Source organism: Aquarana catesbeiana, linkage group LG11 (assembly GCF_042186555.1).
Source record: "Aquarana catesbeiana isolate 2022-GZ linkage group LG11, ASM4218655v1, whole genome shotgun sequence".
In the NCBI taxonomy this organism is placed as follows: Eukaryota; Metazoa; Chordata; class Amphibia; order Anura; family Ranidae; genus Aquarana; species Aquarana catesbeiana.
Genome location: NC_133334.1, coordinates 78304420 through 78592777, shown reverse-complemented (window position 1 = coordinate 78592777; position 288358 = coordinate 78304420). Strand labels below are relative to the sequence as shown.

Below are 288358 nucleotides of genomic sequence, written 5' to 3'. Positions count from 1 at the left end.
CACCGAGGCGACTTGCACACGACTTCAGTGGCGACTTGCAAAACGACTTCTGTATAGAAGTCAATGCAAGCCGCCTGAAGTCGCCCCAAAAATACTACAGGAACCTTTTTCTAAGTCAGAGCGACTTGCGTCGCTCCTATTAGAACGGTTCCGTAGTACAGAACGGGACGCGACTTGTCAGGCGGCTAAGTCGCCTGACAAGTCGCCCCTGTGTGAACCGGGGCTAAGGTCTATGTCTGTCATTGATCTCCGAGAAAGGAATTTTCTGGTAACAAAAATCCTTTTATTTCTATTTCACCTCAAGAGGCTCTGATATGTCTGCTGCTGCTTTGGCACATACAGCCTAGGATGAGAAGGAGTCTAATCTATGCCTTTTGGTTTGGTGCCTGAGCAGGTTCAGTTGGCTGTCACAATTCCTATGTTTTAAAGTATGCGTAAACCCTCACCTTGTATCGCAACCTATTTGGTTTTAACTAGAAATGAAAGGCAGATTTTTTATAATGAACTGATCATGCTGTGCTTTCATTCCTAGTGTGTCCAGCTTTTAATAGGAAAGCAGAGGGACTGGCAGGAACACCAGCGATGTCACACTAAGGAAACAATTTATAGAACAGGATACTTTTTTTGTACATGTACAGCAGGCACATATTGGCGATAACATATTTAGAGATGGTCACAGTTCTGATTGATATGATGCATACATGGCTAGAGCTGTAGCAACTTCTGTCTGAACAGTATTGCAAAAACCGCATATGCCCTTTGAGGGATAACTTATTTTAAAGCTCGCTGTGCAAATTGGTATTCTTTTACTCCAATAAAAGCTAGGCCTCATCCTAGAAAACCTTACTCAAGAACTAGAGTTCCTATTTGTTTCTCCTGGGCCTCTAGACCTCCCTTTTTTTTTTTTTTTTTTTTTTTTTTTTTGTGTAAATCATTGATGCCAAAACTATCCATCCTTACCAGCAAGCCCTCACATTCAGATTATCCCCCACTTACCAAAGTGTGGGGGACATCTGTTAGCCTTTGCAACCACCTGGACTGAAGGAAGATTATGAATACATCAGTAAGGGACATGATCGCCAGGGGCTGCAAGCTAAATTGTCAAACTCTGCCACATTACTTTATGTAGTCTCAGCTAGTAATGCCGCGGCCCCCCCTCCCCCAACAACTAGCAGGCCTCCTTGCTGCCTTGGAAGAATTCCTATACCAAGGAGTTATTTCACTTCTTCTAGAGAAGGAAAGGTTTTGGAGTTTCTACTCTGACCTGTTCATTTTTATTTATTTATTTTTTTTTTTCCCCCAAAGCAAAAGTGGTGATTTTACCCCCATGTTAGACCTGAAACTACCTAATGCTTTCCCTCATGTTAAAAAAAAAAAAAAAAAAGTTCTGTATGAAGGGAAAACTCACACGGCATACAGTCCAGTGTGTGTTTTTGTTTTTTTGCATCAATAGAGCATGGAAAGTAAGTTGTTGTTTTTTTTTTTTTTCATTATATGGTTTCCAATAGTATAGTTCACTCCAGTGCAGTCAGTTCCAGAAAAGAAAAAGTAGAACATGCTGCATTTTTCCTGCACTGGACTATACTGGTCAGGAACCAGGTTGAAGTCTCTGCATAGGAGCAAATGACCCTGTTGGATTTGTTTTATTCTTTAAGAGTTTTGTCGAAAGAGATTTGATGTTCGTTGGGAGCACAGATGTTTGCTAAGGTATATCGGGTTGCGTTGATGAAGCAGATTAGGACTGTAGCGATCGTTTGGGTCGAGGATGCTTTGGTGCAGTTGGAATGTCACTGTGTCTTTACTAGCGATCATTACTCCTCTCTTCTTCCCCTTTTTTTTTTTTTTTTTAAATTCTCTAAAGTTTGCTTTGAACATGTGCGGGAAGTGTTTGTGCTGGCATAATGGTCCAGGTGACCATTCGCTCTGCAGAACACTCAGTGACCATGTTTCCCAGAAGTAAACTTCCATCTTTTGCTTTTACCTAGTGAATACCTATAATAAAGCTTGCCTAGAGGTAGTGTAAATATCTCCTAAATGTGCACTGGTTAGTAGATATTAACATTACATGCAACCAGTGACATCACTGGCGCATCGCTCTAGGAAAAAACGGCCACCTGTGCCATTCCTTCAGAGCCCTGTGCTGTGAACGGTGGCTCCTGTGCGCAGAGCTGGAGTCTGCGAACCTGGAAGCAAGACGGGTGAAGATGGGCGCTCCTTCAGCTCTGACTTCTCAGCGTGGGAGGACTTTGATTTAAGGTAAGTTTAAGAATGTGCTAGTATGTGATGCATACTAGCACAAAATGCCTTTACCTTGCAGGTTCCCAACAAAAAAAAAAGCCAGTGGTTTACAACCACTTTAAAGCAGTATTAAGCTCAAAAGCAAACATTCATTAGGCATAATCCTCCTCTTTTTGATTTAAAAAAAAAAGAAAAGATTTTTAAAGTACACTATAAATGATTTCCAGAATATAAAGTGGTGTAATGTAATTCATAATAAACATATGGATACAAGTCACAAAAGCAGAACAGCTATTATACAGGGTAAGTAATGTTTGAAAAGTAGGGTTCATATGCATAAAAAAAAAAAAAAAAAATCATGCATTTTTGATATTCAAAGAAGATTGTATAACATAATTTGTAATCCACATAGGGAAAAAAATCCCACATAAGAAATATTGCAAATACATAAAAGCTTGGCCATGAACCCCATGGAAATCTAGCAGGGATCTACTTTTAAAAATGGGAAAAGTAGGCAACTTGTAGCATTGTGATGAGATAAAAACAGAAAAGAACATTGAATATCTATAAGTACATGAAATGGTGAATATAATTTTCCACATTTTGTCACGTTACAACCAAAAATGTGAATGTATTTTATTGAGATTTTATGTGATAGACCAACACAAAGTGGAACGAAAATGATAAGCGGTTTTCAAAATTTTTTACAAATATGTGAAAAGTGTGGTCTGCATATGTATTCAACCCCCCTGAGTCAATACTTTTATAAGACCACCTTTCACTGCAATTACAGCTGCAAGTTGTTTTGGGTATATCTCTACCAGCTTTGCACATCCAGAGTGAAATGTTTGCCCATTCTTCTTAAAAAAAAAAAAAAAAATAGCTTGAGACTTGTCAGATTGGATGGAGAGTGTCTGTGAACAGCAATTTTCAAGTCTTGCCACAGATCCTCAGTTGGATTTAAGTCTGGACATTGGGCCATTCTAACACATGAATATGCTTTAATCTATAGTTCCGTGTTACCTCTGGCTGTATGTTTAGGGTCGTTGTCCTGCTTGAAGGTGAACCTCCGCCCCATTCTTCAAGTGACACTAAAGGGTTTTTTTTTTTTTGTTTTTTTTTTTAAATAACAAACATATCATACTTGCCTCCACTGTGCAGCTTGTTTTGCACAGAGTGGCCCTTAACTGGCCACTCTTAAGGTGAAAAAAGGTGAAAAAACACGAACCTTTACAACCCCTTTTAAGTCTTTAGGGGCAATCTTAGAAGGTTTTCTTCTAAGATTGCCCTGTATTTGGCTCCATCAATCCTGCCATCAACTCTGACCAGCTTCCTGGTCCCTGCTGAAGATAGCATCCCCACAACATGATGCTGCCACCACAATGTTACATGGTGGGGATGGTGTGTTTAGGTGATGTGCAGTGTTATGCCGCGTACACACGACCGGACTTTACGGCATACTTGGTTCGGCGGATCGGAGTCCGTCGGACAATTCGATCGTGTGTGGGCTTTTTCCCCAAAAGTTCGATGGACCTGGAAATGAAACGTGTTTCAAATCTTTTCGACGGACTCTAGTCCGGTCAAAGTCCGCTCGTCTGTATGCTAGTCCAACGGACAAAAAACAACGCTAGGGCAGCTATTGGCTACTGGCTATGAACTTACTTGTTTTAGTCTGGTCGTACGTCATCACGTACGAATCTGTCGGACTTTGGTTGATCCTGTGTAGGCAAGTCCGTTCATTCGGGAAAGTCAGTCGTCAATCCGCCGAGCAAAGTATGCCGTAAAGTCCGGTCATGTGTACGCGGCATTAGTTTTCCACCACACACAGCGTTTTGCTTTTAGGCCAAAAAGTTCAATTTTGGTCTCATCTAACCAGAGCACCTTCTTCCACGGGTTTGCTGTGTCCCCCACATGGCTTCTCGCAAATTGGACTTATGGCTTTCTTTCAGTAATGGCTTTCTTCTTGCCACTCTTCCATAAAGGCCACATTTGTGGAGTGCACGAGTAATAGTTGTCATGTGGACAGATTCTCCCACCTGAGCTGTGGATCTCTGCAGCTCCTCCAGAGTTACTATGGGCCTGATTAATGCTGTCCTTGGCTGGCCTGTCAGTTTAGGTGGATGGCCAAGTCTTGGTAGGTTTGTACCATACTCTTTCCATTTTAGGATGATGGATTGAACAGTGCAAGATGTTCAAAGCTTTGGATATTTATTTAAAACCTAATCATGCTTTAAACTTCTCCACAACTTTATCCCTGACCTGTGTGGTGCATTCCTTGGCTTTCATTATGCTGTTCATTCACTAAGGTTCTCTAACAAACCTCTGAGGGCTTCACAGAACAGCTGTATTTATACTGAGATAAAATTACACACAGGTGGACTCTATTTACTAATTAGGTGACTTTGGAAGGCAATTGGGTCCACTAGATTTTAGTTAGGGTTAGCAGAGTAAAGGGGGCTGAATACAAATGCATGCCACACTTTTCAGATTTTTTTTTTTTGTTTTGTTTTTTTTTTTTTTTATTTGAAAACCATTTATCACTTTCCTTCCACTTCACAATTATGTACCAGTTTGTGTTGGTCTGTCACATAAAATCCCAATAAACTACATTTAAGTTTTTGGTTGTAACGTGACAAAATGTGGAAAATTTCAAGGGGTGTGACTACTTTTTTTAAGTCACTGTTTATGAACCACCATGCCAGGTGCTGTCATGCACCACCAACATGTGTCTGAATTGCTTGGGCCTATTGCATGGAGTTCCAAGGGACATCTATACCAGTGAGAGATAATTTTGTAATTGAGTTCCATGCTGTTTAGCAGAAATAGTTTGTGTTAATAAAGATTTATTCCAATCCAGAAGGTGATCTAGGTGATATTGGGCCAAAAAAAAGGGGGTGTCAGTATACTATAGGTAATTTGTAAATAATAAAAAAAAATGGGTGTTGGTTTCTGCTCTTGTAGTAGCAGATCCTCAAAAGTCAGTGGAACGTCTAGCCAAAGATGACGTAGATTTTAAGTTCCGAATAAAAGTATGGAGTTGGTGTCTCTGTAGATGGAGCAATTTATTCTGAGAAAGCTGGTAAGTAATATATAGCATGCAGAGGGAATGCCATCATCAGTCAGTCTAGTGTTATCTGCAGATTTCCATAAGTGAAAAAAATTGGGCCTCAAACGCTTGTGCTAAACCAAGAGGGCTTGTGAGCCCAAATGAAGGCATGGATCGACTTTCGTAATAGAATAGACTTAATGGGGGGGAGGGGGGTGGAAGAGGAACAGCTTGAAAATAGTAGAGTGACTTAGGCAGAATGTCTATTTTTATAATGCTTATCTTGCCTAGCCAAGTGATGGAGGACCTTCATATGTTTTAAGGTGTTTTGATGAGGCAAAATTCTAGCCTTTGTTAATAACAAGGACTGTTTGCACAACATTGATATAACCTGGCAGCCAAGAAGAGTGGACTGGAATGCGCATGTGTGAACAATGACGACTTCACTGTACTAGTTAGTGGAGGACCTAGATGCAGTTGAGTGAGCATGTGTACTGTGTGGCCATTGAATTCACACTGAGCAAGTAGAGCAACAAATCTGCATCAAATTTTGCGTCAAGCTTGAACATTCCTCTGGAAACTATTCGGATGATTCAGAAGGCTTAAGTATGATGCAATGAGTGCAGTGCAAATAAAATTGTTGCACAAAAGCTTTAAAGATTATCAAGAACCTGTTGAAAGTGATCTGCTTTCTCGAAAGCCTGCAACAAGCAGAACACGTGAGAATGTTAAATGTGTACAGGCTGCAATCAACAAAGATTGGCAACTGACCGTGTGAGAGCTAGAAGCTGATCTGAGGATTCTGAAAACTACTGTGTTCAAGATCTTGGCAGGAAACCTTGTGGCAAAATTTTGTGTGAGGTCCCAAGGGGACAGGGGCGTCATTGTACAATGTTTCTTGTATCTTATTCAATAAATATTTCTATTTTTCATATTACATGGCTGGATACTTTCCTGGACAGACCTCATAAGTGCTTAACCAAATTAAACATGGGGGATTAATTCAGTTTTATCAACTTCCTTATGGGCTATCCAGTCCCTGCTGTGCCTGCCTCAGCAGCCCCGCCCATACTCCAAAAATAAAATAATGTGGTTGCATAGGTGTGCGCACCCTCTTTTATAACTGATGTAGCTGTGTTCAGAATTTAAGCAATCACATACAAACTCGTGTTAAATAGGAGTCACTACACACCTATTATTTAAATTGCCTCTGATTAACCCGAAATAAAGTTCAGCTGTTCTAGTAGGTTTTCCCTGACATTTTCTTAGTCACATCCTACAACAAAAGCCATGGTCCGCAGAGAGCTTCCAAAGCATCAGAGGGATCTCATTGTTAAAAGTATCAGTCAGGAGAAGGGTACAAAGGGAATTTCCAAGACATTAGATATACCATGGAACAGAGTGAAGACAGTCATCATCAAGTGGAAAAAATATGGCACAACAGTGACATTACCAAGAACTGAACGTCCCTCCAAAATTGATGAAAATATGAGAAGGAGGCTGCCACGAGGCCTACAGCAACATTAAAGGAGCTGTGGGAATATCTGGCAAGTACTGGCTGTGTGGTACATGTGACAACAATCTCCCGTATTATTCATATGTCTGGGCTATGAGGTAGAGTGGCAAGACGGAAGCCTTTTCTTACGAAGAAATACATCCAAGCCCGACTAAATTTTCCAGAAAACATCTGAAGTCTCCCAAAAGCATGTGGATTCTGTGTTCTGGTCTGATGAAACTAAGGTTGAACTTTGGCCATAATTCCAAGATATGTTTGGTGCAAAAACAACATTGCACATCACCAAAAGAACACCAAACCCACAGTGAAGCGTGGTGGCAGCATCATGCTTTGGGACTGTTTTTCTTCAGCAGGAACAGGGGCCTTAGTCAAGGTAGAGAAAATTATGAACAGTTCCAAATAACAGTAAATATTGGCAGGCTTCTGCTAGAAAGCTGAACATGAAGAGGAACTTCATCTTTCAGCATGGCAATGACCCAAAGCATACATTCAAATCAACAAAGAAATGGCTTCACCAGAAGAAGATTAAAGCTTTGGAATGGCCCAGCTAGAGCCCAGACCTGAATCCGATTGAAAATCTGTGGGGTGTTCTGAAAAGTACTGTGCACAGGAGATGCTCTCGCAATTTGACAGATTTGGAGTGTTTTTTGCAAAGAAGAGTGGGCAAATATTGCCAAGTCAAGATGTGCCATGCTGATAGACCCTTACCCAAAGACTGAGTGCTGTAATAAAATCAAAAGGTGCTTAAACAAAGTATTAGTTTAAGGGTGTGCACACTTATGCAACCATATTATTGTATTTCTTTTATTTTTACTTCCCTCCATCTAAAAGATTTCAGTTTGTTCAACTGAGTTGTACAGTTTTTATAGGTCAAATTAAAGGTGGAAAAAGTTTTGAAATGATTTTTGTCTTTTTTTTTTTTTTCTTCACAGTAACCTGACATTTTAACAGGGGTGTGTAGCCTTTTTTATATCCACTGTAAGTGTCAAAGGCTTTTATTGACAATTACATTAAAGAGAAGTGAAGTGTTTTTTTTTTTTTTTGTTTTTTTTTTTTTATCCCATTCATACTTACCTAGGTGGATGCAGCATCGTTCTATCACCGCCTCTGCACTGAGAACTGTGCGATCGAACACCACCACTACTTGGTTCTCTCAGCTCCCTGAGCAGAGAGCTGCTGCCCATCAGTCAGCAGCTCAACGCTCTGCCCCCTCCCCACGCTCACTGGAGCGCTGAGCTGTGGAGGGGAAGGGAGCGGCCATCTCAGGCTCTCAGCGATTTGCTGAGACAGGCATCAGTCCAGGCACCTGGTGGATCCAGACTTTATTGTGATGACACGGCGCCTGGACTGATTCCAGTGGCGTTAGCAGACAGCGGACTTCAGACCACTCTCTGCTGAAAATGGGTCACAGGAGTGCACAACGAATTGCACTCCTGTGACCCATAGGAGAAGCCCAGCCAAATGAGCGCAGGCTGGACTTCTCTATATGCAAAGAGTCAATATTTTGCAGTGTTGCCCCTTCTTTTTCAAGACCTCAGCAATTTGCCCTGGCATGCTGTCAATCAACGTCTGGGCCACATCCTGACTGATGGCAGCCCATTTTCAGAATTTGGGGGGGGGGGGTGTTCACCTGCCTCTTGAGGATTGACCACAAGTTTTCAATGGGATTAAGGTCTGGGGAGTTTCCTGGCCAAGAACCCAAAATTTTGGTGTTTTGTTCCCCAAGCCACTTGGTTATCAATTTTGCCTTATGGCAAGGTGCTTCATTATGCTGGAAAAGGCATTGTTCGTCACCAAATTGTTCTTGGATGGTTGGGAGAAGTTGCCTCTCAGAGCATTTTTTTGTACCATTCTTTATTCATAGCTGTGTTCTTAGGCAAATTTGTGACTGAGCCCACTCCCTGAGAAGCAACCCACACATGAATGGTCTCAGGGTGCTTTACTGTTGGCATGACACAGGACTGATGGTAGCGCTCACCTTTTCTTCTCCAGACAAGGTTTTTTTTTTAAGAAAGCCCAAAACAATCAGGGGATTTATCAGAGAAAATGACTTTACCTCAGCAGTCCAATCCTTGCACCTTTTGCAGAATATCAGTCTGTCCCTGATCTTGACATCTGGCCATCCTCAAAGTCTTCGCCTCACTGTGCATGTAGATGCACTCACACTTGCCTGCTGCCATTCCTGAGCAAGCTCTGCACCAGTGGTGCCCCGATCCCGCAGCTGAATCGACTGTAGGAGAAGGTCCTAGCGCTTGCTGGACTTTCTAGGGCACCCTGAAACCTTCTTCACAAATACAGTGGAAATATTTTGTATGGGATTAAGTTCACTTTCATGGCACAGAGCAGGCATATCCAACCCACGGGCCAATTGCGGCCTGTATTCTGATTTCGAACGGCCTGCCTGGTAATTTGGACATATATATCTTTTGTGGCCCCCAACCAATCTCCGAGGGCCGGGGCCACAAAAGATCTATATTCTGGCTGCCTTGGAGGGGGCGGAACGAGTGCAGTACATACAGGAGAATTTCCTGTTTATGTGGCGGCCTCTGTAATAGGAAGTCCCATCTCCTGCACTTCCATTGGATGACTGTTCTGTCCATCATAGGAGGTGGGACTTTGTATTAAAGAGGCTGCCAAGAAAACAAGAGTTTCTCCTTTATGTAATCTGTTGGTGCTGGTCCTGCCCCCTCACTGTCCCCTCCAAGGCTGCAGATGGGCATCGATCAGGCTGCACTGATGGCAATGGTGAGTCTGCATTCATGGCAGTGGTGAGGCTGCATTCATGGCACTTGTGAGGCCGCAGATGGGCACTGACCCTTATTTTGCTTCACAGTACTTTATTTAAAATGACATTTTTTTCCCTGAAATTTCCCTGTTAAAGTGAAGGTGCGTGTTATACGTCAATAAATACGGTATATCCAAATAACACGCCTGAGCTCAATTCTTCACAGCCACAAAGGCAAGAGAATTGTTGTTGGACAGTGTATTAGGGCTTAGACCGAATTTGAATGGTTCAAAGAATGTCAGGCAAAATTGTCGGCCCTCACGCATGTTCACTTCATTAAATCTGGCCCTCTTTGAAAAAAGTTTGGACACCCCTGGCAAATAGGGACTTTGCAATTCATCTGATGACTATTCATAACATTCTGGAGTATATGCAAACATCATAAAAACTGAGGCAGCAGACTTTGAAAATTTGGCAACTGGCTGTACTGTGCCTTTTTTTTTTTTTTTTTTTTTTTTCCCTTAATCAAACTTGATTGAAATGTCACACTGGCATTTCATAAAGTTCAATTGACCACTGTGCTGTACAAGGTGGTGGATTGTCTTGCACTGTGCAGCGCTGAAAAAAAATACTGCATGCAGTGCAGTGGAGTGAACTGGACATTCCAGATATAAGGCATTTTGCCTTGTCATGCAGTGGGACTGTACTGGAGTAGCCACCCAACACAGTCCCACCGCAACTGGTGTGAATATACCTTAAAGGGAGAGCACTAAAACCACGGCTCAACTGTATTGCTTTACTGCCCCCAACCACACATGTGAAAGATGGTTGAAATTGGAGCAGGCGTGTAGGGGCCCCAGTGCATTACTTTGCCCAGGGGCCCATGGTGCTATTAAGATGGCCCTAGGGACAGGCCTGTCTAGTCCCATTTTAAATGTGGATAGAGTCAGAAAGTATACCATCTGTCCAAACTCGAGCATAGGGGCGACAGTATAAGGCCATTCGTTTTTGCAGGAGTCGTGGGCCTAGTCCTAGTTGTTGTAGGGTTTCTTACAAAAAATACCAACTCGCCCTATCAAATGCCTTTTTGGCATCTATGAAAGCAGACAGCAGGGGATGTAATTCCTTTAGGCATATTCTATGAGAGTAAGAGTTTCAGTGTATTTGTCACATGCCTCATATCCCAAGGTAAAGCCTGCCTGGTCTCTGTGTAAATGAGATGGTAGAATAGGCATAAGCCACATTGCGATGATCTTGGGAATATAGATGCAGATCGATGTTTAGCAAAGAAATGGGGCGACTGTTACCACAATAAGTGTGGTCTTTGTTGGACTTAGGTATAACTGAGATATGGGCTTCCATAAGCTGTGACAGGAAGGGTTGAATGGCGATGATCGAAAGCTTTGATCTTTAACAGGGAGGGAGTCTGAGGTTTTATAGAATTGCAGTGTCAGACCATCTGGCCTTGGACCAGAGATGAGATGACTCCCTGTATCTCTTTCACTGCAAAGATCTTCAAAAAGTCCAGGGGATGATAGGCAATGGGACATATTGACGGACTTTGTGGAAAAGTTGCAGGTTCCATATCTGCAAACTTAGTAGAGATATTAGAGATTCACATAGAAATTATGGAAAGCACTAGAGGTCAGTTGGGGGTTGTGAGTAATATTCCCTTTCGAAGTAGGAATGGATTGTATAGAAGTCATAGGGAGCCTAGAGCGCAATGCTCTGGCTAGCAATCGCCCCAGTTTGTTATCATTCAGTCTCCAGACCAATGCGGCGTAGGGTGTTCCGGTAGGTTTAGAGAAAGGAACGTTGGACCATGGTCCGACCAAAGAGTGTTACCTATGGAAGCGTGTGCAGTAATCGTTAAAGCAAAGTCACAAACAAGGAAAAAGTCCAATCTGTGGTATGTATTGTGAGCGGGGGAGAAGAAGATATAATCTTTTGTCGTTGAATAGGAAATATAAGGAAAAGCGCTTGATGGTGTGATATCGTTTTAAAATTTATTAAATCAGTCTAAAAAACACTCCCCAAATGGGGTACTCAGTCTTAAGCTGCGTCAGTGCACCGCTCTATTCAAAGCGTATAATCAATGAATCGGTAAAGGAGTATGGTATGCGTCTCATCTATGGCAGATCCACAACCTCTCGCTCCGTCCTGGCCCCTCCCCTACGCGTGTTCAACACAGGGATCACGTGTCTTCATCAGGGTTAGAAACGGCACGCTCAGTACGCCTGCGTGCCATTAACATCGGTGCCTGTCTTTTGGAAATATCTCCTAAACCGTGTAGTCCTTAATCTAGGCTTACCTGTAGGTAAAAGTGGTCTGTAAGGGTTTACACCCACTTTAAGGCTCCATTCACACTAGCGCGTTTTTTGATGCATTTTGCATTTTGCAGAAATGCATGGGAATTTTTTAACATGGGTTCCTATGGAACATGTTCACATCAATGCTTTTTTGTATCTCTGCGTTTTTGGAAAGGGTCGGGGACTTTTTTTCATGCAAAAAGCAGCGTTTTGCATGTAATGGATTTCAATGGACAAGCATCAAAAACGCAAGTGCACCGTTTTTGGTGCGTTTTTGCCGTTTTTTTTTTTTTTTTTGTAATTTTTTTTTAAGACTGTAAAAAAAAATGAAAAAAAAAAAAAAACCGCAAAACGCAAATCGCGGCAAAAACGCCGCAAAAACGCTGCTCAAAAACGTGCCAAGCATGAAAAAAAAACCTCCAAAAACGCTCAAAAGCAACATGCATAGGTGTGAATCGAGCCTTAGGGCTCTCTTTGCTGTCATTTGGGGCAATGAACTACCAACACAATCCTGTATTCCAGGACTGTACCTTACCTGAGCAATTTCTTTCTTTTGGGTGGATGCAATAGAACAAGTTTTGACACAAATTTCCAGAATGGCTCTGATTTTTGTACGTGAGCAAAATCTTGTGGCTCAAAGCCTAGTCAGCTGAAGCTGCCTGTAAAAGATGCCTCACATGTATGTCTTTTGAGAATTTCCCTTTAACGAGGCCCCTGACAAAGTCATCAAAGATGTCACATGAGAAAAGGTTCTCTTTCCACTGAGATCCAAAATCTCCTTTCTCAGGATCTTCTACTTCTTCAAAGCGCAGAGCACCTCAATGCTCTACCCAGGCTTCAATTTCTAAGCCAAAACTCAGCCCTTATAAATAACCCAGACCTGTGGGTTTAAATTCAGGGCATTCAGATCACAGAGTATCGATAAGACCTTCTTCTGAAAAACTCCTCTCTCTTCCAGCTACCTGCAAAAGTCCACAGGACTAGTCAGATACTTCAGGCTTTTGGTCGGACAACTTCCGAAAATCCACTCTGCAACCTTCCCTTCATCTGAAGTACTTGGGTCTCATTCCAGACACAGATCAAGCAAAAGTATGTCTTCCAGAAAACAAACTGGTCTCCCCAATTTTGTGCTTGGACCTTAACCCTTTCATGACTAAGCCTATTTTTGAAATTTGGTGTTTACAAGTTAAAATACGTATTTTTTGCTAGAAAATTACTTAGAACCCCCAAACATTATATATATTTTTTTAGAAGAGAGTCTAGAGAATAAAATGGCGATTGTTGCAATATTTTTTATCACACGGTATTTGTGCAGCGGTGTTTTAAACGCAAATTTTTGGAAAAGTGACACTTTCATGAATTTTAAAAAATCCAAACAGTAAAGTTACCCCAATTTTTTTGTATAATGTGAAAGATGATGTTACGCCGAGTAAATAGATACCAAACATGTCACCCTTTATAATTGCACGCACTTGTGGAATGGCGACGAACTACGGTACCTATGAATTTCCATAGGCGACGCTTTAAAAATTTTTTACGGTTACCAGGTTTGAGCTACAGAGGAGGTCTAGGGCTAGAATTATTGCTCTCGCTCTGACGATCGCGGCGATACCTCACATGTGTGGTTTGAACACCGTTTACATATGCGGGCGCGACTTCCGTATGCGTTTTCTTCGCTGCGCGAGCTCACGGGGACGGGGGCGCGTTAAAAAATTTTTTTTTTTTTTATTTATTTTATTTTTGTACTTTTATAAATTGTGTGTAAAAAATTTTTTTTTTTTTTTTACTTTTATTGCTGTCACAAGCAATGTAAACATCCCTTGTGACAGTAATAGGTGGTGACAGGTACTCTTTATGGAGGGATGGGGGGTCTAAAAGACCCCCCATCCCTCCTTTACACTTCAAAGTATTCAGATCGCCGAAAACGGCGATTCTGAATACTGTATACTTTTTTAAATTCGGCGCCATTGGCAGCCGAGTAAAAGGGAAGTGACGTCATGACGTCGCTTCCGCGTTTACAATTAGAAGGCTGGAACGAAGCTGCTCACAGCTTCGTTCCAGCCCGCCCCCAGCCGCCGGAGATTCCCGAATGGACACCGGGCCTCCCGATCGCACGGGAGGCCCGGTAACAGCGGCGGGAGGCGGCGGGAGGGGGGGGAATGTCCCCTCCCGCTCCTCCGGTATAACAGCCGAGCGGCTTTTAGCCGCATCGGTTGTTATACTCGGGTAGCCGATCGCCCGCTGAAAACAACGGTACCGGGATGATGCCTGCAGCTGCGGGCATCATCCCGGTATAACCCCGGAAAGCTGAGTACGCATATGTGCGTTCGGTCGGCGGGAAGGGGTTAAAGGGTAAATCCACTTTTGTGGGGAAAAAAAATAGCAAATAAAAAAAAATATAGCGTATACAATTCCGACACAAGTCATATTGTAATTGAATGTTATCAAAAATTACTTTTCCTTTGCAATCTGCAGCGCTGTAATTTTCTGTAAATACAATGCAATATGTCTACCTGGAGGTGTTCTGTACACAGAATGTGTACAGAACGCCCCCTAGAAACATAATTTCCTGCTTGCGTGATTGGCTTACTAATTTTCCCAGAAGTCTGCACTAAGTTACAAGTCAGATTTCAAGCAACCCCAGCAACAAAAATGTAATTTTTGGTGAGATACTCCCAATAGGAAATCACATCTAAAGGGATGCAGACCCTGCAGATTTCCTCATTAGAGCCCTGCAGGTGCAGCAGTTGCTTGATAATTCTGGAACCACTACTATTAGATCTACTTAACACATGGACACAGACAATCATACAGGGATTTTCTTAAGAATAACTAAAAGTAGGAATCTGCAACAACGTTGGTTAAAATCCTTGCAGTGTACATAGATCACCCAGAGGGGGATGTTTTTTCTCAACAAACATGCAGTTATTCTTAAAGATCAGAGAAACATTCCTCTGTGAAATTCTGAGAGTCCTGGGCCTCATGATGGCCTCCTTTGAGGATATTCAATATGACCATTTCCATTCAAGTATCATAACCCCCAAAACCTTAAATCACATGCAATAGTGCCTTATTATCCAACCTACTAAATATATCCTGAATATATCTCAGCATAAATAAATACAAAATTGATATATGACATTTGTATCCAAACTGTAATGTCCAAATTTATATGCAAAGTGCAGTGTGCAATGGTTGCAGAGGTTTCTATAAAACCTTTCTTTAAATTTACGTGTATTATCCGTGGCTCTTCGTGACACTTCCACCACTTTCGTGACAAGACCACCACCACATGGATTAGCCACTCACCAGATGCCAATGAACAGCCTTTGGTTCATTTAGTAGGGATATTCACTCTACCTGCACCGTTCCTTTGCTGACCCCAATGCGCTCTATATGAACCATGTCCTCCTCATAAGAAATAGACACCGATCATTGCGCAATATGTAAAAGCTGTTTATTTAAACTAAGTTAAGAAACATATTGTACACTCACATTTCAAGGTGCCCGTAAGCCGACACCAAGCTATTCCAGCAGCTAATAATGGGTGTAGAGATGGCGTCGTGTGATTCCTGTGCCGGCGTGCAGTGCAAGCCTCGCTTTCACCCGGCTTGAGCTTCAAACCTCGCTCCCGCCTAGCCCGGAAATGACGTGTAGACATGGCGAAAATCTCCCAGCAGCCTATACGCGTTTCGCATCAAAGTATGCATCATCAGGAAGCATGCATGTGATATAAGGTTTTGGGGGTTATGATGTTTGTACAGGTATGAATTTCAAAAGAGTGGTGTATCCAAAGTAGAGTAGCGCACTCAACATATAGAAAAAAAATATTTTTTCACCTAGTGGTGTTTTTTTTTTTGATTGCAGCAACTTTTATATCAATATTTTTTCAAATAATTATTTGCACCGGTGACACATTTATGCTCATTCATTTCCATTCAAGGCCTAGCAAACACATTTTGTTGGCATTTAAAAACCTGCCCCCTCTCTGCCTATCTATGCAAGCAAGGAACTTACTAGATTGAGGGATCGGATTGATGGATTTTAAACCCAGCTTTGACAATGGGAAAGTTGTTCCTACCATACCACTGGAAAGTGATAACAACAGATGCCAGTCTCTCAGGCTGGAGAGAAGTGATCCAATTTCTTACAGTTCAGGGAACATGGTCACCAAAGGAAGCCAAGCTCCACAGCAACCTCTTGGAGCTCAGAACAATTGAAATGGCTCTGCACCACTAGATCCCTTTCTTCACAGTGCAGTTGGGCAATGCCACAGCTGTGGTCTATTTAAATCGCCAAGGGTGCACCCAGAGTCATGCAGCCTTGAAGGAAGCAAGCCTAATCATTTTGTGGACAGAGAAACACTGTCCAGCGATCTCTGCTGTCCACATCTGAGGTGTTGGCAATTGGAAAGTGGATTACTTCAGTAATCACCACCCGGACCAAGGGGAAAGGGCCATTCTATCCAACATTTTCAGCCTATGTCAGATATAAGGGACCCCACTAGCACTGGCATTGGATGCTCTAATAATTCCATGGACATGTATCTTTGCCCTGTTTTCATCAGAGGGGCCCTGGCTACATAAGGGTCTGGAGGTCCTCTCTAGAGCTTTGTTCTCCCTTGCAGGTCCTGTGCTGCACTCTGTCTTACCTGTGACTGATTTGTCGAACCCTGACTGACTGGTCTAAGGCTTTTAGAGGTGATCTGATAATTATTGCAGTTGATTCCTTGGCCATACAATGTGAATGTTGATCTGCATGCCCTTTGAGGGGCAAGCCCCGGTTGTGCTTATCAAGAGTGCCAGGTGATGAGAGTATTCCTCTTGCTCAAACAAAGAAGCCTAGGATTAAGTCTGGGAAGGTTTCCCCCTCGCTGATGGCCAATTCTTTCTGGTTAATCCAGGACCAGTTTGGCAACCGCTGCTTTAGATGTATTTTCCAGCATATTTTACAGTGGAAATGTGTCTCCTATGAGCATTCCCATACATCATGGGTTCAACAGTATTAACAACTAAAGCTGAGTACACACGGGCTGAATTTCGGGCCAGTTAAAAAAAAAAACAGCCGACATTCGGTCCGAGTGTATGTTGGTCTGTCCAACAAAAGCCGGCCTTTTGGCTGGCGCCTGTCAGACGTGCATGCTGGAAAACCAGCAGCTAGCCGACTCCCTATCATCCCTGATCGAACTGTTCTGGTGGGGGGGGCGTCCCCCTGTCAGAACACAATAGCTCAACGGAGGAGATCGCTGCACTAACCTCGCATAGTTAGTACAGCGGCTCCGACCGGAGCTGTCAGTTTTTTTTGTGCAACCTGCAGGGCTGCATGAAAAAAAAAAAAAAAACTGTCAGTGTGTACCCGGCTTTAGACATTTGGTGTAGTGGATTCATATATTTTCATAAGTGGTAAACGTTCATCAAGGAGTTAAAGCTGTATATTACAGTACTGTATATCATTTGTTTGATGATCTCAATATCCACAAAGCTCAATCAACAAGAGCCAAAAGGGTACATTACTCCACTGATGTATACAGCAGATTGATTTCAGCAGTAAGGATGAGCTCTGGCATGTTCGCAAGCTGCACGTGCCAAGCCCGCCAGGAAGTCGGCAATGCGCTGCGCTAATCACAGGCAGTGAGACATTTCCTGATCCCTGCAGCCACACATCGGGACAATGTCACACTGCTTGTGATTAGTGCTGTGCAGTGCCGAGTTCCTGGCAGGCTCGGCACGTGCAGCTTGTGAACACGCCGGAGCTCATCCTTATTCAGCAGTGCAAAGGAGACACAGCAGGCATGCCAAGTCTACTAGCAATGTAAAACAGCATCTGCCAAATAGTGTTCCATAAGAAACAAATAGTTCCAAAAGGGTCCTAATGTGAAGGCTGTGAGGGAATCAAATGAAGACTGTCCCAGCTATGGATTCCATGCAGCATGCATTTTCAAAATAGATTGATAACAAGCTCATATCATGTAAAGCTAGCTACACAGTTTAGTCTGATAATTATATGATATGATTATGCTTTCACGCAGAGTCCATAATAGTTCTTAAAGGTCCACATGGGAGCAGTTTCAGGGAGGATCACAAAACTAGTTCACTTGCCTTCCCTGTTTCTTGTTTTATAAATGATAAGTTCACCTTTAGGAAAATGTTACATTCACAGGGAGGCAAGAGGACACAACACAGTTTATGGGACTCGAACATGAGAAATGAAAAATGCAAATTTTAAAGGCTAATATGCAAGTTATTGTCCTAAAAAGGGTTTGGGGACCCAGGTCCTCCCCCAGGGTACATGTATTAATGCAAAAAGTTGTTAATTAATGCAAAAAAAATGCTGTTTTTTCAGGAGCAGTGCTTTCTTTTAATGATGCTTAAAGTGAAAAAATAAAAGTGAAATATTCCTTTAAATATCATGCCTGGGTGGGGGGGCGTGGCCTGGACAGCGATGTGAGCGGATGTGCGTGACTGAAGCTCCGCTTGTGGCAGATCCTTCTACATCTATCCTGCACACTAGAAACATCGGAATCTTCCTCCAAAACCTGTGAGACCTGGCACAGTGACCCGAGCGCACCATGTCCCCACCGAAGCGGACAAACACAGCCTCCTTGTCACTGGAGAGGTACCGGAGGACGGAGCGAGATGCTGAGGGGCAAGATGGCGCCGCGCCAGCAGAACACGCGGCCTCTCCCACAGTGCAGGAGCCGGACGGCACTACAAAGGTACTGGAGGCAATATCCCTATGTCAATCCACCTTAACAACCAAAATAGAGGAGGTAAAAGTGGACATTTCACTAATTAGGCATGATATGACAAAACTCAGAGAACGGGTCACCGAGGCTGAGACTAGAATCGGGTGGGTGGAAGACACATTATACCCCATGCAGAATTCACAAGAGGACTTGCAGCGTCAGCTGCAACAATTGGCGCAAAAGCATGATGACCTGGAGAACCGGGCCCGTAGGTCCAACCTCCGGTTTATTGGGTTACCGGAGGACTCTGAAGGCACAGACCCAGCCACTTTCCTAGAGCAATTATTGATTACAACATACGGTAGAGAGGCATTTTCAGCCACATTTGTGGTGGAGCGGGCCCATCGCATGCCAGCCCGCCGTCCGCCCCAGGGGGCACCCCCATGTACATTTATTGCAAAGCTGTTGAATTTTAGGGATCGAGATGCGGTACTGTGACTGGCTAGACTAAAGGGAAATATCCCATATCAATCCGGATCCATCTCAGCGTTCCCGGACTTCTCGGCAGAGGTCCAGCGCCAAAGAGCACGGTTCTCGGAAGTTAAACGCCGCCTTAGAGCACACCATATAAAGTATGCAATGCTTTTCCCAGCTCGCCTTCGTATAGTAGGTGAAGACCGGGTACACTTTTTTGAAGATCCAGCTCTGGCTTCAGCGTGGCTGGATCAACAAGACGCGCAGAGGAACCGTCCTGCCTAACGCATGTCCTAGCCCGCCAACCAAAGTAAGTGTCACTTTACAACCCCTTGAAATGCACTACTTCTTATGACTGCCATAGTACAGATCCACAGGTGTGATTATACTGATCCCAATCTACATGTTAACGGTTGATCAAAGAAAACCGCAACAAACTGCCTTGAATTTCGTTATTAAAGATCTCAACCCTCCACTGATTGAAACTTTTTGACACCGCTGTGCCTCAACTACTGCTTAAACTATACATGACCTGCGTCACAGGAACTGTATATTTCCCTCAAAAGTGCCTGCATGGCAGCCATCTCTAATCGGAACAGACAAATATCCTGGATCACTTAACCAGTCTCCCCCTCCTCCTTATATCTTTTATTTTTCTCAAACCCCCACCCAACCACTATCTGCACCAGACTGGAATACAGAGAAATGCTATCACCTCACCACCGCACAATATACATGGTGTTTGCACTAGACCTTGCAAAATTTCCTTGCTAAATGCCACAGTGGAGTATGGATTCCAGTTTACGGAAACTTTCTTAATTTGCTGAATAACTACCACTACGTTTGTTCCATCGCTGGTGTACTATCCAGTATTTGTTCGCCCCCAACGGGAGTTCTGTTATGTCGACACTGACGTTGCCCAATAGGCTATCGACAGTGCTGACCTGTTCAATGTGCATCTGCTTTTTAATTTTTGCTCTGAATGCTTTTACAGTAACACCTTTTTTTACAGCAGCACAAGTTTTGGGATACAAGCCCCAGTCAAGTTCGGGCGACTGAGGGCAGGGAGGGCGGGAAGGGAAAACGTTAAGGTTGAAGTTAAGCTAAAGAACAATAATAATAACCTGCAATGCAATGAAGTGAATGTATATGTGTACTATCTTGTAGAGGGGAGAGGAGAGACTATAATTGCCTTGGAAGGGAGAGGGGTGGCAGGCGTCCCTAAAATGTATCTTTGTTGTATCCTAAAAAAAATAGTTGTGTCATTAATATGGCTAATTTAAAATTCCTTACCTGGAATATCCGTGGGATCCGAGACAAACTAAAACGTACGGCAGTTTTTACTTGCCTCAAAACATATCGTGCAGATATCACACACTTAGTTGAGACCCATGTTACAGGACAGCTCCAGCTCGCACTGAAGCGGCCTTGGATAGGTTGGGCGTTTCATGCCACCTACTCTCCTTATTCTCGTGGGGTCTCAGTGCTTATAGCTAAAACTGTACCTTTTGCACTAATTTCGATACGTACAGACCCCCATGTAAGCTTTGTCTTCCTACACTGCACACTATATGGTTCTCAATACTTGATTATGGCATTCTACATACCCCCAATGTATAAATCTAACTTAATCACAGAAGGTCTGCTATATATGGCACAACATCCCAATATACCTGCTGTTTGGCTGGGGGACTTCAATATGGTCCTGAACCCCCAAACAGACAGAATACACTCAACTCAAAATGTCTACCCCCCTGACACTACCAGACTAGGGCGCACGTTAAAAGAATTCTCGTTAACTGATACATGGAGATACAGACATCCCCACGACCTGGCATACTCGTGTTTCTCGGCGACTCGCTCCACCATGTCCCGAATTGACCTTATTCTAATTTCTGACGTGTTACTTTCCCGACTATCAGGTTCAGGATACCACACTAGATCCCTGTCTGATCACGCCCCCTGTTGGGCAACATTGCAACTAACCCAGAACATAGGACCTTGAACCTGGCGTCTACACCCCTTTTGGTTATCAATGTTGAAAGATCAAGAGGATATACACAAAGAATGGCAATTTTATTTTAAGGTTAACAAAAAAACTGCCCCAGTGGGACATGTCTGGGAAGCGTACAAATTACATATTCGTACTATCCTCTCCTCACGAATAAACAGAATAAAAGCCTCCTCCAATTTAATTCTCGATCAAGCCTCAGATAAAGTAGATCTACTAACAAAGGAATTCCATAAAGATCCCACTCAGGACAGAGCAGCAACACTCCACACACATCTCTTAGACCAGCTACATTACGAAAAAGCTAAAAAAAAACTTTTCTTCTTAAAACAACGCGTGTTCTGTTCGAACAAGGGGAGCGCGCCGGCAAATTATTAGCATATCTTGCCCACCAAGACACTAACCCCCCAGTAGTAGTAACCTTGACAGATACCAGGAGATGGTATGCCATTGGATTTCTACGCAGCATACTCAGAGATACTAGCCCCCGAACTTTTGAAATTGTATAATCATATATTTGAAACTGAATCCCTTCCTGAAACCCTCCGCCAGGCGGTAATCATAGTAATTCCCAAGCCAGGTAAAGATCCCCAATCACCAGAATCCTACCGACCTATTTCACTCCTCCAAGCAGACATAAAAATATTAGCTAAAATACTAGCCATGCGCCTCAATAATAGTATTCTCTCCCTTATTCATCCCGATCAGACGGGATTCATGCCTGGGAAAAACACAGCCATGAATCTAAGACGTCTGCACATGAACATTCAAGCGGATCATGAGAATATGGGAGATAGAGCAGTAGTGGCGCTTGGCGTTCAATTCGGTTTAATGGGGATACCTTTGGGAATGCCTACGGGGATATGGCTTTGGTCCCAATTTCATAAAATGGGTACAATTACTATATTACTTCCCGGTGGCAAGAGTGGTGGAGAACGGATGGACATCCGATCCCTTCCCGTTGGGAAGAGGAACCCGTCAGGGATGCCCACTGTCCCCTCTACTGTACGCCTTGGCGGTGAAGCCTCTTGCTATCTCCCTTAGACAGAACCCACACATACGGGGGCTACGAGCAGGACCTTTAACGGAGACGTTAAGCTTGTACGCAGACGACATGCTTCTCTAGTTAGAGGATACCGGCTCATCTCTACAAGCAGCCCTACTAACCATTGAGAAATTTGGAAAACACTCAGGTCTCAGTATGAATTGGACTAAATCCCAGATTCTCCCCTTAGACATGTCACCCTCAACATACAGCGCGGCCTCCCTTTCTTTACAAAGAGTTGCCTCCATTAAATATTTAGGTGTAGAAATCACTAGAGACCCGCTGGAATATATCACTAATAATATTGAACCGCTCTTTTCCTATTTAAAATCCCGCATACAAACCTGGGCAAGACTCCCACTAGGCATAGCGGGTAGAATTAACCTGTTTAAGATGATACTATTGCCGAAGTTCCTCTACATACTCTGGAACTCCCCAATTTTTATTCCCCTTAAAACCTTCAAAACAATTGATAAAATTCTCAATTCCTTTGTTTGGGGTTCTAATAGGCGCAAATTGGCCTGGAATACGCTCAAAAACCCAACCTCCTCTGGAGGGGCAGCCCTACCAGATGTATATACATACTACATAGCAGCTCAGCTCTCGCACTTTTATTATATTCACAAAGCAGATGAAGAAAGATATCAAACCCTAGTATGTAAAAAAGCCAATAGAGATTTGTACTCCCCATTGCAGGTGCTATTTAGAGGCGGTAATACGAAGCACAAGAGAGAGGACCGAAATTTGCTGTTATCCCAACACAGACGTGTATGGGAGAGAGCACTCAGACTCATTGGAACTGATTTCTTTCATTCGCACACAACTGTGGCATAACCCCCAACTGAGGGAGCTGGTGTCTTTGCCTGGGGCCTCCAGTTGGGCTGCTAAGGGAATAGTGTTCTTATCCCAGGTCATTACTATATTTGGCATAAGAAACTTCCAAACAATGTGCAAAGAGTATGACCTCTCCCCCCATATGCAATTTAGATATATACAATTGAAACATGCGCTTCAAACACAATTTGCAAATGGTTTTCCCAACCCACAATCACTAACATTGGTGGATGTGATCATAGGAACGAACCCTGACAAACTTATTTCCACTTTATACGCCACACTGCGAACCAAGTCGGTAGCTAGGATCATTGACACTGCAAGGATTAGATGGGAAGATGACTTAGGACCAATAGATAATTCTGACTGGGAAGACATACTAGAAAACGTTAAAAAAACATCACCTAAAATTTCAGAACGCCTGACCCAGCTATATATAATACACAAATCCTACCTTACGCCCGCTAGAATCGCTAAATTCTCCCCACAACAGAATCCAAATTGCCCAAGATGCTCTAGTAACCCGTGCACATTCTTCCACTTACTATGGTTGTGCCCAGAGATACAAAGCTACTGGATACAGATTATAAAATTCCTCCATGATCACATGGGATCACCGATCCAGTTAGACCCCAAGTTATGTCTTCTTGGACTATTACCAGATACCATCAAAGATAGGTCCATAATCACACTCCTTAGCGAATTAATATTCTACGCTAGAAAACTAGTCGCTAAGCATTGGATGTGCACAGACTCTCCCACCATACAGGCCTGGATTAGGGAGGTGAATGCGTCATTGCCATATAAAAAGGTTATGTACAAACATAGGGGTTGCCCGAATAAGTACCATAAATTATGGGACAAATGTTTCAATAATGCTAATACTTGTACTAATTAACCTAAGATGTAACTTAAAGATCTGATGAGCTGATTATGATCACCTTGTGATACAATGCTGTAAAGGGACAAGTCAATATTCTTAATGAACGTTATAAATTTGGTTAATAATAAGGGAAATATGGGGAGGAAATGTCACACTATGATATCTGTAACCATATATGTATCTATGCACTTGTACACTGTACAGATTATATATACTTACCTACACATAGTGGGTAATACCCTCTTTTGTGATTGTACGATATGCATTATAATTGTATGCTGATTTATTCTTTCAACAATAAACATGTTCTTTTTTTCAAAAAAAAAAAAAATATCATGCCTGGGTGGTGTCTATAGTATGCCTGTAAAGTGGCACGTGTTTCCCATGTTTAGAACTGTCCCTGCACAAGATGACATTTGTAAAGGAATAAAAGTCATTTAAAACTGCTTGCGGCTTTAATGTAATGTCTGGTCCCGGCAATATGGATGAAAATCATTGAGAAAAAAGGCATGGGAGCCCCCCCCCCCCCTCAGCCCATTACCAGCCCCTTTGGGTCTTGTATGGATATTAAGGGGAACCCCGCACCCAAATTAAAAAAAGGAAAGGCGTGGGGCCCCCAGGCCTTATATACTAAGACAGGGACTGTAGGTTTGTTCTTAAGTATAATCTGTTTGTAATTTTGAACTGGTACATTTTTAAAGTGTAGCTCCAGACAAAAAATCTATTTTTAAGCTTTTTGGAAAACATAGGGAAGGCTTATCACCCCTGTAACCTTTGTTTTGCTGTCTGTGCACCTGTTCAGAAGATTTCACCTCACTTTCTGTGCCAATGACAATTGGATTTAAAAAATTTGGGGGTTTTAGTGAAACAAGGAACGCTTACAGGAGAGTATTTTCCTTCCTAGGGGTAGATTTCCTCTCACTTCCTGTTGTCTCTTTCTGTTTAAAAGTAACACTGTAAGCCCTCACAGTTACTCTTGGTGGGCGCAGGAATGTGCCCTGCTGTGAAATATTAGATCAAGAATTGTAATGACATGCCCCTGTTGAACAGGGTCGGAAAAATTGGGCCTTTGGTGGTAGACGGTGTGGTGGTGTTGCCACAACACTGTAAGGCCTCACAGTTACTCTTGGTGGGCGCAGGAACGGGCCCTGCTGTGAAATATTAGATCAAGAATTGTAATTACATGCCCGTGTTGAACAGGGGCAGAAAAATTGGGCCTTAGGCACAGGTGCTGGTGCCACAACACTGCAACCCCTCACAGAAACTCTAGTTGGAGCGCATGAATGAGCCCTGCTGCAAAGTATTGCATCAAAAATTGTAATTACACGCCCCTGTTAAACAGGGAAAGAAGAATTGGGCCTTAGCCACTGCTGCCACAACACTGCAACCCCTCGCAGATGCTATAGTTGGAGCGCAGGAATGAGCCCTGCTGCAAAGTATTGCATCAAAAATTGTAATTATACGCTCCTGTTAAACAGGGGCTGAAAAATAGGGCCTTAGGCACTGGTACTGGTGCCACAACACTGCAACCCCTCACAGATACTCTAGTTGGAGCGCAGGAATGAGCCCTGCTGCAAAGTATTGCATTAAAAATTGTAATTACACCCCCCTGTTAAACAGGGGCAGAAAAATTGGGCCTTAGGTACTGCTGCCACAACACTGAAACCCCTCACAGATACTATAGTTGGAGCGCAGGAATGAGCCCTGCTGCAAAGTATTGCATCAAAAATTGTAATTACACGCCCCTGTTAAATAGGGGCAGAAAAATTGGGCCTTAGCCACTGGTGGCGGTGCCCAGAACCAAAAATGTTCTTACAAGCTATAAGCATGAAAATTGAGGAGGAAGAGGATAGTCACTCAGCATAACAGGATAGTCACTCAGCATCAGCATAGGCAGTCTTGAAGGGATCTCACATTAAAAAAAAATTATTCGGTTACATCAGCATCAGGTGCTTGGTAGCTGGTGATCCAAGACTGATTCATTTTTATGATGGTCAGCCGATCGACCGATTCGGTGGACAGGCGCACCCTGTGATCGGTTACAAAGCCTCCAGCAGCACTGAATGTGCGTTCCGAAAGAACGCTAAAAGCAGGACAGGCCAGTAGCTCAATTGCATACTGTGCAAGCTCTTGCCAGTGATCCATCCTCAAGACCCAGTAACTCAGAGGATTTTTCGGTGGGAAAGGTGTCCAAGTCTGATCTTGCCCCTAGGTATTCCTGCACCATGCAAATCATACCTTGGGGCTGCGGATTAAAAAATTGTCTGAACGCATCAGTCAGACGGCCACCTTCTCCACCGCTCCTTCTGTGACTGAACGAAGCCTCAGCAAAACGTTGTCCAGGACCAGGAATTTGTAACCTCCCAGGCTCTGGAAACGCGTTGCACAAACCTTTCTGCAAGGCCTCCCGAAGATGTTTCATCCTCTGCTCCCTCTGCAATGGCAAGATAAGGTCCGCAACCTTACCCTTGTAATGTGGATCAAGGAGGGTTGCCAGCCAGTAATGATCCCTCTCCTTGATACCACGAATACGAGGATCCTTCCGCAGGCTTTGCAGGATCAGGAAGGCCATGCAGCGTAGGTTTGCTGAGGCATTCGGTCCGGAGTCCTCTGGGTCTCTAAGGACGACATGATCCACAGCCACCTCCTCCCAGCCACATACAAGTCCATGGGTTTCTTGGCACTGTAAATGATCCCTTGGAGACTGATGCTGAGTGCTAGGTTCCACCTCCATGCTGATACAATTCTCCTCCTCCTCATTCTCTTCCTGTGTGATCGGTGGGCCAGCAGGAACACTGTCTGGATAAAGGGGGCCTTGAGAGGTAAGGAAGCCCTCCTCTTCCTCCCTCCGTTCTGCCTCAAGTGCCCTGTCCATTATTCCACGCAGTGTGTGCTCCAACAGGTGGACAAGAGGGACAGTGTCACTGATGCATGCACTGTCACTGCTCACCATCCTCGTGGCCTCCTCAAATGGTGACAGGACAGTGCATGCATCCCTGATCATAGCCCACTGGCGTGGGGAAAAAAAACAAGCTCCCCTGACCCTGTCCTGTGTCACCACTAGTAGCATTTTGGAGGCGTGGTGGTGGAACAACCTCCAACACTACTGCACCCTGTCCTGCATCCTTCCCAGCTCCCAGCAGAGTCACCCAGTGGGCCGTGAAAGATAGGTAACGTCCCTGTCCATGCCTGCTGGACCATGAGTCAGCAGTAATATGCACCTTACCGCTGACCGCCCTGTGCAGCGAGGCCAAGACATTGCCTTCCACATGCCGGTAGAGAGCCGGAATCGCCTTCCGTGAAATAAAGTGGCGTTCGGGAACCTGCCACTGAGGAACCGCACATTCCACAAACTCACGGAAGGGGGCAGAGTCTACCAACTGAAAAGGCAGCAGTTGAAGTGCTAGCAATTTAGCCAAGCTAGCATTCAATCGCTGGGCATGTGGATGGCTGGGAGCGAACTTCTTTCGGCGGTGCAGAAGCTGGGGCAGGGAAATTTGCCTGGTACAAATGGACGTTGGTGTACAGAAAGCAGATTGCCCGCAAGTACTTGGCAGTGACACACCTAATTGTACACCTTCATTCCTCTTAGTGCAGGTTTCTGAGAGGACTGAAGGTATAGTGGGGTTGGAGATCCCAGCTAATGAGGAGCAAGGAAAGGTCCACTTTGTTCTTTGGTGTGGGTCTTTTATGTATGCTTGCCAATGGACTGCATGGCAGGTCGACATATGTCTGGTCAAGCATGTGGTGCCCAAGCGGCTGCTGTTTTGGCCAGGCGATACGCTTCAGACATATGTTGCAAATAGCAATGGTGCGATCTGCTGCACACGTCTCAAAAAAGGCCCACACCAAAGAACTTTTGGAATAACGCACATGCGGAGCTCTGCAGTGTGATGCAGTTGGTTGGCTGCCCTTAAGCTGGCCCCTGGAGGGCATCCTGCCTCGTTGGAGATGTGCCCTCCTCCTCCTCTCTCCTATCAGGCACCCATGTAGAGTCAGTGACTTCATCATTCCCTCCCTCCTCGTCACTGGAGCAAACCTGGCAATATGCTGCAGCTGGGGAAACATGACTGCCAGTTTGCTGTCCTTCTTGGGCACCCCCTCTCTCTGGGCTCACGTAACTGCCTGCCTCAAGCTGGGTACCATTATCTGAGCCCTCAAAACGCTGCACATCCTCCTGCAGCATGTACCCAACACTGTGGTCAAACAGTTCGGGGGACTCCTCAGGACATGGTGGGGCTAGGGAAGGAGTGACTGATGCCATTGAGCCGAGGGAAGAGGCCGCTTTGGCAGCTGCTTTGGCAGACAAAGTACCCTGAGCCTGGGTGAGAGAGGATGAGGACGGCTTGGTCATCCACTCTACCAACTCTTCTGCACCTTGTGGCTCAACACGACCAGCTCCCGAAAAAAAGGACAAGCGCGGGGGGGTTACACACAGAGTGCAGGGCTGTCACTGGTAAACACAGATACCGGATTTCTGTGTTTACAAGTGATTGTGATGAGCAGCACCCCCCCCCCCAAGGGTCTGAGCCAGAGGTGGTGGAACTGAGTTCCACCAAGTTCCCCCTGAAAAAAAGCCCTGTATATACACAATACACTGCAGCTATCTAACTGTCTCGCCTGCCTGCCTGCCTGAAGTATATTAGCAACAGAACACCAGGAAGGAATTGCCTGCCTGCTGAAACTAAATGAAATGACAGTCTCTGTCTCTCTCTTTAACAAATGCCACCAACACACTACACATGGCCGACGTGCAGGCGGCCTTATATAGTGTGGGGCGTGTATTTAACCCCTTAAGCCGTAATTGGCCACAGGCACCCTGTCTTTGACCAATTATGGCTCTCTTCGCTGACGGCACTGTGATTGGCCAAAGCATACGGGTCATAGTGCATGCTTGGCCAATCATCAGCCAGCAATGCACTGAATTATGGTGCCGTGGCGCGCCACTCGAATTTGACGCGAACGGCCCATAATGTTCGTAATTCGACGAACGGTCGAACAGCCGATGTTCAAATCGAACTTACGTTCAACTCGAACTCGAAGCTCATCCCTACCCCCCACACAGCACACACTGGAGCTGAAATTCCATTCTCTGCACAGTGTTTAATAGCTGGCTACTGGTTGCAGTTCTGACATTCCATGGTAGGAACAGCAATTAGTTGCAGTAGCAAGCTATATACTGTGCACATCGTAGCTGTAAGGGAATGGGATGGGGGGGGAGCACTTAGGAGCACCTAGTGCTGCTGTGCTAAAGATGTGTACTATGCGGGGATGGGAGACTGCCGGCAAGTGTCAGAGGTGGTGGAGGGCTTAGAAGGGGGGAGCCCACCCTCCCCAGTACCCCCCTAGATCTGGGCATTATCTTACCACTGCTGTGCTGAAGGGATGTCTTCTCCTCTGATCCCCGCCGGCTCTCCTCTCCATGCCCTATGTTTGGAGCAGTACAGATCCCACCCACATAGGCAGTAGTAACATGCTCTGCCTTGGGGGTTCCTTCTTACACCCTGCAAAGTGCTAGAGGAGCACTGGAAACTGTGGGAGTGATGGAGGAATTAAGACGGCCCTGCGCCAGAGGAGACAGCCAGCCAGCTGACGTCACTTCCGATATCGGCTTACGGCTTATAGTACCGATACTCGCAAAAATGCCTGGTATCGGTGCAACCCTACTTAAGAGCTTACCGCATGGTTTTTAAACACTATTTACACATTTTTCAGATTGGAATTTCCGACAACGGATTTTGTTGTCAGAAAAAAATCCCGACAGCAAATGTCTGATAGAGCATATACATGGTCGGAATTTCCAACAACAAGCTCACATTGAACATTTGTTGTCGGAAGTTCCGACCCTGTGTACGCAGCATAACTCTCCCATTGTCATCCTTGATGGTCCCCAACTTCTTGCGTCACCATTTCTCAGTGACTCAGGTAGATTATCATTCAAGCCTATGGTCTTATGTATCAGGAGCCACCCTTTCCTGTCAAGGCATACTCTACTAGATCTATGGGGGCCTCTTGGTTTTTTGGGCATCAGACAACCATTTCCCAGATTTGCAAGCTGTCAGCTTGCTTTCTGTTCACACATTCTCCAAATTCAATGTTCATGCCTCATCTGATGCCAGTTTTGGGTTTATGTCTTTCAAACAGTCCCTGGTTTTGTTGTTTTTCTTTTTAACTGTGGGGGTTTTGTTACTGCTGTCCACCATACATTCTACAAAACTACAAACCTGAGACATGCTGGAAGTGGAAGGGGTTATGCTGGGCTTGGTATTTTTTTGTTTGCCAGTATCAAAATCCTACTATAAGAGGCAGTATATCCCGATTGTCTCCGATTTTTGTGTCCCTCAATGAACTCCAATATATGGATTTCTGGTGATTACAAAGAAACAATTTTCCCCGTTTGTCAGTAACTCACTGCTTTTCCTAGAAACCAGCCCAAGTCAAATTTCAGACATCCTTTTCATTTTTAAGGATATACTTTCTGAGACATTTAAATATATTCCCTTATTTTCCTTTCCCTTTTCACTTCTTATGTCTCTCTCTTTCTATTTCTTTGTTTCTTTCTTTCTAAAATGCTTTTTTCCACACACCAGCATGTGTTACATATGAAACTGTTTAGGAAAGGGCCTACTGACACCACAGGTAATACAGTCTACTGCTTCTTGCGGTCTTAGTTCTGCAATGTGTTGCATTCTCAATGTGACCAGATTTCCTTCATCTAACATTTGTTTTAAGCAAGCAGTAGCAGGCAGGAAAACCACAGTGAAACAGCAAAGGTGCTATATGACAATCCACATTATTTGTTTTAGACACTGTAGATCCCTATAATGTATCATTTCTCAAATTAGGGAGAGCTTTTCTGTCACTGAGGATAAAAATTGCATTATTTTGCAGCAAAAAGGCAGTTAAAGCCTAAATTTGTTCTGTATCATGTTGTTATTAATAGTACATCTGCATATTTTTATTAGTTTTTATTTTTTCAATATTTTAGTAATGTTTGCTAGTGAGGTCACACAAACACAATCCAAAGACACACTGAAACACATACAAAACCTGCTAATAATTGATAATTTTGTCCTCAATTTTTTTTTTTTCTTAAAGAATAAAGTTTATTATTTATTCAAACAGTGTGACAAAATCAGAGTGAATACGTATTTGAAAACACACATCATAGAGCAATAGTGCTTTCAACAAAAGCTTCATGACCATTCTTGTATTTCCCACCCAGCTGGAAAAATCGATTGTCCCATCTATATGCAATTATTGAGAGTTTCCAACGGTGGTTACAAAAAAGTTTGCAGTTTAGGGGAGGTTGAGAAGTCGATCCAGGTATACCATTGTGCCATGAATTTCACATAGCTTTCAAAAAGACAGGAAATCGACTCTTCCAGTCTCGTAATTTTATTTTACTCCTCTACCTATTCTCTGACTGAGGGAAGGATGGTCGATTTCCAATGCCTGGGAATCAACATGCAAGCTGCTGACCCTTTTTGATCGTTGAAATTGACCCAGGGATAATGGACAGAAGGACAACCTCTGGAGTTTCAGGTCAGGTGTGGCCCATGATGAGTTGGCAGAGATGGAAGATGGAACACCAGAAGGTTTGAATGTGTGAGCAAGTCTACTATAGGTGAAAAAAGGTCAAAGTGCCAGTACCATTAAGAAACTGATGGAGATCATGAGAGCTGCCTGGCAGAAAGGACCGGTAGACTTTAACGGGGTGGCTATATCTATCTTTCCGGGTGTCTCCCGGGCAACCCTACAGAGGAGAGCCATGCTTAAACCCCTGTTCGAGATCCTGCGAGGCGCTCAGCTCCAGTACCATTGGGGTTTCCCTCTCCAGCTGACAGTCCGTAAAGCGGGCTCCTCCTATGTTCTGAGATGCTACTCGGATCTGCCGGAGCTGTTCGGATTACCACGTGGGGCCGCGGGCGCCTCCCCCGGCACTGCCACGCCGCTCATCAAGGCGCAGACGGAGGGAGCCTATGCTGATCAGAGCCCAGGAGCCTGAGCCATAATACCAGCGGATGTGTATATGAGTGACCACGGGGTCTGTGATGCTGGCGGCTTGACTGATCTGCCCCCCCGCCCTTGTCTGCATGTTATGCCCTGAGCCCCGGTTGTCTGCCCCCATTGACCTCCTGGGTTGTTTTTGCTCCCCCCAATGTTGGCTCCCCTCCCCCCACTGGGCATGAGAGTTTGCTTTGTGTGCCTTTCCTCTACTCCGGGAATGCGGTGATCCGGGGAGACCCTGCTCCACACTGCATAATGGTCTGCACAAGGATCTATTAGCTGTCTGCTGCCCATGCAGACTTACGTTCCCTGAGCGGCCACGAAGAAACCGTACGACTAGCGATGGTATGTCGGATTTCACAGGGGCCTTTGGCTTCTAGTCGGGGGGTGGTTGGGATCTTGCTGGGGGTGGGGGCGGGAGATAGCGGCACGCATGCTGGTTTTCACAGACTTCCTTTAACAGAAACAGTGGGTGCTGCTGCTCAAATGCAGAGAACTCGGCTCAGAGGGACGATTGGATTGAAGAGCATCTGCCTTCGGAACACTACATAATAACTTTGACTTAGTGCTTTGATGCATGAAGGTTGGGGGGGGATACAAACTGTGCTGTATAAGAGGGGGGGGGGTGTTTTCTATCCCCTTTGGGGTGGGCTGATGTGGTACCTGGAGGGGAGTGTCCTTGGTAATAGCGTTGATACATTGGGGGTGCCACGCTGCCCGCCTTGGGGGGTGAGTTTGGACAGATCCTTTGGCTGCGGGCTTTCCCCCTCCCTCCTGGCTCTTTCCTCAGCCTGCCTTACCCCTTTTTTTTCCTTCCTCACCCTCCTTCTTTCTCCCTTGCCTCCCCCCCTCCTCCTTCTCCCTCCCCCTCCCCCTCTCCTCCCCTCCCCTGAAGGGGGGAGGGGAGGAGAGGGGGAGGGGAAGAAGCCCATTTTCGGAGGAGAAGGGGAGGGGGAGAAGCCCATTTTCGTACCGGCAGAGTACCAAGTCTCCAGAATCGCTTCTTTCCGACGAGTTACCACGGGTGCTCTTCGGACTGCAAGTCCAGGGGGTATGCATTCTGATCCGCAATACAATTCCATGGCAGGAGAACGATATGTGGAGCGACAGGGAGGGCAGGGCGCTGTTTGTAAAGGGGACACTAGGGGGTTCCATGATCACACTTATGAACCTATACCTCCCAAACACGAACCAGATCGCTTTTCTAGACCCTATCCTGACCAAGCTGGGAGAGTTTGTTGAAGGGGCAGTTATCCTGGGTGGCGACATGCATTTCGTCATGGACCCTACCTTAGACTCATCCAGGAAAATCTCTCAGCTCTCCTATTCGGCGATGAAACGTCTAAAGAAATGCTTCTATGCTTTCCACCTAGTAGACGTGTGGCGGATTCTTCATCCGAACCAAAGAGATTACACGTTCTACTCACACCCTCATGATTCATACACCTGAATTGATCTAATTATGATGTCCCAATCCCTCTTGTCTAGTGTTACAGCTTCATCGATTGGTTCCATCACATTCTCAGACCACGCACCGGTCATGGTGGACATAGACCTCCTAATACCCTCAACCAAGCAGTGGACGTGGAAGATCAATAACTCACTGATCCACCTGCCTGAGGTAGTCGAAGAAGTGTCCAAGGAACTGAGGCAGTTTTTCGCCAAAAATGTAAACTCAGAGACAGCCCCAACAATGGTTTGGGAGGCACACAAGGGCTACATCAGGGGTCTCTTAAAAAAATTAGGGTCCAGCATCAAGAAGGCCAGAGAGCAACAGATTTCTGATCTTCTAGGTAAAATTCAGTCCTTGGAGGCCACTCATAAACAATCGCTCGCTGAACTAGCTCTGGCTGATTTAACTGCCTTAAGGAATAAACTGCGCACCTTGGCACTACACAGGGCAAAAGAGGTGATAGCCAAATGCAGGAAAACGTTCTATATGCACAGTAACAAGATTAGCAAACTGCTGGCACGGGCTCTAAGAGCCCAGCAAGCACGAACGTTTATCCCCGAAATATACAATGAAACCCACAATAAGGTCCATACGACAGAAGCCATAGCAGATTAGTTTCAAAAGTATTACACCTCCCTATACAGTCTCTCACGCACATCTTCCAAAAGGGCGACGCCCTCAGAACAGGGTAATATACAAGATTACCTTCAAAGATCGGGTCTCCCGAACTATCAGACGAGGACTTAACCGATTTAGGGAAAACCATCTCGGCAAAAGAAGTGACCCGAGCGATGGCGCGCATGCAGCTGGGTAAAGCCCCGGGCCCAGATGGATATTCCCTGCTTTACTACAGGACCTTTGGGGAGCTTCTGATCCCACATTTCCTCTCAGCATACAACACTGCCGGTAGGGCTCAACCATCCCCAGAGACACGCTACGCACATATAAGACCCCCTATTATGCTAAAACTACAGGCCAATCTCATTATTAAACATAGATCTAAAAATCTTCATGAAAATTCTCTCCATCCAGTTGATAGATTTGATCCCACAAATGATTCACTCCGACCAAGGGGATTTGTTCCCACGAGAGAGGCACGTGACAACACAACTAAAGCAGTCAACTTAATATATGCAGCACGGAAATTAAAAACTCTGATGGTGCTCCTGTCAACGGACGCTGAGAAAGCGTTTGACAGGATGAGCTGGCCCTTTCTCTTTGAAACCCTTCGGAGCATAGGTCTTAGAGAGCAAATGATGAACTGGGCTCAAGCAATCTATTCTTGCCCATCGGCACAGGTTAAAGTTAATGGTCACCTATCATCACCATTTCTGATAACAAATGGGACAAGACATGCTATCTCCCAGGCCTACCAACTATTACTAGCCCAACCCCCAGACTCTAGACCTCCTTACATAACAAAATGGGAACGGGACTTAGGGGTGCAATTCTCAGAGAAACAAATTGATCGGCTCCTTCTCTTCACTCATAAGACTTCCATCTGTGCCAGACACCAGTAGGAGGAATACAAGCTACTAGTCCGGTGGTACTACACCCCGGAAAGAGTACATCAGATGTTCCCCCAGAGCACAAACCTTCGTTGGAGATGTGGGGAGGCGACTGGCTCGCTTCTCCATGTCTTCTGGGCCTGTCGAACCCTCTGGCCTTTCTGGACGGAAGTACAACGCATAGTGAGAAAATTCACAGACCGAGAGGTACCGGACACCCCTGAATTCTTCCTTATACACCACCACGAGATCCCCACCAAAGCCTACAGAAAATTAATTATCCCCCTCCTACTTACAGCGGCAAAGAGCTGCATTCCCCTGCTTTGGAAGCAGACACGGCCCCCTTCGGTGGCCATGTGGCTGAGAAGGGTATCGGAGATAAGGGCAAAGGAAGACTTGGTGGCCACAGAAAAAGGCCTCAGTGAGCAATTTTCCAAAAAATGGCACGAATTTGTATATTCCGAGGAATATAAGGAGCTGATAGTCTAACCTCCCAGAGATACGTTGACCTGGCTTGCTCCCCAGATGGGGATAGCGAGGCTGGACGGAGGTACATGCATCTTCCCCAACCCTCCTCACCCGTGTAGTTGAGGCTCCCCCCCTTTTTTTTTCCTCTTCCCCCTTCTGCTCCCTCTTGCCCTATTATCCCGTCTTGCTTCATGTTCTACTTTCTGCTTCTCTCCCTAAGCTATTACTCATCTTGTACTTTTTTTCTTTTCCTTTTCCCATTTTTGGGTCATCAGATCCCAGGGTCAATTCAGTCCCCATTACCTTTCTTTTTACATAAAATTCGTTTAAAGAGTGGTCATGTGTGGGGCGGAACCTCCCTATCCTTCTACAAATTGCTGATACCCCAAGGAGGGCGAACGTTTTTTGTATGATTAAGATGACTGTATTATCAAATGTCTTTGGGGAGACTATTGTTTCTTTTGTACATTTCAACGGGAATGTATCTGTTTTTTCACAAGATTACCTCTCTAAAAAAATAAAGAACTGATGGAATATTTTTCGGAAAAGCCAAACTTCTATATCACCGTGTTAAGAGTTTTAAAATCCTCTCTTGTGTTTGAGAGGCTATGCTAGATTTAAAAGTGAGAAGGATTGCTTTGTCCCAACCTGCATCTGAGATAATGTGGCCCAATTCCAGTATCACATGTAAAATGGACGACTTAGGAAATCTGAGTCTTGCAAACATATAGCCTCAAATGGTTTCAGACCTGTATGTAATTGCCCAAGTTTCGCACATTAAGTGAGAAAATGGCGTAGTAGTAGGTAGTGGAGCCATCTCCCTCGATGTCATGTATCTGGAGTTAAAGTGATTGTAAAGTCTCATTTTTTTTTTTAATAAACATGTTATACTTACCTCCTCTGTGTAGTGGATTTGCACAGGGCAGCCTGGATCCTCCTCTTCTTGGTTCCCTCTTCTGTGCTCCTGGCCTCTCCCTCCTGTTGAGTGCCCCCACAGCAAGCAGCTTGCTATGGGGGCACCCGAGTGGAGTCACAGCTCCTTATGTCCATTGAGACACAGAGCTGTGGCCTGGCCCCTCTTTCTCCTGATTGGCTGACTGAGTTTGACAGCAGTGGGAACCAATGGAACCGCTGCTATGTCACAGCCAATTAGGAGGGAGAGTCTCGGATGTCCGAGACACTTGTGGACATCGCTTGACAGAGATGGGGCTCACGCAAGTGTTAGGTGGGCTGAGAGAGGCTACTGCACACAGAATGCATTAAGATAAAAAACCTTCTGACTTTACAACTGCTTTAAGAATTTTCTGTGGGGTTTTATCCCAGGGGTACCCAATGCCTGAAAAGCAGGGGATTGAAAAGGTTTCCTCCATACAGTGCCTTCCTGATTGGAATTCAGGGTTTCCCAGGATTGCTGTGAGCTGGCCAATATACAAAGAGATGTTACAGTTTTTCATTGTAGAGTCCCACGCATGTACAATGGCAGCTACCAAAGGTGGGGAGCAGCTGTAGGGGTGGGTGAAAGGCTGGTCAAATCCATGGCAAAGGGTAATACAGTCTTGTGTCTTTCAAAGCTTACCCATAGCTTAGTCTGATCAGGTTGAAACCAATTTGGGTATGTGAAAAGAGTGAAAATACTGCGCTATACCCAATGAAACATAAACAAAGAGCTGCTAACACACAAACAAACCAAGTCAAAGTGGAAGTGAAAACAATAAGTGTAGCGCTAAGAGTAATATTACCTATATGCATCCAATCTGTCCCAAACAAATGGGCAGGATGGGTGCACTAGGAAACAGTGTTAATATAGGGTAGTGAACCTCATAAAGTATGTGAAAAAATTAATACAAAAATGGGAGAAATGTCCACAGAAATGTCCAAATAGTAGGAGGACTGGCTCCTCAATCTTCAACTGAACTGGGAAAGGTACCAAAGAGCAAGTTGAGCACAAACAAACATTCAGGTAGAAGAATGGGTACTCTTACCAGATCTGTAGGACGCACCTACCATACGGCAGTGCGTCTACAGGGCGTTGGGATATTAAATCCCCAGTGGTGACGCTAAACCGGATGGTCTCCTGTAGGCCTCAAACTCCAATCTGGACAATGATAAATGTAAACGGAAGTTCCCAAGGATTGGACGCCCGCCAAACAGGTCCAGCAATGAAGATGGTCCCAGGGTGGTCATCAGAACTCCATCATGGGGAAACAAAGAAAAAAGGGGCTCCACATGGCGTAGGTCAACCAAAGTAGGTTTATTGAAGATAAAATGGAATATAAAAAGTGATCACAAAAATGCATAAAATGGCAATGTGGGAAGCAGTAAGTGTACCCATTCTTCTACCTGAATGTTTGTTCATGCTCACCCTGCTCTTTGGTACCTTTCCCAGTTCGGTTGAAGATTGAGGAGCCAGTCTTCCTACTGTTTGGACATTTCTGTGGACATTTCTCCCATTTTTGTATTAATTTTTTCACATACTTTATGAGGTTCACTACCCTATATTAACACTGTTTCCTAGTGCACCCATCCCGCCCATTTGTTTGGGACAGATTGGATGCATATAGGTAATATTAATCTTAGCGCTACCCTTATTGTTTTCACTGAAACCAATTTGGACCCTAAGCAAAACTGGCACCCAGTAGTATAACTCCAAGTTTGGTAGCCCTGCCCCACCCTCTGTTTTACGCTTCACTAGTATGTCATGTCGAAGCTGGGCCAGGGTACGGGGACATAGATATTTAAGTAGAGCTGATCAGACAGATCAGAAGAACTGTCTGGGAAACACTACTGGTAAAGTTTGGAAAACCAATAGGAAGTGAGGCAGAATGTCCGTCTTATAGTGGGACATCATGCCCAGCCAGGAGTGCTTTAGAGATGACCAACGGAGAAGGCCGTGCTTGGTAGATGCCAATAAAGGCAAATAGTTAAGCTCAAATATTATGTTCAGTTGCACAGGGATTTGAACCCCCAAATATTTAATCAAGGTAATTGGACCAGCCAAAGGGGAACTTGCTCTGTAAACATTCTTGGCCAGTTGAAGACCACATCAAATTTAAGGCATGAAACTTGGTTGCGTTGTCCTTAATGTTGCTAAGTGTTCCAAAATGTTGTAATTCCTTAAGAATGAAGGGAATTGCAACTTGAGGGCTTGAAAGATAAAGAAGCAGGTCATCCACAAATAGGCTTAGTATGTGCCTACCTTTTTTGTCAATGCCTCGTATGGAGTCATTGGACCTCAGAGCAGATGCAAGATGGTGTTCCATTGCAAGTATATAAAAAAGTGCGAAAAGGATCAGAGAATAAGCCATATACTTTAATAAAATAACTCCCAGCTGTAGGGCAGGTGTACAATGGTTGAATTTCATATAAAAAAGTGCGAAAAGGATCAGAGAATAAGCCATATACTTTAATAAAATAACTCCCAGCTGTAGGGCAGGTGTACAATGGTTGAATTTCATGAATGAATTCAAGGGTTAGTCCAATCTGTTCTGAACAGGCAAGGAGGAATTGCCAGTCAAGACGATCCAACACCTTTCTGGGTCTAGGTATAACAGACAAAGAGCAATTTTATGGTGTTGCGAGTGTGAGATCAGGGCCGGTGTTTTAATTACATTATAAGGGGCTTCTCGTGAGGGGACAAATCCAACTTGGTCTGGGTTAATAATGGAGGGTATGTTGTTGTAGGTGACATAACAATTTTGCTTCAATCTTAAGGTCTACATTGATTTAAAAAAATCAGTCTATAACTTGCGCATTGGGTAGGATCTTTTTGTGGGAGTGTAATGTGAGCTTCCTGGGCCTGGAGTGGCAAAATGCATGTCTCTGAGACCACTTTGAATGTGGTGTTTAGAATCAGCGGCAGAGATTCCTTAAATTGCTTATAAAAGGCGTTGGCATAGCCATCAGTGCCAGGGCTTTTGCTTAACAGCAAGGACTTACTCATTTGGATGATTTTCTCAGTGAAGAAGGGGTCTAGCAAGGATTGTGGTTTGGTTTATTCATGGCAAGGCCTGGTGGGAAATGTAAGCTGACAGTTGAGCCCTACCCTGTTCGTTCAAAGGGATTGTGAGAGTTTTTAATGTTGTAGAGATCTGAATAATATGCGTGAAATACAGAGGACATGGCTTCAGAGGAGTGTACCACACCCTGTTTCCGCCAGTGCATTTTAGGGATATATGCCCTTGCTATTTTAACCCTTATTGAAAAAGCAAGAGGCCAGCTACATTTGTTGCTTTTCCCATATATAGCCCTGAGGGCACAGTCCCTATGTCAGAAATAGTTTTGATCAACTAATTTGTGTATTTCCAATCACTTTTGTTGAAGAGTCTGAAAAGTAGTTGCACCTTTTGAGGTGCTTATTTTGGAGTTTAAGGGTATGAATTTCATTGAGAAGATTAACCATATGTGGCACCCTCTCTCTTTTCAACTGTGCTTTTTTCGACCATCAATATGTCCCTGAGGACACAGTTCAAAGTTTTCTATTTGATCTGGGCTGCCATGGAGACTTGGGCATAATCCGAGAAATGGTGCAAGTAACTGCTGCTCGAGTGGTCTCATCTTTGGGCAGAAACTCATTAAGCTGCCTCTAGGATGCAAAAGATTTAGAAAGCAAAGGAGCTGGATGAAAAAAAAAATTGAAAAATGGTCACACCAAATCCCCAATATTGGCTCTGGGTTTCCAACTGAGCATACAATGAGAGACAACAAAAGTAGTCAATTCTGCTGTATGAAGAAGAGTGAGTCTGAGAATGATAGGTGTAGCCCCTAGCTGAGCGAGGGAGAATTTGGCATATATCAACTAATTGTAGCTTGTGGATGTGTCATTTTAGCCTGTTAAGTTGGGATAGAGAGATTTGGGGGACAGAGGTAGTGTCAAGGGAGAGTTTTAAGGTCAAATTCAAATCACCGCACAGAACAATCCTTCTCTCCAAAGTCTTCCAGGACCTGCTGGAGGGTCACTAACATGGTATTTGGCTGTAGTTAGGAACATAGATGTTAACCAAAATAAATAGTCTGCCGTATATAAGGATATATATATATATATATATATATATATATATATATATATATATATATATATATATATATATATATATATATATATATATATACAGTGAGGACGGAAAGTATTCAGACCCCCTTAAATTTTTCACTCTTTGTTATATTGCAGCCATTTGCTAAAATCATTTAAGTTAATTTTTTTCCCTCATTAATGTACACACAGCACCCCATATTGACAGAAAAACACAGAATTGTTGACAATTTTGCAGATTTATTAAAAAATAAAAACTGAAATATCACATGGTCCTAAGTATTTAAACCCTTTGCTGTGACACTCATATATTTAACTCAGGTGCTTTCCATTTCTTCTGATCATCCTTGAGATGGTTCTACACCTTCATTTGAGTCCAGCTGTGTTTGATTATACTGATTGGACTAGGAAAGCCACACACCTGTCTATATAAGACCTTATAGCTCACAGTGCATGTCAGGGCAAATGAGAATCATGAGGCCAAAGGAACTGCCTGAGGAGCTCAGAGACAGAATTGTGGCAAGGCACAGATCTGGCCAAGGTTACAAAAAAATTCTGCTGCACTTAAGGTTCCTAAGAGCACAGTGGCCTCGATAATCCTTAAATGGAAGACGTTTGGGATGATCAGAACCCTTCCTAGTGCTGGCCGTCCGGCCAAACTGAGCTACCGGGGGAGAATAGCCTTGGTGAGAGAGGTAAAGAAGAACCCAAAGATCACTCTGGCTGAGCTCCAGAGATGCAGTCGGGACACGGGAGAAAGTTGTAGAAATTCAACCATCACTGCAAGCCCTCCACCAGTCGGGGCTTTATGGCAGAGTGGCCCAACGGAAGCCTCTCCTCAGTGCAAGACACATGAAAGCCCGCATGGAGTTTGCTTAAAAAACACCTGAAGGACTCCAAGATGGTGAGAAATAAGATTCTCTGGTCTGATGAGACCAAGATAGAACCTTTTGGCCTTAATTCTAAGCGGTACGTGTGGAGAAAACCAGGCACTGCTCATCACCTGTCCAATACAGTCCTAACAGTGAAGCACGGTGGTGGCAGCATCATGCTGTGGGGTGTTTTTCAGCTGCAGGGACAGGACAACTGGTTGCAATCGAGGGAATGATGAATACGACCAAGTACAGGGATATCCTGGATGAAAACCTTCTCCAGAGTGCTCAGGACCTCAGACTGGGCTGAAGGTTTACCTTCCAACAAGACAATGACCCTAAGCACACAGCTAAAATAACGAAGGAGTGGCTTCACAACAACTCAGTGACTGTTCTTGAATGGCCCAGCCAGAGCCCTGACTTAAACCCAATTGAGCATCTCTGGAGAGACCTAAAAATGGCTGTCCACATCCAGTTTACCATCCAACCTGACAGAACTGGAGAGGATTGGCAGAGGAGCCCCAAATCCAGGTGTGAAAAACTTGTTGCATCTTTCCCAAAAAGACTCATGGCTGTATCAGATCAAAAGGGTGCTTCTACTAAATACTGAGCAAAGGGTCTGAATATTTAGGACCATGTGATATTTCAGTTTTTCTTTTTAATAAATATGCAAAAATGTCAACAGTTCTGTGTTCTTCTGACAATATGGGGTGCTATGTGTACATTAATGAAGGAAAAAAATGAACTTAAATGATTTTAGCAAATGGCTGCAATATAACAAAGAGTGAAAAATTTAAGGGGGTCTGAATACTTTCTGTCCCCACTGTATATACAGTGGGGCAAAAAAGTATTTAGTCAGCCACCAATTGTGCAAGTTGTCCCACTTAAAAAGATGAGAGAGGCCTGTAATTGTCATCATAGGTATACCTCAGCTATGAGAGACAAAATGTGGAAACAAATCCAGACAATCACATTGTCGGATTTTTGAAAGAATTTATTTGCAAATTATGGTGGAAAATAAGTATTTGGTCAATATCAAAAGTTCATCTCAATACTTTGTTATATATCCTTCGTTGGCAATGACTAGGGATGAGCCGAACACCCCCCCAGTTCGGTTCGCACCAGAACCTGCGAACGGACCGAAAATTCGCACGAACGTTAGAACCCCATTGACATCTATGGGACTCGAACGTTCGAAATCAAAAGTGCTAATTTTAAAGGCTAATTTGCATGGTATTGTCCTAAAAAGGGTTTGGGGACCCGGGTCCTACCCCAGGGGACTTGTATCGATGCAAAAAAAACTTTTAAAAATGGCCGTTTTTTCGGGAGCAGTAATTTTAATGATGCTTAAAGTAAAAAAAAAAAAAGTGAAATATTCCTTTAAATATCGTACCTGGGGTGTGTCTATAGTATGCCTGTAAAGTGGCGCATGTTTCCCGTGTTTAGAACAGTCCCTGCACAAAATGTCATTTTTAAAGGAAAAAATCTCATTTAAAACTGCTTTCGGGTTTAATGTAATGTCGGGTCTTGGCAATATGGATGAAAATCAGTGAGACAAATGGCATGGGTACCCCCCAGACCATTACCAGGCCCTTTGGGTCTTGTATGGATATTAAGGGGAACCCCGCACCCAAATTAAAATAAGGAAAGGTGTGGGGCCACCAGACCCTATATACTCTGAACAGCAGTATACAGGCGGTGCAAACAAGACAGGAACTGTAGGTTCGTTGTTAAGTAGAATCTGTTTGTAATTTTTAACGGGTACATTTTTAATGTGTTTAGCTCCAGCCAAAAAATCTTTTTTAAGCTTTTTGGAAAACATAGGGAAGGGTTATCACCCCTGTGACATTTGTTTTGCTGTCTTTCCTCCTCTTCAGAAGATTTCACCTCACTTTTTGTCCCAATGACAAATGTTTTTTGAAAATTTGGGGGTTTTTGTGGAACAAGGATTGGAAAGCATCAGTGGAAAGGAGAAATGTTTTTCCCATATTAACTCTTACAGGAGAGAATTTCCCTTCCTAGGGGTAGATTTCATCTCACTTCCTGTTGTCTCCTTCCGTTTGCAAGTAGGAGTCGTTTGTAAGTTAGATGTTTGAAAGTAGGGGCCTGCCCTATATACTCAGCAGAAATTTGGGCCTTAGGTGTTGTTGTGGCCACAACACTGTAAGCCCTCACAGGGCCCTGCTGTGAAATATTAGATCAAGAATTGTAATTACATGCCCCTGTTGAACAAGGGCAGAAAAATTGGGCCTTTGGTGGTGGTGGTGCTGGTGCCACAACACTGTAAGTCCTCACTCGCTCTTGGTGGGTGCAGAAATGGGCCCTGCTGTGAAATATTAGATCAAGAATTGTAATTACATGCCCCTGTTGAACAAGGGCAGAAAAATTAGGCCTTTGGTGGTGGTGGTGCCACAACACTGTAAGTCCTCACTCGCTCTTGGTGGGTGCAGAAATGGGCCCTGCTGTGAAATATTAGATCAAGAATTGTAATTACATGCCCCTGCTGAACAGGGGCTGAAAAATTAGGCCTTAGGCACTGGTGCTGGTGCCACAACACTGCAACCCCTCACAGACCCTCTAGTTGGAACGCAGAAATGAGCCCTGCTGCAAAGTATTGCATCAAAAATTGTAATAACACGCCCCTGTTAAACAGGGGCTGAAAAATTGGGCCTTAGGCACTGGTGGTGGCGCCCAGAACCAAAAATGTTCTTACAAGCTATCAGCGTGATGATTGAGGAGGAAGAGGATAATTACTTAGGGATAGTCACTCATCATCAGCATAGGCAGTCTTTGAAGGGATCTGAGATTTCAAAAAAAATTATTTGGTTACATCAGCATCAGGTGCTTGGTAGCTGGTGGTGATCCAAGACTGATTCATTTTTATGAAGGTCAGTCGATCGACCGAGTATGTGGACAGGCGCACCCTGTGATCGGTTATAAAGCCTCCAGCAGCACTGAATGTGCGTTCCGAAAGAACGCTGGATGCAGGACAGGCCAGTAGCTCAATTGCATACTGTGCAAGCTCTGGCCAGTGATCCATCCTCAAGACCCAGTAACCCAGAGGATTTTCGGTGGGAAAGGTGTCCAAGTCAGGTCTTGCCCCTAGGTATTCCTGCACCATGTAAAACAGACGCTGGCGATGGTTGCTGGAACCGATCATACCTTGGGGCTGCGGACCAAAAAATTGTCTGAACGCATCGGTCAGACAGCCACCTTTTCCACCACTCCTTCTTTGACTGACCGAAGCCTCAGCAACACGTTGTCCAGAAACAGGAGTTTGTAACCTCCCAGTCTCTGGGAACGCATTGCACAGACCTTTCTGCAAGGCCTCCCGAAGATGTTTCATCCTCTGCTCCCTCTGCGATGGCAAGATAAGGTCCGCAACCTTACCCTTGTAACGTGGATCAAGGAGGGTTGCCAGCCAGTATTGGTCCTTCTCCTTGATACCACGAATACGAGGATCCTTACGCAGGCTTTGCAGGATCAGGGAGGCCATGCAGCGTAGGTTTGCTGAGGCATTCGGTCCGGAGTCCTCTGGGTCACTAAGGACGACATGGTCCGCAGCCACCTCCTCCCAGCCACGTACAAGTCCATGTGTTTCTTGGGACTGATCCCTTAAAGACTGCTGCTGATGCTGAGTGCCAGGCTCCACCTCCATACTGACACAATCTTCCTCCTCCTCCTCCTCCTCTTCCTGTGTGATCAGCGGGCACGCAGGAACACTGTCTGGATAAAGGGGGCCTTGAGAGCTAAGGAAGTCCTCCTCTTCCTGCCTCTGTTCTGCCTCAAGTGCCCTGTCCATTATTCCACGCAGCGTGTGCTCCAACAGGTGGACAAGGGGGACAGTGTCATTGATGCATGCACTGTCACTGCTCACCATCCTCGTGGCCTCCTCAAATGGTGACAGGACAGTGCATGCATCCCTGATCATGGCCCACTGGCGTGGGGAAAAAAAAACAAGCTCCCCTGACCCTGTCCTGGTGCCATGGTCGCACAGGTACTCATTGATGGCCCTCTGCTGCGTGTGCAGCCGCTGCAGCATGGCCAACGTTGAGTTCCACCTGGTGGGCATGTCACAGATTAGGCAGTTCTTGGGCAGGTTAAATTCCTTTTGGAGGTCCGTCAGCCGAGCACTGGCATTATATGACCGGCGGAAATGCACATAGACTTTCCTGGCCTGCCTCAGGACATCCTGTAAGCCCGGGTACCTGCCCAAGAACCGCTGCACCACCAAGTTAAGGATGTGAGCCAAACAGGGCACATGGGTCATTTGTCCCTGTCGGAGGGCAGAGAGGAGGTTGGTGCCATTGTCACAAACCACCATTCCTGCCTTAAGTTGGCGTGGCGTCAACCACCTCTGAACCTGCCCCTGCAGAGCTGACAGAACCTCTGCCCCAGTGTGGCTCCTGTCCCCCAAGCACACCAGCTCAAGCACCGCATGGCATCTTTTGGCCTGCGTACTTGCGTAGCCCCTTGAACGGCCAAGGAGCACCGCTGGTTCCGAGGACAAAGCACAGGAAGAGGCCATGGAGGAAGAAGAAGAGGAGGGGGTGGAGGAGAGAGGTGTGTCACAATCATTAGCATTTTGGAGGCGTGGTGGCGGAACAACCTCCAACACTACTGCACCTTGTCCTGCATCCTTCCCAGCTGCCAGCAGAGTCACCCAATGCACCGTGAAACTTAGGTAATGTCCCTGTCCATGCCTGCTGGACCATGAGTCAGTGGTAATATGCACCTTACCGCTGACTGCCCTGTCCAGCTAGGCATGGACATTGCCTTCCACATGCCGGTAGAGAGCCGGAATCGCCTTCCGTGAGAAAAAGTGGCGTTTGGGTACCTGCCACTGAGGAACCGCACATTCCACAAACTCACGGAAGGGGGCAGATTCTACCAACTGAAAAGGCAGCAGTTGAAGTGCTAGCAATTTTGCCAAGCTAGCATTCAACCGCTGGGCATGTGGATGGCTGGGAGCAAACTTCTTTCGGCGGTGCAGCAGCTGGGGCAGGGAAATTTGCCTGGTACAATCTGACGTCGGTGTACCAAAAGCAGATTGCCCACAAGTACTTGGCTGTGACACACCTAATTCTACACCTTCATTCCTCTCAGTGCAGGTCTCAGAGAGGACTGAAGGTATAGTGGGGTTGGAGATCTCAGCTGATGAGGAGCAAGGAGAGGTCCTCTTTGTTCTTTGGTGTGGGTCTTTTAGATATGCTTGCCAACGAACTGCATGGCAGGTCAACATATGTCTGGTCAAGCATGTGGTACCCAAGCGGGAGATGTTTTGGCTACGCGAGATACGCTTGAGACATATGTTGCAAATAGCAGCGGTGCGATCTGATGCACTCGTCTCAAAAAAGGCCCACACCAAAGAACTTTTTGAATAACGCGCAGAGACTGCAGCGCCCTGCACATGTGGAGCTTTGGGGTGTGATGCAGTCAAGGTGCTACCCTTAGGCTGGCCCCTGGAGGGCATCCTGCCTCGTTGGTGATGTGCTGCCTCCTCCTCCTCCTCTCTCCTATCAGGCACCCACGTTGAGTCAGTGACCTCATCATCCCCTCCCTCCTCATCACTGGAGCAAACCTGGCAGTATGCTGCAGCAGGGGGAGCATGACTGCCAGATTGCTGTCCTTCTTGGGCACCCCCTCTGTCCGTGTTCACGTTACTGCCTTCATCGAGCTCAGTATCATCATCAGAGCCTTCCAACCGCTGGGCATCCTCCTGGAGCATGTACCCAACACTGTGGTCAAACAGTTCGAGGGACTCCTCAGGAGGACATGGTGGGGCTAGGGAAGGAGTCACTGATGACATTGAGCCAAGGGAAGAGGCCGCTGCTTTGCCAGACAAAGTACCCTGGGCATGGGTGAGAGAGGATGAGGAGGATAAGGACGGCTTGGTCATCCACTCGACCAAGTCTTCCGCATGTTGCGGCTCAACATGGCCAGCTGCCGAAAAAAAGGCCAAGCGTGTCCCACGGCCACGTGCTGATGAGGATGCACCGTCTCCACGACCAGCACTAGACACAGAGCCTGCTTGCCCTCTCTTATTGGCTTGTGACTGTCTGCCTCTCCTTCTTGGCCTTCCAGACATACTAATGGCCTGTAGCTGCACTAAGCTGGGATATATATATATATATATATATACTGATACTGCAGCTAGCAAAATCAACTGCCTGCCTGTAGTATGAGAACACCACCAACCTTCTACAGGTAGCTTTAGCTGAACACTGTGCAGAGCTCGCAAAAAACTAACTTGTAGCTTTTTTAGCTGCCTGCGGTAGTGATAGGATCAGGAAAACACCACCAACCCTCTACAGGTGGCTTTAGCTGAACACTGTGCAGAGCTCGCAAAAAAATAACTTGTAGGTTTAGCTGTACACTGTGAGCAGGACGCACAGCACTAACTTGTAGTTTTAGCTGTACACTGTGAGCAGGACGCACCGCACTAACGTGTAGGTTTAGCTGAACACTGTGAGGTGGACGCACCCCACTAACTTGTAGGTTTAGCTGAACACTGTGAGCAGGACGCACCCCACTAACTTGTAGTTTTAGCTGAACACTGTGAGCAGGACGCACTGCACTAACTGTAAATAGTCTAGCTGCCTGACTGTGGTACTAATAGGATCAAAAGAACACCAGCAATTTTCTTCAGGTAGCTGTAAATACTGTAACAAGACAAGCCTGCCTGTCAGTAAGAAGGTAACAGGAATGGATCTAACTGAACACTGTGAGCAGGACACACTGCACTAACTTGTAGCTTTAGATGAACACTGAGCAGAGGTCTCACTACGCTAACTTGTAGGTTTAGCTGAACACTATGAGGAGGACGCACAGCACTAACTTGTAGTTTTAGCTGAACACGGTGAGCAGGATGCACTGCACTAACTTCTAGGTTTAGCTGAACACTGTGAGGTGGACGCACCGCACTAACTTGTAGTTTTAGCTGAACACTGTGAGCAGGACGCACCGCACTAACTTCTAGGTTTAGCTGAACACTGTGAGGTGGACGCACCACACTAACTTGTAGGTTTAGCTGAACACTGTGAGCAGGACGCACCCCACTAACTTGTAGGTTTAGCTGAACACTGTGAGCAGGACGCACCCCACTAACTTGTAGATTTAGCTGAACACTGTGAGCAGGACGCACTGCACTAACTGTAAATAGTCTAGCTGCCTGACTGTGGTACTAATAGGATCAAAAGAACACCAGCAATTTTCTTCAGGTAGCTGTAAATACTGTAACAAGACAAGCCTGCCTGTCAGTAAGAAGATAACAGGAATGGATCTAGCTAAACTGAATACAGTGTATATATATATATATATATATATATATATATATGCAACATCTGGGATGCATATATATACACAATACACTGTAAGTGCAGCTAACTGACTGACTGTTCTGCCTAATCTATCTAACTCAAATCAAATGACACTGTCTGTCTCTCTCTCTCTCTATCTATGAACGCCGGAACACACACTACACAGGGCCGCCGTGCAGGCGGCCTTATATAGTGTGGGGCGTGTGCTAAATCCCCTGAGCCATAATTGGCCAAAGCCTCCTTGGCTTTGGCCAATTACGGCTCTCTGTTCAGACGGCGCTGTGATCGGCCAAGCATGCGGGTCATAGTGCATGCTTGGCCAATCATCAGCCAGCAATGCACTGCGATTGTGCAGTGAATTATGGGCCGTGACGCACCACACGAATTTGGCGCGAACGGCCCATATCGTTCGCAATTCGGCGAACGGGCGAACAGACGATGTTCGAGTCGAACATGGATTTGACTCGAACAAGAAGCTCATCCCTAGCAATGACAGAGGTCAAACGTTTTCTGTAAGTCTTCACAAGGTTGTCACACACTGTTGCTGGTATGTTGGCCCATTCCTCCGTGCAGATCTTCTCTAGAGTAGTGATGTTTTAGGGCTGTCGCTGGGCAACACAGACTTTCAACTCCCTTCAAAGGTTTTCTATAGGGTTGAGATCTGGAGACTGGCTAGGCCACTCCAGGACCTTGAAATGCTTCTTACGAAGCCACTCCTTCGTTGCCCGGGCAGTGTGTTTGGGATCATTGTCATGCTGAAAGACCCAGCCACGTTTCATCTTCAATGCTCTTGCTGATGGGAGGAGGTTTGCACTCAAAATCTCACGATACATGGCCCCATTCGTTCTTTCATGTACAGGGATTAGTCGTCCTGTTCCCTTTGCAGAGAAACAGCCCCAAAGCATGATGTTGCCACCCCCATGCTTCACAGTAGGTATGGTGTTCTTTGGTTGCAACTCAGCATTCTCTCTCCTCCAAATACGACGAGTTGTGTTTCTACCAAACAGTTCTACTTTGGTTTCATCTGACCATATGACATTCTCCCAATCCTCTTCTGGATCATCCAAATGCTCTCTAGCAAACCTCAGACGGGCTCGGACATGTACTGGCTTAAGCAGGGGGACACGTCTGGCACTGCAGAATCTGAGTCCCTGGCGGCGTAGTGTGTTACTGATGGTAGCCTTTGTTACGTTGGTCCCAGCTCTCTGCAGGTCATTCACTAGGTCCCCCCCTGTGGTTCTGGGATTTTTGCTTACCGTTCTTGTGATCATTTTGACCCCACGGGGTGAGATCCTGTGTGGAGCCCTAGATCGAGGGAGATTATCAGTGGTCTTGTATGTCTTCCATTTTCTAATTATTGCTCCCACAGTTGATTTCTTCACACCAAGCTGCTTGCCTATTGCAGATTCAGTCTTCCCAGCCTGGTGCAGGTCTACAATTTTTTTGTTTCTGGTGTCCTTCGACAGCTCTTTGGTCTTCACCATAGTGGAGTTTGGAGTGTGACTGTTTGAGGTTGTGGACAGGTGTCTTTTATACTGATAACAAGTTCAAACAGGTGCCATTAATACAGGTAATGAGTGGAGGACAGAGGAGCCTCTTAAATAAGAAGATACAGGTCTGTGAGAGCCAGAAATCTTGCATGTTTGTAGGTGACCAAATACTTATTTTCCACCATAATTTGCAAATAAATTCTTTCAAAAATCAGACAATGTGATTGTCTGGATTTGTTTCCACATTTTGTCGCTCATAGTTGAGGTATACCTATGATGACAATTACAGGCCTCTCTCATCTTTTTAATTGGGAGAACTTGCACAATTGGTGGCTGACTAAATACTTTTTTGCCCCACTGTATAAGAAATCTACAATCAGGGTCATTATGTTCCTGTTCGTCCGAGACTGGGAGAGAGGAGTGGAAGCCTATAGCCACCCCTTTAGATTTACCCAAGGGGTTGTTGCAGAAATACCATTTGGAGTAGCATATAGTGGGCACGCTCATTGATGAGGATATTTGGAAGTGAGTTTCTTGAAGAAACAATATCTGAGCCTGTTGTTTGTGTATATTATACAGGATCTTGGATCATTTTTGGGTTGATTTAATCAAGAAGATAAGCTGGAGTCTGCAAGAGAAATGCAGGAGTTAAACAAGCAAATGAAAATGAAGAAAAGCAGGCCTGATTAGGTAAATTCAGACTAGGGGATGGGGTAGGAGCAGGGTGTATTAGGAGAGGTGGAAAAAAGGGAAAGTATCAGGGGAAAAGGGAGGAAGAAAAGTTAGGAGATGTCTACTTAAGTCAAAGATGCAATTCGGTCTTTTCCGAATTTCAGACCTATTGGGGGACGAGTTCCGTCAAGGGTCGTGAGCTTTCACCCAATGAAGACTTGTACTAGAGTAGGGGGGAACTGCTTAGAAAATTGGGTTAAGGAAGCCTCCTAACTGCTGAGAGTCAATAACTGACCCCAATTCAAATGCTCCTCTGGGTCCTCCCAGTGGGGTTTACAAGTCCTGATCAGCAGGAGTACAAGAAAAGGTGGGTTCAGAACGTGCTACGGGAGCACCGTCCAGGAACAAAAAGACAGCCAAAATGTTGAGTAACAAACAAGTTTTGCACACCCTCTGGATTTCCACATAAGAAACAAAAAGCAATTGTTTTAGTGTGGGGGGACCTAATCTCAAACATGCAGTGATTGGATTCAGAGGAATACTCTACAAAGATGTGTAGCGCTACCCCCATAGGGGCCGCTGGTAAAAAGGGATCCCCCATCCTGCAAAGCCAGGCACACAGAATTTTCACAGCACTCTTGAGTCAAGAAACAGTCCTTGCAGCTTTGTTTCTTTTTTTGTTTTATTTAGGGAAATAAACTTGGATGGGGTTAGGGGTATTATGGGAGGCCTACTTGTTTTAGGCACGATTCACACCTATGCAGCTTGCAGTTTGCATATTGAAGGTGCATTTTGCGTTTTTCAATACATGCTTTTCAGCCATTGAAGTCTTAGGGAAACAAAAACCAGAAAAAAGTTGTGGGCCTTTCAATAAAATGCACAGATGTGAACTACATCCATAGGAATCCATATTATATGGACTGTAGTGTGTTTCTGCAAAACTGAAAACATGCTAAAAAATGCATAGGTGTGAACCAGGCCTTAGCAGTACTCTTTAGGAACAACTTCTTCTGTGCAGTCTTACACACTCCTCAGCTCCTCCAGCACAACACTTGCTTGCAGCACACAATTCCCAGCTGGCACACTGTTAGATGATCTGACAATAGGGCTCAGTCAGTTGTAGCAAATGCCCATTGCAGGCAGGGACCACAGGCCCCTTGGTTCTGTAGCAAAGTCCTAGCGCCCAGCTGTCCTTCTGTGGCTACTGATCCCAACACTACCTCTTCAGGCATTGCCAGCCCACCTTGTTGCAGCTGCCCCTTTCTCTAGCCCTCCTGGCTAAGCTTACACTGTCCTCCCAGACTGACTCTCACCCAGTCCTCTCAGGCTGTCTCTCAGTCTTCCCCGAATGTCTCACTCACCAACCCACCTAGCTGTCTTCTCCTTGGAGTTCTCCCAGATTTGCTCACTGGCTCCTGCTGTTCTCACACCTACTCACATGCCACTGGATAGGATTCCTACTTGGGAGATCAAAGGATAGGGGATTACCCTCAACTTCCACCCAAACTCTCCTGCCCTGCTGGGCTGACCCTGAGTATTTGAGGCGGCCTGCCCCCTGCCAACCCACCGGCTAGGGATTGGTCAGGGATCTCATGAATACTCGAGGCAGCTCCTCCTAACCTCCCTCCCATTCTTCTGAAAGTTTCCAGCAAGTTCCAGAAGTAGGGGGAGGTACCAGAGATGCTGCCTGATGAGTCATACCAGCCTCCCTGGATCACTCACCCGACCCATATTAAAACACAGGCTTGGTTGCCAGCCAAGCCAAAACTTTTAACCTACACTAACAAAATCTTAACATTACCTACTCTAGCACACTAGGGGGTGCTACAGATGGATCACAAGTACCCACAGGCCGTACCTGCATACAATGATTAAAATTTGAATCTGATGTATAGAGAACTCTCACTCTGAATACAAATACATCTCTAACTTATGCTACTATAAGAGAGGGGAGCCGTGAACATTGTGAATTTGAGGATGAATCGCCTGTAGTATCTCACCAGTCCTAGGAAGGAGCATGATTCAGTGCCAGTTTTGGGGGGAAGCCACTACTGTACCACCTGAACCTTCGCTGGATCAGGAAGACCCCCCCAGCATCAAGAATGTGCCCCAGATATTGGATCTTCTGATGCATCAAGCGGCACCTGCTGGGATTCATTTTTAACCCATACTGAGCCACTCGAGTAAACACTCGGTCCATGTGTTGTATATGGTCTTCAAATGACTTGGAGAAAATAATGATGTTGTCTAAATAGACTAACACAGTCTTGAAGTTGTAATCCCCAAAACACGTCTCCGTCAACCGTTGGAAGGTACTGGTGACGTTGTTTAGCCCAAAGGGCAATTTAAACAGTCCCAGGGGAGTAAAAGCAGTTTTCTCCCAATCCTGTTTAATATCACTGGGACTTGCCAGTAGCCGCTGGCCAGGGTGATCACAGAGAACTAAAACAAAAAAACAGGTGCTCTTAGCCTGAAAATGAAAATAAAAAATCAATCAAAAACTGCTGCAATCAAAAATCCTTGAATAGTGAGGAATAATAAATAGTCAAAATACAGCTTATCTTCTGTTTTCATTATCACAAAAACTAAAAGAATAAATGAAAACGTGTAACTATTTCCACTGAAAAGTGATCCAAACCATATGGGACAATGGATAAAACAAAAAATATGTGAAAAAACACAATGATAAACCACATCTAATAAATGATTAAAGAGAACTCCACAGTATGTGGGTTTAAATGATAGAAAATGAATGTGTCATTAATATAAATTGTGTGTAAAAAAAAAAAAAAAAATCACAGTTCATATGCTCTCAAATATAAATAAAAAAGTGCATTCTTTATTCATTAAAGTTTTAAATACAGTAATGCTCTTTGAGCCTCTTCCTTTGCCTTATACATTCCCCGATATGACCTGCGGAAGCAAGGAACCACTGAAGCCTGATTTCATGCTCTGAAGCTGGGTGGTTATTCTCCCTACAGACTATAGACGTACACATATTTTTCATTCGTCCTTTTTATTATTCATTTTTTTCTTGTTTCTTTTTTATTCTATTTATTTTTGTGAGCATATGAACTGTAAAACATTGTTTCTATTCTACACACAATTTATATGATTTACACGTTCATTTGTATAATTTGAACCCACATACTGGGGGGTTCTCTTTATTCATTTAACAGATGTGGTTTATTGTGGGTTTTTTCACATTTTTTTTGTTTTATCCATTGTCCAGTACAGTTTGGATTACTTTTCAGTGGAAATAGTTACACGTTTTCATGTATTCTTTTAGTTTTTGTGACAGATCAAAGAGAACTATTAAGTTTACCCCAACGTCATGAGTGACTCCTCCACCCTGGGCAGGGGATAAGCATCTTGGTGGGTGCAGGAATTCAACTTCCGAAAGTCCACACAGAACCGTAAGCTATGGTCTTTCTTTAGTACTAAGATAAAAAGGGCGGCCCATGAGCTGTGACTGTCTTGGATTATCCCATTCTGTAGCATGTTACAGATCACGTCCTTGACCCCTAGGCATAATGGTCGGGGGATTATGGTGATATCACTCCTGAATGGGCCGAGCATTCCCAGTGTGAATTGGGTAGTCTATTCCTTCATGCAGCCATAGTCCTTAGGACTAGTTGAACAGACTAGGAAGTGTTTCTCAGGTAGTTGGTGGAGGAGATGATTCTGAGGCAGAGGGAAATCATGAAAGGGAATGGCCAATTGTTCCAGCAGCTGTTGGTTTTGTTTGTTGTTCAGGGAGTTTTTAACAGGGCACATACAGCTTCCACCCCTGGCTGAGCCCCAGAGATGCAATGGCTGGGAAAATGTACAGGTCTGTGATGGTGGTGTGGCCAGAGTAGTTTCCAAGTGGATTATCTGGATAAGCTGGACTAGCACCTTACACCTGTGGAATTTAGACAAGGTGTGGGCTGCCAACCACTCCCCTGGCACCTCAAGGTCCTTGCAGGGTTATACCATCACTTTGGCTCCTTGCTACTTTTTGTGGGCCCCAATAGGCAGGGACTAAACAATCTCCTGAAGGGGTGCCAAAAGAAGCTTTTGTTTGGGGGGGGGGGGGGTGCAGACAACCCACTCCATCTGTCATCTAGCTGCTCACTAGACTAGAAGGCCCTGATTATGTTGAGCCAAACAGCTCTCAGGTCGCAGCCCTGTGCATGTCTACCTGATTATTCAGTCTTGTTCAGCAAATGTGGTAGGTGCAGGTCCTTCAGAACGTTCATGCCCAGGACAAAAGGCATGACTGAACTGACTGGGCTGCGGGTTACCAGGACTCCTATCCGTTGCACTAACAGGTCCTCTATCTGTATCTTTACCCAGGTAACTCCTTCCCCCAACGATGGGCAGATTATTGGCTGCTTTCAGGGACAGCCAAGATAGGTCCAACTGGTCCCAAGTCCCGAACTGCTGAACATAAAACTCATACTGCATAATGGTGACTTCAGACCCATTGTCAACCAAGCATGGGACCATCTGGTCATTGACTAAAGCTTTGACTACTGGGCATGGCATAACCATAGATTCTGGCCTTTTGGGACCTTGTGGTGCCATTCTTGGTGGTCATCCCTCTGTCCCAGGAGCCCCATGTGTAACTGGCCAATGGGTGCTCTTATTTTAAGACCGGCCACAGTTCCTGCCTACATGCCCAAAGCTCCCAGCATTTCTGGTCTTCGTCTGGGTCCCTCCACAGAGGATTCCTGCCCTTGGAGAGGACTCCTCTCTTATGTATAAACAGTTCATGTTTCTATGTCCTGCTCCTGCATAACTACCTCCACCACAATGCCATTAAAAGGTGAGGGAGAGTTACACTCTTACTCATTCCCGCAGGTCTCCCCTAACAGGGACCTTCATCCCTACACACTTGTCCCACAGTAAATTAGCTGAATCGCTTATTTCAGCACAGCCAAGCACAACCCTCTTCTCTAACCTTCTCCAAAAATTCTGCAGGGCTACTGCATCCGCTGTCTGTGGATAAAAAAGCTGTGTCTTAGTTAAAGTTTCAAGCAGCAGGCCTTCCAAACATGCCACAATTTGTTCTAAACTGGACTGGGAATCTTCCAGTAGCACCATCACTGCCCAGCGAGTTAATGGCCAGCTGCGCAATCAGCTGGACAGGAACCTAAGGAACCTAAGACAGGCAATCTCCAGTCTCTCTTCCCACTCTGATAGAAAGATGTTTGACCCATTAAACGTAAGCACTAGGGCCAAGGCCACTCCTAATGGTGCAATAGTGGTTCCAGCTCCTCTTTCTGCACCAGCTCTGAAGAGGGGCATATCCTGCTGACCGCTACCAAGTGTGAACAGGGTGTAGCGTGGTGTGTCAGCAAGCAGAGATAACACAGAGGCTGAAGTAATGAGAACAGTATATTAAGAAAGTCCAAAAAATGCACAACTAGGCCTGGTGGGTAGGCACAGCTGACTTGAACCTCTCACGTAACTGTAACAGAGTAGCATTTCCTGAGATGATGCCAACAGCCTCTCCCTGCCAGTATGCTCAGTCCCTGACAGACAGGGAACCTGTCCCTACACTAACCACTCGCCAAAGTGCACCAAACCCGGGTGGGGGGGCAGAGTCTTAAATAGACACTGCTTTGCCCCAAGATGGCCACCGAGGTCACGAGGGGCACCAGCGTCCAATTGGACAGCTATTCCCCATGAGACCGCAGGAAATCATAGAGAAACCAAGTTCCTCACAACTTCCTTTCCTTGCTGCTTTGGTCAAATAAAAATTGTTTGGTTATAAACATAGGAAAAGTAATAACATACAAAGCTTGCTTATGATCAGGGGAACCTCTGGCCATAAGGAGTGCTTAAGAAAAAAAAAAAGAGACTCAGTATCTACAAGAATTTAGAATGTTTAGAAAGAAAAATAAAGATGAAAATAAAAATGCATGCTGTGGAGATGCCCGGCTGGACCAAGGCTCCCTATAGCATCCTAGCCCAAACATTGTCCACGATGGGTTTAGCAGAGTCATGGGATGGTAAATTTAAGGGTTAAATCAACCTTCTCTATGCCTGTACCATGTGCCCTGCCTTCTCCCCCTTACATTCCACAACCAGATAAGGACCTCATCATATGAGGACACTCAGCAACAAATTTTCCCTGCCAGCTTGCAAACAAAAGCCAGCAGAATCTGTGTTAGAATTCTGGAAAAGATCTATAGAAGTTTGGACACAAGAGGCAGGATTTGTTCAGTGTAACATGCACAGTCTCTTAATACAGACATACCTCAGCAACCTTGGCCCTAAACATGCACTTACAGTAAGACAGCAAATATCAGATTGGGCTACAAGCACTGTAACTGATTTTTGCAAGAAGCTGACAGAGAAGGATGCTGCAGGATGTTTTGACATTCCTAAACAAACACCAGTGCAGACACATTATCAAAATGATTTCTCAGGAAATCAAAGGGGAAACTTTTATACAAAGAGGGAGGGGGCAAGGACAAAGAGGGAGTTACACATAGCTAGAATAAAAGAGGACTTCTTAAAGAAAGGAATCTTAAGGGAAATTGTCTCTACAATACTCCCATTAACCCGGTAAAGAAGGCAAATGGTGACTAAAGGGTTGGACAAGACCTAAGGGCCATCAATAGCCTAGTGGTACCGATTGCCCCAATAGCGCCTGATGTGCCATCAATATTTACCGCCATACCATACGATGCAGAGTATTTTTCAGTGATTGATTTATCAAATGTTTTTTTTTTCTGTCCCTGTAGACAAGGAGACACGGCCATTCTTTGCTTTTACTGTGTCGATTGACCAATACAGTCGTCAGTTTACCTGGTGTAGAGTGCCGCTGGGTTACATAGACTCATCTGTGGTCTATTCTATAGTACTCCAAGCCAGCCTCTTGTGGGTTTGCCCCGCCCACTTACCAAGAAGAACATGCTTACCTTTCTTGGAATGATTGGTTACTGCCGCCAATGGATACCTGACTGTTCTTTCTATGACAATATATTGAGACAAGCAACCCTCTCGAAATGTCTGAAACTGTAAAAGTGGTCTGATGAAATGTTAAATGCTTTTGTCATGTTGAAATGTGCAATGGTTACCAGCCCAAGCCTCGGCCTCCCTGAATATGGCAAAATGTTTCACTTGTTTGCCAGGGAAAATTGCAGAGCCATGGCGGGAATACTGGCCCAGGAACATGGTGGGAGACTGTGCCCTGTAGCTTTTTTTCTCAAAGATGGTCCCGGTGCAGGTTCCGATGGATCCAGTGCAGGTTAAAGGCATGCCCGCGTGTCTCAGAGCTCTAGCGTCCTGTGCGATGGTGGTTGAGATGGCCACTTCTTTCACTCTGGGACACGACACCACACTTCACACCACCCACAATGTGTCAATCCTGTTGAAAAATGTACATACACAGCACATGTCTGCTCAGAGGTTGAGTGGATATGAGGTGATTTTGCTGTCCAATCCAAAATTGCACATCAAATATGCTTCTCCCACTGCAGGCCCAGCACCAATTTTAAACGCCCTTTTAGGATTAAAAGGAGAACAGGATGAGGTTGTGCCACAACATGACTGCATTAACCTCATTCACCAAGACACATCACCCAGGTCTGATTTATCTTCCACAGCACTACCAGACACACAGAATGTTTTTGTGGATGGTTCTTGTTCTAGGCCAAATGATCACACATGCAGGGTATACATGTATACATGCAGGGTATGCAGTTGTGCAGCTTCCAGATGTTATACTTGAGGCCAAGCCTATCCCATATCAATCAGCACAGGCTGCTGAATTAATTGCACTCACTAGAGCATACCAGCTCTTTGAAGGTCAGGACGTAAACATTTACACTGACTCGAAGTATGGGTACGGCGTGGTACATGACTTTGGTGTTATATGAAGTAGGCGTGGCTTCATGGCAGCAGATGGAAAGAACATTTCACATTCTTCTTTGGTAATGTTACTGCTAAAAGCTATCCAGCTACCTAAAACACTGGCTATAGTACACTGCAGAGCACATACAGGCCAACAGACAGAGATAGCCAGGGGAAATGCCCTGGCTGACCTTGCTGCTAAACAAGCTGCTATCTCACGGACAGCAGACATCCAAATGGCTATGCTGATACCTGACATTAGGGATGAGCTTCGAGTTCGAGTCGAACTCATGTTCAACTCAAACATCGGCTGTTCGCAAGTTCGCTGAACAGCGAACAATTTGGGGTGTTTGCGGCAAATTTGAATGCCGCGGAACACCCTTTAAAAGTCTATGGGAGAAATCAAAAGTGCTAATTTTAAAGGCTTATATTCATGGTATTGTCATAAAAAGTGTTTGGGGACCTGGGTCCTGCCCCAGGGGACATGGATCAATGCAAAAAAAAAAGTTTTAAATACGGCCGTTTTTTCGGGAGCAGTGATTTTAATAATGCTTAAAGTGAAACAATAAAAGTGTAATATCCCTTTAAATTTCGTACCTGGGGGGTGTCTATTGTATGCCTGTAAAGGGGCGCATGTTTCCCGTGTTTAGAACAGTCTGACAGCAAAACTACTCGCGGCTATTAATGAATTGCCGGTCTGACAATACACACAAGTTCATTGATAAAAACGGCATGGGAATTCCCCACAAGGGAACCCCTTCAGGTCTGGTATGGATATTAAGGGGAACCCTGGCCAAAATTTTTTTTAAAAATGGCGTGGGGTCCCCCTCAAAATCTATACCAGACCCTTCAGGTCTGGTATGGATTTTAAGGGGAACCCCGCGCCAAAATTTAAAAAAAAAAGGGCGTGGGGTCCCCCCAAAAATCCATACCAGACCCTTATCCAAGCATGCAACCTGGCAGGCCACAGGAAAAGAGGGGGGGGACGAGAGAGCGCCCCCCCTCCTGAACCATACCAGGCCACATGCCCTCAACATTGGGAGGGTGCTTTGGGGTAGCCCCCCAAAACACCTTGTCCCCATGTTGATGAGGACAAGGGCCTCATCCCCACAACCCTGGCCGGTGGTTGTGGGGGTCTGCGGGCGGGGGGCTTATCGGAATCTGGGAGCCCCCTTTAACAAGGTGTTTTTAACTAGCCCTGCAGGAAATGTCATTCTTGTATGTGTGCGCTGTAAAATATTTTGTACTGTTTGTAGGTCTTATAGCAGCACCATCTTGAATTTAAATGCATTGTATGGTGTGCCCCCCAAATATGTTCTTGTATCTTGTAATAGGCCCTGACCAGGTTTTTGGGCTGGAGCACCCCTCCCCCTCCTCATTACATCCTATTTAGTGGCCACCAGTGATTAGGATGCATCCCTTTCAGTTCTCCCACATAGAGGAGTTCAGCTCCCATGGTTGAGACAAAGGATCTTCCATTCTATTACTAGTGTAGGACCCACTAATTCGAGGTACTTTGTCGCAGTAAGTGGGCTTAGCACTATATGACCATATAGTGTGACCAAACCCCCGTATTTTTTGAATATGTTCAGGTGTTCAGGTGTTTTTAACTAGCCCTGCAGGAAATGTCATTCTTGTATGTGTGCGCTGTCAAATATTTTGTACTGTTTGTAGGTCTTATAGCAGCACCATCTTGAATTTAAATGCATTGTATGGTGTGCCCCCCAAATATGTTCTTGTACCCTTTAACAAGGGGACCCCCAGATCCCGGCCCCCCCCTGTGTGAAATGGTAAGGGCGTACTTTTGTAGCCCTACCATTTCACTAAAAAAACTGTCAAAAATGACATCATCTTCTTCTCTTCATCTTCTTCTCTTCATCTTCTAGTCTTCATCTTCTTTTCGGGCCGCTCCGCATCCATGATGGCATGGAGGGGAGGCTCCCACTGTGTGACGCTTCTCCTCTTCTGACGGTTCTTAAATAACGGGGGGGGGCCACCCAGTGACTCCGCCCCCCCTCTGACGCACGGGGACTTGACGGGACTTCCCTGTGGCATTCCCTGTGACGCCTTTACAGGCATACTATAGACACCCCCCAGGTACGAAATTTAAAGGGATATTACACTTTTATTGTTTCACTTTAGGCATTATTAAAATCACTGCTCCAGAAAAAATGGCCGTTTTTAAAACTTTTTTTTGCATTGATCAATGTCCCCTAGGGCAGGACCCAGGTCTCCAAACACTTTTTATGACAATAACTTGCATATAAGCCTTTAAAATGAGCACTTTTGATTATTTATGTTCGTGTCCCATAGACTTTAACGGTGTTCGCGTGTTCGAATGAATTTTTTGCCTGTTCGCAAGTTCTGGTGTGAACCGAATAGGGGGTGTTCGGCTCATCCCTACCTGACATATCCCTATTTGAAAAGTCACTTGCAGATCTACAGGATTATGCATCAAATTATGAGTTAAGGGACTGGGATAAAAAGGGTGTGCAGAAAGATCCAAAAACTGAACTTCTCTGCAAAGAGGGGAAACCATGTATATCAACGGCAAGTGCATCACTCTTCATCTCACAGTACCACAGAATAGGCCATGCAGGTATACAGGTCACGGCTGATCTTCTGAGTAGAGATTTTTTATATTCTCAAGATGGGTTGAACTTTTCGTGACCACAAAAGAAGATGCACAAACAGTAGTGAGGATCCTCACTCAGGAAATCATTTCTCGATGGGGATGCCCACTTCAAAACAATGGTCCAGCTTTCATGGCCAGGGTCTGCCAGGACTTGGTAAAAACTCTCAAGATAGAATGGAAGTTCCACATTCCCTATCACCCTCAAAGCTCAGGGATAGTAGAAAGAATGAACAGAACAATAAAAGACAAGATAAGAAAGGCCACAGGAGGAACCTTTGCCAACTGGAAAAAGGTCCTCCCAGCAGTCCTGGCAGAAATAAGAATGACCCCTTCCAAAACAACAGGGTATTCACCTTTTGATGTTTTGATGGGTAGACCTTTCCCCACCCCATGTGCCAGAGCACCTTTAATGGTAGAAAAGGGAGATAATACAGGAAGAATATGTAAGAAAACTGGTTGAAACATTGGATACAGTCGAAAGAAATGTTGCTTGCACCTCTCCTTTTTCTTTACAGGAAGCTACTCACCCCTTCAAGGTGGGAGACACCGTGGTGGTCCAACAGCTGAACAGAAATATGAAGCAAGAGTATCCCTTTGGACCTCCTACCACAGTGGTTGCAGTGACCAGAACAGCTATCCTGGTGGAAAACTGCCAGTCCTGGATCCATGCCAGCCGAGTAAAAAAGGTTGCCCAAAGCCCTAGGAGCAGGAAGGAGACCTTGGATAAAGAAGGCCCTCAAGCAGAAGTCCAAGCAGATGAAGGAGGAGTTCCTGGGAAAGCAGATCCGGCCAGAGAAGATGACCTCGCTTATTTCACCACAGACTTCTGGCAAGGCATTTTGCCTCCTGATCCTGATCCCTCTAATAGTGTTCCTGCCCACCTGGATCATCACTAACTGTATCTACCACCCTGAAGATTTGGGTGCAATTAAAAGTATCTGTGGGAACACACACAAGAGAACACTACAGTGACACATGCTAGAAAAAAAGAGAGAGATTGGAGATAGTTTTACTGATAAGATGCTTTTGCTAACATTTAAGTATGCTTATGCTCAAAAAATCAGGGTATGAAGAATGTTGGTTATGTAGCAAATTACATCCTAGCACTGCCCGAATTCCCCTTTTGGCTATACCTTTAAATATTTCCTCCTTCCTCAACGAGACTCCTCCTGTCTTCTTAACTAACATATTCACTCTGTACATAAATAACACTGTTATCTTTCCAATAGCAGGTAAAAGTTATTCCCCTGATTGGTGTTTTAATTTAGGGAATGAGACACAGACTAACTCCTCCATTTGTAGCAGGTCAATATTTAACATCTCCATGTGCGAATCTAGAGGCCAGTATACACCCCAGGTACCCTTTAAATCACAGCAACAAAAGGGAATTGTTCTATAAACAAGATATGGCTGGGCATGGTTTCCTTCTTGGACAGGATGGGGTATAGACATGATGAAAAGGTTGAATAATTATTCAAGTATATTGGATGAGATAATGGAGAAGAATTCAGATGACATTGCTATGTTAAACATATAAACTAGAGCAATTAGAAAACAGCTAGAACTACATGAGTTAGCTATAGAAAGCATGAGTGCAGCTCTCACAGGTTTATGTGAAATGACTGAGGACTATGAATGCTGTACTGGGATCTCTAACACAAGTGCCAAGGTGCCTGACTACTATAATATTTATCCTTGCTCTGATTCTTTATCTCTGCTTTAAGTGTTGTATCTGCATAATTGCACGCATTCAATCTCCTGATGATAAGGTTCTATCCTACATGACATACTTGAAGAAACATCAGGCAATCTATGTCACAATCCCAAAGAAGTACTAGAACACTGGATAGAATTTAGAGATCATCTTATATGATCTAAGAGGGGATTGAAGGGGTATTTAGTTTAACTGCATCTATTTTATAATAATCAGTTTCCAAATTTGTGTTTTTCCTTGTACTCCATTTCACAAATTACTAGGTGCGTATTGGTAATCTAGTTTCGTTTCTCATGTTCCTGTTATCTTCTTTACTGTTTCGTTTCTTGTAAAGCACGTGATTTCTTAAAAATAATTAGTTTCACTTTTGTCATAAAATGTCTCTGTATTTGATTGGATAAATTGTATGACACGTTCAAAGGGAGGTAGTTTCTGAAAGCCCCTTTAAATATTCACACCAAAGAATAAAGATTAGATTTGCTCGGCGAGACTTTGTCATGGGTTTTTATCATTATCGCAATGGGCTAATCTCACAGGCCTGTGGGGATTGTAAGGTACACCTTATGCAGAGTTATCGAGGGTCTAAAAATATCCCTAGACAATCTACATTTCCTAACAGTAGCCACAGGGAATAAACAGCTAGTACCAAAGACCTTTCTTTTTGCTATACTGCTAAAGAGGCCAGCAGTCTCTGTCTGCAAAGGGCATTCACTTGAATATGACTGAGACTGTGTTGGATCAAACTGTCAGTGTTAGCTGGTCCTGGGAGATGTAGTTCTACAAGAAAGTTTGTGCTGGAGATAGAAGAGAAGAAGTGTGTATATACTGGATGTATATAGTTTGTGTCCCTGAAGATTTCTGTTCTGATCAAGTGGGCATCCCATAATAACCCTGTCCCCATCCAAGTTTAATCCTCCTAAATAAAAAAAAACAAAACAAAGCTGCAAGGGCTGATTTCTGTTTCTAGAGTGAGTGGAAAATTCATGTGCCTGGCTGTGCAGGGTGGGAGATACCCATATTCACCAGCGGCTCCAACAGGGATAGTGCTACAAAAGCATATCTGTCTGCTGCTTTGATCCTCTGCTATCAGCATTAATCACTTCTGAGAAGTTTTCCTGACACCAAAAAAAAGAAAAAAGGTGACAGAGGAGGGACTTCCAGCTGATTGACAGCTTTAGATCTGTTCCTTTGTGCTGTGTGAAGGGGGTGTGTCCCTTCCCTTCAACCAGCTCTCAGATGTCTCCCCACTGAGCTCTGCAAAGTGTAATTTCAGCTCTCCGCCCTGCCCCCCTTTTTTTGACAGCTTAGATAAGCTTTATAAATTCTGGTCTTTGAACAGATGTAGAGAAGAGAGGACTGCAGATAAACAGGTACAACTTATGTAGGAGGATTTGTTTAATCTCTGTGTATCACCTGAGGTGTCCGTGAAAATTTAAGCTTCTCCCTATAGGCATATAATTTATTTGCGCTTAAAAGCAAATACAGCTCTCTCATTTAATGTTAGGAAAGCACGCCTTTCTTTCTCTCCAAGTAACACAGACTGATGCTGGTATCACCTTGAGCTTAGCAGAATCCTCAAGAGATTAGCCAGGCTCCTTTTATTTATACTAAAAACATGGATAACAAAAGAAGGTGGTGGCTTTAGAATCAGCCAATCAGACACTTGTATTCATTCAAAAGAACCAATCACACACACATGTATATATTCAAATAGAAATACAGTAGTGACGTGTGTAGATGGTCGTGTGCAAAACCATGCGGCAAGCACATGGCTCTAAATACGATCGTGTGCACACTTCCACTGCTACCAATGACGCAAGCCATACTCATGGCTCAGTGGGCCATAATTTTGTATGGTTATGCTATGGTTTCCATGTACGCAGATCTGCTTACTTAGGTGATTAAATGCGGTGGCCATGGAGTGGCCAGTCCCTTGGTGAGGCATAAACAAACATCCTTAAAAGAGCAAGCAGATCTGCCGTGTCCACGGGAAGGTTTCCGCAGCCAATGGTCTTCCACCAATGTCTGTATGTGCGAATACCCTCACATGAACGTATTATAGCAAAACTGATACTGAGGGACATCTGACAACATACATTGATAAAAATTTCCACAACAGAGGCCAGTCACTTTACTCAGTATATGTAGAGGTTTACAACCACTTTAAGTGGCAAGTATTGGTATCATCAATGTTTGTTGACAGCAATGGACCGTCTCATGTCTATGAGTTACAACTCAAGTAGAACTGTAGCAAAATGCATGGCGACTTATCTGGTGTGAGCCAATCCTAAGCATGCATTACCCTCAACTTAGAGCAGGTTCATTAATGTTCTACTTTCTGTTTGCATTGTATTGCTTTTTACTTTACTTTGATCTTCTAAACTTTACACTGTTTCACAATGATCTGTCTGGTCTTTAGAATCTGGAAGCTCAGCAAAACCACATTACAGAATAACGTCACTAAAGACTGCTGGATTTTTTTAAAGCACTGAGAATAATGAAATAAACGTGTATGACGTGCCACACTCTTCTACAATCTTCATAAATATATCTTCCTCCCACAGCCCTGCAGAAGGTTTCATCCACAAACTGATAGCTTTCGTCCCTTCCTTGTGAAAATGGAGACTTACGATAATGAATCGTCCTCTCAGCAACTTATGGAGACCTCTGCTGAAAAGTTAAATTACTGTGAGAGCAAGCAAGATGAACGACTAAAGGTGGAGATGATCCCATTGCAAGATGCCAGTGGGCAAAAGGAATCTACGGTGTTGGCCATAACATCTGACCAACATCCTGTGCAAGATCATCTAATCTGGTCTATATTTAACACCATCTACATGAACTTCTGCTGTCTGGGATTCATTGCACTCATTTTCTCAGTCAAGGTGAGAGTTTGACATCTTCATTTTAAAGTGTAGCTGCATTTCTGAAGGGTGGTATTAAAAAAATTTTTTTGCACCAGTTAGGGAAGAAGAAGGAACTTGACAGAGGTTTTAACTCTTACCCACTCCACTGATATAGGTTTTTAATGCTGTCTGTATTTATGGTAGGAGATTTCAACTCACTTCTAGTTCTGTCTGACACCTGTCACATGCACAGGAACTAGGGAGAAATCTACCCCTTAAAGAAAGAGACAACCTTAAAAGCTATACAGAATTTTAAGGAATGAATCAGGCCCCAATTTTTGCCTGAATTCGGGCCTGAAATGGAGCCAAAGACACACAGGACTCCTGTGCAATTCTCTCTGCAGCCGCCCCAGAAATGTGTGAACCGGCTCCATTGAGAGCCGATCACAGTCTCCTGTCATGCGAATTGGATGCGGTGAAAAACCCGCATTCAATTTGCATAAGTGTGAACCCAGCCTAAAACAAAAGGGAAAAGACAAGCGCAACCTCCATAGTGTAGTAAACAAAGTGAGCAATATTTATTATTGATTAAAAGCACGAGTCGCTGTGAAATTCCCCTGCTTTGGCCGTGAGCAGGGGGAGAGGGAGCAGGGGAATTCCACAGCGGCTCTGTGTTTTTAATCATTAATAAATATTGTTGGCTTTGTTTACTACACTATGGAGGTTGCGCTTGTCTTTTCCCTTTTGTTTTCACAGTGTCACAGCAATCACCCATGGCTGCTTCAAGCTGCACCTTCTAGCTAGTAATCAGTGGCAATGTGTATAGTCAATTGGGTTACCCGCCTCATTGTTTATATTTTGTCTTTTAGTTTTTACTTTGTAACTTCTGCAATCATCTTTTATGGTTTGTCACATAGCCACATGTACAGTGCCTTGAAAAAGTATTCATAACCCTTGAAATTTTCCACATTTTGTCATGTTACAACCAAAAAACGTAAATGTATTTTATTGGGATTTTATGTGGCACATAATTGTGAAGTGGAAGGAAAATGATAAATGGTTTTCAACATTTTTTACAAATAAATATCTGAAAAGTGTGGCGTGCATTTGTATTCAGCCCCCTTTACTCTGATACCCCTAACTAAAATCTATTGGAACCAATTGCTTTCAGAAGTCACCTAATTAGTAAATAGAGTCCACCTGTGTGTAATTTAATCTCAGTATAAATACAGTTGTTTTGTGAAGCCCTCAGAGGTTTGTTAGTGAACCTTAGTGAACAAACAACATCATGATGGCCAAGGAACACACCAGATAGGTCATGGATAATGTTGTGGAGAAGTTTAAAGCAGGGTTAGGTTATATAAAATATCCCAAGGTTTGAACAACTCATGGAGCACTGTTCAATCCATCATCCGAAAATGGAAAGTGTATGACACAACTGCAAACCTACCGGGACATGGCAGGCCGTGCAAGTGACAGGCAGGGCAAAGAGAGCATTAATCAGAGAAGCAGCCAAGAGGCCCATGGTAACTCTGGAGGAGATCCACAGCTCAGGTGGGAAAATCTGTCCACAGGACAACTATTAGTCGTGCAATCCACAAATCTGGTCTTTATGGAAGAGTGGCAAGAAGAAAGCCATTGTTGAAAGAAAGCCATAAGAAGTCTCATTTGCAGTTTGCGGGAAGCCATCTGAGGGACACAGCAAACATGTGGAAGAAGGTGCTCTGGTCAGATGAGACCAAAATTAAACTTTTTGGCCTAAAAGCAAAACGCTATGTGTGGCAGAAAACTAACACTGCACATGACCCTGAACATACCATCCCCACCGTGAAACATGGTGGTGGCAGCATTATGTTGTGGACATGCTTTTCTTCAGCAGGGACAGGGAAGCTGGTCAGAGTTGATGGGAAGATGGATGGAGCCAAATACAGTGCAATCTTAGAAGAAAACCTTTTAGCCCGGGTTCACACCACAACGGGCTGCGGATCGCACAGGAGCGCTGTGCGTCCCTGTTCACCGTTTCAGGGACGAATCAGGGCCGATTCTATGCCTGAATTCGGCCCTGAAACGCAGCCAAAGACGCACAGCGTTTTTGTGCAGTGCGCACCGCAGCCGCCCCGGAGATATGTGAACTGGCTCCATAGGGAGCCAGTCACATTCTCCTGCTATGCGAATTAGAGGTGCGGAAACGCACCTCTAATTCGCATAGGTGTGAACCCGGGCTTAGAGTCTGCAAAAGACTTGAGACTGGGGTGCAGGTTCACCTTCCAGCAGAACAATGACCCTAAACATACAGCCAGAGCTACAATGGAATGGTTTAGATCAGGGATATGCAATTAGCAGACCTCCAGCTGTTGCAAAACTACAAGTCCCATCATGCCTATGCCTCTGAGTGTCATGCCTATGGCTGTCAGAGTCTTGCTATGCCTCATGGGACTTGTAGTTCTGCAACAGCTGGAGGTCCGCTAATTGCATATCCCTGGTTTAGATCAAAGCATATTCATGTGTTAGAATGGCCCAGTCAAAGTCCAGACCTAAATCAAATTGAGAATATGTGTCAAGATTTGAAATATGCTGTTCACAGACGCTCGCCATCCGATCTGACAGAGCTTGAGCTATTTTGCAAAGAAGAATGGGCAAAAATGTCGCTCTCTATATGTGCAAAGCTGGTAGAGACATCCCCAAAAAGACTTGCAGCTGTAATTGTAGCAAAAAGGGGTTCTACAAAGTATTGACTCAGGAGGGCTGAATATAAATGCACGCCACACTTTTCACATATTTATTTGTAAAACATTTTGAAAACCAATTGTGCCACTACACAATTATGTGCCACTTTGTGTTGGTCTATCACATAAAATCCAAATAAAATTAATTTATGTTTTTGGTTGAAATATGACAAAATGTGGAAAATGTCAAGGGGTGTGAATACTTTTTCAAGGCACTGTACATTTCCTTGAGACCCTTTCATTTATACCAATAAGGCCATCGCCACCAGACTTGGCACATTTTATACAGATTTTGCCCTCTGAAGAGCACTCTGTAGTGGATCACTTTTCATAGGGCAGTTGACAGGGATTGAGGAGATGTTATGTAGCCTGTTTTAACATCTTCACATTTCATATAATATTTGCTTTGCAGTGGGCTTTATAACAATCCTTCCGGGGTTATGTGCTGCTGGGCAGTTTTCCCTCCCTGTTGCTTTTTGATACAGAACCACTTTAACATTTTCCCGCTGTATCCAAAGTCCGTCCTTAGACTTTAGATGATTGTCAGATGTGTGTATTTTAAAGTGAACCTGTACTGCAATAGTCTAAATTTAAAAGCAGAAACCCAATGATGATTACATATACAGTATCTTGTATTTTGTGTGGCCACACAAAATATTGAAACTTTGGCCCCAATTTGGACATTTTCACTTAGGGGTGTACTCAATTTTGTTGCCAGCGTTTTAGACATTAATGGCTGCGTGTTGAGTTATTTTGAGGGGACACCAAATTTACACTGTTATACAAGCTGTACACTCACTACTTTACATTGTAGCAAAGTGTAATTTCTTCAGTGTTGTCACATAAAAAGATAGAATAAAATATTTACAAAAATGTGAGGGGTGTACTCACTTTTGTGAGATACTATATGTGTCTGATAGCCTGTATGCCCTTCTCTGATTTAGGCCTTGTTCACACCATGTGCAGAAACGTCAGTTTTTTCTGCATGCACTCTGCAAGGGCACAAAAAAAACAAACAAAAAAACAATTGTTCCCTATGTGCCCTGTTCACACCACAACACTGGTATCACGTGAAGATTTTTTGTGCACATGAATCTGCAACAGTTATGCAGTTTTCTGTGTGGAAAAAAACTTATGGTGTGAACAGGGCACATAACTGACGCGCATGCACACCGATGGCAACATACATAAAAACTCACTGAAAAGCTTGTGAAAACTGATGTAAACAGATGTCTCTGCAAGTGAAATTTGCGCAGTTTTCCTGTATGTATGGTGTGAACGAGCCCTTGTCTCACATTGTTATGAGACCACACTTCCTTGACCTCATGGCTTAGCTCCACCAACTGCCATCCCATTGTGCCATAAAGGTTCTAATGCTGGCCACTAATGCAGTCTCATTGGACAGTGGAATAAGTATTGGCAAGACTAAGGCTCTATTCACACTAATGCGTTTTTTGATGCATCTTGCATTTTGCAGAAATGCATGGGAATTATTTAACATGGGTTCCTATGGAACATGTTCACATCAATGCATTTTTGTGCCTCTGCGTTTTTGGAAAGGGTTGGGGACTTTTTTTCATGCAAAATGCAGCGTTTTGCACGTAATAGAATTCAATAGACCCACATCCAAAACGCAAGTACCGCGTTTTTGCCGCGTTTTGTGTTTTTTCTTTCTTTTTTTTTTTTACACTGTATACAGTATAAAAAAAAACACTGTAAAAAAACGCGTCAAAAACGCATGTTCAAAAATGCTGCATTTTGAAGCAGAACTAATTTTCTATGTGTGCAGATCAGCGTTTGCCACAACATATTTGAACATTATGGCACACATACTGGTCAGTTGCAGATACATCATGGCTGCAATTGCTGCTCTATTTTTTGCCATGCTGAGAATAGGTCAGGCCATATATTGCAAAGTGCAAGCACCATGCAGAGAACATTCATTAAGAAAAATTGCTAGGAGCATGGGGAACTTTTAATTTTTTTCAAAAAACATTTGCTTCTGGCAATTTTGTCCAGTGGGATTTAATGCGTTTGTTACCCCAAAACTTATATATTCCTGATATGTTCCTGCTGTACCATGTACTTATATGAGAAAGTCTCCTGTTCTCTTTGTATTGCTTCCTTTATGTGAAATCCCTGGTGTTCCTGGCAGTCCCTCTGCTTTCCTATTAAAAACTGACCACACTAAGCAGGAGTTCACAGCGTAATCAGTTCTCTAGCTATGCTGGGAACTCAGCCTGCTCTCCTCCAATGATCAGACTTGTCCTGACACTCCCCCTCTGCACAGCCATTCACTGGAGAAGCTCAGTGTGCTGCTGCTTCTCCTCCCCTAGCCCTTATGCAGCAGAGAACTGAGGGGATGTGATCATTTATAAAAAAGAAAAAAAAAAGGGATTTATGTTGTATTTTTATATCTATACAATAATGTTTTGCCTTTCATTTCAATTTTAAACTGAATAGGTTGTTTATAAAGTGATCATTTACAATCACTTTAAGTTCCGCCTAAACAGTTTTTGTAAGTTACATAAACAAAACGTATCTGTCTTCTAAAAAAAAAAAAAATAGGTATTAAAATTGTTTTACTCTGCATTCAGAAGTAAACAACAGGAAGGAAGCCGCATACCAATGACACAATGGATCACATCCAACTTTATGAAACCCATACATAGCACACTACAGACCCCCTCCCCCCATGGTCACCCCTCACTAACATTTCATTTGGTCCTCATTTCTGGACAATTGCCCCATAGTTTCCCATTTACCCAAGCAATGTTAGTGGATTAGTGGACTCTCTCACATCATTTATATATAATCCAAGGGCTGACATGGCTAGACATACTGTATAAAAGGAATCCTGTCACCAAATTCTGATTGGTGCTAACACAGTTTAATATTCCTCTGAAGAAGTGGACGTTTATGTGAAGTATTGGCTCGTTCTTTGTCTGCACTTCATTGCTACCACAAGCCCTGTAAAAATCAGTTACTGCCAGATATGGCGGATCATTGGATTAAAAACCCATCAGGTCTATCACCCCAGTTAATTATGCATAACAGTTTTTAGGTTTCAAAGATAGTTACATAGGGGTTTGATTTGCTAAAACTGGAGAGTGCAAAATCTGGTGCATCTGTGCATGGTAGAAAATCAGCATCTAATTTCAGCTTGTTCAATTAAGCTTTGTCAAAAAAAAAAAAAAACTGGAAGCTGGTTTCTATGCAGAGTTGCACCAGACTGTGTGCAGTGTCCCATTTTATCAATCCCCATCATTAAAATCTTATATAAGCTGAGGGCTGCGTTCACACCTATGCGAATTGGATGTGTATTTTCCTGCAACCGATTCGCATTGTAGGGAATTGTGATCTGCTCTCTATGGAGCCAGTTTACATATCTCCGCTGTGGCTGCTGTGCAAATTTGTCCAAATACAGCCCAAAAATTCAGGCTGAAATCCGAGCAGAAATGGTGCATGGGGACGCACTGGACCCCTGCTGTGAGCCGCATCGTGTGAACCTAACCTTAACATGTAAATGTAATTTCAGACAGTGTTTTCAATCTTTTTTACATTTTTAGCTTTCATTAGAATAGATCTAAACCATGTCTGAATGATATTTAGTTTGCTAAAGCTATGTGTGTCAAACAACTGGCATGGTGTAATGGAAATGTGTAAATTCTGTATAAAATGTTATTCTGTTTTGTATGCTTTGCCTATGTATCACACACTGCACTCATTGTGCACATGGCACTAATAATGTTTTCATTACATATTGCATTCTTTCGAGTCCTGATTAGAATTTGGCCTGCCTATGTTACGCCTTGTTACCATAATAGTACAATTGTAATATTAATGTGATACCTACGTAATCATGTGTAAAAAAACATCAATTGTGTAAAATAAACAGAACAGTTGTTTGGAAAGATGCTAAGTGTATCTTTTGTGTCTGTTCCCTACTGCAGCAGTTAATCATTTGGAGCCACTAATCAATATGATGATAGGAGTTGCCTATCTATAACATTTCCAGAACAATAGCTTTTGGTCATAAATTATGGTTTTCATCCTTTTTTCCATCTTTTTTTGCATCTCAGCACTACAGTTCTTGTCTACTCTTTTCAGCCACCTTTTGTCTACTTGCACCAGCATGTGTTGCACATCTTTGCGCAGAACTACCTTATATGCTTTTGAAATCCATATACGCCAACTTTCCTTTTGTAAAATTAATTTATCCTCACCACCCCCTTATTTATTAGGGAACATTCTGTCAATAACCCATTTTTCAAACCTTCCGTATGTAGGCAGGTGCAGTTTATCCTCCCCTCTGTAGGTGGCTCCGTATTGCTGGCAGATATACAGAAGGAATAAAGGATGAGAACACTGTTCCTCTGCAGCCTCTGTAGGGGTCATCAGGGGAGCAGTAGTCCGATTGGACGTTGCCACACTGAATGACCGCAGTGACCATCTTTAGTGTGTGTGTGTGTGGGGGGGGGATAATGCTAATAAATAGCAGTACTTTGCTGCAGTTGACATACAGTTGTAAAGTGGGTAGTGCAGGGACAGGATGCACGCTGGAGGGGATATTGTATACAACTATGAATGTGAATGTTGTAATATAGTTTGATACAACTTGTTTCTTTTGAACACAAAAATAGAGTTGAATTGTTGAATTGTTACATAGAAACTGTCCCGCTCCCATTGAGGTGCAGCATTATTTTGAAGTATGATCAGTAGGGATTATCTGATTTTAAAATTGTTTTTCAATATGTTAGATAATAATAAAGATTTGTAAAACAAAGTACAAGCCTCTAAAATGTAATTTCCATCACGGTAAGATATTTTTTGAATTGATATTGGTACTGTAGTAGTCACTATAAATAGGGAATGGGTGAATTTTGTATTTACATTCCAGTGTGGAATGAATAGCATCTGGGCTACTTTACTCATAATGACAATGGTGAAAGATGTTTGTACAATCATAGCTCCCAACTGTCTCTGATTTCGAGGGACTGTCCATGATTTGAAACAAAGTCCCTCTGTCCCTCTTTCCTCCTAATTTGTCCCTTATTTTGATCTGATCTATATAGTTGTATATAAAATGCACTATTTAATCAAAAAGTATTTGACAGTGCTAAACCTTGCATCCAATTTCTAAATTGCTGCATTTGTGAATTTCCTTTCAAGCCAGTATAAAGGAATAGTAGTGGCTAAAAAAAAAGCACTTGTGGGTTTAACCACTTGACACCCATGCTATAGCCAAAAGATGGCTACTGCGCGGTCTTAAATTGCTGATTATAGATCAGATAAAGGGCCAATCACAGCAGGCCCTTTACCACGTGAAATAGCTGTCAGCCAATGACAGCTGATCACAGAAATAAACAGATGACAGTTATGGTTTCTTTTTCCCTTATGCTATCTGTGTGAAGGAAAAAAAATCCATGGCTTCGATCCTCTTAGCACCTGAATGTGCTGCAAATCAATTGCACAGAGCAGGTAGGTATAGGCAGATTTATTATTTTTATTTTTTTAAAAACAAGGGTTTACAACCCCTTTAATGCTTATGAATCTTTATTGACTTGATTTAAATCTACTTTAAAACAGTACTTAGTGATTCCAAGTTGTGCAATCAATGAATACACCTTAACGCTGAGTTCCACACAAAAGTGGAAGCTCTGCTCATCAGCCTCCTCCCACCCCCGGTACCACATTTGGCAACTTTTGGGGGGAGCAGGTACCAGTTTCTTTGACAGGGATCCATCCCCATTGCCGAAAGATCTTGCCATGGCGAGACCACTCAGAAGTTCGGCCACCCTCCTCCTTCCCCTGCCACTGGGCCATTCAGAAAGCGCAGCACAGTTGGGAATGACTATGAAGCTGAAAGGCTTCACTGTTGGGTTCCTTTACTACGAATAGCGGCGGCAGCACCCGAGAGCCGATGGAACCATCAGCTGGCATGCAGACATCGCTGGATTCCAGGACAGGTAAGTGTCCTAATATGTGTAGCTGCTGACTTTTAACTTTTTGCTGGGGGGGGGGACTCCTCTTTAATGCTGCAAATCAATTCAGGTGTTGCAAGCTCTAAACGTGTACAAAACACGTACTAAATGCATAGATATCTACTGCAATACAAGGTACTGGTGGTTGCTCATTATTTATTTTTGTTCTTTTTTCCTTTCAGTCTCGTGACCAGAAGTCGAACGGAAAGCAAAGTCAAGCCAGGCAATACAGCACCTCTGCCCGCTATTTAAATATCTTCTCCACAGTACTGACTATACTCTGGTTCTTGATCACAGTGTCTGTCATCATTTATAATTTTGTTCGACTGAAGGCTGCAATAAGGAGCTTTTTTGGGAAATAAAAGGGTTGAGTGAAGCAATAATGTGATTGTAGAAGAGTGTAAGGAGCAAACGCAAAGTGGAAAGTGTAGGAACCAATCAGAATACATGTTTCTGACGGTTTTCAGTACAAGATGGATTATGACTGCTATGGGCAGTGCACTTTGCACTTATCAATTTGCCTCTTGTATTATTTTAGTGCATGAGCTTGAATACATCTTTCATATGTTTTGGGGCTCAGATAAATTTGATATAAATAAATTGAAATAAAGCTTCCAAAATGTAACCTATGCCTTTGGCTTAATCTTTAAATGTGCCCTTGCTGCCTGCAGCCTTTTCATCTATCCAACACGTTGAACTGTGAATGAAGATCCCTTCAAGGTACAGTGCCTTGAAAAAGTATTCACACCCCTTGACATTTTCACATTTTGGCATGTTACAACCAAAAACGTAAATTTATTTTATTGGGGTTTTTTATGTGATAGACCAACACAAAGTGGCACATAATTGTGAAGTGGAAGGAAAATGATAAATGGTTTTCAACATTTTTTACAGATAAATATGTGAAAAGTGTGGGGTACATTTGTATTCAGCCCCCCCAAGTCAATACTTTGTAGAACCCCCTTTCACTGCAATTACAGCTACAAGTCTTGTTGGGTATGTCTCTACCAGCTTTGCACATCTAGAGAGTGACATTTTTGCCCATTTTTCTTTGCAAAATAGCTCAAGTTCTGTCAGATTGAATCGAGAGCGTCTGTGAACAGCTATTTTCAAGTCTTGCCACAGATTCTCAATTGGATTTAGGTCTGGACTTTCCATTCCATTGTAGCTTTGGGTGTGTGTTTAGGGTCATTGTCCTGCTGGAAGGTTAACCTCCGCCCCAGTCCCAAGTCTTTTGCAGACTAACAGTTTTTTTTTCTAAGATTGCCCTGTATTTGGCTCCATCCATCTTCCCATCAACTTTAACCAGCTTCCCTGTCCCTGCTGAAGAAAAGCATCCCCACAACATTATGCTGCCACCGCCATGTTTCACGGTGGGGATGGTGTGTTCAGGGTGATGTGCAGTGTTGGTTTTCCGCCACACATAGCGTTTTGCTTTTAGGCCAAAAAGTTAAATTTTGGTCTCATCTGACCAGAGCACCTTCTTCCACATGTTTGCCGGGACTTCTTATGGCTTTCTTTCAACAATGGCTTTCTTCTTGCCACTCTTCCATAAAGGCCAGATTTGTGGAGTGCACGACTAATAGTTGCCCTGTGGACTGATTCTGTGGATTTCTGCAGGGGAAATTTCTTGTTTACATAGGCATCTCCCCGTTCTGCCTCTCCTTGCAAATCCACTTTGCACTACAAGTGTACTGCAAGTACACTTGAAAGTGCAGTTGCTGTAGATATGAGGGGAAGATCTGAAATGAGGGGAAGCTCTGCTGATTTTATCATCCAATCATGTACAAGCAAAAATGCTGTTTTTTATTTTTCTTGCATGTCCCCCTCAGATGTACAGTGACTGCACTTCCAAGTGCACTTGCAGTGCAAATTGGATTTGCCTTTAGTAAATAAACCCCTATGTTCTCAGTGCAGCTAAGCAATGCTGACCCTGATAAAGTCACAGGCTCAGTCTTACTGAGCTCCCTCAGCCCCTATGCTTGTCACACAGACGGAGACATTGGCCAATAAGTTTTGTTGTGGGGTGGGCTGAGCCCTGCAATACATTTCCCCATGTTGAAAATGCATGTTGATCTACCTGCGATCCACCTATTTGAGATGACAACATGCTGCGCTAAAATCCCAAGCAATGTTGTCAACCCTGCTCAGTGAACTTGTGATGGACTACTGAAAACACCACCCTCTCTTTATCTCCATAACATAAGGGGGAGGTGTTCTGTAGTCAGGCTGATAACACTGCTTGAGATTGCAGCAAAGGCAGAGTTGTTAGCTAAAACAAGACGTTAGGCAGGAGCAACAGGTATTTTTCTGTTTCCTGATCTCTCTTCAGCACTGACCACCATTCGAGGGAACAATTTTCCACTAACCACAAATGTAAGGGGCCGCTTCCACACTGACTACTAACATTAGGGACATGATCTTTGCAGTCTGTATTTATTTTCTGATCTTATTTCTTCTATTTCAAGGTAATTACTACAAATTATTTTCTTGTAGAGTGGTAAAAAAATGATCTGCCCTGAGTGTCAAATAGATTACTTTTCCCGCATAAAATTTCTTTAAGGGATCCTTCACACGATTGCAATGCAGTAACACATGCTTTACCAAAACAAGCGCTATGTGCATTTTTGTGATGTGTTGCCATTCTTACTGAATGGCACTCCAATGGCACCATTCAATGCAGTGCATGTTAATGAGCGTAATAAGGTATGTTAAGAAGCGTACGCTAATGCACTAAAATTGTGTGATTGGGCCTGAAAACGTTATAAAACATTAATTACGCTAATTTACCATGAGCTGTAGATGTAATTAATTTGTAGCCGGGAGCAGACTATGGTTATCTGCAGACTGTCTATTACTATTCTAGCCTTGCTCATATGTCCCCCTAGTGCTGGATCTGAATCATTGTCACCATCTAGGAAGCACAGAGAAAGGCATTGTGGGAGATGTAGTCTGCTGGATAGGCATTGCTGATCTTGTAGAAGTGACTGTGAACTACATCTCCCAGCAGACCGTCTGCTCTGCAGGGGAATTGTGGGAGAGACTACATAGGGATCTGCAGACCAGGCCCGCGCCCTCTTGCTTCATGGATCTCACCACGTGAGCACCACTCCACTGCTGTGTAAGACGACTGTGGCCTAGCATGTGACACACAGCCTACCACTCCAGTCCAAGCGAGTCCAGCCGTTGCCCGCTGGCAGAAGGATGCCCTGCAGCAGCGCTGAACAGTGCGGAACTGGTCCACTGAAGTAGCAGACTGATCCCTGTCTCTGCCCTCTGAGGAAGGAAGAATTGTTTATTGGTTCCATCAGGAGGCTTTGAGGTCTATCAGGATTGGTGAGGGGGCTTGCGCCCACAGATCCCATTGTCCTGCTCAGTACTACACGTTCAACACAGTGCACATGTGACATTCGCTTGGATTACAAATAGTATTGCTATCAACTGGGAATATAGTATCTTGCATTGTTCATCATCACTTTAAAGACAAAAACAGAACATTCCATAGCTCAACTCACCAACTAGTCTGCCAACTGACCAAATTAACCTGTCCAACAGTCTACGTTAAAAACAGGGGTTTAGTTAGCACGCATTTGCACACGCATGCATAAGCTGCAAGGCCTCTTCACGGCACCCTGTGTATGCTTGCAGTCCTAACACTACTGAATTTATAAGCGTCTCCACAATGGAAGCACATGCATTAAATGGGTAGATCCATCTATCCATCTATCCATTTAATGCATGTGCTTCCATTGTGGAGATGCTTATAAATTCAGTAGCGTTAGGACTGCAAGCATACACAGGGTGCCGTGAAGAGGCCTTGCAGCTTATGTATGCGTTTGCAAATGCGTGCTAACTAAACCCCTGTTTTTAACGTAGACTGTTGGACAGGTTAACCACTTGACGACCGCCTCACGCCGATGTACGTCGGCAAAGTGGCACGGACAGGCAAAATCACGTACAGGGTACGTGATTTGCCTTCCGCGGGTGGGGGGTCCGATCGGACCCCCCCCCCGGTGCCCGAGGCGGTCGTCTTTTGTCCAGCGGCGATCGGTGATGAGGGGGAGACCATCCGTTCGTGGCCCCCCCCTCGCGATCGCCGCCGGCCAATGAAAACACTCCTTTGCTGCTGTATGCTAAACAGCAGCAAAGGAAGTGATGTCATCTCCCCTCGGGTCGGTATTTTCCGTTCCGGCCCGAGGAGAGAAGACATCTATGTGAGTGCACCAACACACACACACACAGTAGAACATGCCAGGCACACAAAACACCCCGATCCCCCCCCCCGATCGCCCCCCGATCCCCCCCCAATCACCCCCCCCCCCTGTCACAAACTGACACCAGCAGGTTTTTTTTTTTTTTTTTTTTTTTTTTTTTTCCTGATTACTGCATAGTGTCAGTTTGTGACAGTTACAGTGTTGGGACAGTGAGTATTACCCCCCTTTAGGTCTAGGGTACCCCCCTAACCCCCCCTAATAAAGTTTTAACCCCTTGATCACCCCCTGTCACCAGTGTCACTAAGCGATCATTTTTCTGATCGCTGTATTAGTGTCGCTGGTGATGCTAGTTAGGGACGTAAATATTTAGGTTCGCCGTCAGCGTTTTATAGCGTCAGGGACCCCCATATACTACCTAATAAATGTTTTAACCCCTTGATTGCCCCCTAGTTAACCCTTTCACCACTGATCACCGTATAACCGTTACGGATGACGCTGGTTAGTTCGTTTATTTTTTATAGTGTCAGGGCACCCGCCGTTTATTACCAAATAAAGGTTTAGCCCCCTGATCGCCCGGCGGTGATATGCGTCGCCCCAGGCAGCGTCAGATTAGCGCCAGTACCGCTAACACCCACGCATGCAGCATACGCCTCCCTTAGTGGTATAGTATCTGATCGGATCAATATCTGATCCGATCAGATCTATACTAGCGTCCCCAGCAGTTTAGGGTTCCCAAAAACGCAGTGTTAGCGGGATCAGCCCAGATACCTGCTAGCACCTGCGTTTTGTGCCTCCGCCCAGCCCACCCAAGTGCAGTATCGATCGATCACTGTCACTTACAAAACACTAAACGCATAACTGCAGCGTTCACAGAGTCAGGCCTGATCCCTGCGATCGCTAACAGTTTTTTTGGTAGCATTTTGGTGAACTGGCAAGCACCAGCCCCAGGCGTCAGGTTAGCGCCAGTACCGCTAACACCCACGCACGCAGCATACGCCTCCCTTAGTGGTATAGTATCTGAACGGATCAATATCTGATCCGATCAGATCTATACTAGCGTCCCCAGCAGTTTAGGGTTCCCAAAAACGCAGTGTTAGCGGAATCAGCCCAGATACCTGCTAGCACCTGCGTTTTGCCCCTCCGCCCGGCCCAGCCCAGCCCACCCAAGTGCAGTATCGATCGATCACTGACACTTACAAAACACTAAACGCATAACTGCAGCGTTCGCAGAGTCAGGCCTGATCCCTGCGATCGCTAACAGTTTTTTTTGTAGCGTTTTGGTGAACTGGCAAGCACCAGCCCCAGGCAGCGTCAGATTAGCGCCAGTACCGCTAACACCCACGCACGCACCGTACACCTCCCTTAGTGGTATAGTATCTGATCGCATCAATATCTGATCCGATCAGATCTATACTAGCGTCACCAGCAGTTTAGGGTTCCCAAAAACGCAGTGTTAGCGGGATCAGCCCAGATACCTGCTAGCACCTGCGTTTTGCCCCTCCGCCCGGCCCGGCCCAGCCCACCCAAGTGCAGTATTGATCGATCACCGACACTTTCAAAACACTAAACGCATAACTACAGCGTTCGCAGAGTCAGGCCTGATCCCTGCGATCGCTAACGTTTTTTGGTAGCGGTTTGGTGAACTGGCAAGCGCCAGCGGCCTAGTACACCCCGGTCGTAGTCAAACCAGCACTGCAGTAACACGTGGTGACGTGGCGAGTCCCATAAGTGCAGTTGAAGCTGGTGAGGTGGCAAGCACAAGTAGTGTCCCGCTGCCACCAGAAAGACAAACACAGGCCCATCGTGCCCATAGTGCCCTTCCTGCTGCATTCGCCAATCCTAATTGGGAACCCACCGCTTCTGCAGCGCCCGTACTTCCCCCATTCACATCCCCAACCAAATGCAGTCGGCTGCATGAGAGGCATTTTCTTTATGTCCTCCCGAGTACCCCTACCCAACGAACCCCCCAAAAAAGATGTCGTGTCTGCAGCAAGCGCGGATATAGGCATGACACCCGCTATTATTGTCCCTCCTGTCCTGACAATCCTGGTCTTTGCATTGGTGAATGTTTTGAACGCTACCATTCATTAGTTGAGTATTAGCGTAGGGTACAGCATTGCACAGACTAGGCACACTTTCACAGGGTCTCCCAAGATGCCATCGCATTTTGAGAGACCCGAACCTGGAACCGGTTACCGTTATAAAAGTTAGTTACAAAAAAAGTGTAAAAAAAAAAAAAAATATGAAATAAAAAAAAATAGTTGTTGTTTTATTGTTCTCTCTCTCTCTATTGTTCTGCTCTTTTTTACTGTATTCTATTCTGCAATGTTTTATTGTTATTGTTATTGTTATTATGTTTTATCATGTTTGTTTTTCAGGTGTGTAATTATTTACACTTTACTGTGCTTTATTGTTAACCATTGTTAACCATTTTTTTGTCTTCAGGTACGCCATTCACGACTTTGAGTGGTTATACCAGAATGATGCCTGCAGGTTTAGGTATCATCTTGGTATCATTCTTTTCAGCCAGCGGTCGGCTTTCATGTAAAAGCAATCCTAGCGGCTAATTAGCCTCTAGACTGCTTTTACAAGCCGTGGGAGGGAATGCCCCCCCCCCACCGTCTTCCGTGTTTTTCTCTGGCTCTCCTGTCTCAACAGGGAACCTGAGAATGCAGCCGGTGATTCAGCCAGCTGACCATAGAGCTGATCAGAGACCAGAGTGGCTCCAAACATCTCTATGGCCTAAGAAACCGGAAGCTACGAGTATTTCATGACTTAGATTTCGCCGGATGTAAATAGCGCCATTGGGAAATTGGGGAAGCATTTTATCACACCGATCTTGGTGTGGTCAGATGCTTTGAGGGCAGAGGAGAGATCTAGGGTCTAATAGACCACAATTTTTTCAAAAAAGAGTACCTGTCACTACCTATTGCTATCATAGGGGATATTTACATTCCCCGAGATAACAATAAAAATGATTAAAAAAAAAAATATGAAAGGAACAGTTTAAAAGTAAGATTAAAAAAGCAAAAAAATAATAAAGAAAAAAAAAAAAAAAAAAAAAAACACCCCTGTCGCCCCCTGCTCTCGCGCTAAGGCGAACGCAAGCGGCGGTCTGTCGTCAAACATAAACAGCAATTGCACCATGCATGTGAGGTATCACCGCGAAGGCCAGATCGAGTGCAGTAATTTTTCCAGTAGACCTCCTCTGTAAATCTAAAGTGGTAACCTGTAAAGGCTTTTGAAGGCTTTTAAACATGTATTTATTTTGTTGCCACTGCACGTTTGTGCGCAATTTTAAAGCATGTCATGTTTGGTATCCATGTACTCGGCCTAAGATCATCTTTTTTATTTCATCAAACATTTGGGCAATATAGCATGTTTTAGTGCATTAAAATTAAAAAAAGTGTGTTTTTTCCCAAAAAAATGCGTTTGAAAAATCGCTGCGCAATTACTGTGTGAAAAAAAAAAATGAAACACCCACCATTTTAATCTGTAGGGCATTTGCTTTAAAAAAATATATAATGTTTGGGGGTTCAAAGTAATTTTTTTGCAAAAAAAAAAAACTTTTTCATGTAAACAATAAGTGTCAGAAAGGGCTTTGTCTTCAAGTGGTTAGAAGAGTGGGTGATGTGTGACATAAGCTTCTAAATGTTGTGCATAAAATGCCAGGACAGTTCAAAACCCCCCCAAATGACCCCATTTTGGAAAGTAGACACCCCAAGCTATTTGCTGAGAGGCATGTCGAGTCCATGGAATATTTTATATTGCGACACAAGTTGCGGGAAAGAGACAAATTTTTTTTTTTTTTTTTTTTTTTTGCACAAAGTTGTCACTAAATGATATATTGCTCAAACATGCCATGGAAATATGTGAAATTACACCCCAAAATACATTCTGCTGCTTCTCCTGAGTACGGGGATACCACATGTGTGAGACTTTTTGGGAGCCTAGCCGCGTACGGGACCCCGAAAACCAAGCACCGCCTTCAGGCTTTCTAAGGGCGTGAATTTTTGATTTCACTCTTCACTGCCTATCACAGTTTCGGAGGCCATGGAATGCCCAGGTGGCACAAAACCCCCCCAAATGACCCCATTTTGGAAAGTAGACACCCCAAGCTATTTGCTGAGAGGTATAGTGAGTATTTTGCAGACCTCACTTTTTGTCACAAAGTTTTGAAAATTGAAAAAAGAAAAAAAAAAAATGTTTTTTCTTGTCTTTCTTCATTTTCAAAAACAAATGAGAGCTGCAAAATACTCACCATGCCTTTCAGCAAATAGCTTGGGGTGTCTACTTTCCAAAATGGGGTCATTTGGGGGGGTTTTGTGCTACCTGGGCATTCCATGGCCTCCGAAACTGTGATAGGCAGTAAAGAGTGAAATCAAAAATTTTCACCCTTAGAAATCCTGAAGGCAGTGATTGGTTTTCGGGGTCCAGTACGCGGCTAGGCTCCCAAAAAGTCCCACACATGTGGTATCCCCATACTCAGGAGAAGCAGCTAAATGTATTTTGGGGTGCAATTCCACATATGCCCATGGCCTGTGTGAGCAATATATCATTTAGTGACAACTTTATGAAAAAAAAAAAAAAAAAGTGTCACTTTCCCGCAACTTGTGTCAAAATATAAAATATTCCATGGACTCAATATGCCTCTCAGCAAATAGCTTGGGGTGTCTACTTTCCAAAATGGGGTCATTTTGGGGGGTTTTGTGCCACCTGGGCATTCCATGGCCTCCGAAACTGTGATAGGCAGTGAAGAGTGAAAGCAAAAATTTACACCCTTAGAAATCCTGAAGGCGGTGATTGGTTTTCGGGGCCCCGTACGCGGCTAGGCTCCCAAAAAGTCCCACACATGTGGTATCCCCATACTCAGGAGAAGCAGCTAAATGTATTTTGGGGTGCAATTCCACATATGCCCATGGCCTGTGTGAGCAATATATCATTTAGTGACGACTTTTTGTAAATATTTTTTTTTTTTTTGTCATTTTTCAATCACTTGGGACAAAAAAAATAAATATTCAATGGGTTCAACATGCCTCTCAGCAATTTCCTTGGGGTGTCTACTTTCCAAAATGGGGTCATTTGGGGGGGTTTTGTACTGCCCTGCCATTTTAGCACCTCAAGAAATGACATAGGCAGTCATAAACTAAAAGCTGTGTAAATTCCAGAAAATGTACCCTAGTTTGTAGACGCTATAACTTTTGCGCAAACCAATAAATATACGCTTATTGACATTTTTTTTACCAAAGACATGTGGCCGAATACATTTTGGCCTAAATGTATGACTAAAATTTAGTTTATTGGATTTTTTTTATAACAAAAAGTAGAAAATATCATTTTTTTTCAAAATTTTCAGTCTTTTTCCGTTTATAGCGCAAAAAATAAAAACCGCAGAGGTGATCAAATACCATCAAAAGAAAGCTCTATTTGTGGGAAGAAAAGGACGCAAATTTCGTTTGGGTACAGCATTGCATGACCGCGCAATTAGCAGTTAAAGCGACGCAGTGCCAAATTGGAAAAAAGACCTCTGGTCCTTAGGCAGCATAATGGTCCGGGGCTCAAGTGGTTAATTTGGTCAGTTGGCAGACTGGTTGGTGAGTTGAGCTATGGAATGTTCTGTTTTTGTCTTTCATATGATAGCCCTTCCATCTGCTCCTTGCTGTGAAGGCCAGTTATAGGTGGGGGCAGGGGCCATTTGTTTGTCATTATCACTTTGCTGCAGCCAGGAATCTTTGTTCTATGAGCTCCAACGTTGTCGGTGAAGACAGTGCAAGGCCTTGTTTTTAGGATAGTGTTGTTAGTACTCTTAAAGGGGACACTTTACTGGTCAATATAGTATACTATCTCTCATTAGGATAAAGGTATTATAGGTCAACCTGGGATTCCCATCTGCTTATATCCATTGATAGCTTTCCTACAATATCACATAGTGATTGTGTATATTGTTGTCATTCACATGTCATTGCTAATTGTTATTGCTGCAAGTTTTATTTCAACCTAGTCTTGGCTGAACCCAGGATTTGGCTGAATAATTCTTGTTTAAACCTCTCATCTCAAATAAGTAAAAACAGAGAGAGTTGAAACTATTTGCTTTGTGTCTGTGTGTCATTTAAAGGTATACACAACATGTCTGAACCTAGAGTGTCAGAGGGGCTGGGGAGTTTACAGGGTCATGGCGGCATAAGAGAACATGCATTATTAAGCACCCCTCCGAGGGGGCAGTGCTACATTTTTGTAGGAGTTCCCGATAACTGAAAATCATTTTGCAGGGTTCCTTGTAAGCAAAATGTTGAAGTGGTTATAAAAGCATTTTTTTTATTTAAATAAAAAAGAAGTTATATTTATCTGGTGTTGCACAAGGTGGTTTCTTACCTCCTTTTCTGGAGCCCACCACCAGCACTCCCAATTCATCCACTCCTGCAAGTGCCCCCATGGCAGCTGACTTGCTACAGGGGCACTCGCAGAAGAGGAGGAATTTAGAGGCGTGCAGGTTGTCTGTGTCCATTGACTTGGCCATAGACTCTACTCAGCCCTGCCCCCTGCACCCTCCTAACAGGATTTGATTGACAGCAGCAGAAGCCAATGGCTCCCACTTCTGCCTCTGTGTCATGTGAGAAAAGGAAAAGAGGGCCTCTGCAGAGGGGCACAGCGCTGGATTGAGAAAGGACCCAAGTAAGTATTTAGAGAGGTGTTTGGGGGAGGGGGCAATACAACTACTGGGACATTTTTTAACCTCTATGCAGGGAATGCATTAAGGTAAAAAATGTCTTGACTTTAGAGCCACTTTAAAAAGGCTAGTTTAGCTCCCGTTCACATTGACTGGTCAAATCGCATGACAAGTCGATTGCTACTGCCAGCAATGGCACTGTTCGACTTTGCAGTGCTGCACTAATTTGAAAAAGTAGTATATGTACAGTATTACTTTTGCCGATTTTGGGTGCGACTTGAATAGACATCTGTGCATGAAGCCGCACAGAGGTCTTCAAAGTCGCACCCAAAGTCGCACTTGGATGCAGCTTTGAAATCGTGCAATTTCAGATGAAGTTGCATGATTTCAAAGCCCCAGTCAATGTGAACGGGGGCTTAGGGTACTTTGTAGTGCCTCTGCTGTTGTTTTGTACTTGCTGCACCTATGACATCTTAGGCCTCTTTCACACGGGGCAGATCAGTCATGATCCGCCCCGTGAACACACGCTGGCTCAGCGGGGATCGCTCCGCCGATCCCCGCTGAGCAGGAAGATGACAGGTGCATCGCTGCACGCTGTGCAGCGACGGACCTGTCAGAGCGCCGCTCTCCCCTATGGGGGGATCGGATGATGACGGTCCGTAGTGTCCGTCGTCATCCGATCCGATCCGAAAACGGAGGGAAAAGTAGGTTTTTCCTCCGTTACACTTTTCGGATCGGAGCGGGGTCGGATGTCAGCGGACATGTCACCGCTGACATCCGACGCTCCATAGGGATGACTGTATGTCCGTTTTTCATCCGAAAACGGATGGATGAAAAACGGACATACGGATCATCCGTGTGAAAGAGGCCTTACTGATATGTTATCAGCTGTCTGCACTCCTGGGTGTGAGCATTTTCTTCTAGTATGAAAAAAACATTAAGTTTGCCCATGGAGGGACAGGGATGAGAATGAGATATAGTCCTTCTAGTACAGAATGGTAGCAACATGTAAAATCTGCTGTTGCAATCTACATGTTGCAACATCACTACATATTACAGTCGTGTTTCATAAACACATAACGAATGACTAAGTAATGGGTATGGAGTCATGTGAAGGTATTTTGAAAATGTGCTACAATGCAGTGTAGAACAGTTTGTACACTAACAAATAGTCTGTATTTTAAAGCAACACAAACATGGCAAAACAGCAATTCTGTAATGCATATGGTAATATGCAAAGCATGTTGTAAGGAACTCTAAACAGCACCTTTTTTTATTTTACCCACTTCCTGTGAGCCCAGTTCTTCCTGGAATTTCACCAGACTATCGCTGGACAGTAAAAGATGAAGCAGCACAGCGATGAACTGTAAAATCTTTCTTTCACTCTGCTCTCTCTTCCTATCAGCATGCTTCTTGCCTGCACATGAACTAATGCCGTGGTGCTTCTTCCGGGTCTGTAAGAGGCTGATACCAGGTCAGATTCATGTACTTATATGGCTTGTATTTAAAAATGTAGTTTAATAAGGTATTCATGTATACAGAGCTGAATTGATTTGTGTCATTTATATCAGCCCAGAGTTCGAGGAGTTGTAAAGGCAGAAGGTTTTTTTTATCTTAATGCATTCTATGCATTAAGATAAAAAGCCTTTTGTGTGCAGCAGCACCCCCTAATACTTACCTGAGCCCCCTCTCTGTCCAGTGATGTCCATGAATCCCTCAGCTATCTAGGAGCCATTGGCTCCTGCGGCTGTCAATTAAAGTCAGTTAGCCAATCAGGTGAGAGAGGGGGCAGGGCCAAATGGCAGCTCCGTGGCAGCTGAATGGACATACAGAGCTGCAGCTCAGCTTGGGTGCCCCCATAGCAAGCTGTTTGCTGCGGGGGCACTCGACAAGAGGGAGGAGCCAGGAGCAACAAAGAGGGACCTGAGAAGAGGAGGATCCGGGCTGCTCTGTGCAAAACCAAATGCATAGAGCAGGTAAGTATAACGTTTGTTATTTAAAAAAAAAAAACGAGATTTTACAATCACTTTCAGCTTTAAAGTCCAACTCCATGAAATAAAATAAAATAATAAAGAGAGAAAATGCACCCTTACACTACCCCCCCCCCCACACACACACACACACACACCACACCTCCCCACACTACAGGGGTTAATTGCTCAATATGTGAGACAGCCCCCCCAATTAATCCTTGTCTTCATGCTTTATTTTGTTGAGAAATCACTTTGAAAAATACCCCCTAGCATTTCTGGCTGTGGCCATCTTGAGTAAGGGCAGATGATTCATGTGGCATTTACTTTTTGGAATCCATCTGACCCTAGCTCAGGCATTCAGGCAGGAGGGTGTGCTTAGCTGAGAAAACCCCTCCTCCCTTCTGGAAGACTCCTGGGATGTATGACATTATTTGCCTAGGCCTGGAAACTAGGTAGTAACTGAAGAAATGTAAAAAAACAAAACAAAAAAAACCGTTTTAAACAAGTAAATTAACAGTAAAACCTCGGATTGTGAGTAACAAGGTTTACGAGCGTTTCACAATACGAGCTATTTTAAAAAAAAAAATCCTGACTCGATTTACAAGCGTTGTCTCGCAAGGTGCGGGGGCGCTGGTGACGCTCAGTGATGCTCGGAGACAGGGAGTGTCTCCGAGTGTCTCCGAGTGTCTCCGGTGCCCCCGCACCTCTGCCACATGCGGTACTACATACAACGGCGCCCCCACACCTCTGGCCACATACAGTACTGCATAGTACTCAACTCAATTGCAATAAATATGTTCACCTACTAATATAATGAAAGGTGACCACCACCCACATACAGTGCTACAGACTTAGCTATCTGGCACTGTGCATGTGAGATAATAACATTAGGACAGAGATACATCTGTCACAATGATTTAGATACACACTCAAGAAGCTTTGTACAATTCCAGTTAAACTGTTAGAACATAGGAATACTTGCCTAATAGTCTCTGCTTCTAGCCTGTGTGATATACATGCAGCTCTTGTGTATATAAGGTCATATGCCTCAGTTCTCTGTGTCTACTTCCTGGAAACTCCGCTTTATATAAAATCATAGTCCTCCAATCAGGGTTTCTTGCATAGTTAGAAGGGACAGGAAGTACCTGTCTGCAACCAACTAACTCTGTGGTATTAATAAGCAAAAGTTATATACAAATTCAGACAGCTATGATTACAAGGTTAAAAGATTACAATTTTGGCCATTTTATTTTGCGTGTATGTGCACACTTTGTTAAGGCATATTGACCTCTTGCTCAGAGAATGCCTTCACCTCTGAATGGGAGGATTCCACATTAACACCCGATTTCCTGGGTAAGAACCCTTTACTAAAGGGAAAAAGACTGTGCACTTTGCAAAGCGCAGTTGTACTCTGCAAGTGCAGTTGCTCCAGAGCTTAGTAAATGAGCAGAAACTCTGCTGACCACCATCATCCAATCATGTGCAAGCAAAAATGCTTTTTTTTTTTTAAATTTTCATTGCACATGATTGGGTTCTGTTTTCAAAGTTAAGTCTTACCTCATTTACTAAGCTCTGGAACAACTGCACTTGCAGCGGGACACTGCACTTTGCAAAGTGCACAGGCCATTTGCCTTTAGTAAATCAACCCCTATATCTCTGCAACAATACTGTTATAAATACACTCACCGGCCACTTTATTAGGTTCACATGTTGCTTGGTAACACAAATTGCTAATTATTATTATTATACAGGATTTATATAGCGCCAACAATTTGCGCAGCGCTTTACAACATGAGGGCAGACAGTACAGTTACAATACAATTCAACACGTTCATTCTAACTTAGAGCTTACAATCTAGAAATCAGCCAATCACATGGCATCAACTCAATGCATTTAGGCATCTAAACATGGCGAAGACGACTTGCTGAAGTTCAAACCGAGCATTAGAATAGTGAAGAAAGGGGAGTTAAGTGACTTTGAATGTGGCATGGTTGTTGGTGCCAGATGGGCTGGTCTGAGTATTTCAAACCGTTGGTTTACTGATCTACTGGGATTTTCATGCACAACCATCTCTAGGGTTTACACAGAATAGTCCGAAAAAGAAAATATCCAGTGAGCGGCAGTTGTATAGATGAAAATGCCTTGTTGATGTCAGAAGTCAGAGGGGAATGGGCAGACTGGTTCGAGAAGATAGAAAGGCAACAGTAACGCAAATAACCACTCGTTACAACCAAGGTTTGCAGAATACCATCTCTGAATGCACAACATTGAAGCAGATGGGCTACAGCAGCAGAAGACCACACTGTGTGCCACTCCTGTCAGATAAGAACAGGAAACTGAGGCTACAGTTCGCACAGGCTCACCAAAATTGGACAATAGAAGATTGGAAAAACATTAAATAATAAAAAGTGTGGCGCTAATGAGTAGTAGGACACATGTAACTAAACAAGTGATAGAGATCTCTATAAAGGAGTGTTAGAGCTTGAAGTGTAAACTTATTAGGTGAATGGTATTGTTTTGTAAAACATCCCAAAAGAAAGAAAATAACAATATATAGTGATGGTGAATGCTTAGATATGTAAGAGAGTGAATACTCAATAACAACCTGTAGGTTCATTAAAAAACAATCGTGCATGCACTACCATATTTAAAGAAACAATACAGCAAAATAATAATGCAAGGTATCTTACTATACTGAATGTGCAGCTCAGCAAAAAAATAATGTTCATTTGGGCAAAAGCCACGAGAAAGGACGTCCAGGTCCCTAAAAAGGGTAGACATATATGGATACTGGAAGTCTATAAATGGTTGGATGGGGTACTCCTAGTTAACCCCACAGCCATCGGAACGTAGGCTGTCTTCATATGAGGTGATTAAGGGCTGTTTTAACCTCCCTGGCGGTATGATTATTTCGGATTTTAGGTGCTGAAAGCGGTACCATTATTTTGCATGGAAATTTGGCGTTTTATATTGTAGGTCTGTAAATCTTAACAATAACACACTTAAATCTGTCCAAACCAGAGTCTAGTAGATATCCCGGGTATGATAAAGTTTGAAACACAAAAACATAAATTATAATATAATAAATAAAAATAAATAATTTTAAAAAATTAAAAAAAATAGTAATAAAATAAATTTCCCCACAATTCACTATCGCTCAATTCTGCAAGTGTTCTAATTTACTATCGCTGTTTTCTAGCTGGTCTAAAGCCACTTTTGACGTAAAGGGACACTTTTTGGTTGCTATGGACAATCTCCAGTTTCCAGGCAGAAAGAACAGTGTATATCATGTAAAACTGCATGCAGGGCATGGGCCAGAGCACTGGGGACAAAAGGGATGTGAAATCATTTCATACAGTACTGTAATCTGTAAGATTACAGTACTGTATGTGTTATGATTTTGACATTTTTTTGAATTTGTCGCCAGGCTCCGCCCCCGTGCGTCACGCGGCTCGCAGGGAACGGAGCCTGGCACGGAGAGGCTTCGGAGGAGGACGGAGCCCTCGGACACTGCGGGGGACATTGCAGGATCCCGGGGACAAGGTAAGTAACGCCGCCCCAGGATCCTGCAATGCGATCCCGAGTGTGGCTCGGGGTTACCGCTAATGGTACTGAATTTTAACCCCGAGCCACACTCGGGAAAACCGCCAGGGAGGCTACAGAAATCCTTAGGTACAAGCAGATTCCTCACTCATGTGGGTGGTTTCAACAAAAGAGAAAGAAAAAGCAAAAGGATGCCCTTACCAGATAAGGTGGACTCACAGGCCGTTGGCGGTGAGTCAAACGAGCTTGTACCGTCAAGCGGTATGGGGTGACGATCTGTAGGAAGACTTGTGTAGAATCTTGTCAGAAGTCCTCGGGTGGTTACCAATTTGGGATCGGGAACCCCCCGGGATTCGGTTTCGGTCGCCAAATGACCGTTTCCTCAGAGGCCCGTCATATGAACGAATAGACAGAAAAGAGAAAAAGACTTCCACATAGTGTAAATCCTTATTTGTAAAAAGCGTTATAGCACTTTATTCAGGAGTACACTCCAAAAAATTACAAGCAAGGGCGGTAAAAACTCGGCTCAAAAAATAAAATTGACATCAAAGGCATAAAAAGTAGTGTAAAAACAGCGCAGCTACACCTTTATTGGAAAAACATTGCCTGGTCTGGTGAGTCTCGATTTCAGCTGTGACATTCAGATGGCAGGGTCAGAATTTGACATAAACAACATGAAAGCATGGATCCATAGTCCCTTGTGTCAACGGTTCTGGTGGTGTAACGGTGTGGGCAGTAGTGTATTTAGGTTTTGTGCTGCCCTAGGCCTGACTAAACTCATGCACCCCCTAATTTAAATATGACCCACCCCTTCCATTTCATTCCATTCACCCCTTCCACCCCTTAACATTTTTATCATTGCCTACAAGGCCAGCTAACATTTGCTGCCAGTGTAAACACCAGCGTTCTGTATTTCATTTAGAACTAACTGAAGGCTGAGAAGCTTGAAGCTTTCGAAGTGATGTAATCCAGTCACATGTGCGTTCAGTAAGGAATAGATGGGGTATCTCAGCCAATGGGCAGGGATCTTCTTGGGTCCCTTGGCCTGCTGGAAGAGCCTAACTATTTGGGTGAGGTCAGGTGATCGGGGTGCTGTGCCACCTGGACAGCTGTCTGGGTGGACGTGTGTTGTGCAGCCCCGCGCTGCTAGGCCAGAGCCTGAGACCTATCCCGGGGACATCTGGCTCCTAGGCTGTCTGAGGGCCTATCCAGAAGCAAGAACGCAGCGTAGTTTTGGGACTGCGGCTTTCAGTGCAACCAGAAGTGACGGTTCTGCCAGCCGGAGAACCTGACGTGGTCGGAGGTAGAGGGGAAGCTGCCGCCACTAAGGGATCATCCACCTTGTTACCAGGGACCACTGTGAGTAGCTGAAGCAAGTACCAGAGCAGTCTTCTCACCAACTGGGGATAGTGAAGAATTGGGAAACTCCAGCAGGAGTCAAGCCAGGGACCCAGCCAGCAGAGGTGACGCTTGCAGAGCAGCCTTGTGTGTCAAGCCAGGGACTAAGCAGCCCAGTGGGGTGATGCTTGAGGAGTATCTTGGATGCCAGGCTAGGGACCCAGCAGGGATGCAGGGGTGACACTTGAGGAAGATACTGAGCGAGAAGGTTGGAAGAGCTCAGGAGATCCAGTGGCAGTGGATCAGCAAGTCTAGTGAGAGAGACCGGGAGCTCAGTTGAGTGAAGAGCTCATTGTAACCTTTTATTAGAAACTGTTCAGTATTATTGCCATAGGAGACAGCGTGTCTACACATGCAGATGTGGTGTCCGGCTGGGTTTTCCTGCATGGCTGTCTACCTATAGAAGTCTTGGAGTCTGCCAATTAACATTGCAACTACTAAAGGGTGTCCTGGCCCTAAACCCTTTCTCCCACAATTCTGTTTAACCTCCCTGGCGGTATGATTATGTCAGATTTTTTTTTTTTTTATATTGTAGGCCTGTAATTCTTAGGAACAACTTACTTAAATCTGTCCAGTAGACAACCCGGGTATGATAAAGTTTTAAACACAAAATCATAAATTATAATATAATAAATATCTATAAATAATTACCAAGAATAATAATATAATAATAATAATAATAATAATAATAATAATAATAATAATAATAATAATAAAATGTATTCAATAATGTATTCAATAATGTCATCAACTCAAAAACACTGAAATCTCAGTTTCTTTGATCGTGATTGATCTTGCGCATTTGTGTAAGTTAGAGATACATTTGTCCCAATTTTCCATTGTAAATGAGAAATCACATTCTTGTTCCCACTTGAGCATATAGGGAAGTTTGGATTGTTCTGCATTATTGACTAGATTAGAGTAGATTTCAGATATCAGACCTGCTCTCCTAGGTGTTTTTAGACAAATGTTTTCAAAAAATGATGGTGGGAGTGAGTTTACTGTTTGGAAATATGTACTAAAAAAATGTCTAATTTGGAGAAATTTATTAAACTCAGTATAGGGGATCTGATGTCTAGATTTCCTTGTCAAAAGAAGTTTATTGAGTATACAATGTTATAAAGATACATAAAGTAAGTTTACAAGGATCTATAAAGTAAGCTCATTGTTTTACAGTAGGGTTTATATAGATAAATATCATGAAATTTCAAATATTAAACATTGGGTTCACGTAAACCTAAATTAAAGATATATATCATTTCCTTAGTTACTTTTGTAGGTATTTAAATGATTTATACCTACTATACATATTGTTTACAAGTAGAGTGTATATAGGTCAAATACATTCTGATAATGAGCTTCAATCGTAAGGTGGAGAAAAGGAAAGAGAAAGAAGAAAAAGGGTTGAAAGGTAGAGGTATGGTCCACAAGGTTGTCCCGCTCGTCAGTTTATTATTCTTTTTAGTTCTCTTTGAAGCCTTAGAATGGGTGTCTCTGTAAGTCATTTAATCTGTTACCATGGCAACAGGACAGAGTCATTGAAGTTTGACAGGAACTGTTGTTTTATCCAAGGATGCCAAAGTTTTTCAAATTTTGGAATTTGATTTTGATCGATGGCTACCATCTTAGCATGGGACATTGTATTATTCATTCTGTGAATTGTTTCTGCTAGTACCAATGTAGGAGATTTCCATGCCTTGGCCACTGTTTGTTTTGCAGCCGTTATTAGTTGGATCATAAGTTTGAATTGAGAGAGTGTTAACCATTCCGGTTTTAGATTAAGTAAAGTTAAATATGGATCTGGTTGTATTATTTTTTTAAATATTTTAGATGCAATCACAAAGACTTCCTTCCAGAAGGTTTGGATTACTGGGCACGTCCACCATATGTGTAAATATGTGCCTATTTCTGGGCATCCTCGAAAACAAAGAGCTGAGGTATTAGGTGAATATTTTGCCACTCTAGCGGGTACAAGGTACCAGCGAGTTAGGACTTTATAATTTGTCTCCAGTGCCAAGATGTTGGGTGAAGATGACTTAGATGTGAGCCATATGTTAGACCAGTCCGTGTCTTCTAAAGTTCGTCCCAGGTCCTCCTCCCACCTCTGAACGTAAGAGGGTCTATTAAGATTTGCTACTCCATATAATTGATTATAAAGTGATGAAATTGTACAGTAGTAGATTGCAGGTCTGTCACAGTTTCAGGTATTCCCCTTATGCGCAAGTTTGAACGTCTGGCTCTATTTTCGTAATCTTCGAGCTTAGTTTGAAGTATTAAATTCTCTTCTTTTAATTGTTCCAATTCTGTTATATTTACTTGGGTTGTAATTTCAATTTCATCCATTTTTATTTCTAGGGCTGCGGTGCGGTTTCCCAGCTCTCTTATTTCTTTGGTTAGGCTGTTTGTTATTTGGTCTGAGGTTTGTTTTAAAGCCTTATGAAGCATCTTTTCAAATTGTAATAATATTACTGGGGATACTGAGGAGGCTTGTGGAGAAGTTTGTGAGAGGATTTGTTCTGTATCTGACTCAAATGGAGAGTCTTGCTGTGACATTTTCTGTCTGTGAGAGCGCCCTGATGCTGTATCTTGTGAGGTGACTGGAGCTGCTTCAGCTGCAGTGAGTGCCTGTGAGCTCTTTGTGAGGTGATTTTTATTTCTGCCACGGTTTCCTCCCAGTACCATATTTCCTGCCCAAACTTTCACAGTTTGTTCCCTGGGGCAAAAAGGTTCAAATGGATACCTTTTGAGCCTGCAGGCTCCGCTTTGTCCTTCTCTTCTCTCCTCAGCGGTGTGGAGCTCTAACAATGCATGTCTGCTCCGCTAGGCTCCGCCCATCTCCCTCCCTGATGTCTAGATTTCAATGAAGAGAATGAAGTTGTTGTTTTCTAAAAAATTATAGAGGGATATTAGGTTATTATTTGTCCACCATGAAAAGTCTCCTCTCTCATTTGAGGTAAGGGGGAATTTTGGGTCACCAATAAAAGATGCAAGTGGACGTGTGTTAGAGGTTAAGTTATATTTTTTGTTATGTAGTTTCCATAATTGATATGAATGTGAGACTAATTGATTAAGGTTGTCTAGGATGTGAGTTGATACTTTATTACCCCATAATATACTTGAGATAGAATATGGTTGGATGGAGTCTTTTTCAAATCTAACCCACTTTTTACAAGGTGGTATTATACTCCAGTTAAAATTCATGCTATTTTCTCTGACACCCCTCATACATGTTTCAGAGGTTACAATTCAGCAGGATCCTTTTCTCATATCTTCTGGGATTGTGATAGAGTTACTCAGATATGGAAACAACTGGAAAAATTTGCCTCCAAAATCTCAAATAGCAACATAAACCTCACTATATATAACTGTCTTCTATTTTCCCCTATCATCGGTCTTTCCATACATAATATGAGATTGATCCACACAATATGTGTTGCTGTACACTGGTTGAAAGCATACCATTGGAAATCCCCCACAGTTCCTCTTTCACATTTGAAAACCAGAATTAACAATATTAATTTAATGGAAAAAATATTCCACACACTACAAAACACTAACCAATTCTACACAAAGAAATGGGACCCATGGTTTAACCATGCTAATCTCTTCTTTAACCCTGAATAATTCTACCAAATACAGAAGTTCACTGAAGAGTATTATATGAATATAGAGTTTAATGCATAATAGGAATTGCTATATTTATATATACCGTATTTATCGGCGTATAACACGCGCCGGCGTATAACACGCACCCACAGTTTAGGAGGGAATTTTAAGGAAAAAAACTTTTAGGGGGAAAGTTTAAGGAAAAAAACTTACATTTAAATGCCCATCAATGCAGCCTCATCAGTGTCCATCTGCAGCCTTGTCAGTGTCCATCTGTAGTGTTGTCCCTGATTGCAGCCTTGTCCCCCATTGCAGCCTTGTCCCCCATTGCAGCCTTGTCCCCCATTGCAGCCTTGTCCCCATTGCAGCCTTGTCCCCCATTGCAGCCTTGTCCCCCATTGCAGCCTTGTCCCCCATTGCAGCCTTGTCAGTGTTACTCTGTAGCCTGTGTCATTTGCATCATCTTTGAAAATGGCGCCGCCGTTCTCGGCCGCCTTCGGCCATTCTCGGCGGCTCCCGCCCGCCTTCGGCCATTCTCAGCGGCTCTCGGCCGCTTTCGGCCATTCTCTGCGGCTCTCGGCCGCACTCGGCTTTCGAGAGCCGCCGAGAATTGGCGAAAGCGGGCGAGAGCCGCTGAGAATGGCCGAAGGTGGGCGAGAGCCGCCGAGAATGGCCGAAGGCGGGGAGAGCCGCCGAGAATGGCCGAAGGCGGGCGAGAGCCGCCGAGAATGGCCGAAGGCGGGCGAGAGCCGCCGAGAATGGCCGAAGGCGGGCGAGAGCCGCCGAGAATGGCCGAAGGCGGGCGAGAGCCGCCGAGAATGGCCGAAGGCGGGGGAGAGCCGCCGAGAATGGCCGAAGGCGGGCGAGAGCCGCCGAGAATGGCCGAAGGCGGACGAGAGCCGCCGAGAATGGCCGAAAGCGGCCGAGAACGGCGGCGCCATTTTCAAAGCCGCCGAGAAGAGCCAGAAGCCGCTAAGAGCGGCCGAAGAGCTCACAATCGGCGGGGGATCGGCGTATAACACGCACCCATGATTTTCCCCTGATTTTCGGGGGAAAAAAGTGTGTGTTATACGCCGATAAATACGGTAAATATATACTCCATTCAAGAACAGCTTAATATATTTTGTTATTCCTTTTTGTAGAAATTACTTTGATTGTACATTAAAAAAGTAAAAAAGTTTGTAAACAAAAAAAACAAAACACTGAAATCTGCTCAGTTGCAGAATTGTCTCTGTTGTCACTTTCAGTGTTGGATGACGAATTTCCCCACAAATCACTATTGCTCAATTCTGCAAGTGTTCTAATTCACTATTACTGTTTTCTAGCTGGTCTAAAAATGCTTTTGACGTAAAGGGACACTTTTTGGTTGCTATGGACATTCTCCAGTTTCCAGGCAGAAAGAATAGTATATATAATATAAAACTGCATGCAGGACACTGGACAAAGCACTAGGGACAAAAGAGAGGTGAAATGATTTGATATAGTAATGTAATCTGTAAGATTACAATGTACTGTATGTATTCTGTTTTTTGCACTTTTTGAATTTCCCGCGGGGCTCCATTTCCCTGCGTCGTGCCGCTCGCAGGGAACGGAGCCTGGTGCACAGAGTATCGGGCAGAAGACACAGCCGCCGCACACAGTGGGGGGACATTGCAAGATCCTGGGGACAAGGTAAGTAACTTTCCCTCGATACTGCGATGCAGCCCCGAGTGTGGCTCGGGGTTAGCGCTCTTGGTATGGAAAATTCACCCCGAAGCCACACTCGAGAATACTGCTAGGGAGGTTAGGAGACAATAAATCTCTTTGCATTTAAGAAGTGTCTGGCGCCCATGAATCTACCTTGCATCACACCCACGATGCCTCGTAACCCACTCTACATAGAAGGATGTCAGCTATCCCTAACTCTGGAGGTTCTTATTAGACCAAAGACCATTAGAGCCGGGACTTGGCTCCATGTTTATTAATAATAAAAAAGCAATAGAGAATAAAAGTTGCAGTCACATGTATATGTGCCTCTCTTGGCACTAGGTGTTTACAGCGTGTGCAGATAGACTATTCCTCCAGCGGTGGCATCTTTCAGCCATTGTGCAACTCTCCCTGAGTTAGGGCTGCTGAAGAAATCCCTCACAAGAGATTCATTGGCCTCCGGTTAGTTGGTAAGTGCCTCATGTCACTTATGCCGCGTACACACGAGCAAACTTCTTGTCGGACTGAACTCTGAAGGACTTTTTGATGGAGTTCTGACGGAGTTCCGTCGAAACGGACTTGCCTACACAGGATCACACCAAAGTCCAATTGTTTCGAACGTGATGACGTACAACTGGACTAGAAAAGAAAGCTCAATAGCCAGTAGCCAATAGCTGCCCTTGCGTCATTTTCAGTCCGTCCGACTAGCATACAGACGAACGTTTTTTTCAATAGGAATCGAGTCTGTCGGAAAGATTTGAAACATGTTCTATTTCTAGGGCCATCAGATTTTTCAACAGAAAAGGTCCGATGAAGCCCACACACGATCGGAATGTCCGACAGATTTGTTCTGCCGGAAAGTTCGGTCCGGTGTACGCGGCATAGAAGACTTTTGATTCCCCATTCTTTGTAGAAGGAGCCTGTTTTTAGCATTAAACAGAGGGGTGCCAGGAGGACACAGAGACATGCATGTTAGAAGCAAGGCATCAAAATAAACTCCCGAAAACATTTTTTTAAAAACGACTGTGTTAAAAACAAAGCACTGGTATATATTATGTAAGGACAAAGTCTTTGGACCGATCCTCATACTAGGCCTAAAACTATATAATAAAAGCCTGGTACATTTAAGGGTAAAAGAACGTCTAGTGGTGCTGATCCACCAATCCACAATGAAGTGGTCCATTGAACGATAAAATAACATCTAGTATTGCAGATCCAAACCAAGATCAAATACTATTCTTTTTCACAGGCTTTAATACTTTTTAACTGCATGCCGCCCATGCTATAGCTGAATGATGGCTACAGCGTGGGCTTACTTTGCTGGGAGAGCGTATATTTGCATCCTCCCGTAATCGCACTCGCTCCAATCACAGGTCCTTTACCACGTGATCAGCTGTCAACCAATGACAGATGAGCATAGGATGTAAACATAAGCCGGTTACCAGCTTTTCTTTCCTCACACTGACAGAGAATAAGAGAGCTGATGATCGTCTTGTGTTAAAGGGACATCGGCACTGATAATCAGGGCACTGATTATCAGTGTTCTGATTATCAGTGCAGTCCCACCGAGGCCCACCAGTGCTTCCAAACAGTGCTCATCAGTCCTGCCAATCAGTGCTTATCAGTGCCTCCTCATCAGTGTCACCTAACAGTGCCGCCTACCAGTGCCCTTCAGTGCCTCCTCAGCAGTACCCACCAGTGCCACCTCATCAGTACCCATCAGTGAAGGAGAAAAATTACCTGTTTTCAAAATGTTATAACAAACTATGAAAATGTTTTTTTTTTTTTTTTTTTAAATGTCTGTGTTTTTTCATTTGTTTAGCAAAAAATAAAAAAACCCAGTGGTGATCAAATACCACCAAAAGAAAGTCATATTTATGGAAACAGTGTTGCATGACCGCGCAATTGTCATTCAAAGTGTGACAGTGCTGAAAGCTGAAAATTGGCCTGGGTAGGAAGGGGGTAAAAGTGCCCAGTAGGCAAGTGGTTAAAGGATTTTATGCAACTGGTCATATGACTAACCCATCACCTAGAAAAAAAATTACCATTTACCTCTAGGATTACTGGGAAAACCTTTACAGTGAACATTTTATTTTTTGTCAAATCACTCATATTATTTTCCTGCTGGATTGCCTGTGTAGCCTCCAGTAAAGGCACTCCAGCAGTATAGAGCGTACTATTACAACTCTATCAATACGTGTATCTGAACATATTTGGATCATTAGAAAAGGTTTCATTAAGCATTGATTAAACTTTTATTTTGTGAAGGTTCATAATTGGAACCCTAGTGGTCTTAAAGTAGATGGTATTGACTGAGTAACAAAACACTGGGAGGGATATAACTGCTTTCTGCTTGTGTCTTCATATCAATGTTAACTTCCTGTCATAGGTGTGCGCAGCCTACTGAATTAGGGTGTGCACCCCAAAGCTCAAAACCTCTGAATGAACACAATCAGTGTGTTCACTGTGTTCATTTAGAAAAAGAAGGCGCCAGTAAAATACATACTTACTAGTCCCCCACTTGTCATCCTGAAACATAGTGATTAGGGTGTGCCCAGGCACACCTGGTACACCCCCTGCGCACGCCTATGCTTCCTGTGCACGGATTATTACTGAGTTGGTAGCCAGTAACATAGCATAAGCAATTACCACTCTTATGCCGCGTACACACGACCGGTTTTGCCGTCGGAATAAACTCTGAAGGTTTCTCCGGCAGAACTCCGATGGAATTCCATTCAAGCGGTCTTGCCTACATACGGTCAAACCAAAGTTCGTCCAAAGTCCGACCGTCAAGAACGCGGTGACGTACACCACGTACGACGGGACTAGAAAAAGGAAGTTCAATAGCCAGTAGCCAATAGCTTCCGTCTCGTATTTGCTTCAGAGCATGCGTCGTTTTTGGTCCGTTAGAACAGCATACAGACGAGCGGTTTTCCAGATAGGAATTGGTTCCGTCGGAAATATTTAGAACATGTTCTATTTCTAGGTCCATCAGAATTTTCTAAAAAAAAAGTCTGATGAGCGATGAGGCATACACACGATCGGAATATACGATGAAAAGCTTCCGTCAGACCTTTTCTGTTGGACATTCCTCTCGTGTGTATGCGGCATAACTGGACATAACGTTAATAAAAGATTTCTTGGCATTTCAGTGGTTTGGAGGTCACATCCTTCTGCTGATCCACTTTCCAATTATGTGTGGAGGCACAAGATGATTTTATATACAGTATTTTGATTCAGGTGGGTAGATTTCACTTTGGGACTTAATTGAAAGAGATTTTATATTTAGATGATTTGTGGACAGATACACACATTTGTTTTGTTATGTGTTTTTATGTTGTTTGTTTGACAGTGCTTTTTATCACACTGTTAGGTCCTTATTGACTTAAAGTGTATTTTATAGAAAACATATATTGTCGTGGAGCTTTTAAGTACATTTTCAATCCAGAACTGCACATTTTATTGTGTGCAAAAATTAAAACATTGGTTTAACAGCGAAAGAGTTAAAGGAGAACACATTTCTTCAAGTCTGTTTAATTTTGCAACACTTTCTTGATTGTGCAAGATGGCTGAAATGAGATGCGCACCAAGTCAGTACCTAAAAAAAGTGTAGGAGTTTAGAAGAAGGAAAAAGAAAATAGGAATTAAAATGTGATCTTTTGAAATATCCTTCCTTTCGCACCATATAATCCCCTCCCCCTGTAACTTTCCAGTCCATTTTCATCTGGTTCCAAGTAAGCGTCTATACCTCTTCATACAGAATGGATGCTGAGAAGCCACCTAGTTCCTCTAACCCTGGAGAAGGAATGCATACCAGTCAAGTTAACTATGGCTATGAACCACATACAGGAGTAGTGCCAGCCTACAATGCTACTGGTCATTACCCTGCAACAACTACTGTGGTGACCATCGTTGAAGACAATGCTATTAAAGATCACATCCTATGGTCCATCTTCAGCACCTTGTACATGAATTGCTGCTGCCTGGGGTTTGTTGCTCTTGTGTACTCTGTGAAGGTGAGATATATGCTTATAATAGTGAATGTGAGAATTGTACATTATTTGGAATCAGATGTTGTTTTGTGGTAATATCAAACAGCTCATTGTGAGTTTTTAAAAATATAGAATGTAAATGACTTTGAAGGTGCCAGTGGCAAACTGAAACTATTATAGCCACATGCTGTATGCCTCTATCCAATATACTTTGTATAGGCATGGAATACTCTTTAAAGTCCAACTCCAGCCAGCTGACCCATTTTTTCATTTCAGTTAACTACTATGGGCAGTATTTTAGATTTTTTTTAAAGCCTTGGTTGGTTTTTAAGCAGTATATTCTCCACAACAAAAGGCACTATTCAGTTATTTCTGGGGAAAAATATATAATAAAACATAATTACTGGGAATAGTGTTGCACAGTGTCAGTCAACACTTGAAAACTTTAGTTTTGAACCTCCCTCCAGTTAGTTTGAGGTCATGTCCCCGTGTTCTCAAACTAACTGGAGGGAAGTTCAAAACTAATCTTAGAAAGTATTATGTTACTGAAAGGGTAGGTGATGCTTGTAATAAACTGCCAGCAGAGGTAATGAGACAGTCAACAGTAGATGGTTTCAAACATGCTTAGGAAAAACATAGATCTATAGTCAGACCACAAAGTTAATGGGGAAAAAAAATACATACATACATACCAGGCATACCCCACTTTTAAGTACGCAATGGGGTTTATTTACTAAAGATGGAAAGTGTAAAATCAGGCTCACTTCTGCATAGAAACCAATGAGCTTCTAACCCCAGCTTGTTCAAGTAAGCTTTGGTAATAAAACCTGGAAGCTCATTGGTTTCTATGCAGAAGTGAGCCCGATTTTGCACTTTCCAGTTTTAGTAAATAAACCCCATTGTGTACTTAAAAGTGGGGTATGCCTGTACATATATATATATTTTCTGGTTGAGCTCAGAATTCATGGTTCCATCAATCATTCCATCATTTAAGTGTGAGAGATATGCAAAAAAAAAAATTAGGAAGGGGCAAATACTTTTTCACAGCACTATATATATATATATATATATATATATATATATATATATATATATATAGTGCTGTGAAAAAGTATTTGCCCCTTCCTAATTTTTTTTTTGCATATCTCTCACACTTAAATGATTCGGATCATCAAACAAATTTTAACATTACACAAAGATAACCTGAGTAAATCCAAGATGCAGTTTTTAAATGATTATTTCATTTATTAAGAAAAAAAAGGTGTTCAAACCTGCCTGGCCCTATGTGAAAAAGTAATTGCCCCCTCCCATGCTGAATCATGAATGAACTGTGATTAACCACAATTTTTTGGAAAGCCGAGTTAAATTTCACTTGCCACGCCCAGGTCTGATTACTGCCAGACCTGTTGAATCAAGAAATCACATAAATAGAAGCTATCTGACAAAGTGAAGCACGCCAATACATCACAAAAAGCCACACATCATACCACAATCTATAAAAATTCAAGAACAGATTAGAAACAAACATGTATGTCTAGGAAGGGTTTCAAAGCCATTTCTAAGGCTTTGGAACTCCAGTGAACCATGGGGAGAGCCCACTATCCACAAATGGAGATAACTTGGAACAGTGGTGAACCTTCCCAGGAGTGGCCAACCTACAAAAATTACTCCAAGAACATGACGACGACTCATCCAGGAGATCATAAAATAACCCAGAACAACATCTAAAGAACTGCAGGCCTCACTTGCCTCAGGTAAGATCAGTGTTTATGATTCAACAATAAGAAAAGGACTGGGCAAAAAATGGCATCCATGGGAGAGTTCCAAGGCCAAAGCCACTGCTGACCAAAAAGAACACAATTTACCAGAAAACATATTGATTATCCCTAAGACTTTTAGGCAAATATTCTGTGGACTGATGAGACAAAAAATGGTGTGAGTCCCGTTACATCTGGCAAAAAAATTAAATACAGCATTTCATAACAAGAATATCATACCAACAGTCAGACATGGTGGTGATAGCATAATAGTCTGGGGCTGCTTTGCAGCTTCAGGACCTGGACGACTTACCATAATTGATGGAACCATGAATTCTGAGCTCAACCAGAAAATCCTAAAGGAGAATGTCTGGCCATCAGTTCGTGACCTCAAGCTTAAGTGCACTTGGGTTATGCAGCAGGACAATGATCCAAAACACAGCAGCATGTCCACCTCCAAACTGTTCAAACAAAGCAAAATTTAGGTTTTGGAGTGGCCTAGTCAAAGCCCCGGACTTAAACCCAATTGAGATGCTGTATCATGACGTTACACAGGCCGTTCATGCTGAAAAACCCTCCAATGTGGCTGAATAAAAACAATTATGCAAAGCAGAGTGGGCCAAAATTGCTCCACAGTTGCCAGTTATCGCAAATGCTTGATTGCAGTTGTTGCCGCCAAGGGTAGCACAACCAGTTATTAGGTTTAGGGGGTAATTACTTTTTCACATAAAGCCAGGCAGGTTTGGACAGCTTTTGTGCCTTAATAAATGAAACCATCATTTAAAAACGGCATTTTGTATTTACTCGGGTTATCTTTGTGTAATAATAAAATGATTTGATGAGTCATTTTAAGTGTGACAAATATGCAAAAAATAAATAAAAAATCAGAAAGGAGGCAAATACTTTTTCACAGCATTGTGTATATATATATATATATATATATATATATATATATATATATATATATATATATATATATATAGTTGTGCTCATAGGTTTACATACCCTGGCAGAATTTATGATTTCTTGGCCATTTTTCAGAGAATATGAATAACACAAAAACCTTTCTTTCACGCATGGTTGGTGTTTGGCTGAAGCCATTTATTATCAATCAACTGTGTTTACTCTTTTTAAATCATAATGGCAACAGAAACTATCCAAATGACCCTGATCAAAAGTTTACATACCCTAGTTCTTAATACTGTGTATTGCCCCCTTTAACATCAATGACAGCTTGAAGTCTTTTGTGGTATTTGTGGATGAGGCTCTTTATCTTCACAGATGGTAAAGCTGCCCATTCCTCTTGGCAAAAAGCCTCCAGTTCCTGTATATTCTTGGGCTGTCTTGCATGAACTGCACGTTTGAGATCTCCCCAGAGTGGGTCAATAAAATTGAGGTCAGGAGACTGAGATGGCCACTCCAGAACTTCACTTTATTCTGCTGTAGCCAAAAACAGGTCGACTTGGCCTTGTGTTTTGGATCATTGTCATGTTGAAATGTCCAAGTATGTCCCATGCGCAACTTCCTGGCTGATGAATGCAAATGTTCCTCCAGTATTTTTGATAATACTGCATTCATCTTGCCAACAATTTTGACCAAATTTCCTGTGCCTTTGTAGCTCACACATCCCTAAAACATCAGCGATCCAGGTTTGAGGAATGTCTCTGTGCAGTTTGGCGTATTGTAAGTGGGATACTTTGTGGAATTTGCGTAGTAATGGCTTTCTTCTGGTGACTTGACCATGCAGCCCAAATTTCCACAAGTGCCTCCTTATTGTGCATCTTGAAACAGCCACACCACATGTTTTAAGAGAGTCCTGTATTTCACCTGAAGTTATTTGTGGGTTTTTCTTTGCATCCCGAACAATTTTCCTGGCAGTTATGGCTGAAATTTTAGTTGGTCTACCTAACCGTGGTTTAGTTTCAACAGAACCCCTCATTTTCCACTTCTTGATTAGAGTTTGAACACTGCTGATTGGCATTCTCAATTCTTTGGATATCTTTTTATATCCCTTTCCTGTTTTATACAGTTCAACTACCTTTTCCTGCAGATCCTTTGACAATTCTTCTGCTTTCCCCATGACTCAAAATTCAGAAACGTCAGTGCAGCACTGGATGAAAGATACAATGTCTGTCAGGAGTCCAGAAACACATTGACCTTTTATACACACACACATTAATTACAAACAAACAGATCACAGGTGAGGATAGTTACCTTTAATAGCCATTCAAACCTCTTTGTGTTACCTTGCGTGCATATTATCAGGCCAAAATCACCAGGGTATGTAAACTTTTGATCAGGGTCATTTGGGTAGTTTCTGTTGCCATTATGATTTAAAAAGAGTAAACACAGTTGATTGATAATAAATGGCTTCGGCCAAACACTAACCATGAGTGAAAGAAATGTTTTTTGTGTTATCATTCATATTCTTTGCAAAATGGCCAAGAAATCATAAATTCTGCCAGGGTATGTAAAGCTATGAGCACAACTGTGTGTGTGTGTGTGTGTATATATATATATATATATATATATATATATATATATATATATATATATATATATATATATATATAGTATTGATTACTTTGCTCTGTGTCCCATAGTATTGATACAGACTCCCAGCAGCCAAGACCACACTCTCAGGGATTGGGGTATAAATATTTACACTGCTCCTTTTCCTTGCTTCCAGAATAACCCACCATTCTCCAGAAAGCAGAGAGAGCAACCAAACCTTCAGCAAGTGAAACACTGAACAGATTAGAATAGTCAATATATCCACACTGGTTACAGTGAGCCAAAACTAAACTTGTTTAATCCTAGCACCTACCTAGGAGGGTGCTACACCAGAATTATCAAAAATGCTCTGATCCACAAAGGTTAAACTGGTTAGTGATTAAGTAATTCTAAATTCTTGTTAGCATATTTGCATGGTTATGGATGAAATACTCATCTATTTGGGGAAGTTTGATTGCCCAGATCATTTTCACCAACTGATAACTTTTGTCTTCCTCTAAAATAACCTGAACCTCGGTCTGACCTCCAACCCCACCACCAGAAACAAACACTGGGAATCTGAATAGGCAAATAAAATACTTTAGACAACAGTTATCAAATGTCTGTGGATACCTCCAAGAATTGCTGATCGACATTTATAAATGAGGAACATCTTTATAGAAGCCTATATTTACTGAGCACCCCCTGTCATAGAGCACCTCACTTCAAGTAACCAATGATATGTGTATATTACCAGTTACCCCTTAAAGTGACATTGTCGCCATGGTTAAAAAATACTCCTGTTAAAATAAATTAAATACTGAAATATTTATAAAATTCAATAATTATAAAGACGAATAATATAAGGATAAGCAGATCTCCTAATTGTCTATGTGCAGACATGGTGTCCACATCCCCTGTTAATGCAACATATACCATAATAAAGTGTGGAGCTTTCCAGAAACCTAAAGAATGCTTTATTTTATCAATTAAGTGCCGCTCATGGCCATCCATGCCAAATGCGTATATGAGTGTAAATTAAAAATATAAAGGCAAAATATATACAGTCAGTATTTTCTTGCCCATGCAAGGACTTATACAGTACATATATTAGATCGATACATGAATAATTTCTGTAACCATTCTGGGAGTATTGGGTAGCGCATTCCTTGCTGAGCGCTGTTTTTCCTCCTGCTAGCTACTTGTCATGTACCTGGTAGAGGATAAGCTGATGAGAGGGCTTCCCTTACACCTCCTGTCCAATACCCCCTGAATTTGGTGACAAGGTATAGCCACAACTGCCTGGGGTAGGTTCCAACTATGCCTGCTCTTTCCTCCCCCCTCCATTCATAGATGCTGTACTTCTATGAATGAAATGTGATCTATGAATTTGGAGGGGGCACGCACCTTTTAGTCATCTGCTTGTCCCTTATTCATACATCATTTATGTGTCACAGTGTAGTACAGCTATACATACTACAGTACAGCTTCTGTGAATGTAGAATGTGGGTAGAAGGGGCCAGCATAGCCTGGGGGGGGGGGGGTGCAGAGAGGAGGAAGATTTCAAGGAAAGCAGGAGCTCGCAGTACCAGAGACTCGTCAGATTAATAGTAAATAATTTCCCATGTGCTGATTTGATTTTTGTTTGAATGCACCCCTAGGCTTTAATATGTCTTTCATTTTTTTTTACAGTCCAGAGATCGGAAGTTCCTGGGAGACAGAGTTGGTGCCAAGAGTTACAGTGACACGGCCCGTAGCCTGAACATTGCTACTATTACTATAACCTCACTATGGTTTATTCTCATGATCATCTTAATGGCAACTGGAGTCTGGACTGTCAACTATGTTAACACACGTACATAAAATTGAGCCATTCCTGAAGCTGCAACCCACCCTCTCATGCTTTCTATTTACTCTATATAGCTTTTTATTACTCCCAAAATAAAAGTGTGATTGCTTTGAAACTACTGGGTAATTTTTTTGTACCAAGATTGTGGTATTCAGCTTAATGCTGTCAATTAAAGGCTATATTCATCTCATATCTCCCAGTATCTCTGCATATTAGTTCGTAGTTCTGGCCACTTGCCATGGTAGTCAGTTACAAGTATTATGCTCTTTTCTTAATTATATTAATTAGCATAGGAAGACTAGGTTTGCTGTTTAGAATATTTGCAGCTGGGGGCAGAGATAAGAATTTTGCCAAAAAAGACCACGTGAACTCTGAGAGATTCCAATTAATCATTTTATACACATGAGTAAAGGTTTTCAGCATGATGACTGCAGCTCCAAAAAGAATTGGCATGGGGTATGGTACAAATTGGCTTAGGTCAATATTAGTATTGGACCAATCATTGTTGAGTTTTGACCTTTTGGAGTTAATCCATAATCCATAAGTCCTCATGCACACGGACGTTTTTACAGCTGCTTTTTTGAGCTTTTTTTGCAGCTTAAAAAGGCCTGTCTATGTTAGTCTATGGCTTCATGCCCACCTAGGCGTTTTTGAGCTGCAAGTGGCATAGGCGTTTTTAAGCTGTAAAAAAAACCCAGGACCAGTGCGTTCTGAAAGACGTTTTTCAGCTGTAAAAACGCTCTAACGCTAAAAAACGCTGAAAAACGCTGAAAAACGCTCAAAAACGCTCAGACGCTAACGCGGAAAAACGCTCAAAAACGCTAAAAAACGCTATTGCAAAAACGCTGAAAAAAGCTGAAAAAAAGTTAAAAAAATTCACTGCAAAGATACTGGCGTTTTCATAACGTTTTTTTAACAGCCTGTGTGCATGAGGGCTAAGTGTTTACTTGAGCTAATGCTCAGAGTATAGGTATTGAAAGCTGAATTGTGGGCAAAAATGGGATGGGCAAAAAATAAGGTGCTTGTTTCTTGAAAATTTTTATTTACCTGCAGCTTCTGGTGGTATGTCACTGCTGAAGTTCCAGCAGTGAAACTGACAGTCGGGGCTGAAGCACATCAATCACAGCAGGTCACTTTTCTGTGAAGCTCTTCCATTCAGAAAACATCTTGTATTCTTTTCAAAGAATACAAGACATTCTGTGATTGGACAAGGGGCATATGAATGTCAGGATCTCTCATTGCCCTGGTGACCATTGTCATTCAGACAAAAAGTCTGAAGAGTAGTTGCAAGAGATGAGGGAAAAAACTGTTCCTGATTTTAGGATAGGAATTAACTTCACCTTGTAGAGATTTCTTCTCATTTCTTGTTGAGCTTTAAAGCAGATATTTTATCACGGATAAGTGATAGTTTACAGTTTTGGATGTATTCGATATATGTGCAAAGAGAGATTACACAAATATTTGTAAGTATACCATTTAAAAAAGGTAATGACTGATACAGATAATATTAGAAAATATAACAAGAATACTTAATTACAGATGCTTTTTCGCCACAGACTCCGCCCATTATGGCATGGCCGATGACCAGGACACATGCCTAATGGCAGCTCTGATGTGAGACTGAATGTTCCAAGTTATAACTGTAGTATAGAGGGCTTGTGTGTAAGGAATGGCCAACCCCCGGCCCACTCCCCTTGCAGGCAAAATTACTTTTTAAGGACCTGGTTAGTTTGTAATGGCATTCCTTTAGCATGAAGTAGGCTACAGTGACCATTCAATTGACATATGTGTTGTATAGCCCCTTAGCCAGGTTTAGAATTCATTATTAGATATTTTGAGCAAACAATAATAAGGAAATATGAAATATGCAATATGCAATTACCCTATCACTCCACCTCCTGGCTCACAAATTTCATATATCAACGCCTCCACTTTACACAAAGGCAACATGTCAACAATAGAAGGACAATACCGAGTTATTGTAAACAAAATAGTAATTAATGTGTTCTTCCACCCCCGGTTAAATTTACCTTAAATTAAAAATGGGGAATCTAAAATGTATCTACCAATAACTATATATCGATTAGTTTATCAAAAGTAGACTCCAATAATATGGTCGCCGTATTTAAACTATGGATTCGTGTTACCAATTTAATGCCGCATTATAATACTATGTTGTGTTCCTTGTGAAATTCTGACATCCACATTTTATATTCTGTTTTTTTTTTTTTTTTATTTTATTGGAATTAAAGGAACTAGGTAAAAGCCATAATGTGATATTGAATCTGTACTGACTGTGTGTATTTATTGCAAGTAGGTTGTGTGGTTTCAGCCATTAGAATAGGGCTGGGCTCCTTTAATATGGCCGCCATATATAAGTAATGGACCTCAGGCTTATGCCCTCTGGTGCCAAAACCAAAATGTTTAAAAGAGAGTTATGTGAGCACCGCTATTCCCACTGCCTCATAGAAGACGTCTGTTACGACAAAACGTATGTCAGGCAAGGCATAGGAAATAGTGGTGATGTAAGCATGCCCAAGGAGGGCTTAGGATGGATTGTATATTCCAATTCTTGTTTTATCCTCGCTGCTGTAAGTAGAATCTTAAATAAACATTTGTTAATTTGTATTGGATGTTGCGCAATGAGTCTTTCCTCTTCTTGTTGCCATGCCATTCATATGGTCTGAATACTGCTGGGGAGAAGTCTATGTGGTGCTTCATACCAATTACCATCAAAGGGCAGTTGAAAATGCAGAGCTAGCCTAACCTAAAGTGAGAGGTGAAGCTCACTAAGGCGATTATTGACCTATATTAGGTCAAATATTACAGTAAGAGGCTATATTTGTTGATCTGAAAGGGGAGCACTGGGTGATTGCCACTGGAAGATTTAAGGAGTCACTCATTTGGCACATTTGGACTATCAGTATAAGGACTGTTTTTTCTGGATTGTTTTTTAAAAAACTTTTTATATAATTTCCTTTGCACTTTATTTTTGCATGATTGCACTTTATTTTAATATACCATTGAAGAAATATGAATTATATTAAGAATTGTATTTTTCTGCACTGATGCACGTTACAAAAATATGGTTTATATTGGGTTGATATGATTTTGGTATACAAGTGATAGCGCAACACAATTTTTTCTACCTTAAATCTGTTAGTATTGATGTGTACAATACCGTGAGTGCAGCTGTCCTATTCACATAATTTAGAGCATTACTATTTTTCCACTAAGCGCAGGTTGTTTTTGTTTGTGTTACCTACAGTCTATGTCTGATTTGCTTACACAGAAAATCTCTTTTGGCTATAGGGCTGAAAAATCTAAAAATATCCAAAGTCCAAAAAATATAAAAACTATGTGTAGGACTAACAAAAGGACAACAAATTTTCCTTTTCAAGAGTTCAGAAGCATAGAAGTTTGTCAAAATCTTCCATATCTGGTGATGGACAGCAGAGTCTTATGCCGCGTACACACGAGCGGACTTTACGGCGGACTTTGCCCGGCGGACTGGATTTCGTCGGACAATTCGATGTGTGTGGGCTCCAGCGGACTTTGTTTTCTCAAAAGTTGGACGGAATTAGATTTGAAACTTGTTTTAAATTTATCCGACGGACTCTTCTTTCTAGCGGACAAACCGATCGTCTGTGTGCTAGTCCGACGAACTCAAACTGACGCATGCTCTGAAGCAATTACAAGATGGAAGCGCTCGGTCTGGTAAAACTAGCCTTCGTCTTGAAGCTAGCACATTCCTCTTCTGTCGTCTTTTAATACAGCCTTTTTTTAGAATCGATAATGCGAGAGGAATGAAGTTGTTTTTCTGCTTTATATTCACACAGAGTTCTCACAAACTTCTTTCTTCATGATTTATCCCCCTGCCATGACTAATATAATATTTTGTAACAGCCAGATCTCCATAACTTTAAAATTTTAAAATAGATTTTTTTTTTTCTTTTACTTGCACAGGATTGAGTACTCTTTGCAAAGTCAAGCTTTTAAATAATTTCTGATGCTCTGGAGCAATTGCACTTGCAGAGGGCAACTGCCCTCTGCAAAGTGCACAGACTATTTGCTTTTCTCAAATCAACCCCATAGTCTTTTCGACCTGTACCTGCCTACTCCCAAACAAAATGGCGTTTTTTAATCAAAAGACATAGGCAAGAATGTAAGGTAAACCAAAATGTATTTATTTTATTCCCACAAAAATTAGGAAGGCAACACTGGACACACTTTTAGAATCTGGGAAGCCTTTCGTCCTGAAGACTTCTCCCTGTCGCCAAGCAACTAGCCTCTGCTCCGCACTGATGGCTTGCCTCATGCAGGTATCCTGCCTGCTGATATAGGGGGTCAGCATAGCCAGCAGACGCTCAAAGACGGGGTCCGTCATCCTGAGAAAATTCCTGAAATCCTCAGGATTATTCTCACGGAGCAAAGGCATATGAGAGAACTGGTCACGCTGGCGCAACCAATTCTTGGTCCATGAACTCCTCCTCACCCTGTTCATGGACTGGACTCGGGTCAAAGTATTAACCCCAACACCAAGTCCCCACACAGCACGAACTCGAGAACGAGAACGTCCACTCGACATGGCTTCAAAACGGTCGGCTGCTCAAACAAACAAACTTATAACAAACGCACTGAAGAACAGCAAGGCCTATGAAGAACGACCTGAAAATCAGGAACAAGCGGACCAGAACGGCCTGCAAGGCAGGTTACGAACTGACCAACACGCACTGAAAAGCAGATACAAACCTCACAAGCACAAACTGAACCGCAGAAAACGAACGAAATAAGCTGAAGTGTGAAAAGCGCGAATCGTCTCTAACCAAACTTCTACTAACACGAGATAAACACGAGATTAGCAGAAGGAGCCCAAAGGGTGCCAGAGTGGGGCTTGGACTTCCTTTTTCTAGTCCCGTCGTACGTGCTATACGTCACTGCGTTCAAAACCAGCGGACTTTTGCAATGAGCGTGTGTGGCCAAGTCCGTCCGTTTTTAAGTCCGGCTCAAGGAGCCAACAAAGTCCGACGAAAAGTCCGCCGGGCAAAGTCAGCCGTAAAGTCCGCTCGTGTGTACGCGGCATTAGACATCCAGTGATCAGATCGCAGCTGCAGCACAGCAATTGGAATGTAGATCTCAAAGAACTGTAGAATACAAAGTCCATTTTATCCTCTGAGCTATTGCAGTTCATTAGTCATAAATGTGCAGGTACATGATCACCATAGTAGATGGAACTTTGGCTTCTTTGTACAGGCAGTTCAGGAACCTGACCATCAGAGCAGAAAGAACAGTTCAGGTACTTGACCATGATAGCAGATGAACAGATCAGGTATTTGACCATCATAGCAAGTGGAATGAGTGCAAAGTTGGAGAATTAAATGGAGGGTTTGCTATTAGGAGGCTCTCACTCGGTGCAGGGGAAGTGAAGGCTTCTGGGATTCCTTTGGTGTTGAACCTTCTGCAGCATAGGAGGTGGTAAAGGAAGTTCTAGGAGGCATTCCCACCACTAAATTTTAGGGCAGGCAATGTTTAGGGTAATACAGAATAACTGAAGATCTTTGATCTTCTGGATAGCAAAGAGTAGTTGATTTGCCTTCATGTCCTGCTGTAAGGGTAAAGGGAAATCACCAGTAATATGGTATATTGAGACCAGTAAGAAGGGATTAGAGCAATCTGTGGTAATGAAAGGTTAGGAAACAGATGAGTTTTGGTTCCATCAAATTCAATGTGTCTTATAATGCATGATATGGACATAATTACTTCTTTATAGTGACAGACGCTACAAATTATGTTGCCTGGTCTCGCAGTAGTACCAAGAGATCTAAGAGCTCTATGGGCTTGATCAAGTTAAATGCAATGGATGGAAATCTTCCTGTCAGGTCACCTGAGTCTAGGTGACAGATGCACCCCGTTGGGATCTGGAGTACACCACAAGGTAGTGGACCCTACGGCTGACTACTGCAAATGGAGCTCTAGGTGATCCTGGAGAGCAGGTACTCTGTAGTACTAACACAGATGACACTGGGAGCTATAGCATGAGATTTCCCAGGGTGCGGAATCTAAGAGCCAGCGGGTGTTCACCAGAGGCCCCTAGTGGTGGGGATGGATTTAGCTGCAGTCTGGCTCCAGGTCGCGACCCCCAGGGCCTCCCAGCTCACGCTCACAGTAGACTACAGGCAGCTGGAGAGAATACAGCAGATTGTGACAACAAAAGATAGTCAGGAGATAGCCAAAAGTTGGGGCAATAAGCAAGTAAGGATAGTCAGGAGATAGCCAAAGGTCAGGGTAACAAGCAGGTAAGAATAGTCAAGAACAAGCCAAGATCAGTAACTGGAATCAGACGTAGCACACAGAGCAAGTAGCACATGGAAGCCAAAAACACAATATTAATCAGTAGGGCTGGCTTGCAGTGCACAGGTTAATATAGAGTTCCCTGATAGAGGCTGGGGTGGAGCCATGCTTTGAGGAGAGATTACTTAAGCAGCCAGGTGAGAGTGGCTGGCCTCTAAAGCTGAACACATGGAGAGGTAAGCTGACAGACAAACACTGCATATCCAGGACACTTCCGCAGCATGTTGTCATATACTGCATATTTTGTAGGGTCAATTTTAATTACTGGAGGCTTCAGGCAGGCCCAGATCCATATTATTGCATCAACCTTTATTTTCAAGATTTTCAAGGTTGTTCTCTTACAGTCAAGCATTGAGTAATCCTGTGCATTTGGATTTTGTGGATGTCCTGTTTAGTAGTCTGAAGCTCATCTTTAGTCGATTTGATCCTTTGTGCCAGATATTTGAAGTCAGAGCAAAGAGTAGCTATTTCAGAGTGGCATATCTCTTTGGACCTTGCATCTAAAGTTCTTTCAGACCGGTATATCTTTCATATAGTGTCTCCATTAGGCATAATTGTGTTAATTGTCATTGTATTTGCTTTGTCAGTAAATGAGTCCCAATACTGGAAATAGGTGCTTTATTAGTATGCACTTGGCAGTGAGATTCTGTGCTTGGAGCCCTTTGTAGCTTACGTAGCATGTGGATCCCAGACTGCAAACATAATGGTGTCATTGACAGTGTAGTTGAGCTGGGTAGGTGCCCAGGCAACCTGTTTGTAATCGTGTTGGACAGGTGAGAATGGCAGGCTCACCATGGATCGAATATTCACCTGAAATGTCCAGAGAAGTAGTCCTTGTGTGCCGTGGTAACTGTCCCTACCCGTGTAGTAGGAAAGGTGACGGATCTCTGCTGCAAGCAGCAGCCTGGGCTGGAGTCACATGGCAGGAGAATGCCATTTCCTCCCCCAGTTCTGTACAGGCTGCTGGGCCTAGCGGGGAGCCAGGTCACATTGGGAGGTGAACCCAGTGATCAGTGGGAGTTCAGTGTGAGTAAGGTAAGGATGGTTGTGCTGAGTGTCTGGAGAAGTCAAGTTCTGCGAGCTCCTGGGAAGATAGAGAGGCAGGCCCTCTCCTTGGGGCCATCTTTCAGACATTGTGCAACTTTCCCTGAGTTAGGGCTGCGCTGCTGACGAAATCCCTCACTAGGGATTCATTAGCCTCTGGTCAGTTGGTGGGTGCCTCATGTCCCTTAGAAGACTTTTGATTCCCCATTCTTTATAGAAGAAGCCTGTTTTTAGCATTAAACAGAGAGGTACCAGGAGAACACAGAGAAATGCATGTTAGAAGCAAGGCATCAAAATACACTCCCCAAAAAATTATTTTTTTTTCATTACTGTCTTAAAAAAAAAAAAAGCACTGGCATTGCATGACATATTATGTAGGGCCGAAGTCTTGGGACTGATCCTCATACAGAGGCCTAAAACTATATAATGTAATAAAAAGCCTGGTACATTGAAGGGTAAAATAAAGTCTAGTATTGCTGATCCAAACCAAGCTCAAATATAATTTTTTTCACAGGCTTTAATGACCGCGCAATTGTCATTCAAAGTGTGACAGTGCTTTAAGCTGAATGTTGGCCTGGGCAGGAAGGGGGTGAAAATGCCCATTAGGCAAGTGGTTAAAGGAAGTGGTCATATGAATAACTCATCATATAGAGAGAAAATTAATTACCATTTAGCTCTAGGATTAATAGTAAAAACTTTACAGTGAACATATTATTTTTTGGCAAACTCCAGTAAAGGCACTTCAGCAGTATAAAACGTACTATTATGCCGCATACACATGACCGTTTTTTCTGTCAGAATAAACTCTGACGGTTTTTCTGACGGAGTTCCGCTGAAACGGACTTGCGTACGCACCAAAGTCCAATCGTTTAGAACGCGGTGACATACAACGGGACTAGAAAAAGGAAGTTAAATAGCCAGTAGCATACAGACGAACGGTTTTCCTGTCAGAATTTTAGAAAGAAAAAGTCTGATGTAGCCTACACACGATCGGAATATCCAATGAAATTATTCCATCGGACCTTTTCTGCCGGAAAGTCCGGTTGTGTGTACGCGGCATTAGACCTCTATCAATACGTGTATCTGAACATATATGGAACATTAGAAAAGTTTTCATTAAGCATAGATTAGGCTTTTATTTTGTGAAAGTTTATAATTGGAACCCTAGTGGTCTTAAAGTATGTGGTATTGACTGAATAACAAAATGATGGGAGGGATATAACTGCTTTCTGCTTGTGTTTTTATATCAATATTAATTTCCTGTGCATGGATTATTGCAGAGTTCTTACACCCATGGCAGTAACATCGGATAGGCAATTTCTCTTGCTGGACATAAAGTTATTAAGAGATTTCTTGGCATTTCAGTGGTTTGGAGGTCACATATTTATGGTGATCCACTTTCCAATTATGGGTGGAGGAACAAGATGATTTTATACAGTATACAGTATTTGGATTCAGGTGGGTGGATTTCACTTTGGGAACTAATTGAAAAGGATTTTATATCGAGATGATTTGTGGACAGATACACACATTTGTTTTGTTAAGTATTTTTATTTTGTTTGTTTTACAGCACTTTTTACCACAGTGTTAGGTCCTTATTGACTGAGTGTATTTTAGAGAAAACATATATTGTTTTGGAGCTATTAAGTACATTTTATATCCAAAACTGCACATTTTAAGGTGTGCAAAAATGTGAAAAATTGGTTTAACAGTGAAAGAGTTAAAGGAGAACACATTTCTTCAGGTCAATTTCATTTTGCAATGCTTTCTTAATTGTGAAAGGTGCCTGAAACGCACCAGTCAGTAACTGAAAAAAGTGTAGTTTAGAAAAAGGAAAAAGAAAATAGGAATTAGGATGTGATCTTTTTTTGAAATATCATCCCTTTAATGCTATATAAACTCCCCCTATAACTTTTCAGTGTTGATTCATCAGGTTCCAAGTAAGTGTTTCTACCTATTCATACAGAATGGATGCTGAGAAGCCACCTAGTTCCTCTAACCCTGGAGAAGGAATGCATACCAGTCAAGTTAACTATGGCTATGAACCACATACAGGAGTAGTGGCAGTCCACAATGCTGCTGGTTATTACCCTGCAACAACTACTGTGGTGACCATTGTGGAAGACAATGCTATGATTAAAGATCACATCCTTTGGTCCATCTTCGGCACCTTGTACATGAATTGCTGCTGCCTGGGGTTTACTGCTCTTGTGTTCTCTGTGAAGGTGAGATATAGGATTCTATAATGACAGTGAGAATTGTACATTATTTGGAATTTGTTGTTATTTTGTGGTATTATCAATCAACTCATTGTGAGCTTTGACAAATATAGAATATAAATTACTTTTAAAGGTTCCAGTGGTAAATTGAAACTATTATATCCACATGCTAGGCATGGGACACTCTTTAAAGTCTGACTGTAGCCAGGCTGGCCCCAGGCCCCATTCCTTGCAGTCACATCCTTTTCACCACACCACCTGTTTTTTTTACCTTTTTTTTTGTTGGGGCCTTGCTCTGGTCATGTGACTCCCAGGATCCTCTTTATATCCTCCAGCATTGTCAGGGATAGTAAGTCCTTATCAGTTTATCCCTGAGACTACGGCCATCAAATTCATCCCCTTATGGAATGGAAGTTCTAATGTGTTGCCCAACAATGAAAGTTGTAATCAATCCTAGGGAAAATGGCTGCCAAACCCTACCATTCACTTTCTTCATAAATGTGGCCAACAGTGTATGGTACTTTTGACCACAGGCAAGATGGCCGTCAAGTTTGTTTTCTCTATTGGCTTCAACAAAATGGTGGCTGGCCCATTGAAATCTATTATTGTATATCAGTACACAGTGTCTACCTAGCTCTTCCTACTGATGAAGTCACGTGACCGTGACGCAACTTGTAGGGCGTCAGGGAAGGTAGATGCAGACCGAAAGTGGCGTATGAGGAAGTCCAGTATTTGGTTATATGCATGGTTACAAAGCCGATTGTGTATAATTTTTTTGTGAGTGCATATTTTACCTAAATAAATTGGCTGTTTTTTAAAAATGACTGCACTGTGGAAGCCCTCTATTTATGCTTTTTTTTACTGAGAGCTATGCAGACTGCAGATATACCCAAAAAGACTTGCAGCTGTAATTGCAGAGAAAGGTGGTTATACAAAGTACTGACTCAGGGGGGCTGAATACAAATGCACGCCACACTTTTCACATATTTATTTGTAAAAACAACTTGAAAACCATTTATCTTTGTGGGGTGTGAATACTTTTTCAAGGCACTGTGTATATATATTATATATATATATATATATATATATATATATATATATATATATAGAGAGAGAGAGAGAGAGAGAGAGAGAGAGAGAGAGAGAGAGAGATATCTATATAGATATCTATATCTATATATATAGATATCTATATCTATATATAAACACACACACATACACACACTGTATATATATATTCCAAAAATGTGTTGTACAAATACACATTTAGTTTAATACACAGCTTGGTAGTGCAGGGGTTCACACTATCAGAAAAAACATATTCAGAAATTCTGTACATTACGTATTTTCCCAATGTTTCTTAAAAGAGGCTGGAGGTATAGAAACATACAGTACTTATTTACTTGCTAGCAACCCAGTGAGCTTCTAACTTCTTGTGGAGGGCAACCCGTGCACATGCGCCCCCAAGCTGGGCTGTGTGTGTCCATAGATACACACAGTGTTGGCAAGCCACTCCCCCCAAACTCCCTCCTCACAAAAGTTTGACTGTCAGCAGCAGGAGCCTATGAAGGGGAAGGATCAGCGAGAGGTGTCAGGTGAGTGTGTAGGGTTAAGGAGAGCAGTTAGTGGGCCATTTTTTACCTTAAACTTTTAGTTGAGTTTAGAACGACTTTAATAAAAGTTGTTTAAACCTGGACATGCTGGAGAAATATATTTTTATATTGTATTCTTTTTAGTTTTCAAAATAAAAAGGAAACGAAAATAAATTAAAATGAAAATTAAATTATTTTTAAGCTTGCCAAACATTGTGAGATTTTTGTTCTAATGTCTATATATAAATTCTGAAAATCGTTCAGAGCATTCTTTCTTGCTATCATAGAGCTAACTAAGTTGGTTTCAAATCTCTTAAAATTTCATCCACACCTGCTATTTGAGTGAAATGCAAAACATATTAAACAGGTTTTATTACAATATGTACGATTTCTTCCGAATGAAAACCACATTTACTGTTTGTTTTAAATTTTCAATCCTGCTCACTGCAGTCAAAAACAAATGCTGATTTGACCCTTACCATTATGACATTGAATGAACATTTTGAAAATGCGAAAAAGTCTACCAATTTATAGCCAGCTTTGGAAAATAATACAAAAGATAATATATTTAAAAGGGTATATGTACCACATTGGTATTGTAAGTAATGACAAAATGAGTTATTGCCAAATCAATAGGTCATTACCAGTGTAGCGCTACCCCCATAGGAGCCACTACAACGTTTCCCAGGGTTCCTTTTTCCAACAGCTGCCACACAGTCACAGTCAGTCTTTGGCTCAATAAACAGTCCACGGGTGTTCTTTTTGGTGTTTTTATTTTTGAGAAACTTGGATAGGATTAGGGAATTGGGTGGGATACTCCAAAAAGAATTATGTGCAAAGTGAGGACACTAGACTTCCTTCTGTAGAACCATAAGCAAGGTCCTTGCAAACGACTTGGTGGACTTGGCTTCGTAGCTAATGTCACAAAAGCTTCATCTATTGAGCAGTTTGAACAGAGTCCCTTCACAAAGCATTAAACAGGCTGTGCTCTTCCGGACACCAGCCGATGTCCCCTTTCTTTTCCCATACACAGCTGACTCTCTAGCACCAGAGGGGTGGCAGCAGCCCACAGTCTCTAGGATTTCTCACAGTCTGTACTCACAAATGTCCTCAGTTGATGATTGCCTCTAGCCAAAATCTTGCAGACACCTTTACCAGTGACCTCAGACTGGACCCTCAGATAACAGCCCCTCAGTCAGCTTCCAGTAACTTTCAGCATCCAGGCCTCTTAGCTAGCCCAGCTGAAGCCTCACGAACAGCAAGCGAATGGCGGGGTTGCCTAGGGGGCAACTAGCCCCCCTTAGGCTGTAATCTCCTTCTAAGGAAAAAGACCTGGAAGTTCTGTGTCCCAGAGTATCTATACAGATTTCCAGCAGACATCTGGGCCATTCACCCAGGGATTAGGGTATAAATATTCATGCTGCCTACTTTCCTTGCTCCACACCTACGTTTCAGAACAACCCACAGTTCTCCAGAAAACAGAGAGAGCAAACAAACCTACAGCAAGTGAACAACTGAACCGACTAGAATAGTCAATACAGTCACACTGGTTACAGTGAGCTAAAACTAAATGTGCCTAACAACAAACTAAAGCTCCACCGAATAGAGTGAGCCATAACTAAATTTACCTATCTAGGAGGGTGCTATACCAGAATTCTGAAAAATGCTCTGATCCACTTCAAGTGGTTGAAGTGGTTGTAAAGGCACAAGGTTTTTAATGTAAAAAAGCCCCCCACCCCCCCCCAATACGTACCCGTGCTCCTTCTCGATCCATCAATGTCCACGAGAGCCTTGCCTCTCCATGGACTTGCACTCCTGATTGGCTTTTGGCCATTGGCTACTGCTGCTATCAATCACAGCCAGTGAGCCAATCAGGAGATGGAGAGGACCGCAGCTCCATGTGGGAATGTACACACAAAGCCGTGGCTCAGGAGCGCACCTGCTTGGGTGTCCCTACAGCAAGCTACTTGCTGTGGGGGCACCTGGCAAAAGGGAGGGCTGCCTGGTTCTGCCCTCCCCTTTGTAAACTGACCACGGTGTATCATGGCTGCTGAACCCTGACACTGTGGTCAGTTTACATGCCTCCGTCATCCGCTGTGTCTCCTGTCCCCCTCTGTCCTCTCTTACCCCTCCCCTACTGCCGGCTCTGTGTTAGTGCCCACCCCCCTTCTCTCCTGCTGCTAAAATTACAGTTTGCAAGTCACACTATGCTCTCTGTTTAATAATGTAATCTGCCCTGTGTCTGTGTTTTATAAAAAAAATGCAGCTACTGTATATACCTCATTTCAGAGCGCCACTTGGCGCTCATGTATCCGGACGCCTCTCTCCTCCCCTCTTCTGACCGACGTCAGTGAAGGAGTCTTGGCCCCGCCTGCTGCAGCTGTCAGATGGGGAGAAGAGAGAGGTGGCTCGTCACGTGAGCGTTGAGCGGCGCTCTGGAAGGAGGTTTATAGCTGCATTTTTTTTTATAAAACACAGACACAGGGCAGATTACATTATTAAACAGAGAGGATAGTGTGACTTCTGAACTTTGGGTTAACAACCACTTTAAACATGCTTAGGTGTCAGCTTCCCCCCTTACCCCTCCTTTTACTTACTTGAGTCCTCATTCGATCCAGCGCCGCGTACGTCTGCAGCTCTTCTCTCCCCTCACTTACGGGTCTCGCTGGCTTTGCTGGGGCACCGGGAGCCATTGGCTTCCAGTGCTGTCAATCAAAGCCAGTGACGAGGAGTGGGGCGAGCACGCATAAGTGCCCCCATGGGAAGCAGCGAAAAGAAGAGGTTCACGCCCACTCTGTGAAATTCTATTGCACAGAGCAGATAAGTATAGGCATATGTATTATTTAAAAAAATTACCTTTACAATCACTTTTTAATCTGAATTCTTGTTAGCATATCTGCCTGTTCTAGGAGAATTTGTGTCACCACAGAGTGGTACTATGGATACGGCACATAAATAGTTAATGCCACGTCCCGATGTTGGGGATCATTAGAAAATAATTTGAAGTGATGGACTTTATAGGCATAACACAGAGGATTAAAAAAGAATTTGAATGTTTATTACAGAAAATAGAGCTAAAAAACACATACATAGACTTGCATATATTCACAGATAATATCTATGAGCATGTTAGATACACCATCTACATATTTAGTACATGTTTAAACAAGATTCAGATGTTCAATCACCTTACTTGTTCAATCGTAAACCGTTTCAAAAGAGACAGTGTATCAAAATAGCTCGACTTGCTCTACATGTTACGCGTTCAGTAACGCTTCCTCAGGAGCTTTTGGCATATTATTTTCCACAAAAGGAAAAAAGAAAGTAATAGGATAAAATGAGCAGGGGATGCTGTCCTCCACCTTAGTGGGCGTCCAGAAGAGAAGGTCGTCGAATTGGGTGAAGCGATCTAGTAAAGCCAAGTTAAACCAAATCCAGCAAGGAATTAGTGGTAACCTAGTACCAGAAGCAATATTGTCCAATACGACCAGTAAGAAGCTGGATAAGTTTGGGACATCCCATAATACAAAAAACAGCACTTGAAGGGTTGCTATATAATCCCTGACAGTAGCTGCCTACACCCGGCGTGGTGCTGTCACCAGAGCGGGGAGCTCTAGAATTCTAATGCATTCAAGGCACCTGTCAGGGATTATATAGCAAACCTTCAAGTGCTAGTTTTTCTATTATGGGATGTCCCAAACTTATACAAGCTGTACACTCACTACTTTACATTGTAGCAAAGTGTCATTTTTTCAGTGTTGTCACATGAAATGATATAATAAAATATTTACAAAAATGTGAGGAGTGTACTCACTTTTGTTAGATACTGTAGATATAGATGTAGCGCTGGTAGATTTTTAATCTACCGCTAATAGGTAAATCTTGTGGGTTGCTTGTTAGAGGAAGTTAGATTTGCCTCTGTTCCAGCTTGGCTGAGTTGCATGTAGTTCCACACTGTGCCGGTGGGTGTCGTTGTCACCATCAGCTGGTGTTGGAAAAGCAACGTGTTGAAGCGTATGAATGCTCCTCTGTTCCGGAGACAACTCGGTGGAGGTGGTCCTCCGAGTTGCATTCTGGGAGAGGGTATTTATGGGACAGACGCCATGTTTAGGGGTTCGTTTTCAGCCACCTGCTGGCCCTCCTGGCCGACAGGTATGCGTTAAGAGTACCACCTCGTGGTCCTCCGATCCGGAGGCCCACGTCGCTGCGGCGTGTGGGTGGGCCCAGAAGCCTGTCTGGGGCCTACCACAGCAGCAGAGGAACGGTCTTGAGCTGTCTATACTGAGTGAAGAAGCTGGACAACTGAGGAGATCCCAGGGGAGGACCTGTCATGGAAGGATCATGCAGAGTGCTGGTCTGGAGAGGGGCCTGGTGACTCGGTTGGAGGACGTATCCTGAAGTAATCTTACTGCATAGTACTGCCGGGTTGGCTTAAAGGTTCAAGTACTGTGTATGACATTCATCGCAAACCAATACATCCTGTGGCAGAGGATCGTACGGGTTTTATTCCAAACAAGTCTGTGGCAGAGACTTTTGTTCGTGCTACATACTGGATGCTAGGCAAGTGAGAGAGGCCTATCCAGACGGGCAAAGATTAAATCCCACAAGGGGAGTGCATTCAACCACAAGTGTCCAATTCCAAAGAATGTTCTGAAGAATACTAAGGAAAGGTATTTGAGCTTCCCTGCGACTTTCCTTCTGCCTCTTTCCTGCTACTTCCTTTATTGTTTGTTCATTAAAGCATTGAAAAGTATACTCAAGTGTTGGTGTCTACATCGTCCAGAGGTAAACTCAACGGAACCCTAGACCCAGTGCCGGTGAAACAGAAGTATCGAGAAGTGAAGGTAACAGCCCGCTTTAAACCAGCAGTTCCACCAAGAGTTATTGCTACATGTGGGGGCATCGTCCGGGATTTGTTAGCCATCGGTTCTTGCACTCTGGAGAAGTGTTTCACCAGGAGTTTACGGTGAGAGCTGGACTTTGTAATTTTCTCAGGAGAAGAAGAGGTTAAAAGTTGCAGGACTTTATTTCTGAGTGCGTAGGCGGTGGGCGCCAGTAAAAGCCTGGGAGCTACGTGACAGGAAGAACAAGTGGGAGGAGCCTACCCTACTTGATAGCGCGTGGGACGTGTGTATGTGTTTGGCGCCAGAGAAGAAGAGAGGCCTCGTGATCGTGCTGAGAAAATCAGAGTGTGGCCATGTCTTTTTCAGCGATGCAGCCAATTATGGGACCAAGAATGTTCCATGCGAGCATCGTGTCGAGTACTGTGCTGACCGGAACCCTGCTTATAGATACCGGTATTCGTCTGAAGCCGCAGGGGAGGTTTGTTCTCTATACCGTCGGAGATATCGAAGGGCTGGGCATGATTTGCCACAAATGTGAAGGACTGGCCTTACATCTCGGTCCATTTGGTCGCTGCCTGCAATGTGGAGAGTATTTGTTTATGGTGGAGCAACCTACCATGTCCCCCCGTGTTTATCGAAAGGATTGGGCTACAGGTATCACCACAGTAGAAGCTGCTACTGCTGCGGAAAGAGAACGGCAGGCCGTGACTTTGCCTGTTGCTGCCAAGAATGTTCCAGAGGGAGACACTGCTGTTACCGTCTCATCAGGGGACATTGCCTTGGTTTCTACATCCACCACGCCTATCCCTGTTGTGCCTGTCCAGAGGAAGGTGGGATGTGTGGGGGCTTCCCGCAGCCGAGGCCTGCCCCAGAGACTGCCCGAACCAGATCCAACGGAGTCCATGACAGGAACGGGTGAGCATTTAATGGGGAATGTATCTGGGACTGTAAATAAATATCTGCCAGAAGAAGAGCTGGGAGATTCGGAGATAGAACCCATGCTGGATCTCTCCGGTGATGATGACCTATTTGAGACTATGTCACAAGAGCTGTTATGGGCCCAAGGCAAGGATGTCGCCTCTGCTATGACTTTCCCTGAATGGACAGCCCTGAGTTCTGGGAAGACGTCACCTTGTGTGGAGCCACACAGCACTGTAAATGAGACATTGTCAAATGTTGCTAGTTAACTTCAGACACCGGCTGGGTCTATGGTGAGCAAGTCATTGAATTCATGTGTGCCTCCTGGTATGGGAAAAAATAGATCCTTACCGAAACTTGCACGTTTGCAGAGAATGTTGAACAAGCGTGTAGCTACGGAATATGGTTTGGAGTTCCCTTATGTTCCTCATGAGATAATGCAAGTAATTGAAGCTAACCGGGAGCTTTGGTACAGTGAAGCTGTTTGGGACTATTTGTCTGTGCCTAAGCCTTTCCGAAAAACTGGATGTTCTGTTGCTATAGATGAACACTTCAGTGGATGTTTCCTGCACTGGAACTATGGTCGGCACATTCATGCTGACAAGGTGGTCATTTGCAGACCCGGAAAAGATGACGTTGTATATTTCATCACTACAGTGGATAAACAAGGAAAAACACTGACATTGCCAGATCCTCTGTTTTATTGGTAATTATGGACAAAAGAACTTTGGGGTAGTTAGTTAGTTAGTGTCAGTATATAAAGATCTTCGTGGTCAAGATCTGAATACTTATCTCAGTGTTTCAAATCCAAGGACTTCTTTTTGCTAGCCGAATTTCTTTTAATTAAGAGGAAAAAATGTATATATAGGGATGGACTTCTAAAGATTATTCTGATGTAGATAATGGGAAGAGAGTTTCATTTTTTTCAAATGAGACTTTGCTCCTGAAATTGTATAGGTCGCATGTGTGTTTAATATGCTTTCCTTTTCAGGAACCATTTGATCTCCTATCAAGCTGTTAGGATTTTCAGATAGATAGTGGGGTTATGTACACTCATAGGATGGTTTTGTTTGCGGACGCGAACATATTGTTTTACAAATGTTAATCTTATAATGTCTTTCTACTGTCTTTCCTTCTTCTTTACCTAATCCAAGTTTTAAGTTTCAAATACCTGCTCTCAGGCTTGGGAGTTATTATTTTTTTTGTGACAGACGTTGAGGACAACGTCTATTGTAGAGGGGGGAGTATGTAGCGCTGGTAGATTTTTAATCTACCGCTGTTAGGTAAATCTTGTGGGTTACTTGTTAAAGGAAGTTAGATTTGCCTCTGTTCCAGCTTGGCTGAGTTGCATGTAGTTCCACACTGTGCCGGTGGGTGTTGTTGTCACCATCGGCTGGTGTTGGAAAAGCAACGTGTTGAAGCGTATGAGTGCTCCTCTGTTCCGGAGACAACTCGGTGGAGGTGGTCCTCCGAGTTGCATTCTGGGAGAGGGTATTTATGGGACAGACGCCATGTTTAGGGGTTCGTTTTCAGCCACCTGCTGGCCCTCCTGGCCGACAGGTATGCGTTAAGAGTACCACCGCGTTGTCCTCCGATCCGGAGGCCCACGTCGCTGCGGCGTGTGGGTGGGCCCAGAAGCCTGTCTGGGGCCTACCACAGCAGCAGAGGAATGGTCCTGGCTGTCTACCCTGAGTGAAGAAGCTGGACAACCAAGGAGATCCCAGGGGAGTACCCGTCATGGAAGGATCATGCAGAGTGCTGGTCTAGAGAGGGGCCTGGTGACTCAGTTGGAGGACGTATCCTGAAGTAATCTTACTGCATAGTACTGCCGGGTTGGCTTAAAGGTTCAAGTACTGTGTATGACATTCATCGCAAACCAATACATCCTGTGGTAGAGGATCGTACGGGTTTTATTCCAAACAAGTCTGTGGCAGAGACTTTTGTTCGTGCTACGTACTGGCTGCTAGGCAAGTGAGAGAGGCCTATTAAGACGGGCAAAGATTAAATCCCACAAGGGGAGTGCATTCAACCACAAGTGTCCAATTCCTAAGAATGTTCTGAAGAATACTAAGGAAAAGTATTTGAGCTTCCCTGCAACTTTCCTTCTGCCTCTTCCCTGCTACTTCCTTTATTGTTTGTTCATTAAAGCATTGGAAAATATACTCAAGTGTTGGTGTCTACATCGTCCAGAGGTAAACTCAACGGAACCCTAGACCCGGTGCCGGTGAAACAGAGGTATTGAGAGTGAAGGTAACAGCCCGCTATAAACCAGCAGCTCCACTGAGAGTTATTGCTACATAGATTATATACATAGATAAGACAGATACTGTATGACAGCACATAGGGCTTTATATATATGAGCAAATTTTGATCAAAATTTGTAAAAGTGGAGCAATCATCAAGGGGGACCCCAGGAACTCTGGGAATGCGGGGGGGGGACACTCTGGTGACCAGAGGCCACCTTCCGCAGAAAGAATACACTAAGGTAAGGGGGAGGGGGGGCTACTGATATAAGCGGAAACCTTTATATCACTCCCCCCCTTACATCACTAACTTCCCCTCAGACTGGCCTGGCAGCACTGTCACTGCCCCCCCCCCCCCCGTCAGGTGCAAGAGATCAATGCAGCCTCACCTATGCTCATCAAATGCAGCCTCATCAGTGCCCACCAAATGCAGCATGCCCGTGCAGTGCCCATCAAATGCAGCCTACCAGTGCTCATCAAATGCAGCTTCATCAATGCCCACCAAATGCAGCCTTATAAGTGCCCACCAAATGCAGCCTCATTAGTGCCCATCAAATTCAGCCTCATCAGTGCCCATCAAATACAGCTTATCAGTGCCCACAAAATGCAGCCTCATCAGTGTCCATCAAATGCAGCTTATCAGTGCCCACCAAATAAAGCCTCATCAGTGCCCATCAAATACAGCTTATCAGTAGGGATGAGCCAAACAGCTTATCAGTAGGGATGAGCCAAACACCCCCCTGTTGGGTTCACACCAGAACATGCAAACAGGTAAAAAATTTGTTCGAACACGCGAACACCGTTAAAGCCTATGGGACACGAACATGAATCATCAAAAGTGCTAATTTTAAAGGCTTATATGCAAGTTATTGTCATAAAAAAAGTCTGGGGACCTGGGTCCTGCCCCAGGGGACATGGATCAATGCAAAAAAAAGTTTTAAAAACGGCCGTTTTTTCGGGAGCAGTGATTTTAATAATGCTCAAAGTGAAACAATAAAAGTGTAATATTCCTTTAAATTTTGTACCTGGGGGGTGTCTATAATATGCCTGTAAAGGGGTGCATGTTTTCCGTGTTTAGAACAGTCTGACAGCAAAATGACATTTCAAAGGAAAAAAAGTAATTTAAAACTACTATTAATGAATTGTTGGTCCGACAATACACATAAAAGTTAATTGATAAAAACGGCATGGGAATTCCCCACAGGGGAACCCAAACCAAAATAAAAAAAAAAAATGACGTGGGGAGTCCCCCTAAATTCCATACCAGGCCCTTCAGGTCTGGTATGGATATTAAGGGGAACCCCGGCCAAAATTTAAAAAAAAAAAATGGCGTGGGGTGCCCCTCAAAATCTATACCAGACCCTTCAGGTCTGGTATGGATTTTAAGGGGAACCCCACACCAAAATTAAAAAAAAAAATTGGCGTGGGGTCCCCCCAAAAATCCATACCAGATTCTTATCCGAGCATGCAACCTGGAAGGCCACAGGAAAAGAGGGGGGGATGAGAGAGCGCCCCCCCTCCTGAACCGTACCAGGCCACATGCCCTCAACATTGGGAGGGTGCTTTGGGGTAGCCCCCCAAAACACCTTGTCCCCATGTTGATGAGGACAAGGGCCTCATCCCCACAACCCTTGCCCGGTGGTTGTGGGGGTCTGCGGGCGGGGGGCTTATCGGAACCTGGAAGCCCCCTTTAACAAGGGGACCCCCAGAAATACCCCTACCATTTCACAAAAAAACTGTCAACAATGTTAAAAATGACAAGAGACAGTTTTTGGCAATTCCTTTATTTAAATGCTTTTTCTTTCTTCTATCTTCTTTCTTTTATCTTCCATAGGTTTCTTCCTCCATCTTCTTCTTCTTCTGGTTCTTCTGGTTCTTCCTCCAGTGTTCTCGTCCGGCATCTTCCTCCGCGGCGTCTCCTTCCCTTCTTCTCCTTAGGCCGCTCCGTATCCATGATGGCATGGTGGGAGGCTCCCGCTGTGTGACGCTTCTCCTCTTCTGACGGTTCTTAAATAACGGAGGGTAGGGCCACCCGGTGACCCCACCCCCCTCTGACGCACGGGGACTTGACGGGGACTTCCCTGTGGCTAGGGTTGTCCCGATACCGATACTAGTATCGGTATCGGCACCGTTACCGAGCATTTTCCCAAGTACTTGTACTTGGGCAAATGCTCCCGATGCTTCCCCCGATACCTAGAGGACAGCTGTGATCGGCGCGTGGGGGAGTTACAAGATTCTCCCCCAGTGGCTTTCACCAGCTTTAGTGACATACAGCGGTGATCGCTCACAGCTGACTGTCACTGCATCCTCCTCCGTGCCCCCTCCATTCCTCTGTGCCTCTCCGTTGTCCCCTGCATTCCTCTCTCCTTATCTGTCCCCCTCCGTTCTCCCCCTCCGTTCCTCTCTCCTTATCTGTTGATGGGGACAAGGGCCATCCCCACAACCCTTGCCCGGTGGTTGTGGGGGTCTGCGGGCGGGGGGCTTATTGGAATCTGGAAGCCCCCTTTAACAAGGGGACCCCCAGATCCCGGCCCTCCCCCAGTGTGAAATGGTAAGGGGGTACAGAAGTACCCCTACCATTTCACAAAATAACTATCAAAAATGTTAAAAATGACAAGAGACAGTTTTTGACAATTCCTTTATTTAAATGCTTCTTCTTTCTTCTATCTTCTATCCTCTTTCTTCTATCTTCCTTTGGTTTCTTCCTCCATCTTCTTCTTCTTCCGGTTCTTCTGGTTCTTCCTCCGGTGTTCTCGTTCAGGCATCTTCTCTATGGCGTCTTCTTCCCTTCTTCTCCTCGGCCCGCTCCGCATCCACGATGGCATGGTGGGAGGCTCCCGCTGTATGACGTGTCTCCTCTTCTGACGGTTCTTAAATAACGAGTGACCCTGCCCCTCTCTGATGTCACGGGGTGTGCCACAGGCAGGGTTGTCCCGATACCACTTTTTTAGGACCGAGTACAAGTACCAATACTTTTTTTCAAGTACTCGCCGATACCGATTACCGATACTTTTTTTTTAATGTCACGTGACAGTTTTTTTTTTTGCTATTTTTGGGGGGGGGGGGGGGTGAACGTTGTATGTGTGTGTGTGTTTTGTTTTTGTTTTTGTTTTTTTACAAGGGGGGTGGGGTCACCGGGTGGCCCTACCCTCCGTTATTTAAGAACCGTCAGAAGAGGAGAAGCGTCACACAGCGGGAGCCTCCCACCATGCCATCATGGATGCGGAGCGGCCTAAGGAGAAGAAGGGAAGGAGACGCCGCGGAGGAAGATGCCGGACGAGAACACTGGAGGAAGAACCAGAAGAACCAGAAGAAGAAGAAGATGGAGGAAGAAACCTATGGAAGATAAAAGAAAGAAGATAGAAGAAAGAAAAAGCATTTAAATAAAGGAATTGCCAAAAACTGTCTCTTGTCATTTTTAACATTGTTGACAGTTTTTTTGTGAAATGGTAGGGGTATTTCTGGGGGTCCCCTTGTTAAAGGGGGCTTCCAGGTTCCGATAAGCCCCCCGCCCGCAGACCCCCACAACCACCGGGCAAGGGTTGTGGGGATGAGGCCCTTGTCCTCATCAACATGGGGACAAGGTGTTTTGGGGGGCTACCCCAAAGCACCCTCCCAATGTTGAGGGCATGTGGCCTGGTACGGTTCAGGAGGGGGGGGCGCTCTCTTGTCCCCCCTCTTTTCCTGCGGCCTGCCAGGTTGCGTGCTCGGATAAGGGTCTGGTATGGATTTTTGGGGGGACCCCACGCCACACCGGAAACATGCGCCCCTTTACAGGCATACTATAGACACCCCCCAGGTACGAAATTTAAAGGAATATTACACTTTTATTGTTTCACTTTAAGCATTATTAAAATCACTGCTCCCGAAAAAACTGCCCTTTTTAGAACTTTTTTTTGCATTGATCCTTGTCCCCTGGGGCAGGACCCGGGTCCCAAACACTTTTTATGACAATACCATGCATATAAGCCTTTAAAATTAGCACTTTTGATTTCTCCCATAGACTTTTAAAGGGTGTTCCGTGGCTTACGAATTTGCCGCGAACACCCCAAATTGTTCGCTGTTCGGCGAACTGGCGAACAGCCGATGTTCGAGTCGAACATAAGTTCGACTCGAACTCGAAGCTCATCCCTACTTATCAGTACCCACCAAATGCAGCCTCATCAGTGTCCATCAAATGCAGCTTATCAGTGCCTACCAAATGCAGCCTCATCAGTGCCCACCAAATGCAGCTCATCAGTGCCCACCAAATGCAGCTCATCAGTGCCCACCAAATGCAGCCTCATCAGTGGCCACCAAATGCAGCCTCATCAGTGCCCATCAAATGCAGCCTCATCAGTGCCCATTGAATGCAGCCACTGTGCCCATCAAATGCTCCCACTGTGCCATCAAATGCTCCCAATGTGCCCATCGAATGCAGCCACTGTGCCCATCGAATGCTGCCACTGTGCCCGCCCTCCGTCTGCCTGGCACTTACCCTGTCTCGGTGGGGCAGCGGGTGATGGCGGTGGGCGGTGAGCAGTGTCCTCCACGCTCCTCCATGTCCTCGATGTCTTCTCCTTGATAGGCGTCCAATCACAGCACCTGTCCAATCACAGCGCCTGTCATTTCAGCCAATCAGGTGATGGGTAACAGACCCGAGCACCTCATGGGTGGAGAGGCGGTTCAGTGTTAGGAAAGCGAATATTCATTTGCTTTTCTAACACACCTGGGTGAACTGCGAGCCCTAAGCATGGCGCTCGCTGTTTACCTATTTTGATGCCTATTAGAGCCTATGGCTCTAATCAGGTGCTTCAAAAACACCCCCCGCCGCTGTAATTCAGGCGCCTGGCACCCGAAAAGGGGCCGGGCGCCTGAATAGGGGGTGGAAGCGGTGGCCATGGATAGATTCATGCAATGCATGAATCTATCTATTGGTGATAAAGGGGGTTGCTGGAGAGAGGGGGCGGCGCCAGTGCGCCCTTATGGACTCACCGCCACTGATGCAGACTATGCCCGCCCTTTCCTCCCCCATTCATAGAAGCTGTAGTTTAACTTCTATGAATTAAATGTGATCTAAAAATTATGGAGGGGGAGTGGACATTTCAGTTATCCACTCATGCCTTATTCATACACAGGGCTGGTGCTACCACTGGGCAAACTAGGCAGTCGCCTAGGTTCCCCTGCTGCCTAGGGCGCCCGGCCACTGGTTTTCCTACTCCTTTCTCTCTACAGTAAGTCTTCAGCAGGCAACCGCACACCATTCGCACATAGTGTCAGAGGCGCAGCGGTGGCGGAGGGCTGTGTCCCAGGCTCCGTTCACATCTGAGCGATGCGGTTCGTGGGCGGTTTTGCCGCGATTCGGATCGCTCAGATGTGAATGGAGCCTTAAGGTGAATTTAAGGTGGATTTCAAATCACATGTACTATACAAACCTGGCAAGTGAGGAAATATTTCACAACATGCGCTCCAGGAAACTGATTGCAATTAACCAAGTTTTGCTGATTACTGTCTTAGTCCTGCAACTCATTTGTGTTCCTGTTACCCAATCATTACTGTAGGCTGGTTTGCACACACAAGACAAACAAAGTTGTATTAACACTAATAAATTGTGAAAGTTAGAGCAACACGTCCTCATTTACTATGACAGCAGTTATTATTTTACAGTTATAATGATTGTAAAGTTGAGCGAATTACAGAACTAACATATTAATGTTGAAACTCTACATTTATTGAGAAAACACAGTGCTCTCCAAGCCAGTTACATATATTGCAAGGATGTTAGCAAATGTCATTGCATACTCTTACCTGTTCCTGCTCAGTTGATACAATACATGCAAAATAAGTTAGGGGAACAGGACGTCATCATATAGACATTTAATGGTTATGAACATAGGTCAGAACTGGAAATTGTCCTTGGGACATACCATCATTAGAGTGATCATTATTACAACAAACCATCTAATAACTCAACACGACAGGACCAAAACATAACATAACCATTCAGGTTGGAGCCGATGTTTTACAACCCAAGACAATTTTTTTTTGTTTTGGATAGGATATGAATAGGTTAAAACCTCTAGTATGTGTTTATTACTTTCTGTATCCCTGTTGAGAAGATCTCCACTCACTATTTCCCCAGGTGGCTACTGTCACTGGGAGGGGAAGATGGAGGGGAATGCAGAGTTTACTGTTGTCACCAAAATTAGAGTAAATGGGATATCTTCCAATGGGCACAGCCAGTGCCTGGACAAGAACAACCAGTGCCCAGGGCAAAGATGCCAAACTGCGCCCCCCCCCTTCCCTCAGGGCACCCACATCCCTGCAATAAACCATTGCACCCAGGGCAGCCGCCCCTCCTGCCCACCCCTTGTCCCGGCCCTGGGCACAGCTGCTCTGGCGACATTTCTATAGGGTGGTATTTCCACTAATTTTGAGGAGATTCCCTCTTACTTCCTGCTGTGTCTCTGGGCAAAGGAATTGCTGGGTATATCATTAAAAAATATATAAGCAACAATGAAAACTATTACAGGGTACCAACTCCAAAAATAAAAATCTTGAATAACTCTATAATATCAGGTATGCAGGGGAGTTGCTAGGTCTGCAAAAGATCTGGGGCTAGAGCCCATAGCAGCGAACACCAACCTTTTTGTTTTGGGGGGGATTGAGGCACGTGGGTGGTAAGCAATTTTTTGCAGGCAATGACTGGTGTTGGCACTTCAATTATCACTTGCCACATCTCCTGCCACCAGATGTAGCTTGTCACTTGCCACCGTCACCTGTCTCCAGGTGCAGCTTGTTACTTGCCACCGTTACCTGCCATCAGATGTGGATTGTCACTTGCCACTGTCGCCTGGCACCAGATGTGGATTGTTACTTGCCACCGTCGCCCTCCACCTAATATGGATTGTCACTTGCCACGTCACCTGCCACCATTTGCAGATTGTCATGTCATCTGCCACCAGATGTGGATTGTCACTTACCACGTCACCTGCCACCAGATGTGGATTGTCTCTTGCCATGTCACCTGCCACCAGATGTGGATTGTCACTTGCCATGTCACCTGCCACCAGATGTGGGTTGTCACTTGCCACCGTTGCCTGCCATCTGATGTGGATTATCACTTACCTTGTCACCTGCCACCAGATGTGGATTGTCTCTTGCCACGTCACCTGCCACCATTTGCAGATTGTCATGTCACCTGCCACCAGATGTGGATTATCACTTACCACGTCACCTGCCACTAGATGTGGATTGTCTCTTGCCATGTCACCTGCCACCAGATGTGGATTTTCACTTGCCACGTCACCTGCCACCAGATGTGGGTTGTCACTTGCCACCATTGCCTGCCATCTTATGTGGATTGTCTCTTGCCACGTCACCTGCCACCATTTGCAGATTGTCATGTCACCTGCCACCAGATGTGGATTATCACTTACCACGTCACCTGCCACTAGATGTGGATTGTCTCTTGCCATGTCACCTGCCACCAGATGTGGGGTTGTCACTTGCCACCATTGCCTGCCATCTTATGTGGATTATCACTTGCCACGTCACCTGCCACCATTTGCAGATTGTCACGTCACCTGGCACCAGATGCGGATTGCCACTTGCTACTGTCGCCTGGCACCAGATGTGGATTGTCACTTGCCACGTCACCTGCCACAAGATGTGGATGATTGCCTGCCACTATTTGCGGATTGTCACTTGCCATGCCAGCCAGTGCCACCAAATGTGCATTGTCGCTGCATTGGTGGCAGGCTGGCAGCACTGGCCCATTTAGTTCTGAGTGAGGGCAAGAGTGCGGTGATGCAGGACAGGCAGTGAGAGATGATGTCACTGCTCCCCGCCACACCTCCGACATTGCAGAGGCCCGCACTGTGAGGGTGGAAGAGTGGTGATGCGGGGCAGGCAGAGGGAGGTTATGTCATCTCTGCTTGTCTGCCCGCTCACTTCTGTCATCCACCTGCCAGCCTCCCTCATGCAGCCCGCCCGCGGCCCAGCTTCAGAAAGGCCAAGGCCTGCGACAAGAGACTCTGGGCTTTGGGTCCCAGATTCGGGGCTATAGCCTCAATAGCCACCCCCTAGCGACGCCACTGCAGGTATGTATAAATCTTGAGAACATTCATTTTTTTTGCTACCAAAGAGAATAAAAGTTGCATCAGAACACTGGACCCTATGTTAATAGAAACTGAATAAAATATGTTAATCAGGCATAGTTATATAGCAGTGAATGTAACATTCACTGCAGGTGAATCAATTACTGACATTTAAAACATGCACCAGGAGCATCCACCTGCACTGAATGCATTCACTGCTTTATAAATGTGCCCCAAAGTGTATCTAAGCTCAGAAAGAAAAATGTAATATTTTGCAGCTTACCAGTCCTTAGATGTGTTGGCTGCTTTAGTTTTCTTTTTTCAAGATCATTTTTCTTTTATTTGTACCTGGTGATTCAGCCAGTAACACACTTTCTGTCCTAAGTAACAATGCTCACTTGTTATACTATATCTATGGAGTATAGCCTTTGTCATCTTAGGACAAGAAGTTTGCTAGGACTACAGAACAGCTCCTTCTCCTCCTAACTGGATGGGAGGGGGGGGTTGTTCTATAGTTCACAGTACTGAACTGGGCAGCGCTGATAACACTTCAGTGCAGTTTAAAAAAGAACATTACAAATTCACTGGATTTCTGACAGGCTCAGGAAGTATATTTCTGTAATTGCAGTGTTTTTAATCACTTGATCTCCGGAAGATTTACCCCCTTCATGAGCAGGCCATTTTTTGCAATACGACACTGCGTTACTTTAACTGACAATTGTGCAGTTATGCGACACTGTACTGTGTGTATTACCAACAATCGGTGGATGTTGGCAGAAATTCACAGTAGAAGTGGCCTGCGGGTGGCATGCGCACCCCCCTGCAGGCAGAAGGGCAAATTCACGTATATATACGTGATTCTGCCCAAGAGAGCCTCCTGCTGTTCCATGACTGCTATGGGGCAGACAGCAAATGGTTAAGGAAAATGGGGAAATGTGCATGTATTGCAGAGATGTATCGAATGTTTTTTTGTTTTTTCATTTTGCCCAGGCATACACTTTAAACAACTAAAAAAAAGCATAACACAACTGGAAAAGTTAAATTAAAGTTTTTATTAATGACAGTCTAAATCCAATATCTTAGCCAGTCTAAGATTTACACCCAACAGAGCACATTGTATTTACATGCAGTGGTACTTAATGTTACAAAAGAAGAGGACTTCTACATAAATTGATATGCTTTAGTAAATTCAAATTCAAATTAAATAGAAGAAAAAAAACATTTTGTCAATTACATTTCCCATCTGTCAGAACAATAGTTTACATTGGCAGCTTCTATAATATGTAAACACCCGAGTGTACATCAGATTTCACCTACACCACTGAATTAATAACAAATTTGACTAAATAATTCAAATTTGACACTAGTCGGTCATAAATAGTGCACATTTATACAGCCTCCTCAAAGTAGTAGCTATACTTGTGTGAGACAATGTGATTAAACCGAATAGACTTTTAATCTAGAGTTTATGTACAAGGTATGATAAGCTTCCTTCAATTCTTAGTTCATTGCTTACACAGTACATTTAAAGGTGCAGTCCCCCAAATAGTGTATGTTTTAAAGGGTTTGTTCATTTTAATACTGTACTATCAAGGTCATGTGTTATTCAGTTATGCTAAAATAACACCTTAGCCCTGTTTGTTGAGGTCACCAAGAGCCACTAAGCGTTACAATGACATTACTCTACTACAGGCTTAGGGCTTATAAAATAAAAAACGTTAAATAAGTATAATAAAAAAAAGCTAGATTCTTAATAAAATTAAGGCTGATATTTGCTTTAAAGGCATAGTTCAGAAAGCACATTCATATCAGGGGAAATGCACCTTTAAAAAAAGATATGAAAAATAATAACAAAAAAGCATTCCATTCAGTTACTAATGAACATTCATCTTTTGAAATATAACCAAAATATAAATTGCTTTTTTTTTTTTTTTTTTAATGTTAACCAAAACCATGTAATAGACTCTTAATGTGCCTTTAACAAGTTTGTCAGTTCCACCTTTAAAGAAGTTCTTCACTGAAACAATTAATTTTGCTTTGGGTGGTAGTTGTGTAAAATGACTCTCTTTTCAAGCTTTGCCATTAAAATCTGGCTGAGATGTTCCTCTGCTGTGCTCCTCGTCCTGCTGCTCATAACCTCTGAGTATTGCAGGATTCTCCATTGATGGAGGCTGGAATTTAATGGGACACTGTTGTCACCTAAAGAATATTAAAAAAACCTGCTCACTGTTAAAAAAGACGTTTAATATTTACTTCAGTGCCAGGTGATGAAGAGTTATGCAGTCTGAAGAATCTTCAGCATCCAACACACCTCCATGTGAGTCTGATGCCTGGTTCTCTGCTGCGCACTATGGCTCCATCCACCAGCCCCTATGTCACTAGTCTGTTCTGTAGTAAAGTAGGGGGTGGTGGATGGAACCACACTTCACAGCAGGGAACCAGGAAGTGTGCCAATTCCAAACTTTGTTTCGGCAGTAGTTGCTTTTCAACACTGGAGATAAAGGACACCTGCATGCCAGAAAAAAAACATTTTTCGAAACAGCAATAAGGGGACTTTAAAGGTGACGTAACGCACAGATCATAAAAATGTTTATTTATTATACAACATAAAAAATATGTAAATACAAACGAATATTAAAAACGAGCAAGAAATATCGACTATTGAAAGCAAGCAACCTTTAGCTTCCTCCTTGAAACCCCTCCCATGGTTTTTCCATCAGTTTATTAAATAGAAGGGTACCATTGGGATCATTATAAAGGTATACAGGCGATCCCGTGTTATAAACAAGATAGGGACTGTAGGTTTGTTCTTAAGTTGAATCTGTTTGTGAGTCAGAACAGATATATTTTTTAAGTGTAGCTCCAGCCAAAAAAAATGTTTTTACGCTTTTTGGATAGCATAGGGATGGGTTAACACCCCTGTAATGTTTGTTTTGCTGTCCGTGCCCCTGTTCAGAAGAACCTCACTTTCTGTCCCAATGACAATTAGATTTTGAAAATTTTGGGTCGTTGTGGAAGCAAGCCTTGGTGATAAAGCATCAGTGGAGGCACTTTTTTTTCCCATAATAACTCTTACAGGAGTGAATTTCCCTTTCTAGGGGTAGAGTTCCTCTCACTTCCTCTTGTCTACCTCAGTTTGTAAGTAGGAGTCATTTGTAAGTCGGACGTTTGTAACTAGGGGACTACCTGTAATAGTTTTTTTCCCCTGTTTGGGAATATCTCTGTTTGGGTCGAATTTATCGTCCTGTGGTAGATACACCTGACTTGTTTTTTCTATATACATGGCCTACTAGTATTGGTGGGGACAGTTCACTTTATGCATGAACCTCAGTGACACCTTGTGAAGGCTGTTCAGTCAACCTTTTGAGAATCGATGGTAAGAGTTCCTTTGGTTTATCCTCCTTCACAATGTGGTCGGTTTTGGATGTGACTGATGACACTGATGATATTATTGCTTACTGAATTGTTGTTAAAGCCCCCTTTTTTTGAAATCTATACTCTGTTTGTATAAATGACTTGGAAAAGATTTGTCATAATATAGTGTTTATATATTGTATATACAATGCTTTACGGCTCTGAAGAAGCCTCCTGGCGAAACATGTCGAGCGAAGAGCATTTGGCAACAACATAAGAATTTGTATTTAATATTCCTTGCTTGTTTTCAATATTTGTTTGTATTTACATATTATTAATGTTGAAGTATAATAAACAAACATTTTTATGATCTGTGTGTTATGGCACCTTATTGCTGTTTCAAAAAATATTAAAAGTCTTATTTTACAGGGTGCAGTATTTTAACTTTCTTCAGGTGGCAAAAGAGTCTCTATAGGCAGAAAGTGTGAGAGGAAGAGACTGCCTGAGGAACTCATTAGATATAGACAGTTAGGACTGCTAAGAAATATATAGAGTACAGATATTTCAGAAGGACCATAACTGGAACAATTTTTTTTGTGTGATCTGGCTGCATAACATTTCGTTTTCATATACAAAACAATTTTAAAACAACTGATAGGCTAGCAAATATCAAGAAAACCGATTTTCCATCAAGATGGAAATGAATCTTTGGAAGAGAAATCGTTAGTAAGATATGTTAATATTTCGAATATTCAGGCAGTGGTGGGCAAAGCTGCTCTGACATTTCATTAAGGGTTAAATTTACTTTATTGGAAAAACATGTCTTATGCAACCCTACAGGGAAACAGTTTGTCTATTAGGGTCTATGCAAGCGCAGTACCAAGTGACCACATTCAATAGGAAGAGAACAGGGCCACTACAAGGCTGGGGAAGGCCACGACTTGTGCCCGCTGATCTAAGGTAAGTAAAAGTCAGTACATATAATAATCGCCTCCTTCCAAGAACCTTCACCCAAAATAAAATGAAGATATTTGAGCAGCGACCTCTAAATATATTCACATCTCTGTGACTCTTGAACATATCCTAATATACATTCAAGCATACTCCAAAATAGGCTATTGGTATCCTATAAAATGTCAACATTCTACAAAGGTTGTGCACAGTCAGCTATTACTGCATCATTTTCTTGATACTCTGTATATAGATATGGAGGCATCTAAAGCCTCTTAGCCAACCAAGCACATTCTAAATCATCATTTTTGTAGTCACTCATCTATAATCCTTATATATATCTAAGGTTTCTTCAAACCCCACCATAGCTTCTATGTTTGGGAGTCTTGTATACATAAGGCACTGTCACAGAATTTTCCTTTCCCGACACAGGGGTGGCCAAAATGCCCATACTTTCCCAGTTCACCACTTCAAATGTACAAAAAAGGTTTACAAATATGGCACAGGCATTTACAAAAATACAAACTGAAGTAATGTCTCCCTAAATTGTTACTTACAAAGGCCAATCACAAACACATCAGTGCCAGAGATCTGTGATAAGTGTTTGTTCACACTGACCGGGCTACAACCTAAAACTGCAACTTTGCTGTTGTAAAAGCCAGAGAGGTTATGCAGGTGAAGTTACAACAAATAGCAGACTAGATCATCAGGAGTTTTTTTAATATTTAATAGAAAATGTATTTCATAAAAAGAGATCTGATTTAGGTCTTGGCAATCAGAGCTCGGCCTCAAAGGTGTGAATAGACCCCAAAAGTGGATAGCTGCACCCATTCCAATTAATGAAGCTCTTCCAGTATTGCTTTAGTGCAATACTGGAACCTAAGTTATCTAGTTTAATTAGGCTTGTTATCTATTTTATGGCAGATTTTGTGCAGTTATGAATACACATTTTGGAGAGCTGAGATTCAAAAGCATGGATCATACCGATTATGGAGAGCAAGGTCCAATAATGTAGAACTGGACCAATTCCAATATCCAGGTTGCCAAAAAGGCCTGAAATAAATGCTTCTGGTCAACAGATTAAAAAAACTATCCTATTAGATTCTAAACGTGGTTCCTATATTCTTCATGAATATATCTGCATTATGAAAAATATATTCCATCTTTCGTGTTACCTTTTTTTTCAGTGCTGTACTTTTCCAAACCTTGAGCCATATAAGTATGCCATTCATTTTTGTACAGGACCTACTTACAGATCAGCACCATCTTTAAAAGATACCCATTACAACCAAGCAGATTCCAGTAGACATTGTTTTGTTGCATGTAGTTACAAAATCTTAATGACAACATAGACACAATTAAAGTGGTAGTAATCTCTTACAAGTGAAAATCCACTGACAAGCTGGCTTTTTAGAACAGAAGAGACCCTAGTGGCCTCTTCTGTCACAAATGCCCCACCTGCCTGTCAGTAGGTAATGTGATCTGAGCCACACATGCGCAGCTCAGACCATATTTATGGCCAGCTCTGCATGCTGCAACGATGTGACTCCTGTGCCCATGGGTGGGAGTGACGTCACCTATGGCACGGCCATTCAAGTGCCTGAGGATCGTGAACCCTGAAAGAAAATTGGGCGAAGATGGAAGCTGACGGAGAACAAGGAGAGCCTTGTCAGTGCCTGGAGGGCTCCATCTGCATGTAAGTCTATCAAAATGTACTAGTATGCAGTACATACTAGTACATTATGATCTAAGCCTGCATGAGGGACCATTAAAAAAAAAATAAAGACTTTACTACTGCTTTAACACTTTTAAGAGGAAGAATATGATTTGAAATCAAAACTCTACTGGCTTTAAAGGTTGAACACGTTTAATTGAAGTGTACCTGGTAAATGTACGAAGCTGCCATCAACCTGCTGTAGCAGGCACCAGTCTATACTTTCAGTTTTGTTGTAAGCGTGCCCTAGCAGTCTTCAAAACTGGGACGCTGTAATATGCAAATACCAACCAGCTCCTGTGGCCAGAATTTGGGCTGGCCTCTCCCATCTCACTGTTGGCTTATCTCTGAGACATCACTGGCAAACAATGAAGGGCAAGAGGTGGCATGGGATGAACCCTAACTCTTGACCTTCAGGAGCTGGTCAATATTTGTATATAAGAGCTCCCAAAGTTTCAGGGCACTTGGAGCTCTCTGGAACTAATCTACAGGCATCTGCTCTAGCATTGAAGTGGCAGCTTGGTATACTCATTGGACTATAGATGTGCGTTAAAGCACCCTACTTTGTCTTATTTGTTACATAAACTTATACTTCAACCTATTCACTCCCTGGTCATTATTTTATTAAATTGCAGTTTTATATGTTACAGAAAATAGCTCTGCAAATTCAAGTACTTATTAAGATCACAAAATAATTTCAACTAACTATTTCAGTTAAGTTAACATTTGGTATTAAGGTAAGGTCCCCCAAGATAACTCAGCTCTGTTTAAATGTAGATAAATATACTTTCTCTGCCTATGTATCCTAAAAAGTTTTTTTAAAAGCTAAAATACCATTTGCCAGCTAATTAAGACCCATCATCATACTAAAAACATTGCGGCATCACAGCTTCAGACTTATTCAATAATATACTGCAATGTTCAATAACCCAGAGCAACCAGATTTCAATAAGTATAGTCAGTTCAGAGAAGAGTTGTGATTGGTTGCTAGGGCACTCTGTAAATTGAAAATCTGGTCCTGATCCTGGGGAAATAGTGGAGGGGTCAGAACCACTGGCTAAAAGTAATTTAGCTTGGAAAGCACCTTTGAAAGCAAAGTAACAGTGTACAGTTTATGTGATATTTACAGTAATTTAAATGAGGTTAAAGCAGACCTAGTCTGAAAATCTAAAACTTTGGCTGCCTAAAAGGGATTCATTAACACAGTTAAATGTGTCAAAGCATATAGTATAAATGTATATTCAGCAAATAGTTCCTGATTAGAAGACACAGTACACTTCCACTAGCAATGGTGCCTAGGCACCCTCTGTTTTTCTAGCCTTACAGAAGCCTATCAGGAATTCTACATCATCTGTGGCATATCCTGCCCACTCCTGTTTTTGATTACATTAATGGTGTTATCGGGACCTGAAGTCTAGAAGCAGAGAATGCTGCTTGGAGATAGCTGGCTTCCCTTCTAATATGATGATCACCTCACAGCCACACAGCACTGTGATATGGATAACAAAGTGAGCCTAGGCTAAAGAGCAGCTGCATTCCTACTGCAAGTTTTATATCATTCACTACTTGTCTGACACTGTTTGAAAGCTTATCTAAACCCAAGAACAAACATTTAATACATTGCAGCTTACAGTTTCTAGATTTGGTGGCTGCATTTATTTCTTTTTTTTGTAATCTTATGCCGTGTACACACTGACGGACTTTCGACGGACTTCCGACGGACTTGCGAACGAAAGGACTTGCCTACACACGATCACACCAAAGTCCGACGGATTTGTACATGATGATGTACGACCGGACTAAAATAAGAAAGTTGATAGCCAGTAGCCAATAGCTGCCCTAGCGTCGGTTTTCATCCGCCGGACTAGCATACAGACGATACAGGCGTTTTTTTTCGACGGGACTCGAGTCCATCGGAAAGATTTGAAACATGTTCCAAATCTAAAGTCCATCTGATTTTCGACCGAAAAAGTCCACTGCAGGTCCGATGGAGCCCACACATGGTCGGATTGTCCGACAGATTCGTCCCATCGGACCAGTCCGGTCGAAAAGTCCGCCCGTGTGTACACGGCATAAGAACATTTTTCGGCAAGTACAGAAAATACCATCGATCTTGTCAAAAATTCAGTATCCTTTTTACGTCCTATAAGCAAAAAAATATTATCTTCCTTCTATAAACTACTATTATTATCCCATGGAGATGAAGAGAGGAAGACATGTTTGAAGTCCAGCCTTTGTGACAACCATGGCTCCTTCAATACAGTGAGTGAGCACAACCACCACATCTAAGATCTGATAAGCTGCTGTACATTAAATTATTGTTTTGGAGTTTAGATATGCTTTATGAATAAGGCTGTCTGAGTCTAGGTCCCCTCTAAGCTTTACATGTTTTATGCACTTGGATGTAGATGAAGTTCTTGATCCACATGTCAACCATTTGGGGTTAGCTGTTGGCAAAAAAAAAATGAATAAATAGACGGACTGTTTAAAAGATGGTTGGATGACCAAGTTGAAAACAAATCATGACAAAAAAAAGTAATGCGTGTAATGTTCGGAGTATAGCAAATGAGGTTATACACAGCTATATATACTATTCCAAAATATAAGAAGCCCTTGTAACATTTCTGTCTGACATTCCAGCAGCAACTGAAATGATATGAAGTGTATGTACGTTCCACAGGCCTTGAAACATAAAAGTGTATAAAAGAAAATTCTTAAACCGATGTAAGGTGAACAGGTCTGATATGGCCTGTCATTTCGCAGTCACTACATTCAGCAACTACAGAGTCTATTTTCTTATGTTGCATTGTGTATGTTTTAGAACTTAGATTTGTGTCTGAATGATTTTTCTGGTCTCTTTAGGAGAAAAATATGAGTGTATTACTTCTTGGCCTTGTTGCAGTTGTTTGTACTGTTGTTAAATAAACCCATAATTTCAAGCACTGCTTGTCTGATGTGCTGTCCAAAGCGATGTGAATCCTAAGGGGAAAAAAAAGTATATATTTTAATTGCCACAGTGTTTCGTTATTGTTTTAAATTAGAGATCATACAGTAATGATTCGAAAGCCCAGGTTCACATTGACAGCAGGACAGCCGAACTCGCACGATTTCATTCCAGCATGTCAGTTCTGACTTTGGGGGCAATTTCAGAGACACCTGTGCGGGCTGCTGCACAGATGTCTATGGAAATCACACCCCGAAGTCGCCAAAAGTAGTACAGAAACTACTTTTGGGAATTGGTGCGGTGCCGCAAATGCGGCGTCGCACCGATTCTGATGATGCCATTGCCGGCAATTGCTGTCAACATGTCAAATTGCATGCCAAATCGCTCCAATGTGAACCTATGCTAAAAGAAATTTTAATTGCAGTTGATTTATTCACATAGCATTAGCCATTTTAGTGCTTAAAGCGATATTAAAGTGATTGTAAAGTCTCATTTAAAAAAAATAAAAAACAACGAACATGTCATTCTTACCTGTTCTGTTGTAGGTGATTTTGCACAGGGCAGCCTGGATCCTCCTCTATTCGGGTCCCTCTTCGCTTCTCCAGCCCCTCCCTACTGTTGAGTGCCCCCACAGCAAGCAGCTTGCTATAAGTTCACCCGAGTTGTGGCTCCGTGTATCCATTCAGACACGGAGCTGTGGTTCTGCCCCATCCCCTCTCTCTCCTGATTGGCTAACTGACTGATTGACAGCAGCAGGAGCCAATGGCTCTGCTGCTGTGTCTCAGCCAATCAGGAGGGAGAGTCCCGGATGGCCGAGGGACTTGTGGACATCGCCAGATAGAGATTGGGCTCGGGTAAGTATTAGGGGGACTGAGGGCGGCTGCTACACACATAGAATGCATTAAGATAAAAAGAACCTTTTGCCTTTACAACCTCTTTAAAGCTTCATGTTTTTTATTATTATATTGACAAATAATAGGATTTTTTAAAACAGCTTACCTGTAAAATCCTTTTCTTTTGAAGGACATCACGGGACACAGAGCCACAGTAATTACTGATGGGTTATATAGGTATCACTGGTGATTGGACACTGGCACACCCTATCAGGAAGTTCAACCCCCTATATAATCCCTCCCCCTTGCAGGGATACCTCAGTTTTGTAGCCAAGCAATATAGTGTATTAGAAGAGGGGCGGGACCTCTGTGTCCCGTGATGTCCTTCGAAAGAAAAGGATTTTACAGGTAAGCTGTTTTATAAAATCCTATTTTCTTTCTCGAACATCACGGGACACAGAGCCACAGTAATTACTGATGGGATGTCCCAGAGCAATGCTACCTGAGGGGGGGGAACCACAACCAAGTAGGGTGCAATCAGACCTGAGGACCCTGTACCGCTGCCTGCAGCACACTACGCTCAAAGGCGATATCCTCATGCCTTCTCACATCCACCTGATAGAATCTGGTGAATGTATGAACTGAAGACCAGGTTGCGGCCTTGCAGATTTGAGCCATAGAGGCCTGGTGATGCACTGCCCAAGAAGCACCAATAGCCCTTGTGGAATATGCCCTGATCTGAAACGGAGGAATCTTCTGTTTCAAACCGTAAGCTTGAATGATCAACTGTCAAATCCATTTAGAAATGGTAGCTTTTGACGCTGCCTGTCCTCTATTGGGACCCTCTGGCAGCACAAACAAAACATCCGTCTTGCGGATCTGAGCAGTTGCCCCTAGATAGGCCTTAACTGCTCTTACTACATCCAACGAATGTAGAGATCTCTCTTCCATGGAACAGGGATCTGGAAAAAAGGAAGGTAGAACAATGTCTTGGTTTAAATGAAAATCAGAAACCACCTTCGGTAAAAAACTAGGATGAGGGCGTAGTACCACTCTATCCTTGTGTATAATCAAATAAGGCTCCTTACAGGAAAGAGCTGCTAATTCTGATACTCTTCTAGCAGAAGAGATGGCCACCAGAAAAATTAATTTCCTTGTCAACAAGACCAAAGGAATCTGACTTATTGGTTCAAAAGGCCGTTTCTGTAACACAGCCAGGACCAAGTTCAAGTCCCAGGGGTTTAGGGGCGCTTTAACCGGAGGATTAAGATGCATCACCCCCTGCATAAAGTTTCGGACCAAAGAATGCGAAGCAAGTGGCCGCTGAAATAATACTGATAAAGCAGAGACCTGGCCCTTGATGGTACTCAAGGCCAGCTTCATCTCTAATCCCATCTGTAGAAAATCAAGGATTCTACCTATGACATATTTCCTGGGATGCCAACCTCTGGATTCACACCAGGTTATATAAGCCTTCCAGACTCTATGATAAATCACCCTGGAAGCTGGCTTCCTTGCATTAATCAAGGTAGATATGACAGGACCTGAGAGCCCACGACTCTTCAGAACGTGGGTCTCAATAGCCAAACCGTCAAATTTAGCGTTTGTAAGGCAGGATGGAAGACTGGACCTTGAGATAACAGGTCTGGGCGTTCCGGTAGTGTCCACGGGGAACCTACTGTCATCCTTACTATTTCTGCATACCAAGTCCTTCTGGGCCAAGCGGGGGCCACCAGAAGTACCGACTTCCTTTCCTGCCTGATCCTGCGAAGGAGTCGTGGTAGTAACAGAATAGGCGGGAATGCGTAAATCAGTGAGAACCGATGCCACGGAATCACCAACGCATCCGTCCCGCATGCAAGAGGATCTTTTGTCCTTGCCACAAATCTGTCTATCTTTTTGTTGAATCGGGATGCAAAGAGATCTACATCTGGAACCCCCCATCTTTGGCATATGGCCCAAAAGACGTCGGGATGCAGAGACCATTCCCCTGGAAGTAACTGCTGGCGACTTAGATAGTCCGCCTGCCAATTCTCTATTCCCGGGATGAAAACTGCCGATATGCATGGCACATGCATCTCTGCCCAGACTAAGATCTGGTTCACCTCTTTTTGAGCAGCTCGGCTCCGGGTGCCTCCCTGATGATTGACATAAGCCACTGCCGTGGCATTGTCGGACTGGATCCTGACCGGACAACCCTGTAGCCTGATAGTCCAGGCCTTTAGAGCTAGATGTATCGCCCGGATCTCCAGAATGTTGATGGGTAAGGTCCTCTCTGTCTTGGACCATACCCCTTGGACCGCAGCCTGTTTCAGAACTGCTCCCCAACCTGACAGACTGGCATCTGTTGTTACCACCGTCCAGGTAACCGGTAGAAAGGATTTCCCCTTCTGCAGGTTTTCGGGTATGAGCCACCAATTGAGGCTCTGACGCACCGCATGCGACAGGTGCATCGGAAAGTCTAATGCCTGAACCTTCTTGTTCCAGGTCGACAGAATACTGTGTTGCAGCAGTCTTGAGTCAAACTGAGCATAGGGAACTGCTTCGAATGAAGACACCATCTTCCCTAGTAGCCTCATACAAAGGCGGACTGAGGGACCCTTCTTGGTCCTTACTGTCAGAATCAGCTCTCTCAAAGCAGTGATCTTTGCCTGGGGTAGAAATATTTTCTCCTGGCTTGTATCTATAATCATACCTAAATACTCCAGTCTTCTTACTGGTTTTAGGAAAGACTTTTCTAAGTTGAGGATCCAACCCAGGTGTTCTAGATACCTGACCGTGGTCCTCAAGTTTCCATTCAAAGAGGCTACCGACCGGTCTATCAAGAGCAGGTCGTCTAGGTATGCTATGACAGCTATACCCTGAGCCCTTAATCTGGCCAGAGGAGGAGCCAAGATCTTTGTGAACACTCGAGGTGCAGTGGCTATCCCGAAAGGCAGAGCCACAAACTGGAAATGGCGCCCTCCTACCTCGAAGCGCAGAAACTTCTGATGAGCAGGAAAAATGGACACATGCAGATATGCATCTCTGATGTCTATTGATGCCAGAAATTCTCCTCCCTGCAGGGTGGGAACTACTGTTCGAATTGATTCCATGCGGAAGGATTGAATCCTTAGGAATCGGTTCAGATCCCTTAAGTCCAAAATGGGCCTGACATCCCCATTTGGCTTTTGGACCGTAAAAAGGTTGGAATAGAAGCCCAATCCCTGGTCCTTTGCGGGAACTATCATAATGACCTCCTGCGACAAAAGTCGCTCTAACGCTAGAAGGAGCGACTGCTTCTTCTCTGGGTCTCTGGGAACATTTGATCTGAGGAACCGAGGAGAAGGGAATTCCTGAAACTCCAGCTTGTACCCTAAGGTTACCGTGGAGATTACCCATCTGTCCTGGAAGTCCTCGTGCCAGAGCTCTGAGAACTGTCGCAGTCTTCCCCCCACTCGAGTGAGCGGAGGCGCCCCCTCATGCAGAGGTCTTAGTGTTTTGCCTAGTAGGCTTCTTTCCCCAGGACTTCTTTTGTCCCTGGGGTTGACTCTTGTCTCTGGACCCCGATGGAGGCGGCCGTCGAGACTGCCTGGAGGCTGAAGCCCCCGGCGCTGGGGAAAGAGTCCGTTTGAAAGAGGGACGCTTACTCTTCTTCTTGACAGGTAAGAGAGTGCTTTTCCCACAAGAGATTCTCTTGATATAGTTATCCAAGTCCTCTCCAAACAACCTTGCACCACGAAATGGAAACCCAGCCAGTAGCTTCTTACATGGTGCTTCGGCTGACCAATTTTTCAACCATAGGATTCTACGTATATGCACCAACCCCAGTGAAAGACGGGAGGTTTGCACGATAGAATCTCTAATGGCGTCAACCACAAAGCATAAGGCCGCTGGAAGGTTAGCAAACCCCTGGGCCTGCTGTTCAGGTAATACTTTGATGACCTGCTTAACATGGTCTCTTAAGTATTGACAGACTCCAATCGCTGCTACTGCAGGTTGGGCCACTGATCCTGCTAAGGAGAAAACATCCTTCAATAGGGATTCCATCCTCTTATCTACAGGATCCCTGAGCATCTGAGCATTGTCTACAGGACAAGTCAGGCTATTATTTACGGAGGAAATGGCGGCATCAATAGCCGGTATTCCCCACATTTTAATAAACTTTTCTTCCATCGGATAAAGTGTTGAAAACTTTCTCGGCGGAAAAAAACGTTTGTCTGGGTGATCCCACTCAAAATAAATGAGCTTTTCAAGTAAAGTATGAACAGGAAAAGCATGTGCTGCTTGGAAAGGTTTCAGTGACCCCAAAGCAGAAGAGGATTCCTTAGCAGTTTCAGGTATGGGCAACTTAAATGTGGAGCGGACCAATCCAGTGAGGATCTGCACTAAGACTTTCTCCTCTTGGGAAGTCGCAGAGGGTCCCTCTCCACCTGATTCCCCCGAAGAGGAATCATCCGTTCCATCCCGATCCTCTGAAAGGGATTCATCTCCTTTATCCCAGAGCTCCTATGTCTGAGGGTCTTGGGGAACAGAGGAAAGCCTAGTGCGTTTTCTTCCACTGAGTGAAGACGTAATCACGGCCATTAATCTTTCCTCTAGACCATTAGTGGTTGAGGAAAAAACCTCTTGTGTAATATATACAGGGGCTGAAGTGCCAGAGGCAGGTGTAGCCCCTGACCCCGATGGCTCTCCCCGGCTAGCCGTCCCTGGCCCATCTTTAGGGGGGGAGGATGCTGCCGACAGGGGGCCCTCAGAACCTGAACGAGATCCCCTAGTGTCTCTGGTTCCTGGGGTGCTTGAACCTCTTCTACCCATAGTGCAAAGCAACAAGGTGTGAGGTATACAAATGAACACTGCCCGCTGAGCGATGTAGTCTGGCTAAAAGCCTTGCTACCCAATGCTCAGTCTGGTGTTACTTCAGTAAATGCTGCCTAGGAGAATGCCTGTGTCCCACCTTACATGCGACCGTCAGCTCTGTGTCTCTCAGAAGGCTGAGTGCACCTGTACAGAGTGCCTTTAATAGCTTGCAGCTGGCCTGAGTGGGAGTCTAAGCACTCTGTGTTGACGTCCCGCCCCCTCCTCTACCGCTCCCCCCCCCCTCGAGTTTTGAAAAAAACGAGCGCTTCCCGCACTGCCGACTCTCCTGTCATGCTTCTGGAGAAAGGCTGGGGATGGGGGGGGAAGGAGGGAGGCTGGTAACAAGATCTGCCTGAATGGCTATCTTCAGAGATGGTGGCCATTAGGCCGCAGAGCCCGGGTGGTATAACCACTTTCTAGACCCCTGTGGCCCCTCTCTAGCCTGGGGGGGAACATTCAAACATGAGAAATCCCCCTTTCCACCTTACCTGTTTGCAGCCTGCTTGAGACACTGGGACATAATCAGCGATTACAACACCTGAGACAGACAGTCAGCATGTGCAGGTTTGTGCTCTTGGCAGCCCCCGGTGGTCACAATAGGCATAGCATGCATTTACCTTAAAGGAGAAAAGCCACTAGAACTCAAAAATTCTGTGGAATCTCCTCTTACCTTATCCAGCTGCAGGGTGCTGTTTACACAGACCCAATCTTCACCTCTCACGGTGGGCTCCGTTTGAAAAAAACATCAGAGACTGGGGCCCCCTACGAATAGGGGGATCCAACAGTTCTGGGACCGTAAAGTACCTCGCCAGAAATTAGGAAGTTTAAAGCCATTTTCTGATCTGCGGGGTCCAGCTCTCTAAAAAGAGAAGCATTACGGGTAAAACCTCGTTTCTTCGGACACGAGGCCCGGGTACCATTCAATTCGGCCATGAAAAGACACTTTGAATGGATCCGGTTCGCCTGGCTTGCCCCAGTATAGGATCTTAGGATATTCCCTTTGGAGCTCAGCACAGGACATCTTTACACGTCCATCACCTAAGACACTGGCGTAAAAACTGAGGTATCCCTGCAAGGGGGAGGGATTATATAGGGGGTTGAACTTCCTGATAGGGTGTGCCAGTGTCCAATCACCAGTGATACCTATATAACGCATCAGTAATTACTGTGGCTCTGTGTCCCGTGATGTTTGAGAAAGAAATATATATATATATGTTATACTTTTGCACAGAACAGCTACAATCCTCTTGATCTGGCCTCCTCCTCTTCAGCAAGTGCCCCCAAGGAAAGCCGCTTTCCATGGGGGCACCCGTGAGTGTTCGCTCTCAAGCCGCCCTGTCTGCATCTACCGACACAGAGCGAGTGGCTCAACCCTGCCCCCCTGCTCACTCGCCAAAGCATTTGATTGACAGCAATGGGAGCCAATGGCTCTCATTTCCATCAATCTGTCCAGGGAGGTGGGGAGACATCGGCAAAAGTCGCTGCCCTCGCGCACATCACTGGATCGTATTGGGCTCAGATAAGAATAAAGAAGGGCTGGGGGGGATTCTGCAGCACAGAAGGTTTTTAAGGCTTTAGAACCACTTTAAGAAAGTACACAAAAGTGACTATAACATGCCCTGCTCCTGAAGGTGCTCACAGACAATGTCCAGACCACTGTCACACAGACACACACTGGTATCAGCTGAATAACCAACCTGTAAGCATTTGGCTTCTGGGAGGAAAGTAAACTAGCCAGTGGAAACCCACATGAACATGGGAAGAACATACAAATTTCTTGCAGGTAGTGTAATTTGAAGGAACTGAACCCATGGCCAACAAAGACACCATGCTAAAACCAGTTTGTTTAGTGCAGGGGTCACCAAACTTTCTAAACAAAGGGCCAGTTTACTGTCCTTCAGACTTTAAGGGGGCTGGAGTGGAGTGGCCAGTGGAAATAGAAAATGCCCCAACATCAGTGGGAGTAAAAAAAAAGGAGGAGCAGTGCCCCATCATTGGTATTAGTGATAGGAATAGTGCCTAATTGTTTATATCAGTGGGAGGAATTATGCCCCATTGCCAGTGTCAGTGAGAGGAATAGTGTCCCATCATTGGTGTCAGTGGAAGGAAATATGCCCCATTGTTGGTGTCAGTAAGAGGAATAGTTCCCCACTGTTGGTGTTAATGGGAAGAACAGTGCCCCAAGGGCCGGATAAAGGCAAGCAAAGGGCCGAATTTGGCCCACAGGCCACAGTTTGGACACCACTGGTTTAGTGGTTGTCAAGAACCAAACAAAATTCTTCTTTCTTGGCTATTAATTCCAACTCTTTTTTGGGAAATTTAGGAGCAACCTAGTCATGTGGGAGATCTAGCTTTCCTGTGTGATCTAGGTCTGCAGCCAGTTGGATGTTCCTGACCCAGGGGTCATCTGCACGAGATGCTCAAACCATATCAACTGTCAGTATACAATGAATCTTCTTAACAAAATCACTATAATGTCCCAATCTCTTAGAAAGAGATCCCACACCTAAGATCTGTACCATTCTACAATAGTAACTTGCTCTATAAAGAAAAAAGAAAATCACTTGCAACAATAAACCCATGCAGGCATTAATATGTATTTATAGCCAAGGGTCTGTCAGGTTTGTATTGCTGGTTACCTGCAGGAGAGATTTGCTGTCTGAGTTTATCCTGGTGACCACTGTCACTAAGAAAGAAAATGATGGGCAGTACCAAATTTTACAGTTGTCACAGGAACAGGTGATGAAGGGAACTCCCCCAATGTGGACAGTTATCTAGTGACAACCTTCAAAAGCGGGAACTCTTCTTACTGGTGAATCTATCTCATCTCACTTCTTAAAGCAGGGATTCACACAAAAATTGAACCTCCGCTTTTCGGAACCCTCCCCCCCTCCGGTGTCACATTTGGCACCTTTCTGGGAGGAGGGGGGTGCAGATACCTGTCTAAGAAAGGTATTTGCACCCACTTCCGGGCATATACTCCCGCGGGAGTCTACGCCTCTTCCCGTCCCCCCGCGCTGTCTGCTGGGACACACACGGGTCCCAGAGACAGAAGGGACCATACGGATTGGGCAGCGCATGTGCGGTAGGGAACCGGGAAGTGAAGCCGCAAGGCTTCATTTCCTGATTCCCTTACCGAAGATAGCGGCGGCAGCATCCGAGGACTGAGGGACGGTTCGGCTTTGGGTGCCAACATCGTGGGCGCCCTAGACAGGTAAGTGTCCTTATTTTAAAAGTCAGCAGCTGCAGTATTTGTAGCTATTGACTTTAAAAAAAAAATATTGTGGGACTTCCCCTTTAATTGGTATAAACTGAGAGGATATTACCCCAAGAGAAAAGGAACAAAAGTTAAACTGACAGAGGTTTTAATCCTTCCTTACTCTATTAAAAAAAAAAAAAAAAAACAATTCTTGTTGCACTTATATTCACATTGTAACAAAAACAAAGTCAGACACCACACTTGCACGTCTACATTTGACTTTCCAACCACAAGCCACTGTGAATCATTTATAGATTGTCACACGGTTATTTAGTTCCTTTTTCATTATTCTACCTTAAAGTGGTTGTGAAGAAAAAAGGTTTAATGCTTTCAATGCATTAAGATAAAAAACCTTCAGTGTGCAGCTTCCCCCCAGCCCCCCTTATATTTAGGTGAGCCCGATCTCAATCCAACGCTGTGCCTGAGAGCAGAGGCTCTCTCTCTCTCCTCACAGGGCAGATTGATAGCAGCGGGAACCATTGGCTCCTGCTGTTGTCAATCAAATCCTGTGACAAGGGAGCAGGAGGTGGGGCAGAGCTGCACTGTATGTGTCAATGGATGGAGACAGCGCGGCTCAGGATAGACTCCACAGGTGTGCCACTATAGGAAGTGGATTCCTATGGTGGCAGAAGCCAAAAGCGCCAGCGGTGGACTCGAAAACAGGAGGATCAGGGATGTTATGTGCAAAATGATTGCACAGAGCAGGTAAGTATACCATGTTTGTTAACTAAAATAAAAAAATAGGTTTTGGACCACTTTAATATAGACCTACGACCTTCTTACTGTTTGTGCAGTCGAAACGTTGACAATAAAATGCTGTTGCTTTGACTTATCTCCGTTGAAAGACTTGTGAGTGCCTCTATACCTTTTTGGATTTGTATGGTTATCCCTTTGTGAGTGAGCACCTCCGCAATTACTTATCTCTATGCATATAGAGTGTGGTGGCTACCTTGGGGATATATGTATCTTAAAAACCTTGTTTTTCTTTATAGTATGTACAGTAATTACTGTATATATGATGTGTTTTATATAGTACAGCCATATTTGCTTAGTACATAAGTATTGCTTCCTGCTGGTCTTCCCCATCTAAAGTTGGTCATGTACTGTTAGTTTTCTTTTTTGTTCAGCCAGATTTCTGCATCTACACAAATGAGATGGATGGCAGAATCCCCCCAGCTGGGACCTTGTATTCTGATACTGATCAGCAGCTGCAGCTGATTAGTTGCAGTCATTGACTGATGGATCATTTTTCATTATGCCCCTTCAACAGAACCTGATTAAACATTCGACTTCTGTCAAGTAGGGGAATCCACACACTGATCAAAATTTAGCCAGTCCAGCAGTGTATAGCTAGCTTTACTCTTGAGATCATCCGAATGAAAGTAACAGACTTTCCGCAGTCTCTTATGATGCTTAACACCCACAATGCACATAGTATTCAGATAAAATGTAATCTTTGCCTAGGTTGATGGAAATTTGGAATTTGATGAACATTTTTGTTCACGGATTTTCCAAAACTAGAATGTAACCTGGCAATGTTGACAAATGCCCTACTAATTTATGAGAAGTGTAAATTTTGATTACAGGTCTATTTTAAAGTTCCTCCTCACCGTGGTGCAACTGCATCGATGAGGTGTGGTTGCACCGCAGTTGTGGTGTGATCCCTTTCACTTCTATGGGTTGTGGTGGCAGGCGACGGTATTGCATGTTGACCACGACATGATCTTTTATTTTTCCGCTGTGAAGCATAGTTTTTCAACTGCAACAATGTGTATGGGGCTGGACAGGCCACTGCCTGGTTTTGACAGGCAGCTGAGCAGTGGCGGCTGGTGCTCCCCAGGCAGGAGACGTGGGGGGTAGGGTGGCCATTAACACCCTCACCCCCCGCGCACGGGAGACGAAAATGAAGCCAGCTATCACGAGCACCACCAAACCCCCCACCCCCACCCCCCGGAGGGAGACGGACGGGAAGGCAGAGGGCCTCCTTAGTTTAGAGGCCGATGACGAGCCCACCCAGGATGACACTGATCTCCCCTCCTCCTCCCTCCACTGTCCGAGTGCTGGGTGTGGCTGCGGTTGAGCCGTCCATGGAGACCTCGCTCCGGGGCCATTCCTTCTCCTCCCGGCCAAACAGGAAGTGGGTCCTGAGACTCCCTGGCAAATCGGGTCTCAGGACCTACGGCCCTTTCCTGATTGGCCAGGAGGAAGAATCAGGAAGACAATAGCGAATATTAATTCGCTATTGTCACACAAGTAGGTGGGCTCGGGGCCCTGAGCCCATACTTTTTTGAAACCAATTAGAGCCTCAGGCTCTAATCATGTGCTTAAAAAAAAACCAAAAAACCCCATTGGAATCCATGCGTCCGGTGCCCCGCATGTAGATTAGGGGATCAGACGCATGGATGGGGGGGCGGTGCCTGTGTGCCCTGCATTACAGGCCACCGCTGCAGCTGAGGCGAGTTAAAAACACACCTGATTTTACTGCCTGACAGTGTCCATGTTAAAGGGTCTTAGTGATTACATGTTACATTGCACGTTTCAAGCAGAATTTGCTTAACATATCACTCCATCCTATTTTTGCATATATTTTTTATGTTAACTCTGTGTAAATTCTTCCATACAACCTCAAGTGTACTATAAATCAGTACACGCAAATAGGCTGCAGCCAACACTGTAATGTGTTCCCACACCTCAATGTATAACTTACCACTCTAGTGCAGCACTGCTTAATTTCTCTACCTAACAAAAAAATTGAACTTATAATTAGTGCCCAACACAATATATCAAAAACACTATATGATCTTGTGAAATACAGTCCACGCAATATAAGAGTCCCACCACGTGCTCCACCATGATTCACTCCAAAATCCACTCCTTTGTGTCACACGTCTTTTGCCCACCGTGCACACTATGCTCCCACCTCCAAATGTTGACCTATATATCCAATAGGTCACTCACAGCCTTAACCTTGAACATCGGTTTCCTTCTCTCCACTCTCTGGGTGATCAGTTGTCTCCAACACCCTCTGATATCTTCTTAGGTAAACTTACAGCCTTTTCCCCTTTAAAGGGTAATAGCTCTTACTCTCACCTTCCTCCAAATCCATCAAGGCATTTGCTGTCTGATGAAGGAGTTTCCATTGCAGCTCATTTCCAGTTATCCATTCTTGCTGCCATAAGTAGGTTGTCTGAACTTGTAATTTTATGTAAGTTGGCGACAGTGCTTCTTCAAAGAGGACCTAAAGCTGGTAACTTTGTTTCCGAGAATCATCCAGGACAGCACTTGAGACTGAGAGGTTTCACCCACTGGTAGCCGGGCAGGCACCTTATTTCACGAGATCACATGGTGTGCAATATGATTATGCTATAATGTATGTGTGAAGCACCAACTGCATTTAATTTCCAGCATACGGGTAATTTAAATTTTTTATTTCTTATGTAATAATTTTTGATGTATTGTGTTGCACATTAATTATAACTTACATTTGAGTTAGGTAGAGAAATTAAGCAGTGCTGCACTAGAGTGGTAAGGTATATTTTTTATGTTATTGACTATGGTTTAACCATGGCTCACTGACATCTTGCATATTGAATAAGCATTTCAAAGAAAACTGGAGTTTTCTGCGTATTTGTGACATGCCCCTCCAAAGTTCCTGGGTTTGGAGAATATATAGTTAGACTTTTCCCCTGTAGCTTCACCTGCTGGTGAAAACTTGTACTTCATCCAAAATACCAAGGTTCTCTGTGAATCCTATCCCAATCCTAATTAGAACCCTCTCAATCCTAATCAGATAGGGAAGTTTTAGTTTTTTTCTGAAAGTTGCCTTTTTTTTTACAAAAACAGAAGTTGGGGGACCTCTGGCCTGCAAAAACAATCATTACTGATGGCACCTTTAATCAGAATGACATTTATCACTTCAATGATAAGTCCCTAGCAATACATATCTAAATCTGAAGGGTTTCCGCAGCTACTAATCATAAAGGAAGCAAGCATAAATTATACTTACCGTCTCTGGACTGGAGAATTTGCTTGATATGTGGAAGTTGATCAGGTTTTCACCAACAATGATATAGGAGACACCGTACCCATCATCAGCAACCTGTAAGTATAACAAACTGTTTGAAGGAACTTTTCAGTAATATACTAGGGTATAATCCAAATGTATGAATTAAAACAAGAATTGTCAATTGACATTGATATCTCTGCATAGTGACACATGGGACCCCCTCCAGCAAGGAAAGGAGGTACAGCTAGACATTTAAAGAAGCCCTATTGTCTTCAATATCAAAACTGCAGGTAAAAGCACAAACAAATCAAGTATTTTAAATTCTTACTTGCAGTCTTTTCTCTTTCCATAAATAATTTTATATTCACTAAGAATGTGGCTTTGCACTTGCTAGCAAATGTGACTACTTACAGTATTGCTTTCTGTGCTGGACCATTTCCTCTGTCCTTCCCTTCACCTTCCTACATAACCTTTTATGTAGCTGCTGGGATAGGAGCAAAGGGGAATACTATTATGCCCCGTACACACGGTCGGACTTTGTTCGGACATTCCGACAACAAAATCCTAGGATTTTTTCCGACGGATGTTGGCTCAAACTTTTCTTGCATACACACGGTCACACAAAGTTGTCGGAAAATCCGATCGTTCTAAACACGGTGACGTAAAACACGTACTTCGGGACTATAAACGGGGCAGTGGCCAATAGCTTTCATCTCTTTATTTATTCTGAGCATGCGTGGCACTTTGTCCGTCGGATTTGTGTACACACGATCGGAATTTCCGACAACGGATTTTGTTGTCGGAAAATTTTATCTCCTGCTGTCCAACTTTGTGTGTTGGAAAATCCGATGGAAAATGTCCGATGCAGCCCACACATGGTCGGAATTTCCAACAACACGCTCCGATCGGACATTTTCCATCGGAAAATCCGACCGTGTGTACGGGGCATTAGAGTGTCATACGACGGACAGCTCTAAGTCTGCTGGGGTTGCTGATATCAAATCCAAGATGGTGGCACCCAGCAGACATTTTAGGGCTTTTGCATGTCTAAATAAAAGAGGCTTTACCAGGTAAATAACATATATAAAATATGCATGGTCTGGTGACAAGGTCTTCTTAAAATGCAGATAATTGTTTTATTATTATTTTGGATTTCCCAGAACTTTCTGTCCTGCTGAAGACAGCCAGAAAAAAAAACTGAAAACCTTTCCAGACTCTACTAAGACTAAAAAAATTATTTTTTAGATATACTTTACCTTTACTACAGGACAACCTGCTTGTTTAATATGGTATGGTAGGATGACCATACAATAGCTCTTTGGAGTTTTTGATCACAACAATTACACTGCAAATTAAAGGAACAGTCAAGTCTACTTACAGGTCCAAAGCCACCGCCACTTGAAACATTTTCTGGGTACTTCTCCAACTGGAAAAGGTGAACCTGCTGCTGTGGTGTCTGGCTGGTAGACAATCTCCATGGCTCCGACAGGACCTGTGAGAATTAAATGTTGACATTAGTATCATCATAGTAACCATATAATTACTGCAAAATGATTCAAATGACAGTATCTAAAGTTAAACAGGTTGCTAGGGGTTCTCTTCCAGCGGTTCACAGAAGACGCGGCTCAGTTTTCAGTTACAGCTGATCAGATGTTACATTTTGGCATGGAACTGGTAGCTTTAGGTAAAGAAGTTTCAGACACTAGATAATGAAGGTTTGCCAACATAAGGGTTAGTTTAGGTGTTAAAGCCCATTTGAAGTATCTGTGAAAATCATTGAGAGCAGGCAGTGAAATGGTAAGTGCTGCAAGGGTTACCATTGGTCTTTGTATGAGGCTGGTTTCACACTAGAGTATGGAGCGGCCGGTGTGTCTCCATTCACCGGTTCAGGTTCCCATTTCAGCACAAATTTTTGGCTGAATTCGGACCTGAAATGGACCAAAAGACACACAGGACTCCTGTGCAATTTGCACCGGAGCCGCCCTGGAGATGTGTGAACCAGATCCATAGAGAGCCGGTCACAATCTCCTGTGGGGAAACCTGCATCCAATGCGCAATAGTGTGAATCCAGCCTGAAAGTTATAAGTTACAGCATCCCATGCAACTTATACATCCCATATAGCCTGCAACTGAGCACTGCTTCTGTATCACAGTGGTTGTCCAACCTGACCCCTCCATGCCAAAGCTTGGAGTTCTGCAATCAACAATGCTCACAGTTCCTGTTGATTATATCACTGCAGCTCTAAGGCCTCATCCACATAGGCTTTGGGGCCCCTAGACCATGAATTGTCCCCTGGTTTACGTGGCTTGAGCCACCAGGTGGGGACAGGAAGTCCTAAAAGTCGCACATCACAGCAAAACCCTGTGAGGAGGTTTCTTACAGCCTCAGTCCAGACTCCAACCAGTCCACGAGTTTCACTTTGCCCATGGAGCTTAATCACCACCAGGTGCTGCATGCAGGCAGCCATATAAGTGTAAGAGACACAGTGGCTGCACGGACACAGACACTGGTTCTAATTTGACAGGCGTTTGGGGGAGCAGCCCTGAACACAGACAGTGTGCGTTCAAAGCCATTCACTCGCATGCCTGTCATATTAGGATGAGCAACTGCATCTGTGCAGCCACTGCATCCCCATACACTTACATAGGCTACCTGTAAGCACCACCTGGTGGCTCAAGCTGCGTAAACAAACTGCCCATTCACAGTCTAATGCCGCATACACAGGATCGGACATTCCGACAACAAAACCGTGGATTTTTTTCCGAAGGATGTTGGCTCAAACTTGTCTTGCATACACACGGTCACACAAATGTTGGCCAAAAATTCTGAACGTAAGAATGCGGTGACATACAACACGTACGACGAGCCGAGAAAAATGAAGTTCAATAGCTAGGGCTCCTTCTGCTTGATTCAGAGCATGGGTGAACTTTTGTGTGACGGACTTGTGTACACACGATCAGACTTTCCGACAAAAAGCTCACATCAAACATTTCCTGTTGGAAAATCCGACCGTGTGTACGCGGCTTAAGGGTCTCAGAACCCATGTGAATGAGGCCTACCATGGAGAGTGCATATTGAAAAACTGCAGAGAGATCTTATATAGAGAGCATTGGTCCTCAGCTGCAGTCCACAGACAAGGGACAAGCTGTTTAGGGTTGCTGAAAATTCTTTAACGCAAAACACACTTACCGTTTCACTGCAAACTAAATTTGGAAAACTTCACCTGGGTTTTAAGGATTAGGTTAGTGTTAAAAGTGTATGTAAAAGCAAAAATTTTTTTTTTATATCTTATAATAGGGTCAGGTTATTTTTTTGTTGCCTGTCTCCCACTGGGAAGATTTCTCCTTACTTCCTGACTTTGGTGGGATCGTGTGTAGGCAAGTCCGTTTCGTCGGAAATCCGTTGAAAAGTCCTTCGGAGTTCAGTCCGACGAGAAGTACGCTCGTGTGTACCCAGCATTACAGTTATATTGGCAGGGCACAGAGTGATGTGGTTGATTGCATTACAGGACATTGCCTTGAAAGCGGTACTACGTACCATACTTTTCTTTAGTACACCCCAACACAGCACAGTGGTGTGAATTGCATTGATAAGGAACAAGGCTTTTTGCCTAGCACAACCCAATGAATCTGGTGTGAACGAGGCCTCAATTGTTAGGTTAAAGCCTCGTACACACGATTGGATTGTTCGACCAACAAAACCGTGGAATTTTGTCCGAAGGGCGTTGGCCAAAACTTGTCTTGCATACGCACAGCACACAATTGTTGGCCAACAAAGACAAACGTACTGATGTACTACATTGTTTTTCAGCTCTTTAGCGCCACCCTTTGGGCTCCTTCTGCTAATTTCGTGTTAGTAAAAGTTTGGTGAGTGTTGATTCGCACTTTTATTTATGTGCTTTTCATTTAGAGCTTTTCAGTTCGCGTTTTTCATTTCATGCTTTCAGTTCGTTTCTGAGTGGCCGTTCGTCAACCAGACATGTTGCGGAATCGGAGGAGATAACGTGTTATTTATTATTGGCCTTGGAGTTATTTCTTTGACATTATTTTTTTGGTTGAATAATGATTTGATTTGGTATATTTTCTATATTTTTGGATGCATAGAATGCACTTTTTGGTTAAATTCTATTGGCATATGGCATGTCTAGTTTTATTTGCTTCCTTTTTTTAATGCACAATAAAAAAAATTGTGGAGAATAATACTTGGCTATGTGTTTTACTTCAAATGACAGTTTGGGAGTAGGCAGTTACATTTTAAAAAATACAATGTAAAATTAACAATCTTAAAAACTAGGGGATAATAGTGTTGTGGTAACTTGGAAAAAAAAAAAGCATAATAATATTATTCTTGATATCACTAGAAAAAAAAAGCCTTTGAAAATTTGTTTGCAATAACTCCATCAGTATCACCATTAAAGAAGAAGAGAATGTGCGCTGCATTTCGAGACTTCATAAGCTGCCACGTCATGAATGTTAATTCTTCATTACAAATGCTAGTTTACAAGACCGACTGCTTCCGGCTCGTCCTTGTTTCCGAGCATGCGTGTTTGTACTTGGACTTTTGTCCGACGGACTTGTGTACACACGATCGGAAAATCCGACAACAGACATTTGTCCATGGAAAATTTGAAAACCTGCTATCCAACATTTGTTGGCGGAAAGTCCGACAACAATTGTCCGATGGAGCATACAAACAGTTGGATTTTCCGCCAACAGCCTGTCAGCACACATTTCCCTTCGGAAAATCTGATCGTGTGTACGAGGCTTAAGTGTGATGCCCTGTACACACGATCGGATTTTCCGACAACAAAACCGCAGATTTTTTTCCGAAGGATGTTGGCTTAAACTTGTCTTGCATACACACGGTCACACAAATGCTGTCGGAAATTCCGAACGTCAAGACCGCTGTGTCGTACAACACGTACGACGAGCCAAGAAAAAGGAAGTTCACTAGCCTTCTGCATGATTCCGAGCATGCGTGAACTTTTGTGCGACGGACTTGTGTACACACGATCGGGCTTTCCGACATCAAGTTTTGTTGTCGGAAAATTTGAGAACCTGCTCTCGAACATTTGTGTGCGGAAATTCCGACAGCAAATGTCCGATGGAGCCTACACAAGCTCACATTGAACATTTCACGTCAGAAATTCTGATCATGTGTACGCGGCATTAGAGGGGTGGTTTAAGTTTTAAGGCATCACTTTAGGAGTTGAGTTTTAAGTTTCATTAAGCAAAGGGTTAACTGTTAATGTCCACCTTGAAATTCAGAATGTTTTAAAGGCATTTAGAAGAAGATTCTTTTGTTATTTGCTTTCAGCATCAAAAGCCCAGCACTGAGAACAATAGAGTACTGACTTTATGTGCTGCATGCTTGTTCAGAAAGTATGACAGCCAGAGACAGCCAGGCAACATACATTTTTAGAAGAAGGTCAGCAACTACAATCTTCTCTATAGCACCAACCACATATGAAAAGAAGCAATGCAAATTCTAAACTGATGAGCTGTAAAGGTTTTTAAAGCATCACCTATTTAGATTTCTTGGTACCGTCGTTTTTGTGATATCGCGGGCACACACAATTTTAAAACTTGGCATGTTTTATCTATTTACTAGATGCAACCTCATCTTTTATATTTTATCAATAAATGTGTATTATATTGTGTGTGTTTGCACTAAAATTCATTTTATTATATTTTTTCACAAAAATTTGCTTTTAAAAAACAGTTGCACAAATATCATGTAAAAATTAGCATTCACCTAAAAAATAATTAATTATATTTGAATGCAACTAGTATTATTCACATTTGTAAAGATATCGTTTTATGTAAATCCCTTTTACAGCAGGACAGAGACTGGAAAAAAGGAAAGCCAACACTAGGAACCAGTGAAGTTTTGCTTCAGTGCAGATGAGATGAAAGGGAACAAACAGACTGGAGGAGAGAGCAGGGAGAGCAGAGTAATGAGATGTCCTGCTGTTCCTTCATTGTCCACTGACAGGCTTCCATGGGTGTTGGATCATTTAGTGCTGGTTGTAGCCTTCAAGAAAGTCTTATGCAGCGTACACACGAGCAAACTTTTCGACCGGACTGGTCCGACGGACCGAGTCCGACGGACAATCCGATTGTGTGTGGGCTTCATCGGACCTTCAGCGGACTTTTCCAGTCGAAAATCTGACGGACCTTAGATTTGAAACATGCTTCAAATCTTTCGGACGGACTCGAGTCTATATGCTAGTCCAATGGACAAAAACCGACGCTAGGGCAGCTATTGGCTACTGGCTATTAACTTCCTTATTTTAGTCCGGTCGTACGTCATCACGTACGAATCAGTCGGACTTTGGTGTGATCGTGTGTAGGCAAGTCCGTTCATTCAAAAGTCCGTTGGAAGTCCGTCAAAAGTCTGACGAAAGTCCGCCGGAATGGCCGTCGGAGTTTTGTTGCCGAAAAGTCAGTTTGTGTGTACGCGGCCTTAAGAAATGGTTTTGATGGGTGGCAGGGATGTCTGGATTAGAGCACTGAAAAAAGGGAATAGTTAATGCGCTACCCAAAAAGAAAATAACAAGTGATCTGCTACAAACATGTGACAAAGATGTGAGCTAAAATTAAAAGAAATTGTAGCGCTGATAAACTCATATGCAAATAGTCTCTGTGCACATAAACATAATGTCCCAATGGTGATGTGTTGTTGAAACAACAAAAACAGTCCACAGTGAATATGTATGATCCGTGTGGCAGTTCATTCAGCTTCTCAACGGTCAGCTCAGGTATCAACAAGATAAACGAATAGATGGAATACGCTTACCGGACAAGTTGGATTCTACTGCCATGAGCATAGAATCAATGAGGCTTGGTGCCACCAAGGGCAAAGGTGTGGAGTGATGGAGGCAAGGGTAGAGCCTCTGCCAGACCTGGACGTCCCTCTCGGTCCACCGGAACATGATCAAAACAGTTCCCAAAGGACAGTGATTTCTCGATTCACCAGGGCATGTGGAAAAAAGAGGGATGCTTCCACATAGTGTGACTCAGGTAGTTTTATTGTTAAAAAACCACAATACATAAAACAAAACGTGATCACGGAATAAAAAGCAGTGTATGGGGTATAAAAACGCCCTACGCGTTTCGATCAAAGGATCTTCAACAGGGGCAACTACCTGAGTCACACTATGTGGAAGCATCCCTCTTTTTTCCACATGCCCTGGTGAATCGAGAAATCACTCTCCTTTGGGAACTGTTTTGATCCTGTTCCGGTGGACCGAGAGGGACGTCCAGGTCTAGCAGAGGCTCTACCCTTGCCTCCATCACTCCACACCTTTGCCCTTGGTGGCACAAAGCCTCATTGATTCTATGCTCATGGCAGTAGAATCCAACTTGTCCGGTAAGCGTATTCCATCTATTCGTTTATCTTGTTGATACCTGAGCTGACCGTTGAGAAGCTGAATGAACTGCCACACGGATCATACATATTCACTGTGGACTGTTTTTGTTGGATTAGAGCACTGACTGAACAGCGATAAAATTGCTTTGGAAGGTAATATATTTCCAATATATTTATTTTAACTATTTTTTGCTGGGAACCCCGCTTTAATTTTCAATCTGTGTAGACTACAAACTGTACTAATATAAATGACTGCTGCTTAAGGAGATGAGACCTACTTCTTTAAGGAAAGGAGAGTCAACCCCCAGGTATTTTGACACCACATAGAGACAGAAGAGGTGACGGTCAATTCCTTCTCCCGTCATGGCCAGGCGGTACATCTGTTGGTGCTTCTCTGCTGCTGCCTTGAATAACTTAATTTTATTTTCATTCTGCATGAAAAAAAGTAAATTTTATTAAACATCTTAGTTCTCTGACCATCGCTATACAGGTGTAACACAAGGATCACTTTGGAAATTCACTTCCTTATTATAGCATTTAAGAAAAAAGAACGGGGGGGCACCACTAGATTAGAACATAGGACAGTCTTGCAGCATGAGCTCTCTTTCCAGTAGCCTATACAGAAATAAATGTGCAATATAATCCAGTTTAAAAGACAATAACGTACCAAAAACATTGTAATAAAAGCTGGAGACATCACAATGGTCAGCTTTAGCCACATGTAAAGGAGCTAACGCTTAGGCCCATTCACACCTCACCATTTGGGATCGCGGTCAGAATCGCTGCAATTCTGATCCTAAATTACGTAGCAATCGCAGCACAACGCACTGCAGGCGTTTGGATGTCATTATCTTCATTGGTACCCCAAACTAGATGTGATTCTACCGCTATTATCGCGCATCAATCGTGGCAAACCACGCCTTCACAAATTTTGTGAAGCTAGTCAACTGAAAAGGAGCAGAAGCTTCTTTTTGGGCAACAAATGCGCATAGGGCAGCCCATTCAAGTGAATGGGCTGCCCTATGCGACACGAGGGATCATGTGAAAATCGCAATGTCAAAATCGTGTAGCGGGAATGCTCATTCCCACTACACAATGAAGTGAAAGGGTCCTTTAAAGTGGACTAGCATTAGATATACTTTTTCAATGCAATTTCCAATAAAATCAATGGAAATGCGTTAACATGCATGTCTTTGTGCATTAACTTGCAGTGTTGTGTATTTTCAATGAGCATTTGATGCACATAATGATGCGTTCAAGTGCGTCATTACACATCTACATGTGTCATTGCGTGTTTTGACACATGCTTTGAGATGCGTTCTGATGCATTACCTTTGCTTTTCATTGAAGACACATCAGGCATTCATGCAAAGGTGTGAATCTAACCTAAGTGCAACATCTACGTGTATTTATTGAGACAGAATGACAGTGCCACCTTTTTTCTGGCATTAGCCAGGGCTAGCATCTACTTCCTGAACTGAGATGATGACATATCTCAGGGATGAAGTCATCATGTAAATCCTGGTGCCTATGCAGTTCTTGGCTGTGTTATCCAATGTCACAGTTCAGCCTCTTACTTTGTGACTTCCTTCAGATGCGAAAGATGGGACTGAAGCAATATTTCCATCTGCCTGCAGCAGACTGATGGCATCATCTCAGCCAAAGTCATCTTCCTGGAGCTCAAGAAGAGATTTTTTAATGATTCGACAACCTTGATAAACAATAAGGGTTCATGCACACTGCAGCTCCAAGAAGCTCAAAGAAGCGGCTCCTACAGGCTTTTGAGCTTTTTTAAGCTCTCATTTTTTCTGCCTGGAAACTCCCCTCCATGTTAGCTAATGTGTCCATGAACACTTTGGCTTTTTCAGGAGTTTACAGGCATATGCTCGTACAGGCAGAAATAAAACCCACCTAACTTGCGTTTTTGAGAGGCGCCTTCCAGCAGAAAAGACGCCTTATGCCGCGTACACACGATCAAAATTTCCGTACGAAAAAACTTGGATGCCTTTTCTGACGGAATTCTGCTCAAACTTGCCTTACATACACACGGTCTCTGAACTTTCGACCGTCAAGAACGTGGTGACGTACAACACTACGACGAGCCGAGAAAATGAAGTTCAATGCTTCCGAGCATGCGTCGAATTGTTTCCGAGCATGCGTGATTTTTTGCACGTCCGAATTGCATACAGACGATGGCATTTTCGGATAGAAACTTCCCCCGACCGAAAAATAGAGAGCTTGCTCTCAATCTTTTGCTGGCTGGAATTCCGCCAGCAAAAGACTGATGGAGCATACACACGGTCGCACTTTCCGATAGAAAGCTCTCATCGGAATTTTGCTGGCGGCATTTCTGATCCTGTGTACATGACATAAGCGCCGAAAAACTTGCGCAAATGTGCAAAAAAGCATGAAACAGCTCAAAGAAGCTCGAAAAACACACACAAAATTTTTTTTAAAAATAGGACAAATTAGCTGAGGGGAGGGTTTGTGAAAAAAACACAAAGCTCAAAAAAGCTCAATGAAAGTGTGCAAAAGAACCCAAAAAGTACAAACTTCTTCAAGCTGAAATAAAAGCTATAATGCCTATAAAAGCAGCTTTTTTTTAGCTGCAGTGTGCATGAGACCTAACACTGCTACTCTATATTGTAACATTTCAGGAATTTATTCATACAGACTTGTAAAAGTTGCTGAAGGGTCTGCTTTGGGTACTTACACTTTGTTTGGGATCTGCCATGGCCAACACAAATTCACTGGCTTCAATAGTACAGGAACGTACAGTTTCAGTCCTGCCTTCCCTGAATAATCTGGTCATGGAGGCCTCATACGTCAGACAGAATTTTCCTTTGTCCTGCAGTGAACAAAATTGAAAAGACATGTGAAGTGATCTGATATAGTTGTCATTCCTTTTGTAGACAAAACTGTAATAACCTCAGCAATGCACAGAGAAGAGCCTCTGAAGTAAAACATTACAGTTTTGGATTATGATGTAAGCAATGTTCTAATTAGGAACAAATTGACCATTTTTTATGAACACGGCTTATCTGGGTCCATTGTATTACATGGCTTGCATAACAACTTTCATGAGCAAGCCCTCCAGTCTATATCAACACAGCATTTTTCCCATCAAAGCTTACCCGAAAATGTGCCAGCTGAAGAGCCAACTGGACAAAGGCATCTGGGCTTGTTCGGGTTTTCTTGATAAGCCCTTTTCCAAAATTGTCAAAAGGAAATGAGTGAAAATCAACGTCATCTGCAAGAGCATTGGCAACACTTAAGGAACTCTCAATCACGTTTTGGCACTGAAACAAAGAAACAAGAGGCAAAATGTTAGCCAAAGGCTGGTCATGAATTTCCATTGGTTCCATTGTAAAAGATACAGTATATTCATGTGCACAGTACAATAAGTGTGACCACAGTTTATAAAGGAGGCACAAGATGAGACACTTATCTATCATTTAGTCTTCAAATTTGGCCAATGGCGAGGTGATATACTGTATATTCATGATTAAACAGTTACCATTCTTTAATAAAGAGAAAACAGGCAAACTGGAGCCCAATGCACAGAGAGAATCTCCATGTGTGAAGAAAAGAACTTCTGACAGTTATAGGGGTCTCCTAGGGAAGCACAGCAGGGTTCAATCCTCATAGCACTGGCATAATATTGGCCAACCTAACAACTGCATCAACAAAACAGCTACTGGAATTAAATCTGTTGGTTTCTTTCTAATTACTACCATCACCTGACACAATATTATCTATGTGCTACTTTCTTTAAAAATAAAAATGGTCTCCCTATGTTCTTTAGGGCTCATGTAAATGGGCATTAGACTGAAGCTGGCCATACACTAGTAGCATTTTGTTTGAAATGTGTTTGTTTTAAGAGTATTGGTTGGAATTATTACTCTGCACCACACATTAGGCATCATACCGCAGGATGAATGTAATTTATTGGTATGCTTGGCAATGTATTGTTATGTAGTGTATTTATGCGCTGCGTCGCAGTACAGATTGGATGTACCCTGTTTAAGTATTTGTTTTTTTGTATATTTTCTTGCAAAATAAAGTATACATTTTTCAATCAAAAATTGGTTTGGAATTCTAATCATTAGAGGGGTCAAATCCAGATGAGAACTTTCAAAAGCAGCAGGATGGAAAGTTTTTCTTGAACAAACAAATTTCTAACAGTATATGTAGATTGTGCTCAGGAAGGTCTATTTATTCCAAAATTAAATGTAAGAAGCTTCACTCTTCACTAAAGATTACCCAATCTGGTGCAAGGAAAAAAAAAACGTCATTTTTGCTTACAAATGATTGGATGAAGGAAATTAACATGTTGGCGGTAGTTTTAGCGGTGTTTTACCGTCATTTTAGCGGCACTATTCGGCCGCTAGCGGGGCGCATTAAACCCCTGCTAGCAGTCGAATAAAGAGTTAAATGCACCCATGTAGCGCCACTGCCAAAGCGCATTGCAGGTGCTTCGGCAGCAGTGCCCATTAATTTCAATGGGCAGGAGCGGCGTATACACCGCTCTTTCACTGCCCAAAAGATGCTGCTTGCAGGACTTTTTTTTTAACGTCCCGCCAGTGCATTGTCCCAGTGTGAAAGCACTCTGGCTTTCACACTAGAACTGCAGGGGAGGTGTTTTTCAGGTGCTTTACAGTTGCTATATTTAGCCCAAAAGCGCCTGAAAAACGCCCCAGTGTGAAAGGGGTCTTACTAAGCTCTGGGAAAAATTAGTGCAGCTGCACTAGCAAAGTGCACAGTCTATTTGCCTTTAGTATATCAACCCTATTGACTTGTAAAGAAAGAACAATTGCCTCCAGCAGTGACCAAAAGATAACAACTATATTGTTGGGTATTGAACAAAAAATAAACGTTTTCTGGCTGGAATGCTCCTGAACCAGGCAAAAATGACTTTGGGTAGAAAACAATTTCCCTTTGGGATTAATAAAGTATTCTGTAAAAGTAGAACACAAAATCTGAATCTGTAAATTACATTGTCAATTTTTCTCTTTCATTTGTGAATGAATGTGAGATACGGCATTGCCTTCTTATAACAGAAGTTATTTACATGTCCTTACAAAGCCTAGAAACAAGGAGCTCAGTTTTTGTTTATGGGTAAGTTGGTGGAATCATGCAAATCATTCCTTTTTCCCCCTTGTACCCTTCTGTCCATCCAGAACCACTGGTATATAGCCCAGATCTAGAAGTCAATTTTTTACAGCCAAAAATATCAACTTACATACAGCTGTTCCAGGCTTCTTAGCCCTCATTAACTAAAAGATATTCAGTACGTCATATCTGTTGCTGCTATGTGCTAATAGAATTATAAAGTAACCATATTAAATGATCATTCTAATTGACTTTTAGGCAACAAATGCTACATTGGTCAATGCCTAGAAAGCTAACAAAAGCCATCAGCAATCTTTACTGCCAACCAGACAATCCCTTACCCACACTGATGAGCTGAAAAAAATGTTAACTGAGACAAGTCATATTAAATCTCTGCACTGACCAACTGGGACAAGTCTTTACACAAGATTAACCACATCCCACCCGGCCTATAGCAGAATGACGGCTGGGCGGTGGTTTCATTATTCTGGCTGGGCGTCATATGCCATCCAGCAGGAAAAGCCGCTCGCGCGCAGCAATTGGTAGTGCTTTGTTTCACTCTGACACAATGCATCTCTGATCTCTGTAAAGAGCCTATGACGTATGTTCTTTACCATGTGATCAGCTGTGTCCAATCACAGTTGATCACATTGTAACCAGGAAGTGGCGGTTATCCTCCATTCACGCTGACAGGGCGTGAGTAGAAGAGAGGCGATCAGCGGCTCTCCTGAGAGGGGGGGTCTGCGCTGATGATCAGCGCATTGATTATCAGTGCAGACTCATCAGTGGTGCCTACAAGGATGCCCACAAGTACCCACCTAGAGTGCCAATCCGTGCCCATCAGGGGATGCCAATCAGTGCCCATCAGTAATGCCTGTCAGCGCCTCCTCATCAGTGCTGCCTATCAGTGCCCATCATTGCCACCTATCAGTTCCCATCATTGCCACCCATCAGTGCCACCTATCAGTGCCCATCAGTGCTGCATATCAGTGTCGCCTATCAGTGCCCATCAGTGTCATCTATCAGTGCCCAACAGTGCCACCTATCAGTGCTGCATATCAGTACCGCTTATCAGTGCTGCATATTAGTGCCTCATCATCAGTGCCCATCAGTGCCACCTCATCAGTGACCATCAGTGAAAGAGAAAACTTACTTATATATACATTTTATAACTGAAACAAAGAAAAGCGTTTTTTTTTTTTTTCTTCAAAATTTTGTTTAGCAAAAGATATAAAACCCAGTGGTGATTAAATACCAACAAAAGAAAGCTCTAGTTGTGTGAACAAAATAATAAAAATGTCAGATAGGTACAGTGTTGCATGACCGCGCAGTTGTCATTCAAAGTGCGACAGCGTTCAAAGCTGAAAATTGGCCTTGGCAGGAAGGGGGTCAAAGTTCCCTGTTTTGAAGTGGTTAATTAATGCATCCTAAAAATAGCTTCTCATTACAAGGAGTGTTAAATACTAAAAACACAAATAAAACAAACAATCTTTTGCAAAATGAGGTCATTTTTCAGAAAAAAAGAACCTGAAAACAAATCTTTACATGGAATAATTTTCTTAAAAACACCTTGCAACCTTGCATTCTTAAACCTGCAGTTGCTTCAGAACAAGGAAAAAACCTGTAAAAAGGATGATCCAATTTATTCATATGGCAAGAAAATCCTTTCTGATCCCCAAAGGCAATCCCTTGATCCACAACGTAGCCATTTACAGTATATTTGTAGTATTGGGAATCTTACCGCTTCAGGGATATCCCACTGCAGTCTGCTTGGAGGAGGGATGCTAGGATTAGGCTCTCCTTTACAATGTCCATCCTCTTCGTATCCTAACTCAAGTTTATCAGTTGCCATAGTGTACTGTACATACGACACAAAAAGAAAATGGTAAAACACAGAAGCAACAACATTGTTCAAAAAAAAGACTTTTATCTAACTGCGTCAATCTGTGTGAACGCTTAAAGGAGAAGTCCAGCCAAAGCTCATTTAGCTGTACTTCTCCTATGGATCACAAGAGTGCAATTGATTTTGCACTCTTGTGACCCGTTTTCAGCGGAAAGCGGGCTGAAGTCCGCTCTCTGCTGAAGTCACAATTTCAGTTCAGGCACCGCGTCCTCCCGACCATGGAGTCTGGATCTGCTGAGTGCCTGGACTGACACCCAGCTCAGCCTCTCAGCGAGCTGCTGAGAGCCTGAGATGACCCGTGCTCTGCCCCCTCCACAGCTCACCGCTCCAGTGAGCGAGGAGGGAGAAGAGCAGATAGCTGTGACTGACAGTCACACGATCGCTCGGTTCTCAGTGCAGAGGCGCCGGGGGACAGATGCAGCATTGGACCGATGCTACATCCACCTATTTAAGTTTTATTGGGGGGGATCCTTTACTCCTCTTTTAAGACTGGTACACTGTAATAGTTTTTTTCTCTTTCAACCCAAAAAAAAGTTGACAGCCCCAGTTGGAGCTGCTGTAATAACAGTCCAATATTAGTACAGCTATATGCTCCGCTGAGCTGTTGCGTTCTGACAGGGGGGCAGCCCTCTGCCAGAACACTCTATCAGCGCTCTCTGCCATGGGTTGAAAGCGCTGATCGGGAGCCGGTGGGCTGCTGGTTTTCCAGCATGCTCATCTGACAGAAGCTGGCCAAATGGGCGACTTCTGTCGGACCGGCTGACATACACACAGGTCGAATGTCAGACGTTTTTTATTGAATCGGCAAATGTCTCCTGCAATTCAGCCCGTGTATACAAGGCATTACAAGCAAGATCTACACTACCATTTTAAGGTGATCATTAATCTGTACAATGTGGTTTAACAGACTGGTGATGCATGAATAGTTTAAAATCACTTACCTCCCAGAGATGGCCCAAAATTGGGGCATCAGCCCAGGAATGTTCACAGTTCATGCCCATCTTCCCATTCTTGAACACAATGAAACTGATTGTTTTATCAAACCATCTGGAAAAGAAAAGACAGACTTAGGAAACATGTTCTAAGAGCAATAGCAAGCTGGAGGGCTTAGCACCCGACAGTACTTGAGTGTATAGAAGCTGAAAGTTGGCTGCTATTTTCTGATTGTTTGCTATGGTTTAGTACTTTAAAGATCTTCTACTCTTAAAACAAGCCCAGTGTTAAAACAGCTGATGAACTGTGCAAAGTAAAACAACTGCTCTAACTAATAAGAGCTGATGTTTTGGAAGGAGTGTAGAAGAGAAACAGACACCCCAAGGAGATGTAAGACACCATTGGGTAAGTCAGTCCTCCACATGCCACCCATAGTTTTAAAGTAAATCTACTCATAATTTCTTTTAAAAGTCCCCACTCCATCATCAGCTCATACTCACCTTTCCTTTACACACTTGCCGTCCAGTTTGTCAATGACAATGAAGAAAACCTGGTACTTCTGGGCATAGCAAAACATGTGGCTTACTTACATGGGGCAGGGAAATCTTCTTATATACAAGGGGCTGTCAGCTAACTTACATGGGGCAGGGAAATCCCTCAGTTGTGTAAGCTTCAATCAGAGCAACTCTGAGCTTACACAGAGCTTTTTTTTCAAAAGCGGTGGCTGAAGAGATCAGTGCGGAAGCCGAATTTAACTTTTGCTGGATGGTGCTGAATAATGCCATGACCCTTCTGAATTCAGTACAATCATTAGAAACACTTCTCACTCTCCTCATTCAAGAGAACATATTGAGACAAGGAAATCTGAGGAACCTCATAGTCAAGAATGTCAATGGCTAACCTACAAAGAAATGTACAACATCATATGCATAGGGGTGGTTTCCCTTCTTCCCTTCTTCATTCTGCTACTGATGACCTTTATGACAAAATCACACCCCTGTCCTGCCCAGACCTAACCACTTCCATCTACAACAACACGCTGTCATCCTCCCTAGACGTACTTGCTCCTCTTTCTACATGCCAGGCCCCATCTGCCACAACCCTGGAAAGCAGACAACACCAGAAGTCTCAAGAGACACAGCCATGCTCTTGAGCGAGCATGGCATAAATCTAAATCCCGACAAGACTTTACCCTCTACAAATCTGCCCTTCTCAAATACAACTCCCGCCTCCACACTGCTAACCAAACCTACTACAACACTCTCATCAAAACCCTCTCATCCAAACCTCGTCAACTCTTTTCTACCCTTAATTCCTTACTGCACCCCACACTGCCCCCACCCACCAACTTGCTTACCGCTCAACAGATTGCCAACCATTTCAAAAGCAAAATCAACACAATTCGCGTGGAGACATCCAGCATTCAACTTCCTCCCCTACCCAACACATCAGGTCCAACACCACACTCAATACTCTCTTCCTTCTGCCCAGTTACCACCGACAAAGTTGATAAACTCCTCTCCATGGCCCACCTCACCACCTGTCCCCTGGACCCTGTCCCCTCAAAATTACTGCGACCACCTTCCCACTCTATCCTAAACTCCTTAACCCACATCTTTAACCTCTCCCTCTCCTCCAGCACCTTTCCTTCCCCGCTCAAACATTCACTGGTTACCCCCATACTTAAAAAAAACCCTCACTAGACCCCACCTGTTTGAATAACTTAAGACCCATCTCCCTGCTTCCATTTGCCTTCAAGCTCATCAAACGCTTTGTCCATGACCAAATGAAGCGCTACCTCACGGACAACAACCTTCTCGACCCCCTACAGTCCGGCTTCTGTCCACAACATTCCACTGAAACTGCCCTACTAAAACTCACCAATGACCTACTAACTGCTAAAACCAATGGGCATTACTCCATACTAATACTCTTATGCCCCATACACACGATCAGAAATTCCGTCAGATAAAACTTGGATGGTTTTTCTGACGAAATTCCGCTCAAGCTTGCCTTGCATACACACAGTCACACAAAAGTTCAAGAACGTGGTGAGGTACAACACTACGACGAGCCGAGAAAATGAAGTTCAATGCTTCCGAGCATGCGTCGAATTGTTTCCGAGCATGCGTGATTTTTTACGCATCCGAATTGCATGCAGACAAACGCATTTTCGGATGGGAACTTTTTCCGACCGAAAAATAGAGAACCTGCTTTCAACCTTTTGCTGGCTGGAATTCTGCCAGCAAAAGTCCGATGGAGCATACACACACGGTCGGAATTTCTGACCAAAAGCTCACATCCAACTTTTGCTGGCGGAATTTCTGATCGTGTGTATGGGGCATAAGACCTCTCTGCCTCCTTCGACACAGTTGACCACCTACTCCTCCTCAGCAAACTACACTCCCATGGCCTCCGTGATTCTGCTTTATCCTGGTTCTCCTCCTACCTATCTCAGCGCACTTTCAGTGTCACTTACAATTCCATCTCCTCTGCTCCTCTTCCTCTTTCTGTTGGGGTACCCCAAGGCTCCGTCCTTGGGCCACTCCTATTCTCGCTCTATACCTCTTCCCTGGGCCAGTTGATAACCTCCCATGGCTTCCAATATCACCTCTACGCCGATGACACTGAGATCTATCTCTCCACTCCTCAACTCACCCCCGTCTCTGACTTCTCCTTCAGTCCTCACATCCAATCACTGGCTAAATCCTGCTGCCTTAACTTCCGCAACATCTCCAGAATTTGACCCTTCCTGACTAATGACACCACAAAGCAACTTATTCACTCCTTGATTATTTCCCACCTTGACTACTGCAACTCTCTCCTTAATGGCCTACCCTTACGCAGTCTATCCCATCTTCAGTCTATTATGAATTCTGCTGCTAGACTAATACACCTCACTAACTGATCCGTGACTGCTGCTCCTCTCTGCCAATCCCTTCACTGGCTTCCCCTAACCCACTGTATAAAATTCAAAATGCTAACCACAACATACAAGGCCATCCACAACATTGCCCCCAGCTACATCACCTACCTCATCTGCAGATATCGCCCAAATCGTCCTCTCCGCTCCTCCCAGGACCTCCTGCTCTCTAGCTTCCTTGTAACCTCCTCTCATGCTCACCTTCAGGATTTCTCCAGAGCCTCTCCTATCCTGTGGAACTCCCTGCCCCGGTATGTTCGATCAGCCCCTAACATGTCCACCTTTAGGAGATCCCTGAAAACTCATTTATTCAGGGAAGCCTACCCCACACCCACCTAACAACTGTCCCCGAGCCACCCCCATCAAATCATTCCCTGCATCTATTACCTTTTGTACCACACCACCTCCCTTTAGAATGTAAGCTCTACGAGCAGGGCCCTCCTGTCCCTTCTGTATTGAACTGTACTGTAATTGTGCTGTCCCCCCTCTACATTGTAAAGCGCTGCGTAAATTGTTGGCGCTATATAAATCATGTATAATAATATGCATAGGGGTGGTTTCACTAAAGGAAAATATACTGTGCACTTTGCAAGGGTAGTTGCTCTCACTTTTCCCAGAGCTTGGTGAATTTGGTGAAGCTTCACTTTGTAAAGAATACCCAATCGGGTGCAAGGAAAATAAGAGAAACTGCATTTGTGATTACACATGATTGGATGATTAAAATCAGGGATGTGCGGTGAGGTCAGTGGTGGTGAGTCACTGGCTAGTATCAGAGCCAGATACAAAAAGGTTACTTATTCACAAGTTACGTATTTGATTCTCATTAGCTACCAACAGTCCTGATTTTATTAAAACAAGTCCTTATGTTGGTTAAATTAGTAAACTATGAGAACTAACGAAAGTGCCATATATAATCTATATAATAAAAGAATAGAACCCCGAACCATTCTCTGATTACATAAATTATATATAGCACCTTCATCAGTTCTCATAGTTTACTAAGTTAACCAGCATAAGGACTTAATTTAGCATATGTAAATGGCGTTCAAACCACACATGGGAGGTATCGCCGAGAATGTTAGAGCAAGAGCAATAATTCTAGCACTAGACCTCCTCTGTAACTCTAAACATGTAACCTGTAAAAAATGTTAAAGTGTTGCCTATGGAGATTTTTAAGTACCAAAGTGTGGCGCCATTCCACAAGTGTGCGCAATTTTAAAGCGTAGCATGTTAGGTATCTATTTACTCGGCGTAACATCATCTTTCACATTACACATGAAAAAAAAAAAAAAAATTGGGCTAACTTTAGTTTTCTTTTTTTTAATTCATAAAACAGGTTTTTTTTTAATAAAAAAAAACATGTTTGAAAATTTCTGCGCAAATACCATATGACATTAAAAGTTGCAACGACCACCATTTTATTCCCTAGGGTGTCTGCTAAAAAAATGTATTTTTATATATATATATATATATATATATATATATATATATATATAATGTCTGTGTAATTTTCTAGCAAAAATTTGCCTGGGTGGCAAGTGGTTTATTACCATAAGTTATAAAAATAATTATTATTATATATTGTTTTTAAGGTAATTTATTATAGTTTCAAAAACTGTACTCAAGCAGGAAGCTTAACGAACAAATTACTGAAGTTTAAAGTTATAACGTCAAACCATTTCACAGTAAATAGATAAATAATAAATGATTTTATTGTTATTATAACATATAGCATAATAATATATGATTTAGCTTGATTAAAAAAGTACATTTTCAGCAGCAGCAGATTATTCCTCTTACAGAGGAAGTAAACCCTGGTGGGTTTTACTTCCTCTATATTTCCCTGCAAAGGTAAAGCATAATGGGCTACTATGCATTGCATAGTAGCCCATTATGTGTCACTTACCTGATACAGAAGCGCTGTCGTCGTTGTCCCAAGCAGGGAGCTTCCATCTTCGCCCCTCTTCCTTAGGGGGCTGCGAACTCCGGCTCTGTGACTGTCCGGGGTCGCATGATGTCACTCCCGCGCATGCGCACGGGAGCCGCCAGTCACGGCATGACCCCTAATGGAATGCAATCTGCCCTTTCTAAAGACATCGGCAATCGTCTTTTTAGTAAATATCTCCTAAACCGTGGAGGTTTAGGAGATATTTCAAGCACCTACAGGTAAGCCTTAATATAGGCTTACCTGTAGGTAAAAGTGGTTGTTCAGGGTGTACAACCACTTTATCTGTGTGAGAAAAACATGGGATTATGGGTAAACCTTATACTCATAAACCCATGTTTTTTCCTTGAACTGTAGTTAAGAGGGCTGGGCTGGAAGGTAGCATGTGTCTTTTAGACACATGCCCCCTTCATAGACACTGCAGTGAGAGGAGAGCCTCCACTGCAGCATTTTTATTGGACAGCTTGGACCAATGGTGCTTTACCATTGGTCCAAGGCTCCAAGTTGTCCATTGAGCTCAGTGCCTCTGACAAGAAGTGAGGAGAGGCACTGTGAGCTCATCCTCTCAGTCTGTTGCAAACAAAGTGTGCCAGCTTGTATTTAAACTGGCCGTGCTGTATGTAGCTTCTGACAGGTTGCGCAAGGAGCCTTGTATCTCTGGAACCATAGGTCTTAGGAGCCCCAAATTTTGACCAGTGGTGGGGTAGAATTTTTACCCCAGGTCTCCAAGCTATGACCCTTGAAGCTTGATCATTTTTGTTTTGTTTTTTCATGGCAGCTGGGGCTCTGCCTCACCTGCCTCTCCTGATTGCATGTCCCTGATTAAATCAGCAGAGCTACACCACATTCACTTAGCTCTGGGGAAAATGAGTGCAACTGCACTTGAAAAATGCACAGTTTATTTGCCTTTAGTAAATGCACACCATATTGTACAATTATCTTTCAAATAAAATTACTGGCTGCATTAAAGTACAACTATACACTAAACTGAAAAATGTCCTATGTGTTCTTAGAAGCACAATACAAATAAGCACAACATTTTACTAACTAAATCTTTTTTTTTAAGAATACTTGGTGATCCTGCCACCTCTTGAGTTCTCCATCAGGAGGACCCTTCAGAACCCTTTAGTGAATTAACTGCAACATTGCTATCCTTAGCAGCCGCACAATGCTGATGAAAATGATTATCAACATTGTCACAGCTGATAACCCTCTCTGCCATTCACTGCCTGATACATGATCCAAGAGGGTACCCTGTGTCTGGAGAAAGTAATGCAGGGCACCATCTTGTATCTCACAGGGATATGGATTATGTTACACTTTTAGACAGAGGTCAACTTTAACGCTGGGAGTGTTAAACAAAAGGAGGTTAACAAAAATCAGTTTTAATATATTCAGCCATATATAATCTAGTAAATGCATGGAAATAATTGAACAATTTTATTGAAAAAATAAGTCTCCATATACAAATATCACTCAGAAAGCATACCTGTCATAACATTTCCCATGTAAGAGAGACTTGGCATATTTGTCAAGAGATGTCACAGGGTCATCCTTGTTGTATCCTTGTTCAGTGTCATCCAGGGTTACAAAGAAAGCCGCTTTCTCAACAGCATCCAGGCTCTGCCTGTTTCTTCCATTTGCAAAGTAGGTTTTACGAGCATTGGCCCAAGGTACCCTGTATTATACACATACAAAAGAAATGGGTTTATCACTGGTATGAAAAACGAATATCTATATAGCACAATTCCTGCAAAGTAAGACCTATATGTTCTGTGAATAATTATTTAAATGTTATAAACATCTAGAAATGTGTTTATTACTATTATGGGTTACTGTTTCCAAAGCAAGACAGCAAAAAAAAAATCTAACCACTGAAATTTTACAACAGATATAATAAGCTTTAGGACCTGTGTCAATGGGCTTTTGTTTGCATCAGGTGGGTTTGTCATGCCCTTAAGGCTTAATGGGATGTTTAAAAAATTCCGCTTTGCCGCGTTTACATGCTGCGGTTAGCCACGTTTGCGTTTAGAAGCGTTTTTTTTTTTAAATAGTCAAAAATTAAAAATGCCTGTAGATGAAACAAAATCGAATCGAAATCGAATCGAAATCGCGACCACGAAATTTGCAATATAAAACGCGGCAAATCGCACAACTTTGAAGTCACTGTAGTGTGAAAGGGGCCTAAAAGTCTTTGGGAATGCAAAGCTTGTTTGAGGCAAGGTTAAATGCAGGACAGAAGGAGGTCAATGGCAGGTCAAATTCACCTGTTAATGAATTCTGGTTGTTCTCAGAAGTGTCTCAAACTGATATCATTAAGAGCCGGTTCACACAGGGGCGACTTGTCAGGCGACTTAGCCGCCTGACAAGTCGCCTCCCGTTCTGTACAATGGAACCGTTCTAATAGGAGCGAGGCAAGTCGCTCCGACTTAGAAAAAGGTTCCTGTACTACTTCGGTGGCGACTTGGGGCGACTTGCATAGACTTCTATACAGAAGTCGTTTGGCAAGTCGCCGCGGAAGTCGTTTGCAGGTCGCCTCACTGAGGCGACCTGCAAGTCGTGCCGCCCCTGTGTGAACCGGGGCTAACACAAGCCCTTATACAGTTCTTACATAACTGTTCAGGTGTGGCGATTTTTACATTGTGACATTAGTCCAGCTTGGACCAATGTAAGTATGCATGTGTCATTCCTATGGGATCCCCATGTAAGCTGGAAATCACTGTAGTGTGCAGTGCTACTACAGTGAAAGCCACTAGCTTCTCCTAGTGGCTGCCCCAATTATAAATGGAGTACAAATGGCCATGCAGACAGACAGTGGACTGGCAGTTTAACCACTTGCCAACCGCTCTAGAGTAGCTGTTCTGTGCAGAATCACATATATATACTGTACATGTGATTCTGTACTTCCTGGTAGGGGGGCGGGTGCTTGCTGCCAGCGTGACGCATCGGTTGTGATTAGTCATGGCAGAAGCTGATCAACGGTTGCCGACCAATTGATGTCCGTTGGCACCCACTGATTGTCGAGAAGAAAGGCTGGACGGAGCTCTGCATATGTAAACTATGCAGAACTCTATCCTGACAGTGAGGATGTGATGGTATTTGGTTTCCCGCAGGGAAAAAAATCCATCACATGCCTTATGCCCTGTACACACGACTGGTTTTGCCGCCGGAATAAACTCTGAAGGTTTTTATGATGGAGTTCCGACAGAATTCCGCTCAAGCTGTCTTGCATACACACGGTCACACCAAAGTCCGACCGTCCAGAACGTGGTGACGTACAGAAGGTACGACAGGAGTAGAAAACGGAAGTTCCATAGCCAGTAGCCAATAGCTTCCGTCCCCTACTTGCATCAGAGCATGCGTTGTTTTTGGTGCGTCGGAACAGCATACAGACGAGCGCTTTTTCCGGTAGTAATTTGTTCCGTCAGAAAAATATAGAACATGTTCTCTATCTAAGTCCGTCTTAATTTTCGACAGAAAAAGTCAGATGGGGCATAAACACGGTCGGAATATACAATGGAAAGCGCCCATTGGACTCTTCCTGTCGTTAATTCCGCTCGTGTGTACGCGGCATTAGACTCCCTTCACACCGGGGCGGCGGGTCCGTTATCGGTAAAGCGGTGCTTTACCGCTGTTTAAGCAGTGCTTTTTGGGCGCTAGCGGGGCGTTTTTAACCCCTGCTAGCAGCCAAAGAAGGGGTTAATAGCGCCCGTGTTGCATTCATTTCAATGGGCAGGAAGAGCGCTGTATATAGCACTTCTACACCGCCCCAAAGATGCTGCTTGCAGGGATTTTTTTCCCGTCCCGCAAGCGCACCACCTCAGTGTGAAATCACTTGGGCTTTCACACTGGGGAGGCATGAAAGGCAGTTTTCAGGCGCTATTTTTTGCGGTAAAACGCCTGAAAACTGCCTCAGTGTGAAAGTGGTCTTAGTGAAAGCAGCAAACAGTATACACAAAAACACTGCTTAGGCACACATTTAACCCTTTGATTGCCCTAGATGTTTAACCCCTTCCCAGCCAGTGTCATTAGTACAGTGACGGGCATATTTTTAGCACTGATCACTGTATTAGTGTCACTGGTTCCCACAAAGTGTCAAAAGTGTGAGTTAGTGTCAAATTGTCTGCTGCAATATCGCAGTCCCGCTATAAGTAGCCGATCGCCACCATTACTAGTTTAAAAAATATAAATATTCCAGTGTTTATCCCATAGTTTGTAGACGCTATAACTTTTACGCAAATATACGCGTATTGGGATTTTTTACCAAAAATATGTAGCAAAATACATATTGGCCTAAATTAGATTTTTCTAATTTTTGTTATTGGATATGTTTTATAGCAGAAAGTAAATAATATATATTATTTTTTCAAAATTGTTGGGTTTTTTTTTTGTTTATACCGCAAAAAAATTAAGACCCAGTTGTGATCAAACACCACCAAAAGAAACCTCTATTTGTGGGAAATAAAGGACATAAATGTTATTTACAATGAAGATATTTGCCAGCACACCACGAACCTGACCACAAAAAAAACTTTTGGGCTCAATTTGAAGATCGGTGGTGTGCTGGCAAATATCTTCATTGTGACTTTCATGATCCCATCTCCAGCTGCAGCACCCAGAATCCCAGGCCTTCTCCAGGAACATGTGCGATGGGAGTATGGATTGTTATAAATTTAATTTATGTACAGTGTTGCATGACCACGCAATTGTAACTTAAAGTAACACAGCGCCGTAACACTAAAAATGGCCTGGTGATGAAGGGGGGGGGGTAAATCTTCCAGAGGCCAAGTAGTTAAAAGGCTATGCTGATTTCCCCCCTTTGTAACAAGGTCCTTGGCTGTCATCTTGATATGAAATTGTACAGTAAATCATAGCACGATTTAAAAATAGTCATTTAATTATTAAATAGCCTACATGGAGTACTTTCTACATATGCTTATTGTTCAAGGTCCCATTCATTATCAGGACCCACTAGCAGGTGTAAAGACCATACAAAGAAGGTCCACTACTTACCTGTCTCCAGCAGTAAGGGCTGCCAGTTTCTCCTCTCCAGCCTGAGGTTCAGATTCGTCATTCAGAATTATTTGCATCTGCTGTTCAATCTCCCTGGGCTTCAGTAGTCGTCCATCATGATACAGCCACACTTTGAAGTAGCGTCCCTTGTGGTAGACAATAATGTGCCTGCTATCCTTTACATGCTGAATGGTGTCTACAATGGTCAGAGAGTTACAGTTATAAAAACAAGAGCCCATGTCAGGCTTAATCAGTTTCCAACTTCCCTTCCTCCAGAGACTGAATTCTATTCGATGTCAATAGACAATCGTTTGGAACTATCTGTAATGTGGAGACTGGTTTACAGTACTGTTGTGTTGCTTAAAGTGGTTGTAAACCCCTACATATACCCAGTGAAGTAAAACTGAAGTAATACACAGGTGATACACAGAAATGAAAGAAATCTTCCTTCATAAGTTGCACCTGTCTATCTGCAGTTTTCTCTTCTCTACATCTGTTCAAAGTACTGACTTTGAAGGCTTGTCGGAGAGTTCACAAAAAAGGGGGCGGGGAGCTGAAGTTACAATTGGCAGAGCTCAGTGAGAAGGGATCTGAGAGCTGATTGGAGGGAAGAGACACACCCCCCACTACAAACAGCACACATGAACAGAACTGAGGCTGTCATTTAGCTGGAGATCCCTCCCTGTCACCTTTTTTCTCTTGGTGTCAGGAAAACTTGTCATAAGTGACTAAGGCAGATAGCAGAGGAACGAAGCAGCAGACAGAATTGACACAAATGCCGCGTATACACGATCGGAATTTCCGACAACAAATGTTTGATGGGAGCTTGTTGTCGGAAATTCCGACCGTGTGTAGGCTCCATCGGACATTTTTTGTCGGAATTTCCAACAACAAAAATTTGAGAGCTGGTTCTCAAATCTTCCGACAACAAAATCCGTTGTCGGAAATTCCGATTGTGTGTACACAATTCCAACGCACAAAGTTCCACGCATGCTTGGAATCAAGCAGAAGAGCCGCACTGGCTATTGAACTTCCTTTTTCTCGGCTCGTCGTACATGTTATACGTCAGCGCGTTCTTGACGATCGGAATTTCCAACAACATTTGTGTGACCGTGTGTATGCAAGACAAGTTTGAGCCAACATCCTTCGGAAATAAATCTCAGGATTTCGTTGTCGGAATGTCCAATCGTGTGTACGCGGCATTAGTGCTCTTAAATGTGACAAGAACACATTATAGATATAATTTGTTCATATTTCATGGCTCAGGTTTACAACCACTTTAAAAAAGTGGTACAATTTAGTGGCATAATTCTGGCGCACTGCATGCCATTCATACACACACTGCTATAATAAGAAATACTTGTTTATCAGCTTGACCATGACTTTTGGCTTACTTCTGAGATCTTCTATTAATAACTGAAGGGTGCTTTAGATTGAACATAGTTAATGTGCTGCCTACTGTAAGCTATGAGAAGCCTGTAGCTTATCCTTAGCCTCCTATCATGTGCTTTTTTTTCTTACAGGTCTCAGTAGTTCTTACTGAATTCCCATATTCACATGAACTTGCACTTAAATGTTAAACCAAAGCGGAACTCCACCCAAAAAGGGAAGCTTCGCTTCTTTGCTTCCTCCTCCCTCTCCGCTGCCACATTTGGTACCTTCCCGGGGGGAGGGGGGTACCTTCACTGCCGGTTTCCCTTACAAGAAATGGCGGCGGCAGTACCCGAGAGCCAATTGAAAAATCAGCTGGGGTGCCAACATCGCGGGGTCCCTAGACAGGTAAGTGTCCTAATATCAAAAGTCAGAAGCTACAATATTTGTAGCTGCTGACTTTACATTTTTCGGTGAGGGGGCTGGAGCTCCGCTTTAAAGTGTTTGTTACCCCAACCTTTCCAAATTTCCTGATATGTGCCTGTTGTGCTATGTACTTATATGAAAAAGTATCCTGTTCTCTTTTTTTGCCTCCTTTGTGTGAAATCCCTGGTTATCTTGCCAGTCCCTCTGCTTTCCTGTTAAAAACTGATCACACTAGGCAGGAGAGCACAGTGTGGTTAGTTCTGTAGCTGTGCCGGGAGTTCACCCAGCTCTCCTCCAATGATCAGACTTGCCCTGACACCCACCCCACCCCCGCACAGCTTTTCACGGGGAAGATCAGTGTGCTGTTGCTTCTCCTCCCCATCTTATGCAGCAGAGAACAGAGGGAGTACGATCACTTATAAAAAAAAGGGAAAAAAGGTATTTATAATTTTTTTTTTTTATATCTATACAAAAATGTTTGCCTTGCATTTCTATTTAAAACTGAATGAATTGTTTTACAAGGTGGTCGCTTACAATCACCTTAAAGTTGTGTTAACAGTCTTGGTGGTATGCATAAATAAATAGGAATAAAGTGGCTAAAATACTAATGCCCCGTATACACAGCGGAATTTCCGTCGGAAAAATCCTGGATGGTTTTTCCAACGGAATTCCGCTCAAGCTTGACTTGCATACACACTGTCACACAAAGTTCTCTGAACTTTTGACCGTCAACAACGCGGTGATGTACAACACTATGACGAGCCAAGAAAATGAAGTTCAATGCTTCCGAGCATGCGTTGAATTGTTTCCGAGCATGCGTGATTTTTTGCGTGTCCGAATTGCATACAGACAAACGCATTTTCGGATGGGAACTTTTTCCGACCGAAAAATAGAGAACCTGCTTTCAGTCTTTTGCTGGCTGGAATTCTGCCAGCAAAAGTCCGATGGAGCATACACACACGGTCGGAATTTCTGACCAAAAGCTCACATCCAACTTTTGCTGGCGGAATTTCTGATCGTGTGTATGGGGCATAAGACCTCTCTGCTGCCTTCGACACAGTTGACCACCTACTCCTCCTCAGCAAACTACACTCCCATGGCCTCCGTGAACGCGGTGATGTACAACACTATGACGAGCCAAGAAAATGAAGTTCAATGCTTCCGAGCATGCGTCGAATTGTTTCCGAGCATGCGTGATTTTTTTGCGTGTCCGAATTGCATACAGAAGAACGCATTTTGGGATAAGAACTTTTTCCGACCAAAAAATAGAAACCTGCTCTAAATCTTTTGTTGGCGGGAATTCAGACAGAAATAGTTGGATGGAGCATACACACGGTCGGAATATCCGACCAAAAGCTCCCATCACACTTTTTTTTTTACAGAAATTCCGCTCGTGTGTATGGGGCTTTACCTTTCCTGATGAAAAATGCTGCTCCAAGCTTCTCACAGTAGTAATTATATAACAAAAAGCCAAGATGTTTGTCTAAATGATTCTTGCAGAAGGGGAGAAGCCAATCTGAAATCAGACTCTATCTTTCAACAAAGATGGCTGGCCAACTGCCTAGGCTTTTTTCTTTACGAAATGAGCACTGGAGGGAACCCAAAGTAGCATTTACTCCACAAAGGGTAAGTATTTCAGCGCTTCTGTTACCATTTATTTATCCATCCAAGGAAGACTGTTAACATATCATCATGTTATCATTAGGACATATAGCACTTTAAAATCTTTTAACGCCGATACTCAGACATTAGAAATAAAAATATACTGTCTGACTTCGATCTCTCTAGTTTGGTTGAAGGGTATACAGTATATTCTGAGCTTCTTTTGTCTTAAAAGTCAACTTAAATATAGCAATTGGATGGGCACTGGTGGGCTAAATCACCTATTGATTTTTTTGTATATCTCAAAAATACCCCAGTGACAATATTATCAACATCAATCTGAGTCTCTGCTTCCTCACACTGTTGCTTTGTAATGGCTGCAGAACTGACCAATTCCAAGCCAATGGAACACTTGAGAAATAGAAAAAGCAAGTATTTAATTTGTTCCTTATTTTTCTGTGCCATTTGTAAATTTAAAAACAGTAATTGTGTGCACAAGATGATCAATGATTTATCAATATAATTATCAGGCATTTATTAAATAAGATCCCCCCACACCACAAACACCATGATCCATAAAGAAGGAAAGCTGTTAGCTCACTAGGAAAGTCAACGTTTTACGGTCAGTAGAAGAAGTTGCATTATTCTTACCCTCTGACAGTAAAACAATATTGGGTTAGTAAAAGATTAGATCATGAAAGAAGGGTGAAGTATTAAGTGGTTTTTGGTGCAAAAATAGACTGTAGTGTGCTAAGCAACATCAATGCAAAAAGCATTAAGTGGCAATTCAATTGCAGACTTGACGAACATCACGCTGTTATAAAGCTTGCTTGCTGTGTGGTCCATTTACAAACACAACTGCTGACTGATTTAGACCAGTGGTCTCTAAAATGCGGCCCGGGGGCCGGATGTTGCCCTTCGCTTGCCTTTATCTGGCCCTTGAAGCATATCCCTCCCATTGATATGAGACACTATTCTGCCACTATCTGGGCAGGTGATAACACCTCTAAGCCAGCGAACTTTAACTGTTCTGCCTAGTAGATATTACTGTTTCCAACAATGGGGCACCATTTCTCCCCACTGACACAAACAGTGGGGCACTATTCCTCCCAATGATATCAACAATGGGGTGCTATTGCTCCCACAAATACCAAATGTGGCAATGTTTACTCCCATTGATGCCAGGAAAACTTCCACTTCTGCTGGCCACAGTCCAGCCCCCCAAAAGTCTGAAGGACAATTAACTGGCCCTTTGTTTCAAAAGTTTGGAGACCCCTGATGTAGACCACAGACAGATATTTCTTTGAATTGTTGAGAAGTGTAAAAGCAGATGTAAAGGGAGTAAGATATATTTATACATGGAAGGTGCCCCTATCAGTTAATTAGGATGATCTATACTAAACCTATTCACAGACTAGCAGCAGAGGCATGCAATAATGTCCATTCTTATGAACTCGAGTATATTCTATAAAAGGGCTGCAACAATTCTTAACAGACACACATTATACAATGAATTAGGCAGTATAGGTTTAATACATACTCTACACTACCTAGTGAGCACAACAGTGCCTGAGTGCTTTCTGCATAGAGCGCCACTTACCTGCTACATATAGATAAGGGCATGTTCCCAGTATCTGGGCAGGTGTTAACACCTCTACCCCCTCAAACTTTAACTGTCCTGCCTAGTAGCTATTACTGTTTCCTCCTCACATTGGTGTGCGCAGCTTATTGCATTAGGATGTGCACCCCAGAACACAAACACACATGAGCAGAGCAGTGGATGGTGTCAGTAGAGCAGAGATTGGTGTCAGCAGGGCAGTGGACGGTGTCAGTAGTTTTTTATTTTTATTATTTTTTACAATTTTTATTTTTTATTATTTTTTTACAATGTTATTTTTTAGCAGCCCTGTTGGGGGGCTTTGGTGAAATATCAAGTGTCTAAACAGACCACCGATGTCTCATTTGTAAGACGGAGAAAGGGACTGTGGACAAAGATTCCCCAGTTCCTTTCTCTGCAGCCTCAGCTGCACTGGATAGTGAAGGAATGGGAAGCGTTATGCTGAGTGGCTTCCTGTTCATTCACAAACGGAAGCATCGTGAAAATAATTTACAATGCTTCAGTTAAGAATAAACACAGGAGCGATTGGTACAGATCACTCACTGTGTTTACTCAGAAAAGGAAGGGAATGATAAATTAAATATTTACTGAAGTTGTAAGTATAGAAGCATTATGTATGCTGACACGTGTGCTCTCCATGGGGTCCAATGAGCCAAGTGGGAGAGGTCAGTTTTATCTACCCTGTGTCTATAAAACAGCAAACAGAAATCATCCATGTACACATCCCAATACACACAGATATACACCCACGCTTTGAGGTATCAAACACTCAGCTATGTTTGCTGCAATAAACATTGTGCTTTACCCCTTTAGGAAACAACATGTTTCCTAAAGTGAAGCTATAACATTTTTACTATTTAAATAATATCTTTGTTTTGCAAATTCTCAATTTTTAAGGTACATCCATACATTATGGGATTCAAGAGCACAGCTAAAACTGTTTCCTTTCATACCCTCTCTCCAAATGAAACTCAGTTTTAAAGCTGATCTTCGGAAATTAGTCCAAATGTACCCTTGTCAACCCACCACAATACAAGGGTTAAATGCTCTTTAAATCGGAGAGGGGATTTAGAGACTTCTTACTTTAACCCCCGGCTCTGGCGCTCTCCTCTTCTCCACAAAGTTCTGGCCCCTGGGCAGTCTCTTGGTGTCTTCATGTGCAATGCGGGGTTATCAGACCTGCATTGTATGTGAAGGAGGCTGGAGTGCGATTGTGGCCAGAGTGTCTTAGAGAGGAAGCAGCGCTGAACTGGTCACACAGGTCCAGGAAGCCTGCCTGAGCAGAGAATAAGGTGAGTCCTTTACTTATTACTGCATCCCTAGACCTAACCAGCAGGAAACCCTTGCAGTGCGAAAAGGTGAAGGGCCCACTGCAAGGGTATATTTTGGTGAATTGCTGGAATTCAGCCTTAAAGTGATTCTAAAGTCAGAAGGTTTTTTATCTTAATGCATTCTAAAACCTTCTGTGTGCCTCAGCCCCCCCCTTCCCCCCATACTTACCCGAGTCCCATCTCAATCCAGCCATGTTGCATGAGAGTCCAGGACTCTCCCTCCTCATTAGCTGGGACAGCAACAGGGCTCCATTCGCTCCTGCTGCTGTCAATCAATGTCAGTGAGCCAATAAGGAGAGACTCGGCTCAGGTGCCCCCATAGCAAGCTGCTTGCTTGCGGGGCACTCGGCAGAAGGGAGGGGCCAAGAGCACCGGCAAGGGACCCGAGAAGAGGGGGAACTGGGCTGCTTTGTGCGAAACCACTGCACAGAGCAGGTAAGTATGACATGTTTGTTATGCTTAAATTAAAAAAAAAAAATTAGAATCACTTTAAGGCAGGGAGAGGAACAAGAAATACTAACTGTTTTTTGATTAGTCCTCATCATAATAAGAAAGAATATTTCTGCAAAGCCACTATACATTCCCTTTATATCTTCCATGGAAAAGAGGACATACAGTATGCCTAATTCTTTCAGTATATATGTGCTGTCTGATCTCTTTGCTAGTAATCGGGTACATAAGCATGGACATTACAAGGAACACATCAAATTTTGCCTGTCATTCCCATTTATATTAAGTCTCAGAGAAAGCCTCTCCAGGTAAAAAAAAAAATAGTTACTTCTTAGAAGTCTTTGCTAACTTCAGTAGTACAGTATTCCTGAGAATTTTTGGGAAAAAGCACCCATTAAAGCTGAAATCTGGGCTAAATAAATATTGTCTAAATATAAGAGGCATTAGTATTCTTGCTGTCCTTTGTGTATTTCTTGCAGATCTGTGCAGTAACTCTGGTGCTTTTCCTCTCCATAGAGATTTTCTGTAATAAAGCCCGGTCACTGCTGCCCTCTTTACTTGTGCAGGGTAGCTGGTTCTGTATCCATTCCCTTGTACACATGTGCAGCACAGTGATATTTTCACTATTGCTTTCACATGGAAATAATAGCTAGGTTTTCAAAAGGCATTTTGGTTTATTATTGAGGAATATATCAAATAAAATGTTTTGTACCCAGAGTTCAGCTTTCACAATTCCCTTAGCATTTAAGAAATTCACTAAAAATGGAACTAGCAACAAAAAAAATTGCCATGTGGAACAGTGGAACCTTGGATTACGAGCATAATCCGTTCCAGGAGAATGCTTGTAATCCAAAGCACTCGCATTTCAAAGCAAGTTTTCCCATAGAAGTCAATGGAAATTAAGATAATTTGTTCCGCACTGACTTCTATTACATGCAATACCACGTGTCACCAGAAGTGGGGGTGCCAGAGAGTCTCGGAAATACTCGGGGACAGCTTGGCTGAACTCGGAAAGCCTCGGAAAGGCTTGGAAAGGCTCTCGAACAGAGTATTTCTGAGTCCTTCCGAGTTTTTTCGGAAAGGCTCTGAACCGTTCCGAGTGTTCCCGGCGCCCCCGCACCTCTGGCCAAATGGGGTACTGCACCGCCCATTAGCTTGAATTCAGACAACACTCGCAAACTGAGTCAGAATTGAAAAAAGAAAGTTGCTCGTCTTTTAAAAAACTTGTTAACCGCGTTACTCGTAAACCAAGGTTCCACTGTATATAGCAGTCAGTTTGTAAATGGTCCACTCTAGTAGAGTTAGGCTCCTGCGTTTCATTTTGAAACAATACAACAAAAAATGACATAAACATACAAAAATGAAGTGTTATGTTGTCACGCGCGTGTTAAAAAAAAAAAACGTGGCTCTTGCTGCACATGCGCTACAATTGAGATGACTGACAACATGGAAGACAGGGCCAAAGCTGTACCTGTCTCAATGCCAGGTATACGGCTAGTATTGAACATTCGTTCATACTGGGCGGAACACATTGGAATGGTATTATTAATCATAAGCTGAAAGGAAACAAAAGGATGAGACAAAATAAGGGGAGGGTATGGAAAATAAAGTATTGTCAAACAGGCAAAAAAGTCATTTAAAAAAAATAAAGCAATACAAAACATGAAAGGACCCAGATGAACCTGGAATGGAAACACAAATTAAGGAGAGGTAGAGCCAAGCAGCCATCTAGACGAAGGAAGGACAAAGATGTGAAATATTACCTGCGAGAGACCATAAAAAATTGCCATCATTGAAAACTGCTCCCAGGCAGTGCCTGTTGGCCATCATCAATCAAGAATTAATTTAGGGAATTTTCAAAACGAGATCAAATTCAACAAATATAATACTGATATAGTGTAACCCTCAAATTCTTTATATGTCAGCTTCCATGGAGTTGTATACATGGTTCCTTGTAAAGGATAAAGCCAAATTCCTGTTCGCAATCAAACACTTTGACTTGTCGCCATCTAATCTTATTAACTGTAATCCTTGGAAGCTGACATCCATGCCAATGTGATGGGCGAGGAGTCTCACAGTTAATATTTGACCAATTGCAGGGACTGGTTATACAACCACTGGCTGCTCTTACCTGTTTCTTCTCCAGGTATCCGGGAAGTATTAAACATTCTTTCCCACTGAGATGAGCATAATGGAACAGTGGATCCCATCAGCAGAATCTACACCACATACCAACACAGTGTGCCGCAGGGTTACAAATACAATTTTAGAAATATATTAAGTTTAGAAATAAAGACAAGGCAATGTAATTTATTTACAAGTGTTTGCATCCTCCAAAGAAATTTACAATAATTCTATTTTAACTGAAAAACAGATCTTTATTTAAAACCCAACAAGACAACAAGTGTCTGCCAACGCTAAGAATTAACTTCTCTTCTTTTCTCCACTTTGGTCTGTTCATTTCATAGTCCTGATATGTGCCTGTTGTACCATGTACTTGTATGAAAAAGTATCCTGTTTTAATTGTATTGCTTCCTGTGTGTGAAATCCCCGGTGTTCCTGCCAGTCCCTCTGCTTCCCTATTAAAAACCAACCACACTAGGCATGAGAGCACCGTGTGGCCAGTTCTATAGCTGTGCTGGGAACTCAGCCTGCTTTCCTCCAATAATCAGACTTGTCCTATCACCCCCACCCACACATACAGCTATTCACTGGGAACACCAGTGTACTGCTGTTTCTCCTCCCCTGGCCCTTGTGTAGCTGAGAACAGAGATTATGAGATCACTTATGTGATCAAACGGGCAAAAAAGCATTTATAATGTTTTTTCTATCTATACATACATACATGTTGCGTCCCTATTTTAGACTGAATAGGTTCTTTTATGAGGTAAGGGTTTACATATACTTTAAATATACTATTGAAAGTGTTTTTTTTGTATCTGCTATATACAGTAATACCTTTGATTACGAGCATAGTTAGTTCCAGAAGAATGCTTGTAATCCAAAGCACTCGTATATCAAAGCGAGTTTCCCCATAAGGAATAATGGAAACTCAGATAACCAGTTCCATAGCCACTGCTTGTCTATGCAGTACCGCATGTGGCCAGAGGTGTGGGGGAGCCCGAGACGGTCCGGAAACGCTCGGAGACCACTCAGAGACGCTTGGAGATACTCAGGAACGGAGTGTTTCCGAGTGTCTCCGAGCATTTCCGAGTGTCTCCGAGCGGCTCCGAGTGGCTTCCGGCGCCCCCGTACCTCTGGCCAAATGCGATACTGCACACCCCAGAGGCTTGAATCCTGCTCGTCTTGCGAGACAACGCTCGCAAAGTGAGTCAGGATTTTTTTTTTTATAACAGCTCGTATTGTGAAACACTTGTAAACCGCGTTACTCGCAATCCAAGGTTCCAATGTAAGTGCAAAAACTGTTAATCATGTCAGAAATTCAGAGCTGTCCTGTGTCCTCCACATACTTCCTGTGTTATCTCCAGGAAGGTAGTTAGACTTCCCAGTTCATACCTTGGACCACAGAACAATTAGCCCTTAGGTTGTGGAGAATAGGGCAGGGAGAGGGTTTGAGCAGTTTAACAAAAGATAACTGGGCAGGGCTGACACCCCTGAATCAGATTTTGTGTGCACCAGCTGTAGTAAATCCCTCCCTATGTTTTGTCAGGCCTGGGTTCTCACATATGCAAATTGAATGTGGGTTTTCCCACATCCAATGTCCCAATTTCCTGTATTTGGAACACAGGCAGCCATTAAAACAAATATGCTCGATGAGAGGGGAAGGTTAGCACCCCTGTAAGTTTTTTGCTGTATGCATTTCCCCTCACTTTCTGCCCATGTGATCGGTATCAGATGTATAAGGAAAAGAAGAGAAATCTACTTGATGGGCACAGAGACAGTATTTACAATCTGACAACAAATATCTGCTCAATGAGGAGACAAACAACATTTTTAACCTGACAGAGGCTCACCCCCTTTCATTCTAACTCCATCCAGCCAAAGACTACCATTAGCAGATTTTATATACAGTGCCTCACCTAGTCAAAGTTCCTAAATGAATCACAATGGGGTTGATTTACTAAAGGGAAAAAGACTGTGCACTTTCCAAAGTGTAGTTGCACTCTGCAAGAGCAGTTGCTCTAGAGCTTCGTAAATGAGTAGAACCTCTGCTGACGTTCACCATCCAATCATGTTCAAGCAAAAATTCTTTTTTTTTTTATTTTCCTTGCATGTGATTGGGTACTCTTTGCAAGGTGAAGCCTTACCTCATTTACTAAGCTCTAGAGCAACTGCACTTGCAGAGGGCAACTGCACTTTGAATAGTGCACAGTCTTTTTGCCTTTAGTAAATCAACCCCAATGCATGGCATGATGATGTCATTAGGTTATGCCCATGCTGATCTGGCACCTTTACATATTTTTCTTTAGATGCCCACAAAGGTCCATCAGATGCCCACAAAGGTTGGTTTCCAGTTAATCTAAATGAATTAGAAGAACTACACTCCAGCCTGTTTCCCACTTAGCCTCAAAGACCAGCCAACTATTTGCACCCCATGTGCCTTGAGCTCCGAAGTATGGCTCCAGTATAAAGAGCCAAGTCCAGCTGATGAATCTTGGCACTGGAGCCCTAAAGATGGTTATATGTCACATTCCACACAGCATTTTCATTATTGAGTGAAACAATATTTTACAAAAACATCAGTAGTATTGCTATGGACATAACTATACATACCGGCTTAATTTCTTCTCTGTCCAGTTTTCTTCGATAGAGTAAAATGGCATGGATGGCATTGCCAGCTCTTGCAGCTTGGATATGGGTTGGCAACACATATAGGTAATCCTGGAAGATAAAGGTCATTTTTTATATTCATCACAATTGTGACCATGGAAAGAATATAATGACATAATTTAACCTGTATTGAAAAGCATACAGTATGTACCTTCCATTGCTGCTCTTCTTAAAATACTATTTGCCTGTCTCATGCTAATTTACTGGCAAATAGCTCTTTCTGAGACATTTTCCTGGAACAAGTACGCAGATCAAGGATTCTGACTTTTTTAATTGACTCATTTCCAAGCGTGTTTCTAGTTAGGAGCTGAAACCAGAGACTGTCAGGCAACTTCCAAAAGAGGTCATCAGTGGCAGCCTAAATAATTCTTTAGTTTCCATTACATAGAATAAAATATATACATGTATTTAACTTAAAAGGAGAAGTACAGCCAAAGCTCATTTAGCTGCACTTCTCCTGTGGATCACAGGAGTGCAGTTCATTTTGCACTCCTGTGACCGGTTTTCACTCATGTCACAGAGCCAGTCCAGGCTGGGGAAAGATTGCGACAATGAAGATGGGATACGTCCACATGCCTGAACTGGCAACCGGCTCAGCCTCTCAGGGAGTAGCTGATAGCCTGAGCCAGGCGCTCCCACCCCCTCCACAGCCCAGCGCTTCAGTGAGAGTGGGGGGTGGGCAGAGCAGAAAGCCTGAGACAGCCACCAGCTCTCTGCTCAGGGATCTGTGAGAACCGAGCGATCGGCGGTGTTTGAGGAACAGAAGCAGCATCCACCTAGGTATGTATGATTCTTAAAAAAAAAAAAAAAAAAGTATTTATATATATATATATATATATATATATATATATATATATATATATGTATATATATATATATATATATATATATGTATATATATATATATATATATATATATATATATATGTATATATATATATATATATATATATATATATATATATATGTATATATATATATATATATATATATATATTGTAAACTGTGGTGAGTGGTGTCTAGAAAAATGTTGTTGCAGATAATGCTCAAGACTTTTCCAAATCACTCCAGAATCTGCCATGGCATTATACTAACTGAAGCGGCTGTGTATATTCAGCAACTTGTTTAGTACTTCCAGGCTTTGACATGCAGTTACATTGTCAGAACTAGCCTTTTTGGGTTGGTTTGACTTTCCATTAATCGCATGACCTTTAATATAGGCCCCAAAAAACAAAAACAAAGATATGGGTCACCAGCAGTGACTGAGACTTTGCTGTCACAGACAGAATACTGAGCATATGCTCCTTTTCCCATTTTCTCAGTCTACTTCTGATGGCAAGCTTGCCATTCAAGAAAAAGCAATATGTTTGCTTCAATCTCTCATAAACCCCAGCATACACTTACTTTTCCTTTGTTTTCCTGCCACTCATTTCAGCACGGAGAGTCAGAGGATATTCCATGTGGCAGCTTTTGGTCAATCATCTCTGTCACATGGAGAGGCTAAGAATCCTTGGACTCATAGCTCACCTAAGGCTTTCCTTTCACTCCCCAGCTTAATAGAACAAAACAATAGAGGAGTAGATGCTGCTTACAAGGGCTACCTTAAAGTGAACCTGTTTTTATGTCCTGCATGGGGACAGCTCTTACTACACCACTAGTCACTGATAAATATAGATAGCTGTATCTTCTTATTTGCAAACAAAGGCAGATTAAAAAGGTTAATAGTCAATGTACTTATATGTCAATTCATGGGAACATTATTCATAGGGGAGAGGGCAAATGATGTCAAGTGGTAATAAAATGTCCTGCTATTTAGTGGTTTATTTTGATAGTGGTTTTATTGTAGTTTGAACTTTACATTGCCAACATTTACCCAACCGTTCTAGTAATAAATAGTACAGAACATGAGATAAAACAATTTACAAGGAACTGGTGAAGATAAAACAATATTCAACAGAAAGACGCAAGTTCATCTGAACATATGTAAGGAATGGGAGGAATTAGCCACTGATAACATTCTGGTGAATTGATGGGCTGCATTGCAAATTCTAGCTAAAGTCACAATATGGCTACGTCACAAAAATGGTTGAATAATACACTGGAAAAATGTCCATGTGTCAGTAGATTTTTCCCTAAACACAATAAATTTGTGATGGAAATGATACTGACAGGCAACTTTTCTTTTGGGAAGGCTCTACTGTGAATTGCACTGGTTGACTCGTAACCCATCTCACCATAATCTCTCTGGCTGTACCATCTTGTCAGTCCATAATCTCTACTCCTCTAAACCATGGTTTCCATATAATGTGCTTGTGATGGGCAGAAAACCCTGTGGTTCCATAACATTAGCATGTATTAGTGCTGTAAGGCAGCAGCTGGCCCAGGGCAAAAAAGAATGATCCGCAATTCCGCATGGCCACTATCCTAAAATGAGGAATCAACCTATTTTTTTTTAAATCTTTTTATTGAGTTTTTTCATAAAAAATATACAACATACAACATTTCCCCGGGAGGGCGAATCAACCTATTTTAAGGAGATGTGACAGATGAGAAACATGCATATATCCTCTGTTAGATGGCTCTCCCACTGGTTTAGTTGGTTGCTTTTAGCTTTTTGGTTGATTTTATTCTATCTCACCTACCCACCTGGCTATACTTTCTCTAAATAGACAAACTCACCATTGCATAGTAATTGCTGTTGACCATGATTGGTCCACGGCCTCTGAGGTAGATGTACTCTTCCCACCAGTCACTTACCTATCAAGAAACAGAGAAATCAGTACAGTGAGAAAAGAGATTTAGGGTAACCTTTTAAAGAAAAGTGTCACACAAATTATAAGCTACATCTAAACCTAATTGGAAAAAAATAACATTTTACAGCTTACGAAATTCTTATATGTGGTGGCAGCATTTGTTTTCTTTTGTTAAAGATAAGTACATTTTGAGCAAGTACAAAAAAATGCTGTTTGATCCCGTCAGAAATCATGATGTTATCAGCTAACCTAACTTCTGTGAACTACAAAGCGATGTTCCTCTAGGTCACAGAAATGAGGGGGGGGGGGGGGAGTGTTTGAAGTCCAAATCAGGAGATCAACCTAGGTTGACAATGCTAAAGTGAAAAAAAAACACTAGAAAAAGGAAACAAATGCAGCCACCACTTCTAAAAACTGGTAAGTTCAATACAGTCAACTGTTTTTTGGGGATTTAGATACACTTTAATAATGAGTATCCAGAAAATAAACATCCAGTTGTCCTCAGAAAAGTTTAATTGCCTCTTGAAGCATGCAATGTCTTTCATTGTCTCTTGAAGGAAGTTATGTCTCCAACAAGTCCTATAGCATGTTCGTGGTCTCTGACCATCTCTTGTAGGATGCTACTAGTCTTTGACAGCTTTCTTTAACCTTATATTCACTAAATATTATGTGTGGCCCATCAATTAAATCAGTAGCTGCAGTCGAGCCCCTATATCAAGAAAGTGGACAAACACTAATCTACAGCAACTGTGATGAGAGAATGGTATGCATACAAAAGGTCCATATGACCAAAGTAAGAACAGAGTCTATATTAACCAGCAAATTCAAAACCTGGACCAACTTTAGCTTACACTTTTCTACTGCAGACTCTTTAGTAAAAGATACCAATACTTTTAAAAATACAAGAGTCAAAAAGAAATAAGTAATCTATTACTACCTTTTAGCTGCTATACAGTTGTACTAAATAATATAAAATAAATATTTTATAAAAAAATATATATATATGAAAAATGTATATGATATACATACGCTATATAATTGAGATACTATGGGTCTTTTCATAAGGCATTCTAACAATGAGTACAATTCTGTGATTACTAAATTCTGCACTAGTAAGAAATATTTCTCCCACACATACCACACACAATGACACAAAGAGGGATTTTGGAAAAGAAAACATGATTTGGCACCATTAGAGGAAAGAGAGTGGCAAATGAGTGAAGCTTTAAAGTGAACATGTACTTTAAACACAAAAAGCAAAACAACAGGTTCACTTTAATGCCACCCCTGCAGTTGCTTATGATTACCTTCACTTTGTTCCCCTGACACTTTCTTAGCTAATGGCAGCAATAAAAAAAAAGCCAACATAAACTCCAAGTCAATACTAGGAAGTAGGTAGAGCTAAACAAAGGCTTACGATACATTTGGGTAATGGGGGGGGGGGGGGGGGGTATGATTGCATGGGAGGAGTGGGGTTAGGGTTACAGAGAGGGTTTTTATTGTAGTTGCGGTTACAATGAGGGTTACAATTTGAGAACGTTTTAGGGATTACAGCAAGAGAAATTACAGAAAGGGTTAGGATTACAGAGAGGGTTGGAATTACAGGAAGGGTTGGGGTTATATAAAGGGTTAGGGTTACAAGGAGTGTTAAGGTTAAAAAGTTTGTTATTAGAGGAAGGGTTAGGGATACAGGCGAGGTTGGAATGATTGGAAGGGTTAGGATTACAAAGAGGTTGAAATAACATGAAGGGCTAGGGTTACAGAGAATTACATGTATTATTAGGGCTACAGAGAGGGTTGGGATTACTGAGAGGGTTAGTTTTAAGATTACAGAGAGAGTTGAAATTGGAGGGAGGGTTAGGTTTACAGTGGAGGTTGGAATTACAGGAACATTCGGGGTTACAGAGAGGGTTGAAATACAGGGTGGGGGGTTAGAGAGAAGGCTGGATTTACATGGAGGGTTAGGTTTGCAAAGAGGGTTGAAATAATAGTTATAGTTACAGACAGGGTTGGAATTAGAGGTAGGGTTAAGGTAACACACAGGTTGGATTTACAGGGAGGGTTAGGGTTACAGACAGAAGTTGATAGTAAAAATAGTAAAAACAACTCCATTGCCACATCCTTGAATATGGCTTAAGACAAAGAAAGAACATTTGGCCGGACTTTAGAGGCAACTAAGTCTGGCCAAATGTTCTTACTTTTGTCTTAAGTTTACAGAGAGGGTTGGGATTGTGGTTGGAATTGCAGCGCCGTAGATTACTTGCTTTTTTTTTTTTACAATCAGCCAAGGGGCTGTTTAAGAAAAAAACCCATAACAGATTCCTCCATCCACCTTGATTGTGGATGGAGGAATCCTCCCCGCTGGCACGTATTCTGACAGTAGTGACTCTCCGCGGTCAGAATATATTGATCCAGAGCTGCAGCTACTGACCAAGACATATTTTTCAACAAGCCTGTTCAAAAGAAGTCGATCATTAGATGAACTTCTCTTAAGTAGGGACACGTGGATCGAAATTGGGCTGGTTTCTGGTGAACAGGCCAGTTTTCGATCCATCTATAGCCAGCTTTACAGAAAGGGTTGGAATTAGAGGGAAGGTTAGGGTTACAAGGATTGGAATAGGAGGGAGGGCTGGAATTAGAGGGAGGGTTGGGGTTACAAGAAAGGTTGGAATTAGAGGGAGGGTTGGGGTTATGGAGTGGGCTGGATATATAGTTAAGACTACAGAGAGGGTTGTAATTACAGGGAGGGTAAGCATTACAGAGAATTGAAATTACAGTTAAGGGTTACAGAGAAGGTTAGGGTTGCAAGAAGGGTTAAAGTTACAGTGACAGGAACCTAACAGTAGGATATGGTTTTCTGTGTCAGGAGTCCAGCACAAAAACGATTGCTGATCTAGCAGAGCTGAACATTAGTGCATCTATCAGAGCAGTTCTTACAAGATGTACCAAGACAGCAGAAGGCAGCAGTGCATGTCAGCATAGAACAAAGGACAGAGCAAATTGAGCACCTGGAGCAGCATACATGAGATAAGGCCATTTGTCAATTTTCAACTCGAAGGGCACACAGCCTCCAGGAGATTGAAGAACAGAACAAAAGCAGATTTGGGTTTGCTTTCTGTTTATCCTTTTATTAGATATTTCTTGTAACGCCTCCAAGAATTTCCCAGTCTGTCAAATTTATTTTGTTATCCTGAGCCTTTACAACTTTTATATAAAAATATTTTTATTATAACATATGAGGATAATGCTAACAGATTTGTTTTAGCATTTCAGACAGCAGGTCTGTCACCTACATCACACAGAACAAAAATTAAGAGAGAGCCCTTGACGAAGCTACATTTTTTTTCACATTACAATAAAAGCTTTCTTCTTATTTGCACTTAGAAAAACTGCTGGAAAAAACATGTCACTTACATAGTTTGTGGCCCACCACGATTTCAGCTTCAAGTACCACTGAAGTTTTGGTCCAAGGTTAATGGCAAAATCATCGGCAAGGCCTTCCATTCTCTTAAACTGCTGCTCATCCATAAGGGGCCTAACAGACTCTAAGTACTAAAGAAATAAAGGAAGAAACAGTTAGAGTGCCAAAATAATGATGCTGTAGGGGTCATACTGCACTGTGTTTTTTATCTTCTCCATCTATAGTCATTCAGAAAATTATCAGTGTGTATGATTTTACTAATGTCTTTTACTAATGACTTGATATAAGATAGGAGCTATAAGTACTGTTCATTTGCAGTTACAGAACAGCTAGCAAATCCAGTCTACTACAGGCAAAATCGATAGACTGAAACAGTAATGCCTCATACACACGAGCGGATTTTCTGTCGGAAAAAACTTGGATGGTTTTTCCAATGGAATTCAGCTCAAGCTTGGCTTGCATACACACGGTCACAAAAAGTTCTCTGACACTACGATGAGCCGAGAAAATTGAGTTCAAGGCTTCCGAGCATGCGTCGAATTGTTTCTGAACATACATAGGAATTTTGCGCGTCGGAATTTGTACAGACGAACAGAATTTCCCATCGGAACTTTTTCCGACCAAAAAATTGAGCACATGCTCACAATCTTTTGCTGGCCAAAATTCCTCCAGCAAAAGTCCGATGGAGCATACACACGATCGCATATTCCGACCAAAAGCTCTCATTGGACTTTTGCTGGCGGAATTTCCGATCCTGTGTACGGGGCATAACAGATATGACAATGAGTGTTTTATTATGAAATGTGAGACAATTGGAAAGCAATACTTATTGAAGACCTCAAAGCAACTGATAAGTTTCAAACCTGTATTGATAGTTCGGAAAGTGTAGATTTTATCTGATTGGCTGCCGAAGGCCAAAACACACAGATAGTATTTCAACCACTAATGACATCTAAGAGCCTATGTACATGTTTTGTTTTTTTTTTCACAACAGGAGTTGCTAGGAAATCTTGCTATGGGTACACTGCTTGGTTGTCAACTATCCAAGAGTGGATTTCTCCTTCCTCCACTAATTTCATGTAGGTTAGGGGCCAGGCGCATGGATTAGGGGGCGGCGCCCCTGCACCCCGTATGGATGGGCGGCCACTGCACACTACTTTCATATCATATCCAATGTGGACAAAACCTCCAATGACTTCAATGTATAGGCAAAGCAGGTGATATATTATTTTGTAGCATTTAAAAGAAGATAGTAAAAGCGATACAAAAAGTAAACAAGACATTGTTTCAATTTTATAGTATAATCAACAGAAGTTCACCCAGCACAACCTTTGCTCAGTAATTTGAACATCTTGCAATGTACAAAATAAAACGTCAGTAACTTGCCAATTCAAAGCAGATAATACAATCAAGGTTACATTGAATCTTGAGAATATAATATTTTATTGCTTGTTTTATTGCAGCAATCATAAGCTGAAAACCCTAGTAATTAAAACAGCACTTAAAGTGATTGTAAGGGTTCGTTTTTTTTTTTTATTTAAAATAACAAACATATCATACTTACCTCCACTGTGCAGCTCGTTTTGCACAGAGTTGCCCCGAACCTGCTCTTCTGGGGTCCCGGGGCGGCTCTCGCGGCTCCTCCCCGCATCAAATAATCCCCTCGGGGAAGCGCTCCCGAGTCCAGCATAGCCGTCGAATGTATGACTCGGCCCCGCCCCCCACGTCATTGGATTTGATTGACAGCAGTGGGAGCCAATGGCTGTGCTGCTATCAATCTAGACATGAGACACCGGCCGGAGCTGGTGTGCTCGTTCCCGTCGTGCAAATTTCGGGGCTCAGGTAAGTATAAGAGGGGCTCTGCTGCATTGAAAAATGTTTTTCTGCATTAAGGTGAAAAACGGCGAAGGTTTACAACCCCTTTAACTTGTTTCCTCATACCTGTATTTCTGGGTTCTCTTCAAAACACATACTCACTACCAAAGCGAATCCAGTGTTGTCCCACTGCAACCTACTGTTCAGGGGACATACACCGGGTCCCATGCCGCCATCTTGGTCCGCCTCTTCCAAGGTGCATGCAGCCAGGTACTGATGTTGCACTGGGCCCACCCTCAGGCCACTCTTTGTGCCCGATCCTGCGGCCCCCTTGTAGATGTGATGTAAGTGTCCCATGAGGCTGCAGAACCAGGAACATGTAATTCTGACCCGCCTGTAGCTGCTGACTTTTAATAAGGACGCTTACCTGTCCAGCGAGCCCGCAATGACGCCCCCCACCCCCACCCCCAGGCCGATCTGTCCATCAGATCGGGTGCTGGCGCCGCCATCCTAACTAAGGGAAACAGGCAGTGGAGCCTTGCGGCTTCACTGCCCGTTTCCTACTGTGCATGCACGAGCCGCGTGACGCTTTGTGAATGGCCCCGTTGTTTCCTGGGACACGCGGAATAGGAAGAGGCAGATTAGGAAGACTGCCTAGCAACAGGGGTTTCTGGTGAGTAAAAAAAAATTTTTTTTCAAATTTTTTTTTAATATTTTTTTAAGAATGTTAATGTAATTTTTTTTCTGGGGTGGCCCTCCGCTTTAAGTCAGAATGGTGGCAGGGGGAAGGGGAAGCCAACAAAAAAAAAATATATGAAGAAAAATTCTGCTGAGGAGGGGGTGTTAAACGGAGCTAACTCTAGCTACACAAACACTTGTTAGTGTGATTAAGGGATATCAAATCCATGCAATTATGTGCATCATTGACGGTATATGCTATAGTCATGAATGATACACAGAACCATAGATACTGTTTTGCTATCTGCACATTATTTATATAACTTTCTTTTTAATTAGTGGTCAGATCATGTCATGGGACTGGCCATAGGAGCACTAATTTGCTGAAGTGCATAGAAGGTTTACATTTTATGAACCAGTGTTTTTTCAATACTTTGATGAAATATTTGTTTTTCAAATACATTTTAATTAAAAGATGCATGCGCAACCCTCTGCTAAAAAATGTGGTGCTTTCTAATAAGAAAGCCTAGTACTAACCTTCATGCTTCCTGGCAAGCGGAGTTAATCAGTTAATTAAAGCTGTCCCTTCTCTAACTCATTCAGGTCAGCAGCACAGTGGCTGCTTATTTGAAAGACACTATTGCATCTGAACCCCTGGCAGATGGAAAAAAGCACGATTTAACCGCTTCAGCCCCGGACCATTTGGCTGGCCAAAGACCAGAGCACTCTTTGCGATTCGGCACTGCGTCGCTTTTTAACTGACAATTGCGCGGTCGTGCGACATGGCTCCCAAACAAAATTGACGTCCTTTTTTCCCCGCAAATAGAGCTTTCTTTTGGTGGTATTTGATCATCTCTGTGGTTTTTATTTCTTGAGCTATAAACAAACAAAGAGCGACAATTTTGAAAAAAAAACAATATTTTTTACTTTTTGCTATAATAAATATCCCCCCCCAAAAATATAAAAAAACATTTTTTTTCCCCTCAGTTTAGGCCAATACATATTCTTCTACATATTTTTGGTAAAAAAAAAAGAAAAAAAATCGCAATAAGCGTTTATTGATTGGTTTGCGCAAAAGTTATAGCGTCTACAAAATAGGGGATAGTTTCGGTTCGGACACTTTTGGCGCTATTTTGGGACCATTCACATTTATACAGCAAAAAGTGTGATTAAAAATGCACTGATTACTGTGTAAATGTGGCTGGCAGTGAAGGGGTTAACCAGGAGGAGGTGCTGCAGGGGTAAAGTGTGTCCTAGGGAGTGATTCTAACTGTGTGGGCTATGTGTGACACGATACTGATCACTGCTCCCGATTACTCCTTGTTTACATCAGCATTTCCCCGTTCTTCCTCTCCGTGAGACGATCCCCGCGGACATTGAATCAGCAGGACCCACGGTCGGACTCATGGAGCTCGCGGCGGGCGCGTGCGCCTGCTATCCGGACCTCGCGAGATCACGTACAATAGCGTGATTTCGCACAGCGGAGCCAACCTGAAACCAGTAATACTGCAGCGGCTGGTCCGCAAGCAGTTAATACAGTTGTGTATAATTGTATTTTTCCATACAGCATAAGCACCTAAATCTGCCATGATATTAGGGCTGAAACAACTAATCAATTAATCAACAACTAATCGATTATGAAATTAATCGATTGCTATTTTCATAATCAATTAATCGGCCAGTAACATAATGGGGTTAAATAAAAATAAAAGGAGCCCTTTATAGTACAAAAAGAGCAAATAATCACTACTGTAAATTTTACTTTCATAGCTCTACAGTAAAAAAATGAACTCCTTACAGTAGTGATTATCTACTTTCTTTTGTACTATGAAGGGCTAATATTAGTTTTTTTTACCCCATTATGTTACTAAACGTCTTAGACCTGGTTCACATCTATGTATTTTTTGGTGCTTTTTGCAGAAACGCACTACAGTTAATTTGCATGGTTTCCTATGGGATTCGTTCACATCTATGCTTTTTTCAGCCGCTGTGTATTTGGAAAGGGTCGGGGACTTTTTTCTAAACACAAAACAGTGTGGGTTTTTTGGTTCAATACACTTCAACGGAGAAGCTGCAGAAAAGCATGTAATGCATTTTTGCAGCAATTTGTGTTTTTTAATCTGCCCAACAACAAATCGGTAAAAAAAATGCAAAAACGCAAATCACAGCAAAATCACGTGCGCAAAAATCAAAACGCACAGCAAAAAGCACTACAGAAACAGATCAAAATTTTCAGATGAGAATTTTCAGACGATGTACATTCGCTCAATGAAAGAATGTTGTTTGAAATTTTCACTTGTTTTTAACATCCGGTTTTTAAAATGAATTGAATTTCTGAATGAAAACCACATACACGGTCTGTCTGTAGTTTTCTATTATTTCTACCATAGGTTGTAAGCTCCTTGAGGGTAGGGACTGATGTGAATGTACAATGTATATGTAAAGTGCTGTGTAAATTGACAGCGCTATATAAGTAACTGAAATAAATAAATAAAATACATTTCCAAATTTTCCCGTCATTGTGGTTGAAAATGAACATCGTTTTGACCCCACTAACGATTAGAAAAACGAACAAACGTTCTTAGAATTACATTTTTTTTGAAGGAAGACATTGTTTGTTTGTTTTTTTTAATAAAAAAAATTGATCTCTCTGTCTGATGATATTTACCAGATTCACCCTTTAATAGTATATAACCTCTAATAGCATATACAGTATATATTTCCTCTAATAGTATATACAGTATATATCCTAATAGTATATATACGGTATATCTCCTCTAATAGTACATACACAGTATATCTCCTCTAATAGTATATACAGTATATATCCTAATAGTATATATATCCTAATAGTATATACATGGTATATCTCCTCTAATAGTATATACAGTATATATCCCAATAGTATATACACAGTATATCACCTCTAATAGTATATACAGTATATATCCTAATAGTATATACACAGTATAGCTCCTCTAATAGTATATACAGTATATCTCTTCTGTCTGTTATTCTCAGAGTGGATTAGATATTTTGCTCCCTAAACATATAGTTGGTTATTTAAATTTACCACTGCATAGAGATATTTAAGAATAAATTGCCTTTTTTAAAAACTTTACATATTAAATAAATTATACACCACATTTTTTTTTCTTTTTTAAGGTTATTAATCGATCAATCAAAACAATAATCGGCCAACTAAACGATTATGAAAATAATCGTTAGTTGCAGCCCTACATGGTATCACCCTCTGTCTTCCCTAGCAGCAGTTAGACTGGGAGAAATAGGGGCAGCACCTAGAACCAATCAGAATCTGCTACATGCACATGTGCTGCGAGGAAACATGCAAACAGGAGGAGAGTGCAGAATGAGCACAGCTGGTGACTTATCAGTGTTGTTCTTTCCCTGTACAATTATTCCAACTGGGAGAAGGGAGATGACACCACTGTATTCCTTAATGCCAACAAAGAAAATTATGTCACTCTCCTGACAGAGGTGTAAAAATTAGAAAAGTGTCTGGACAAAAGTAAAAACCCTTAGGCAGATAAGACAGTTAACAGGTGTGTAATTTAGGTGTTTGCCAGGAGTACAGCTCTAGGCTGGGTTCACACTAGTGCGAATTGGATGCGGATTTCTTCTGACCTGCGAATTGGATGCGGAGAAAGCCGCATCCAATTTGCAGGTCAGTAGATTTTGACCGGCTCTCAATGGAGTCGGTTCACACATCTCTGGAGCGGCTCCGGTGCAAATTGCACAGGAGTCCTGTGCATTTTCTGGTCCATTTCAAATACGAATTCAGCCACAAATTCAGACTGAAATTAGACCTGAAATGGTGAACAGGGACACACCGGACCCCTGCTGTGAGCCACTCCGTACGGCAGTGTGAACCCGGCCTTAAAGTGGTTGTAAACTTCAGACATGAAATATGAAAAAGGCATATCCCTCTATAGTGTGTACTTGTCTCAATCCAGAGCATATCATTTCTGCCTGATGCTTTATTCCTCTGCTTTCAGCATGAATTTCACCTCTGTGTATCACTTGACCCCAGTCACTTCACTGGGTATATGTAAGGGTTTACAACCACCTTTAGTGTCCTTTTCAGTTTTTTTTAAAATTGGAAAATCCCCTCGACTAAAGAAATAGTATCAAACAACACCGAATATGCAGCCACTACTTCAGGACAAACGTAGCTATCATCTGTAAAGATTTCCTACTTGAACACATTAGAAAGCAATGGTGAGATTTTTAAACTGAAGCCACAAGCTGATACTGAAAACTGAAGCATAGCTGGATCATGAACATCAGCGTGTTAGAAGCTCTTTACAATAATAAGCATTGTGTCAGTGCTTCAAAGACTTACCCCATTACCAGGAGTTCCTACAAATTCACATAAAACAACAAGGTATAATTACCCGTCCATTTCTTATTTAATATACACTATATGGCCAAACGTTTGTGAACATCTGACCACCACACTTATATGAGCATATTGGATATTACCATTCTGGGACCATGGGCATTAATATGGGGCATGCCCCCCTTTTGCTGCTTTAACAACCTCCCCTCTGCTAGTAAGGCCTTCCCCAAGATTTTGGAGTAGGGCTGTGGGAACACTCAGCCCAAAGAACATTTGTAGGGTCAGCTACTGATGTTAGATGAGAACACCTGGCTTGCTCTGTGTTCCAACTGATCCCAAATGTGTATAAAAGGGCTAAGGTCAGGGCTCTGGGCGTTTGAGTTTCTCCACTACAAACATGTCAAACTGGGTTGCCAACCATCAATAAATTCAGTGACAGTTTAGAAAATCTGTGATTTTTACAACGGTCTATAAATGTCCGTTACAGACACGCAGAATGCCCACAGACACAACAGTAAGACTCGGTTCACACAGGGACGACTTGTCAGGCGACCTAGTCGCCTGACAAGTCGCCTCCTGTTCTGTACAATGGAACCGTTGCGTCGCTCCGACTTAGAAAAAGGTTCCTGTACGACTTTGGGGGCGACTTGCATAGGCTTCTATACAGAAGTCGTTTTGCAAGTCGCCACGGAAGTTGTTTGCAGGTCGCCTCGCTGAGGCGACCTGCAAGTCGTGTCGCCCGTGTGTGAACCGGGTCTAAGTACAAGGACATATCTCCAAAGTGAGGGAACTTCTCGGTAACACAGCTGTCACTACAAGTAGCGAAGGAGTGAAATTGGAAGATTTATCCTTGCCTTCTGTTCTGGTGACAACTCAAAATTTTGGATTGCCTGTTACTTTTAGCACCTGTAACAAAGGTCACCAGGACAAACAGAGAGTGTAAATTTCTCCAACAGGGGCAAAGAAAGCAATAAAGCTTGAAAGTTGAGAAAGGAGTGTGGGGTACTGGATTGTTTATTTTATTAACTGCCCAAATTGAGTCCCAAGTCTGGTATATGTAGGAATTCCCTTTAGGCCCTTCAAAGAGTAAAGACTGTGGGCTCATGTTCCAGATTGAATGAGGGTGAAAAAGGAAAGTGTCAGACTGTGTTAAGTCCAGAAATGGTTTTCAACACTTGAAGAAGGAAGAGGGGGTTGGGACTTTATATAAGGCATCGAACATAACTGAACAAATGCCTCCATCCTTGTTATGGTTTTCAACATTTGGCTAATACATTTGGAAGCTCAAATGGTCCACCTTTATCATGGCTTGACAAATATTGAAAAAAGACACAAATCATGGACTGATCCAGAGTGATCCTAAAGGGTACTTTAAGTAAGACAAGACACCAGAACAGGGAAGACATTTTCTAATGGGGACACTTATTCCAGTGACAGCTTTAAAGGTGATTGTCCTCACTTTGAAGAGATGTCCTTACTCTCTGACAGTTACAGGCAGTGAAGGTAAATCTCCCCATTGAGACAAAGATGGCAAAAAATTGACAGTGCTTTTAATCATTCCCTAGTCTATTTTAAATAAAAAAGGTTTGGCTTTAGATATACTTTAATTATGCAGTTGAATAAAATTAAGGGACCAAGCACTCAGCATGGCAGAGAGTGTTTTTCATATCTATTGAGGGTGCTTCATTGCAATGACATGCTACTGTGCAGTATTACTCTATGGTAAGATACATGTTACAATCCTAACCAAAAAATATCTGATTTTTTTTTTTTTACACGTTTAAAAACAAAAATCTCAAAAAGCACGAATGTAATGGAAGGTACTTTAGCTACAAAGCGGTTACACAGTAACAAACAGCCATGTGTTTCTATGATTAAACATGCTATAAATAATGCACAACCTACCCTTCTGACTGTGTCCTTAACAGTTGGCACTGGGAGGCGAGGAAGACAAGTTTGGAAGCTGTACAGCATTGGTTTCCGTCCAGAGAACAACTTCACCATTCCCTGAAAAACCAAAACATGTATGCTATCCTCTGGCACAATGACACAAATTGCTCAAGAGTAGTACACTGCAAGTTTACCTACGAAGACCTGATCAACTGATGGGCTACTGAGTTAATATTCATATCAAGGGGCCAATAAAAGATAATAAGCCACTGCAATCCAACAACAACAAGCTTGTAGCTGTAGTTGCAGACAGCCAAACAAAACTTCTGGCTGGATTACACTATGGCACATTGCTGGTCTTTACACCAAAATAAAAGCATGAACAGTCTGATAAGTATATAGGTTTACTGTTGGAACAACAACAACGGTTGCACCTATGCAAAGATGGCATATGCTAATTTCACATGATTTCCAAGTTCAAAGTAAGTAAACTATTATTTCCTTGTCTGCTTCTTTGTTATTGGTCTACAGCGTGACATGAAACTGCAGACAAAGCTTTGACCTGTACAAGCTTTAAAATTTGCAAATGAAAATGCCTTTGCAAACCCATATATACCCTTGTAAAAGTAGCAGTAACATCATCACTGGGCTGCACATAGCTTGAGCAGAGTGCAGAAGTTCTGATGAGACCAGGCATTCCACCCGCTACAGGCTGCCTTCAAAAAACTACAGGGGGCAGATACAAGACCAGTCACCTTGCACAAGGAGAGAGAGTAGTGTTGACTGGTCTTTATTACAGAAAACTCCTGCAAAGGAGTTTGGTTATCTCATGCAGGATTGCTGCACTGGAAGAAATTCACAAAAAACACCAAGATTCAGGCAAGAATCTGCACAGCTCTTGTGTTAGATAATCTTTGTTTAGCCAGGCCCGGTTGGCAGCTTTAGGCAAAAGCTGATATAGTGATTAGAATTTTTTTTTTTAAACATTTTTTTTTATTTTGGGGGGGTTATAGTGTTGATGTAAAATTGTAGACAAATTACAGTACAAGAGCTATAACAAATTTGGCTGCGATTTACTGGATCTACTCACCATCCATACCCTAGTAGTAGTGGAGAGCTTTCCATGTTCCTCAAACATCCATCCTTTGTAAGACAGGAGCATCTTCAGAGAGTAGCGCATGGTGGCAAAGAGCGCCACCCATAGACCAGTGCCAAAGATAACACCACTGACAATGTTCTGAGTCTGACTTGTCATGTATCCACTGAAAACAAAATATATTTACAAGCATTAAGATATCCATAGATCGAAAATAAACTTTATTCATTAAAGCGGAGCTCTGCCGAAATTTTTTTTCTTTAAAATCAGCAGCTACAAATACTGCAGCTGCTGACTTTTAAAACATGGACACTCACCTGTCCAGGGCGCCCGCGATGTTGGCACCCAAGGCCGAACCGTCTCTCGGTCCTCGGGTGCTGCCGCCTCCATCTTCAGTAAGGGAATCAGGAAGTGAAGGCTTGCGGCTTCATTTCTTGGTTCCCTACTGCGCATGCGTGAGTTGCGCAGCGCAATACAGATGGTCCCTGCTGTCTCTGAGACCTGTGTGTTTCCCAGCAGACACCGGGGGGATGGGAAGTGGCGTAAATACCCACAGATTCTGTGGATATCTATGCTGGAAGTGGGTGCAGATACCTGTATTATACAGGTATCTGCACCCCCCTCCCCCCTGAAAAGTGCTAAATGTGACACCGGAGGGGGGGAGGAATCCGATGAGCGGAAGTTCCACTTTTGGGTGGAGCTCCGCTTTAAATAGATGCTTGTTTTTCCTTCTATGTAACCAAAGCTTCTTGAAGACAGAAAAACGCACGTTAAAGGTCCAAAATGACTCGTAGATAGTAGATTGTAACTTAATGGGGTTGATTTACTAAAGGCAAATAGGCTGCGCATTTTGCAAAGTTCAGTTGCACTCTGCAAGAGCAGTTGCTCCAGAGCTTAGTAAATGAGCAGAAGCTCTGCTGACTTCCATCATCCAATAATGTGCAAGTAAAAATGCTGTTTTTTTTTTTTATTTTCCTTGCACGTGATTGGGTATTCTATGCAAAGTGAAGCTTTACCTCATTTACTAAGCTTTAGAGCAAATGCACACGGAGAGTGTAACTGCACTTTGCAAAGTGCACAGCCTATTTGTCTTTAGTAAATCAAACCCAATGTTACCAGATGACTAGATCAGCAAGCAATCTTATTTTGGAAGAATGCATACTGGATACTATGAAGGAGAGTTGGTTAAATGGATGATAGGGGGCGCTAAGTGATTCTATTAGGTTCCTTAGATACAACCATATGACATGGTATAAAATGAACATGTGCATAAAGTGCAAAATTATTCTAATAAATTCCTTTAAATAAGACCATATATCATGGAATAAAGTGAACATGTCCCTAGAAGTGCAACGATTAACCACTTAAGCCCCGGACCATTTGGCTGACCAAAGACCAGAGCACTTTTTGCGATTCGGCACTCCGTCGCTTTAACTGACAATTGCGCAGTCGTGCGACGTGGCTCCCAAACAAAATTGACGTCCTTTTTTCCCACAAATAGAGCTTTCTTTTGGTGGTATTTGTTTACCTCTGTGGTTTTTATTTTTTGCGCTATAAACAAAAAAATAGCGACAATTTTGAAAAAAAAAGCATTATTTTTTACTTTTTGCTATAATAAATATCCACAAAAAATATATAAAAAAACATTTTTTTTCCTCAGTTTAGGCCGATATGTATTCTTCTACATATTTTTGGTAAAAAAAAAAAAAATTGCAATACGCGATTATTGATTGGTTTGCGCAGTTTTATGGCATTTTTATTAATAATTTTTTCTTTTACTAGTAATGGCGGCGATCAGCGATTTTTATCGTGACTGCGACATTATGGCGGACAGATTGGACACTTTTGGCTCGATTTTGGGACCATTCACATTTATACAGCGATCAGTCCAATTAAAAATGCATTGATTACTGTGTAAATGTGACTGGCAGTGAAGGGGTTAACCACTAGGTGGCCCTGTAGGGGTTAAGTGTGTCCTAGGGAGTGATTCTAACTGTGGGGGGGAGGGGCTGTGTGTGACATGACACTGATCACCGCTCCTGATTACAGGGAGCTGTGATCAGTGACAGTGTCATTAGGCAGAACGGGGAAATGCATTTCCCCGTTCTTCCTCTCCGTGAGACGATCGCGGGTATCCCCGCAAGCCGCCTCTTAAAGGGCAATGTACAGGTACGTGATTCTGCCTGTACGTGCCCTTCTGCTGCAGTATATCTGTGTGAGGCGGTCGGGAAGTGGTTAATAACCATTTGTGATATACATATGATGTGATAAAAAATTGATTGATATATAAATTTTAAAAGTCCATAACATTCAATGTTGTGTCTTGATAGTAGACCCACACCGATAAAAGGGAGAATTTCTTCACCGTTTATCATATGAATACACCCAAAGTGCTCTGAAATGAAAACTGCTCACCAAATGGACATGGCCTCTTTACTTATTTAAGAAGGTCTAATGCGCTGTTGGGAAATCCTAATTGGATACCCTTGGTTAATGGATGGATCTTCTAAACTGTAACCTCCTCTCCACCAAGTATTCCCATATAGAAAACAAAGGGACAATACATAGCGCAATACTGTATTTTATTTAAAATCATACATAAAAACGGTGCCTGCTTACATTTGTTGGTGCCTTCACCTGGCACTGAGGTTAGCCCTACAAAAATTGATATGCGACAACCGCTTGCCGCTGGGCTCACGTCCAAAGCTGGCATGCGTTCCACTCGAGCATAGGAGAAATTCTGGACGTGAGCCCAGCGGCCAGCGGTTGTCACATATCAATAAGCCTTAACCAAGTGCTAAGTTCATTGTTTTGGGGAGCAGCTTTTTTCATAAGTTATTATTTTAGATTATAGTTTGGCGCAAGGTTTTTCCCTTATATGAAGGAGAGTTACTAACACTGGTGCACATGGAATCTGGTGCAGCTATGCATAGTAACCAATCAGATTCTAATGTCAGATTGTTCAATTAAGCTTTGACAATAAAACCTAGAAGCTGATTGGTTACCAGATTCTGTGTGCAGCTCCCCCTACGAGTCTGTATGTCTATATAAAAAAAGACATCACAGTACCATTCCTGACTGCAAATCAGTATATGGAGTGTGTTTGTTAAGGACTGTGTATATAATAGATATCCAAATTGGATTAAAAAAAAAAAAAAAAAAAGCATAACTGTGTATTTACAGCTTTCTGATACTCAAGTAATGACAGTTATTGAATTATTCACCTTATGAAAATTATACCTAATTCATTATAACAGTAACAATTACAAATAAAAAGGGAGTCGCTGTGAATACCAATTTTAAGTAACAGTATACTCTGTAATTATGAAGAAAAAGATCCTGTGTAACCAGCAAGATGTATCCACAGCAATAACATACTGTCTGCAGAATGATTACATCAGAGAAATCGCTGGACAGGCAACAATAAATCAATATGCCTACTGTACTGATTTAATAATATTACAGTGTGTGCTGATGGATCCTGATGCAGGTTTACACCACCATAGCATATTGATTTATGGCTTTTATGTATTTTCTGGATCAGGTCTGAACAAAATCAAAAATGTCTTATGCCCTGTACACACGATAGGATTTTCCGATGGAAAATGTGTGATAGGACCTTGTTGTCGGAAATTCCATAGGAATTTCCGACACACAAAGTTTGAGAGCTTGCTATAAAATTTTCCAACAACAAAATCCGTTGTTGGAAATTCCGATCGTGTGTACAAAAATCCGACGCACAAACTGCCACGCATGCTCAGAATAAATTAAGAGATGAAAGCTATTGGCTACAGCCCCGTTTCTAGTCCCGATGTACGTGTTTTACGTCACCGCGTTCAGAACGATTGGAATTTTCTGACAACTTTGTGTGACCGTGTGTATGCAAGACAAGTTTGAGCCAACATCCGTCAGAAAAAATCCATGGATTTTGTTGTCGGAATGTCCGATCATTGTCCGACCGTGTGTACGGGGCGTTAGCGTTATCCACTGACATTAAGCTATTTCTATCTCAATGGTCCCAGCCACTGAGAACCATAGCTGTCCTAGGACTATGTGCCAAGCCAGCAATGTTTCTCTATGGCAGGACCAGTGCAGTGAAGGTAGCACACAGGACATACTTAGCAGAAACTGTAATGCCCCGTACACACAAGCGGATTTTCCCTCAGAAAAACCTTGGATGGTTTTTCCGACGGAATTCCGCTCAAGCTTGCCTTGCATACACACGGTCACACAAAAAAATTTTTGTGAACTTTAGACCAACAAGAACGCGGTGATGTACAACACTACGATGACCCGAGAAAATGAAGTTCAAAGCTTCAAAGCATGCGTCAAATTGTTTCCGAGCATGCGTGATTTTTTGCGCGTCCGAATTGCATACAGACAAATGCATTTTCGGATAGGAACTTTTCTGACCGAAAAATAGAGAATCTGCTCCCAATCTTTTGCTGGCTGGAATTCCGCCAGCAAAAGACCGATGGAACATACACACGGTCGCATTTTCCGACAAAAAGCTCTCATCTGAGTTTTGCTGGCAGAATTTCGTGTGTACGCAGCATTAGAGTATGAAATCCTAGAACTCCCGGTCTGTAATCCCCATGATCTAAAATAGAGAGCCAGACTGTGGTTATTGGGAGTAGAAAAGGTCTGGACATCGGTGGGAATAAACAATGCCCAATCTTCGGTGTCAATGGGAGGAACTGTACCCCATCATTGGTGTCATTGGGCCTCATTGTTAGTGTCATTGAGAGGGATTCTGCCCCTTCATTTGCGTTAGTGGGGGAAATTATGCCCAATTATTAGTACCAGTGGATGGAAAAAGTGCCCCAAGGGCCAGATGAAAGCAAGCAAAGGGCCGCATCTGGGCCCGGGCTGCAGTTTGGAGACCACTGATCTAAAGCCTAATCTAAATGCTCCATCTATAAACAAATGTTAGTCTTGCAAGTCTCTTTCTAACATTGCTGTACTCTCACCATCACTGAACTAAACAAGCTTTATTACACCAGACAAGTTTGTAAAATAGGGTAAAAAGAATCCTAATGCATTTAGCAGTTTCTCCACTGTCATAAATAAACACCCACTACACTGGGCTGTCTACTGTCTGCTACCTAGAAGGGGCAAATTAACCACTTGACCTCCGGAAAATTTACCCCCTTCATGATCAGGCCACTTTTTGAGTTAATTTAACTGACAACTGCGCAGTCTTGCAACGCTGAACCCCCCCAAAAAAAATGTTTTCCCCACAAATAGAGCTTTCTTTTGGTGGTATTTGATCACCACTGTGTTTTTTAATTTTTGTGCTATAAACAAAAAAAGACCGACAATAAAAAAAAAAAAATTTATATTTTTTACTATCTGCTATAAAATACATCCAATTAAAAAAATGTAAAAAATCGAATTTCTTCATAAAATTTAGGCCAATATGTATTCTGCTACATGTTTTTGGTAAAAAAATCCCAATAAGCGTATATTGATTGGTTTACATGAACGTTATAGCGTCTACAAATGATGGAATATATACTGGAATTTTAATTTTTTTTTTACTAGTAATGCCAGCAATCAGCGACTTATAGTGGGACTGCGCTATTACGATGGACAATCATACACTCACAATTTTTGGGAACCAGTGACACTAATACAGTGATCAGTGCGAAAAATATGCACTGTGACTATACTAGTGACATTGACTGGGAAGGGGTTAAACATATAGGGCGATCAAAGGGTTTAATGTGTGCCTAGCCAGTGTTTTGGTGTACACTGTGTACTGTTTTTACGAGGGGAAGAAATTGCTTCTAGTCCCTGCATTGCAGGAACACAGAATTGGTCCCTTCCCCCCAGTCAGAATGCCAATCTGCCTTGTTTACACAAGCAAATCGCCATTCTGTGTTCTTTACCAACGTTCGGCTTCTTCTGTGAATATTTACAGCAGAAGCAGTGTGTGCGCCCCCTACTGGCGGAAATGTTATTAAAGATGGGTTAAAGAACCATGAAGCAAAAGTAGATTTGTGCTACATATCATATAGTCAGATTCCTCAGTTCACCTAGACAAAACCCTATTGGTTGCTAGACCCCGCAGCTCCAGCTTTCATAAATCAGCCTCACAATCCTAGTTCCCACTTTAAAGCAGAACTTCAGCATCTAAGTAAAATACTTTCCCCTAAAATCCACTACTTTAAGTTGACCATAGGCCTGTGTGGTGATACACCCCATGGGGGTATGTCCATGACAGCCTGGACTTGGGATGAATGATGCTGGCCATCATTTAACAAGGAAACCAGCAACATCTTGTTGTGGAACGGAGATACAGTGGAGGACATGTCTAAATCGAGGGTAAGTTTTGCAGCAGAAATTGCTTAGCTGCTTTTTTATTTTTACTTGTGCTGTTTATTGTGTTCTACCCTGTATTAAAAAAAATGTGCCAACGCTTTACTTATGCCCTCCATGCTTCAGTGCTGTCCCCAGATTATTATTTCATCTGGCACCACAGGTCCTCTCCAAGCAGAATGACACCCACTATATTCAGCCCATTTCCTGTAAGCCCAACCTGTTGTTCACACACCCCCTGGGGGTGAGTCACTGCACTGGGTGGGCTCACAGTTCTTCAAAACATAACAGTGCTCAGCCTTCGAGGAATGCCTGTCCCCCACCCCCTTCACTAAGAAAGAAGAGGAAGCTCCTAAGACTTCACTGGACTCTCTAGAAGATTGCAGAAAATGGTTTGTATAGGTTATTTTAAATAAGAAAGACCCGTGGGGCTTCAGGGGGTAGGGCAGATGGCTTTGTGGGCAATTACAGCTGGAGTTCCACTTTAAGACCAAGCAGTCTGCTTAGTCATTGAGGTGCTGGGCCGCACTGACTTTCTGTATTATAGTGTAATGTCTGAGCACCACTAGAGCGATGTTCATTGCTTCAAAACATATTACTGTTCTTTCACTCATATTATTTTAGAGAATACACGTGCCATTCTTGGCTGTGAGCCCAGAGTAGAGACACATCCCTTCTTCCTTTATCATTGTACAGATGTCATCTCATTTAATGACTTACGTTGTAGCAAGTGCTTGGTTTATTTTCTCTATTAATCCTAGTGACGGGTCCACTTTGGTATACATTTGCGCTGATGTCACTCCAACCACCACGACTAACCAGCTGGTAGGGCTTGATGGGAAGACGCCAGTGAGGATTCCATTCTATGGAAGAAATAGTAATATTGCAGTCTGTGTCCCACCAAATAAACATTTTGCGATTAGATTAAAATATGATGCTGGCACCATGCCAGGATTATAAAAAGAAGCAAAGAAGAAGCCAGTAGTTCAATAAACTTGCAGAGGAAGCCTTGATTTACGAATAGTGTTTCAGGGCCATACTTGAACCCTAACACCTATCAAGGTGTCAATGAAAGAGGGTCTCATGTGTGCTATGCACCAGTAAATCAAGTTTTCTACTGTAAATTTATCATTATCTTTATTTGTTTGGATCTGCTGTACCTCAACTGCTGTGCACCCTTCCATGTTTATGTCTAGGTGTAAGGTCATTCAAAAAAGTATAATTATGTTAGAGGAAGGGGAGCAGGTTCACTTCCCTGTGAAATATGCACTCTTTTTTTTGGCCAAGGCAAGGAAATCTTTCTCTATCCTTGGCATGACTGTGATAGGCAGGACATTTTCTGATTAATGTCGTAGTAGAGTACTTTTGGAATAATGATACTAAACATCACAACTCATGCATTCAATATCAATAAACCTTAATTCTAGGCTTAAAAAAACATTCATTTAAAGGATAAGTTGCTTTTTTAGGAAAAAATTATAAATGCACATTTGTTTGCAGGTAAAAAAATGTGCATTTATTTATTTTTTTGAGCCTGTAAAGCATTGCTTCAGCGATCAGCAGATCACTGGTGCCATGCAGGTTTCCAGCAGATATTCCAGAGTATCTGTGTGCCTGTATATCCCATATGGGCAAGCAGATACAATCTGAGAAGAAAGAGAAAGAACTACCACAGCGCTCCACGGCAGTTCGTGGTAGCCGCAAAGGCTGCAGGACCTTGTAGTTTTCCATTCACAGAATACTATAAATGAGTGACATGGCCAAGTGGGTGAAGCCCAGCTCGGCCAGGTTTTTTTGTAAATTGTGACAGCTATCGGGGTGGGGATCCCCACTAGCTGTCAGATCGGGGAATCAGGGAGGTGCAGGGGCTGGTCCGTTCGTAACATGTTACACCCTGAATATGAGTGTAACATGTTACGAAAGATGAACATATCTTTTAAATAAATTTCTCAATAGCAGCAAAGGATATATATCCACATTGTGATCATCGTTTTACATTTTCAAACTCTGATATCTCCTTTATAAAAGTAGCAGTCATATCAAAATTCAGAAAACTACAGGAGGGGGGTGGATACAAGACCAGCCTCTGCACAAGGAGAGACAGCAGCGGTGACTGGTCTTCTCAAAGGAAGCTACTGCACATACTGCAAAGTATAGCAGTTGTTTCATACTAGATCACTGCACAGATTTTGAATAAATACACAAAGGACATCAAGATTCAAGTAAGAATGCACATGATTCTTGTATTTAGATATTACTTGTTTATCCCATAGTTCTCATAAAACTGTTATGAGAAAAGGGGCTGCTATCGCTGACCTACTTTGGTCATTATCTTGCCTTATATCTGGAACAAGTAAGCAGAAGTTTAAGAAAGTCAAGTAAGGGGGGCGGAGCCGGCGCGCAGCATGCGAGGAGTGAAGGGACAGAGCTCCATCTGCAGGCTTTTGAACCTTACCTGATCCTGTGAAAGCAGCGTCTGATTTTTGAGCTGAGCTGCTGGGGATGTGTGCTGTGACCTCCGGGGAACCTCCAAGGATGGTTAAATATGTTTTCCCCTGGCCCAAAATGCCGGGAGAATGACTAGCCCGCTTTGCCTGGGGGTCTCAAAATGAAGCTGGTAACCGGGAGGATGAGGAATGGCCGCCGGTCCAGAGACCTGTGGAGACTCCACAGCCAGTGTCTTCTCCAGCAGACCAGGTGAGTGCCAGACCCCAGAGGGCTCATGTCCAGAGAAGAGGGAGATCACAGGACAGACTGAATAACCGCATAAGCAGAGCTGGCAGGGGGGAGGAGGAGGAGGATGAACCATCCCTTACACAGATAATGGCAGCCATACAGGGATGTCAGAACAAACTTATTGATCATTTTAGTGAACTTAAGATGGAGTTCTCATTCATGAAGCATGATATGCAGAAACTCAGGGAAAAGGCTCAGGCTGCAGACCATCGCATTGCCTCCCTGGAAGATACTGTCAGGCTTCTGGGCTGCGCAGGTGACCAAGAAAACCCGTTCTGAGCACACTTTACAGATGGCTGACATGGAAGACCACATGAGAAGGAATAACATATGGCTGGTGGGGTTCCCTGAGGGAGTGGAGGAGAGACACCTGGAAGAATTTTTGGAGAGCTGGATTGGAGAGCACATGGCTCCTGATACTTTCACCAAAATGTTTGCTATTGAAAGGGCACATCGGGTTCCGGGCCTAGCTCCGCCAAAAGGGAGCACCTCCCCGATCTATGATAGCGAAGGTATTGCATCTTTGTGATCGGGAGAATATTCTGAAGGGGGCTAGGACGGACCCTAAGCTGGAGTTTAATGGCTATCGAATATCCATTTAACCTGACTTCTCAGCTGCCACTCAGAAACAGAGGGCCTCTTTTCAACCAGTAAAACAGTGTCTTAGGGATCTGAACTTGATCTACAGTATGCTATATCCTGCTAAACTGTGCATTGTGGATAACGGGAAGGTCTATTTTTTCACAACTCCTACTTAAGCTTCATAATGGCTGAATGCCCGCGGTCGCCCGCAGGGTGAAACTTCTTCCCGTCCCCCTTAACAATCTATGAGGAATCTGTAGACCGGAGGGAGGTGGTGTGGAAATTTCCTGCTGTTTTCTTTTATCCCCCTTGGATATATATGTTTTTCTCCTTTTGAAATTTTTCCCCTGGGTAACACTCTGCCTGGGATTCACAACTATTGCTCTGTTTTTCTGGCAGCTCAACAACCAGATTGAGATGCTATAAACCCATATAGTACTTGCTGTTTGACTATACAATTCCATGTTGGAAGCCTGCAGACTGTTCTCTATACTACAAAGGTTTTTCTGTTTTATTTTTTTGACGGAGAGGCTTTTCTTAGACTGAACTCGAGGACTGGTACCTCATGGTGCTGGGTCCTGTGTGGCTACATTAAGTCGCACATCCGTTTCCTCTCTTGGTACAAAGTTATGCGATCAAAGTGCCTGGCATGTTGGGGCTGGGTGCCGGGGGACTGGGGAAGTTTTCACTGTTGGGGCAAATTAAACTATATCTGGGTGGGATTATTTATACTCAGTGTGTAACACGTTCTTTATAGTTATGCTGCTACTGTGCTCCTTATGGGTGGGAGGGGAACTCTGGGGCCCTGATCTTTTGGCTCCCCTTATTCCAAGGAGGAGACTACCTGCTCTATGATCACCTGCAATGGAGATGAGTCTTAGGGTTGTGGCTTGGAACGTCAGAGGCCTTAATTCCAAATTCAAACGTTCCTTGATTTTTGATTATATAAAAAAGTATAAACTGCACTTAATCCTATTGCAGGAGACTCATTTACAAGGTTCCAGGGTTCTTTCTCTAAAAGGACCCATATTGTTGGAGCTTACCATGCTAGTTTTTCTTCATATGCCAGGGGGGTTTCTACACTGGTCACAAAAGCTATACCCATCTCCATACATGCAGTTAAGACTGATGTTAAAGGGAGATATATCATACTAGTGGTGCAGATGCTGAACAGGTACCTGACGTTTGTGAATTTATATGTGCCTCCTCCCTTCTCGCTGTCCCATCTGGATGACATGCTACGAGCCATGTATGAGATAGAGGAAGGGAAGATCTTCATTTTTGGGGATTTCAATGCAGTAGCGGACTCAGCCATGGACCGGCTGGGTGCGCCATCTGGTGCTCCAGCCCCCCTGGTAAGATGGCTGTCTACACATGGGTTCAGGGATGTTTGGCGATTTCACCATCCCGACACTAAGGAGTACTCCTGTTATTCTAAAACACACAAGACACTCTCCAGAATAGACACTATCCTTGCTGAGGGGGAAGGTATGGAGCTGGTCAAGGAGGTATCCTATCTACCTAGAGCTCTGTCTGACCATTCTCCCATGCTGCTGGAATTCAGTCTGGGGCCAAAACCAGGGTCCGTCACTGGCGGATGGAAGCTAGTTGGCTGCAAGAGGAATAAGTGACGATTAAATGTACTGAGGCTATTAATCACTTCTGGGCTGAAAATGGAAATACTGGGTCTCATCTTCTCCAATGGGAGGCCTTTTAAGCCACTCTGCGGGGGGGTATTCATAGCGGAGGTAAGCGGGTTTAAAAAACAGTTGGCCTCTACAGTGCAGGATAGGGAGACAGGAGTGTCGCTAGCAGAAGCAGAATATGTTAGGGGACCCACTAGAGAGAGACTGCTGACCCTACAGCAAAGAACCAGGGAATACTGTGTTGTTTTGACTGACCGAACCACAAAACTTAGACTCACACAGAGGAGGCGCATCTTTGAGTTTTGGGACAAGAATAACAGGCTACTGGCATTTCTGGCAAGGCCAGAATACGTCCCTGTGTATATTAAATGCGTTTATGACAGGCAGGGGGCTGAGATATGTGACTCGGCTGACATTCTAAGAATCTTTGCTCAATTCTATAAGGAACTTTATGTGTCATGTTCTACAGCGGGGGGAGAGGCATTGGGGACCTACCTAGCTGATATTGACAAATGAAGACAGTGCTGCTTTAGAAGAAGATATCCTCGAGAGTGTGACTCCTATCGTCCGTTCTCATTAATGAATGTTGATACCAAAATTCTGGCTAAAATTACTGCAGGGAGACTACAAACAGTTATCCTAAAATTGGTTGATGCGGATCAGACAGGATTTATTCAGGGGAGGTGTGCATAGATAAATATTAGGAGACTCTTTGTGAACCTGCAAACGGTACATGACAACTCCAGGACAAGAGCAGTAGCCTCTTTAGATACTAAAAAGGCTTTTGACTCAGTAGAGTGGTCGTACTTGTTTCGCATTTTAGAATCCTATGGTTTTGGACCTGTCTTTATCTCCTGGGTGCAGCTGCTGTACACAGATTTGATGGTCAGATTACGGGTTAATGGTATTATATCGGATCCCTTCCCTATATCCCAGGGGGTCTAGGTGGGGTGCCCGCTATTGCCCCTCCTGTTTGCCCTGGCCATAGAGCCCCTGGCGGCTAAGCTGAGATCTACTACGAGATCTGAGATCTAATATGTCTGGTCTGCGAATTGGGAAGCTTGAAGAGAGGGTGTTGCTATATGCAGATGACATGCTTTTGTATCTGCAGGACCCGGGACCCTCTCTTTCGGTGGCCTTCAGGCTGATTCAGGAATTTGGAGATTCCGGATTTCAAATTAATTGGACAAAGTCGGCCCTTTTTCCCATAGATGATGCAGTAGTACTTCCATCTGCTTGTCCCATTCCCTTGTCTACCTCTTTTAAATATTTAGGGTTGTGTTACAGCTCCCTATTTCACGGTTTCTGGAGACCAATCTGTCACCGATTATTGGGGCCTTTAGAGAGAAGGTACAGAAATAGCAGAATTTGCCAATCACATTGATGGGACGAATAAATTTGTTTAAGATGATTTTTCTCCCTAAATTTCTCTATAGCCTCTCAAATTCTCCGGTCTTTGCGACACTGCAGATTTCCAGAACCATTGACTCCATTGTAGTGGGATTTATGTGGGGAACACAAGCCCCCAGAATCTCTCTATCTGTTCTAAAATTACCAGTTATGATGGGGGAGCTAGCCCTTCCTGCGCTCCTATTTTTTCGCATCGCAATTGTCCTTTTTACATTGGCGATTTTTTTCCCCAGACACCTAATGCCACTAATTACTGGAAGCAGCGGTTGCCTCCTCGCAAGAAACCCTACAAAATATGGTATACAGGAAGGGGATCCCGGGGAGGAGGGTGGGATCGGTCATGACACTTCTGGGTAAAATATTCCATCTCTGTTCCCAGCGGATGAAGGATGAGCCCTTACGGCTATCCCCAAATAGCCCTTTGTGGTGTAATAAATCCTTGGAGGAGTTTTTTAAATTGACAGATGGACTAGTATGGGCAAAGTATGGTATAAAGTATCTACATCATATATGCCAGAATAACGGATTGTCCACTTTTACACAATTGCAAGAACAATTTGGAATACCCAGGATGTGGCATTTCCGCTATGCTCAGCTGCGTCATACAACGGTGGCACAGTTTGGGAGAGGGGAGCTTCAGGTACAAAATACGGCTCTGGAGAAGGTTCTAATTGATCCGGATCCAACCAAACGAAACTCTAGATACTATAGGGAGATGGGTCCCGGGAACCCGGGGGGTTGATATCCAAGGCCAGGGCTCGATGGGTGGCTATTGTACTGGAGTTGTCTGAGGAGTTATGGCAGGAAGCTCTGGATACTTATTTTGTCTTTGTCATCTCTTCCACGGATAAGATGATTCAACTTCGATACCTTCACCAGATGTACTACACGCCAACTAGATTATACCGAATGCATAAGAGAGACTCTACAGTGTGTCATAAATGTATGGGGCGGAAGGGACTTTCATCCATATGGTACGGGAATGCCCTAGAATAAGACCTTTATGGTCTCAAGTGACTGAATTTATATCTGATAACTTTGACCTACCTAATATATGTTCCCCCTACGCTGCCTCCTGGGGGTATTTGACCAGGAGGAGGTGAATGTTTACACTAAACTGTTCCTTAAGATTTTATACTTTGGAGTAAGAAAATGTATAGCCCAGCGCTGGATCTATGGAGAACAGCTGACAGTAGGGATGTGGGTAAAGGTAGTGAATGCGGATGTGCTTTTATATAGGATGATGTATGAAGCCAGGGGTGCCCCCAAGAAATTTAGGAAGGTATGGTTTAGATTGGTGGACTCCAAGAGTTCACTGAAGGAAGAGGGGGTCTAGAGTAGCGGCTATAACTAGGAGTATAATCCAAATGGCAGAGTTCCACCAGAGGGTGGGAGTATGAGCACAATGCACTGACAAATGCTGAAGTTAGAAGGATGTAGGGTATTTAAAGCTATATCCCATTGCCCATGGTTTCTAAAATGAACGTTGCAATCCCTTGGGGGAGGGGGGGTTCTGCCCTTAATGGAATAGGGGGGATTGGTTACCTCCTTCTCCTAAAGGACATGTTGGGGTTTTTTTTCAACTGTTTGTTTTCTACTGTAAAAACATAAAAACAAAACAAAAGAAGAAAAAAAAAAAAAGCGACCATACTGAGTTATGGGGTAGGGCTGGGGATTCAGGACATTGTGGTCATAGACTGCTGATGGTTACACTATTATCTGGATCATTGGGGAATTCATTGATGCCTATACATGATGTACTACCTACCCGATGTCTTGTACGTATAATTTTGAATATGCTCAATAAAAAAAAAAAAAAAAAAGCCAAGTAAAAGTCAGAACTTGTACTTGTTCCTTGTCAGAGGCTTGTAGTATTTAGGGCGACTGGCAACTGGCATTTCATAAAAAGAGGTCAACAATGGCTTCTGACTTTCTTTCCAGATTGTAGAAATGACTGTTGAACGCTCAATGGTTGTGATGGTCGACAAGAAATGTTCATATGAATACAGGCTTCATATATAAGCACTTCTCTCTCTTTATCTTTCTTTCTTCTGTAACATCTATCTTACATTTGTGTCTGTTACACTGAACTTCCTCAATGTAGTGTTGCCATGATAAAATAGAAACAAGATGCAAATACAAAGAACTACCGCAGGCATTAAACTTCACCCAGGAACCAAGCTCCTATATGCCACTATGAGGAGGGAGCTGGCTAATTATTTTGATATATATTACAGAATGACAAAAGAGGCACAGAGTCCATGCTATCCCCACAATAAAAGAAGCTTCTGATATATATACGTTTTTGGTGGGCTAACTCTTTAATTGGGTATCACAAAGCAAATAATGTCAATTGATAAAACACTATAGAGGAAAACAAGCATGCAATAAATAGACGTGTAACAATTTGTACAAACCCAACCAGACCCAGAGTCTGAAGGTGTACAGTTACCATTGGCAGTATCTGCATTTGCACAGAGCATTCTGTCAAGAAATACAGTGCATCTGTGACAGAATATATTAATAAAAATCAAGTGACAAATTACTTATTATTTGATGGTATCACTGCATATATAGGCTTTTGTTACCTTAAATCTAATGAACTTCTTCTTCCAGGAGTGGAGGCCAGAGAGATAGATCTGTCGCAGAGCTTCATGACTTAATCTCAGGTCAATGCCATCTGGAGTTACTGTAAACTGAAATGCGACGGCTTGGTGGGCTTCTGCCATCCTTACTTACCACTCTCCTATGGATAAAAAAATGCAAATAATGAGTTCTGACATATGTAAAGACAACAGCTTTATTACAAGAACAGTGTAGATTGGTCAAACCTTAAAGGCCTATTTTTCAATCACCCACAATGCAATGCAGGTACTTCAGTAACCTATTGAATGGCACTTGCATTGCAATCTTGGATGTGGTCTTAGATCTGGTCATAAGTGTGAAAATTTGTCTGATTTACAAAACTCAGGTTTCTTCAGATTTGGTTTTGCTTAGCAACAGCCTACTGTAAATGAGGCTGCTCTTTGCTCTAACTCCCTGACTGTTGGACTACAATATACAGTACTTCTATGAGCCCGGTACCTAGGTTCCATAACAGAATTCAGGACCTTAGACTTCAAAAGAGAGTCTGGTACCTAGGTTCAGGAACAGATTTACGTAATGCTAACTTCAAGAGACAGACCGATATCTATAAGCCCAGTACCTAGATTCAAGAGGAGAATTCAGAACTTTGAACTTCAACAGACAGACTATCTTTGAGCTTGGTACCTAGATTCAGGGACAAAATGAAAGAATGTAAACTTTAAGAGACAGATCATGTATGAGCCTGCTACGTAGATCCAGGAGCAGAGTTCAGGACCATGAACTTTAAAAGACTGATCAGTAGTTAGTATGTACTGTACCACATCATTGTCCACCAAAGCTGACATTTTAGTGTTGGATGACCACAAACCTTAATTTTGTCTATGCTAAGAAATGTGACATTTCAACATGTATCTGCATTTGTTAACATTACATTTTTCTCTATGTGCACACGTGCTGAATTTTTACTAAATCTTTATATAGGAAAATAAAAATTTTAATTGTGACAATGGATTTATCTTTAGTCGTACATGCACACAATGTTCTCAACTAAGATTAAGGAACCTACTGAACTTGCCAACTTATAATAGGCTTAAAGTATAATAATGATGCCTAAGCCTTTAAGCATTTTTATAGCATTCCAAAACCACTTATAGGAGCCTTCTCAATTTTACTTGGTGTAGCCAGTGTACATAATGGGGTTGATTTACTAAAGGCAAATAGACTACAGTAGGTAGTACTGTGGCAAACTGGGGGGATGTATTTGGGTCGTATTATCTTATGGGTCAACAACTGATTGCATTCCGTGTACCTCCTATAGTTACCCCTGCAGCAATTATAAAAATGAGTCCTTACTTACTACAGGCTATAGGACTGGCCTTCCTCAGCAGCCCCAAACCTAAAGCCAACCCATGACAACATAAAATGTCAAATCATGTGACCGCACCTGTCCTCAGTCTCCCCATAGTAAGCGAATGGCCAATGAAACAGATACCAAGCTGTGATATTGCCCCAGTCCTTACAGTGATCACAACTGGTAAGATACCAGGTCTTGTCAAGCTGCAATGTACCACCAAGCTGGCAAAAAAGAATGTTGGCTTTTTGAGGTGGGCCTCAGCTTGTTCACCATTGGATTGCAGTGGTTCCCATCAACATGCAGAAGGATGTTCCAGCAAAAGCATGTGGAAATATAAAAAAACTGTATTTGAGACCTTATTGGCTGTTGGGACTTATAGTACTACACACATAGCTCTTTAACGTACTATATCAATGCATTTCTTTTAATCAAAATCCCTAAGAGTGGTAAATACATGGTAAATTCTGCATTCCCTGTTTACATTGGCTAAATATAAAATGTACAACTTCATATTTAGCATGTAATAAAACAAAGTTTCCTTGAGAAATGTCTGAGGCGGAATCCAAATATAGTCCTATGAACAGCATAAGCAGCAAAGACGCTCTGTAGAATACCAGTGTAACTGGAATATTTTGGAAACATAATTAAAAATGGGAAAAAAGGGAAAAGTCAAATTTTATTGTATGGCAAACTATGTCCGTAATTCTGAGCTCCAAACTAAATCCACCGCTGAAATGTATATATGTAAAATGTTTTACCTGCCATAGGATTTCTACATATGTTCAGCTAGTTATGTGATCCAGATACTAGTGCCAGACAGCACAGCTAAGTCCTGGGCTTCTCTGCACATAACAGCCTGTTCCATGACCCACCCGGCCTCTCTATGGACATTGCAGCACACTGGGGAGCTCATCCCTTTGTATAAGTGTGCCCGTAAAATACACAGCTGCAATACTTATATTACCTGTTTTACTTGTCCAATGATCTTTAAAGTGGTTGTAAACCCTTACAATCCACTTACCTATAGGTAAGCCTATAATAAAGGCTTACCTGTAGCTACCCCAGATATCTCCTAAACCTGCACGGTTTAGGAGATATCCCCTGGATCAGCATGTGCTGATGTCATCAGCACATGCGCACTGAAGCAACAGTTGCTTCAGCTAGTGTGCCGTTACCGGCAGCTCCCACGTGCATGCGCGGGAGTGACGTCATCACGGCTCCGGCCAATTACAGTGTCGGAGCCCGCAATACCCGGAAGCAACTCTGACAGCGATGTCACCGGCCGGAGCTGTGTCCTGCGACCGCAGCAGGGGCTTTGTTCTAAGGTCAGTATTTCATAATGAGCTAGTATGCTGTGCATACTAGCTCATTATGCCTTTGTCTTTTTATTTATTTATTTATTTTAGTGGGTTTACAACCACTTTAATGCTATTCAGCCAGTATAGTGATTCAGGCAATCCTGGAAGAAAGCGTCACCATATCCTACATATCCCCTCCAGGACCTGCATAGCTTCCTCAGGAATTAAATCTGTTGGGGAGATTTCCTCTCATTTCCTCTGCCAGTTGGCACCAGCTATCAGAAAAGGAAGTGAAGGGAAATTTTCAAGTTGTAGACCTAGAGAGCAGTAAAACCCTGGCTCATTCAATACAAAACTCCATACTTGAGTACTACTATAAAAAGACACTGTCAGGGAAAAGTGGCAGTGCCTGACCCCTCCCCACCAACCCACCCCCCGAACACTTTAGCACCAAACAGCATTTTTTTTTTTTTTAAGGGGAAACGCTGTGGACTCTAGTGTAAAGGGGAACTTTTATGCAAGGGGTTTTCTGCTCACAAAGCCCCCACTTACATCTGAGTTCCCAGCATTCCCTCTTAAATCAGGGTTCCCAAAGCTTTACGTTAGAGTCTGCAGAGCACCCCTCAGTCACCAGCCCATTTCATCCATGATGTACCTGCTGAATGCTTGGCTTCAAATTTCCCACCCACACATTGGGGAGCCACAGTTTGGTCTGAATAATGTGTCTGGGTTTCAGGTAGCCTTAAACCCAAGTACATAATTCAAAACCCAGATTGTCCAGGTGAATCCCAGATGGGTGGCAACCCTACAGCCCCCACCCAAGTTGTATTGTATCCTCTCACTCCTTGGGCCCCTTTCCCATGGAAAAACTGTCAGGCAGACCCGATCAGACCATCCATTGCTCTTTATGCAATTGCTTCCTCATTGCTCCTCCCAACATCCGATCCAATCCTGTCCGCTAGACACAGATGGATAGAGATCTGTTCTCAATCCATCTGGTGGATCGGATTGGATGATAGTTGGATGGCAATGGACAGGTGCTCTGTTTCCATTCGACAGCCCATAGAGGAAGGCAGACTCTGTCCTTGTCTGCTCTGCATAAGAAGCTACTCACTCAGTCCCTTAGGTGAATCCTGTGGCACATGTGACTGCTGAACAGGCCTTCTGCTTGACAGGTCCCAATGGCTCCCAGAATGGCTTCAGCTAAACCTAGCTGAGACTGAAGGGGTGTGAGGGTTCATCTGCTGCTCTCTCTCTATTTCTTTGGCTCCTTCCTTCTGCCCAGGGCCAGAGCCCCCCAGCCCAGGGGTCCCCTCCAGGCAGCTCGACCATGGACTCTGCTCCCATATGGCCAGGTTCCAGAATATTTATGGCCTGTCTCTCCAATTTCTGGTCCGTTCTCACCCAGGGATTGGAGGAGACTCCATAAATAATGAGACCTCATCTCTGCTCCTCCACCCTCCAAGTTCTAGAACCCTCCAGCAGTTCCAGAAGCCAGGGGAAGGCAACAGGGACTCAGCCCTTGGAGCTCTGCCAGCTAACTCTAAACAAATTAACCCTGGCTCCTCTGCTTACAGAAGAGCCCAACAAAATGTTTCTACTGTACACGGAGGGTGCTATAGGAGTGGCCTGGAGCATATTTGGGTACCAGTCTATGAACAAGCAAGTGCTGTGTCTTCTTGCTACCTACCTGTGATCTTTGATGCTAAAGCTTGCTATTGCCTAATTGTTGCTGAGGCAGATTGCTTGACTACTTTCTTCTCTACTGCCAATTTGTTACCAACATCAACTGCCTGACTACCCCCTTCTTGCTGCTTGTCTCGACCCCTGCTCAACCTACTTTCTCATCTAGTGCCTGCTCATTGCTGACTCAGGCTGCCTGACTACCCTCTGCTTGCCTCAACCCCTGCTTGTACCTATCTGCTCTTTGCTAGCTGCCTGCTTAAACCCTTGCTTGTATTTGAATACTCTCTAGTCTCCTGTTTTGACCACTGTCACTGCCCCTATAGCCCCTTTGTTCATGTCATCCACTGATGGAGCGATCCCCAGGGCAACACCAGGGTGCCACTTTGCAGCAAAGAAAGCCATGGGCCACTAAGGTAGGGTCCTCAGCCATCAGCCCTTGTGGGGTACTCTAAAGAAGACTGACTGGTACTTAGAATCTTCGCCCTGGCTTTGCCCGTGTCATCTGCCAATAGGTCCCCTTAGGCTTACTGCTACAAATGTCATAATAATGAAGGAAAATGCAAAGACTCAACACTCAAAAGCACATATTGATCTCAGGGTTAGGTTTTTCTTTTCAGCCAGACGCTGGAACATGGTCAGGTATTTCCTACTGACTTAATGCAACAAATACATCTGTTTTTCTTACATAGGAAATGGCCAAAAATCTGAATCACTGTAACTGGAGCTGTCACTTGGCACAGACAGTGGCTTCAATAATCCACAGGGGAAGTTTTGAGAATATCGAGCTTCTATGTACAATACATCTGTTTGGAGAATATAAACTAGTTTAGTTATTTTGTTTATTAGCAGATAAGGCCTAAACATTTCTGCAGTGCTTCGTGAAGTAAAGAGGTTCACCTCAGACCCTACTACAGTGGAGCTTTTAATCTAATGTCCTTAGCACCGTCAAACACGTTGTATATATACATACACCAACTTGGGCCAAATTGGCTGGAAGTCAATTATACAGCCAATAGGTTTCCTGATTTTGAAAGGAAGCCCTCACAAATAACAAGGAGGACATGCAAAGTCCATGCAGGTAATGTTTCACATAGGGATTATAACCAAACTGCATGACCCCAGAGCTAACCTCTAGGGACAGATGTAGAAAGGCATCTGCACTAAGGATGAGCTCAGGCATGTTCGCAAGCTGCACGTGCCGAGCCCGCCAGAAAGTTGGCACTGCACAGCGCTAATCACAAGCAGTGAGACATTGTCCCGATGTGCGGCTGCAGAGATCGGGAAATGTCTCACTGCTTGTGATTAGCGCTGTGCAGTGCTGACTTCCTGGCGGGTTCGGCAGGTGCGGCTTGCGAACACGCCTGAGCTCATCCTTAATCTGCACTAGGAAAAGTATAATAAAGGATGACACAGGCTGCAATAAAAACGGGGGTTCTAGCCTTTGCCTTTCATACCCAAAGACAAAAGTTTGACTTTAGATAGTTTAAAGCTGGGGTCTCCAAACTTTATAAACAAAGGGCCAGTTTTCTGTCCTTCAGACTTTAGGAGGGCCGGGCTATGGCCATTGATGTCAGTGGGAAAAAACAATACCCTATCTTTGTTGTCATTGGGAGGAATTGTGCCCTATCGTTGGTATCACTGGGAGGAATTTAGCCCCAATATTGGTGTCATTGGGAGGATTTGTGCCCCTTTATTGGCAGGGAATTATGTGCCATTGTTTGTATCAGTAGATAAAATAGTGCCCCAAGGGCCAGATAAAGGCAAGCAAAGGGCCACAGTTTGGAGACCACTGGTTTAAAGGCATAAAGTACATAGTTACATAGTAGGCGAGGTTGAAAAAAGACACAACCTATGTGTGTGTGGCATCAGGGAAGTGGGTTGCTCCATGTGCTGTTTGGGTTATGCAAAGAGTAGCCAAAGGAACAGAGAGCTTGGCCAGTGATCTACTATTTATGGGCCATTGAGTGATGGACTGCATCCCAGGCTATTCCCCCCCTAAAGCTTGCCATTGAGGCAGCAATTTTTGATCTCAACCACTTTCGATTTACTGGTAATTGTAAATTAGATTGAAAGTGTTCGCCAGAAATGAATCAATCTACCATCCATGAGTTCAACTGAGCACAAGAATTTGGTAATTGTGGAGGTTAAAATAAAAAAATGACGGTTTCAATGAAGAGGAACAATTGCAATTGATATAAAATGGAATCAAAAAGAAAAAAAAAGCAGCAATCGCTTTTGGTTTTTCCACTACGTTCGATCAGGCTATTTCAGATTACATTCACGTATTCGATAAAAATTATTTTATGCCTTGTATTCTTATCATCCCATAAGAATTCCGCAACGATGAGATGCAGAAAATCTGTTGCTCTTTATTCATTATGTCTTGATTTGCTTTGTGGTTTTGACAAAAGAATGTTCAGCTTCCATAAGTAGGGTCAGATTTAAAGATATTTAAAAATTTGGCTATATATTCGGTTAAGCTAGGACTTCACAAAAAAACAAACACAGGCTGTTCTGAGCCTATGGCTCTTTGCCCTATTATGAAATCATCAGTCTCCTTACTACGAAAACAACAAAGCAATGTGACAAGTGGCACAGCCAAAGCAGTAATCATGACTTCATTGCACTGTAGATCGTTTTCAGTTTACATTCTCCCTTGCTGATAAAAGGGTACATGACAACCTATTTGACTTCATACCACAAGGCAAACAAACAATACTTCATTCCGCTATGTGTATTTGACCAAACCTAATCAATTTGCAAGTTATAACATGAATGTACATCAAGACTAAACCACAGAAACAAAACCGCTGCCGTTTTGAAAGTCACATTCTGTAAAGATGTTATATTTATCAGCTCAGTGCTTTGATTCATATTACATTGCACATTTATGTTCTTCCAGAAATGGAGGCCCTTACTAATTAAAATCAGACAGCTGTCTACCACCCTACAAAATGTATATTGTTTTACGTTTGTCTAAATGGGCCTAAATTTACTGGCAGGGTTTTGGAAGAATGGTAGCTGTACGCTGATTAAAAAAATCCAGTATAGAAGCTTTACTCGATATGATGCAGAGCCAACGCGTTTCTAGGAGAAATCTCTCTTCATCAGGGCTTAGGTTCTGACAAGGATGACACATCTGTACTGGTCTGTTCTGATAACAAATACAGCAGCAGCCAGGAGCCAGCATAGGTTGTCACTGCTGTATCTGTTATTTTGACACAAGTCAGGTACAGATTGGTATTCATGGGCAGCACAAGTCCCCGACGAAGGGGGATATATGAGCACTTGAAACGCGTTTTTTTTTCTTTACCTTTGCATCATATCTAATAAAAAGACCATACTGAACTCATTTAATCAGTGTGGTGCTCCAATGCTTCTAATATCATACAAATGTTTTCAGGGACTCCTCGGGTTTTCCCTGTTGATGGAGAGCTGCCTCTAAAAATCAGGCCACATATCCTTGCCCACTCTAGGATCCAGCACTTCCACAATACACATCTATTTTTATATTTGTTGGCACATACAGGCATAGACCTAGGGTAGAAAGACATGGGACAGGTTAATGTATCCCTATTGTTAGGAGAGGCTGCAATGAGCTCACATGCAACCATTCCCGTTAATGCAGACATATGTTATAAGCATGCCTTCTAAGGATTGTGAAAGAGTAAAACATACAAGCAATGGTGGAACTACCAGGGTCGCTTGAGACTGGGCCATGGCATCCTGCCACCATGGTGTGGGGGGGGCCAGATGGGACTATAAGGCTTGGTTCACACTGCTGTGACCCCAAAGTCATGTGTCTTGCTTGCACTTTCCTTGCATCTTTTGTGATTTAACGTTTCAGTCTATGGCACTTAAATCTCAAGAAAGTCACAGAAAAGGATTGCAGGACCTTATTTTTTTTGTCACTGCAACTTGAGTCACATTGATAAAGAAGGCACTCATTGAAATGAATGTGTTTTGACTTGTCATGCAACTTCATGTGTCCCAGTGTAGACCAGAGCTTATAAAAGTAATCTGTGATAAAAGGGCCTGGCATCAGTGGGAAGGGCCCTCGGGCTCAGAGAGAAGGGCCAATGTAAAGGGCCTCGGCAGTCAGGGGGGCCCTTCATGGTTTCTTGCACTGGGGCCCCGAAGAGTCTAGTTACACCTCTGCACACAGGTATTTATTACATCTCGAAAAGACCACAGCACTTTCTTCGACAATGCCCTTATCTTCTCCCCAGATGAAGCAACGGCACATGGCGGGAGATACAGGCCTCTGACACTCCCAGAAGTGTTGAATGCAAAAGACACTGATGGAAACTGCAATTTTAGGTATAGTTGACAAGGGCTGCTGAAAAGCTGAGTACAATATCTTTTCTGTTAAAGGGCACCTTTTATCTCTGTTTTGGGGGTTTAAAAAAAAAAAAAAATTTTAGACACAAAACTAAAATACATTTCTGATCGTGGAAAAAGCAATTTCCCGTGCAACTGCAGTTTTATGCAGGCAAACAAATTGATGAGCATAATCTATTCTGATGGAGTGCATAGTCTAACGACCTCCCTGCGGCAATATATGTGCTGCAGTTCACTGCAGATTTTGTCCCTTGGCCAGAGTCTGCGCTTGTAAGTATGATTTTTTTTCTTTGATGTGCTAAATATAGCAAAAGGAAACTCTGAGTGTTATGCCGCGTACACACGATCGGAAATTCGGCCAGCAAAAGACCGATGTGAGCTTTTGGTTGGAAAATGCGACCGTGTGTATGCTCCATCGGACTTTTGCTGGCGGAATTCCCGCCAGCAAAAGATTGAGAGCAGGTTCTCAATTTTTCGGTCGGAAAAAGTTCCTATCCGAAAATGCGATCGTCTGTACAATTTCCGACGCGCAAAATTCCTACGCATGCTCGGAAACAATTCGACGCATGCACGGAAGCATTGAACATCATTTTCTCGGCTCATCGTAGTGTACCTCACCGTGTTCTTGACGGTCGAAAGTTCAGAGAACTTTTGTGTGACCGTGTGTATGCAAGGCAAGCTTGAGCGGAATTCCGTTGGAAAAACCATCCAAGTTTTTTCCGACGGAAAATCCGTTCGTGTGTACGCGGCATTAGGAGATTGCATATAATGCGTTTTGGGAAGCACTCATGCTTTGTGAGTCTAACAAGAAGGAAATAGATTTCCGTGAAAGTACAGTTAGGACATTTTTTTTAGTCCCTAGTGTTCAAAATTTATTAGCCACTGTAAAGTACAAAAGAGAATCCATTGCCCATGTGCAATAAGGATCAATAACCAACCATGAGCCAAATTCTGCATCCAGCTGAGCCATGCATGCCACAACTAACACCAACCACCCAATTATGTACTGAGCCTGGTAAAGGGCTCTTGGCAAGGGCTACAATTACCTGCCAAATGTCATGTTTAATCCTTGGTTCACACCTATGCAGCTGTGGTTGATGCGTTTTTCCGGTGCATTTTGTGGTGTATTTTTCCATTTTTGAATCTGCATTGTTGCCTGCAGTTTTCATGTGTTTTGCATTTCTTTTTCTCTTTAACAAACTGTGAATAGCTGGTTGTTAAGGAGCAGACCGGGAAGCCGGCCGATGCAACCTTAACAACTGATGAGCCATTAGCTGAATGGCCCCCTGTATCACTTGAAATACCTGGCTAATCCTGCCAGTTTCTACTCTCCCCTTTGTAAACTGACCACGGTTTATCATGGCTGCTGAGCCCTGACACCATGGTCAGATTAGGTGCCTCTGTCATCCATAGCTCTCCTCTGTCCTTCTCTGTGCTCTCCTCCGTCCTCTCTCCCCCCTCCCCTCCCTGCCTGTCAGCTCTGTGTCTGTGCCCACCCCCTCCACACCTGCTGCTTAAATTAAGGTTAAATTTACAGTATCCTAATTCATATAACGCGCCCTGTGTCTTATAAAGAATGCAGCTATATAACTGTTTTACAGCCCTGATCAGCTCTCACATGTCGGAAAATCCGATCGTTCTGAACGCGGTGACGTAAAACACGTACGTCGGGACTATGAACGGGGCAGTGGCCAACAGCTTTCATCTCTTTATTTATTCTGAGCATGCGTGGCACTTTGTCCGTCGGATTTGTGTACACACGATCGGAATTTCCGACAACGGATTTTGTTGTTGGAAAATTTTATATCCTGCTCTCCAACTTTGTGTGTCGGAAAATCCGATGGAAAATGTCCGATGGAGCCCACACACGGTCGGAATTTCCGACAACACGCTCCGATCGGACATTTTCCATCGGAAAATCCGACCGTGTGTACGGGGCATAAGTGTGAAATGCAAGACTTCAGTGGGTGTAAAAAGATGTCCGATTGCCGCCTTCTGACTCTAGGCTTACTGCGGACGAGTGTGGGTGTACCAAGATGGCCGTGCCGGAACATCACTTCGATTACATATTCTGATGGGTAGCGGCTTTCTGACAGCACACCGTCATAAACCTTTCTCTGCAGGTCAGCGCCATCTGTGTTTATGATTCAGGGACAGAATCAACTTCCTAGACTAAGATGGTCCAGGCATGATGACATCACATAACTCCTGGAGCCTGTACAGTATAATTTATATTCTGGGAGGTGTATGCATGTTGCCTAACGCATCTCAGCTTTCTGCTACTGCCTTTTATAATATTACAATGTACAGCCTGAGTGAGTGATCACTGGGGGGGAAGAGAGATCGAGAAAACCTGGCCATAGAACCATGATGCAGATCAGGAGTTAATTTCTTCCCCTGAATTCTCTAACTGCATACTTGTTCCAGATCAGTGACTATAAATACAAGCCGGGCACAGCCAGGAACCTAAAGCCCCTTACACACAATGAGAATATCAGATAAAATAATGTCCATTTTTTTTTTTTTGCATGGTAGTCTCATATCGAAAATGAAGAGGTTACTCAATTAACGAAAATTCTCGTACAACTTCGGAAGCGATGTAATGTATTGTATTGTAATGTATCCTTTTGTTTCCGTACATGCGCAGTCTTGGTCTTCTGATTTTTTTCAGACGAATACTGTACCAATTAAACGAAAATCATAATTTCGTGGTTGTTCCTTTGAATAATTTTGCATGAACTGTCGTGACTGGCTCTCGAAAGCTGTGTGCTAACGGATTATTGTACGATCGATTTAAAAAGCTGTATTTTCCCATCCGATTTTCTGATCGCATGTACTAGGTTTTCAAAAAGACATCATCAATGGTAATTTCTGCACTTATTTCAGTACAGAATTCCCTTAATTTAAATATCAGTCCCTTTTTGAAGCCACAGAAACCATACTATAAATACTATACAAATGAAGATAATGTCCATACCAGTAATTCTAACCATGCTGTTCATGGGGTCCATCTACCAGATTTCTGCATGTCAAATTAATTTAAGCATAATAAGTAGAATGCTTACTAAATACTTAGAGGAGGACATATAAAAAAAAATTGCAGCGATATTCATCCTCAGAAACTGCATGTATTTTGAGCTAGGGGAAATGTTATGCATGCATACAGAATAAAGTGAATCAGGAAAATATTGCTCAAAGTAGTTATAAAAGCTAAAGGTTTTTTTACCTTCATGCATTCTATTCATGAAGGTAAAAAAAAACTGTGTGCAGCTCCCCCCTAATACTTACCTGAGCCCGATCCAGCAATGTGCACAAGAGCAAAAGGTCTCCTGGGTCTCTTCCTCCTCATTGGCTGAGACATTCGCTCCCGCTGCTGTCAATCACAGTCAGTGAAAAGGGAGCAGAGGCAGGACTGAGCCACGCTCTGTGTCCTATAGCCACACAGAGGGAACGAGCAGCAAGCATGCAGCTTGCTATGGGGGCACTCAGCAAGAAGGAGGGGCCAGAAGTGCCCGGCAGGGGACCAGAAAAGAAGAGGATCGGGGCTGCTCTGTGCAAAACCATTACACAGAGCAGGTAAGGATGATGTGTTCATTATTTTAAAGTGGTGTTCCGGCCGAAATTATACTTTTTAAATAAAAATACCCCTATAATACACAAGCTTAATGTATTCTAGTAAAGTTAGTCTGTAATTTAACCACTTGACATCCGGAGGACGTCATATGACGTCCTCGACTTTCGGGGCTTATATCTGAATGATGTCTGAGGCTACAGACATCATTCAGATACCGGCATTTTCAGCCGGCGATTCCGTACACCATAAGAACGATCATAGCGGCTGTTCCGCCGCTTGATCGTTCTTACGGGCGGCGGGAGGGGACGTCCCTCCCCTCCCGCCGCCCTCCGGTGCTACTACCGACTCACCTCAGCGATCGGTGAGTCGGATAGCGGATCCGCCGGCGCCGGATGTTCACCATAGAGATTTCCGGCGGACCAGATGGTCGCCGGAGTCTCTATGATCGTTCGGAGGCCGGGCGCGATGTTATGACGTCACGCCCGGCCTCTGCATTCAAAAAAACGGCGCCGCTTCAGCTGTGAAGCGGCGATCGTTTTATTTTTTTTTTTTATTTTAGGCTTCCCAGCCTAGAGGTGAGATGTGGGGTCTTATTGACCCCATATCTCACTGTAAAGAGGACTGATCGTCTCATATTCCTATTACAAGGGATGTTTACATTCCTTGTAATAGGAATAAAAGTGATAAAAAAAAAAAAAATTTTTTTAAAGTGTAAAAATAAAAATTTTTAAGTAAAATTAACAATAAAAAAAAAAAAAAAATTTTTAAAGCGCCCCTGTCCCCGTGAGCTCGCACGCAGAAGCGAACGCATACGTAAGTCCCGCCCACATATGAAAACGGTGTTCAAACCACACATGTGAGGTATCGCCGCGAACGTTAGAGCGAGAGCAATAATTTTGGCCCTAGACCTCCTCTGTAACTCAAAACATGTAACCAGTAAAAAATGTTAAAGCGTCGCCTATGGGGATTTTTAAGTACCAAAGTTTGGCGCCATTCCACGAGCGTGTGCAATTTTGAAGCGTGACATGTTAGGTATCTATTTACTCGGCATAACTTCATCTTTCACACAATGCAAAAAAATTTGGCTAACTTTGCTGTTTTGTTTTTTTTTAAAGCATGAAACTGTTTTTTTTTTCAAAAAAAACGCGTTTGAAAAATTGCTGCGCAAATACCGTGCAAGATAAAAAGTTGCAATGACCACCATTGTATTCTCTAGGGTCTCTGCTAAAAAAACATATATAATGTTTGGGGGTTCTATCTAATTTTATAGCAAAGAAATGATGATTTTTGACATGTAGGAGCGAAGTGTCAGAAATGGCCTGGATGTGAAGTGGTTAAGGTCTGTTTTGTTAGTTTATAGCAGTAGTTTGTTATTTTATAAACTTACAGCAGGCTGTGGCCATCTTAAGTCTGGGCATCTGAAGCCAGACTGTATTTCTTCCTGGATCTCATCCTTGCAGATCTCGCACATGCTCAGTGCAGCACAAGCAGTGTAATAGGTTTCAGGTCAGGTTTTCATAGCAACGGCAGTGTCAGAGGAAGTTGCCACCCCTTCCCAGAAGGCATTGTAAACAGGAAATGATGCAATGGGCCGCGGCCAGGGAGGAGGAAAAATGAATACAGCAGATATACAGTAAGTGCTGAGAAAATTTTTTTTAAAATATCCAATTCGTTTACAGTGGACAGTTTAGTGAGGGATGCTGAAGAGTTGTAAAAGTGGGTGGAACTCCACTTTAAAGAAAAAAAAAAGGAACCTTTAGAACCACTTTAATATATACTTTATTATTATCATCAGCCCCATCTAGTGACCAAAATGGGGTAATTTCCTGATTCACTCTATTTTGTAAAACTGAATAACATTCAACCTATAGAGAAAAAGCCTAATAACATTTATTTTTGCACTCCTATGGAGAAAGGATGTACACGCATTTTCAAAGGACAAATACCTCTGCAGTTTTTTTAGAACTACACCCTTTAATGTTATACAGAATAATCTGGTTAAGTGATTTTCGCTTAACTGTAAAAGCAGAAAAGATTGCTTGCAAATGACTGTTTTAGATACAGACACACAAGCATCACTTTACGACAAGCACTTGAAATAAACTGACACACACCAGAGAATACATGCAAAGTATTTGTAGTAATAAAAAGGTGCTTAATAAGTGTTGGATAAACATTCGAGACCTTTGCCTGCAGCTAAACAGATCCTTACTCATCACCGTTCACATGGTTTATGTAATACCAGTATTAGGGCTAATTCATAATAGTGCACTGATCTGTGTTTTAGTGCATCTGTTAAATGCAGGTCAACTCATAGTCACATACAGTGAGGGGAAAAAGTATTTGAGCCTCTGCTGATTTTGTACATTTGCCCACTGACAAAGAAATGATCAGTCTATAAGTTTAATGGTAGGTTTATTTTAACAGTGAGAGACAGAATAACAACAAAAATATCCAGAAAAACACATTTTTAAAAAAGTTATAAGTTGATTTGCATTTTAATGAGTGACATAAGTAGTTGATCCCCTATCAATCAGCAAGATTTCTGGCTCCCAGGTGTCTTCTATACAGGTAATGCTGAGATTAGAAGCACTCTCTTAAAGGGAGTGCTCCTAATCTCAGCTTGTTACCTGTATAAAAGACACCTGTCCACAGAAGCAATCAGTCAATCAGATTCCAATCTCTCCACCATGGCCAAGACCAAAGAGCTGCCCAAGGATGTCAGGGACAAGACTGTAGACCTACACAAGGCTGGAATGGGTTACAAAACCATCGTCAAGCAGCTTGGTGAGAGGGTGACAACAGTTGGTGTGATTATTCGCAAATGGAAGAAACACAAAATAACTGTCAATCTCCTTTGGTCTGGGGCTCCATACAAGTTCTCACCTCGTGGAGTTTCAATGATCATGGGAATGGTGAGGAATCAGCCCAGAACTACACGGGAGAATCTTGTCAATGATCTGAAGGCAGCTGGGACCATAGTCACCAAGAAAACAATAACACACTACGCCATGAAGGACTGAAATCTTGCAGCACCCGCAAGGTCCCCCTGCTCAAGAAAGCACATGTACAGACCTGCCTGAAGTTTGCCAATGAACATCTTAATGATTCAGAGGAGAACTGAGTGAAAGTGTTGTGGTCAGATGAGACCAAAATCAAGTTCTTTGGCATCAACTCAACTAGCCGTGTTTGGAGGAGGAGGAGGAATGCTGCCTATGACCCCAAGAACACCATCCCCACCGTCAAACATGGAGGTAGAAACATTATGCTTTGGGGTGTTTTTCTGCTAAGGTGACAGGACAACTTCACCACATCAAAGGGACGATGGGCCATGCACCATCAAATCTTGGGTGAGAGCCTCCTTCCCTCAGCCAGGGCATTGAAAATGGGTCATGGATGCGTATTCCAGAATGACAACTACCCAAAATACACGGCCAAGGCAACAAAGGAGTGGCTCAAGAAAAAGCACATTAAGGTCATGGAGTGGCCTAGCCAGTCTCCAGACCTTAATTCCATAGAAAATATGTGGCGGGAGCTGAAGGTTCGAGTTACCAAAAGTCAGCCTTGAAACCTTAATGACTTGGAGGGGATCTGCAAAGAGGAGTGGGACAAAATCCCTCCTGAGATGTGTGCAAACCTGGTGGCTAACTGTAAGAAACGTCAAATACTTATTTCACTCATTAAAATGCAAATCAATTTAGAACTTTTTTAAAATGCGTTTTTCTGGATATTTTTGTTGTTGTTCTTTGTATTACTGTTAAAATAAACCTACCATTAAAATTATAGACTGATCATTTCTTTGTCAGTGGGCCAACGTACAAAATCAGCAGGGGATCAAATACTTTTTTGCCTCACTTTCCTAACTAAACGCAGCACGCATAGCACAGTAAAACACTGGCTAGGCCAATATTTAACACTTTGATGTCCCTAGATGCCTAACCCCTTCTCAGCCAGTATCATTAGTACAGTGACAGTACATATTTTTAGCACCAATAACTGTATTAAGCCCTGTACACACAGGCAGAATGTCGAAGAACATTTGCTGGCTTTTGTCGGATATGCATGCTGGAAAACCAGCAGTCGACCGACTCCCGATCAGAGCTCTTAGCCAATGGCAGAGAGCGGCGATATGAGTGTTCTACCTGGGGGGGGTGTCCCCCTGTCAGAACTCAACAGCTCAGCGGGGGAGATCGCTGGACTAACCTCCATTGTTTAGTACAGCGGCTTCTGCCCGGAGCTGTCAATTTTTTTTCGTGCAACCCCAAAACTGTAGTGTTACTGCTTCCCACAAAGTGTCAAAGGTGTCAGTTAGTGTCTGACTGTCTGCTGCAATATCGCAGTCCTGCTATAAGTCGCTGATCGGCAACATTACTAGTGTAAAAAATAAATAAAATAAAAATGTCAGTATCCATGCAATAGTTTGTAGACGCTATAACATTTGCACAAACCAATACACACTTATTGGGGTTTTATTTTACCAAAAATATGTAGCAGAATACATATTGGCCTAAATTTATGAAGAAATTTGATATTTTTTATCTTTTATTTAATGTGTTTTATAACGTGTGTTTTTTTTTTTTTTTTTTTATTGTTTGTCTTTTTTTAGCTTATATCCAAAGAATGAAAAATGCAGCGGTGATTAAATACCACCAAAAGAAAGCTCTATTTGTGGGGAAAAAAAACGTATATAAATTTTATTTGGGTACAGCATTGCATGACGCGCAATTGTCAGTTAAAGTAATGCAGTGCCGTATTGCAGCAGAAAATGGCCTGGACATGAAAGGGGGTAAATCCTCCGGAGGTCAAGTGCTTAAAGTGTGTCTGGAATCAAAACATTTTATTTTTATTTTTGGATAGAGGGGCGAGGGCTTGGAACCTTGTCGCTATCCGTCTCTATTTGCCCTGATAACCACTGTCACTGGGACTAGAAGTGAGGGGAGTGAGTAGTCACCGGAACTGAAAGTGAGAGAAAATCTTCCAAGGTGGACACTTCCTGTGACAATGGTCTAACAGGGGACTTACCTCACTTTGGAAAGATTTTCCCTCAGTTCCTGTTGTATCTACAGGACAGAAAGTGAAGAGAAATTTCTTAAGTGGGACACAGATGGCACAAAACAAGCTAACAGAGATTTACGGTACTTGTTTCATACTCTATTCAAGGTGGAAAGGAGATTGACATTTATGGTGTAAGGCCCTATTTACAATATGATGCTCAACGTCAGATGTTGCACATATGTACTTTATTGTGTATTAATCACACTATGCGCATTCGACAGTCCATTCATTTCAATGGGATACCCTATGCGTGACATACACCTTTTTTAAGCTTTGACCATTTAATTTTTTTTTTCGTATTACCATGTTTTGCTCAATTTTTCATGCGATTAGGAAATATACTATTCACCGGCGCTGCTATAGCGTGAATGCAGCCTAAAGCCCCCGTACACATGATCAGAATATCGTACAAAAATGCTTTCGAATCGATCTTGCGATAATCTGATCGTTAGTACACAACATAGTCGTCCAAAATTTTCCGAAAGGGACAAACACAAAGATGTTTCCTGTACAATACCGGATTGTACAATTTTTGTTTAATCCGTACAGTTTTCGACCGAAAATACAAATACATTAAATCACTTCCAAATGTTCATTCTGTCATACGAGAATTTTCAAACTTTAGTAACCTATTTGTTTACGATATGGAGACTAGCATGCAAAAAAAAAAAAAACCCGACAATCGTTCGTCCAATAATCTCACTTACCTGCAAAAGAATTCATCGATGTCCCCTGTGCAGGCTGCGTCCATCTGTGCCCCTCTTCCTTCCGGGGGCCGCGGACTCCGGCTCTGTGACTGGCCGGAGCTGCATGACGGCACACGCTGGGGGAAGAAACGGCACGGAGGTCCGTTTCTTCACAGCGCATGCACCGATTACATCATCGGCGCACTACAAGTGAAATATCTCCTAAACGGCACATGTTTAGGAGATATTTCCACCACCTATAGGTAAGCCTTATTCTAGGCGTCCATCTTCGCCACTCTTCCTTCCGGGGGCCGCGGACTCCGGCTCTGTGACTGGCCGGAGTCACGTGACGCAGTAACGGCACACGCTGGGGGAAGAAACAGCACGGAGGTCCGTTTCTTCACAGCGATTGCACCAATTACATCATTGGCGCACTACAAGTGGAGTATCTCCTAAACGGCACACGTTTAGGAGATATTTCCACTACCTATAGGTAAGCCTTATTCTAGGATTACCGATAGTTAAAAGTCACTAGGGAGGGTTTACAACCACTTTAATAATGGAACTACTTCCTGCTTTTAAAACAGTGTTTTATTGTGTAAGGAAGTCTAGTACTAATAAATATCATTGTATGCTCACTACCCCGAATGACGATTGTTCTTTCTGTTCCTTTGATGATAATAGCCAAGAACAGATGCGGGGCAGAGTACAGGGTCACACCCAGCATGCTTTGTGCTGCACTTCATTCATATAAATGGTAACTAATGGAATGAACATGACAGACAGATAAGAAGAACTAATAGACTGTCATCAAAGATTGTTACGGGAACTATCTCCTATTAGTGACATTGTGTATCCATATCTGATAACAGGGGCAGCAAATTCCTTTTTATAGTGTGAACAAACTGCAGTCTGTTCTTTTTACAGGAAGCTGCCATGAAGTTTCCAAACACTAAAACAGAACTAACGCTGGCCACGCACACAAAGATTTTTTTTCTGCCAGGACCAGATTTACATCTCAGGAGCCTATAGGCAAAGAATTCTAAAGCGCACCCCCCACCCTAGTAAGACCAACATTTTTCTTCTTAATAAATGACGGCAAAGGGCTAGGAACTGCAAAATCTTAATTAAAAAAAGCACACTAAAGTGAATTTTAGGGCAAACAAACGCAATAAACTATCCAAATTTTTGGTAACACATAATAGACAAGTAAATAGATACCCAACATGTCAAACCTTAAATTAAAAAAATATGCACCCGTGAAATGGCAGCATACATCAGTACCCTACATTTTCTATAGGCAATGCTTTATAAGTCCCCTATAGGTCATCAGTTTAGTGTTATGGAGGTCTTGTGCTAGAATTATCGCTCTCACTCTGGCGTGCGTGGCGATATGCAGCATGTGTATTGCAATCAACAGTTTCATGTGTGGAAGTGACCCTGACACATCTGTTTATGTTTGTAAGTGTGTATATGTGGGGGTGGCAAGCCTCCAAAAAAAATGTCTATTTTGGAGGGGGGGGGGGGGGGGGGTTGGGGGGTTGGATTTTACGTGCTTGTGTTTAACTATATTTTTTTGCAAAAAAAAAACTTTTTTTTTTTGCTTAACTTTTTCTTCCCATCACATAGGGGACAAAATGTTCCCTATGTGATGATTTTTAAGTGACAGGTTCTCTTTAATGAGAATGTAATACATCCCCTCCAGGTGTTCTGACAGAATGAGCAACCCGCATCACTTCCGTAGATATACATCATCTGTCCTGTATATATAGCTGTGTACAGGACAGATTATGTATATCTGCAGTCAGTGATGATAGAGGAATACAGGAAGGAAGGTGGGTATATATAGCTGTATACAGGACAGATGATGTATATCTGCAGTCAGTGATGATGGATGAATACAGGAAGGAAGGTGGGTGCATATAGCTGTATACAGGACAGATGATGTATATCTGCAGTCAGTGAATGAAAAAAAAATCTACGAATGTATGGCCAGCTTCAGTAAATGACGTGACTGGCGCAACAACGTGTGCATGATTTACACATGTTTTACAGCAAGCTACTGTAACATAAGTATGAGTATATAAGTATGAATAGGCCCATTGTGTAGCCCCAATCTCAGCAGCTGTAGGTCTCTGGAATACAGAAACAATAAAGGGGTACTCCACTTAAAAAAGTATTGACATTTTTCTGTTCAAGACTAAAATAATTATTTTTTAACGGAGAAGTGGCAGACAGACAATCTTAATTGGTAATAATGAATGACTGCTTAGTGCTGGGCTATCTGTACTGATAAGTGCTTTTAATCAAACTCTATGTACTTCAAATTCCCAGAAAAAGCCAGCGTTATAAAAGTAATAAAGATGACAACATGGGAGGGGTGGAGGTAACAGGCCAAATAAAGGCAAAGTTCATGCAGATATGATTCACAATCTTTTCACAAGAAGTTATTAGAAAATGAAAGAAAATAGCTGACTGGCTGTTTTAGGCCCGGTTCACACTGATGCGAGTTCATGACGAATGCGATGCGTCAAAAACACTTTAAATTCGCATGTCATCCCTAAAGTCATTGTTTTCAATGACGGTCGTTCACATACATACCTTGCGATTCCTCTACGAATGCGATGCGATTTAAAAAAGGGTCTTGTGCGAGTTTACTGCGTTGCATTGCGAATTTAGTCTCCATAGACATCAATGTAAATCGTTCTTGAATCGCATTGATGGTTCACATATGTGCGAATTCCACCACACTACTCTCCACAAAAACCAGGAAGTACACAAGAAGTTAACACCTTTTTTTTTTTTTTTACATTATGATTCCATTGGCTAGAATATCAATCGCAGCTATGTCCAGCTCCTGAAATTCGCGGTAAAATCGCACCTCACAAAGGACAAAATAATGGAACAAAATCACAGCGCATCAGTGTGAACCGGGTCTTAAACAACACCTTCATTTTTAGGTCTTTGTAGCATGCCACACTAAGCTGAGAGCCACTAGTGCTGTGTACCCCATAGGCGTACACACGTGGTGTGCCAGGTGTACCTGAGCACAGCCTAATCGCTATGTGTAGTGCCGATTCCCTCTCCTGGCCAGGCTTCCCCCCATGTTGTGCCTTCCCCCCGAAGTGCTGCTGGCTTCTCTCCTCTCATCTTCCCCCGGCTGTGGGGGATGTTTCAGGATGAAGAATGGGGAAGGGGCTAGTAAATATGTCATTTACCGGCCCCTTCCTTTTCTAAATGAACACACTCACTCACTATGTTCATTCATAACTGAAGCATAGTAGACTGTGTTTACTACGCTTCAGTCTGTGAATGCACATGAAGCCGTTCAGTACAGAGCACTTCTCATTCATTCACTGTCCAGCGCAGCTGAGGCTGCAGAGCAAGGCGTGTGTGTTTGAGCTTTGGGGTGCACTCCCTAATGCAGTAGGCTGCACACACCTATGTGTGTAAAACTCATAAAGAGAAATAGCTGTATGCAGGTATAAGCTGGTACTTCTGTAAACATACACATGTGTACAGAGACAGTCTGTGTCCAGGGTCATACGTCCGTAAGCATGAGCAGCTTTACATAAGTACTGGTGTATACCACATACAGCCATTGCTCTCTATAGGTCATCAGTACAGTGTAATCAATAATAAGATTCCACCTGTGTTTGTTTTTTTGGTGCAGATAAGAGGAAGTATAACATCTCATTATTTATTATTGGTAAACTATTACACTAGGAGTATGTAGGGTTTTAAAATACACCAAACAGCCATAACATCAAGATCACCGACAGATAAAGAGAATAACACTGATTATCTTGTTATCATGGCATCCAAATGTTGGTGGGATATATTAGTAAAGTAAACATCGTGTCCCTGAAGTTAAAAGCACCTACAATGGGCATGTGAGCTTCAGAACTGGACCGCTGAGCAATGGAAGAAGGTGGCCTGGTCTGATGAACCACATTTTTTTTTTACATCATGTGGATAGTTGGATGCACGTGCGTCACTTACCTGGGGAGGAGATGGCACCAGGATGCTGTATGGAAAGAAGGCAAGCCGAAGGAAGCAGTGTGATGCTTTGGGCATTCTCCTGCTGGAAAGCCTTGGATCCTGCCATTCATGTGGATGTTACTTTGACATGTACCACCTACCTAAACATTTTTCTGACCAGTACACCCCTTTCATGGAAACGCTATTCCCTGATGGCCAGGAATGGCAGGTTTATGCACCCTGCCACACTGCAAAAATGGTTCAAGAATGGTTTGAAGAACACAACAAGTTTGAGGTGTTGACTTGGGCCTTCAAGCTCTCCAGATCTCATTCCAATTGAGCATCTGCAGGATGTGCTGGAAAAACTAGTCCGATCCATGGAGGCCCCACCTCGCAACTTAGGGCCCTTTCACACTGGGGCGGTTTGCAGGCACTATTGCACTAATAATAGCGCCTGCAAACCGACCCGAAAGTGCCGCTGCTTTGTCTCCAGTGTGAAAGCCCCGAGAGCGGTGCGCTAGCAGGACGGGTAAAAAAGTCCTGCTAGCAGCATCTTCGGAGCAGTAAAGGAGCGGAGTGTATACCGCTCCTTCACAGCTCCTGCCCATTGAAATCAATGGGAAAACGCGGCTATACCGCCGGCAAAGCGCCTCTGCAGAGGCGCTTTGCGGTGGTTTTTAACCCTTTCTCCGCTGCTAGCGGGGGTAAAACCACCCAGCTAGCAGCCGAATACCGATAGTAAAGCGCCGCTTACAATAGCGGCGCTTTACCGCCGACGCCACCCCCGCCCCAGTGTGAAAGGGGCCTACAGTACTTAAAAGATCTGCTACTGACTACTTGGTGCCATATATCACAGCATGCCTTCAAGGTTCTAGTGGCATCCATGCTGCAAAGGGGCGGTGTTGTTTTGGTGGCAAAAGGGGGACCTACTCAATATTAGGTGTGTCATCATAATACTATGGCTGATCAGTGTACATGTATCATTTTTTTTTTTCAACATATTCAGCTCTCCCCCTCTTTGATGGCTACTGCATTTTTAATTTTTTTTACTTACCGCAATCAGGGATGCAGTAAATGCTCTGTGTGGTCCCTGTGATGTCATTGTAGTGATGTCATAACAGGAGCTAAAGGACTCTTCTCGCCATCGGATTCATCATGGAAGAAGGCACCTTTCGTCCCTTCCACAGGTCTTGTCGGTGATCTGGACATCTCTGCGCCATCAATCACAATGCCTGGGAAGGAAATAGGTGGGACCAGCACTGACTGGCAATGTTCTCAAAAGTCACAACAGCTGAGAACCCTCCTCTGCCTGCATAATGGCACAGCGCTCAACAGCATGACAAGGCTGTAGTGATTTTACTGGAGGGAAATCTGTGTTGTCACCCTGTTAAAGGAAGTGCCAGGCGCAGGCAGAATCCCAAGGTATATCTGCACAGATACAAAGGGCAACTTGCATTTAAAATATTCCAGTTTGCCTTATAAGATTATGATTTTTAACAAGAAATTGTTTATAAATGAACTACAGTTCTACTTTAATAGAAGCCAGAAAATGTAATGCAGTACCCGACTATATTGTCCCCTAGCTGTTAAACTGCAAATGTATACGAGTAGAATCACAATTTTAGGGCCCATTCACAGTGTTAAATGTGCATATATTGCCAGGTAAATGAATGTTGCATTGCATGAGCCCAAACATTCATTACCAATGTGCTCTCAATGTGTGTCCATTGTCTGCAAGGTGACACTAATGTTTCAGTTGCATCTATTGCAGTGCATTGTGGGTTAGAGGCTTTTGTTGTGTGCATATATGCACATTGGGGATCCCATTACAAATAAATGGGAATGCAACCCATATACAGCATAATACAAGAAATGGTCAGAGACTGCAGTCGTGATAAAAGAGATGATAAGAGACTGCAGACGTGATACAAGGGATGGTCAGAGACTGCAGACGTGATACAAGGGATGGTCAGAGACTGCAGACGTGATACAAGGGATGGTCAGAGACTGCAGACGTGATACAAGGGATGGTCAGAGACTGCAGACGTGATACAAGGGATGGTCAGAGACTGCAGACGTGATACAAGAGATGATAAGAGACTGCAGACGTGAAACAAGGGATGATAAGAGACTGCAGACGTGATACAAGAGATGATAAGAGACTGCAGACGTGATACAAGGGATGGTCAGAGACTGCAGACATGATACAAGAGATGATAAGAGACTGCAGACGTGATACAAGAGATGGTCAGAGACTGCAGACATGATACAAGGGATGGCCAGAGACTGCAGACACAATACAAGAGATGGTCAGAGACTGCAGACACAATACAAGAGATGGTCAGAGACTGCAGACACAATACAAGTGATGGTCAGAGACTGCAGACGTGATACAAGAGATGGTCAGAGACTGCAGACGTGATACAAGGGATGGTCAGAGACTGCAGACGTGATACAAGGGATGGTCAGAGACTGCAGACGTGATACAAGGGATGGTCAGAGACTGCAGACGTGATACAAGGGATGGTCAGAGACTGCAGACGTGATACAAGAGATGGTCAGAGACTGCAGACGTGATACAAGAGATGGTCAGAGACTGCAGACGTGATACAAGGGATGGTCAGAGACTGCAGACGTGATACAATGGATGGTCAGAGACTGCAGACGTGATACAAGAGATGATAAGAGACTGCAGATGTGATACAAAGGGATGGTCAGAGACTGCAGACGTGATACAATGGATGGTCAGAGACTGCAGACACAATACAAGAAATGGTCAGGGATTGCTGACATAATACAAGAGATGGTCATAGACTGCAGACACGATACAAGAGATGGTCAGAGACTGCAGACGTGATACAAGGGATGGTCAGAGACTGCAGACGTGATACAAGGGATGGTCAGAGACTGCAGACGTGATACAAGGGATGGTCAGAGACTGCAGACGTGATACAAGGGATGGTCAGAGACTGCAGACGTGATACAATGGATGGTCAGAGACTGCAGACGTGATACAAGAGATGATAAGAGTCTGCAGATGTGATACAAAGGGATGGTCAGAGGCTGCAGACACGATACAAGAGATGGTCATAGACTGCAGACACGATACAAGAGATGGTCAGGGACTGCAGATATGATGCAGGAGACTGTGAGAGACTTTGAACATGCTATATGAATTGTTGGAGACTGGGAACATGCTCCAGGAAACAGTGATTGCCTGGAGACATATCACATATGACTGCTAGAAATCACTACTATAATTGGGGAATAGGGAAAACAGATTAGTGTCTGTAGGAGCTTAACGGCCACACACAGAGTGCCAAAGGGCCACACGAGGATTGGCACCAGGGCTATGAATGAATGAATGTGATCTTTATATTAGTGAGTTCATGATAGCTAACACCAGATCAGGGCAACCTGTGCTTTGCACTAAGGTCAGTCCACACAAAACTGATACTTCAGGTTTTGGAGAATGCCATTGTGTCTTGATACACCATTTACTCAGTGACTCTGATTGTACTTCCAACTACTACCTACCTGCCCTGATTGTTGTAAGATAGACTCACCCTGCCTGTTAGATTTCTACAACATGAGGTGTTTAAGCATGCAAAGCAAGGTGGGAACACTCTAATGTCCAGATCCAAAGCTAAAAATGGGGGATCTGATGCTGGCTTGTGGATGCCAACTGTTTGCATCCAGAATGAACAGCTGCGGGCCCTGTTGGTCTTTCATTGCTTTGTATGGGGCTTAGGCAGGCCTGATTCACACCTATGCATTTTAGTGCTTTTTGCAGATTTGCACTACAGTCCATTTAACATGGTTTCCTATGGAACACGTTCTGTGGTGCAAATCTGCAAAAAGCACAAAAAAAAATGCATAGGTGTAAATCAGGCCTTAATGCCTGCAGCTGCTTGTGGAAACCCCACTGAGTCTCCTGCAGAAACTTGGGGTCTGCCACTAAAATGCATGTGTGAATGAGGCCTAAAAGCAGCATCTGGACGCATACACACTAGATGATATGCTGCAGTCAGAACAACCAGCCCTGGATGCAAGCTGTCTGTATCTAGGGCCAGTCAAAAGCCCTATCCCCATGTAACCACTTGTATGGGTGCTTGAACGTGGACAGTGGTGGCACCAGCCATTGACTTGTACAGGGTACAAATCCAGACATTCCAAGTCTCCCGCATTTCTGAGGCTGCTCCCGCACACCCGCAAGCACCTCGCGATCTCCCAGGAAAATCTGCGGGTGCCACCCCCTTGAAATGAGTTTTTGCAGGTTGGGATGTCTGCAAATCTGTCCTCATGGTTGGCATCCCAATGAGCAAAATGTATGCATAGGGTAAAGTTTCTCTGCCGTGGATTTTGGTCAGCAGAAAAGTTAATCCTCTGTATGAATGAGCCCTTAATAAAAACGTTCGTACTATATATTTGCTTCTACTGTCCCTTACATAAATCCACTAATGACAGGCAATCGCAGGAGGTGTAGTGCGGCACTGCTACACATCTGCTTCCACGTGACAACAAAAACATGGTACGTCCAGCCCTCAGTCATCCAGTAGAGTGTATGTTTTTTTTTTTTTTTTATTGAAGTGCTCCTGTATACGTTAATGCATGTTTTTTGCACGTGTATAAAGCTCCAGGCGTTTGTTTCCTGTGCTAGGCAAGGAGGGAGAGGAACTCATTTACACACTGACAGGAACTTTCAATGAACTACCACAGCGCTGGGGGGAAGGGCACGGGGGCAGCTGCAGCACTAACATGTTAGACCCCTTTCACACTGAGCTGTTTGAAAACTGCCTATAAATTGCTGAGCACTTTTGCAGAGCTTTTCAAGCGCTTTTGAGGTATTAGCGGTGTGCTTTTTTGAAGGTCGTGTGACTTCAAAAACTGCTGCAAGAACCATTTTGAGGGACTTTTGAAGTACTTTTCAGGCGCTTCCCATTCATTTCAATGGAGAGGGGCACTTTTGAGGTGCTTTTGTTAGCGCTCCAAAGATGCTACTTGCAGAAGTTTTTTCATCTCCCCGCCAGCGCACCGCCCCAGTGTGAAAGCATTCATTGATCTTAATGGAAATAGGTTTTTGTGAGCTTTTCATGCGCTTTTTTTTTAACACAAAAGCACCTCAGTGTGAAAGGGGTCTTGCATGTTTACTCTGAATACAAGTGTAACATGTGACATGTTAGAAAAGGTGAACGTATCCTTTAAGTGCAGAGAGGCATGTGTGTTTACAGGCACTCCCATTGAAGTCTTTGGGGCCAAAAACACCTGATTATGCTCAAATACACTTCATGTGTGCATGCAAGAGCCTGCATACTGACTTTCATTCCTGGGACCCCATGCAACCATACAGCTGTCCATTGAGATGCATTAGAAGAGGTAGCTGTACGCACCACAGGTTGTGTAAAGCAGCTACATATGCACTAAAGCAGTGGCAGCTGGTGCTCAAAAATTTTTTTTTTGGGGGGGGGGGGGGGTGCAAACAAACTGAAAAATACTGAACCCCCCCCCCCCCATCAACTGCAGCCTCACTGTGCCCATCAAATGCAGCCACTGTGCCCATCATATGCATCGCCACCAGTGCCCATCAAATGCAGCCACTTGTGCCCATCAAATGCAGCCACTGTCCCCACCGACCCCTGCTTGCGGCTCTGACGGCCCCCCCTGCTTGCGGCTCTCTGACACCCCCCCTGCTCGTGGCTCTCTGACCCCCCCCCCGCAGGATGCCCTGGCGCTTTGGCCAATTGGGAAACAGGTCTAACAACCTGCCTCCCTTATTGGCGGGGATGAGCATTAGTGTGAAAATAGCAAAAATTCATTGCTATCGTCACACAACTGGGTGGGATCAGGGCGCACTCTCTGCGACCCGAGCCCACCCTATTTTGAAGCCTATTAAGAGCCTCTGACTCTAATCGGGTGCTTCAAAAAGTACCACCCCCTCCCATAGGAATCCATGCGTCCGGTGTCCTGAAAGGGTCCGGATGCATGGATTTGGGGGGTTTGCACCCGTGCACCCACAATGCACGGGCTGCTCCTACGGAAGTATACTCTGAATGCAGATAGTGTACACTCAGAGCATAAGCCAGTGCGTATGTGGATGCTTTACGCAACTCCTGGCGCACAACCGTGTACAGCCACCTCCTAATGAGACTGTACATGGCGGTAGCAGCAGGTCCCAGACATATCGGTAGGCGGCCTCTGCACAGCTCTGTGCAAGAAGCCAATATAGTTCATATACGTCTATGACTGTGCGGTGCTGAGCATACAAGCGACTGAGCGTTGAAAAGTGAACAAGCACAATTACACACAATGGGAGTCTGAGTGTTACTCCTAGTCAGGTGTAAGGAAACACACCACAAAGTGCTCAGGTGTGAATGGAGCCAGAACTTTATTTATAAACAGCAGCACATGATAAACAAGGAAGCTGAGGAGGAATTCTATTGTCCCTGACAACCTGCTAGCCAGTTCCTATACCATCACGCTGCACTCTGACTTTCACCTTCCCCCCTTTGCCTCATCATCTCCCTTTTATAGTCAAGGGCACGGCATTCACACTACACTATTCCTATTAGCAGACCCCGCCCCTCCGTACACGTCACGCACCCAACCCCCAAACCCGCTCTGAGAGCACATGACGGCGTCTGCACAGAAAGTAGGTAAAAGGTCGCGCGCTGTGATTGGCTGGCCTGGATGGAACGTGAATCAATGGAGGAGAGGAAGGTTCTCTTTACAATGGAGACCTTCAGACAGCGTGTGATAGGACAGGCTGAGCTAGATCCTTCCACTGTGCATCACATCTACATTATCATACTGATAGGGTTATAGAGAGTACAAAGGATTCATGGGCAGCAAAGCTTGCAATCTGATCCACACTGACATTAAAATGAATTTGCAAAAAGTCTACTCTCTGCAATCATTATCCTACACAGGATGGAGACAGCAGAATGTGAAATAATCCTAAAACATAATCCTCAGCTTTTAGATTGTAAGCTCTTGGGCACCCGCCCAACCCTCTTGTATTGAATTGCATGCTAACAGTCCCTCTATATTGTAAAATGTTTGCGCTTTATAAATCCATCATAATCAGGATTATGTCTCATGTATGACAGAATGGCATGCGATGTAAGGCTACGTTTGCGCTTGTGTGGTGCATTTGCACGCATACGTCGCGGGTACAGCAGCCCATTCATTTGAAATGAGGAACGCAGGTAACAGAGTCTAGTAACGTGTTTTTTTTTTTTTTTTAAATCGCGCCGCACGGAATTGCATGGTGCTGCGACACCACGCGTTTTGCTGATGTGTGTGGAGGGGAGGGGCACTAAGAATGTATGGTACCCCATGCGTCCGCTAAAGATTAGCGTGTTTTGGCTGTGGGTCGGAAACGCACTCAATTTTGTGAGTGTTCGCGACCCGCAGAAGTGTGAGCCCGGGGCTAAGAACATAAAAATACAAAATATTAACATAGAAATATTTTAAGATCTAAGCAAACATAACTGATGTCTAATGTATCACATGCACTGTAAACACATAAAATGTAACAATATCAAAATATAAAGTAACAAAGAAAAAAAATGACATTTCTGCAGGTCCTGAATTAATTGGCACCATACAATGAATGTGATAACTAGCATAGTTCAACTTGCAAGATGTGGTTACCAATAGCAACCAGCTGTCTGTCTTATCTAAGGAAAGGCCCTTTAATGCGGTTACCCATAGCAACCAGATCACAACAGCCCAGTCTCCTTTTAATGTAGTTGCTCATAGGAACCAGATGACAGCTGTCTCTTGTGGTCTGATGACAGATCATAGGTTTGTGGCACATTGCTTGTTGATGAAGACCCTGGCAATGCAAGGGTTACTCATCCCAATGCCCAATGACAACTACATCTTCACCATTAGTGTCAGGGTGACACCGGGGATAAAGTTGCATGGGGGACATGGTCCCTCCTGTATTAGCAGCTGGGAGAAAGCAACAATACCATAGACAGGGAAAGGGATGCAGGGTTAGAAGTTGCTAGAAGGGAAGCATGTGTTACCTGCCTGTGCTCTCCTCTTGATAAGCTGCAGCAGGAGCTGTGCAGATCCCCAAGCCTCTCTGCCCTGCAACCCTCACGGAATGGAAAGTCAGCCCTCCCCACCCTGCGCCTTCCTACCAGAGGGAGGGACCTGCATTGTTCCCTCATACACACTACACAAGCTGGAGCTTCCTAGCTGCTGCCATGGAATTTCATTCAATCCCACAAGTGGCAGGCAATGCTGAGAAAATCGCTGGCGTCGTTGCCATAATTTCAATATTTCGCTTGGAAGATCGCAGGACTTCCTGCTTTAGAAGATGACGCAGGACAGACGTGTTAACCACTTCGAGGGCCGGTCCACACCATAGAAATGCATTCCGATGCTTTTCTGCATGCACGTTTTTTGATGCGTTCTAGTGCATTTTTTCCCTACCCTCTTATTTCTTCAGATTAAATAAGGGCCGGTGCGTTTTTGATGCGTTTTACCACATTCCAGTACAGTTCAGTGCAGACAACATGCAGCATGTTCTACTTTTTTTTTTTTTTCTGGAACTGACCGCACTGATGTGAGCTATGTGATTGAAAACCATATGACCTTTACCTTTAATGCAGAAAAAAAAACGCATTGGACTGCATGTGGTGTGAACTGGCCCTAAGAATAGGCTTTTTCTAGACCTTTTTGTTTACAAGTTTTAAAGAGAAGTATGGGAATTTTTTTTTTATCCCATATCCATACGTTGGATCAAAAAGTTACAGGAGGCACCAATGCAGGATGGAACTGCGGGAGCCTAAGGTAGCACAGTGCCACGTCCTAAATGTGGATTAAATAAAAAGAAAGTAGAAAAAAATGGACTTTCCAGGCACCAATCATAGAAAAATAAACAATAATATTTTATTCATAATTAATACATTACAATAAAAAAACATTTAAAATATTGCAAACTTTTTGCAATAACATACTTACATTGGTGGATGCAGCATCAGACCGATGCTGCATCTGTCCCCCGCCGCCTCTTCACTAAGAACCGATCGATCGAACATCTCCGATGGCTTGGTTCTCTCATCTCACGGAGTGGAGAGCTGCTGCCTGTCAATCAGCATCTCTCCTGCTCTGTTCCTCCACGCTCATTGGAGCGCTGAGCTGTGGAGGGGCGGGGAGCGGCCGTCTCAGCGGCTCGCTGGGAGGCTGAGACGCCTATCAGTTCAGGCAGCTGGCGGATCCAGACGGGATGATGCGGTGCCTGGAATGATCTTGGTGACATCAGCAGAGAGCGGACTTCAGACCACTCTCTGCTGAAAACGGGTCACAGGAGTGTAAAATGGTTTGCACTCCTGTGACCCATAGGAGAAGCCCAGCCGAATGAGCTCAGGCTGGACTTCTCCTTTAAGCCTAGGTTCACATTGAAGCGATTTGGCATGCGATTTGACATGTCAAATCGCATGCCATACCGGAGGCTATTGACACAGGGCCCCCCTGCCCCAAAGCACCCACCCCCATATTGCGGGCATGTGGCCTGGTATGGTTGGGGGGGGGGGGGCGTTCGCTCGTCCCCACCCCCTTTCCTGACCTGCCGGGCTCGGAGAAGGGTCTGGTATGGATTTTGGGGGGAACCCTACGCTATTTTTCAGCTTAAAATCCATGCCAGACCGAAGGTTCTGGTATGGTCTTGGAGGGAGAACCCATGCTGTTTTTGTTTTTTTATTATTTGGCATGGAGTTCCCCCTAAAGGTTCATACCAGACCCAGTGCCTGGTATTGTTGGGGATCAATGTCAGGGATCAAAGTCGGATCCCTGTTCACTGAATGATGTCGGACTTCAAGTCGCAGGGCAAAGTCGGATCCACAGTGGTATGACTGTCGTGTCGTACCAGTGTGAACCCGGCCTAAAACTGGTGCACACAGAATCTGCTGCAGCTGTGCATGGTAGCCAGCTTCCAGTATCAGCTTCCAGGTTTTATTGTCAAAGCCTAAGGCTGCTTTCACACTGAGGCGGTTTTCAGGAGTTTTAGCGCTAGAAATAGCTTCTAAATATTGCCTGAAAACCGCCTCCCTGTTGATTTCAGTGTAGCTTTTGACACTGGGGCAGTGCGCTTGTGGGGCGTTCTGAAAAGTCCAGCAAGCAGCATCTTTGGGGCGGTGTATACACCACTCCCAAAACGCCCTGCCCATTGAAATGATTGAGCAGCAACACGGGCACCTTTAACCCTTTCTTCGGCCCTTAGCGGGGTTTAAAAAAGCCCCGCTAGCAGTCAAAAAGCACTGCTAAAACTACGGTAAAGCGCCTCTAAAACTAGCTGACGCCCACTTTTTTTTTTGGCCCACACCAGAATTGGATCGCATGGGCATTCACACCCATGCAATCCTATTCATGTCCGAAATGACAGTTCGCACTGCGATAAGCAAACCGATCGGGGGGTTTATTAACTTTGTATTGACACCCACAACAGTTCACCTATGGCAGTGGAATCGCAGGGTTCCGGCATCGCACCAGTGTGAACGGAGCCTAAGTGAAGGGAAATCTAAAGATGGCCATATACTATACAATCTGATAAATATCTTTTAGATCTACCATCTGCTATGTACTGCAAGGACCTGGCTGCTTGGATACAAATTGAGTAGATTTTTTTTTAATTGAGACTAGGTTCACACGTGTGCGATGCGGGAACCAGCGCGATTACAGCCGGTTCCCACATCACACTGTGGGTGTCAATACATTGTTAATGATACCTCCAGATCGGTTCACAGATCGCTGTGCGAACTGTGAACTCTCACAGGAATCAGATCGCCTAGGTGAGAACACCCGTGCGATCCGATTCCATTTCGGGACTAAAAAAGTCCCTGCACTATTTTCGTGCGAATCCAATGCGAGTTCAGCCATAAAACTGTATGGCTGAACTCGCATTGCACAGACATCGCATGTGATCTGCACCGCAGTCCGCAGTCCACGGGTGTTCGCACGAGTGTGAACCTGGGCTGAAAAATGAGGTTATACTTACTTGCTGTGTGTAACAATATAACAGAGAAGGGTCACTTACCTCTTCTGGCAGTCCCCACTGACATTGCCCTCTTCCTTCCTTCGTGTGCCTCCTGTAGCAAGCTGGTTGCTAAGACACACACAGTGCTGGCAAGCCCCGCCCCCTCCTTTTTCACAGGAGTATGATTGACAGCAGCAGGAGCCTGTGGTTCCACGGCCCTCAGTTCCTCCTGTGAAAGCAAGTGAGAGGTGAGCAGTGCTGGAGCGGTGACATCAGGGAACGCAGTTCTGGCACCTCCAGTACTAAATGTATATTATGCCAAGGGGTGCTGGGGACTTTATGTCGCTGGGGGGGAACTATTCTTGCTAGGGAGGTCTATTGCTGCTGGTGGGGGAGATCTGCTGTTTCTGGGGGAGTCAATTGTTGATGGGCGAAATCTACTATTGCATACCTCCCAACATTTTGAGATGGGAGTGAGGGACACCTACTAGCAAACGTATGTAGGCATAGGACTAGGGTTGCCACCTTTTCTTCAAGTCAAACCCAAACACTTTAGCGGTGCACAGCAATTTTTTTTATAGTATAAACTATACATATATTTTGCAATAAATAACATTTCTACTCATGTTAATCACAAGAGTCCCCCTTTACATCAGAGTCCACAGAGTTCCCCCTTTACATCGGAGTCCACAGAGTTCCCCCTTTACATCAGAGTCCGCAGAGTTCCCCCTTTACATCTGAATCCCCAGAGTTCCCTTACACTGTAAGGGGGGACTCTGCAGACTCTGATGTAAGGGAGAACTCTGGGCACTATAACATGGGGGAAGCTCTGGGAACCCTGATTTAAGGGGGAACACTGAGTACTCTGATGCACGGTGAGGACTCTGATGTAAGGGGGAACACTGTGGCCTCTGGTGTAAAGGGGAACTCTGATATAAGGGGTGCGCTGAGAACCCTGATTTACCTTAGTGTACTCACTCAGAGGCAGGAGAGAGAAGGGGGGAGACTTCAGTCTTAGACAGGGATGGATGGTGAGCTCACTCATCCCTTGGCAGTCAGCACCTCTCATCCAGATGTATCTGCTGGACTTCAAATTTACAGCCCCCCACTTCCCTTTTCTGAGGTACAGCGCTGGGGATTGGGGTGTGGGCAGACACAGGGGGGTAGGGGCGGGAGGAAGAGAAGCAGATCGAGCCCTCTCTCCTCTCCTCTCTGTATGTGGGGGGAACTGTTAGTGCTGGCTTTGGGCAGTGTGAAAGAGAATGTAACAGACACTCTCAGCTTAGACAACTGCAGCCAGCAACCCTGCTGGGAGGCCATAGTCCAGTCTGAATAATGTGTTCGGGTTTCAGGCAGTTTTAAACCCGGACACATGATTCCAAACCCAAACTGTCCGGGTGAATCCTGGACAGATGGCAACCCTACATAGGACATACCTCCTGCCACACCCCCTTAAAGGAGAATTAACCAAAAAAAAGCTTCATTAAATCCACAAGGGCTTTTTTTATCACTACTATTTCTTTATATTGACTTTTAAAATAAACAAATGCTGCAAACTTAGAAATTAGATGAAAGGTTTAGCGCTGGGAAACACTTTTTTGAAAGATAAAAAGTGCATTTTATATACATCTATATAGATCAGACAAAAATGAGGGACAAATGAGGGGGAAAGAGGGACAGAGGGACATTGCTCCAAATCAGGGACAGTTGGGAGCTATGCTATTGGGGGGGGGGGGGGGTCAATTGCTGACTGCTGAAGAGTCTATTGATGCTGGAGACTGGGAGATCTATTGTTGTGGGGGGGGGATCTATTGTTGTGGGGGGATCTATTGTTGTGGGGGGATCTATTGTTGTGGGGGAGATCTATTGTTGTGGGGGGGATCCATTGTTGTGGGGGGATCTATTGTTGTGGGGGGGATCCATTGTTGTGGGGGGATCTATTGTTGTGGGGGGGGGGGTCTATTGTTGTAGGGGGATCTATTGTTGTAGGGGGTCTATTGTTGTAGGGGGATCTATTGTTGCTGTGGGGATCTATTGTGGCTCAGAAGGTCTATTGTTGCTGGCTTTCATTAGCAAGTTCCATACAAGCTGCTTAGCACCAAAAGTACTTGTTTCTATATTCTCTAGGTAGGTTGTGGAACCAAGGGATGGTGCTCAGAGGTTTGTAGGATGTGACTCACTCAAAAGGGGGGAGTACCAGCACCTATTCCCTGAGAAAAAAAAGCACTGGGTAACATAGAGCCAGGAAAGTGTTTGGGCGGGGTAGGACACGTAGTGGGGCCTTTTTTTTATCTTAACCACTTCAGCCCCGGAAGAATTTGCCCCCTTCCTGACCAGAGCACTTTTTGCGATTCGGCACTGCATCGCTTTAACTGACAATTGCGCGGCCGTGTGACGTGGCTCCCTAACAAAATTGACGGCCTTTTTTCCCCACAAATAGAGCTTTCTTTTGGTGGTATTTGATCGCCTCTGCGGTTTTTATTTTTTGCGCTATAAACAAAAAAATAGCGTCAATTTTGAAAAAAACGCTTTATTTTTTACTTTTTGCTATAATAAATATCCCCCAAAAAAATAAAAAAAAACATTTTTTTTCCTCAGTTTAGGCCGATCGTATTCTTCTACATATTTTTGGGGAAAAAAAAAATCACAATAAGCGTTTATTGATTGGTTCGCGCAAAAGTTATAGAGTTTACAAAATAGGGGATAGTTTTATGGCATTTTTATTATTAATTTTTTTTTTTTACTAGTAATGGCGGCGATCAGCGATTTTTATTGTGACTGCGACATTATGGCGGACACATCGGACATTTTTTACACATTTTTGGGACCATTGTCATTTATACAGCAATCAGTGCTATACAAATGCACTGATTCCTGTGTAAATGACACTGGCAGTGAAGGGGTTAACCACTATGGGGTTAGGGAGGGGTAAAGTATGTCCTGGGGAGTGTTTCTAACTGTGGGGGCGTGGCTACGTGTGACACGTCACTGATCTCTGCTCCAGATCGCAGGGAGCAGAGATCAGTGACACTGTCACTAGGCAGGACGGGGAGATGCTTGTTTACATCAGCATCTCCCCGTTCGTCCTCTCCATGAGGCGATTGCGGGTATCCCCACGGCGAAAGAGTCCGCAGGACACGCGACCCGACTCACGGAGCTCCCGGCCGGTGGCGCGCACGCAATGGCATGGCAGCAAATTTAAAGGGACGTACGGGTACGCCCATTTGCCCAGCCGTGCCAGTCTGCCGATGTACATCGGCGTGCGCCGGTCGGGAACCGGTTAATGCATCCCTTGCATTAAAGCAGAACTATACTCACCTCGGCTCCAGCGATGTGGTGTTCTCGAGCTCCTCGCCCGGCCGCTGACATCTTCAGGCAGCTGGCTCCCGGGTCTTGATCGACGGCCGCTTTCATTGGGTGGGCCAGGGATGATATCACTACCGTGCATGCACAGGAGTTCAGTCAGATTCAGCTTTGCCATATTTGTACAGTGAGCTGCACGTGCGTGGCTCACTGTACAAGGGCGGACAGGCAGGTAAATAACTTTACTGCAGAAGAGACAAAGCATGACTGTTCTGCATTAAAATTCCTGCCCGTTCGCTCATTTTTAACTTTGGCCTAAAGTTCCACTTTAACCTCTTGCCGGCAGCCCCACATACATTTACTGCGGGCGGCGGGTCATCTGTGCAAAATCTCATACAGGTTTGTGATTTTGCACTTCCGAGTCTGCGCCTCCGGCGACCCATTCCCGTTGTGATGTACATCGGGACCCGCCGATCGTTCCTGACAGAGGCAGAGCGGCAGTCTGCCTATTTAAACAAGGCAGATTGCTGTTCTGTTAGTTGGGAAGACAGAGATCCTGTGTTTCTGCTAGGCAGGAACACAGATCTCTGTCTTCCCACAGTTAAAGCACCCCCCACACAATTACAAAGCACCCCCTAGGAATACATTTAACCCTTTGATCGCCCCTGATGTTAGCCCCTGCAAGTGTCATTAGTACAGTGACAGTGCATATTTTTTAGCACTGATCACTGTATTGGTGTCAGTGGTCCCCAAAAATTATCAAAACGTAGTTACTTAGTGTCCGATTTGTCCACCGCAATGTCATAGTCCCGCTATAAGTCGCTGATCGCCACCATTACTAGTAAAAAATAAATTAAAATTACATAAAAAAATCCCATAGTTTGTAGACGGTATAACTTTTGCACAAACCAATCTATATACGCTCATTGGGATTTTGTTTTACCAAAAATATGTAGCAGAATACATATCGGCCTAAATTGATGACGAAATTCAATTTTTTTTTACATTTTTTTATTGGATATGTTTAATAGCAGAAAGTAAAAAAATATTGTTTTTTTTTTTTCAAAATTGTCAGTCTTTTTTTGTTTTTAGCACAAAAAATAAAAAACGTAGAGTTGATCAAATACCACCAAAAGAAAGATCTATTTGTGGGAAAAAAAGGACATCAATGCATGACTGCACAATTGTCAGTTAAAATAACGCAGTGCTGTATCGCAAAAAATGGCCTGGTCATTAAGGGGCGTAAACCTTCCCAGAGCTGACGCGGTTAAGGTAAAAAATGTCCCAGTAGCAGTATCGCCCCCTCCCCCTTCCCAAATACTTACCCAAGTCCTCACTCGATCCAGTGCTGTGCCCAGCCGTAGCGGCTCTCTTCCCTCTCCCTGCTCTCATTGGCTCCTGATGTTATCTTTCTATTCCTGTGAGCAGAGAGTGGGGGGCAGGGCCAAGCCGGGCTGTGTGTGTCTTTGGACACACACAGCCTGGCTCAGGATCGAGCCCACACAAGCACAAGCCCACGCAGTCCTGTATCGATCCAGTGCTGTATCCGTCTGCAGCAGCGCTGCTTTATTTCCCTGGTCCCACTAGGCAGATTGATAGTAGCGGCAGTTGTGGCCCGTCCATAGAGGGCGCATGGGTGCCGCCTCCCCTGTCCATGCCGCCGCCCCCCTATCCGCTCATCCGGCCCCTTTTAGGATGTATGGATCCAATGCGGGTTGGGTGTTTTTTTTTGAAGCACTGATTAGAGCCAGAGGCTCATCAGGCCTCAAAATAGGATGGGCTCGGGGCGCAGGGCGCAGGGCGCAGCCCACCCAGCTGTGTTAGAATAGCGAATGAATATTTAAACACAATCAGACCACCAAATGATGATATTTTTTACAATTGGTCTAAGTTTTAGCATGCATGGTTTTAACTTTCAAGCTTCATCTGCATACAACAGGCCTGGAATTTGCATATACCTGTATACTCAGAAAACAATAGTTATTGGCTGAGAAAACACCAACCTGACTGATGGACAGTTCCCCTGAAGATGACTGTGCTTAAAGTGATTGTAAAGGTTCGTTTTTTGTTTTTTTTAAAATAACAAACATGTTATACTTATCTGCTCTGTGCAAGGGTTTTGCACAGAACAGCCCTGATCCTCCTCTTCTGGGGTGCCCTGGCAGCGCGTTTCAGGCTCCTCCTCTTCATCAGGTGCCCCCACGGAGAGCTATTTTTAAATGGTGGCACCCGTGCGGGCGCGCTCATGAGCCAATGGCTCCTGCTGCTATCAATCTATCCATTGAGGACAGAGACAGCGGCTGGAGTCCCTGAGCTTGTGCTTGGGGGGGGGACAGTGTATATAGCAGCCGCTTGCGATAGTTGCACGCAAGGCTGGCTGTACCCAGGTTGATTGATCGATCAACTTGGTACATTCAGCCTGCTCACTAATGGTTCAAATCTCAGGCAGTTCCTGCTAAACCGGCCGAGGTTTGAACCGTATATAGCTGGCCTAAAGGTTCCCAGAGGTGTAATGGTTGTTACAGTGTGAGGAGAAAAAAAAGCCAATCACCAGCTTATGTGCAAGGGACATCGGTCCCGAAGAGGAAGAGGCAATTCTGCCTCTTCTGTGCCCAACAGTACCCCCTGCCAGTGCCACCTATAAATGCCCATGAGTGCAACCTATCAGCGCCACCTAGCAGTGCTGCCTATCAGTGTAACCAACCAGTGCCGATCAGTGCCCATTATTGCCACTCATCAGTGCCCATCACTGCCACCCAGGGTTGCCAAGCACCAGTAAATTTACTGACAGTTTGTAAAAATCTGCGATTTTTTTACAACTACCAGTAAATATCAGGGGCTAATCATTTCATGCTGTGTTGACTTTTTAAGTGTAAATCAAGCAAATGACTTTGTTGTAGGCATTGTCAGTGTTTCCATATCATGTTTATACTGTTCAAATATTCACTGTGTTAGTTTTCGATTGGAGTAATGCAATTTCTCAGGTTGCCAGTAAAAAATGTGCTCCGCCAGTCAATTTTCCATGTTTTGTCAGTAAAAAATGCTGCGGGAGATTGGCAACCCTGCTGCCACCCATCAGTGCCCATCACTGCCACCCATCAGTGCCCATCACCTATCGGTGCCCATCAGTGCCGCCTCATTAGCGTACATCAATGAAGGAGAAAAATTACCTGTTTGCAATATTTTATAACAAAATATAAAAAAATATAGTGGATAGTGGACAAAAAGGGAACCGAGGTAACATGACAGCGATTCGCAAAGCCGAGCCATGTTGCCACAGTATAACTGCGGCGGCTGGTCGGCAAACGGTTAATGAAGGTATAACATTTAGCAACTCACATGGTTAATGATTAAAACAGACACATCTAAGTATGCAGGCATCCGGGGTAAAGCTGTCCACATAAACAGATTCCAAGAATCAAACTGGAAACCTTGCAGGAAGCAAAGGACTCGGGTGGGCTGGCAGTACCAAACCCATTTTATTACTTTATGGCGGCTCAGCTGCAACATTTAACTGGCTGGCTGTGACCTGAGTCCTCTGATCCCATACGGAACTTAGTCAGCACTCAGACATCTGGCGGTGGACTTGTGAAGTGTATAGAGGCAGGCGAGCTGGGGGCACTGGCCCCATACCCCACGTTATTACTTATAGATAAAATTTGGAATAAAACCAAACAACACCTGCAATATTCAGGCTACACTAATTGGTCCCGCATTTGGAATAATCAAAACTACCCAGAACTAAACAAATTACAAGACTTCTCTAACTGGTCAAGGAGTGGAATAAACTATATCCCTTAATTATATTGTGGAGGCGTGCTACGAGACTTTCAATCTATACGTGTAGAATTCAACTTGCCGAATACCTCATTCTTCTTGTACCTACAACTTGTGCACGCTATAGCGGCACAGGCCACAACATCCACATGGGAACTAACCAGGCCAACTGTACTTACGCAATTAATTATGTCATATCCCGGAAGAGACAAATCTCCTATATATATATAACTCTCTTCTCTGTCATGTATCTAAAGCTATGACCTTGAAATGTAGGGCCAGCTGGAGAGAAGACATAGTACATATTTCAGACGAAGCATGAAACACCATACTAGATAACGTACTTAAGGTGTCACTATCTTCCCCCCAAAAACTCACTCAACTGTTCATTATTCATCGCACATACCGCACACCTGAGAAATTACAAAAATGGCACAGAAGGAAGAATCCACTTTGCCCTCAATGTCTTATAGAAAGTGGTGACCTTGTCCATATGCTGTGGATGTGTCCAAAATTACAAAGGTATTGGGCCGCAGTGATGAACACTATCAATAGCATATGGGACCTCAAACTTACAACCGATCCTAAACTTTGTTTATTGGGCTGGCTAGATGAGGAACAGTACACACCTCACACGTACACGGCCATACTCAGGGCACTCTTCCTAGTGAGGAAACTTATTGCTAGAAAATGGCTATCTGTGGCAGCCCCCACACATACGGAGTGGATTGCCTCTGTGAATGAGTCTCTTATCAGAGAACAACTCACATACAAGCACAGAGGTAGTCCAAAAAATGTTTAAAATATATGGTAGTCCTGGCTGGACACACCTGGTTTAGCTCCATTACGACTAGTCCACAATAGAATCCTAGGGGGTAGAACAACCTCAACAACAACAGTACCCTAGACCCCAGTATCCAGAACAACATGCTAGGGATAAGAAAAAGGGATGACATAACGCTCTGTGTACGCGGTTGGTCCAAATGGGAACACTTACGAGGAGATTGGTGCTCTGCAGAGGTAAACCTTCCACCCGAAAGTTGATACATGATAATACTGTACATCGTTCCCCGCTGGTTAGGGGATGGCGAGATCCCTGTTCCGCTCAATGGACACGGAAGGACTGGGAGTGGAAAGGGAATTAATGACATAAGGAGGACACACAAGATATGTAATGTGACCAAAGAATGATAAACATAACTGCCTTGTGGTGGCCTCACTAGATGCAGAAAAAGCCCTTGACTCGGTGAAGAGGGAATACTTATGGCTTGTTTTACATAAATTTGGAATAGGACCCAATTTCATAGCATGGGTGCATCTATTATATTCTACCCCAAGGGCCAGAGTCCGTACAAATGGTGTCCTATCAGCCTCTTTTCCCCTCCACCGAGGCACCAGGCAGGGCTGCCCCCTTTCCCCGGCCCTCTTTGCCCTGGACATTGAGCCGCTGGCGGTGCTTCTCAGAACTGCAGTGGAGGTTGAAGGTATATCATTCCCCCCTCTAATGGAAAAGGTCTCTCTATATGCAGACGACGTGCTGCTATACCTCCGAGATGCCCAACAGTGACTGAGAGCGGCCCTGAACATCATAGATCGATTTGGCATGTTTTCTGGCGTTAAAGTAAACTGGGACAAATCACTCCTATTTCCCCTGACTGATGCCCCTGCACCGGCGGGCCCCCCCTTCCTCTTAAAAGGGTTTCGCTTTTCAAATATCTGGGAATTCAGATCCAAAATGACTTACAAAACTACCTATTGGATAATATCTATCCTATCCTTCAGCAGTTTGTTCAGCGGTGCTCGGTGTGGAAAACACTCCCACTGACCCCAGTGGGGAGAATAAACTTAATTAAAATATCCTTCCTCCCAAAATTTTTATATGCCTTCCATCATACCCCAGTCCCTAGCCCAAATTCCTTTTTTGTTAAATTGGAACAAGCTATCACCTCTTGTGTATGGGCAGGGGCAATACCTAGAGTAGCTAAACACAAGTTGCAGTTATCTCTTGCAGAAGGAGGTCTCTCCCTGCCCATGAGAGCCATGGTTAAACTGAAGTATCGGTGACTCCCAGAGGATAATGGGTCCGATCCTCTCCCATCTACAGCTTTCCCTCTCCTTTTCTTTCCTTTCTTTCCCCCCCTTTTTCACTAAGGATCTAGTTGGAACTCTCCTGGTGACTCCCCTGTGGGACTACTGCCCCCCCCTTTTTCTTTCTCAACCCCCTCCCTGTCCTCCCTGTCCTCTCCTCCCCCTGCTTCCTCTCACCTTGTTTCTATAAATGGATCCTGGGGGTCAATGGCGATCCCTCGGAGTGAGTGATACACAGCTATATACGATGGTTTCTAGTAGCGTTAAGATTGAATATCACGTCTATCTTAGTGAATCTGGATGGTAATCTAGCTGTGATGATTCATTACTCAAGTTATACTTCGGTGACTATGCCAACATAATTTGTATATCCTGTTCAACTGAGTTTCTGTATATGTTATGCATATTGTATTAACAAGTGGACTGTGCAGTAGATTTAATAAACATTCCTTATGTTAAAAAAAAAAAAAACACAACTGCCTTGTTATGTATTCTTATCTTTACTTTTGACGGTGCTATCACAAATGTTAATGTCTAAACATACAATATGTAAGACCGGCTGATCATTAACATAGCTACCTTTGTGTCCTCACAAACATAGAAATTGTTTTGTATAGTGAAATGGAAAAAAAATTGTTTTTTGTTTTTTGTGTTTGTTCACAATAAAAACTATCTGATTTAAAAAAAAAAAAAAAGCTGTCCACATAGATCATCCTCCGCACCACCATTAATGTCATCCCTTCCACGCTGCGCTCCACGAGTGCTTCAAGCCTCGCTTTCAGATTGCTCTACTGTGGTGTAGTCTTGCCGGTCATGATTGCAGACTGACAGCGGTGAGAGACGGTGTTCTATCGAGAAGTGCTCGCTATCGAGAAGTGTCCGGGATGAACGGCGCATGCTCTGCACGGAATGGCACAACAGCTGATTTTACGATCAGCAGTTGTGACGGTGAGACGGCGCCTGTGCACAATAGCCGACAGAAGAAATTTTTCTGTCAGATTGTGCCTGGCGCTCTCGAGTCGTGTTAATGTCCGTGAGGGGCGGATATGTACATTTTGGGGGCGGATTTATAAATGATGGGCAGTGCTGCAAAGATAGGGGCGGAGTTTTTAATGATGGCCAGTGCTGCAAAACTTTTTCCACCCATCAGTTGCCTGAACACGCCCCGCAAGCGTCCAGGAAGAATAGCAGAAAAAGTTTTTTTTTCAGCACTGGCCATGTTGAAAAATTCTGCCCCCATCTTTGCAGCACTGCCCATCATTTATAAATCCGCCCCCAACATGTACAAATCCGCCCCTCGCCGACATGAACACGCCTCGGGAGCGTGAGGCACAATCTGACAGAAAAATTTCTTCCGTTGGCTATTGTGCGCAGGTGCCGTCTCGCCGTCACAACAGCTGATCGTAAAATCAGCTGTTGCGCTGTTCCGTACGGTGCATGTGTAGTACAACATGGGCGCTTATCCATATCGGGCACTATCCGACAGAACACCGGCAGTACGGAGGATGGATGTGGACAGCTTTACCCTGGCAGGGGCGGATCCAGGGGGGGGGGGCAACGGGGCAAATGCCCCCTCCGAGAAATCCGGGTGAGTGTGAGAGAGCCGGCGGGCTCCGCAAGAGAGAGACAGCGGGCTGGCCCGGCGGCTCAGTTGGTGAGATGTGCCGCTTGATGTGTTTGTTGGCTGCTGGCCAATCAGGAAGCCGGCGGGCGGGGGAGCAGAGAGATGACATCATCTCTCACCGCCCGGCACCTGCCCTGCATCCCTGCAGTTCCCCCCTCACCATGCAGGCAGCTGCGGCAGCAGAGAGATTACAACATCTCTCTGCTGCCTGTCTCTGGGACACAAGAGACCACCTTAGCAGGTGGCAAGTGACAATCTTCATCTGGTGACAGGCGACGTGGCAAGTGACAATCCGCAACATGTGGCAGGCGACGTGGCAAGTGACAATCTTCATCTGGTGACAGGCGACGTGGCAAGTGACAATCCTCAACATGTGGCAGGCGACGTGGCAAGTGACAATCTGCATCTGGTGACAGGCGACATGGCAAGTGACAATCCACAACATGTGGCAGGCGACGTGGCAAGTGACAATCTGCATCTGGTGACAGGTGACGTGGCAAGTGACAATCTGCAACATGTGGCAGGCGACGTGGCAAGTGACAATCTGCATCTGGTGACAAGCGACGTGGCAAGTGACAATCTGCATCTGGTGACAGGTGACATGGCAAGTGACACACTTGGGGCTCCCACTGATTCTGCATTATGGTGAGTTAAACTATTTAATTTTTTATAACAATGTAATAATAGTAATAATGCGCTTCAATCATCCTGACACCATAACAACCATGGTGCCGTGATGATTGAAGCGCCAACACCAGCCATTTCCCCGATAGATGTACCCCAAAAAAATATATTTTCTGGCAGTGCCCCTCCCGAGACTAGACTCTGGATCCGCCCCTGTACCCTGGATGCATACATACTTAGATGTGCTGCATGAGTGCTGCTGGCACTGGGGAGCTACAGTTCATTGAGGGAACCATGAATGCCAACATGTACTGTGACATACTGAAGCAGAGCATGATCCCCTCCATTCGGAGACTGGGCCACAGGGCAATATTCCAACATAACGACCCCAAACACACCTCCAAGACGACCACTGCCTTGCTAAAGAAGCTGAGGGTAAAGCATGTCTCCAGACCTAAACCCTATTGAGTATCTGTGAGGCATCCTCAAACAGAAGGTGGAGGAGCGCAAGGTCTCTAACATCCACCAGCTTCGTGATGTCGTCATGGAGGAGTGGAAGAGGACTCCAGTGGTAACCTGTGAAGCTCTGGTGAACTTCATGCCCCAGAGGGTTAATGCAGTGCTGGAAAATAATGGTGGCCACACAAAATATTGACACTTTGGGCCAAATTTGGACATTTTCACTTAGGGTTGTACTCACTTTTGTTGCCAGCGGTTAAGACATTAATGGCTGTGTGTTGAGTTATTTTGAGGGGACAGCGAATTTACACTGTTATACAAGCTGTGAAAAGATATAATAAAATATTTACAAAAATGTGAGGGGTGTACTCACTTTTGTGAGATACTCTAAAGGGGCTTGTGTCCGTTTACACCCGGCTACCTCAGATCTGTTCCCCTCCGTCTGGCCAGATGGGATCGGAGAGCAGTCAGGTGTAAACAGGCAGCTGGTCCGTTTACATCTGACTGCCCATAGAGCAGATCGGGCTGTGTCTGCTCTGCATAAGCAAAGCAGACATGGACCAGTCATCTGCCCACTCCGCGCAGCAGAGGATCAGCAGACAGATACCCTGCTGAGCAAAACCGGATAATGTATGAAAGGGGCCTAAAGCTGACCATAGTTGGACGATTCTCTTTTCTGCAACCCTGTATTGCAGAAAAGGAAATCGCTTGAATCTCCCGTTAACACTGATTGTGTTTATGGGGGAATCTCCCCTGCAGAGGGGTGGGGGGAGACATCCATGCAAGAAGAACACAGTGATTATTGCTAGTGGTTATAACAGCCGTTAGCATTAATTGCATATAAAATATGACAGGCTCAATATGATCAACTTGGATACATTCAGCCTGCCCATACAGGGTTCCAATAATGGCTGGTCCCTGCTGAACCAGCCAAGATTTGAACCATCTATGCCCCACTTAAGTAACAATGTTGATTGAAGGAGAGAATAGAGTGACCACAGCGAAGACCTTATCATTTCGAAACTGTATATGATGCCATCCACTGCATGAGGGGGCTGTCTATATCTCAGGAATGGATGGACAGAAATCAAATTCCTTTGGCAGGTAAAACCACTTCCTATTATGTATTTCATATGTGAGCTTAGATGTTTACCTGGAGTTCATTTGCAATGTTTTTCTTTGGCCTTTTTGAGTTTGCTATCTAGAGAACAGAAGATAGCACAAAGCACTGGCCACTGAACAATACCTTGGGTACATGTAAAAATAAGACTACATTGGGGAATGATGGTGTTCAGCCAATTCTAGTGTGTTCCCAGCAGCTGCACAGAGTACTACCTGTCAGAAGTAGATAAACAATACTATATCCTGTTACTAAGGAGGATGATGAGGGAGTGGTTGGTCGTGTCATAGTACAACTTTTTATTTGTCTCTCTCCTATTACCATGTGGAGATTGTTGATTTTTAACATGGTGACTTGGGATCAGCTGTCTACTGCACATACTAATTTATTCAGTCCTAGGGAGCGTTTCCACGGTTTTATAAGGAAGAATAAACACCTGTGTTTTTCCTGAAGTCTGCAAGCATTTTGCATTTGTAACGCTAAAAGCAATGGCGCTGCATCTTCTTGCTGTTTCTGTACTGTTTAGGTTTCATATAAAATGCAGTCAAAAGAAAAAAAGAAAACTGGCTCTTAATGCATATCTAAACCCAAAAACATTAGTCCCTATACATTATGTGGTGGCTGCATTAGTTTTCTTTTTTTCTGGCTTTTTCCTTTATTTTCACCTGGTAATCCTGTTAATAAAACACTTGCTATCCCTCACTGGCTATTCCCCATCCTCCTATGTAGGAGTTATGGTTGTTACCCAGGCTGGACTGCAAACACGTCTGCCTTTTTTCATCTTCATCACATTGGAGGTAGGGTGATTAGTAGTTTACAGTAGAAAGATACGGGTAATTCCTTTTTTTTTTTTTTTTTTTTTTATGCTCATCTCACAGAAGTGACAAGCACACTGCTTTTCTGTGGAGCGATCCGCTGAGCAAGCGAAGTCCGCCAAATAAAGCCGCCCGCGTGAAAGGGGCCTTAGGTTGGGAAATAAAACAGAAATGTTTGAATTCTTTGGACCAAACGTTCTCATTTTTTTGGACCAAAATATTATGAATTGGAGGTCAAAGGATGTACACAGATGAACATTCATTTATATTTGCCTACCTATAGACCTAACGTTGACACGGGTCCATTACAGGATGCAAGAATAAATTGAATGGGTGCAATAAAAGTGACATCCATTCCATGCTGCTTGGATTAAGCAGGGGATCTGTTCCTGAATCCCTTGATAATCAGAAAGAATGCCGTTCTTCTGAAGAGCCCTTAGCATATTAGTGTGTAGCCCCCTGTTCCTAAAATTTGTGGCTATAGTGTAAATTTAGTTTTTCGCTGAGCTGTAAACAGCTCCGATTGATTGTACATAGTTTATTTGGTTCTGTTCTAAACTTGACTGGGTTATGCATTTGGAGAAAAATATCACCGCTCTGAAAGAGGTCTGCAAGGAACAAACATTTTCTCCATGCTGGAAGTAACAGGTGCAGGCAATGCTGGTAATTGAGAGGTAAACGAGAAATCCTGGACAGCCGCACTCAAAAGTAATCTTCGATCCTTATTTAAGTATAATCATAAAAATACATGCCACAGCATCACAAAGCAGGAAACTGACGCGTTTCACACTGTAGTCAGTGCTTAATCATAGCTATCGTAGCTTCCAGCTTTGTGATGCTGTGGCATGTATTTTTATGATTATACTTAAATAAAGATCGAAGATTACTTTTGAGTGCGGCTGTCCAGGATTTCTGGGTTGTGCCTTTTCCACTGTTTCCAGTAAGTGTCACTGGTACCATAGGACAGTGTGAGAATTACAACTAGGTTGAGCTGTAGGAATATTCTTTTTCCGGAAACAGACCAGTAGGAGGTTCCTGGCTGCTGTGCATTGTGGGAAGGGGTATTTATTGGACAGATGCCATGTGCTCTAGTCAGTTCTAACCTCGGGGCCCTTCTGGCCTGAGGCTGTATCCCTGCATCTTCTGCAGAAGCCCATCTGGGGCTTAATACACCTGAGGTGGTCCTTAGGCTGTCTTGCCTAAGTGGAAGGAGTCGAGCCAAACTGAGGAGATGCAGGGGAGGACCTTTGCTGGAGAGAGCCAGGATGAAGGCTGGTCTCCCAGAAGGGCCTGGTAACTCGTTTGGAGGAAGCACCTACATCTAACGACCCTTACAGTACCGCCGGGTCGGCTTAAAGGTTCTAGTACTGTCAAGCTGCTCTACAATTTAATCAAGGTAACAAGCTCCTGGTTGCTAAATTTGTGAGAGAGACTTATCCAGGCATCTACTGGCTGCTATGTCTGTGAGAGAGGCTTATCCAGGCATTCACTGGTTGCTAGGTCTGTGTGAGAGACCTACCCAGGTATTCAAGATCTGCTAAAAGAAAGTTGTTTGTCCTTTGATTCAAGTATATAGCAAGGGGAAATTGGGACTTTGAATGAAGCAGGTGGAATGTGGAGGTAGGAGTAGAGAGTTTTTTATTTCATAAAATAGTAGTAATAAAAAGAAAGAATTTCATATATATACATAAATATCCTTAGCACAAGATGTAGGTATGATAAATACAGAAGTACATGTCAATGAAACACATATCCTAATACATGATAATAAAAGTAATGGCATAAAGAGGCCTGCAAGTGCCAAGAGTGGCATGCCCGATAACTGTGTCCGTGATCACGTGATCACATAATATATAAATGTATAGACTTTACTAAAAGTAATTGGCCAAACACACTTACCAAGTTGGGCAGGTAGTAAAGCATGCGGAAAGCGGCACAAGGTAAGCCAGAGGTAAATAACCCCTCCACGGGGGCTGAGGTGACGTGTACATGAAATTGCAGCATGGGATGGTGTAGAAAGTGCATAAGTCAGGAGTGGTGTCCATATAAACATGGTAATATTGTGTAGCTCATCAAACAAGAGTATCTGGGAATAAATATTAAATATGTATGTAATTTAAACAGTAGTAGTTGTTTTAGAGTAGTTAATAAATAATGAACCCAGTAAAATGTATAAAGTGGTGTGAAAAAGAAAATAGAAAATAAACTAGATGGTTGATGTGCATAGTACTGAACTAACTTGAAAGAAATAATAAATAATCAAGTGTGTGAAAAAATCCAAATAGCGGGGGACAAAAATAGAGTGAAACAAAAGACATGACAATCAAAATGAGACAATGAAGGGTAACCAGGGGGCCCTTACCTAGATGCTGCATCCAAACAGTACCAGCGGACCAACAACCGGTCCGCAAGAAGCCCCAAGAGGAGACATCTTGTGCTAAGGATATTTATGTATATATATGAAATTCTTTCTTTTTTTTACTACTATTTTACGAAATAAAATACTCTCTACTCCTACCTCCGCATTCCACCTGCTTCATTCAAAGTCCCAATTTCCCCTTGCTATATACCTGAGACAGGGATGGAGACACCTCACCGTGCCTCAAGTCCCAAATTCCCCTTTTATTAAGTCCTTTGATTCAAGGAGTCTGTAAGTGATCTGCTAAAAAAGGGTATCTGAAACCTCCCCTCAACCTCTTTCCTACAACCCTTTTCAAGTTCTGATCTGATTAAAGCATTGAAAAAAACCTAAAGTGACTGGTGCCTATATTCTGTTCAAACTTCCCATTATAGTCATGGACTCAGCCCTGGGGTGAATGTAAGCCCACTTCCTGTATCTGGAGGTACCTTTCTGCTTCCAGTAAACCCGGGGGGGGGGGGGGTGCTACAAGTGGTTCCCGCTGTCAGCATACAATGCCCCGGCCAGGACAATTCCTTCATCCAACTCTTTTGTGTGGATGGAGTAATCCTCTAATTTTTTGCATTCAGACCACTGGCTGAACAAAAAAAAAAAAAAAAGCCATCTAACCTAAACTAAGGTAGAATTCCCAACACCATCCCCCAGGTGGATAGATGGACAGAGACAGAAAGTATACTAGGAAGATCTCATTGTTGGATAATCCAATACACAAGAAGATAGATGTTGACTCTACCTATAAGGAACATTTTAGTTACTTTTTTAGCAGGAAATGTTATTTTATGCTGACAATTACTTCATTTGCAATTCACTTAATGCTGAGCACATAGCAATAGGTTTCCAGTTAGCTCATCTATCTTTCACAGTCTTGATGCCAAGGTCCTCTAAGACAGTGGATCACAACCTCAGTTCTCAAGTACCCCCAACGGGCCATGTTTTGGGAACTTCCCTTAGATAAAATAGCTCTTATCAATACCATGTCATTGAGATTGATTTAAAGCAGCTGTGCAAAGTAAAGGAAAACCAGAAAACAGGGTTCGTTGGGGGTACTTGAGGACTGAGGTTGAGAACAACTGCTCAAAGAGAGTCAATTCCAGAGTGAAAGATCTGGGCTGTCTAGGAAGCTTAGGCTTCATGTACACTGCTGCTGGTAAATGGATGTTTAGGAACAGTTGGGCATTTTTTTTCAGCTGCCCCTGACCTCTCCTCTATGTTATCTTATCAGTATAGTGGTTTCTAGGCAGTTGAGTTTAGAAGCATTTTTTGGAACGCAAAAAAAATGGGTTCAGACTGATGTTCAGAGGCATTTGAAATGCCAAATGCCTATAATGACCTGTAAACACTGCTAAACGCGGTAACTCGTGTTTAGCAGTGTTTTGCTTACAGATGTTTTTCATTTTAACAAAAAATTTTTTTTTTTTACAAATGCTTCCAGACGTAAACGTGGCTAAACGTGGCATGTAAACGCAGCTAACGTTTTTAGATGCTGGTTTTTGTAGCTGTCAAGTTAAATCGTTCAGGAGAGGTTAAACAACGTCCCATGTACATGAAGCCTTACAGTTGTAATCGAACAGCCATGGGAGATAAGAACTGACTCTTTTTTTTTTTGTTTGGACTTGTGCTTTTAGCCTGGGTTCACACTCTTGTGATGCGAGAACCAGCGCGATTCAAGTGTCGGCTCCTGCATCTCCCCCGCAAGTCCCTGCACCTTTTTTGTGTGAATCCAATGAATTCACATTGCACAGATATTTTATGTGATCAGCACAGCAATGCGGGTGTGAATCACATGCTATGTCTGTGTTCGCAATAGTGTGAACTGATCCCAGGCTGAAAGCAGACCTTTGCTTGAAAATTAAAGATATCCTTCTCTTTCGCTTTTTTTCAGGGAGTGAGTAACTTTTTTAAGAGGTACTCAGTCTCACTTCCCAATCCCTTGCTTAGGTGGGGCTGACATACAGGCAGTCCCCGAGTTACGAACGGGTTAGGGACTGCTGGTTTGTTCTTAAGTCCGAAATGTCCATAAGTCGGAAGCCCATGCGCAGAACGGCAAAGACATCGTTTTCCGATGTTTTCCGATGTTCTGTCAAGTAGCCGTGCATGCGCAGACGTTGTTTTCCGATGTTTTCCGATGTTTTCCGATGTTTTCCGAGGTGCCCGCTGTCGAAAAGTGGCCACCCGCTGCCTCCCGTTCGTAAGTAGGAGTCATTCGCAAGCCTGAGGTTCGTAACTCGGGGACTGCCTGTACTCCCACATCCTCCTGGGATAACATCACACACCCCAGGTGGCTACAAGACCAGTTTCACTTCTGGTCGTGCTTCACACATATACAGTAGGGGGGTGGGGAGGGGGTGCACCTGTAAATCACGAGGAAGTAACAGCTGGTTCTCAAAACCAAAATGGCACCATGGAAGAATTGGAACCCTGAGAAGAGTTGGCTGTGTGGAAGTTGGCGCTGGACTGCATGGGCTGGTAAGTATCTGCTTCTTAAAAGTCAGTAAATACAGTTCTTGTAACTGCTGACTTTAAATTTTCCAATCACAGAAGAAACTCCTACATACCCCCCACAGTTTATGAGCTTTGCAGTTTCATGATTAGTAGTTTTCTAAAATATTTCTATACAGGGCATATTACTGGAAAACGAATTATGAAAGCTGTGCTACCCTGCCACCTTGCCAGGGTAGCACAGCTTTCATATTTAGTATTCTGGTATATGGTTTAATTAAACCATTTAGCTGCAGCAACCCAGTCTTATTGTTTGGTGTAATTTGGTTTTTTAGGTACTTATATATATTTAAACTAGTTTTTTTTTTTAGTTTTGTATGTTTTCATATAATATACTGTGTGTGTATATATATATGTATATGTATATATATATATATATATATATATATATATATATATATATATATATATATATATGTATATATATATATATATATGTAGCGCACTACCCCCGAAGGAGCTGCAATTAGTGTGTTCTATCCGTAATTAACATTTGCCATCTAGCCCATAGAAATAGAAAACAGTCCATATTGTAATTTTCTCTTGCTTTTATTGATATAACATGAACTGGGATAGGAGAAGGGTTTTCTGAGATGCTCTTTTGCTGCTTTATAATCTTTCCTTTGCTTTCTCATGCAAAGACTTAGAACAATACGGACTATGAGAAGTCACTCTGAATGACATCTTTATTGGGAAGACAGAAGTAGATTTACTAGAGAATATATGGTAAAGAGTCACTCTGAATAACTTCTTCACCTGCAGAACTTTTTAGAACAATCTGTATCTCTATATGTGCTTGGAGCTTTACCGCCGCTTGACCACTACTTCCCGTCTGTATAGTACTTCCAAGTTGAGCTAAGGAAGAGATTACTCTGAATTATTCCTCCCGCCTGACTGATTGGAATCCTGGGGCATTGTTGAACCCAAAGTCACAGGCCATCACCACCTGTCTCACTGACTTGCGTACCAACATCCCTCAGCCTCTGGTAGTACCCTTCCCCTGGGCTTTTACTCACTTGATCGACAGTCCATGTTCCACTCACAAACAATCGATCACCCAGTTGTCTGCCGCTTAGTTGCTACTTCTTCCGTAATGGTTTCTCCATCCCTTCTCTCCAGTCTGGCACGCTCCCTTCCCCACAGGGGCGTCCAGCAACACCAGCGACTACATGCTGTGCGGTGTCACCAACTCCTCTCCTCCGTGTGTCCTGGTCCCCCCCTCCTTCCCCGTGGGGGGGGGGGCTCTGCTTGGCTCCCCGCAGGGGACTCTTTTTCTCCGGGCTCTCCCTTTCTGGAACTTCCTTGCACCATGTGACCCCAGCTTTTATGAGAGTCCCGCCTCCTGCCAGACAAATTAATGATTGGCCAGAACTCACTTACAAGCTGCCTGTCACTCAGATCCCAAGTCCAACCTCTCTTCCAGAACCATTTGCACTGAAAGCAAGAGGAGGCATCTCTGGGTCCAAGCACAGGTGACCACACCCTGCACTACACTGACACTCCCAGTTTCCAAAATAAACAACCAGGCACTGGAATCACAATACAAGCCTGCCCAAATTTACCTGAAACCATACTTTGTAATTTAAACTCAGAAAGCTCACCTACATGAAAGTAGGTGACCACTACATACACCCCCCACTTAAATCACAACTGTCCCCAGTTGTGGGGAATGAATTTAGAGTACCTCCTTAAGTTTAAGGAGGAAAGAGCATCTCATTACATCAAATGGAATGGGGAAAAGGAAATAGCTTGAAACAGGAATAACATCAATATCACTGTACACAATACCAACACAACATATTTGCTTATACAATTTACATGGCCTAACTGTAGATCCCTACAGCTAACATTCCATACAAGCAGAACCAAAGCATTGCTCCCATAGGAGGAATACTCTGCTTACCACAGGCCTTCATCTGTAAGATAGACAGCCGTCACATCTTCAATTTACCTAAAAGAAGACACAAAACATTTCTAACTACTACTACACATTACCAAACAGAGGGGGTTATCATCCTCTATTGGGTAATCAATCAAATATACAATTTTTTTTTCTTTTATGGCATGTATGTTTCTGTCAGGATCATGGCTCCCTCAAAAGGAGTCTAGAAGAGCTCCTGCAGAGCGCACCCCGAACAGACATGCTCAGCAAATGAATACATCTGCCCGTTGGCAAATAAACTTTCTGTTCGGCTGCTAAACAGGGGTCCTTGTAGAAGTACTTGAGGCACAGGGACTTAGCAGAGACAGCACACTCTAATGTCCATAACTTTGTCCTTGTCAGGCACCCTGAATGTGAGTCTCCTGCTAAACAGTTTATTTTTGGGGAAAACCCACCCTAACCCATCTGCCTTCCCGCAGTCAATATGGGTACTAAAGTGCACTTGTGACTACCTCTCCAGCAGTCCTGCTTACAAGTAATACCTTGGGTCAGGTAACCTTTTGCGATTGTCCCCTTGTCCTCCCACTGAGATGGAGTAACTGCGGGTGTTTTGTCCTGCCTTTACCATCAACACTTTGTCTTGGTGAATTGCTCTTCCAAGTCTCCATTCACGATGAATGTCCTTAAATCAGACCCAGACTTCACTATCAGGTTTCCGCTTGGGCTTAGGGACATGAAGATAGTCCCAAACAAGATCATCTTCCCACGCTTCCTGGGAACTTTCAACAATCTCCATAATCCATTTAGGAACATAAGGATAATCTAGGCCCCACTCCTGAGCCACTTTCCTTTGAACTTCCCGCTGGAACCTTGAAAGTCTGGGTAAATCCTTAGCCTTTCCACGGCCAGGCAAAACGCATGAGTCAGAAGCTCTACTGACCCACTGTTGGTACGTGGCTGTAGGAAGGACAGTAGCTGAGACATTGAAAGGGGGTACTGGGGTTTTAGATGTACTGAGTGATTTTTCTGACACTCCAGTAGAAGCTTCCACTGAGGTAGAACTCTCCAAGAACCATTCTTCCTCATCACTAGATTCAGCCTCTTCAGGGGATGTCCACTCAAATAGATTGTCCATAGATCCATATTTCTCCAGGACTTGTGGTGACCCCCAATCTACAGCCCGGCCTCTGTTTACCCTGTCCGGCTCACCCGAGGGATCCCCCTCCTGCAAACTTCCGGACAGGTATAACAAAGGACTTATTGCCAGCCGGCTCCTCAGGGGTTTCCTCCAAAGACTGTACACTAACTCCGGCAGTCCCTGGGTCCCCAGCCAGGCTACAGGCTCCCCCATTAGATCCTACCTGATCCTCCGGTGGCTCAGATTCAGCCGCAGCAGGCGATATACGACCCTCTCCGGCCTTCTGAATCACCTGTGTCTGCGGCAGACAAAGTCCAGTTGTAAGACTGGCGACATAGTATCTGACTTCCTGTTGAACAGGTCCCAGGCATGTTAGCTGAGCACTGCAATGCCCACACCGAGCCCAGGCGACGACCCCAACCGTAGGCTTCTGACGTCCGGGACACAACATGCAAAGTCTCTCCACTCCATCAATCACTATCAGTGCCAGTCCTCTGGTGAGCTCCAAACGAACACCGGTATCGATCAGAACCCGGTCCTGCAACTCAGGTAACCGCTGCATGATGGGTGTACTCCCAACACCTTCCACCATCTTCCTCCGCCTGTTTCGGTCTGGCACGTGGCACGCTGGACACTGACAAACTTTTCCTCTGGGGCGTGGCTCCACTTCCCACTTGTTGGTTCAGCATGCGAGGAACTGTAGCTGCACATTTTCAAAGTCCTCCCCAGCGACACCTGGTGGCAGGCACTATTATACTGCAGACTATCTTGGCAACAGTTACTGAAATGCAGACTCCGTTGCTATGGGAGATGGCTAGTGGTCAAATATGAATCAGAAATCTCGGTGGGACCTCCATGTAGCACACTACCCCCGAAGGAGCTGCAATTAGTGTGTTCTATCCGTAATTCACATTTGCCATCTAGCCCATTGCAGCCCATAGAAATAGAAAACAGTCCATATTGTAATTTTCTCTTGCTTTTATTGGTATAACATGAACTGGGATAGGAGAAGGGTTTTCTGAGATGCTCTTTTGCTGCTTTATAATCTTTCCTTTGCTTTCTCATGCAGACTTAGAACAATGCGGACTATGAGAAGTCACTCTGAATGACTTCTTCAGTGGGAAGACAGAAGTCGATTTACTAGAGAATATATGGTAAAGAGTCACTCTGAATAACTTCTTCACCTGCAGAACTTTTTAGAACAATCTGTACCTCTATATGTGCTTGGAGATTTACCGCCGCCTTTTGACCACTACTTCCCGTCTGTATAGTACTTCCAAGTTGAGCTAAGGAAGAGATTACTCTGAATTATTCCTCCCGCCTGACTGATTAGAATCCCGGGGCATTGTTGAACCCAAAGTCACAGGCCATCACCACCTGTCTCACTGACTTGCGTACCAACATCCCTCAGCCTCTGGTAGTACCCTTCCCCTGGGCTTTCACTCACTTGATCGACAGTCCATGTTCCACTCACAAACAATCGATCGCCTAGTTGTCTTCCGCTTAGTTGCTACTTCTTCCGTAATGGTTTCTCCATCCCTTCTCTCCAGTCTGGCATGCTCCCTTCCCCACAGGGGCGTCCAGCAACACCAGCGACTACATGCTGTGCGGTGTCACCAACTCCTCTCCTCCGTGTGTCCTGGTTCCCCCCCCTCCTTCCCCGTAGGGAAGTTCGGAACACCGTTTAAAGTCTATGGGACACTAACATGAAAAATCAAAAGTGTTCATTTTAAAGGCTTATATGCAAGTTATTGTCATTGTCATTGTTATTGTCAAAAAGTGTTTGGGGACCTGGGTCCTGCCCCAGGGGACATGTATCAATGCAATTTTTTTTTTTAAAACGGCCATTTTTTTGGGAGCAGTGATTTTTTTAATGTTTAAAGTGAAACAATAAAAATGAAATATTCCTTTAAATATCGTGCCTGGGGGGTGTCTATAGGATGCCTGTAAAGTGGTGCATTTTTCCCATGTTTGGAACAGTACCACAGTAAAATGACATTTCTAAAGGAAAAAAGTAATATAAAACTGATCTTTACCACGTGATCAGCCGTGTCCAATCACGGCTGATCACGATGTCAGTAGGAAGAGCCGTTGATCGGCTTTTCCTCACTCGCGTCTGACAGATGCGAGTAGAGGAGAGCCAATCGGCAGCTCTCCTGACAGGGGGGGTCTGCGCTGATTGTCAGCACAACCCCCCTCAGATCACCACACTGGACCACCAGGGATGCCACTAAGACCACCAGTGAAGGGGGCAACATGTGGATGGCCAGGTATGTACCCCATGGCCATCCACATGTGCCCAATGTGCCCAGTCTGTGCCCAATCTGTGCCAATCAGTGCCCACAAATGGGCACTGATTGGCACCATTATATTTCAGTATTGCCCAGCAATGCCACCCATTAGTATCATCAGTGCCACCAATCAGTGTCATCAGTGCCACCCATCAGTGTCCATCGGTGCCACCTGTCAGTCTCCATCTGTGCCCATCAATGCCCACCTATCAATGGCCACCTATCAGTGCCCATCCGTGCCACCTATCAGTGCCACCCATAAGTACCCATCAGTGCCACCCATAAGTACCCATCAATGCCACCTATGAGTGCCCATCAGTGCCATCTATGAGTGCCCATCAGTGCCACCTATGGATGCCCATCAGTGCCGCATACCAGTGCCACCTATCAGTGCCCATCAGTGCCACCTATCAGTGCCCATCAGTGCCGCCTCTCAGTGCCCATCATCAGTGCCCGTCAGTACCACCTCATCAGTGCCACCTCATTGGTGCCACCTCATCGGTGCCCATCAGTGCCACCGTATCAGTGCCCGTCAGTGCAGCCATATCAGTGGCCGTCAATGAAGAAGAAAACGTACTTAATTACAAAAATTTTTAACAGAAACCAAGAAAAACTTGTTTTTTTTCAAAATATTCGGTCTTTTTCTATTTGTTGCGCAAAAAATAAAAACTGCAGAGGTGATCAAACACCACCAAAAGAAAGCTCTATTTGTGGGAACAAAATGATAAAAAATGTGTTTGGGTACAGCGTAGCATGACCGCGCAATTGTCATTCAAATTGCGACAGCGCTGAAAGCTGAAAATTGGCCTGGGCGGGAAGGTGTCTAAGTCCCTGGTATTGAAGTGGTTAAGAGGGAAGTTTCAGGAAAAAAAAAAATTTTTAATAAAGAACCGTGAAGCAAAATAAGGGTCAGTGCCCATCAATGTAGCCTAATCAGTGCCCATCTGTAGTCTCACCATTGCCAAGAAGGCAGCCTCAGCATTGTAATGAATGCAGCCTCACCATTGTCATGAATGCAGCCTTACCATTGCCATGAATGCAGCCTCACCATTGCCATGAATGCTGCCTTACCATTACCATGAATGCTGCCTTACCATTACCATGAATGCTGCCTTACCATTACCATGAATGCTGCTTTACCATTGCCATGAATTCTGCCTCACCATTGCCATGAATGCTGCCTTACCAGTACCATGAATGCTGCCTTACCATTACCATGAATGCTGCCTTACCATTGCCATGAATGCTGCCTTACCATTGCCATGAATGCAGCCTCACCATTGACATGAATGCAGCCTTACCATTACCATGAATGCTGCCTTACCATTGCCATGAATGCAGCCTCACCATTGACATGAATGCAGCCTTACCATTGCCATCAGTGCAGCCTGATCGATTCCCATCTGCAGCCTTTGAGGGGGGGGGGGGGTGAGTCGAGCTCCAACAGATTACATACAGTGAGAATCTCCTGTTTTCTCTGCGACCTCTTTAATACAAAGTCCCGCCTCCTATGATAGACAAAACAGTCGTCCAATGGCAACCCAGGAGACGGGACTTCTTATTACAGAGGCCACTGTGTAAATAGGAAATTCTCACTGTATGTATTCTGTCGGTGCTCATGCCGCCTCCTCCCTGTCCCCTCTGAGGCACTTATATATACATTAATACGGGTATATATCTTTTGTGGCACTTGGGGATTCATTGTGGGCCACAAAAGATATGTATAGCCAAATTACCAGTGGGGCCGTTTGAAACTGGAACGCAGGCTGCTATTGGCCCGCGGGCCGGACTTTGGACATGCCTGTCCTAATTGATATCAAAGTTATTGCCACTTAAACAGAGTAATAGCATAAATGTAAAAACGCCAACTCTGTCACATGGCAGAAGGGTAGTGAATCACATGCGCCCCCATACCAGGAAGTACCGGGTATATTTTTGGCTCCCGAAGCAGTAAGGGAGCAAAGAAAAAGTCTCCAAACTCAGTTTGCCACTAAAGTGTTCTCTGTACAAAAAAGAACTTACCTCTCCTGCTTCTCGCGCCACCAAACACCACTCTATTCATGAGAAATAATTGGCTGGAGTTTCTTCAGAAATGCCAACTCATTATTCCCAATGCACACATTCCTGTAGAGATGGCTTTATTTGTAGTAGGTGCTGAAGCGACCACCAGCTAGAACCGTGTATAGTCAGAGTGATGTCACCAGCTCACCAAGATCTCCAAAATGGGTCCAAAGCTTTAATCAGCGATCACATTGTTACAGCAAAAAGCAACGTTTCGGAGCCACACAGGACCCCTTCACAGGTCTGATGGAAGGGGTCCTGCGTGGCTCTGAAATGTTGCTTTCTGCTGTAACGATGTGACCGCTGATTAAAGTTTTGGGCCCATTTTGGATATCTTGGTGTGCTGGTGACATCACTCTCTCTTTCTTCAGAAATGGACACTTACTGGGATACTTACCAGAAGTATTGATCTCCTGGTTCCCCTGATGTGCTCAGCGGTTTCTCCCACCGACCCTAATGTCACTGCATGGCGCAGTATAAGCATTTTTATTAGAAAGGTCGAGTTTGGCAACAGATTCTACTAGGTAGACCAGTGGCCCGTGGAAGCACAAGAAGAAAAAGTATCTATGGCCTCATTGCACAGATCCCAGTTGGGCCACCTCTTGCATCATCTCATTACAGGTCACCTCACACTATCTTTAGTTTCTTTGTAGTCTTAGAAGGATATAAATGGAAGATTGGTAAGTGACAATAAATTGCTGGAAAGTTACTGACTTCCAGCTAATCTAGTCTTCCCTAATCTGTGTGTACCTTTATAAGCACTGTATGACCAATCACCACTCACTCATGGGCAAAGTCTACCTCATTATGCAAAGCCCAATAACCAGTGCTTTATAAAAGTGTACACCTTTTACAACCTTTGTTTTTAATGATCGATTGCTGTAGTAAATGACAGCAGTCTAACCAACGGATATTCATTTCAAAATTACTACATTTTAAAGGGCAAATATAACAAAATTAAAATTTAAGAGATTAGAGGATGTTTAAAGCGAGCATAACTGATATATTGCTTTTATCTTTAGAGGGAAATTTTTGTATTCATAAATCATATTCAGCAGTTCCATTGAAGAGTTCTATGCTGCACCAGAAGTAGCCTGATCTTTCACCCAATCTGATGCTTGGGCTACAAAATTATCAATCACAGGTACTCAATAGGAGTGAAAAAGATCACTTTTAACATTGGAAGAAATTATATATTAACAGAAACTTTCCAGTGTATAGAAAAATTTCCAAGTGACCCAGGCAATCCTTGAAGAGAGGGAAGAAAGTTGTGACTTATGAGTGTCTGCTTTTCATCAGACGAGTCATGTTAGTGGTGTAGCAGGTCCAAGACCAAAGATGGGCAGAAGTCTCTTAAGCCTCGTACACACGATCGGATTTTCCTCAGACAAAACCTCTGACTTTTGTCCGAAGGGCGTTGGCCAGGAACTTGTCTTGCATACAAATTGCAAGGAATTGTCGGCCAACAAACACGAACGCAGTGACATACTAGACTTACTACGAGGCGATAAAGAGGAAGTTCAATTGTCAGGCACCACCCTTTGGGCTCCTTCTGCTAATTTCATGTTAGTAAAAGTTTGGTGAGTGTTCATTCGTGCTTTTCATTTCACGCTTTTCATTTCGTGCTTTTCAGTTCTCGCTTTTCATTTCTCGCTTTTCATTTCGTGCTTTTCAGTTAGTTTCTGAACGGCCGTTCATCAACCAGCCATGTTGCAGAATCAGAGGAGATAACGTGGAACAGGAACAGGAGGAGGAGTATTTCTTGGACCAAAAATTGTTTTCTTTATTAATCATGACCAATTATGTCATATGCTTTTGCTGCGGGAGCTCCAGGAGAATAATCCGGATGATTTTCGGAATTATCTCCGGATGACGGACCCCTGCTTTAACCAACTCTTGGCATTATTGACCCCCTATATTAAGAAGCAGGGCACATGCATGAGGCTTTTATTTTATTTTTAAATAATAATGATTTTATTTGTTATATTTTCTATATTTTTGGATGCATAGAATGCACTTTTTGGTTAAGTTCTATTGGCAGATAGCATGTCTAATTTTATTTGGTTTCTTTTTTTAATGCATAATAAAAAAAATTGTGGAGAATAATACTTGGCTATGTGTTTTACTTCAAATGATAGTTTGGGAGTAGGGAGTTACATTTAAAAAAATACAATGTAAAATTGACAAGGGACACCAACATAGTTGTATCTTTGATCTTAAAAACTACTAGATAATAGTGTTGTGGTAACTTGCACCAAAAAAAAAAATAACAAGCATAATAATATTATTCTTGATATCACTAGAAAAAAAAAGCCTTTGAAAATTTGTTTGCCATAATTCCATAAGTATCACCAGCAAAGCAGCTTCATTATTATCCCATTAAAGAAGAAGAGAATGTGCACTGCATTTCAAGATTTCATAATTTGCCGCGTCACGAATGTTATTTCTCCATTACAAACGCTAGTTTACAAGACCAACCGCTTCCGGCTCGTCCTTGTTTCCGAGCATGCGTGTTTGTACTTTGGACTTTTGTATGACAGACTTGTGTACACACGATAGGAAAACAGGTCATTGTCCGCGGAAAATTTATAAGCCTGCCATCCAACATTTGTCCGCGGAAAATCCGACAACAATTGTCCGATGGAGTGTACAAATAGTTGGATTTTAGGCCAACAGTCTGTCATCACACAATTCCCAGCGAAAAATTCAATTGTGTATAGGAGGCTTTAGCCTGTAATTCACAGGGAGACAGCAGCCCTTGCTTTTGTAGGCATACTAAGGGAAGCATGTAACTGGAGCCAGGCTTTAGAAAACCTAAACACTCACTGACCTCTGTAGCTTCAGGCACTTTAGAGGAATTCATCCTCAAACTTTACAACAAAAACAGCAGAAACCCTGAAGTCCCAGTATAAAGACAGTTTAACTCACCCAGCAGTTGATCTGCAAGGGGTAGAAGGGTGAGCTAAGCTGTAAGCTAAGTAACCATGTGAGCAAATTCAGTGCTTCTGCTGTGAACTTTGCTTCACAGTGAAGGATTGTTTTAAAGCGCATTTACTACTTACTAAGAACATGGAAATCTTAGAATTTCCATCACTTGGCCACAGTTACAATTTCAGGGATGAAAACGTGAACAATAAATGGCACTTACTTAAAGTGGTTGTACAACCACTTTTACCTACAGGTAAGCCTATATTAAGGCTTACCTGTAGGTGCTTGAAATATCTCCTAAACCTCCACGGTTTAGGAGATATTTACGAAAGACCCAAGCGCGGATGACTACTGTGCATGCGCCAATGTCATCGGTGTGTGCGGACTTTTAAAAGGGCACATCGTGCCGTTTCTAATAAGGCTCATGCCGTGACTGGAGGCTCCCGCGCACATGCACGGGAGTGACGTCACGCGACTCCCGCCCGTCACAGAGTCGGAGTTCGCTGCCCCGGAAGGAAGAGGGGTGAAGGTGGACGCTCCCTGCTAGTGGGGACAACGGTAACATCCCGGGCTTTGGTTTCAGGTAAGTGACACATAGTGGGCTGCTATGCAAGGAAATAAAGAGGAAGTAAAACCCACCAGGGTTTACTTCCTCTTTAAAAGTGTTTGCCACCTTGCTAATTTAATTAGAATTAGCATCTAACATTTTGAGTTTGGTAATCCTACATTAAAAGACAAGTAGAATTTTTTTTTTTTTGCAGATTCATACTTACCTAAGTAGATGCAGCATCGGTCCGGTGCTGCATCTGTCCCCTCTGCACTGAGAACCGATCAATCGAACACCGCCAAACGCCTCGAGCAGAGAGCTGCTGACTGCATGTCACAGCCCTCTGCTCTGCTCCCTCTCCCGCTCACTGGAGCGCTAAGCAGTGGAGGAGCAGGGGCGGCCGGCTCGGGCTCACAGCGGCTCGCTGTGAAATGTCATTTTGCTGTCAGACTGTTCTAAACATGGTAAACATGCGCCCCTTTACAAGCATACTATAGACACCCCCCAGGTACGAAATTTAAAGGAATATTACACTTTTATTGTTTCACTTTAAGCATTATTAAAATCACTGCTCCCGAAAAAACAGCCGTTTTTAGAACTTTTTTTTGCATTGATCCATGTCCCCTGGGGCAGGACCCGGGTCCCCAAACACTTTTTATGACAATACCATGCATATAAGCCTTTAAAATTAGCACTTTTGATTTCTCCCATAGACTTTTAAAGGGTGTTCCGCGGCTTTCGAATTTGCCGCGAACACCCCAAATTGTTCGCTGTTCGGCGAACTGGCGAACAGCCGATGTTCGAGTGGAACATAGGTTCCACTCGAACTCGAAGCTCATCCCTAGTCACAGGAGTGCAAAATGAACTGCACTTCTGTGATCCATAGGAGACATACAGCCAAATGAGCTTTGGCTATACTTCTCCTTTAAGATAGTGTAGTCTGTTGTATACATGGGGAAAGGAAAGCTAGACATGCTAGCACCAATGTGCCTTTGTACAGTGTGGTCTCTACTCTAAACTTTAGGAGAA

General features: G+C 43.4%; 2 protein-coding genes across 5 annotated transcripts; one reads left to right on the top strand and one right to left on the bottom strand.

Annotated features, from left to right (window-relative positions):
* Nucleotides 1-65155: 65155 nt before the first annotated feature.
* On the top strand, nt 65156-74965 carry LOC141112110 (interferon-induced transmembrane protein 1-like). Its single transcript, XM_073604570.1, has 2 exons — nt 65156-65669; nt 74523-74965. Exons 1-2 carry the CDS (start codon nt 65403-65405, stop codon nt 74700-74702), a joined length of 447 nt encoding a protein of 148 aa, XP_073460671.1. The 5' UTR covers nt 65156-65402; the 3' UTR covers nt 74703-74965.
* A 60880-nt stretch (nt 74966-135845) lies between these two features.
* Nucleotides 135846-255083, bottom strand: CPT1A (carnitine palmitoyltransferase 1A). 4 transcript variants are annotated; one of them, XM_073604569.1, is made up of 19 exons: nt 254801-255083; nt 224795-224952; nt 216553-216695; nt 209506-209677; nt 208431-208532; nt 199666-199803; nt 196178-196255; nt 193442-193549; nt 190179-190263; nt 181910-182105; nt 178386-178574; nt 172037-172142; nt 170934-171050; nt 167215-167379; nt 166794-166928; nt 164359-164511; nt 158087-158200; nt 156709-156801; nt 135846-143806 (listed from the first exon to the last, which is right to left on the bottom strand). In XM_073604569.1, exons 2-19 carry the CDS (start codon nt 224933-224935, stop codon nt 143708-143710), a joined length of 2334 nt encoding a protein of 777 aa, XP_073460670.1. In that variant the 5' UTR covers nt 224936-224952; nt 254801-255083; the 3' UTR covers nt 135846-143707. The 4 variants fall into 4 exon arrangements, with proteins under 4 accessions (XP_073460670.1, XP_073460668.1, XP_073460667.1 ...); XM_073604567.1 differs by lacking the exon at nt 190179-190263 and adding an exon at nt 190839-190926 and having other exon boundaries at nt 254805-255081; XM_073604566.1 differs by lacking the exon at nt 190179-190263 and adding an exon at nt 190839-190926 and having other exon boundaries at nt 254801-255080.
* Nucleotides 255084-288358: the final 33275 nt, after the last annotated feature.

Bases quoted from the DNA above. Each gene is read 5' to 3' on its own strand.
- LOC141112110 (XM_073604570.1), top strand. From the start codon at position 65,403: ATGGAGACTTACGATAATGAATCGTCCTCTCAGCAACTTATGGAGACC. The intron at 65,670-74,522 runs GTGAGAGTTTGA...TTTTCCTTTCAG, and splicing joins CACTCATTTTCTCAGTCAAG to TCTCGTGACCAGAAGTCGAA.
- CPT1A (XM_073604567.1), bottom strand. From the start codon at position 224,935: ATGGCAGAAGCCCACCAAGCCGTCGCATTTCAGTTTACAGTAACTCCA. The intron at 158,201-164,358 runs GTAGGTCTCATC...TAATTCTCACAG, and splicing joins ACTCTCCTTTCCTTAAAGAA to GTCCTGTCGGAGCCATGGAG. The intron at 156,802-158,086 runs GTAAGTAGACTT...TTATACTTACAG, and splicing joins GTGGCGGTGGCTTTGGACCT to GTTGCTGATGATGGGTACGG.